Source organism: Denticeps clupeoides, chromosome 7 (assembly GCF_900700375.1).
Source record: "Denticeps clupeoides chromosome 7, fDenClu1.1, whole genome shotgun sequence".
NCBI classification, from domain to species: Eukaryota; Metazoa; Chordata; class Actinopteri; order Clupeiformes; family Denticipitidae; genus Denticeps; species Denticeps clupeoides.
The window spans coordinates 4,190,379-4,434,171 of NC_041713.1; the positions used below are offsets into that span (position 1 = coordinate 4,190,379).

The 243,793-nt window shown below is 45.5% G+C and overlaps 15 protein-coding genes, 2 non-coding genes and 1 pseudogene across 41 annotated transcripts; 10 read left to right on the forward strand and 8 right to left on the reverse strand.

Moving 5' to 3' along the window:
- Positions 1–40,836, reverse strand: part of LOC114794952 (voltage-dependent P/Q-type calcium channel subunit alpha-1A-like) — a 44,995-nt pseudogene extending 4,159 nt beyond the window's left edge.
- An 11,110-nt stretch (positions 40,837–51,946) lies between these two features.
- trnas-gcu (transfer RNA serine (anticodon GCU)) lies at positions 51,947–52,028 on the reverse strand. Its single transcript has one exon. It is a non-coding gene; the product is annotated as a tRNA-Ser (tRNA).
- A 147-nt stretch (positions 52,029–52,175) lies between these two features.
- On the forward strand, positions 52,176–54,043 carry LOC114794949 (alpha-ketoglutarate-dependent dioxygenase alkB homolog 7, mitochondrial-like). Its single transcript, XM_028987852.1, has 4 exons — positions 52,176–52,557; positions 53,294–53,467; positions 53,609–53,733; positions 53,837–54,043. Exons 1-4 carry the CDS (start codon positions 52,246–52,248, stop codon positions 53,964–53,966), a joined length of 741 nt encoding a protein of 246 aa, XP_028843685.1. The 5' UTR covers positions 52,176–52,245; the 3' UTR covers positions 53,967–54,043.
- On the reverse strand, positions 52,890–52,971 carry trnas-gcu (transfer RNA serine (anticodon GCU)). Its single transcript has one exon. It is a non-coding gene; the product is annotated as a tRNA-Ser (tRNA).
- Positions 54,044–54,169: 126 nt separating the features above from the next.
- LOC114794946 (general transcription factor IIF subunit 1-like) lies at positions 54,170–61,406 on the reverse strand. Its single transcript, XM_028987849.1, has 13 exons — positions 61,070–61,406; positions 60,944–60,990; positions 60,790–60,862; positions 59,269–59,462; positions 59,022–59,192; positions 58,392–58,594; positions 58,157–58,301; positions 56,835–56,893; positions 56,602–56,742; positions 56,448–56,521; positions 55,422–55,563; positions 55,172–55,310; positions 54,170–54,592 (listed from the first exon to the last, which is right to left on the reverse strand). The coding sequence occupies exons 1-13, from the start codon at positions 61,079–61,081 to the stop codon at positions 54,388–54,390; spliced, it is 1,605 nt and encodes a 534-aa protein (XP_028843682.1). The 5' UTR covers positions 61,082–61,406; the 3' UTR covers positions 54,170–54,387.
- Positions 61,407–61,495: 89 nt separating this feature from the next.
- On the forward strand, positions 61,496–73,081 carry LOC114794945 (PHD finger protein 20-like protein 1). 4 transcript variants are annotated; one of them, XM_028987845.1, is made up of 24 exons: positions 61,496–61,609; positions 62,591–62,768; positions 63,837–64,008; positions 64,217–64,312; positions 65,156–65,240; positions 65,316–65,404; positions 65,601–65,778; positions 66,005–66,136; positions 66,221–66,267; positions 66,418–66,631; positions 66,710–66,856; positions 66,935–67,126; positions 67,297–67,356; positions 67,444–67,731; positions 67,818–68,018; positions 68,102–68,140; positions 68,279–68,386; positions 68,480–68,659; positions 68,815–68,999; positions 69,094–69,193; positions 69,478–69,673; positions 69,779–70,025; positions 71,200–71,356; positions 71,757–73,081. In XM_028987845.1, exons 2-24 carry the CDS (start codon positions 62,686–62,688, stop codon positions 71,897–71,899), a joined length of 3,339 nt encoding a protein of 1,112 aa, XP_028843678.1. In that variant the 5' UTR covers positions 61,496–61,609; positions 62,591–62,685; the 3' UTR covers positions 71,900–73,081. The 4 variants fall into 4 exon arrangements, with proteins under 4 accessions (XP_028843678.1, XP_028843679.1, XP_028843680.1 ...); XM_028987846.1 differs by having other exon boundaries at positions 65,604–65,778; XM_028987847.1 differs by lacking the exon at positions 64,217–64,312.
- Positions 73,082–75,921: 2,840 nt separating this feature from the next.
- On the forward strand, positions 75,922–108,001 carry tg (thyroglobulin). The gene is made up of 48 exons (XM_028985903.1): positions 75,922–75,988; positions 76,564–76,672; positions 76,773–76,867; positions 77,183–77,374; positions 77,801–77,960; positions 78,696–78,802; positions 79,042–79,185; positions 79,271–79,453; positions 79,801–80,856; positions 81,279–81,875; positions 82,101–82,325; positions 82,860–82,979; positions 83,558–83,641; positions 83,720–83,802; positions 83,877–83,997; positions 84,235–84,441; positions 84,626–84,820; positions 86,333–86,481; positions 87,148–87,304; positions 87,632–87,796; positions 87,894–88,043; positions 88,348–88,512; positions 89,281–89,403; positions 89,694–89,809; positions 90,033–90,141; positions 90,650–90,850; positions 91,155–91,325; positions 91,586–91,672; positions 91,777–91,827; positions 91,952–92,113; positions 92,469–92,642; positions 95,508–95,619; positions 95,702–95,781; positions 95,867–96,010; positions 97,012–97,077; positions 97,299–97,433; positions 97,552–97,716; positions 97,961–98,165; positions 98,270–98,354; positions 98,710–98,869; positions 99,690–99,886; positions 103,077–103,241; positions 103,365–103,532; positions 104,078–104,265; positions 105,963–106,070; positions 106,929–107,069; positions 107,523–107,707; positions 107,791–108,001. Exons 1-48 carry the CDS (start codon positions 75,922–75,924, stop codon positions 107,898–107,900), a joined length of 8,139 nt encoding a protein of 2,712 aa, XP_028841736.1. The 3' UTR covers positions 107,901–108,001.
- On the reverse strand, positions 99,678–102,672 carry LOC114794948 (src-like-adapter). The gene is made up of 7 exons (XM_028987851.1): positions 102,492–102,672; positions 101,566–101,665; positions 101,341–101,427; positions 101,159–101,256; positions 100,840–100,971; positions 100,422–100,551; positions 99,678–100,191 (listed from the first exon to the last, which is right to left on the reverse strand). The coding sequence occupies exons 1-7, from the start codon at positions 102,568–102,570 to the stop codon at positions 99,960–99,962; spliced, it is 858 nt and encodes a 285-aa protein (XP_028843684.1). The 5' UTR covers positions 102,571–102,672; the 3' UTR covers positions 99,678–99,959.
- A 1,814-nt stretch (positions 108,002–109,815) lies between the features above and the next one.
- ccn4b (cellular communication network factor 4b) lies at positions 109,816–115,321 on the forward strand. Its single transcript, XM_028985272.1, has 5 exons — positions 109,816–109,920; positions 110,586–110,853; positions 111,671–111,925; positions 112,570–112,763; positions 114,006–115,321. Exons 1-5 carry the CDS (start codon positions 109,873–109,875, stop codon positions 114,303–114,305), a joined length of 1,065 nt encoding a protein of 354 aa, XP_028841105.1. The 5' UTR covers positions 109,816–109,872; the 3' UTR covers positions 114,306–115,321.
- Positions 115,322–121,960, reverse strand: LOC114793475 (protein NDRG1-like). The gene is made up of 14 exons (XM_028985271.1): positions 121,842–121,960; positions 121,345–121,450; positions 120,845–120,968; positions 120,689–120,751; positions 120,556–120,616; positions 120,261–120,347; positions 119,076–119,132; positions 118,888–118,991; positions 118,726–118,788; positions 117,661–117,712; positions 117,225–117,272; positions 116,689–116,724; positions 116,123–116,174; positions 115,322–116,034 (listed from the first exon to the last, which is right to left on the reverse strand). The coding sequence occupies exons 1-14, from the start codon at positions 121,890–121,892 to the stop codon at positions 115,808–115,810; spliced, it is 1,131 nt and encodes a 376-aa protein (XP_028841104.1). The 5' UTR covers positions 121,893–121,960; the 3' UTR covers positions 115,322–115,807.
- Positions 121,961–126,168: 4,208 nt separating this feature from the next.
- Positions 126,169–143,641, forward strand: LOC114793474 (kinesin-like protein KIFC3). 3 transcript variants are annotated; one of them, XM_028985268.1, is made up of 20 exons: positions 126,169–126,349; positions 127,161–127,282; positions 127,362–127,458; positions 127,533–127,714; positions 128,181–128,433; positions 132,822–132,994; positions 133,094–133,159; positions 133,305–133,442; positions 134,470–134,667; positions 136,266–136,439; positions 138,568–138,715; positions 139,479–139,609; positions 139,711–139,822; positions 140,190–140,371; positions 140,669–140,773; positions 140,922–141,052; positions 141,156–141,276; positions 141,614–141,743; positions 142,238–142,467; positions 142,632–143,641. In XM_028985268.1, exons 2-20 carry the CDS (start codon positions 127,184–127,186, stop codon positions 142,761–142,763), a joined length of 2,802 nt encoding a protein of 933 aa, XP_028841101.1. In that variant the 5' UTR covers positions 126,169–126,349; positions 127,161–127,183; the 3' UTR covers positions 142,764–143,641. The 3 variants fall into 3 exon arrangements, with proteins under 3 accessions (XP_028841101.1, XP_028841100.1, XP_028841102.1); XM_028985267.1 differs by having other exon boundaries at positions 126,170–126,395; XM_028985269.1 differs by lacking the exon at positions 126,169–126,349 and having other exon boundaries at positions 127,168–127,282; positions 127,390–127,458.
- A 1,668-nt stretch (positions 143,642–145,309) lies between these two features.
- On the reverse strand, positions 145,310–154,454 carry ccdc12 (coiled-coil domain containing 12). The gene is made up of 8 exons (XM_028985307.1): positions 153,541–154,454; positions 152,963–153,133; positions 152,191–152,264; positions 149,403–149,482; positions 148,678–148,739; positions 148,525–148,559; positions 148,361–148,437; positions 145,310–145,632 (listed from the first exon to the last, which is right to left on the reverse strand). Exons 2-8 carry the CDS (start codon positions 153,044–153,046, stop codon positions 145,553–145,555), a joined length of 492 nt encoding a protein of 163 aa, XP_028841140.1. The 5' UTR covers positions 153,047–153,133; positions 153,541–154,454; the 3' UTR covers positions 145,310–145,552.
- A 100-nt stretch (positions 154,455–154,554) lies between these two features.
- nbeal2 (neurobeachin-like 2) lies at positions 154,555–199,381 on the forward strand. Of its 7 annotated transcripts, none has more exons than XM_028985303.1 (55): positions 154,555–154,754; positions 160,983–161,071; positions 162,506–162,667; positions 162,856–162,937; positions 165,634–165,746; positions 166,221–166,303; positions 168,123–168,208; positions 169,669–169,981; positions 170,659–170,765; positions 171,079–171,165; positions 172,166–172,249; positions 173,430–173,528; positions 175,025–175,653; positions 175,755–175,887; positions 176,411–176,530; positions 176,744–177,077; positions 177,744–177,826; positions 177,967–178,059; positions 178,328–178,499; positions 179,379–179,512; positions 180,185–180,344; positions 180,826–180,928; positions 182,551–182,689; positions 183,404–183,556; positions 184,483–184,642; positions 184,799–184,887; positions 185,087–185,821; positions 186,637–186,812; positions 186,900–187,050; positions 187,688–187,831; positions 188,361–188,681; positions 189,361–189,510; positions 189,603–189,760; positions 190,112–190,236; positions 190,354–190,465; positions 190,567–190,724; positions 191,258–191,391; positions 191,473–191,580; positions 191,751–191,846; positions 191,931–192,055; positions 192,262–192,402; positions 192,821–192,951; positions 193,156–193,265; positions 193,353–193,470; positions 194,075–194,172; positions 194,254–194,367; positions 194,519–194,605; positions 194,954–195,063; positions 197,141–197,313; positions 197,435–197,529; positions 197,613–197,729; positions 197,819–197,980; positions 198,075–198,223; positions 198,566–198,701; positions 198,899–199,381. In XM_028985303.1, exons 1-55 carry the CDS (start codon positions 154,704–154,706, stop codon positions 199,004–199,006), a joined length of 8,400 nt encoding a protein of 2,799 aa, XP_028841136.1. In that variant the 5' UTR covers positions 154,555–154,703; the 3' UTR covers positions 199,007–199,381. The 7 variants fall into 7 exon arrangements, with proteins under 7 accessions (XP_028841136.1, XP_028841132.1, XP_028841139.1 ...); XM_028985301.1 differs by having other exon boundaries at positions 154,704–154,754; positions 190,348–190,465; XM_028985299.1 differs by having other exon boundaries at positions 190,348–190,465; positions 191,258–191,580.
- A 3,303-nt stretch (positions 199,382–202,684) lies between these two features.
- On the forward strand, positions 202,685–210,987 carry nradd (neurotrophin receptor associated death domain). The gene is made up of 6 exons (XM_028987248.1): positions 202,685–202,831; positions 207,180–207,312; positions 207,397–207,765; positions 208,839–209,061; positions 209,442–209,584; positions 210,117–210,987. The coding sequence occupies exons 1-6, from the start codon at positions 202,778–202,780 to the stop codon at positions 210,431–210,433; spliced, it is 1,239 nt and encodes a 412-aa protein (XP_028843081.1). The 5' UTR covers positions 202,685–202,777; the 3' UTR covers positions 210,434–210,987.
- Positions 210,988–212,537: 1,550 nt separating this feature from the next.
- On the reverse strand, positions 212,538–231,621 carry setd2 (SET domain containing 2, histone lysine methyltransferase). 6 transcript variants are annotated; one of them, XM_028985713.1, is made up of 23 exons: positions 231,045–231,621; positions 229,826–229,947; positions 228,139–228,160; positions 227,345–227,350; positions 223,404–227,266; positions 223,190–223,321; positions 222,981–223,109; positions 222,717–222,840; positions 222,572–222,649; positions 222,385–222,482; positions 222,155–222,299; positions 221,912–222,046; positions 221,694–221,822; positions 219,809–221,620; positions 219,660–219,708; positions 219,346–219,574; positions 218,393–219,209; positions 217,764–217,886; positions 217,155–217,291; positions 216,861–216,972; positions 215,435–215,509; positions 214,212–214,313; positions 212,538–213,766 (listed from the first exon to the last, which is right to left on the reverse strand). In XM_028985713.1, the coding sequence occupies exons 2-23, from the start codon at positions 229,852–229,854 to the stop codon at positions 213,605–213,607; spliced, it is 8,508 nt and encodes a 2,835-aa protein (XP_028841546.1). In that variant the 5' UTR covers positions 229,855–229,947; positions 231,045–231,621; the 3' UTR covers positions 212,538–213,604. The 6 variants fall into 6 exon arrangements, with proteins under 6 accessions (XP_028841546.1, XP_028841545.1, XP_028841544.1 ...); XM_028985712.1 differs by having other exon boundaries at positions 219,809–220,389; positions 220,423–221,620; positions 223,404–227,350; XM_028985711.1 differs by having other exon boundaries at positions 223,404–227,350; positions 231,216–231,621.
- On the forward strand, positions 229,982–234,810 carry LOC114793641 (tubulin delta chain-like). 8 transcript variants are annotated; one of them, XM_028985720.1, is made up of 12 exons: positions 229,982–231,380; positions 231,489–231,691; positions 231,769–231,881; positions 231,954–232,049; positions 232,125–232,186; positions 232,456–232,593; positions 232,672–232,813; positions 233,469–233,651; positions 233,743–233,838; positions 233,933–234,008; positions 234,104–234,239; positions 234,345–234,810. In XM_028985720.1, the coding sequence occupies exons 3-12, from the start codon at positions 231,781–231,783 to the stop codon at positions 234,578–234,580; spliced, it is 1,266 nt and encodes a 421-aa protein (XP_028841553.1). In that variant the 5' UTR covers positions 229,982–231,380; positions 231,489–231,691; positions 231,769–231,780; the 3' UTR covers positions 234,581–234,810. The 8 variants fall into 8 exon arrangements, with proteins under 8 accessions (XP_028841553.1, XP_028841555.1, XP_028841550.1 ...); XM_028985722.1 differs by having other exon boundaries at positions 231,489–231,627; XM_028985717.1 differs by having other exon boundaries at positions 231,769–232,049.
- Positions 234,811–235,507: 697 nt separating this feature from the next.
- rbm12bb (RNA binding motif protein 12Bb) lies at positions 235,508–239,410 on the forward strand. Its single transcript, XM_028986637.1, has 2 exons — positions 235,508–235,713; positions 237,204–239,410. The coding sequence occupies exon 2, from the start codon at positions 237,220–237,222 to the stop codon at positions 239,014–239,016; it is 1,797 nt and encodes a 598-aa protein (XP_028842470.1). The 5' UTR covers positions 235,508–235,713; positions 237,204–237,219; the 3' UTR covers positions 239,017–239,410.
- Positions 239,411–239,870: 460 nt separating this feature from the next.
- Positions 239,871–243,314, forward strand: gra (granulito). Of its 2 annotated transcripts, none has more exons than XM_028987228.1 (8): positions 239,871–240,889; positions 240,970–241,023; positions 241,827–241,903; positions 242,025–242,101; positions 242,241–242,313; positions 242,410–242,516; positions 242,594–242,652; positions 242,791–243,314. In XM_028987228.1, the coding sequence occupies exons 3-8, from the start codon at positions 241,831–241,833 to the stop codon at positions 242,798–242,800; spliced, it is 399 nt and encodes a 132-aa protein (XP_028843061.1). In that variant the 5' UTR covers positions 239,871–240,889; positions 240,970–241,023; positions 241,827–241,830; the 3' UTR covers positions 242,801–243,314. The 2 variants fall into 2 exon arrangements, with proteins under 2 accessions (XP_028843061.1, XP_028843062.1); XM_028987229.1 differs by having other exon boundaries at positions 239,871–240,834.
- The last annotated feature ends 479 nt before the right edge of the window (positions 243,315–243,793 follow it).

Genomic DNA, 243,793 nt, shown 5'->3' on the forward strand with positions numbered 1-243,793 from the left:
ATGCCATCCTGATTCCCCACACACGCTGCCGTTCCTCCTTGCTTCATGTGACCATCTACTCCTGACCTCCCATAGCTGTTTTTGTTCATGTAATAGGAATAGGAGGTAGGAAAACCAGAGCGAAAAAGTCAATTCCTAATGCAACTGTAGCACAAGCCACATGCTAGAGTTTGGCAGTATCTCAGAAACTTAGAACATTGTGGAAAAAGGTCTGTTTTTTCGTAATTGAAAGGTTAATTATATATTATGTTTCGTTACATGTAAACTGGAATCTTTATCTTTAAGTTCATAATTATGGCCGATAACTAAGACACAAAAATCCTGTTTTTTTTTTTTAGATGCAATAGTAATCCGTTGTTTTTGCACAAGGCAGTGCATATGGATATAATGTTAGAGGATAAAACTCTGAATCATTTGTGGATTTGTGCTGTCAGACAGGAAGCCAGTAATCACTGGGGAACAAAAATAGATCAGTAGCTGTAATACACACATTAGACACACATGGCAGACATACGGTGCAGGCGCCAAAGTGACAGGCACAGTCACCCCAGAGCACCTGTCTTCCAGTGCCAGCATGGACATGGGGAGGAAGAGGGAGGGGAAGAGTGTAGGTTTGCTGTGCTGGATTAAAGGAACCTTCGGCAGGCAAAGCCAGGCAGTACCAGCCCAAATCCATTAATTTATATATGCTGGTCAAACTAAGGGGTAAGAAAGCAGAGGGGTTCAAAGAAGTGATGTAGGGGATCAGGGTGAAAGGAGAACAAGAAGATGAGACAGGAAGATCTCTCCTGGACGGGCATGCTGTGGAAGATGCAGCATAGAGTGTTTTTTTTTTTTTTTTACAGTCGGAGCACAGGATGCATCTCCATGTGTTCTAGACTCTATGATGGCCACTCTCATCCAGGCAGAAGAATGTATGCCATGTGTATATGCACATATGTACAGCTTCCACCTGGCCTGAACTGGGAACAGACCAAAAGTCTCGGATCTGCGGCACTTTTTCCTCTGCCCAGTAGCATTTCCGTAACGAGAGTACTCTGGAACAACTTGCCATGCATAAAAGCCCTGAAAAGATATCACAATATATATAAAAAGTCCAGAACTTTGAGTCAATATGTTATAATGGGGAGGAAAAGACAAATTTACTCTCAAACGTCCATGGGAAGCTGTTAGGAAGAAAAACAAGAAGAACAAGTAGAAGACAAATGTTGGCAGTTGTTGCAGGTGCAATTATATTGGTGGGGGAATCTTGCAACCCACAAATCCCTATGCCCTTCACTTCTGCTCTATGGTTTGCTAATTTGCTAAAAATTCATTGTCATGCCATCCCCTACATGCATGGTCTATTTATGTGCTAAAGGGGACTTTAGATGTACACATGCAAGCATACAGTGCATCATTTTCAGCTGCTAAGGTACTCAGCCTGAATGTAGCATTCATTCTCCCTTCATAATCCCTTCTGAAGCTCTGGTAAAACCCCACAAATGTATAAGGCCTGTTCAAGCACAAACTCAATCCCCTGCTTCTCTTGGACTAAATGACCCCCAGTTAGTGGTTGATCAATATAGATTAATCTGTGACCAAAGCCAATATTTAGAGCACATGTATAATATATATAGTTTAATACTTCCTGTTAGTATGGTTTTGTATTATAGTGTGTATTACTAATTAATTAATAAATCATCATTTCATATTGTTGTCTGTGAGTAGATGACTTAATATTCTGTTTTAGTACATAAGACTGAATGCAAAATTTGTACATTTGCAATCAGCCTATCAATCACAGTCATTGGTTGATGAATTGGTCAACCACTACTTCCATTATCTTAAAAGTGCCTATTTATGAACTCATCTAAACTCAATTATGCCACATTTCCTGTGTATCTATATGTGTAACCCAGATTTTTCTGGGTTACCATGTCATAATTTCCCAACATTGTCATAATTTCCCAACAATGCGCTTATTCCTCAGCAGTCCCTAAATTCACTTAGCGTCTAGAGCTACTCTTTACTATTTTTTTGTCTAGCTGAACCTAACCTTCTATAACCTCATTTTACCCCAAGTGCAAATCCCATTGTCCCAGTCAGGCTTCCCAGGCTATGCATGAGGTGCAAGGCTTAAATACCTGCTCCATCGAGGGAGGGAGGAGTGTTTGTGTTTCCAGCAGCTCCAGAACGGCCTGGGCACTAAAGGGTTACAGGTGCCTGTGGTCGTCACCCCCACGAAAATGAGCAGGGTGGAGGGGTGGGGTATAAAGGGGTAGAGGGGCATGGCTGCGGGGGTTGGATGCGGCCTCTAGCGGTATCAGGTGATTTTAGTAGGGCGGCTGAGTCTAAGAGTTTAAGAAAGAAAGGCACTGGGGCAGGCATGGAATCTGCCAGACGCAGAGAATATGAGAGAAAGTGGGTTTGTGTGTATGTGAGACAGAATGATTGAAAGAGGGGGAATGATATATCAAGCTCTTGCAGAACAAAATAATAGGGAAACAGAGTCAATTAAAAAAAGCATGAAGACAGCAAGGGGGGAATGAGGAAGAATGTGAGGGATGAAGATGAAGAAGGCATGGAGAGCAGCTGGAAAATGAAGGCAGAGGACTGGTACTCTGGGGTTGCTATGGCACTGCACTGTGGCCTTTAGCCAGCAGGAGGCAGACAAGAGAGCAGTCAGGAAAGAGTCCTGCATCGGGTTGGGTTTTTATGAAAACCCACTAAATAATATATAGATATAGATACATCTATATATGCGTGCATATTATGTTTAAATAAGGCAAAATAAACTACTTTTTCAACTAATAATAACCATTATTAGTATTTTTTTTTTCAGAATGAATAATAAAATAAAAAGTTAGTAAATGTATAATGTTGCAGACAAAAATTACAAGATTATGCAAAAAATGTTTGTTCAGATGTCAGAACAAACTAAGTTTGGGTTGTTATTGAGGACATGAGGGTGAACGAAAACGACCCGTGCAGGACTCAGAGGCAGGACACAGCAGTGCATAGGTACAATGGGGATAGGGTGACACTTACGAGAAGCCGAAGGCCACCAGGGCACCACTAACCACTATAAAGTCCAGGATGTTCCACAGATCACGAAAATAGGAGCCTTCGTGCAAGACCAGACCTAAATCCACCATCTATGAGAGACAGAGAGAGCAACACTGCATGAGGCCAAAGGTCCTACTACAAACTACAAACATCTGATCACTCCTTACCTTGATGAGCATCTCAAAGGTGAACACGCCAGTGAACACGTAGTCAAAATAGCGCAGGACCTGCAGGTACACAGACAGACAGCAGAAGCAGAAAAGGGTGGTCTGACATGGGTCAGTATTCTGTTCTTATTTGATGATTCTTAGTTTTTGTTTGTGATTTGATGATTTTCATGTTATTTTATGTTGTGTGGTCTTAACAGGATTTGATGTCTAGGGTTAGTGGCTGAGTAGATGAAGTTACATAGGGTTTAGATTTTGGCTCACGTTGTTGCGGGGCGAATCGGGCCATACGGGATCCTCAGCTGCCAGGGCTATGCTGCTCATAGCAATAACCAGCAGGATGCACATTTCAAAGTACCTCAGTGTGACAATGTAGTGGCAAAGCCTCCGAAACCTTCGAATCCAAAAGCACACACAATTACCGCTATTTGGCTAGACGAAGGCTACCACCACAAATGTAAATTCTACCTAGACAAGGTTAAAGGGTATGATTTTGAGATTGGGGGAAACTCACGGGTTGGTTGTAGACAGTATGAACATTGAGGTGTAGGGAGGCATGGGCCTTGGGCCACCATCACCACCTCTGTCGTCGTCATCGTCGTCATCTTTCTTGTCCTCCTTTTTAGGAAGCGGCTCTGTGTTTGCATTTTTTCACTGAGGGTGAAAAGAAAAATTTTTTTTTTTCAAAGAAAGAAGAAATGAACTGGACAAAATTATGGACTTGAGAACCACAGACCCTGCAGGATGGCATTGGTGGAGGGGAATGGGGGTGGAATGTCCACGGCGGTGTGATCGGGTCTAGGATATCCCAGCTTGCTCATGTAGGCGGAGTCTGTGAGGGGTGGCTGGCAAAGGTTGTAGCTGCTGTTGCTCAGGTTGGGTTGGCTGGTGTGGGGGGTGGTGGTACTGTGTTTGGAGAGACGCTGGCTATGGCTGGAGGTTGCGGTGAGCGGCTGCGTTGCCAGCTTGCTGTTCATCACGTTGTCCAGGTCTTCGCTGTGCTGGCTGTCCTGTCTGGAAAGGCTCTTCTGGATTGGCCGTGTGTGGAGAGGGTGGGGCCATTGCTGTGGCCCTCCCTAATGGATTGGAGGGAAAGTGCAAGAGAACAACGATCAAAAATTGTTAACCTTTTAAAGGTGCCCTATCATGACAATTTCACTTTGTGAAATTATTTAACATTAATATGAGTTCCCTTAGTGTCTATGGTATATGGCCCTGCAGTGGCTAGAAATGGCGATAGGTGTAAAGAGAAGAGCAGCTCAGATGGTTGGATCTGGAATTTGTCCCCTTATGTTGTCATAAGGAGAAAGGGTACCTTTCGTTTCTCATGCTTTTCCCGCCCCTCCCCTAAAAAAGTAACAAGTATTGGATGTAAAATTAGCGAAATTCTGAAGAACCAGCGGGTTCGTTTTATTTTTTTGGAAAAGCGCTGACACTACTTCCTGTCTGGGCCAAGCACTGTGGTTGGTGAATGGTCTGAGAATGCCCTTCTGTAGGCTGCTCTCCTCCTGTCCCGCTCTCTTCTCCTCATTACCATTTAAAGTTAAAGACACTGAAATAGTGCGTCCTGGGGAAATCTGATTGTGGGACTAGATCAAAGTGCCTGTATTTCTGCACCACGGCTGAATTTCGGAAAGAGACTTGAGATTTACATTTACATTTACAGCATTTATCAGACGCCCTTATCCAGAGCGACTTACAATCAGTAGTTACAGGGACAGTCTCCCTGGAGCAACTTAAGGTTAAGTGTCTTGCTCAGGGACACAATGATAGTAAGTGGGATTTGAACCTGGGTCTTCTGGTTCACAGGCGAGTGTCTTACCCACTAGGCTACTACCACCAGATACGGTATTAGGGGACCAACCAGACCGATATAAAATGTCATGGGACTTTTAATATTTATTTTTACATCCTGGTTCCTACTGTTTTTGCCCATCTTACTCACTTCCTGACTCTGTGCTGACGGACCCTCTCCCCTCGCTCTCCCCGCTCCCTTTTGCAGTCCCCATCGGCGTGACGATGCCGCCTGGGTTTACGCTCCCCTCCCTCGGAGTGCTCGCCAGCAGCCCCTCCATCAGGAACTCTGCTGCGGTGACCGCCCTCACGGTGTCTCCGGCCTGGGCACCCGCCCCCGTCCTCCTCGTCGCGGGCCCTGCAGTGCTGCCGTGACCGGTGCTGGTGCCGCTTGTGCACCTTTTCCTCCATCTCTTCTGGGTTGGTGCTATGAGCGTGGTGTTGATGGTTGAGGTCCTGACCCTCCAAGTCTTTACGGCCCCGACGGGTGGACTCTGTCGACTCGGTTCTCTCATAGGGCCTTCCGGGTCCTGAGCTGCATCCTCCGCCTCCACTCCCGCCTCCACCCTGCTCATGTTTTCGTAAGATCTCCTCGGTCCTCTGCTGACTGAACCTCTGCTCCTGCGCCCTGTCTCTCTCACCGGGATGAGTCTTGTTAGTGTTGTTGTTGCGGTTCTCCTGAGGGTCCACCACCAGAGGCCGATCTAAGTGTGTCTTCATGTCTGGTCGGATGTGACGGGAGTATGACACCTGATGAAGAAGAGGGGGTTAAGAATAATTTTGTCTACTGTACACAGTTGCACCTTTGGGATAAGATCTTTAAAAATCCAGACCAGAATATTCAAGGACAGGATGTTTATATGTTTTTAAATGTAGCCTGTAATGTGAAATAAATATAAGCACAGTTTTGCCAAGCTTAATTTAGACAACTATCCAAATCACTTGGACTTGGACAAAAAGCACCCTAATGGAGACAAAAACCAAACTGAGTATGTCCGGTTCATGGTGAGTCTCTGAATACTTTTAAACAAGGAACCATCTTCAAAGTGCAATGCATAAGATGTTGTCACTAGGCTGTACAGCTCCAGAGGACTGGAGACCCACCATCTGATGACGTTTTAATGGGGCAGCTCGTTCAACAGAATGTCAGAATCACGAAGTGTGGGAAAAAGGTCAGTTTGTGTCACTTCTTGTCAACCTCAGTGACTTGCTAACTTCGGTAAAGATCTCTGCAACTCAATACATTCATATTAAAACTTCTTTCATGCTCTCCTTCTGAGTTTTCTACCTTCCACCGGTCCTCAGGGTCCAGCTCATTGTATAATGCCTCTCTGCTGGTCATCAATGTCTGGCGGCGGAGCTCGCTGGTGCGCTGCTCCCACACGGACTTGGAGCCTTTGTGGTTCTTCTGCTGCTCTTTACTGCGGCCACAGAGGAAACGCAGAAGGAAAAGCCATTCAGGAGATACGGAGGCAAGACATGACAATGTTAGAAGTGTGGAGGAAACAGCCAAGAGTATACAGAGATAGAGCAGGTCAGCTCTTCAGGGCAGACACGAAGAGAGTATCAAGGGTCAAGGGTCACCGCACTGAGCCTAAAGAGTACACACAAGCTACCACAGGCCTACTGTTCACTACTGTGCCACAAATAGCCTTCTGGAGAAGCTTTCTGAGCACGCACATGGTGCTGATGAAAGAAAATGGGTGGACAAAGGGACACAACACCCATAAGAGTGGAAAAATACTGATTCCCCTTCCCCATAAGAAACAACACAGAGGGCAGTAGCCAGAAGAGCTAAAGAGGGCAGGAAACACAAAAAAGGGAGATATGGTGGGAGAAAAAATAAAATAAGAAGATGAGTATAAATGAATAAATACCAGTCCTGAGTAGCGTTGAGACATTCTGTATCACTGAGGAAGGAAACATGCGGTGAGTGAGATGGCACAGCACACACAGCTATCTTCATGTTGTTTCTCAACTATGTATAATCACTGTACCATTGGGGCATCAGAACTTTGGTTATTGCAAAGCAGGGCACCTGTCCACCTGCTGGTATAACCCAGAGCCAAAAAAAACACCCTTACATCTTCACCATGATGTATACTACATATACGCTGTTGCATCTTAACACTTCACATTTATTTCGGAATTTAAAAGGTAAACCTTAAACACCTAAACCCCAACCAGCTACTGATTGCATAAAAGATGATTTTCAGAAGCTGAATAAGCTGAATTTCTGTGAATAATTTTTAATTGATCATAGGTAATATTCTGTTAATTACACATACTTCATTTTTAATTCTCCATAGGCAATGATTCAGCACTAATCATCAACATTTAAACAAAAATCAATTTATGTCTGATGAGCAAAGCATATATGAAGGTTTTCTTGATTTTAATAAAAATCAATTAGTATAGAACTAATTTCAACAGACAAATAAGAAGTTTTAGAACACTGTTCTGGATCTCTGAGCAACATAATGCAATATAATATTGCTATAATCGACAGCAGTGGTGAGTTGTGCAAACTGCATTCTGTTGTACTCTTGAAATTTGGTGCGCAAATGTCCATGAAGATACTGATCATGCAACTCAACTCAACCACAAATCAGCTCAGGAAGAACTCACAAGGTTAATGCTGTTTGACAACAACCTGAGTCTGCGCCGAAGCACTAGCACATAATTACGTCTTAAAAGAGTGCATGTCATATCTGCCAGGTTCATTTGCGTAACTGCCTTTGCAGAGGCAAGTGTGTCAGTATCTATTTGTGTAATCAATGTGTTTTCTGGTGTGTATTTGTGTAAACTTGTGCGTGATTTTCTGTGTGCGTGGGTGTCTGTGATGTTAAACGGAAATCTGTTAATTGTGGCCCTATACACAGGAAGAACTGAGACGGCCTGGCCTTTTGCTCACGGAGGGATCAAAGTAACAGGAGTGTCCTTCTGAAAAAGGGTAGGTGTCACAGATCAAAGAAGAGCTCTGTGTGTGTGTGTGTGTGTGTGTGTGTGTGTGTGTGTGTGTGTGTGTGTGTGTGAAAAGAGAGAGATAAAGAAATGGACAGAATGCATGAGAAAGAGAGAGAGTGGACAAAAAAAAGTGGGAGCGAAACAGAGAGACTCACGCCGCTATGGAAAGATTGGCTGCTGACAGGGGGCTCACTTCTGCCACCTCCTTGGCTTTCTGGAGAGCAGCTTTCTGATTGGCTGCCTCCTCCTCCTCCTGCTCTCATCCTAAAGAAAGGGACATGGGATGTCGGTGAAAATCCACAAATAGCGATGCCACCACCACCACCTACGTCTCCAACTGAATCAGTGGGTCCAGAATTGAGAATAGTCCAATACAGGCCAAAATGCGGATCAAATGAATATCTGTGTTTCTACCTCACCTTGGTGAGCTCCTGTGCATTGGCCAGATTGTCCACAGCGATGGCCAAGAACACGTTCAGCAAGGTGTCTGAGCAGAAAGCAGTAAAGGAAACAAACCCTGGTGTGCAATGCAGTAACAGGACACTCAGTGGCAGGTGTAAATATGTGCCAACAGGATACAGTTGCCGAAAAGCGTGAGCACGATGAAGAAGACGGAGAAGACCATGCCCTTGTTTACTCCTCCCTGAGATTCGATGCCATCGTACATCACCATGTTCCAGTCCTCACCTGTCAGGATCTGGGAAGAAAACAGACCTTTGCATCACCCTGCTGCACTGTACAGTCGTGTGCTTTCTTTTAACCGCGGCTGTGCCACTCACCTGGAACACGGTCATTATTGCTGCAGGAAAGGTATCAAAGTTTGTGGGGGAGTTCCAGAATCAAAGTTAAACCTGAAAGTAGTGGGAGGAAAAGATTGATAAATAAAGCAGAAAGACCAATAGCATGGACTATTATGTTTATGTAACAAAAGTTCAAGCATAGATTTATTTCATCACTGTCCATGGTTGAAACATAAAACTTTTATTGAGTGAATGAGAAGTATTTGGCACAATGTGTAAAGATGAAAATGTATCTGGATATCTGAATAAAACATCGTCACTCACTGTCCCCCAAAGAGCTGCATGCCCAGCAGAGCGAAGACCACAATGAAGAGAAAGAGGAGGAAGAGCAGGCTGATGATGGACTTCATCGAGTTCAGAAGGGACACCACCAGGTTCCTCAAAGAAGCCCAGTACCTAAATGAGGGGTGGCGACAGCAGCAAAATGTTAATCGGACGTCGACCAGTGAGTCAGCAAGCTGATGGGATAGTTCAGTGGCTAGACAAACAAAGAGACCCTCAGAGTGACAGCAGGACGCTGTGACAGACAGACTGACAGACAAGGAAGACTCACTTGGTCACTTTGAAGATCCTCAATAACCTGAGAGCGCGCAACACACTGATGCCAAAGGAAGTCCCTGGCTGGATCATTGCCCAGAGAACCTCGAATATGCTGCCACATATGACCTGCCACACACACAAACATGCACACACACACGCGCACACACACACACATACACATTTAAAGCTTTGGTCAAAAACAACATGCAACAAAAATAAATCAACAATGCACATTGCACGTTTATCGCGATTTTTCACTGAAACCCACATTGAACTGCATTAAACTCCTGCAGCTAATGCACCGGCACTGCGCAGTACGATTTTTACGGCACATACACTGACGACACTCACAGATAGGCCTGAATACTGGAGAGAAGAGGAAATTGACTCACGATGCAGTCAAAGCAGTTGAAGGAGGAGTGAAAGTAAGGCCGGCTGCCCAGTCCATACAACTTAATACACATCTCCGCCATGAAGATGCCCAGGAAGATGAACTCAGCAAAGTCTGCAGAAGAGTGAGGGGTTGGGGGAGAAATGGGGGGGGACCAATAACTCTAAAGAACACTTACAAGTCAACTTACAAGTCAACTAGGGTGCTAGTAGCCTAGTGGGTAACACACTCCCTGTAACTACTGATTGTAAGTCGCTCTGGATAAGGGCGTCTGATAAATGCTGTAAATGTAAATGTAGATGTAAACTTTCATTAACAATAACGTGCGCTCTGATTGTTTATAGGTTCACTTAGATCAGTGGTTCCCAACCTGTTTTCCCTGAAGCCCCCCTGCCTGTGTCCAAGACATCTCTCTCTCTCTCTTGTTTTTTTATTATTATTATTATCTTTTTTCTTCTGTTTGGTTGTTTTTTTTTATTGGGGTCTAGGTTTGAGAGTTTGAGCTGTTTTCTTTTGTAACCTTTTGAGAATATTGTTATTGCCTATGGTCTAATTCTAATAAACAAAGTTTTAAAAAAAAAATAAATAATAAATAAATAAATAAATTGCTGCAGTCCTCTTTCCCTTGACCTGACCCTGATTAGTCTCCCAGTAGTCTCTGCAGCTGAGAACCATCCCCACAGCATGATGCTGCCACCACCATGCTTCACTGTAGGGATGGTATTGGCCTGGTGATGAGCGATGCCTGGTTTCCTACAAAGGTTATATTCTGTCTACAGAGGACCATGTTCAATCAACTGTTTTTTCCACAGGTGGACTCCAATTAAGCTCTACAAACATCTCAAGGATGATCAGGGGAAACAGAATGTACCTGAGCTCTATTTCGAGTTTCAGGGCAAAGGCTGTGAATACTTATGTACTTGTGCTTTCTCAGTTTTTTATAGATTTCCATGTTGTCATTATGGGGTGTTCTGTTCAGAATTCTGAGGAGAACATGTATTTATACATTTAATACATTTAATGTTTACAAATATAATTCTGGCAACCTCAGTGCAGATTGCAATAGAGCTGTAAATCTTGACCTGAGTCAAGTCTGGTTCAGGCTCAATTTCTATCATTTAATCGGGTAAATGATCAGCCAGCAAACATGAACTTTCGGTCTATAGTACCTATCCTTTCCATATGATTCGCTGCTTGTAAATTAGTTGTAAATGTGTTTTATTAAATGTAATTTTTTTGAGATGATCATTTGAGTTGCAAATGTTCAAATAGTCTTCAGGGGATGCATTTTAATTATCCTGAGAGAGCTGCGAAAATGGATACTGAGGAGGTGAAACGGTGGCTAGCCTCTTTTTTTAAACCCAATAATTTCCTTTCCCTGTAAGTAGCAATCGTAGCGCACACAAAGTAAGCCAAGCTATTAAAATGCTGTACTTGTAAGGTGCATGCTCATATAATAAAATTCAAAGATACATTCAAAGTGTACTTTATGCAGTAAGCATAATTTACTTAAGTAAAATGGCCGAGTTTGTGTACATGTCCTACGTGATGACATATCTTGTGAGAACTCACAGAGGAAGTCGGAGAGCCGATCCGGCTGATCGTAGTGTACAACAGCTACACACAGCGTGTTGAGGCCCACCAGGCACAGCACAGTCCAGTAGAAGGCCTGCGTCTTCACAACGTGTCGGATGAAGAACCGCAGCCTGCGTTCCCGGCGGTGGAAGTTGGAACCCTCCAACTTCGAGCTCTTCAGACTTGCTCTGGCAAAGGGTGAGCCTGGCATGGATGGAAAGGTGGACAGATAGGAATCCAGAAAGTAGTAAAATTCTTCCACATTAGCAGACCGCTCCTATGCCCTTGTAATATAGGAGTCAAGTATGTAGGTTTTACATAAACTTACACGCTTACGACATCATGCATTATGCACCAAAGCTGTAGAAACCCAGTCTACCCCAGAGCTAAATGCATGCACAAAATAACCCAGATGAAGAAGGTTCCTTACCCACAGAAATCTCCCCTTCCCCCTCCTCAGCATTTAGCAGGTCGTTCTTGTTCTTCTTGATTGTGGGTCTCCGTCGTGACCCTGCATGGATAAACAATTCAGTGACTCTGGCCACACATACAGATGTGTAACACAATAACATGACTAAACATGGAGAACATGAACGTTTGAAGAGGCACTGCAGAGAATAGGAGCAGAGTGAGGTGAAGGATGGAGATACTGCTGAATACCATCAAAGGGCATCCGATCATCTGCTTCATTGTCTTCGTCCGCCAGGATAACTTCTTCTAAACAAAGAAAATTAGAAAAGTATGTTTAAAAAGCATCCAGGTTGTGATGGTGCTGACTGTGCATTTGATAGTGAAACGATTGAGAGATGTCTGGAGATTTGAGGAAACACCTGCTTTGCAGATCCATTCCAGATACCCATTGAGCTCGCGCTCAATCTGCTGCTGCCGCCTGAGCTTTAGAAACTCACTCCTGTTCTCCACGCGTTCTCTCTCCTTAGCAAACTCCCTATTATTCACATGCACATACAAACACACAGAGTAAAATCAGATAAAACAATGTTCATCCAAACCTGATCCTAGAGAAAGAAACGTCTCTCACAAGCACAATATAACACAATATCTATCACAATATGTAATGGTGGTAAACTCCAAGAATTGGTATGTGGAGCATGTGGATCAAAGCACATCAGACAGACAGATCATATGAAGAGATGGACTCACCCAGATAGCACACCCAGCACCAGGTTCAGCATGAAGAAGGAGCCAATGATGATGAGGGGGATGAAGTACATCCAGTTCCAGGCGCTCCCAGAGGCATCGTTGCTCTGAATGAAGACAGGTGCAATGTCAGCAAGGCGCATGCTTCCATCTGCTGTGAACCCGGTGGGCTATTTCACACTATGACTCTTTCACATGCTCTAAAATATATTCTTTTTTCCTCTCAAAAACCATTAAACCGAACACCGATTAGCGTCATGGCCTCACACCTCCAACGTTGTAAGTTCAAATCCTGCCTCGGGCTTTGGGTGTGTGGTTTCTGAAAATTGGCCAATAGGTGTGTTGTGTGAGTGAATGAATGCTGTGTGTTGTGTTCACCCCAGGATTGGCTCCTCGACCTTTGCTTGTAGTGTTGCTAGATCATTTTAATTGACACAGTTGATTTGCACTTTTATTCATTTTTCATAATGTTCCAAAAAAAAACAATGCATATAGCATATATTAATAGAGATGCCACTCGTTTTGTTCAGGGAATTATATTTTTGAGCCATCACTGTGTCAAGAATGATCAGATATTTACATTTATCCAACGTAATACCTTTCTTTTGACCTTTAATTTGATAAGTTCTGGAAAAATTATTGAGTTGGTTTTGCATGTGCAAAGTTTACATGCTCTCCCTGTGTTGGCATGGGTTTCCTCCTGGTCGTCCGGTTTCCTCCCACCATCCAATTAAGTTTTCAACTCTAAATTGCAACTCTAAATTGTCTGAAGGTGTGAGTCAAATATGTGTGTGTGTGTGTGGTGTGTGTGTTTGCGCAAATTTTTACATCGATTTGCACCTATCTTAAAAACGCTTATAGTTCAAAAAATCAGAACCAATGATTTATAAATGCACTCTGAATGGCTGACACTCACATAATATAGAAGGTCAGTCCAGCCCTCCATAGTGATGCACTGGAAGACAGTGAGGATGGCAAAGAGGATATTGTCGAACTGTGTGATCCCATAGTTGGGCCCCAGCCAGTACTGTCGACACGTCGTTCCGTTAGGACAGAGACGAGAGGGCAGCTCCGTACCACATGGGAACTCCTCCCGAATTTCATCTGAGGGTAAAAGGACAGAGGGATGTTCAAAATGAACGAGAAGCCAGTTCCTTTGACAGTAATTTGCTGAGGAAAAGACACAAATGCAAAAACTCACCAGTGTATATGTCAAAGCAGGTTGTATGGAACTTCCCCATGTAAAACTCAAGGCCTATGATGGCAAACATGAGAATGGCAAAGAAGAGCAGCAGCCCAATCTGAAGCAGAGGAATCATAGCCTTCATGATGGATTTGAGCACCACCTGCAGGCCTGGAGGACAAAGAACACATTACATATAATAATCTGCCAATGTTTCTCAAGAGTTTGCTATATATTAAAAAAATGTATGCATTACATGCCTGATTATATTACCCGCTGCTCATGAGCAACCAACTACCAATAGACTATCCCATCACATTCTGTCTTCAAGAATATATTCAGATATTCCTGGTCACACTTTCTTCATTAGGCAACTAACTAAATATGTGTTCCTGACAAAAATGTACATTTAAAGCATTTAGCAGATGCCCTTAACCATAGTGACTTACAATCAGTAGTCACAGGGACCATCCCGCTGGAGACACACAAGGTTAAATGTATTGAACCTGGGACTTTGTGGTCTTTTTGGTGAGTGTCTAACGCACTACCACCCAAACACTCCCATTTATACTGCTTAGTCACTGGCTTCACCTCTCTGCAATATCTCTAAAAGCTTCCTCCTTCTAAAGACTTATAGGACATTCAGCTATTAATTAAGTCCATTATGAAGATGGCATGTTATTTTTTGTTTTTGGGTTTCTTGTGAGGTTACTAAATTAATGGCCTGTTTTTTTTTTTGCTGTGTTTTTTGAGACCTGGTGACACCTGGCAACACCATTTGTACACAATGTGCACTGGAGTGCAGTGAGCATAACGTATGCATGGCATCACACACCCACTGTGCACTGGATGGAGGGAACTTTATGAACATGTAGAATTACAGGTGAAATTACAGGTCCATTCCGTTCCATCCCCTCCAACTTACTGGGAATCCCAGACACCAGTTTCAGGGGCCTCAACACTCGTACGGCACGCAGGGTTCGCAGGTCGAAGTCTGAACCCACCGTTGACAGGATTCTGGAAGAAAGTGTTAGTGATTATTGAAAATCTGCAGCATGCGCATGTTAACTAGGGGTGTTGAAATAATTCTCTTAATCAATGGATCACGATGCAGTGAAGAACATTATCAATATATCATAATGGCCAATGCCATTTTTTGGCGCCGACATAAAAATTTAGGTAAAAAAAAAATTTTGGCTAAAAATTGTATGGCTGCCTGATCTTCTGAATATACCACCATTTCGGGTAGGAGTAAGACGGATGCTCTCTGAACGCCATATGCGTTTTTGGTGCACTTTTAGCCAGGATTGGTGTTTCACTGGTGTTCACTTGGTGCTGTTTAACGCTCGTCGCTGCTTAACGTACGTTGGGATTTCGGCAGAAATTGACGGCAAGAAAATGTTTCATGCAGACGTCACCCAAACAAACCAACCAAACGCTGGTGCTTAACGTGGATGCTTTGATTTGCTCCAATGGGCAGAAAAACGGTTGTGTTCAGTCTTGAGGCATTGATAATAGAGGTTCACAACTCTAATATTCACTAAGTCTGCAGTACGTGAGGGGGGCATAAAGGAAAGTTCTGGAACTTTCTATAAAGCTGATTTCATTATTTTCACCTAAATTAAGTACGAGGAACAATACTGACAACAAATCTAAAGAGAAAAGGACATAGAGAGAGAACAACACAAGAGAGGGAGAGGGAAAGGTGATTTTGAGAGAGGGAGAGAATGAGAGGGAGGGAGGTTAGATGTGCTGACTGGCTCATTTATTTCTATCTTTCTCCCCTCCTATTTATAGCTCTTCCGTCTCAGAGCCACTGCCACTGTTGGCTCAGCAGCACTGTACCTGGTTCCCTACACACATGGATAATGAACTTGTTGCAACACACACAGCCATCGTACTCAGTGTGAACACTCACATGAATGACACACAGACTGTAAATTCTCTCCGAAGGAATCTGCATTGGAGTCATATGTGAACAAAAGCACCAACACACACACACACACACCACACACTGAAAGGTTCCTTTGGCAGTCTCATTTCCAGTTATTCCCCTGACTGACGCACACAGTGTGAATCATCACATTTCCTCGCCAGTTCCTTTCACTGGCTGACGCAACTCACGCTACACTACTGCTATACACAACACGACTGTTCCACACTTTACTCATGCACTACTACAAACTCCCATCCTATACAATACCACCTTAATAGCACATATTAGCTTCATACAGAGCATTTAGGCACCGCAGTAAAGTTAAAGTGAAAAAGTGAAGTGATTGTCACTTGTGATACACAGCAGCACAGCACACGGTGCACACAGTGAAATTTGTCCTCTGCATTTAACCTATCGCCCTGAGTGAGCAGTGGGCAGCCATGACAGGCGCGCAGTGTGAGCAGTGTGTGGGGACGGTGCTTTGCTCAGTGGCACCTCAGTGGCACCTTGGCGTATCAGGATTCGAACCGGCAACCTTCTGATTACGGGCCGCTTCCTTAACCGCTAGGCCACCACTGCCCCACACTACACTACACAGCACCAGCCTCTGCAGTGCTGCTTTACTGCACGCTATTGTGCCAATGGGCACAATTGTGCCGAAAGGTGCCCCTGAGATCACACACTGGCTGCTGTGGTTAAGTACAGAGGATACAGTTCGTTGTGTGCCCTGTGTGCTGAATATCACAATGACAAAAAATAATCAATGTCCAAAACTAAGTGCTACACTACCACTGCATAGGTACATTAAACAGGTAGGTACAACATACTACAACCAAACTGAAAAGAATTATACCTATACTCCACATTAAAGCACCACAGTACAGCTATACTACAAAATACTACACACTATTATACACTAGAGGTGTGAACGATCGCTGATATTATGCATTGCGATGATCAAAGCCTCCATATCAGGGCAGCAAACTTCTCCAACAACCATGGCGTGAGATTTTGGGGTGTGTGTGAGGACACATACGCACAACGTCATGAGGCAGCGGATTTACTACATGGAGCATGACAGGGGGACATCACCAAACAACGACCTGACGGCGAACAGAAAAGAACCGGGCAGCTTTACACAGACAGACACAGGTGAAATCAATCAGGAGTAGCCCTTCCAGACCGGATCCTGACAATATATTACTCCCTATGTGCCTATCGATCACTGTCCACCTTGATTGACATTTTGAACAACTGCATTAAGTTATCAAAAATGACAAGCTTATCCTTGGGCAGTGGTGGCCTAGCGGTTAAGGAAGCGGTTCCTGAGCCGTCCCCACACACTGCTTCCTGGGCCCACTGCTCACCAATGGTGATGGTTAAATACAGTGCACCGTGTGCTGTGCTGTGTATCACAATGACACTTCACCTTCACATTACATTCACATTACATTCTTCAGACACCCATTTGTTCATTCAAGACATTTTGTATATACACACATGTATATATGTATGTATATATATGTATATATATATGTGTATGTATGTGTGTGTGTGTGTGTGTGTATATATTATAATATTTGGGATAATATCCTAAATCATGTACTACAGCACTGTGGTTCTGCTCACAGTGCTGTTCCACATTTCACACCCTTAAATCACAGCTTCCACAGCACACAGAGCAACAGCAGCAACCTACACACGCGGCGGCCGCGCCTGACGCGTTTTTATGGCCGCATGGCGTACGGCGGCCTTCGCACACACGTGCACCGGAGCCGTGCGGCGTCCGTGTCGGAGTTACGGCCCCGACACTAATTCACGATCACAGGCGCGCACTGCAGGAGTCGGTGTGAAGCAGCGTGCAGCAGGATTGATGCTGCTGTGAACGATCGATCAGCCGGCAGCGGCGCGCCGGTGCCGGGGTGGGCGGACTCGTTGCTGAGTGACGGACCTGCTAAGGGAATGCGGTGCCGTAGATCACGCTGCCATTACGTGGTATTAGTGCTAAGGGCCTGTCCTTGTCACAACACGGCACACTGCTCCTATGCATCCATCATCACGGGCCCTCGCTCCACTTCCCTGCGCTGCCTACGGCGTTCTGGTTAATTGCTGCCGTGGGCAGAAAAGTAGTATAAGCCCTACTTGCCCAATATTGAGCCATCTGTCCTCGGGATTTAACCCACTAACATAATGTAACGTATAATTTGCATAACCTATACAAAAGTGAGTCATTTGATTTAACTAGCATCCGAGGAATAATCGGAGGCAGGGTTGCACGATTTTGCTCGATTGTGAATACTGAATGCCCCCAATTTTGAGGTCACTGAGGGTCACTGATTGAGGGCAATCGGTATGTGTGAACAGCAAGTGCTCCGATTGGCTGGGGAGCAGACCAACCCCACTATTCACGTGTCTCAATCCATTTCCTGACCTATTAATTTCCTCCCTTTTCATCGCAACTTGTCGAATATTCTTTATTGTTACAGTGTGGACATTTTAGTTTGAAAAAAAATGCTTTTTTTATTACGTGGGTCGGGTGCAGTTTTCTATCTGAGGTCATTTGTCAAGGTCAACTATTTGTGTGTAAAATCTGCAGAATTGTCCCTGCTCTTGATACAAGCCATTACTTTATGATAAATCTATCACTGTGTTTAGCGAAGAAATGTGAACACTAAACAGAAGATGAACAGGAGCTGCGTTGGTAAGATGGTCGGGTTGTTTTGGCGGGCATGATGGTCGGGGAAGGCTTGGTGGGACTGGAGGGCTTAAAGAGAAGGTGTCTGCACAGCGTCTGCACAACACTAACAGGGAGAGGTCTGCAGAGACACACCTGCCACTCAGTTCTTCACACACGGGAGCACGCCTGTCAGCATGCGCGAGTGTGTGCGTGTGTGTGTGTGTGTGTGTGTGTGTGACAAATGCGTACATCAGGGAGAGGGAGGAAGACTGAATTTACATTGCCGTTGTAGGGTCTTTCAAGGTTTTCGCGTCCCAGAAAACTGGAATATCACTAAAGTTCACTGGCGATTTAATTCATATTGGGATGTTTTCAAGGTAAGAGGTAATGCATGGTGAGCGTTCACTAGTTCAATGATCAGGAGACATGGCAATCGGCAGTGACCAGGATACAAGATATTCTCAAGCTACCCTGGAATATTGCAATTCTATCAATATCCTGATTCTAAACTACGAATTTAACCTACGCATGTATTCTTTGACCTTGAACCATGTAAAAAATAATCTCTAAAGGTTAATGAAGAGGTTAATGTAATGTAGCTCATACCGCAGGAAAGGTAAAACAGACAAATTGTACTTTTAATCCTGAAAAAACTCAGAATGCATTAATTATAGTGACAGTAGAGACAAACCAAGAAATCCCCAGACCTATTTTTTTAAACTCAAATAAGCAAATAGGAAACAATTCAGACTGTGTGAGAGCTTTTCCCACAATGCAACACACTTGACCTCACACATGTTTTCATTCACATTTATTAGTTCTCTTGCTAAATTTTAGGACCAGGATTAAACCCTGGGCTCCCTAACCATTCAAAGCATCACCATGGCAACGTGCAATTCCTCGTTCACACTGTCTCTACGGTTACTGGCTCCCTCTCATTCATAACTGTTTCTATGGCAACAGGGACCTTAGCTCATTGATAGAATCTCGGTATCACTGCAGTAACAGTGCTAGGGGTGGGGCTTAATTGATTTATTTTTTTTCCTACTTTCTACAGGACACATTTTTCACCCTCTCAGTGCGGCATTATTTATAAAAAGGAATAACAACAGCGTGATGATAAAAATTATGCACACACCTTTGGATCAAGCAACAAGAATCAAACACTGTTTCAAAGGAAGGCATCTGCACTGGAATCTAGGTCACATGTTCAGCGAAGCGCTGCAAGGCGCATACATCTATACCTGCACAAAGATGGACGCCCCCTGCCCCCCATTTACACACACTCAGCTCAAACCTTGTGCATGTCTGTCTATCCCCACATCTGTTCTACATATGGATTTCTATATGTTATCCCGGCATTGTACCATTTTCTGTCTCTTTTCCATTCCTTCCCTCCTCCTCCATCCTGACTGGCTATTGAGCATTGACCTCAGTTTCACAAGCCCCCCCCCTTCCCGCTCTCCTTGCGTCTCTTCTCACGCCCCCCACCACTGTCCTGTTTGTACCTCTCATTTCGTTATATAGAGTATTTACTTAGGACTTCCTTTGGAAATTAAAAGGCAATTGCAACTTTGAAAACAAGATAATGACGGGACGATTTTAAGTGCAAATTAGTTTTCTAAAAAATCGCATCATCTCTCCAACACTCTGCTAAGTAGCTAGATGTGTACAGCCAGTCACGACTCACAGTGCGACACAGCACCGGCAAGACAAACTTGGAGTACACTGCACCCCACGTTGCCATGGAAACAGCTGGCAGCAGGTCTGGGAAATATGGCTAAGACACATCGTTCCGACTGTCACAGACACGATTTACACAGTGTAGGACAACATCACCTTAGACATCCTAACTGCTTCCCAGACGGTACACTCACAACAATAAGGTGAGTGAGAAATGTTCAGTGGTCGGCGTAGCAACACGTCGGTTACCAGGAAGCTGCTCCATTAGCGTAACATAGACAACGGTGGTGAACACTGATCATCAGGCTCGGCAAAGGTCTACACAGACACACATTCTGCACACACTCGTCCCTACAGATACACCGTGAGCACTGTATAGCAAGTAAGCAGGAGTGTATCAATAAAAAGGCCCCGCACCTTGAGTACACGCAAAGGATTGTGGGAGTTTTGCAAACAGGTCAATTGTCATTAATCTAAGTAGCACCAAGAAAAGGGAATACATGGAAATTATGCTATGCAGTGGTGGCCTAGGGGGTAAGGAAGCGGACCCATAAGCGGAAGGTTGCAGGTTCAAATCCTGAACCCCCAGGTGAACCTCCCACTGAGGTGCCCTTGATCAAGGTACCACTGCTCACTAAGGGTGATGGGTGCAGAGGACACATTTTGTTTCAATTGTTCACATGACTCCTTACTACTATACATAAAATTTTATATATATATTCAAGATTTTAAGCTGTGTAATTAAGTCGCATGTGGAATGTAGGCTAACTAGTTTAATCTCAGCTAAATATTATTCATACACTGACGAAAACATAATGTGTACAATAATAATTACATTAAATCCATATAAGTTCATATAACATTCATATGTTCATATGTTTATGTGCAAATGTTATTTTATGTACTATTTGGATTAAAGAGTGTGTGTGTGTGTGTGTGTGTGTGTCCCTGTATGCTTTATCAAAGGATTGGGCCATAGGTGCTGTGAAAGGGCAAAATCATTTCATCTTCAAAGAGCGCTGTTGCTCAAAGAAGCCTCCATTCATGAACAGGAAACCAAAGCGCGCGTGTGTGTGTGTGTGTGGGGCTGTGTGTAAAAGAGAGAGGACGACAAGAAAAAAGAAAAACAATAAGAAATAGAATGGGAGGGGGAGTGTGTGTGTATGTGTGTGCACGTGTCAAGTCTGCACTAGATGATTGATCATCTGCAGCAGCGAAAACAGGTTACTGCAGTGTGAACACACGCGCACACACACACACACAGTCAGTTCTTTCTCTACAGTGTTACACAATTCCATGTCCATCCACACATCATTTTTCATCGTTATTACCTTTGACCTTTTTCTCTCCAATCACAATGTGCTGTTTGCACTCATGAGCCTGTTACCTTCTCATCCCCTGTCTCTCTCTATCTCTCTCTCCATCGCTAAGCCACAAGGAACAATGCATGAAAACACCAGGAACTGACAGTCTCTGCAATGGTCAAGCCTCTCTCCTTCCATCCCTCCATCTCTCCCTGTCTCTCTCTCTTTCGGGGAGCAGGTTTCATCTGAGTTCTCCACTGACAGGACAGGTGTGTTCACACACACACACACACACACACACAGACAAGACCTGCATATTAATCTGTATCTGTGTGTGTTAACCTATGAAGAAGAAAAAGCACACAGTTCTGCAGAAGCCTCACTCCTTCCGCTGAAGCTGGGAGGACGACGGTGTCCATGACCCACTTACACACCCAGCAGCAAACGTAAGCACACGCTCTCCCACTGCAGCGCGCGTGCATGGGACGTAACGATAAGCCTGATGGGGACAGAAGGACAGTGTTCCTCGCTGTCCCACAGCTGCAGGACAGTCTGTCATGCCACTCACTGCACCGTCACAATGCTAAACAGATGGAGCAGGAGAGAGAGGGAGCGGAAGAGGAAGGACAAAAGGGAAGGACAAGGGAGAGAAAACGAGAGCAGAAAGAGGAGGAGTAGCAGAGACACTCACCCAGTAAGCACCACTACAAAATCCATGACGTTCCAGCCGTTGCGTAAGTAGGAGCCCTTGTGGAAGGCAAAGCCCAGAGCCAGAATCTTGATGCCCGACTCGAAGCAGAAAATGCCAATGAAGTAGGGTTCTGTGTCATCCTGTCCACACACACACACAAAAAAAAACCATATACATAAGCTGCAATAGCAGCATCAAAACAACGTCTAAAGAATGTTCTATGGACAAAAGCCACAAATTAATGTAATGTAATCAAGTTGCTAACAGTTTGTTCAACAGAAGATACCTTGACTTTAAAGGTCCTCTATTATTATTTAACATTAGATTATTAGATTATTTAATATTATTACGAATTCCCCTAGCCTGCTTATAGTCCTGCAGTGGCTAGAAATGGTGATAGGTGTAAAGAGTCACTCTGCTTCACCTTCATTGGTCGGCTCTGGAATTTGTCCCCTTATGACATCATAAGGGGAAAGGTTACCTCCCATTTCTCATGCTTTGTCCCCCCATAGAATTTCCCACCCCTCTCCAAAATAAGTAAATTCACTGCCCGTCATGGCTTAAAACGTGTGAAGCATTGCAGATGCTGGTGCTTTTACGTAAAAATTAGCAAAAATTATTTTTATAGTTCGTCACATGAGACATGAAGAACCAGTGGGTTCATTTTGTTTTTCCGCCTCTCTCCTTCTCATTATCATTTAAAGCTAGAGACACAGAAACGGCGCATCACGCCTAGGGAAATCTAATGTGTGACGGGCTCAAAGTGGCTGTAATTCTGCATCACGGCTAAATTTCGGAAAGAGTCTTCAGATACAGTATTAGAGGACCACTAGGAACTACATATGGGGAACTACAAATTCATTTCGGGGGCTCTTTAATTTGGATTCACTGGTAACGGTTTACGTCCTGTTTCAAATGTTCGTAGAACCCAATTAACAAGATCGCATGTAGTCAAAATACCCAAATACATAAAATGTAATATATGTAAAATGTAAATGACTAGAAACATACTGATCAAGCATTTCCCAACAGAAAAAATAATAATGAAACATAAAATGGAATTCTGGGAGAAAAACTGAAATTGGATATCAACTCACCAGGCGCTCGGACATGGGTGTCTTGTCCCCGTCAGGAAGATGCTGCTCCAGGGCCAGGACGATGCAGTTAGCAATGATGGTGGCCAGGATCATGTACTCGAAAGGAGTGAGGGATGCAGGTCAAGGAAATTGCAGTGTGAGACACTATTAAAAAATCTTCTACACAATTCTTCATGCAGCTTTTCCTTTCACTTCAGACTCATTAAGTGTCTAAGTGACTTATGCTGAACGTCCTGGTGACAATGTGTGAATAGTTCTTCCCATTACATAATGTGGCTGTGAGTAATTTTAGGTCGTTTTGCTGTAAAAGTGGAAATTAACAAACTCTTCTGTTTTAGTAAGATCAGAACGAGCCACTTCTGTTCCGTGGACATGGCACCGCATTTACAGTCACCCAGAACTCACCATTTCACGACAATGGCTGTTGTTGTGGCAAGAAACAATTCTCTCAGAAGCAAACAATCCTCTTTCAGGCAGAAATTTGCGTCCGGAGCCGCATTATGGACACGTAATCTAGACCATGACACTGACTACATCCTGGACTTCTCCAACCCTACAACTGTAGGACTTATATCATCCCCAACCCTGCACTGACACCATTTGCAGGCTCACTCTACCCTGGAAGGGGGTCCCTCTCTGTATCACTCCTTCCCAAGGTTTCTTCCATTCTTTTTTCTCTCTCCTAGAGTTTTTTTGTGTGGAGTTTTTCCTTGTGTGCAGAAGGGTCAAGTGTGGGGGGTGTCAACTGTAGGGCCTGTCAAAGCCCATTGAGACATACTGTATGTGATTTTGGGCTATATAAGAAATAAATGTTTTGTTGTTGTTGGTCCGATTCGGTTTCAATTTGAGACATGTCAGCGCATTAAAATGCGTGCACAAAAACATATATTCCGGTAAAGGCCATTAGATTCAGTGAATCGACGTCTTAACGAGGCTTGACACAGGCAAAGCGTGGTACGAAAAGGGCCTGTTCCAGATGGGGTGTGTTTTTCTGCATCCAGCACGAGAGGCAGATGCACGCCGCCGCGGCAGAAGCGTGCGTCCATGTGGGGAAGTAACGCGTGCCGCAGGCCGTCTTGCGAGTGAATGAGGGCCCTTAATGGGCCAGGCATTAGCCGGTGTCTCCCTGCGTGTTTACTCGCTGTGTAAAAGCGCGTAATGTGTGCCGCGGGCAGGGCCTCTCGGACCCAGTCCACACACAAGACATGGTGGGAGGATCACTTCCGCGACGTCCACTGGTGGACGATGTGCAAAAGGGGTTTCAGGGGCATAGAGAACAGTGGGAAAACGGAGGAGAAAGGGAGAAGGACGCTGCGCTACACCGTGTGGCGTATTGATAGGAGGGGGTTTAAATTGTTTAAAATTGTATGAAAGCTGTCTATTACACCTACACGCTCCTCTGCCATTAAACCTTGATCATAAAAAAATGTTCTGGGTTTCAGAAATAATAAAGACACCAACAAAAGGGGCTGCGTGATTAGCTAGTTAGTTTACAGCATTTAGCAGACGCCCTTATCCAGAGCGCCTTACAATCAGTAGTTACAGGGACAGTCCCCCCTGGAGACACTCAGGGTTAAGTGTCTTGCTCAGGGACATGATGGTAGGAAGTGGGGTTTGAACCTGGGTCTTCTGGTTCATAGACGAGTGCTACTACGACCTCCAACATACAGTTAACCAGTCTGCACTTTTATCTGATTATTTCTGCTTTTGGAACGTTAGTGAACACCTTCCACGGGACAGGTTTGTCTGCCGAACGGCAATCGTCCCTTTAAAGTGGACCACCAGGTATCCAGAAGCCATCGGCAGGAAGGAAGCACTCTGTGGCCCTCAGCCCCGCCCCCAGCCAGCAGACGCTCCGGCTCTACGGCGTATTATCACCTCTGGCTCTATTCAATTAGCCCGGCTGCCCTGCACACTCTGTGTGTGTGTGTGTGTGTGTCGGCTTGTCTGTGTCCCTGCGGTATATGTACGTGTGTAAAAAAAAACCTTCCTGTGTGTTGTATCTGATGTGGCTGCAAATTGGGGCAGTGATTGGCCTAGCGGGTCAGGAAGCGGACTCGGAAGGTTGCGGGTTCGAATCCCGGACGGCCAAGGTACCGTCCCCACACGCTGCCCCCCGGGCAGCCTGTCATGGCTGCCGACTGCTCACTCAGGGTGATGCAGGGTTAAAAGCTGAGGGCACACTCCGTCGCGTCAACCGTGACATTCACTTTACCGTGTAGTCTATGTGGCTGCACCGTGTGTGTAGGGACTTTGCACTTAGTTTGAAGAGTGTGTGAAAGTGAGGGCACTTGGTGAGCAGTGGGCGGCCATGACAGTGGAAACCGTTGGCGGTGTGGGATTCGAACCGGTCAACCCCCTGACCACTGCCCGGCTGTGGGGTCTCTCTGTGTGTTTCATTGTGGCCGCAAGTGTGTGTATCCCACTGGTCACCCTTGTATAGAAGGCACATGCTTGTGTGGTGTTTGATGTGCTCGGTGTGTGTGTGTGTGTGTGTGTTCCTCGGACCCCGCCACTCTGATCAGCCCTGCCAAAAACCCTTCAATTATGAATCCTTCCCACCTCCCGCCACACCGCGCTAAAAATAGCAACCTGACAAAGATAAAAGCCAGGGGAGGCGCGGGAGAGGGAGGAGGAGGAGAACCTTCCCGCTCTCCCTCTCCGGCGCAACACTAGGCACCTGGAGTAGTGACCCGCGTCTGCCGCTAAAAAGGCCGCTATCAGCTGAAAAGCCAGGAGCACAGGCCGGCCGGTTCCCGCGTCAGCAGGACCAGCGGATTGGGGAGAGGAGGGAGGGAAAGAAAGAAGGCCCTGACTCCAGCACTTCTGCCTGCTAAAAGGGTTGTCGCGAATCGGCCCCTGGGCCGCCGCGTCTGCCCCTGGCTGCCCCTCCACACCTGAAGCGGCTGAGGAGGATTTACGCTCTGCCTAGACGGAATAAGACAAGGCTGCATCCGAAAAAAAAAAAACCAAGCGAGACATGCGCGAAATGTTGCCAGGAACAGCTACAGATCTACAACAACATAGATCTTCACCTTTCGGTGAATTGCAGTAGAGCTCGGTGACAGGGGATCACGCCTATTTACATTTTTATTCGGCCCGTTTCATCAAAATCTGTCAATGCCTCTTTTTCACGCATGGAGCACAAACAGGCATATCACAGACGATCATACTTAACAGACCCTTTTTCTGTGCTCCGTTTCAGACATGAAATGCTGAAAAATATGTCATATGTCAGGTGTCATAACCCCTACGGCTGAGATTTTCACCAAAATCTAAAATGTTCTAAAATGCAAACAAAATATATTTTGAGTTGATGATAGATTATGGAGAATAAACAGTTCTTACTATTACGGTCATGAGTCATGTGACAGGCATAATGATAAAAAAAAAAATACACCAACAAGACTGATTCAATATGTTTAGTGCGTTATAACACGTTAATAATTCACCTTGTCACCCCCAACAAATCTGCAGATGGGGTGTGAACAGTTTTTGTGCTGGAATAGGCTGCATAAGGGTCAGAGGTTAATTGTATTCTATTAGAAAAAAGTACTATTTGACTGAATTTAAGTTTAAAAGTGCTATTTAGTTGACAATCCCCCGAACCGCCAAGGGGCCACTGAGGTGCCACAGAGCAAAGTACCGTCCCCACACGTGGCTGTCCACTGCTCACCAAGGAAAGGACACATTTCGTTGTAAGATAAGATATGATAAGATAAGATCATCCTTTATTAGTCCCACAAGAGGGAAATTTACAGTGTTTCACAATGTCAGTCACTTTACTTTCAGGACTAAACTGCTTTTATTAAGAAATGATTTATTATTGACATCAACGTGACGTTGTAGTGCTAATTCACGGACAAGTTCTGCCCTGTGCAGCCATTTTCTACTCTTTCCCTTTCTTGCCACATCACACTCTCTTTTCTCATTCTTCACCCTCTCTCTCCTCCCTCAACTCAACTTATACATCAATCATAACATTCCATCACAGAATCCTCCATTCAGCCCAGAACACTCACACACACACACACACACACACACACACACACACACATACATACACTCTGCAGGGTCAGCAAGTCTGTGACGGAGAGCGAGGGAGGGAGCTGAAAAAGAACGGCAAGGACGAAAGTGGCTGAGGTGCAAAAAACGATTTGGATCAAACCATCATCGGTGCAAAACAAACCTATGAGTTATCAGTATTGCCGAAACCAGCATGAATTTTACTTGGTATCGGATCGAAAAGCAAATCGGTGGTATTGCACATGCCCAGGCTCCTGTACAGACTCAGCTGCACTGTAAAGAGCGAGTTCGGCACGGCAACTGGAGCACTGCATTATGGGATCTGTAGTTTTTGTCTTTTCTTAATAATATAAATCTGTTATGAAGTAATCTCGCTGTATGGGGCCCTGAAACCGTCTATAACTCGCAGCAACGTTTGCATTAGTTTTGCCTGCTAACAGTAGTATTATTGGAATACGGGACTAGAGCTGCCCCAGACGGGACAAATCAAAATCCCGGACAATACGGGATGGTTGCCAACCCTACAATTGAAGTGAAGGTCATTGTGAAGGACAGCAAGCACAGTACACGGTGACACAACAAAATGTGTCCTCTGCATTTAACCAACACCCTTGGTGAGCAGTGGGCAGCCATGAAAGGTGCCCGGGGAGCAGTGCGTGGGGACGAGGCTTTGCCACCACTGCCCCTTATGCGGGGTAGACTTACAATTGGTAGTTACAGGGACAGTCCCCCAGGACAGACTCAGGGTTAAGTGTCTTGCTCAGGGACACAATGGTAGTAAGTGGGGTTTGAACCTGGGACTTTGTGGTCTTCTGGTTCATAGGCATGCAAAAAGAGGAACAATTTGCCACGACACTCCATTTCACAGCCAACATCTATCTGATTTTCCTATTTGCTGATCACTTCCAACTTCTGAATCACTAAGGCAGTAGACAGCAAATCACCTCCCTCCGTGACCTGGCGGCCCTAGTTCTCTGCAACGTAAATATGTATTGATTTCTTCCCCTGTTTGCTTTATAAAATACTATCGCAGAGATGAGGTCCGCTGGGATTTATTAAAGAATGCGAGAGCGTCTCTTTGCTCTTTGTTACTCTGTGTGTGTAAAAAGAGCGATTAGGTAAGCCAGGCCCTCACTCGTTCCGCTCGTCCACAGGAGAGAAGGGAAGTGCCCGAGGACACGCTCTCGTTCTCCCTGTCATTCTCTTCTCGTCTCGCTCAGCCGCAGTGGTGGTCAGATCCTCTGCATCGGACTGGACACACAGCCACAGGCGCCGGGATATCGCGTCCACTTCTGTCATCACAGACGCTGTCTGGTCAACACATCCACTCGAAGCCTGTCCGTTTGACCCCAGTAATGGGCGGCCTGGTCACTAACGGTCGGTCTGAGTGGGACATGTTTAACCCCCCAGGGGAATCTGTATGTGTGTGTGTGTATAGTGTATAATATGATGAGAATGCATTGTGTGAATTTACACGTGCGTTTGAGACATATGTGTGTATTTTTAACAGGGCAATCTGTGTGTGTATGTGTGTTTATGTATGTGAGGGTATAGAGTGTGTTGTGTGCATTTACGTGTGCTGTTGAGATTGGTGTGTGTATAATAGTAGTGTGTAAAGGTGTATGTATAACGGACTGTAAAATTTGAATGTGTGTGTATATAGTGTGGTAGTAGCCTAGTGGGTATGACCAGAAAACACAGGTTCAAATCCCACGTACTACCATTTTCTGCCAGAGTAACACACTTTACCCTGAGTGTCTCCAGGGGGGGGGACTGTCCCTGTACCTACTGATTGTAAGGTGCTCTGGATAAGGGCGTCTGATAAATGCCGTTAATGAACACGTACATATCATATCCATTCATGTTACATATGGGGCAGTAATCTGATAGAAATGAAAGAAAGGCAGTGCTAAAGTTACACATTAATAATAATTCATAAATACTACATATTTATCCAGGTATTAGTAATGTAATTAGCAGTATTTTATTTATTGTGTTTAGCATAATGCGTATATTTTATATAGTGTTTTGTGTGCATATAGAGACTGTGTTGTGTGTGTGTGTGTGTGTGTGTGTGTGTGTGTGGTGTCTGTTCAGTGGCTGCAGCAGTAGGAAAGCAGCACGTGGCTTCAGGAACACGAGCATGAAAAATCAATCCATCACAGACACGCTCCTCACCCAGCAGCCAGAAATAGCTCTGCTCCCACGTCACTGCACACACTCTTACAATACACACGCACACACACACACACACACACAGTACAGCCAGAGGTACACTCACACACAGGAACACAGTAGAGGAATATGTACATTCACACACACACATAAACTAGACATTCAATCACACACGACACACACAGTTCAGAATACAGTTGCACAAGTCACACACTCTCACTCTCTCTCTCTCACACACACACACACACACACACACACACAGTTCCGCCACCAGAAATGAATAATTAATGAGCAGTAAGAGCTGAAGACATAGAAGCGCTACAGAGAGACTGAATGAGTAAGAGATGCCAAAGACAAGAAGCAGCTGAGAGGGAGCAGACGAACGGAAATGCAGCTCGGCACTCAGCTCTCTAATGAAGCGCCGCCATGCCGGTAACTCACCTAGCCAAGGAACCCATACCTTCCACGGTGCCTAATAAACATTCCAAACTGCCTGGAATTCTGTGGCCAAAAAATCTGGACAAAATGTACATATGCTACTTTATTATTAGACCTGTCTCATGACAAATGCATAGAACATACATTTTCTTATGGCTTTTTTTGCATGTCTAATGTGCTCTTTAACTACTGCGAGTTTATTTACTGTCCTTTATACTGTCTAGTAAGCACATGGAAAGTAAAGGTGAATTCACCACAGGTCTAGTGCCCTTCTGGCTGGTTGCGGTATAACACCCCAGTTGTTTCAATGAGAAAATGCTGATTAAGCAAAGTTTGTTTTAAAAATGTTTTTCAACTGTGTCATAAGAAGGTGTGGTACACTTTTGAATATATAACATGATGGAAAAATTTAGGCTTCACCACAATGGAAGGTGTGACCACCACCAGGAATACTGGACAATACTGTACTCAATGCACACAATGTTGCATTGATTTTCCATTGTTACATTAAGACAGATGACTTTAATGTATTTACATGTGACGTCTGGGCTTCTCCTCCAAGTAATGTCCCTGAAATCGCAAGGATTTTCACTTCTCTCCACAGATTTGCTGGTTTGAACGTGGTAAGCTGTGGCACTGCACTCCGTGCACCTGAAGAGCAATGGTTTGCTACAGCCAGTAAAGCAGCCAGCGGCTGTGAAGTCATGGTGCTCGTCGGATCATCAGGTGGCACCACTTCGCGGCTAGGGTCTTAATGACCGTCATTATTCAGTTTGGACTGATTGGGACTATACTTAAGTTGCCTTATTTCCACACTTCCCTGGTTCGGCTTCACTAAGTGTTCACTAATTTTGTTGAACTTTAATCTCTGTGCGTTGTGACGCATTGATACGGTAACCCATAGAAACGCGTCTCCAACCAAAAAGGAGGAGAGGTTTATTTTAGCAGTGATTATAATTGACTTTGTGATTTTAATTCCAGAGTTCCTGCTACTCTCTAGGCTACCACCCGCCGTGCCCATTGTCTGCCCATTGGTGGCTTTGGTTGACATAGCAAACTCTTTTGTCACCCAGAAGTACCCTTCTTTCCCACTGGTTGTCTTAACAAGGTACTTGTCAAACTAGTGTTATCACCAGTAGTTATTTCATAAATCTGTACGTTCTATACATATCTGTACACTGTACACAATATCTGTACACTGCTCACTCAGGGTGATGGGTTAAATGCAGAGGACAAATTTCACTGTGTGCACCGTGTGCTGTGCTGCTGTGTATCAATCACTTGATGTGACAATCACTTCACTTTCACTTTCTATTGACATTCCATGGTCTCTGGTCACAACATTTGCATTCGCGGAAATGACGTCATGGACACCATTCACCAACCGCAATGTTTGGCGCAGACAGGAAGTTGCGTCAGCGTTTTTTTCCAGAAAAAAAAAAAAAAAAGAACCCACCGGTTCTTCCGAGGCTCACATGAAAAAATTATATTTGTGCTCATTTTCACATCCAGTCACCGAGCAACTGCAATGCTTCACACATTTGGAAGCCAAGATGGATGGTGGGAGGGCAAAGCATAAGACGACAAAAGGGGACAAATTCCAGGTCCGCCCGTCAGAGCTGCTGCTCTCTGAATGGCTGCAGAGACTGAGGGACTGCAGGACTGAGAGCATGCCAACAGTGTGCAAAGCTGTCTTTAAAGCAAAAAGTGGCTACTTCGAAGAATCTAAAACATAAAAAAAATTCTAAATTATGTAATGCGTTTTTGTTTAATACATCATTTCATACGTGTTCCATCATACTTTTGTCTGAGGTAATAATCTACGTTTTTTTTCTTAGAAAAAAAAAGTACCTTATTAACAAAAAGACACACAGTATTCAGATAGCTTATATCACCTCGAAGAGCTTCACCTCTGTCTGCAAAGTGACCTCGCGGAATCAGCTGTGACTAAGACTGGAAGTGACCAGGACATGTCCCGTTTTCAAGTCCATACCGATATTACGGGATCTGAGGTGATAAGCGGAAGGAAGGCCACATATCGAGTACAGAGTCTGTGGACACTGGTGGTTTTGGTTGCCATAGCAAACGTGTAGCGAACTCATCTGTCACTCAGTGTCACCAGTAGTTGTTTTGACTTTCATCAATCTGCACGTTCAATTGACATTCCATGGTCTCTGGTCATATTTATTTAATCTCTGGTCTTATTTATTTGATTAACAGCGTTTAGCTGACGCCCTTTTCCAGAGTAGCTAGGGGGACAGTCCCCCGGGAGCAAGTGTCATGCGCAGGGACGATATTAAGTTGCACCAGTGGACTTCTACCAGCCTCTCGCTGTGTGGACGGCCACTAAGATCTACTGTGGACGTCGAGTTGTGTTGAAAACGGGTGACGCCGGTTTAAAGCTCATCAATCATTCAGTGCTTCTCAAATCCTGCGCACGGGTGCATCATCGCCCTGCGAGACACCCGTCCCATCAGGGTGGAAATGTTGTTTCGCAGGAGAGCGGCGCTCGCTTGCTATCGCTTTCTGTTGACCCGAGGCGACTCTTCCATCTCAGACCACAAGTGCACCAACACAGGTCTTGTTCCAGGTTCTTCGTCTAATGTGTCACCCGTCTTCAGTTTCTCGTTCGCCTTCTGAATCCGGAAAAAGCGCAGGAACGTACAGCACGAGGTCTTTTTCTTTTAAGTGATTCAGAGGAAATATCGCGACCCGTCGCCTGCTGCACTGCAGCTGCTCTGAGACTCGGCCTTGGTCTGGGCTGCTAATGTTGTGCTCATGAAAATTTCAGACACGGGGACTTGAACAGCATCGGCAATAAGGGCCGAGCTCAGAGCGCCGCGCCGGCGTAGAAAATGCCACCGCGCTGCCCGCGGGGTCTCGCCGAGCCTCGTCCTAAATCATTTGTACGCCCCCCTCTCTGTGCTCTCTCGCTCCGGCCCCGTACCCGCCTTACTGCCGCCGCCTTTAACCGCGTTTTACCCATTTACCCACAATGCCCTGCACCTACGCAGCATCTCTTGAAGGGACACGGAGAGCAGGAGCTTCACCTGCACCCAGGTCTGAACCCAGACGGAAACATCCTCCCATCGCATCTCGGCAGAGAGCCCACGAGAAGCAGGACGGCCCACTCCCTCTCGCTCTCTTTTCTTTACGCAGGGGGTGACGCCATTCTCGGCAAATCGCTATTCGCGAGCAGACAACCGGCTCCACCGGGGTGGGGTGGGGTCGGGGGTGGAGGATGCCGCGGAAGAGCGCACTTTCAGGCAGCTGCGGATATTTTGGGGCTGACAGGATGTGAGGGGAGAGAATGGGCCGAGCGAGAGATGTAACGAGGATGGGGGGAGGAGGAGGGGTGGAGGAACGGGAAACTGCATGTAACCCCTTAAAACCTCGGAAAACATGCCAGGCTTCCGTAACATTCCGTAACTAAAGGCCATTTACTACGGCAATATTCATGGGATAAAGACGAAAAAAGGAATATTGACCTCACTGTTCCTATGACAACCGGATAGCACACGCGGTATCACAGCACGACTGATTCAAGAAACAGGTCAACAAGCCGAAATGCTGAAACAACGTAGCACAGAACGAAGCGCCACATCCTCGCATTTGCACGTGGTTTCTGGCTTGCGAGAAAAAGGAAAAGAGAGGAGGAAGAGGATAAATTATTCAGCTTCTGCTGACTGCACGGAGAGAAGGAAGGAAAAAAAATCAAGACTGAGCTCTTTCATTCTTTCCTCTCCCACTGCTGTTCGCTTTTCATGTCAGTAGAACTCTTTAAAACTGCAGGTGTGACTATCACGATACCGATACTAAGGATGGTACTGGATTCTCTATACTATTTTCGATACTAGAGAGGGAGAACAATTGAACACAGGATAATTTAAATAATCTTTTAATAAATTAAGAATATTTTTAGAATATTTTTTATGAAGTCAGAACACCATAAATATTGAAAAATGTATAAAAAACCTAAACAAATAATTGAAAGAAATGTATTTTAATTAGATCATTAGAAAATATTGATACAGCAATATATCGCAATATTTTACGTGCTGATATGAAATCTATACAGGGATATTAAATATCAATAGTTTTGTATACAAATTTAGTCCACTGGGTGGTGCTGTTGAGCGATTTCTTTCGTGAAGTCAGCGGAGATGAGAATCAGCATGCAACTGCAACCTCCACTCCTTTAGATGGCGCTGTACAGCTGGGTACTTTCAATTACCGCTGGGCGTTCCAAGCAGAGTGAAATCGCAAAACATGACAGACCGATCATGGCATTTTCTATTTCAGCTCTATTTGAGCTTTTCAGGGGCCTGTCGCAGTATGCACAGTGACCCCTGTATCGTGAGATCCTTGCCAATGACACACCCGTAATTTTAATGTTTTTGTGCCGAACTAGACAGCACTCTTCGCCTCTCATGCCACAGAAGTGAGAAAATATGCGCGTTGTCATAATATTCTCATTCTTGTAGTTAACTAACTTCAACAGTATTTCTAGACAGTGGCAATAAAAAATTAAAAAGTTTTGAATTATGTTTGAACAACAACTTTATAACTCGGCGTATAATTCAGAGTGATGGTCTTTCAAATGCTTTGCTAAATTTGTTGTGCTGCTTGCTTTGATGGCAACAACTTTGAAGCACTTCTTTCAAACAGCTTCTCCACATCTTTTTGGTTTTCCCCGTTCATCTGGTTGAAAAATACCTCCATAAAGCGCTCTTAATTTTAACATTATCTACCGAGCTTGGTGCTGCAGAATTATGCTTTAAGTATAAGCAATCGGTTCTCCAGGTAGCCCAAGATTCGAGGGAGGGGCTGCTGGCTGCAATGCCTGTTGAAAATCGCTGTAGTCTGCCGGTGAGATCAGTACGCTGGCAGATGCAATGCTGGAATTTTAAGTATCGATACCAGCTCTGATTTATATCGAAAACGATACTAAAGTTTAGTATCGGTTAGTTGCCGAGAATCAATTTTTTTGACAACATTATTGCACCGGCAGCAGCAGAAGCCAGCGGACGCCTCATGCAGGTCAGCTCAGGCCACATGCTCCTCCATTAGGCTAAATGCACCATGGTACACTAACACACTGCATAATGTACAGCCGACCGCAGACATTTAATTAGTCTAAAGCAGCGATGGAAGACGACGGACACGCGGGGAACATAGAAGATGCATACATGAGCATGTACACACACACATGCACTATTGGATTTCATAAAGTGATCAATGGACTTATTGTTAGCAAGCACATGTATAGAATTATGCTCCATTTACAGCCACGGGGTTATAAATGTAACTATAATTCATTTAATAATTCATTCATTTAAACCAATCATGTCACGTCACAAGCTTGGCAGCTTTTGCATGTTTTTAGTGTTTTTACTTCACCCCATATTGACAATATCAATATGTTAACCATTAGTTTTCACAAATACATGTTACATTTACAAGACGCCCTTATCCAGAGTGACTTTCAGTCAGTGGTGACAGGGACGTTTCCCCCCTGGAGACAATCAGGGTTAAGTATCTTGTTCAGGGACACAATGGTGGTAAGTGGGGTTTGAACCTGGAACTTTGTCTTCATAGGCAAACTTACCACCTACAGTATAGTACAGTACAGTACAGTCCCTGACAAATCTCTTGTCGCTTGTGTACAAATTTACCTCAAGTGCCGCTGCAATATATTTCGAATCAAGATTTTTTTTTAAAAAAGAAATGGCTCATTTTATTCCCAACAGCTTTTGTAATAATGTTTCAGTGTCAAAAAGTATTCTTAATATTCAAATCTTGGTAAAGCCCATTGAGTCAATTTTTTGCAAAGACATAAGTGTTGTCGCCTTGTCACAGGAGCTTCACCTGTGACCCCAGTACACGAGACCTTCACATCAACTGCAACTAGACCTCTGCAAACATGCCTAAAATTCACCCTGAGACTAAAGAGGCTGAAGACCAGATCCACTGCTGATGTGGCAGACACCTTCAATGTGTCTCAGCGTCAAGTACAGAGGATACAAATGATTTGAAGATACTGGAGACGTTTTTGACAAGCCCAGGTCAGGCAGACCCCGCAAGACAACTGCTCGAGAGGACCGTTTGTTGGCTTGAAAATCCAATGCCAGCCTATTTTCCGCTGCAGCAGAGCTCCACGGGACCTGGCTACCTGAAGTCCCTGTGTCAACCAGAACAGTTTGTTGGATTCTGTCTTGAAATGGCCTCCATGGTCAAATCAGTGCCCAGAAGCCACCACTACACAAAAGATAATTGAAAAACCATGTGGCATTTGCCAAGGTCCACAGCCTGCTAAAAGGATGGACGCTGGAAAAGGTGGAAGGTGGATTTTTCAGATTAATCTTCTGTTGAATTACACCACAGTCACCATAAATATTGCAGGAGACCTACTGGAGCCCGCATGGATCTGAGATTCACCCAGAAAACAGTGAACTTTGGGTTACGTCCAGTATGTGGGTGTGCGAGAGATCTGCAGGGTGGAAGGCAACATCAATAGTCTGAAATACCAAGAAATCTTTTATATTCCCAACCATAAAAGGGGCCAAATTCTGCAGCAGGATGGTGCTCCATCACATACTTCCATCTCCACATCAAAGTTCCTCAAGGCAAAGAAGATCAAGAGGCTCCAGGATTGGCCAGCCCAGTCACCAGACATGAACATCATTGAGCATGTGTGGGGTAGGATGAAAGAGGAAGCATGGAAGAAACCAAAAGAATATTGTTGAACTGTTGGAGGCATGCAAGACTGCTTTATTTGCTATTCCTGATGACTTCATCAATTGTATGAATCCTTGCCAAACCGCATGGATGCAGTCCTTCAAGATCATGGAAGTCATACAAGATATTAAATTTGATCTCACAGCACTACTTAAGTTGCTGACATATTTTTGTATTTGTTCGATTTGTATGTATAGGTGAAAAAACGTTTTGTCTTGCCAAAATGTGACCATTCTGTCTTGATTAAATGATAAATCTTTTTTTCAGTGAAACTAATTCATTTCAAGGCATTAAACATCATTTGGTAGGGTTATAGCTTTTGAGCTATATGAGTTATTTCTAACACCAATTGATTAATTAAAAGTCAGGTTAATAGCAGGTGTTTCTACAAAATAGACAAGTGACAAGACTTTTGTCAGGGACTGTATAGAAGGTTTGCATTTGATTTCAGGGAAGCTGAAGGTGCTGACAGGCCTGAATTTTTAAGAATTAAAAGAAAGATTCTACAGTATTGAAATCACATGACCAGGTCAGGAATACAGCTATGTTAAGCAATGACAAGCGTCACCAGTGTCCAGTCGACTCTGACCCACCTGGTGAAGTAGGAGGCCAGCCTGCCACCAGACCCTCCGGGTGCTCGTTGGCCAGTTGGCAGGAGGAGGAATGGGCCGTGGGATATGGGGCAGTGGTGGCCTAGCGGTTAAGGAAGCGGCCCCGTAATCAGAAGGTTGCCGGTTCGAATCCCGATCTGCCAAGGTGCCACTGAGGTGCCACTGAGCAAAGCACCGTCCCCACACACTGCTCCCCGGGCGCCTGTCATGGCTGCCCACTGCTCACTCAGGGTGATGGGTTAAATGCAGAGGACAAATTTCACTGTGTGCACCGTGTGCTGTGCTGCTGTGTATCACATGTGACAATCACTTCACTTTCACTTCATATACGAGCCAAAAGTGGCACAGCAGCTAGATCTGGATATGACTACACAACAACATGTTACGTGTTATTTAGCAGACCCTTATAACCTGTGTTTAAAAATGCATGCTAAATTATGCCAAGTCATAAGCAGCGCATTATGGAAATTTAGCCTCAATTCCATACTATTGGTTCAATGATGCCTCCTGCCCGCCCGCACTGAGCTATTTACAACTGTGGAGCCAACTTTCTTCAAATGAATTCTCAATTACTGAGCAGCACAAGGCATTACTAGCTGTGTGCGTTCACGCATCATGTTCATGTGCATCGGACACACGCAACAAGCAAAGGCCTAAAAGGCATCTGCATCACAATGCGAAATCCAAAACGTGCGGGAAATGTCCACAACTGAATCCCCTCCTAAATTTAAGATTCATAATTATATAACATAAAATAACATTATGGAATTTTTCTATTTTCACGTGATCACGCGTCATTGAAACCAAGGGCAGCAACTAATTTCCCATAATGTGAAATCTGAATTTAATTGTGTAAGAAAACCAGCTATTTTTCATCAGCTGTCTGGCATTGGGTGACCCCGCCCACCGCAGACCCTTTCCCACTTCCTGGGCTATTTGTGTTGTAGCTTCGCCGCCGCGCTAACCATAAATTACTGCCAATATCGACATTAGTCGAGATTTACCGTCCTCCCTGTCTCGTGCCAACGTCTATAAAGGGGCTGCCTGGAAGACATCTCTAACACAGCTTCCTTTAAAAGGTCATGAAACAAATGTTCATATTACGAGGTTCTTTTCTCCCTCTTTTAACCTTGCCTCTCTCGTCCAAAGCCTCTCTGGGGGGACTCAGCCCCTGCTGCTCGGTTTAGCGGCCATGTGCTGGTGTCATGTGACACCGCACGGTATCCAAGGAGCAAAAAAAAAAACTGAAATGGATTCATAAACGTCTTACAGGGGAAACCTGACCGCTATAAATCCCACTAAAAGCACCATGCTTGTCTGTCGAAAGAGCATTTAAGTGAAAGTGAAGTGCAGCACAGCACATGGTGCACACTGTGAAATTTGTCCTCTGCATTTAACCCATCACCCTGAGTGAGCAGTGGGCGGCCATGACAGGCGCCCGGGGAGCAGTGTGTGGGGACGGTGCTTTGCTCGGTGGCACCTTGGCGGATTGGGATTCGAACCGGTAACCTTCTGATTACGGGGCCGCTTCCTTAACCGCTAGGCCACCACTGCCCTAAATTCTACGTTCTAAGTGTAGAATGCAAACTAATAAAACTGGACAATAATTTAAGTGTTAGATTGTTTCCGGAATGCAATACTGTAGCGTGCTGTAAAAGAAACACGAATATATACTTTGAAGTTTCAACCGCGAATCCGCCCAATCTGCGCAAGGTCCTGTCTCCTCTCTTCCTCCTGCTGTTGCCCTTCGTTTCATTTGCCCGTAACACCACATCTGCGGGCCAACCACCGACGCAGACAGCGTATCAGCAATTTTATTTCAGAATGTGTAACATTTGCACGCACCGGCTGCATTTTTATTTTTTCCTGTCATCCATTAACTCGGCTCTAACATTCGAGACGTTTGCCTTCAGAGCCACTAGTGGACCGTGGCGGCGTGACAAGCACTCGGCGTGCCGTAGCAGGAAAATTGCACCGGCGAGGCCTGGAAGTGAAGACAACACAGATGTCACAGCGTCCGCGTTGTCGTGGAAACATAAGACAGAGAGCGTCCTTGACCCCCCCCCCCACGCAGCTTCCCTGACCTGTCTCTGTTTTAATCTCACAGTACACCCCCCCCCCTTCCTAACGAGGCCTGTGCTCCCACCGACGGGGTTGTAATAACGGCCTCAGTTATTCCGGAAAGGCCTCAGACGCCCGAAATAAAGAGAACGTGCACGAGAGCAGCCTTCCGTAACGTCGAATCGGCACCGAAGCCCTCGGAGGAGAGGTGAAATGGTGGCTTGCCTGCGCTACCTCCATCCCCGTCCCCACCCCCACTCGGCCACCTCCAGCGCCACCGCCGCCCCGCCTCGTTCTCTCCTCCGCACGAGCCTGGGCAGAAACCGCACACGCTGACATCAGCAGTCGGAGGCGAAGCACCCACCACGAATCTCCGCCGGGGGGGAGGGGGGGTGCAGCTGGGACCCGGGCACGGCGGGGTCCACGTCCCACGAAACATGCAACATGGCAACGCAATCATCACCATTACTATCATCATCATCATCATCATTATTATCAGCAGCTATATCATAAGGTATCACCTGGAAATGAGTTCATGGTGATTTTAGGTACATTACCCCACCACGGCTCCAGAACCAGGTTTTTTTTGGGTTGGGGTCGGGAAAGGATATGGCCATTCGGTGATCTTTTTGGCGTATTTTCTCACAAAGTTGTCCTCGCTGAAGATGAAGAGGGAGCGGTTGACGGTGAAGCAGTTCTGCCGGACCGGTATCGGGTTGTACAGGGCCATGGTCCGCGCTCGCTGGGCCATGGACTGCTTGTACATCCTCTGGGCTCCCGGCGGGCCGCCCTGCCGGCTGCCGCCGCGGCCCGGGCCGCCCTGGCCGGGCCCTCCGCCGTACCTGGACGGCACCTCGTCTCCGAACCGCGCCATGCTACGGACAACACCAGATGCCGGTCTTCAGGAAGCAGCAGAGGAGGAGGAGGAGGAGGTGGACCACACCACATTACACCCCATCCGCTTCAGGACTCCACGCGTGGGGAACTGGTCTCTCTCCTGCTCACGACCCTCCACGTCCGTGACTCGCGGTTCGTCTATTCGCTCGAAACGATCACAGGAGCCTGGGCGCCAGATCCGACCGCGAACCTGGCCGGGCGACCGGCGCGATCATCGCCGCGGACTCGAACGAAAAAAATTTAAGAAAAACAAACGAATCAGACGAAAACGATTTCTGACGGTCACGACTCTGCAGGTGTAAAAAAAGAAGGGAAAAATAAATTAATTAATTTATTTTATCGACATCCGCAATATTGGGTGGTGGAGACGCGGAGCCCACTACCTTCCTCCACCTCCACTCGCCGGGCTGGGGGGAAAAATTCAGTTTTTCTCTCCGTTTTGCTCCCCCGTCGACCTCAGGTGCGAAATCTCGTCCGCTCCGCCGCGACCGTCACCTGCACTCCGGGGAAGAGCCATCGCGAATCCTCCTCCTCCCGGGGCTTCGGTCAGTTCGGGAGCCGCGCGTCGCGCCTCCCGCTCCGCGGAACCCCGGCGAGCATCGCGGGGTGGGGTGGAGGTGTCCGAAAAGCACCCCCCCACAAAAAAAGAAAGCAGACCCGCCGAGCCCTGTCCGCTCCGCTCCGCACCTCCGACGCGTCTGCGCTGCGCGGCCTCGGCGCCCCCGGGGGAGAGGAGGTGGGCCGGGTTGGGAGGGGGCAGAAAGACGGGGCCTCCCTCCGCGCTGCGGGTGTGGGGAGGGGGTTCTCGGCCGCTTCTCCGCCCGTAACGCGACCGGTCCGGGGTCCCTCCGACACCCGCAAACCCGACGCGGTTCGACGTTTAGGTCTAAAAGAAAAAAAAAACGCCGACGCTTTTTTTTTTGGCGGGAAGGGAGCGTGAAGCTGACGTCACGCATGCGGCATTCTGGGTAACTCGCCTGCCAATGCGCCATGTTGTGGGGATCTCGGTGCCCACCTGTGGGTGAACTGAACGCTGCGGCAAGAGAAAAAGGGACAAACGAACGAGCACAGTCCATCAAGCCAAACATCTAGTCGAGACGCCAGCGTGACAATGACCACAATGACCACTATAGTGGTGGTAGTAGTCTGGTGGGTAACACACTCGCCTATGAACCAGAAGACCCAGGTTCAAACGCCACTTACTACCATTGTGTCCCTGAGCAAGATGCTTAACCCCGAGTGTCCCCAGGGGGGACTGTCCCTGTAACTACTGATTGTAAGTGGCTACTGATAAGTGGCGTCTGATAAATGCCATAAATGTAAATTTAACAGCTCTGTAGTTTATGGAGGCAGTGGTGCGCATAGTGGTTAAGGAAATGGCCCGGTAATCAGAAGGTTGCCGGTTCGAATCCCGATCTGCCAAGGTGCCACTGAGGTGCCACTGAGCAAAGCACCGTCCCCACACGCTGCTCCCCGGGTGCCTGTCATGGCTGCCGACTGCTCGCCAAGGGTGACGGGTTAAATGCAGAGGACACATTTCACTGTGTGCACCCAGTGCTGTGCTGCTGTGTATCACAATGACAATCACTTCACTTGTTTTCTGGCTGGGTGGGCTGGAGGTCCGGGACGCAGGACCGGAGACAACTGGGCACCTGAGGGACCCTGAGGGACGCCGGGTTATTCGACCGAAACACGGGCCTTTCTGTGGCACGAAAAACGCCCTGCCGCAACACGTTCATCAAGGCTTTCGTTCAACTGATGGAGGGGACAATAAGGGCGTGGGATGAGTGCAGATGCCAGAAACTAGATCGGCCGATCGGTTGGGATATCCAATATCACAGCTGATAATCGATAGCGTGCTTGGATCACGGCCTTTCAGCACCACGGACAGCTCCCTACTGTTCCCTACAGCAATTTGTGCCAAATATTATAAGAATCCTGCACAAAGTTTGGTTTGGGCTCGCTTGTGCAATGATTAAGCTGAGCAAATAATTTCTAACTGTCTTCCGAACCCACTCAGCTCCCGGGCTGACGGGGACGCACATCTGGGCCTGTGGACCACAGGTTCATCTTGTGGCAACGTTTGACCGCTGGCCATTGAATGCCGATGACTGGCCGCGCATCGGCCTAGATGGTAAATCTTCTCTCAGCATCTGCCTTGTTTTGCACGGCTGTGCCGCACCGCCATCTGCTAACTATGTTTGCTTTGACTCTTAGGACGTTTGTTAGTGTCTGCTTATAGCGCGTGTGTGTGTGTATGTGTGTGTGTGTGTGTGTTTGGTGATCTGTGAAATTATCTCTCGCCCTTCAGGATGAGCGAGCTCAATGAAGAACAGCAGACTCACATCCCACACAGCGTCCTAAATGAGGACATACGGGGGGGCGAGACACGCCAACCACGTTAACAGACGTTTGGGACGCAACAGACTGCGACTGTGTGGGCGTGTTGTGGGATTTTCATCACTTGATAGGTTGAAGTTGGATCCAAGTTCAATAAAATCCTTTATTGACGCTATCTGCCACTGCACCATGTCTAAGAATTAGGGGAAAGCTGACATTCTCCTGACATACATCTTGTCCGCAGCAGTGTTTATTCACCGGTCAGCATCCTTTAACTCTCTCCAAAGCTAGAGACAGTCACGAACCTCCTCACATCATTGTGCAATCATGGTCAAGCCAAGGGCACAGGCATGGAACATTTTGTTATACAAGAGGAACACACAGTTAGAGAAGAAGAAGTTTAATAAAAAAAGTTTTTCTAGCAGGGCGAGTGTATGAATATGAATGGACTCTGCTCCCACATATCTTGAAAAATGAAAATGACATCTGGCCACCCGAAAGATCTGAAATGCTGCCAAATAATGCTAAACCAGAGCATTACTTTTGTACAAGGTGTTGTGATGGCTGGCGTGCTTATTGGAATGCCGTGCAATTTTTTACATTCATTTTTCAGCACGGTTTCGTTAACTGATGATCCCGGAGGAGGTAGCAGGAAGCGGGGCCTTCGCAACCGGGGAGGGAAGCAGGCCCGAGCCGCTGAGAACTCTCGATTATCTACGTTTGCTACAGCCTAGAATCTGCAGTAACCCACATTCTCATTAGAAAAGGATTACGGTGGAGCATCATTACGGAATGAGGGACCATTAACAAATTAAATTGAACTGAAAACCATCCATATATACACACACACACACACACACACACACACACACACACACACTGGCGTGGTCTGCTTTTCGGTTTGGGTGACCCAGGGGCCTGGGGTCTTGGTGTAAGTAGTAATGGTGTGATGCTGTTTTTGTGCTCTTCAGATAGGGCGCAAGTGTGGAGGGTCCCTGTGATAGTGAGTGCCATTTAATAATCCCGTTTCCACTTCCCCTTTCCCTTTCCCAAACGAGAGCCCTATAGGTTGGTTTGTCCTGTATGTCAATAAATCTTTTATTTTTACAAGCGCCTGGGTCCTCCCTTTCTTCTGTGTCATGATATATAAATACACTCATATACAGAAATATTGATTTTGATCAATTGTACAAAAATTGTAATGCAAAAAACTTAAATTCATCTCTGATATTCTCCTCAACAGTGACACGTGGTGGCATCAAAACAAGTTTCATAGTAATAGATATATAGATTTTTCTTATTTTATGCCTTGGAAGTAAAATAAATCTCTCCACAGCTGTAATATACTATAATTCCCATGCCAAAAATACCAGCCCCTGCTGTGTTGTGTAGCGCCCTGGTCAGGCGATCAAAGTGCTGCTCCTCGGCTGCACTCCGAGGCGGCGCCCAGTGTGACGGCGGTGTCACTCAGCCGGGGCTCACCTTTCAACCGCAGCAAGAAGCATCCTCATTAAATGGCACTGCACTAATCTGACACGGCAGCACCCAGCGAGTGGCACGATGGCAGCTGAAAGAGGAGAGAGGGGGAGATGGGCGGAGGAGGTGGGTAGCAGCTCTGCACATAAACGTACAATTTTCTCCAAAGAATTGATACAGATTTCAAACAAGTTCTACCAAAGTGATGTCATCGTGCGAACTTAAGTCTGCACTTCTGCGTGAGTGTGCATTAGGGAGAACATGCAGGGGTCTTTGGGTTCACGAAGCAAGGGAGGGAAGGTCGGAGGGAATGAAAGAAATCAAGGAATCCAGCGGTGGGCTGCTCTGTCCTGTCTGGCAGCAGCATATCTCAATGATTCATAAAGCTGAATTATTCATTTGCTTCATAAGCATGGGCCTTCCTACACCAGACTTAACCTCAGTTAATCTCTCTTGCAGATCCACGTCGAGTTTCTACACATGCATTTAGATTTGTGTCAGGATAGTTTTAACGCCTGTTTTTTTTTTCCTGTAAAATATTATCCATTTTACAGAAAGCTTTACATATATTTTTCGTTTAATATATTTATTGATCATTATTGATAACAAAACAATGGAATCAGCACAATGAGAAACCCTATATACAAAGAACAAAGATTATATACAAAGAATCTAAACTGTATTTTACATGAAACAGAATAAAAATGAATAATCAATTATTTATAATGTATATAAATTGTGTGTATGTATGTATGTATGTGTGTGTGTGTGTGTGTGTGTGTGTGTATATATATAAATAAAATGACAATAATGATAATTTATATAATTATACTGATGGGTGGGGCTCAGTCTGCTGACACTGAAGAAGGTTTGTTATAAAATTTTACTGCTCGTCGAATATTTAATGTTCTCTAGCTTTAGAAAGGACATGGTGTCCTCTAGCCACCTGGTTGTAGAAGGAGAATTACATATTTTTGAAAGGGTTCATGAATCAGCTTGGGGGTTGGTGGTGGTAGTAGCCTAGTGGGATGGCAATATACAAACCACACAGCTGATAAAAACACACACACTCAATTTTCACTGTCTCCTGCAGTTTGATTACAAAGAAAACAGACAAAAAGGCCGCGTGAAATTCTGCACGGACTGAAAGATGCATTTATGTTGCTATACTACTGACGCAGTGGTGGCCTAGCGGTTAATGAGGCGGCCCCCACACACTGCTCCCTGGGCGCCTGTCATGGCTGCCCACTGCTCACTCAGGGTGATGGTTAAAAGCAGAGGACACATTTCACTGTGTGCACCATGTGCAGGGCTGCAGCGCATGACAATAACAATCACTTCATTTTCTCTATAAGGACAGTAAATCATACTGCAATGTCGGAAAATCTGTCGCCCCTCGGAGCCGGTGTTTGTCGCAGTGGATGCGCTCTGTTCATTTGAGCAGCATTCATACAAAATGAACATTTATAAATTGTTGCAGGTACAGCATGCGTGAGAACTTTATGGGAGGACCAAAAAAATCACAACAGTTCCATCTGCTCTTGGATGCAGTCTTCAATCTCTAACGTAGTCAGGCTTGATTAAGAATTTTGCCAATTTAAACATCTATAAGTGACTTGTGCCACTTTGGTTCTCAACCCTCCATATTTCAGGAGAGCCGAGAACCTGTGTGGAGAAAGGAACCCTGTGAACTGTAAATGGCAGGCAGCTTTTCCCCCCTAGTGTAAGTAGGGCAGAGTCTTCGCTCGGGAGAGGAAGTGATGCAGTTGCCGGGACACACCGCTTCAGTCTGCAGCTCCTTCTCTCTTTTCCTTTTCCACTTCACAAACACACACACACACACACACACACACACACTTATCTCTGCACGCGCCATTCTACATTTGGTCACTCTGCAAGATTTCAGATTAGATTCTTTCAACTTCAAGTTCAAATTCAAGTTGAGGTTTATTGTCATTTTACTGTATATGTTACGCGGTACATAGTGGAACAAAATAACGTTTCTCCACAACCTGGTGCTACATGTAACAATTAAACAATGTTAAATACTGACATAAAGTGCACACGTGTGACAGACAAACCGGTGCAAACAGGGGACACAGGCGGAGCAAGACAAGCAGTGCAGGAGTAACAGAATACCAATACAGCCAGCGCTAAAAAACTCTGCTTTAAGTTAAAGTGAAGTGATTGTGAAACACTGCAGCACTGCACACGGTGACACAACTAAATGTGTCCTCTGCTTTTAACCATCACCCTTGGTGAGCAGTGGACAGCCATGACAGGCGCCCGGGGAGCCATGTGTGGCGACGGTGCTTTGCTCAGTTGCACCTCAGTGGCACCTTGGCGGATCGGGATTTGAACTGCCAACCTTCGGATTACGGGGCCACTTCCTTAATCGCTTGGCCACCACTGTCCAAGATGTGCTGCCTTTAATATCCTGTTCGTAGAAACCATGTCTGTGGCTATATGTCATTCCTATACAATATTCTAAATGTTATACCATTTTAGGTTTTAAATTTAAACTCCATCTACTATAGAGAATGGCAATTTAATGACAAATGTCAGATTATATCTAATATTGTGTTGGTTCATTTAATCAAGTGTTTAAAAACAAACAATTTTTTTTATTCATTTTAATTGATTAAATGAAATCAGGTGTAACCTGATGTAACAGAAGCGTATCACACAGGCACCTTATTTACATTTTAACTGGCTTTGGTTTGCCGTCCCAGGACAGAAGCCATTAAGTGTGCTATTGATTTTTTATATGGAGAGGGTCAGCTTGTCCTCCTCGCTGTCACTCTGCAGTGACATCTACTGGACGATGGCTCCCACGGGCCGTCATTCATTCATCCTCACACAAATGTGCTGAATGTTGATGCTTACCATTTAGGTCCATGGGAACATGTGGTTAATATCGTAAACAACAGCAGTTGACATCAGAATGGCTGCCATGAGGTCAGAGGAGATGCTGATTGTTCTGAGGGGCTGAGGGAGGTGTGTGACCATTACTAGTCGTTCATCTGAGCTGGGAGGAAGCGGAGACGGGCTCGGATGGAAATTGTATCTGCATACTGAAGCTGAGACGGATGCTGGGGTGCGGCAAGCCGGACATTTAATACAGAACCACAGTGGCACCGTGTCCCAGGACGTTCCCCTCTTTTGTACACTCAATTCATTGAACGCTGTTTTATTTTAGTTACAGTTAGTTAGATACCAGCAGTACAAGTGTCGTATGAAGCCTAAATTCAGTCGTTGTCAGCAAACTTTGCATAGCTCCAGGTAATAAATACCGTAATAGTTCTGTTTATGGGACTCATGTTGTTCAGCATTATTTAAGGAATTCTGTGGCAATCGGAATAAAAGGTACAGTTCGTACAGGAGTGGGATCATGCAGAGCTTGAAGCAGCTGGCTGCTGTTCATTTGCCTGCAACCCCTAAAAGCGTGGCAGTAGCCCCCCCTTCCCCCCCAGGCCACCCCTACAAGCGCTTTAATTCCCACAAGAACTGCAAACAACGTCGCCTGTCACTGACAATTAGGGGTGATTACGATCATTAAAACCGGTCTGGGTAATTGATAGGGAGAACCAGCCAATAATGGGATTAAATCCCATTATGCCGGGTGTGTTTGTGTGGTCTGTTGTGTAAAGAGGCTTTCCAAACACACTGCTTCTATTGGCTGCAGGGAGCAGATAAGGGTAGTTTTACTGTACATGCACTAAAAAAAAACCCAGCAGGTCAATGGTCGTATTGAATTTGGGCAGCAAATTCCCCTCAACTCCTCCTCCCTCTCTGGTGCATTTTCATGTATACTGTTTTCAGGGTTACACGTAATGGCGTTATATAATTTAACTACGGATAAAATGTAATTGTAATCCGTTACATTACTTTAGGAGCAGTGGTGGCCTAGCGGTAAGGAAGAGGCATCGTCTTCAGAAGGCTGCCGGTTTCGAACAGGCACCACACACTGCTCGCCGGCCGCCTGTCATGGCTGCCCACTGCTCACCAAGGGTGATGGTTAAAAGGACACATGGAGGACACATGCAGAGTTGACTGATCTGATAAATTATCAGAACATTTTTTGCAGCTATGACAGCCAATAAAAGAGCTGCTGGGTTGTAGTAGCCTAGTGGGTAACACACTCGCCTATGAACCAGAATCCCACTTACTACCATTGTGTTCCTGAGCAAGACACTTAACCCTAAAAATTGCAGGGGGGACTGTGCCTGTAACTACTGATTGTAAGTTGCTCTGGATAAGGGCGTCTGATAAATCCTGTAAATGTGAGCTGCTGACTCCTTGCTTCTGCTTTTTTCTGTCTCCATTGTCTGTGATGATCATTCAAAGTTGTAGCTGAGGATGGTGCTGTTGTCACTGGTGTTGGTTGAGGGAATGGAAGGATGTAAGGTTGAAGGGTAAGATGATAGATGAGATGGAGGAGGCAGGAAGGACCAGGCAGGAAATGAGGCTGGTGACAGTTGACTTTGCTAATATGAGGACCAGACATGAAATGAGCATGGTGGCAGATGTCCCTGTTGGTATGAAGATGAGGCTGGTGGCAGTTGTATTTGCTCATGCAAAGACATTTACATTTTTCAGCATTAATCAGACGCCCTTATCCAGAGCGACTTACAATCAGTAGTTACAGGGACAGTCCCCCCCCTGGAGCAACTTAGGGTCAAATGTCTTGCTCAGGGACACAATGGTAGTAAGTGGAATTTGAACCTGGTTCTTCTGGCTCATAGGCGAGTGTCTTCACTCTTTTAAAAATGTCTGAGGGAAACACACTATATTCTGTTTGTATCAGGTCTCTGGGCAGCCTGACCGTGGGTCATGAATAATCTGTGAACAAAAAAAAGACAATGTACCACTTACACTGTATTAGCAAAACACGACTGAAATATAGTATGACCCCACTTCACAATTTGAGTATTTATAGCAGCACAACCACTCTGGTTGTAAGTATGATACATATGAAATATGGGTGTATCCCCTATAGGTCTGGTACCTTTCAGATGCCTGCTGACCAGGAGCAGAGCCACTGCGGTTCCTGGAAGCTCTCCATGGTCCTGTCAAGATGGTCTTTTTACATTTTACAGTGTATTTGCATGTGGACAGGAATACAGCCTCACAATCTCATCTGTCTATTTGCCTGACACTGCTGTAATATTCATTCAGATACAAAATTTATTTCAAATTCAAATTTTATTTGTCATGTACACAGTCATACACGGTATGATATGCAGTGAAATGCTTGTGCGACTGCTTATTACAATATTGCAAATATTGCAAATATAAACAAATATTACAAATTTGTTTTTAAAGATAAATTATATGCAACAAGTAGGAAAAAATTTGTAGTAAAATATTTGTAGTGGCTTGAAGATGTGCAAATGTTCCATATGTGAGTCCAGTTGTCACGTCCATGCGGGCATGACGCAGCGGGTGAACGTAGAGGAGGACGAGGAATGGAGGACGCTTTCACCTGACATCACGGAACAGGGGTTTAATTAGTGAATCACAGGACAGGGGAGACATCCGAGACGAAGACACTGGTGAACACGGAATATAACTTCAAAGACCTGACAGCGGACAGAAACGAACAGGGCAGCTTTATACAATTAAACACAGGTGAAAACGATTAGGGAACATTTCACAGGACAACAATTAAACTCCGGTCCGGATCCTGATCCTGATCCTGATCCGGACCGGAGTAACCCCCATTTCGGACCGGATCCTGACAGAATCCCCCCTTTTATGGCACGACACCTGGCGGGCCAGATGGAGCAGTCCATGAAGGAGGGGGGAAAAGTCCATACACAGAGTCTGAATGGTTCGAGTGGAACGGAATTGACTCCAGGAGAGAAAAGATGATGAACAGGGAGGAATGATAAATGACTGAATGAATGAATGGTCCGGTATTCCAGATGGATGAGCGGCGGTTCTCCAGCGCAGACGGCTTCGGGCCAGTTTGGTACCGGCCCCTCGTCCGCATGCGTCCGCCGCTCCCTGTCAGTCTCCGGCTCGCCCCGCTGAATGGCTGCTCCTCACCTTCAACGCCGCCAGACACGGGACTGAGAGGCAGGGGTCGGGACCCTGCTGAATGAAGCAATGGAAGGCCAGGGACAAGGAAGCTGGCGGCGTCCTCCCGGCGAGTCGCGGCTCCTCCGATCAGCGGGGCTGCGTCAGGTGGCGTCCAAATGTCGGTCAGGTCTTTCTGTCACGTAATAATTTAAAGCACAAAGTCAATGTTACCAGTGGGTCTCCCAGGGGGTTTGAACTCAGGACTCTGTTGCTCGGAGCATTTGCTGTGGACATCAGATGAACCACTCAGAGCCACAACTTCACGGGCCCTGTTCATATTGCATCTGGATATCTGCGTGTGCATTGCAATGCATCTCCAGCCTTTTCAGAACAGTTTTGAGATTATTGAAAACCTGTCACCATTAATTTATTAATTAATGATATATTGAGTCTGTCCCTATCAATATAATTGAATAGCAGGCATGTAAGTGACACAAATCATGTAAAAAAAAAAAAAAAAAGTTTTTGATTTTTGCTTACCTGGGGTAAATGATGAACCCTCTCCCACATTCTCAGGACGTCAAGGACCTTGTCTCCCTTTGGTGACGCTGAGCCCAGTCTGTTGGATGCACGGCAAGTGCTGCTGCTGCACCTCACACACGTGTGTCATCCTCTCAGGTTGATCAAGGACAAACCTGAAGTGTCAGTCTGATCCCACACAGAATTGAACAATCCCTGGTCAGGGCCCGGGGCTCCTCGAGTTCTTCTTCTTCTTCTTCAATATCTCTGCTGAGATATTGGAGGAGATATTTTTTTCAGCTCTGACCTCCTTGCATCTTTCAGACGAGGATATGATTGTTTACATGTAGTTTGTGCCAAACGGACAGTGATGGAGACACTTGCTTTCACCGGAAAAAAAACGATGATTCAATACATCGCTTATAAAGTTAGAACAAGTTTCTATAGTTTCTAGTTTCTATATTTCTTTCGAAGATGATTTAGACGCAGAATGAAATAAAAAATCGCGCGTAAAAACTCAAAGCCAGAAGTGATTTAGCTGTTTTGCCTTTTGACTCCCGGAGCTGTGATACTCGGATCCTTTTCAGGATCCGGCTCCCTTAGAGTCGCTCACTAAACGGATCCGGGCGTGTGAGTCACTTGAGTCACTCGAGTCAGTATTTGCAAACCGACAGCTGTGAGTCAACTGAAGTGTTTGAATCGTCTTTTAAAAGAAAGTAAAACGCCTTGTGATGAGAACGAATCACTTTCAACGCCGTAAGAATGGTCTGTTATGTTTGTTAAAGGTGAGGGGACCGGACACATTACCACGACAGCCTGACCTAGCCTCACACAAGATAGTGAGAGAAATTAACAAAATAATCATGCCTAAAGCCCAAAGGCATGATTTAGGGTAATGTTAGACCGACAAGATATTTTTTATAATAGTTTTAATGTTGGGTCTCACAATTAGCCTTTTATTTATATTATTCCAGACAGTGTTCCGGATCACCACCAAAATTTAATCAACTTTTCGCTGTCCTAATGCCCACTTTGCCCCAAAATGTCGTCCAAATCGATGCAGTAATTTTCGAGTTATTTTGCACAGAGAGACGTTTCCGGCCAGAGGAACCATCGGTTCCACGGACTCGGGTTAGGAGCGCTAATTCGTCTGTGAGCGTTTCAGATGGTGCCAAAAACTGCAAGTTATACAGCTTGTATTGTAATTGATATTGCAATGATTATAAGATTATATTTCCGACGGTATTTATGTGACGGGGTTTACAACTGAAACGTGGGGTAGTTGGGACCCAACGGATTCGGTTCAATGGAGACCTCAGATTCATGACTCATGAGTTACTTAGTGGGTGATTAACCAGGGTGAGTCATGAATCGCACAGCACTACCCGCCACCCCGTACACCGACCAGCGTCCGCTAAGCGATATCTTGCGAAGTTCGTTTTTGCCGCTTCGACGAGGCTTTGATTGATCGTCGTTAAAATTGTTAAAAGACGACCAATGTCAGCCCTGTAGTTCTATTTAAAGTGGACTGCAGCGCCATTAAACTAAATATGTGGAATTTCCAGCCACAGGCGCTAATATGGATGAGATTGAAGAGAACGTCAGGGTTTTTGGATGGGGAAAATATGAACGACGAGGATGGGATTCGAACCCACGCGTGCAGAGCACAATGGATTAGCAGTCCATCGCCTTAACCACTCGGCCACCTCGTCTGGGCGCTGTCTCCAAAATCGCCGCTGTTTGGCTGCTGTGGATAATAAACCCGAGATTTGATTGGCTGCCTGGGTTTCCGTCGTGTTCGAGACTTGCCGGCAGGTGGCAGCAACTCCTCTGCCCGTCCTTCCACTGCAGGACTTCGTTTCCCAGAATGCACGTCGGGACCGACATGGCGGCGCCCTCGGTTGGACGTCCGCGAACACGTTCGTGCTGATGCTACATGTTGGTCTTTATATTCACCACGAGGAGATGAAGTTGCTGCTTAGTCTGCTTAAAAACTCTCATGCACGATTCCAGTTGAGGTCTGGTTCCACTTCCCCCCCCGCGTCTGGCCCGTCTGCACCCCTGAAACGTGATACAGGGGCGCGGTGGCTGCGCGCTTCCTCCCCCGGAGTTTTAGAAAGCCTCCGAGGGTCTGTGGAGGTCCGCGCCGGCTTCATCAGCGAGGAGGAGGAGCTGGATCTCCTGAAAGAGCTGGAGCCTGGGCTGAAAAAGAAGAGATACGAGTTCGACCACTGGGACGATGTAGGTGGTCGCCATTTAAACCAGACCTCTGTCTGCAAATTGTCTGCAATGAAAAGGTTGAATTAGGGGACAAAAAATAGGAACTTAAATTAAATGGACTTGCACATGTTGCTCAAAACATAGCAGAGCAGTTTATTATTAATGCCACATGGAAATATTCTCTTAAACAAAAGATAGAAGAAATACTAAAAAATAACTTTTCACCACAGACATACTTGTGTCAGAGGGTTATTACCTTATTTTTTTTTATTAATGTAGCCAACATCGAGTCATAAAACATTTGGGTGCCACATCAGGAGCTGCCCTCAGCTAGTTTGTTGGGAAAAGGTCGTCGACGAGGATGGGATTCGAACCCACGCGTGCAGAGCACAATGGATTAGCAGTCCATCGCCTTAACCACTCGGCCACCTCGTCTGTGATGTAAAAAGTTAAATCCCACCCACACAGGGACACTTTACTGTACTAAATTAATTTCCAATATATATTTTTGGTATCGACTGAATAATCTGTTACATGGATTGGTGTGGGTGATATCATATGTGGGTTATATTTATTAGATTTGTCATAGTGCAGAAGATATTCAGACCCCATCATGCACAGGTTATGCTAGCTGGTTTTATTGGCCACGTTTGATTCAATCTATTCCCAGAATGGTGTTGTTTTTTTTTTGTTTTTTTTTTACGCATATGTTAATTAAGCTTCCCTAACCCCGAGTCACCTTTGACCTCTGATGCAGGCCATCCATGGTTACAGGGAGACCGAGCGCTTGCACTGGGGCGCTGCAGCACAGGCAGTGTTGGCTCGAGTCCGAGCTCAGGCTTTTGCAGAGGGCAGCCAGTTGCTGGGCCCAGTGCACGTTCTGGACCTGGACGAGTCTGGATACATAAAACCCCACATTGACAGCGTGAAGGCAAGCGTCAGTTACCCTACGCAATATTCTACAATGCTTTCTGCCTTCGTCAGGCATTGACAGAAGCACTCGTGTACTATTGCGCTTCTGCGATGCTCCTGATATTTTCCTTTCTTTTTCTCCGTCCTCTGTATAATGCAGTTCTGTGGCAGTACTATTGCAGGCCTCAGTCTTTTATCTGACAGCGTAATGCGACTGGTCCGGGAGAACAACACCGCTGACTGGGTGGAGCTGCTGCTGACTCGCCGTTCTCTCTATATTCTCCGGTGAAAGTTACAGCTTTTTATTCTTTCAGTCATTTGATTTCTGCTTTACCTGTAGCGTTTGTGGTCCCAGTGATAATTTATTCATGTACGTGTTTGGTATTAGGGATGGCGCAAGATTTAACTTCACTCATGAGATTCTGAAGGATGCAGAGTCCTCCTTTGCAGGACAGAAGGTGGCGCGCCAACGCCGCATCTCTGTCATCTGCCGGAACCTTCCCACGTCAGTCAAATGAAGGAACTGACCGTGTTTCAGTACCTTTTCAAAGAGCTCAATATATTGTGTGACTGAATATTAAAATTATTCATTCAATTTACAGTTTCATGACTAGTTTTAAGTGCATCTGGGGGGGGGGGGGGGGGGGGGGGGGGGGGGCAGGATAGCAATGAGAGTTGAATTAGAAAATAAAAAATAAAAAAATTAAAAGGGACTTGCACATGTTGCTTAAAATATAGTATAACAGTTTATTATTAATGCCACATGGGCTGGAAAAAACCTCAAAACATAAGCTATTACACATGAAAAAGAATGACTTTCAGAAATAACTTTTTCACCACAGACATACTTGTCTCAAAGGGCCATTTTTTTTTAATTGATTTAGCTAAAACTGCAACACTAAGTCATTCAAGTTCTAGGCTCGTTCTCGGACCCTGGCCTCACTCAGTCAGGTAGAAGTGCATCTTGTCGTTGATGTTCTTCCTCTCTGGGTTGAGCCTTTTCAAGATTTGGGCGAGCACGTTCACCGTCTGATCGCTGCTGAGACCGGTACGCTTGGTCTGAAACTTCTTCAGAAGGTCCTTGGTGGTCATGGGCTTCCTGATCAGGTACCTGCGTACGGCCTCCTCGGTCAGCTGCACATCACTGTCCGACAGGAAGAGAATGAAAGGTCAGAAAAGGTGGGTGGGTACAGTACAGGCCAAAAGTTTGTAGACACCTTCTCATTCAATGTGTTTTCTTTATTTTCATGACCTGTTACATTCAGTGAGTTAACCAATGCGGAGTTAAAAAAAAGTGACAGGACCTGAACCTAATCGAGATGGTTTGGGGTGAGCTGGACCGCAGAGTGAAGGTAAAGGGGCCAACAAGTGCTAAACACCTCTGGGAACTCCTTCAAGACTGTTGGAAAAGCATTTCAGGTGACGACCTCTTGAAGCTCATCGAGAGAATGCCAAGAGTGTGCAAAGCAGTAATCAGAGCAAAGAAACTAGAATATAAAACATGTTTTCAGTTATTTCACCTTTTTTGTTAAGTACATAACTCCACATGTGTTCATTCATAGTTTTGATGCCTTCAGTGAGAATCTACCAACGTAAATGGTCGGGAAAATAAAGAAAACACATTGAATGAGAAGGTGTGTCCAAACTTTTGGCCTGTACTGTATATGGGTACAACCACGTGTAAAGTCTGTATTTCACATCCAGGCTGGTTAGAGGTGTGCACCTCGAGCTGGGCGTGGACTTCCCAGAGGCGGGCTGTGGCGTGCTCTTTCCTGAGGGCTGGGGGCTCTGAGGGCTGGGTTCCATCTTCAGCCTCTTAGCGGCTGGTGTCTCTGAGCTCACTGGTGGCATCTGCCTCTTACCTGGGGGATAAACGGAGATGATATGACAAATTAATGCAGCAGCACCCCCCACTCTGCAGTTTCTAATAGGACCCATTCTGATACAATTCTGGGTACATGTGAGTGATTTACTTTGCTCTAGTTTGTTAGCTGCGGCCCGCAGTGTGTTCGACGTTGAGCCGCTATCGATAGATGGCGTCCCGGGGCGACTTCCAGTCCTGGAGCTTCCCGTGGATCCCCGGCCTCCGCCTCGTTTGGGTGGCGTTCGTTTTTTCTTAGGAAAAATAAACGTACCCGAGGCATGAATCACTCGAGCCAAAATACAGACAAGACAATCAAACCACCCGGATCAAAATCCCGGTCGCGTCTTGTGTTCGTTTTACAATGTTTAGATTTCAAGTTTTAAAAGATGTGCTCTATACTTAACTTCTTAACACTGAAACCTGGCAGAAACCAAACCGTGAAAAATGCCTTTATCCAGAGCGACCTACAATGTGCTGTCATGTTACAATCAATGAAGTAATCAGTTCTGGTTCACTAGGACCCCAACTATTACACCAGTGTAAACAGATCAGCTGGAATCTTATGAACACACAAGACGCTGGGGCTGCACATTAAATCAAATTTTAAATCACGATTTTAACTGCCTCGATCCTAGTCAGAAATATTTTCATTTAAATAACCAGCCACCAGGGGGCGAGCAAAAGCATAGACAGAGGAAACCTCAAATTGTGACACATTCCCACCCCCATCCCATTGGAAAGGAACAGCTTCTGTTTTGACACCTCTATATATTGCATAATTAGTTCAATCTTTCATATTAAATATAAAAATCACCAAAAATCCAAAAGCCTTGTTCACTTACAGTTTGTTTAAAAGAGAAAGTGCATAAAAAAATGTGTGTTACCTAAAACAATGGATAATCATGATTACAATATTGATAAAAATAATCGTGATCATCATTTTGGCCATAATCGGTCGGCCCATCAAATCACCGCAGCCAGTGGGCCCGTCAATTTTTCCACAACTTCCCATTTGCATGCAGTGTCGGGAAACCAGAAGCCCCGTCGTCACTGCAGCCGGTCGGCCAGTTGCGGCAGCGGACTTGCAACGCAAAACCAGGAGAAAGTAAAAGTGCTGAAGAGCGGATATCCTCACCGCCATGAAGAGCGCAGAGGCGGCCTCGCCCTCAATGTCACTGTCGTCCGAGGTGTCCGACTCGCCGCTGCTGTCTGAAACGTGGCACCGAAAACTGGCGGTCAGCCCTCGCACAGCCACTTGGCACCACCCCATCGGCGCTGCAAAAACACACCTTTCTCTCCCTTCTTCTTCTTCTTCTCCATGTGCACAGGCGTCTTCTTGCCCTCTTCCTCCTCCTCCTCCTCTTTTGTCTCCTCTTCGTTCTGCTTTTCTTCCTCGCTCTCTTCTTCGCTGTCTGACATCTCATCAACTCCTTGAGGGGACAACAGAGACCATGTGGCTGCATACTGTCAATGGCTCACATACAGGAAACAAATATATATATATATATATTTGTCCTCTGACCTTTAGGGACATCCTCTGTCTTACTGGGCTTCACCTTCTCCGGCTCATCCTCTTCAGAGCTTTTGTAGATTGAACAGAAATCAATTAATTTACAGTATATCATCAAACCTAATCTATGTTTGCACATTGCAATTATTATGATATTTTTACATTTACAGCATTTATCCAAAGCAACCATGGAGACACTCAGGGATAAGTGTCAAGTGGGACAAAATGGTAGTAAGTTGGATTGTTACACACTAGACTACTACCACCCTAATATACATTTATTAAGAAAATAAAGGGAACACAAAAATAAGACATCTCAGATCTCAATTAAATATTCGAATTAAATACTTCTTGTTCTTTACCTAGTTGAATGTGTTGACAACAAAATCACACACAAGTTATCGATGGAAATCTAATCGATCAACCCTGGGAGGTCTGGATTTGGAGTCACACTCAAAATTGGACAAATGCATCTGCCACCTGGACAAAAGCATGGGTGGTGGTAGCCTAGTGGGTAACACACTCACCTATGAACCAAAAGAACCAGGTTCAAACCCCACTTAATACCATCGTGTCCCTGAGCAAGACACTAAACCCTGAGTGTCTCCAGGGGGGGGGACTGTCCCTGTAACTACTGATTGTAAGTCGCTCTGGATAAGGCCTGGACAGTCTGTGGTGCATTGGTGGACAGATCGAGACATGATGTCCCAGATGTTATCAATTGGATTCAGGTCTGGGGAACGGGCGGCCAGTCCATACAATCAGTCTTGCAGGAACTGCTGACACACTCCAGCCACATGAGGTCTAGCATGGTCTTGCATTAGGATGAACCCGACCGCACCAGCATATGGTCTCACAAGGGTTCTGAGGATCTCATCTTGGTACCTAATGACAGAGAGGCTACCTAGAACAGGGAGGGCTGTGCGCCCCCCACCACACACACACACACCATTACTGACCCACTGCCAAACCAGTCATGCTGGAGGATGTTGCAGGCAGCAGAACGTTCACCATGGCTGTCACATCTATCACACGTGCTCAGTATGATCCTGCTTTCATCTGTGAAGAGCACAGGGTGCCAGTGGCGAATTTGCCAGTGTTGGTGTTCTCTGGCAAATGGCAAACTTGCTGCACGGTGTTGAGCTGTAAGCACAACCCCCACCCGTGGACTTCAGGCCCTCATACCACCCTCATAAACCATTTCAGCAGACACATGCACATTTGTGGCCTGCTGGAGGTCATTCTGCAGGGCACCTCCTTGCACAAGGGCGGAGGTGGCGGTCCGGCTGTCTCGGACAATGTTTTTAACCGTATTCTTTAAATAACGGACTTACCTGGTGTCATCGGACATGTAGTCCACCTCGACCCCCTCAAAGTCCCCATCATCACTGTCCTCTGCAGCATTGCGTTTACTGCCCTTCTTCTTCTTCCCCTTCCCCTTCGCGTCACTGACTTTCTTTTTTGATTTGCCTTCTCCATCTGCCATATCATAAATCATCCAAACATAATTACAATAATTTTCTTGTCGTATTTACATCCTACCCCGCCCGTCCTACCCTGCATCCTCACCCTCTCCCATGCTGCTGTCACTGTCATCGCTGCTCATCTCCAGGTCGTCCTCCAGGTCGTGAATGCGCAGGTCTCCCCCTCGGCCGCCCTTCTTCTTTTTTTTCCCACCCTTTTCACCTTCTTCCTCCTCGTCATCCCCACGCTCCGGTTCCCTGAAGCGCCTCTGAACCATGATACTGAAATGGTTTACAACCTTGTTCCTCCTGGGGACCAAGAAACAGTCACAGACATCAAAACCTACTGAAATGCAACATACCTGCCTTCAAAAATGAGAAATAGATAAATTGTCATACAACCAACCATACTTAGTACAACAAGATTGAGGTAAAGTGAAGTGATTGTCATTACAACTTTTAACCATCACCCTCGGTGAGCAGTGGGCAGCCACGACAGGCACCCGGGGAGCAGCGTGTGGGGACGGTGCTTTCCTCAGTGGAAATTGAACCTGCAACCCTTCCATTATGAGTCCGCTTCCTTACCCACTAGGCCACCACTGGCCCAAAACCCTCAGCACCTCTGACCTGAGTGGCCTTGAAGGAAAGTAGGGCCGAAGCCCTACTGCCTGACAGGAGCAGCCACAGGGACACGATGACATCATAAAAACCCTCAGCTTCCCAACCCCAAGCGTACCTGCCCCACTCCTCCTCTGCCTCTTCTGCAGTGAGAGTGCGGTGCTTGGCCTGAGGGGTGAAGTTGTACCAGCCATGGACAGGGAAGGCCTCGAAAGCCCCATCAGGACACTGAGTGAAGATGTAATAGGAAGCGTTCTCCGTTACGCCGCCTTTCTTCTGGCCTTTGAACCTGGCGGAAGACGGCGGCATCTGTAAGCATGTGTGGGCCCGCGGACGGGACTGAAAAAGAGAGAACGAACAGTCACCTTTTCCCTGCCTTTCCATTGACCTTGAGGATCCAGGGTTGGTCCTCGGCTTTGAACTCCCGCGTGATGATGCCATACTTCTTCCTCCGCGCCTCCTCCCTCTGTTTCTTCCCAAACTCGCTTCCAGCTGCACCTTCCGTAGCCTCTTCTTCTGCATACATCCGCCTGTTGCTCATATCTCGCTCCATACGAGCCTGAGGAAGAGAGACCCTCGATTAACTACTGTTGCTGAAAGGCAGCCAGGAGAGGGGACACCGGGCCAGTACATTTTTTGTGTGTAATATGTTTAATAGACGCACTGTGCATAGATACATAGGTACATGAGCGGTCAGGTGAGCGTTTCATTCAGCGTGAAAATAATGCTGAGGTGGTGAAACGGATGCTGGCTTCAGGCAATAATGTTCTGGTTGAAATGGCAATGAAAGTCTGAGGTGAAAAAAAAAAATTTTTTTTTTTGCAAAGCATGTTGGTACAGTTATGCTGGTCTGCATCCGCTGCCACAATCATGCTTTAAAAAGCTGCGCCGGTTCTAACTTTTAAGGCCTGATTAAAGTTCTAATCTGTGGCTACATCCACTCACCTCTCTGTCTGACTGCAACACACGCCGTGGGGGCCTAGTGGTAAGGTAACGGACCAATAATCAGAGGATTGCCGGATCGAACTGCCAAGGTGCCACTGAGCACATTCCCCACAAACTGGTCCCCGGGCGCCTGTCATGGCTGCTCACTGCTCACCAAGGGTGATGGTTAAAAGCAGAGGACACATTTTGTTGCGTCACCGTGTGCTGTGCAGCAGTGTTTCACCATCACTTTACATTTACATTTCATTTACAGCATTTATCAGCCGTCCTTATCCAGAGCGACTTACAATCAGTAGTTACAGGGACAGTCCCCCCCTGGATACACTCAGGGTTAAGTGTCTTGCTCAAGGACACAATGGGATTTGAACCTGGGTCTTCTGGTTCATAGGTGAGTGTGTTACCCACTAGGCTAGTACCACCCTACTTTCTACCACTTTACTTTCTTTCAAAACAACATGGACCTAATATGTGTCCGTTCGAACCACAGGGAGCTTACAGAGAATTTTTTCCCTCCAGCAACCATATTCGCACCATCGAGAAATTAGGTCGCACTTTAGAGTCCTGCATCATGGAAATCACTGACCTCACTCCTTTTTTTGTAGCTTGAAATGTTTCAAAAAAATTGCAATTCATGCAATGCCACTCCCTTACGCACACTGTTACTGTGGACAGCATCACACCTTTTGGCCACCTCTACAGCATTCGTATGTTGTGAAAAGCCGGCCTAATTGCATTACAGTATCTGCCATACTGCCATGGCAACGGAATGCTGCTAAAGTGCAGACAATCCTTCATGCATTAAGTGGATATTAATAGACTGACTGAGCTACACTACATGCCTTCATATTGTTTTTTTAAATAATAAAGCGAGAGAGACCCTTGATGAAAATCAGAGCATCAGAAGTTGATTGAGGTCTGCACCGGGGGTCCGATCACGTTACCTGGGTCCAGGTGGAGCAGTTGACTTTGTCCCCGGCATTGAAAGCCATTATGCTGTACTTCTTGGCAGTATTCCTGGGCACAACACAAAGCAACAAACTCAGCACTGAACGAACACATTGTCGCTCACCAGGAGCCTCCGCGACGAGCGCTTACTTGGGGACCCGGACTACATATTCCGTCGCGCTGGAGCCGCCTCCCCCCTGCGAGAGACGAGACAGCGACACAAATGAGTCTCTCGGTCGATCCGTGATTCCACGGACGCGCGATGGCGATTCTTACCAGGGACGCCATTATTGCTCCGTGATAATCCTCCCGGCAGGTCGGACGTCGCGGGCTCGGGTCGGAGGTCGGCAGGACGGAATATCAACGGCTCAGTGTTAAACTTCTAAATTCAAGTCGTCCCGTGTTCTCACCAGTGCCAACACTGCTGGAATTCACCGCGTAGGCGCGACTTGTGAATAGAAGCCAAATTTAACAGCGAACCACACACGATGAACGATCTCCGTCAATTCCTCCACAAGAAACGAGACCGCAACAATAAAAAGCAGCGGTTTAAAACACACACACACGGAACGGCGTCGAAGCGGACAGCTACAGGCGGCCGGCTGCGGACGTGACAGCGCCACCCGCCGGACCGGAGGAGAATAGCATCTCGTCGGCGGCCAGCGTGTGTGCGTGCGTGCGTACGTATTACGTCACCGCCCTCGACGCTGCGTGCCGCCGTGACGCTGGGTTCGGGGCTAAATACTAGGGCCGAGGAATGAAAAGAAGAGCCGCCGTGTGAAATGACTTTAATGACATTTTAACGCCGCTGCCGAGGTAAACGGGCTCCGCGTCCCACGCGTGTTGCTGTGCGGAGACGTTTGCTGGATTATTGCTTTTTTTGTGTCTCTCTCTCTCTCTTCCCCCCCCTTTGCAGGCTAGCTTCTGGCTAGCCGTCCAGCCATTCAGTTTGGTTTGTGAACTAACGTTAGCGAAGCGACAGATTCGGAGGCTGTCACGACACCGCGATCTTATTATTCGCAGCGGGCGTGTTTTACCGAGTCGCCCCGAGTTCGCGGGGGGTGGTTTTCGTTGGAGCAATGCGACGGGACGACCGTGCCAAAAATGAAATTGAATAGCTAGCTGGGAGCTAGTGCTAGCTGCAGCCTAACTCGGTCGTTGAGTTAAGTTCGTGTCCGGAGCAACTAGGTGAGCAATAACTCCGTGTACTGCGTAGTTAACCAGCGATACTACTCCCGAGTGTCCTAATGCAAATGAATTACCTGCCTGACAAGCTACAAAGGCGTGGGAATTTTACCTGTACAGTGAGGCATTTCATGGCTTGTTACTTTTCTTGCGGGTTCGTTGGGTAAATTTTAGCTGTCTGATATTTGTCGTTATTTTGTGTAAATAGCGATTTATGCATTGTCAGTAATGTTCTTGTTGCTTATTCTTGTACTGATGAGTACCTGAACCTGTTTTTCATTGCACATTGTGTATCAGATGTGAATTTTAACGTGCAAATGCAATATTATGGACTAAGTTAAGCCTAACCAGGCTCTGACCTGAGCCAGCATTGCCATAAATGTAAATGTATTTATCAGATGCCCTTATCCAGAGCGACTTACAATCAGTATTTACACGAGCAATTTAGGGTTAAGTGTCTTGCTCAGGGACACAATGGTAGTAAGCAGGATTTGAACCTGGGTCTTCTGGTTCATAGGCGAGTGTGTTACCCACTAGGCTACTACCACCCCAGTGCCGTTCAAATGTGTGCAGCTTATTAATTATTTTTCTCTCTCTCTCTTTCTCGTTAAGGTTCCTTGGTAAGAAGTGGCGAGAAGATGCGTTGAATTCATCTTCAGCGTGGCTGAGCGGGCGGTTCTATCAGATTGACAGAGAGGGCTGTGACGATGAGTAAGAAACCACCCAACCGCCCAGGAATCATCTTTGAAGTAGGCGCGAGAGTGGAAGCACAGGACTATCTTCAGAAGTGGTATGGAATAAGTTCACTATTGATGCATGCGAGTTTAAGTCGAGCTTCATGAATCTTTGTGCGAGAAACTACGTTAATACTGAAGCCAATTTTTGCCAGACTTGGTGAGATAATTCCTATTGTGCATCATATTACAGGAAAGTGAAGTGAAGTGATTGTCATTGTGATACACAGCAGCACCGCACACGGTGCACACAGTGCAAATTTGTCCTCTGCATTTAACCCATCACCCTGAGTGGGCAGTGGGCAGTGTGCTTTTGCTCGGTGGCACCTTGTTAGATCGTGATTTGAACCGGAAACCTTCCGATTACCGGGCCACTTCCTTAACCGCTTCCACTCTACAGTAGGGGCTGTGCAATATTGCATAAAATTCATATTGCGATATAAATATAACCATAGACGATATATATTGTGGTATATAATTTGAAAATAAATTTAAATGTAACTGTTTTTGAAATAGCAAAGGCCCTGCAGCAGGAAGTTGTATAATTTTTACAGATACGTCAACTTATAACCATATACCAGATAAAATCATATCTGGCAATTCTACTGAAAGTGGACTTTCTGTCACACCCATGAGGCCAGTGAAATACCAGGTATTCGTATGATTAGATCACATTTTAGGATTTTCTGTATTCAGCTGTCGAGTTTACATTTAAAAATATTGTCAAAAAGGATTGAAATAACACTTCTTGTTCATATTTTATCATGCAGTCCCACCAGGATTCCAAGATTTTATTTTGTGCGGTTTCTCGGATTAGGCACCGACACGCACGCTGCATTGTGTAAACCCGGAAGTGCACAGCGTCTGGCGGGTTACTGACCGATTGAAGGCTTGTTTCGTTTTATTTATTGGGTCTGCAAAACCTGGAAACTCGAATGCTCACGCCCCAAAACTAAAGGCTCGTGCTGCAAGTAGGCATGGTTTCGCGCAGGTGATGCGACTGTCATTTTTGCGAGGAGCGGATATTTCTGCGCTGGGCCAAATTTATATTGCCTACCGCTTATACCGTGCAGCCCTACTCTACAGTAAAAGATTATTGTACCTGTTCCTTGCCAAAACCCCAGGTATCCTTCACGAATAGAAGAGATTGATTATGACGAGGGGAAAATGCTCGTTCATTTTGACCGCTGGAGTCATCGCTACGACGAATGGATCTTTTGGGACAGCAACCGCCTGCGTCCTCTTGAGAGACCAGCCCTTCGAAAAGAGGGACTGAAAGAAGAGGACGATATGTCGGTTGGTTTTTTGGTTTTTCCCTTTATTGTTCTTTATTTATTGCCGTCTCCCACATGTTTCGACGTAGCCAGTGGCTGAAACACGTGGGCACTCCGTATGAGGCATGCCCAAAGAATGTGAATGAAATGCAGGTTAAATTCTGTGCTGAGTGACACTTTATTTAAAATTAACCCAATGTTCATGTATATCTCATAAACGTTTCTGCCAGGAGAGACTCAGCGAGATGAGAACATCTCGCCTTGGTGAGCTTCCTGGAAGTACAGAGAGCACAGAGGACCAAACAGAGTTACCACAGCCAAGACAAGTATATACTCCAATCGCCCCATTTGCAGTGATCTTGGCTGCCTTAGCTGCTTGTCTGACTATTGTTTGGGTTTCACCATCTAATGCAACGTGGCTAAATGGCGCAACTTTTAAAAGGAGAGTTTGGACCAACGGGAGTGTTTGCTAATGTTTGTTAATGCAGTAAATCTTCTGGATTTATAGAAATAAACAGAGAAACTAGAAATGGTCGCTTGCTAGTTATCTGTATCTTGGTGAAGAGGAGCTAACTAGCCATCCAGCCCTTTTTGTTGGCGCGTAATTATGTCCGAATCCTGGAAGATGAATTCTAATGATGTTTTTTATAAACTGTTCCAAAATGGGAGGAGCCTCACACACCCTACCAATGAACTAGTCTACAATATTGCCATCTAGTTAATGACATTAGCAAACATGCCACACGTTCTACGTCATGTATAGTTTAGCAAATCTATCTCCCATGGTCTGCCATGCTTTGTAAAGTTTGTTTTATTTATTCGTAAAATCACAGAGAAGGGTGTCTCACCCTTCTCCGTTCCTTCATTTCTTTCCTCTTGATCATTGGAATCTTTTGTGTTGGAATTTTCACTTTGGAAGAATGTTATATTCAACTTTTGTGGGAAGATTGTTTTGAAATAATCCTATTTTAACATCTAAATTTGCTCTTCCATCATTTATTACCATGAAACACATTTTGGGATGCTTTTGCGCTAATGTTTGGGGCATTTCAACATGCATCATGCCATTTGTGTGCATCACTTGTTTTTTTTTTTTTTTTGTAAAGCTATACATATAGTTGTAAAGCCTCCATATTAATTTTTTTTGTTTGTTATTGGCATTCTTACAGGAGCTCCGAGATGGAGAGGAGGTTCTGGCTCGATGGACAGACTGCCGCTACTACCCCGCTAAGATTGAAGCTGTTAATAAAGAGGGTGTGTGTATGCAGCCTCTGCTGATGCATAACTAGAAGCATTCATAACATTGTTTTAACACATTTTTTTTTCCAGGTACCTATACAGTCCAGTTTTATGATGGGGTGATTCGATGTGTGAAAAGGATTCATATTAAATCTATGCCTGAGGATGCAAAAGGACAGGTAAGGCGATTGCATTTTGTTATAATACACCTTCAGCCTTTTTTGACTGAAGGTAATGGGCAGAATACATATGGTAAAAAGTTAACGAGAGCATGTTATTTCATCCAGTGAGTTTTCTTTCTTTGGTTACTCTTGTCGTGCTCTTGAGCGCTCCCTGGCTTATGTGATCCCGCCCTCCTTGTTGTGTGTGTTGAAGCAGGACTGGATTGCTCTTGTGAAGGCGGCCACCACTGCTGCCAAGAGCAAAGGCGCGCCACGGTCACGGACCAGCGCGAACAGCAACAAGGACAGGGAGGAGCATAGAGAGCTGAGGTCTGATGAGGAGGAGCAGGACGAGCTGGAGGACGATGACGAAGGCGACTCGGAACGACAGGGTATTCGCCTCAGACTGTTTGTTTGTTTGTTTGTTTAAACGAGTGTAAATTGTGTCTCATTAAGCTTATTTCGTTTTAGTATTTCAGCCTCCATTCTTCTCTTTACAGCATCCTTTAGATGCTTTGCTGTAGACAGTCATAAAGATTAGAAGCTGTCAAGACAAGTAAGGTTCCCGTTTGCTGTCCCGCCATGTCAAATTATGCTCTGTGTTTATTGTGCCAGCAGATGTGGAGTCTGCAGGCGAGGAGGAATGCAGGTCCCTCTCTGAGCAGCAAGACATGGGCAAGGCCAAGCGCAGGAGAACCAGACAGACAGTGCTCTGCCACAGCAAACGGGTCCGGACTAATAAAGCACGAGGTGGGCCTTCTTGAATGGGCCGAATCTTTCACCAGAAGCATCATCCATAGCGAGTAACTCATGTAGTCATCCCTCTTTTTAAAGGATGCCATGAAGAGACCGATTGCAAAGAGGAGCAGAGGGATGTGCAGGTAAGAAATACTGACACTTGTTATGCAAAACAGAAGTGTTTAAGGAACGGTCAATCATTGTCCAGGAACTAGAGAGTAGCAACAGAGGCTGGAAATGGGTGAAACAAGATTTAAAAGTATGAGTGCAACGTCTACTTCTCTTCACGGAAGGTTGATGAAGAATGCGAGGAAGCTCCTGTAGAGGAAAAGGCCCTGAAGCCAGTCGCCCCTCTGAGTGCCACCTCGCCTGCCCGCCCGCGGAACAGGAGGCTGAAGCATGACTCTGGCGAGTCCAGCAACAGCAGCCTGAAGCAAGCTGGTGATGAGAGCGAGTCGAGCCGCTCCCCGGCGTCTGCTCATAGCCTGGCTGATGCTGCACAGCCTGGTGAGTGCACGAGGACATGATTGTGTAACCTGTCCCTCAAGTGGGTCTTTACACACCGCTTTTTAACTTGTCTATCAGCCGCAGTCCCACCCTGCTCACCTCAACGGAAGAGAAGATCACAGCGTCTGGCTAACAGCTTTGAACCAACCTGCCCGCCTTCCCCACATAACAAGGCACCAAGCCCCAGCCCCCTTCCTGTCAATACAAACCCTTCTGAGCATGAAGGTGAATAAGACTACAATCATATGGTTTCAGTGACAAACATACCAACTGGTCGAACTAATTTTTTGTATAATTCAACAGGTAAAGGAAATAACGATTCTCAGGAGGCAGAGGGTCGCCTAAACCTCCCCAAGCCAGCAGCGTCAGGAAGCCCTGCGGTCGTAGCTCCTCCCGTCAGCTCATGTCCATTTCCCCTGACTGAACAAGAAAAGCAGGCCGATGACCAGACACCCGTTCACACATCAGTGGAAGAAAAAGCTCGTCTCGTAACGGGTAAACCACCGTTTTTATGTTCATGGCTGCCGACAAACAATGTTAGGAGGAAGCATTGTAATTTAAGAGACTGAGCACAATTCAGATAACTTTTAAACCACATAACATTCATATATTCATACGTGAATGATAATTAAAAAGTCAGTATCACACTTATTTTTTTCGTCTAGCTGCTGGTTCAAAAGCAGCAACAAGAACCCTGAAGGCCAATAGACACACAAGAGAACCAAGTTAGTGCCGCACCCCTTTCACTCTTCAGTCAAGTTCCATGTGTTTTACCTGTAATGTGTGGATGACTCCTTTCATTTCTTACTCAGTCATAAACAACAGAAAGTCTGAAGACACCACGTCCCCGAACGACTGCATCGACCTGGACCACAACAAGTTTAAGTGCAAAGTACCCGGCTGCTCAAAGGCCTTCCGGAAAGCCAAGCTGCTGGACTATCACCTGAAGTACTACCACAACACTGACAAGGAGCCTGAGGCAGAGATGGGCTCTCCTGACCGGGTGGGTCGCACCAGGGCCACCTCCGCCTCCATGCCCACCTGCACCCTTGTCGAGGTCCCCGAGAGCAAGAGACGCCGGACCGTCTCTACCTCTTCCTGTAAGAATACGCTCAAGTCATAAAACATTCCATTTGGGCCCTTTTTGTGAAATCAAATAGATAATGCAGATGTTCGTCTTCTCCAGCCCTTTCCCCACAGAGCCACATCCTGCAGCTGGACGGTTCCTCCAGCCTCCTGAGACCTCCCAAGTTCTGCAAGAAGAAGCGTTCTTCGGCCTCGGTCAGCTCCGACAGCACTGAGGTGTCCCTGCCCCCTCCACCCAGGGATAAGGCCTTCGAGGGCCTTCCCGACAAGATCCTGAAGAAGGTGGTTGATAAGGAGCCAGGTGTGTGCTGGTCGGTTCTGCACAGGTTCTCCTGAAGGATTGGATGTAACTTACACGTAACAGTTTCATGTCTTTCTCACCAGGGCTGTGTGTTAAGAATGAGAAGAAGTGCCAGATCACTGGTTAGTCATTGCACATTTTTATCTTTTATAGATTATTTTTTTACTGGTACACATCCCTGCTAGTAGAGTGAGGAGGAAATCATATTGTAACAGTATCTTTCAGTAAAGCTCCAAGTGTAACATCTTCTGTGTTTTCAGGCAAGAGGAAAGAGAAGGATAAAGTCCGTAAGGAAAGGAAGGAGAAGGATCCGTTCAAACTGAAACAGAAGAAGAAGAAAAAGAAGAAGAAAAAATCCAAACAGCACTGTAAGATCTGCGCTCTTCTGATGCATCCAACTCCGAACATTTTTCTAGCAGACAAAGATAGGAACTAAAGGCATTGTCCTCCTCTGCCTTCAGGTTACTCAGAGTTGGAGGACATGTCCATGGCCTTCATGGAGAGGACGTCGCCCCCTCCGCTACACTGCTCTTCTTCGACCAGCGCGTTTGCCCTGCTCAATTCCTCGTCTTCCTCCTCTTCCAAGCACGCAGCCTTCCAGTACCCACGTGCCATCCTGACTGTGGACCTCACTGGTGAAAGTGAGTGACTGGGTGATGAAGAATAATCGTTCTTTAGAGGGAACTTTTAACTTAAAAAATAGTTTATTTTACTCATCTGTTGTTGCCAAGCAGCGCTTATAATAACCAAGGCAGTTGCACTTTCGAATAGCAAGTGGCTTTTCTTTGAAACTTAGACCTCTCTGATGTGGACTTCCTGGAGGACTCCACCACAGAGTCTCTGCTGCTGAGTGGTGATGAGTACAACCAGGATCTGGAATCATTTGCGATGGATGAGTTCCATTACGATGACGAGGATGCGGCCAATGAGATTGTCCGCTGCATCTGCGAGATGGATGAGGAGAACGGTTTCATGATCCAGGTGCTGCAGCACCCGTAACTCACCCCCCCCCCCCCCCAACCCACCTTATTTCATATGTTGCTCACTCTTTACATCTGTGTCTGGCTGTCTATAGTGTGAGGAGTGTATGTGTTGGCAACACAGTGTGTGTATGGGACTTCTGGAGGACAGCATTCCTGACCAGTACATTTGTTATATCTGCAGGGACCCACCAGGTAACAAACACACACTACCTTATTAGAACCATTTTCCGTAGTCGAAGGATTCAATTTTAAATATGAATGGAGTGGACTGCAGTTCAAATAAATATTAACTGTTACAATGTTGTTTTAAAATTGTGCTTGGTTGTTAACAAGCTCTCCTTTAGATCATGAACTAACTCATCTGGTTCTTGTCTGATACGAGTATATTTTGCTCAAGAAAAGATGACTACAAATAAGCACCGATCAGACAGTGTATGGTGGAAAGTTACAAAATAAATTGTGTGTTCTCCTACCAGGGCAGCGATGCAATGCCAGGTACTGGCATGACAAGGACTGGCTCAACAAGGGCCACATGTATGGCCTGTCCTTCCTCACCGAGAACTACTCCCATCAGAATGCCAAAAAAATTGTCTCCACCCACCAGCTGCTGGGAGATGTCTACAGCGTCAAGAAGGTGCTCCATGGCCTGCAGCTGAAGATGGACATTCTGCAGTAAGGCTCCACACAACCTCATTTTCTTATCTGTCTCCTCTGTGCGCTTGGCATTCAGCCTTTTGCTAGTTATGGCTTTAACACTGGGTCTCCTTATCTCAAAAGGGCCAATCACAACCCCAGTTTACACTTGTGGGCGCGGTCCTGGGTGAACTCAGATGAGGAGCAGCCCATGGGGGGGGTCCCGGACTGCGTCCACTTCAGAGACCGCCTTTGCCAAAACACAGATACCTACATCACCAGCGAGCACAGCTACCAGAAGCCTGCTGAAACACTCGGCCACACGCACCACCGGCTGGCTGAGCCTGGAGTGCGGCTGGACACGCTCACAACACAACGAAAGGAGGACGAGGTGAGCTGCACCACAAAGCTTGCTTCAACTTGGATTGCTTATTGTTTGAATTTAGTGCTCTTCAGTACAGGTAGAAATTACATAATGCATGGCTGGTACAATAGTTTTTGCCGGCCCAACAATATTAGATGATTTATTTCGTTATAGTTAAATAGTCACATGACCAACATTTACATCTTGTCTTGTCTTAATGATGTCAAAAAGGTTCGTTGACATAAAGTTTGTTGAGGAAAACACTAGATGGTACAATGTGGAATGTGTTTGTTAAAAAATGAAGGAGAAAGGCCAACTGTGGGCACATAGGAATCTAAACTTCAACCTTCCCAAATTCTCCCATACCACCCCTCTGCTACGTTCCCTCCACTGGCTCCCAGTAGCTGCACGCATCAGGTTCAAAATACTGATGCTGGCCTACAAAGCCAAACATGGAGCAGCACCATCCTACCTCACAGCCCTTATTACACCTCACACTGCACCTCGTATACTCCGAGCCTCCAGTACTGCTCGCCTGGTCCCTCCATCTCTGAAGGTAAAAGGAAAACATTCATCTAGACTCTTCTCCGTCTTGGCCCCTCGGTGGTGGAATGAACTTCCCCTCGAGGTCAGAACAGCTCAGTCACTGAGCACCTTCAAACGACAGCTCAAGACCTTCCTCTTTAAAGAATATTTAGATTAAATTGTAATTTTCTTGTTTGCGAACTTTGTGTACAGAATCTACAACAGAGTGAATAAAATAGATGTATTCATAGTAGGGGTCCTAGTGAACCGGAATTGATCTCTTCATCGATGGTAACTTGAAAGCACGTTGTATGTCGCTCTGGATAAGGGCGTCTGCCAAATGCTGTAAATGTAAATGTAAATGTAAACTGGATGAATCATTTTCTTTTAACTCATGAGGATGGTCTGCTGCATGAAACCAGGATGCACTGTAAATTGCTTCAAAATGGTGAGAGGAACATGCAGAGTTTGATGGGTGAGGTCTGTGGGAAAAGAAGTCCAATCTTGTAGTACTTGAAGGACCTGCTGCTGACAGCTCGACGCCGGATACCAGAGCATATATTCAGATGTCTAGTGCAGTTCAGGTTGCAGCAAATGGTGGACCTATGCAGTACTAGGCAGGTAATCATAATGTTAAGTCCATGTGTAAGTCCAGGCTTTTCCTTCTCTGTGTTAGGACGACAGTACCATCTGCCTGGCGGGATGTGTGAATGACGGCTCTGTGGATCAAGCCAGGAACTGCCTCCAGTGGCAGATGAACCTGCTCACCCACATTGAGGACCTGCAGAACCAAGTGGCTGGCAGGATGGACCTCATAGAAAAGGAGCTGGATGGTAGACTTCATAGCACATACAAGATTATCAGACTGAATTTTTTTTAGAAAAATTCTAAGTCAGTGGTCTCCAACCTGGGGAGATTGCAGAGGGTCAGCACAAAGTTTACCAAAGTTATATTAGTTAACATTAAATGTATAAAATCCCAATAGAATAATCTAAACCCTGTATAATCCTGTAGGCTATGTAGAGTCTACATAAACTAAAACCTAACTAAAACCTTTTTTTTTTGCAAATAATAGTTAGTAATTAGTCACTTTATTCTTTTAATGTGGGAAGGAAGTGGGGTCTAAGGGTCTGTTTCCCATTTATTGATAAAGCCAAATAATGCATGCAATCAAGCTGTTTACTGCTAGTACTGCTAGGTTTCCTCACACTCTTTCTTTCTTTCCTTCCCAAGTCCTGGAGAGCTGGCTCGACTTCACCGGAGAGCTGGAGCCCCCGGACCCCCTGGGCCGTCTGCCACAGTTGAAATGTCGCATCAACCAGCTCCTGACAGACCTGGGGAAAGTGCAGCAGATGAGCACGCTGTGTTCTGTTTGATACACTCGTCACAAACACTCCCACGCGCACAGACATTTGCACACTGTGATCTCACAAACAACGGCGGCAATGCCGTCTTCCCAGCATCCGGATCCTCCTAGTCATTCGCTTGAACACTCTGCGGGACAATATGGAGCGTCTGGAAATTTCCGCGTCCAGCGGGTGACTGAAACGCATGGGGACTTCCCTGGCAGACGTTCCCTCTGGTTCTGACTTGGGCCCGTCAGCCAAAAGTCAAATGGCAGCTTATAAACAGTCTGCAGGGAGAACAGGTTCTCCCACATGGACCACCTTTTAATCGCTGCATTTATTCTCCTCATGGTCACATTCATTTACTAGCACTTTTTCTTTCTCCTTTCAGTCTCATTACAGCTCATTTCCACCAATTGGCAAAAAAAAGAAAAGTGCAATGTTTTACACCACCCGAGAGTTCACTAAAACACACTCTGTATTCAGTCGAAGGTAAATGAGTGTGTTCCTTCATACGTGCAGTGATGAATGTTTCGGTGTTAATGGAGTTGATTCACGGAGACGATAAACAAGGCCATTCTCCTTACGTTTTTTTTTATTTTTTTTTTTATTAACATCTCGTCATTCTATAAGTGGATGATGCTTCGTTTTCGTGCCAAGTGGCCCGAGGGCCTGACGTTTACAACGCCAGTGTGTCTGGCTCAAGAGAAATGTAGGCTTAGTGACTGGGACGGTGCGCATTGCATGACTTGTTTTTCCATAGAGTAGCGCGTGACTCCCGTAACTGTCCGAAGGCTCTTCATTACCACCGTCGGTTCCTTCTTCGTGAGAAAATGTAGGCCTGGTAGTTGGTCTCTGAAGTGAATCACCTTGTCTCTTACCTTGTTCTTCTGAAACAGCACAGTAAGCTAAGTAAACATGTTCTTATATATATATAAGTAAATAAAAACAGTTTTTCTAACTGTACAGGAGTATATAAATATATATAAATAAGAGGCAAAAATATATAAAAGGCAAAAATATACTTGAAAAGAAATGCTAGTGTGCATTCACCATTTGTATTAATCTGTATAAAATGTGTTTTAGAACTAAGTGGGACTACAAAAGTTGATTTTCACCTGAAAAAGTAACAGCTGTACATAAAGAGTTTATTTAAGACTTTATGGTATTAACTGTATGTATATCCCCATTAAAAGATGCTCTGATTATTTAGCACTTGGTTGTCTGTTGTCTTGTGTTCGTTTTGCGCAATGTGAATCTTGTTCATCAAAGTGAATCCAGGCTATGAGACTGAAGACCACAAAGTCCCAGGTTCAAAGCCCGCTTTCTGCCATTGTGTCCCTGAGAGGGACCCTTAACCCTGAGTGCCTCCTTGGGGACTGTCCCTCTAACTACTGATTGTAAAACACTCTGGATAAGGGCAACTGTCATATTAGTCCATATTAAGTGGGTGGTAACTTCACAAATAAAAAACAGTTTGTGAGTATCTTGGTTTGAAGGCGGTTATGTTTTCAGTCAGGGTAAAGGAAACCCATGTGCCCATTTTATAAAGTTTTGGAAATGTTCTTGTCCGTCACCTTCACTTCAGCAGAATGCAACAGATATCTGAAGCGCAATACTGACTGACAGCACCTGCTGCATTCAATAAATCAAAAACCACGGCCAAGCTCTCTGTTATCATAATCATCCTGTGTATCATGTAACAGACAAAAAAGTACAAGTTTACGATGAAATGATGCTTAGTTGTGGTCAATGATGATGCTAGTCTAAGATCTGCACTCTGGCGGGGCTGTGAGAGGAAGAACTACGGGAGAACAGGCAAACCCCATACACACAAAAACCGAAGTTCGGGTACGAGTGTATTCTAAAGGTTTTAATTTCCTACACATGTAAAATACCATAAAGCCACGCAAACACTTGGATGGCATGTGAACTCAAGGGTCAATCAAGGGTCCTGAGTTCGAACCAACAACCCTGGAGAAAGGCAGCATCGATTAATCAGAACTATTAGAATAATATAAAATCTTTTCTCTGGCCTCTCTATTAGAAAGTTTGACCTCAAGCTTTCATCGTTTCCACCTTATAGGCCCACGTTAAACGTACCCTGTACATGTAATATCTAGACTGAACAAAATATAAACGCAACACTTTTATTTTTGCTCCCATTTTTCACGAGCGAAACTCAAAAGATCTGAAACGTTTTCTACATACACAACAGACCCATTACTCTTAAATATTGTTCACAAATCTGTCTACGGTAAATCTTTGGTTAGTGAGCAGAGATAATCCATCCCACCTCTCAGGCTGCATATTACGGTGCTGATTGGCCACTCTGAAATGTGCAGTTTGATCACACAGCACAATGCCACAGATGTCGCAGCTTTTGAGGGAGCCTGACTGCAGGAATGTCATTTCTCTACCATAAGCCGTCTCAAATGGCGTTTCAGAGAATTTGGCAGTACGACTGGCCCCACAACCGCATTTAACCACACCAGACCAGGACCAACAAATCCAGCATGTTCGCCTCCAGCCACCCAGACAGTTGGCCTAACCAAACAACGTCTGCACAAACTGTCACGATCGTTCCCAGGGAGGCTCCTCTGCCTGCTGGTCGTCCTCATCGGGGTCTGGACCTGACTGCAGTTCGTCGTCATGACCGACTTGAATTGGTAAATGCTTCTGGCACATCGGAGAGGTGTTCTGTTCGCAGATGTTCACTGTTCAGGGCAGATGGCAGACAGCGTGTGGCGTTGTCTGGGTGAGCGGTCACTGATGTCCAGGTTGTGGACCCAGTGGCCCATGGTGGCGGTGGAGTTATGGTATGGACAGGTGTATGTTATGGACAACAAACAGTAGGTTACTACTGGGGCAGTGGTGGCCTAGTGGGTAAGGAAACGGACCCGTAATCAGAAGGTTGCCGGTTCAAATCCCCGAGCCGCCTAGCTGCCACTGAGGGTGATGGTTGAAAGCAGAGGACTCATTTCGTGTGCCGTGCTAAAGTGTTTCACAATGACAATCAATTCATTTTCACTTAAAAATGATAATGATACACTATTCCTGGAAGCTGAAAATATCCCGGGCATGTCACCCGTTGAGCATGTTTACGACAGCATTATAATACAGATATTGAAAAGGAGTGGAGCACCATTCCACAGGCCAAAAAACCAACAACCTGATCAACTTTATGTGATGGAGGTGTAAGGCGCCCCTTCATGCACCTTGATATGCTGCCTGTGAGGTGGGATGGATCATCTCTGGCCACTGACACAGATTTAGATGGGATTTCTGAACAATATTTAGTAATGGGTGTTTTGTGTGTGTAAGAAATGTTCAAGAACTTTTGAGTTTAGCTCATGGAAAATGGGAGCAAAAAGTGTTGTGTTTATATTTCTGTTCAGTGTATTTCAAGTCCTTCGTGAGTCTTCATTCAAGGTTTCATTCAAGGTTTCCTCTCTCAGTTTGTTGTTGCCATTGTCACCTTTGGCTCACCAACTTGGGTCTTTGTGCCAGTGTACACTGTGGTCAGAACCTCCCCAACACAAACTGCCCATGGCATTACCAGTCAAAAAGGCTCATTGATGGGTCTTTCTTCGTCTGACTTAGTTTACACCCCGAAGATGTCCAGGAACACAAGAAACACAGCAGAAGAAATACGGTTCACTCAAGTTAATTAGCATTTTCGTGAAGCTGTTTGAGATGGTGATGATGACAGTGGTGCAGAGCAGTCAAGAAGGTAAAGGAGAGACTGGTTTGCAAACCGTTCGCATTTCACACACAAAAAAAGCATTACGTCTCCACAGGTACCCAGTGCACCCCTCTAAGAAAACTTAAAGATGTAGAGGACGTGCATACTGAACGAAGCGCTCAGGCGACTCACGAGATGGCTCTTCACCTCCAAGTGTCATGTCTGGCTGGTCACAGTGGGCCCTTGAGAGGCCGGTGGTTGCAACCGAACGTTGCTTTCACAGAGGCAGCATGACGGGGCACAATGCGGACCCGCTTTATAAAGGGCCGCGGCGACGCCCTCAACAGTGGGTGAGCTCTGGGGAAAGATGGGTCTCGTTAGCCTCGCCATTGTGCTGCTCGGCGGTTTTGCTGTTTGTGGAGGCAAGATCTCAGGTGAGACCAACAGCTCTCGTTCCGAACGTCTTTGTTCCTTGTTTCCTTTACAAGATGTTTCAGTGAATGTCCGACATTTTCTGCATTTGTCTGATTTCACAAGGTTAACTGGAGAGAAACGATTACGCACTTTAATCTACATTTACATTTCCAGCATTTATCAGACGTCCTTATCCAGAGCTCCTTACATTCATTAGTGACAGGGACAGTCCCCCTGGAGACACACAGGGTTAAGTGTGGTGGTACAAGGTGCTAGTAGCCTAGTGGGTAAGACACTCGCCTGTGAACCAGAAGACCCAGGTTCAAATCCCACTTACTACCATTGTGTCCCTGAGCAAGACACTTAACCTTAAGTTGCTCCAGGGAGACTGTCCCTGTAAATACTGATTGTAAGTCGCTCTGGATAAGGGCGTCTGATAAATGCTGTAAATGTAAATGTAAGTGTCTTGCTCAGGGACACGATGGTAGTAGGTGGGTTTTGAATCTGAGTCTCTGTGCTCGTCTGGTTCAATGTATGAATGTTACGTGCTCACACTGCACCAGCTGAGCTCCACAGGCTTTTCACTGTAATCTAGAGTACCAACTGGAGTCTGGGTCCCTGAGCCAGTGCGAGACCCTGCGGAGTGCTGGGACGGCCCAGCGGCATGAACACGTGCCCCAGTGCACCGAGGACGGCCGTTTCAGGTGACCGCAATGTCCTTTTTGGTTGGTAAAGAAAAAAGGCGGCAGGTTTAAAGCAAAATGTAAGCAGCGTGTGTCCACTGTGTGTGACCCTGTCCTGTAGGCACGTGCAGTGCAGTTCACAGAAGGAGTGCTGGTGTGTGGACGCCACTGGAGAGGAGGTCCCCGGCAGCCGGCGGCAAGGACCTTCTGTGCACTGTGAGCTACAAAACTTTCCTTCCCAGCCAAGCAACATAACTTTGTTCTTATTGCCAATGACTAGGAACTCTTCCTGAACTATTCAACTAGATTTGAGGGGTCAAAGGTCAAGGCGACAGTGTTTTTTGCATGGTTGAAATGTTTTGACACCCAAATGTTCTTATTACATCTTCTTATTAGTTGTTGAACTGATGGTGTTAATGACACCTTTGGTGAAGGCACCTGCTTATTTAGGAAGGTCCTCTAACATTGCTTCACTGAGGAGGTCCTCTTTGGTGCATTTTACACCTGCGTGTCTGTGTCTGATGCCTGAAGGTCTGACCTCGTGCCAGCTTCACCGACAGCGCGTCCTGCAGAGCGAGAATGAGGTCACCATGGTGCCACAGTGTTCTGATGTGGGCGAGTACGAGCCCATTCAGTGTGATCTGGCTGCAGGCCAGTGCTGGTGTGTGGACCAGGAGGGCATGGAGATCTACGGCACCCGGCAGCAGGGCAGGCCGTCTTTCTGTGAGTTGGGTTGATTATCGGTACTGGGCCACTACAGCAAGACCTAGAACCTCGTATACTGAGTGTGAGATGGGAGATTCCACGTCCTTGAACGATCACGTGTTAATGAAGACCCCCACTTTATTTCCGAAATGTGGACTCCCTCTCACCAGGGTGCCAAACGGGCAACAAATGGCCTGAGGTGCCATGACGGGAAAGTCTTGTTGGGGGTGGATGACCACTGTACTCCTGTATCAGGGTTTTCTCTGGACACAGCAAAAACATCAAAGGACAATCTGATTGGTCTGTGGCAACCTATTGGGGAGCCACATGTCACACGTCACAGACGTTTTACATACACATGACATGTTTTATAGCAGCATTGTTAAAATGTATTATCCGGGAGTTGTTGAATGTACACTCTCAGCTTCTCTTCTTGGCTCCCAGGTCCAGGCAGTTGTGAGGTCAGAGAGCGCCGTCTTCTCCATGGGGTGGGTGACCCCTCGCCTCCTCAGTGCTCGGATGACGGCAGTTTCCTTCCAGTGCAGTGCAAGTTTGTCAACACCACAGACCGGACGCCCTTCGACCTCCTGCACACCTTCAACAGGCGAGCATGAAAATCTCTTTAACAGAAGACTTGTTGGGGTAACTGATGTTTAATTTTATGGTTATTTTACCAAGCGTTAACTTTAACGCCACTAGGTGGCAGTAGAAGTACAGACTCACTCTCCCCTGCAGGCAAATTCAGAATAACATGAGCATAAGGAACAAAGACTTGAATAAATGCATGTATGTGTGGTTGTATGATTGGTGGGTCCGTTCCTTCACGATATGGATTTCATTGCTACTTTTTTTTCTTTTTAGCACTTGGCCTTCAAGTAATTTCAGCAGTAATTCCATACGATTGTCATCTCTGCTGACAGTCTGGGGAGAGTTTCTCGTAACGAGTAAAATAGAGAGATTTAGAGATTCCAGAGATAGCTGGAAAGCAGATTGCAGTGTGAATGGCCTGGTGATTTGGATGCCTCAGGGATCCTTTGTTTTCCACATCGCCATGCTTTTCTCTCCCTTCATTTCTCTATCGCTCTCCATCCATCAGTCGGACGTTTGTTCTTTCTTCTCCTGCCAGTTAGCAGACTCGGCCTAATAGAAGCGCAGGTGATGGTGGAATTCCTAGTGTACGGTTTCACATATTTCTAAGATGAGCGGAGCTGTAATAGAACCGGGGGAATTGGGGTCTGGAGACACAGTCAAATGATGTAAAGCCGGAATGAAGCTGGCTGGCTGAAAGATAGTAATGATCTTTTAATGGCCCGTCTTTGCTCCTACGCGTCACTCCCAGGTTTCCCGAGATGTTCCAGAGCTTCAGCGGTTTCCGGATGGCCTTCCCCGAGGTCTCCAGCTACTGCTTCTGTGTGGACAGCCGTGGTCGAGAGATGGGCAGCACAGGTGAAATGCCATGCAACTTGAAGTCAGAATCTCTGTCTGACCGGACTGCATGTGTTACAAAACACTGACCATGTTACATTTCTAGGTGAAATGTTACAGAAATACAAACAGTCAGCTTTCTATAAACTAATGTTGCTCTGTCCTGTTTAAATGGCTTTAAACATTGTTTTCTCATCTATTTTCTCGCTCCATTGTTTCGATTGGAATTTCATTTAGTTGACCTGCATTTGTGCTGCCAGGTGTGGAGCTGCTCTTGAATGAGGTCTATGACACCGCCTTCTCAGGCATGGGCCCCGCCCGCTCCCTTTCCCAGTCCAACCTGTATCGTGTGCTGCAGAGGAGATTCCTCGCCATCCAACTGGCCTTGTCTGGGAGGTTCAGATGTGAGTTCCCCAAGTTAGCCATAAAACATGCACATATCATGATGTAACGTGATTATAGAATGTTTGCTGAATCTCATGAACTCAGGCCCCACCCCCTGTGAAAGCGAGAGGTCTGCAGCTTCCCAAGCTGCCAACGTTTTTGTGGCCACCTGTGATGCCAATGGCGCCTATGCACCAACTCAGTGCCAGTCTGATGGACAGTGCTGGTGTGTGAACTCTGAAGGGAAAGAGGTGTTTGGGACGCGCCAAGATGGACAACCCAGCTGCAGTGAGTCGGTGGCGTTTGCTTTTCTCCCACTCTGTACCCAATCAGGATGTGGCTTGTTATTTCATAAAGCTGGTCAAGGTGAAAAAAATGCTAATTGCTAAATGGGTCTGACAAGTCAGAATGTCGGAAACTAATACATTGTCTATCTAAGTCAAAAATTGTACCACTTTGTAGTCGCCCATATCCAGAGTGACAGGCAGTAGGTAGTTATGAGGAGGGTTCCCATGCAGCAACTTAGAGTTAAGAATCTAGCTCAGGAACAATGGCAGTAAGTGAGGTTTCCCACTGGGCAACCCATTATAATTCTGATCAATACTGTATTTAATTATCTTTTTTTTGCTATACAGACATTTCAGGGAAGGACTGCATGTCAGAGAGGAGACAAGCCCTTTCTAGGCTTTTCTATGGCCCCGCTGGATACTTCAGCCATCACAACGTTTTCTCTTCAAGCCCTTCGGACCCGTCTACCCTTTCTGTCTGCAGCCAAGAATTCCAGGAACTCCTGGCCAAATCTGGGCTGTTCCGGTTCTTGCCCGAGTCTGAGCCTGCCGACCTGGGAGACGTTCTGGCTGAGATGGTACAGGGAATGTTCCCCTCTGGCGCCCTGGCACTGAAAGCCCTGGCACTTGCATCAAACCCCAAGAGACTACAGGAGAACCTTTTTGGTGGAAAGTTCCTGAAGAATGCTGGCAGTTTCAACTTCTCAGGGGCACTTGGGTCCATGGGTACCTTAGACTTCAGTCAGATTTTCAGCCAAGTTGGCCTTACAGAAGTCGGAGGTGACTTCCAACAGCTGGCCAAGGTCTTCTCTGAAGAATCTGGATCAGGTGTCCTGATGGGTGACCTAAACCAGGACATCAAAGACGCATATGGGCGCTCTGTTAATCTGAAGCGCAACCAGAATCTCATCAAACTGGTGGTGTTGACGCTGGAGAATGAACTTTTCCTGTCCACCCTAAGAGAAGCCATTGGCCTGCTGAAGCTTGAGGACAGCACTCAGCTAGGTCCCCTCTTCCAGGCCATGTTCCAGAGCTCCCAGCCAGGGTTCTGTGGGTCTGAAAGACCTGACTCATTAATGTATGTGCCCCAGTGCACCGAAAGTGGCCAATACCAGGAAGTCCAGTGTCTAGGTTCAGAATGCTGGTGTGTTGACTCACAAGGACTAGAGGTCCCAGGGTCAAGGTCGCAGGACCTGAAGCCAAGATGCCCAACACAATGTGTGAAGGAGAGAGAGGTGGCCATCAGAATTAAAGCCAGCCTGTCAGCTGGGGCCAAGACCTTCATCCCAAAATGTGAAGAGGATGGGACCTATGTGGCTATGCAGTGCCAAGGCAACAACTGCTTCTGCATGGACCAAAGTGGGGTGAGGTACAGCTCACAGATACCTGGGACTTTGCAACAGTGTGAGTAAAGCAACTGAATTATATATTGCAAAATGCATTTTTTTATTAGCACTAATTAAGTTCTCCTGCCCTGCACTTCTGTTGGACCCAAAACAGCCTAGGTGCTCTGTGCACACAGTGGTGCTGTTGTATAACCCCATAACCACAGTGGCAGTGGTTGGCCTAGCGGTTAAGGAAGTGGCCCCATAATCAGAAGGTTGAATCACGAGCCGCAAAAGGTGCAACTGAGGTGCCACTGAGCAAACCGCTGTCCCCACACACTGTTCCCTAAGGGTGATGGGTTATAAGCAGAGGACACATGTTGTTGTGTGCACCGTGTGCTGTGCTGCAGTGTTTCACAATGACAATCATTTCACATACACTTTTGCCATGTCTTTTGCAATGAAATCTTGCAACTTGTCTCTGTATTTTCTCACCTCCAGGTCCAACTGATTGCCAGTCCAAGGCTTCTCAGGCTTTTCTGAATGCAGTGTGCTCTGTGCAATCTGATCCGTCTTCCATGACACGTCTTTCGGACATCTACATTCCACAATGCTCTGATGACGGCAGATGGCACCAGATCCAGTGTGATGGTCCACCGGAGCAGGCCTTTGAATTCTACCGTGAGTGGGTGCGCATCAACAACAATGGGAAAGATCTGCTGGTCTCAGAGTTCCTCACCATTCTGAGGGGTTATGGGACTTCAACTGAAGCGAGGGCCTCGTTCAGTGACTTCCTTGCTGCACTCTTCAGAGCAGGACACCACAAAGTCTTTCCCATGTTGGCAAAGTTTGCTGCATTCACAGACGTCCCCAAGGAAGTGACTGAAGGGCAGGTGGACGCTGTATTTGGACCCTCTGTATTTCTGAACCCCCTCTCCTTGTGGAGGCTTCTTCAGGGAAATGCTGTCATGTACCCAGGACATCTCTCAGACTTCAGCGTCCCCCTCAACAACTTTGACCTCCGCCATTGTTGGTGTGTGGGCAAAGACGGGCAGGCGGTGCCTGGCACCAAAGTTCTTCCCAATGAAACTCCAAAATGTGAGTTTGCTACCACAACAGAGTGCATCAAGATGCTGCGCTTCAACTATTACAAAATTCTAGTCACTGAAACATTTCCACAAATTCAACCTATGAGCATGCATTGCCATTTTGTATTTGCTGTGAAGTGAGGTATTCACAATGACATTTGTTATGTGGCTAGACTATAATAATTCATTAACCAAGTTATGTAGAAACTTGATTTTTCTGCTTCTTCGTACTCAGGTCCAGAGTCATGTTCTCAAGCCATGCAGGAATTGACCAGGTTCTTGGGCGAAGCAAACGAGTACATCTCCCTCTCCAACCGCTCCCACATTCCCCTGGGATATGGGTTCCTATTAGCAAATAGCATACGGCTCAGTGCTAAAGAACTGCTACAGGCTGAAGCTCCACCCACAGAGGCCCTGCTAAGCAACAGCGACTCCGCCCTTCGCCTTGCAGCACATTCCAGTACTGTTCCTTTAGCTCTTTAACTCTCTTTAGAGACAACGTTATCAAACTTTTCCAGTGGTATTTCTTCCACTGGTTTGACCTTTGAAAATGTATTTATAGAGCACAATTAAAAGTGTCTGTACAAAATGTGCTGTACAAAGACATTGTGATTAAAATAAGTTTTACAGAAATAGACAAGTTTATATAGCTTTTAGGGTACAATGGAAGGGTTTAAATGTGTTGTAAGTCAGGATTTATTGTATGAAAGTGGCTCAAAATGCCCCTTACTGGGTACATTTATACAAAATACAAAATTTAAAAAGCATTATTAGCACCCTTTAATCAAAAGTGAAACTCCTCAGTCCTGCCCATTCTAAGCCCCACCCCTCACAGCCACCTTTTAAACATTATCATGACTTGTGCAGTGAGTGGAGTTACATGGGCACAGCTACTCTTTGTCTACCTACAGCACTAGCATATATTTAGCAAATCAGAAACGCCAAATTAGTGGTTAAGGCTGGACATGAACATATATTTTAAAATCTTTCATAGCCTTCAATCTCCTGGCTTCCAAGGGTCAAAGGGAGGGTGTTCTCCTGGGCTACCAGCCCTACCGACCCCAATGTGATGCTTTGGGTCAGTGGTTACCAAGGCAGTGTCACCTGAGCACAGGTAACATTTTTTGATGTCCATTTACTCAAATATATGCTTATACAGTGTTCCCCTCTTCTAGCTACAGTGGTTGTATGAGCTCATGCATGCAGTGTATAATATAAATAGAATAAATTATTTCGTGAACGGCTTAATCGTTATGGGGTGATCTGTCCTCCGTTTTTAATGAGTCTGAAAATTACGCTTTAACCCCAAAGAAGCGTAAATCTCACCAAGCACATGACTGAGACAGTTTCCGCCAACTGCTCCAAACCAGTCTTCAAATTCCTAAAGCCACAACTGTGGTAAAAGAAGGGGTTCGACAAACATCACATCATTGTTTAGTGACATCCCAGCCTGATTCACAGACACATATTTCGTTCCACATGGTTTTTCTGTGCAAGTCGAGAGACATTAAAACGAAAATGAAAACGAACGTCCTAAATGGAAAAGGAGGCAGACAATAACGGAAGGGCGATGCAACATTCTGCAGATGTAAATCATTCTCCATTCTTTTATCACGAGAAAAAAAAAACCCACTTTCTCTTCTAAATCGGTGAAATCAGCTTTCCATCTTTAACGAGATCTGTCTTGTCCAGGCCACTGCTGGTGCGTTGATGAGGAGGGCCGCTACATCCCAGGATCCCTGCGATACCGAGCAGCTCCTATGTGTAAACAGATTTGTTTCTTTTCACGCTTCCATCAAAATGTTGGAGTGACATGCTGAGTGTGACCTGACGTTGGAGATTTATTTCTTTCAGGCCAGAGTAGATGCCAGAGAGCCCAAGCCCAAGCTCAGTTGTCAGACTGGAGCGCTTCTACATACATCCCTACCTGTGAAGAGGTTGGCTTTCCTTCACAGACAGAATTGAAATATTTGGCACACATTTACTCAATGGTTTGTGTCTGTATTTGTAGAATGGAGACTTTTCAGTCCTGCAGGCTCAGGCAATTGACGATTCGGTAGCCCGGTGCTTCAGTCCCATTACTGGCAACTACATTCAGACTGCACTGCAGGATTCTGCTGGAGAATACAAGTGTGCGTCCCTCCTTCACTCATTCCTTCATTCATACATGATGCATGTCTCTCTAATTTGCAACCATGGCAGAACTGATGGCTTCTTTGATGGTTCTTGGTTTCGATGGTAAAACATACTATTAGAATACGATCTGCTTAAGAACAATTCTCAATATATATATAATATTGTATATTGACTAAATTGACACCTGAAAGAAAAATCTTCACCCTGTGGTTCCACGCTCTGCTGGTCCTTAGGCCCAGGCTGGTGTGCCCTACTGAGCGGTCAGGTTCGGAGCCGGCTGGCTGGGGTTGGATACTCGCCGGACTGCCAGGAAGCCGGAAGCCTCTTCTCCCCGCTGCAGTGTGACCAGTCGGACTGCTGGTGTGTGTCAACTGACAGGGGACTGGAACTGAAAGGCACCAGGATCCCCCGCAGCACTGGCCGGACCCCCAGCTGCAGCAGTAAGTGGCGATCCAATGTCCCACCTTCTGCAGCTTATGGATTGTGCTTAAAAAAAAAATAACATGCTGCTTACATTCAATTGACTTCAAATGTATTGGAATCTCCATCCATGCATTTAAAAAACTTAAAGTGATGAATTGTGACATTAGACACAAGTGATTATCATTTTTATTTTTTCAACAGGTCCTCTGTGCCCACTTCCATTTGGGGTCCCCAGCATCCCTCATGGCACTGTAGTATGTCAGTCTGACCAGCAGGGGCAGCTTTGCACTCTTATATGTCATGAGGGCTACATCAGCGCCCTTCCAACTCAGCAGTTCCCTTGCGACCCCGAGAACAAGGCCTGGCTGACGGGCCTACTTTCGAATACCTGCCAAAGTAAATACTACTACTAATAATAATACATTTTATTTATAGAGCTCTTTTAAAGGCACGCAGAGTTGCCTTACTTAAAACTGGGGAGTACAAAAAGCAAGTGCACATGCAGTTCATTTAAACTCTATTCATAGGTTAATAACATACCAATTAGCAAAAGGTCTATGACCAAGAGGTTTAAAGTTTAAACTCAACACGTGTGAAAAACAGATAACCGAAAAGAACAACAGAACATATGCAGGTCTGTGATAGCACAGAGCTGACGACTATGGCAAGGGACTTTAAACTAGGCAAGTCTGTACATTGTCCGATGGGTTGTAATAGGGGATTCCAGAGAGAGGGTGCGGCTACAGAGAAGGTTCGGTGCTTTGTCCTGAGAGATGGATGTAGAAGGTTGGCATCGGCAGAACGGAGGGAATGTGAAGGAATGTGGTGGTGGAGAAGTTCAGAAAGATAGGAGGGGGCCTGGTTGTGGAGAGCCTTGAAGATGAGGAGGAGAATTTTGAACGGTCTGAGATGGGTAATAGGAAGCCAGTGGAGGTTTTGAGGAACGGGGGTGTTGGGTCCCGCTTTCAGCCATGCTGCATATTTCTGCATGTACTGATATTATTAAGCAGTTTGGATGTTAAGAATGTAAAGAGATTGTTGTATGGTGAGATTGTTTTTGGCAAAGGTGATATTGCCAGTGATATATAGTGATATATATGTGGATGCACCACTAGATGGCGCTCTCTGGTTGTGAATGTGCATGGATGTGCACAAATTTGTCATGGAGCCAGCCAATCTCCCCTTAGCCCCACCATCATTCTAACCCTGGTTTTGAGAACAAAAACTTCACAGTCGCTCCACTAACAGCTTCACCGGCATCGCCACACTGCCAAAAAATCAGACCTGTAGCATTAGCTCAATATTCTGTAAAAAAATTCACCCAAGTCATGACCCAGGATTGGCTCCGGTACCCAAGACCCCAGTGTAGATTAAGCAGTTGTCGAATGTGAATGAGAACATGCCAATTGTTCTTGAAATAAGTCCTAAATATATATATTTATCTAGACAATATTGAAAGAATTAGAGTTAAGATTTAGAGTGCATCTTAATCGGCTCCATCCTGTTCTGTTGCCAGTTTGAGAGGGAAATTTGCATTTTCCATCCCTGGGACTGTGTTTGGGTGCAGCGCGTGCTTTCTTCAGGCACTCCTGGCTCGAGTGAGTCAGGCCTTTCCCGGTAGCGCTCGATCATTTGGCTCCTCCTCCTTCTGCTATGGCTTCTTTCACTAGTGTTGTTCTTGGGTGGATCTCGCTGTGGTTTTTGCTGTGTGCTCATTGCCGTCTCTGAACCTTCCTTTCCTAATGAATTTCTTCAGTTTTTGAGGTTCAACTCCATGCCTTTGTAAAACCAATAAACAATGAATAACTATTAAAGACAGCAAAAGTATCATAGTGTATTTGTATGTGTCTGTATTGGTCATAGCCGACTGAAACGAGCTTGCTGATTTTCAGAATCTTTTTTTCCCAGGATATCAGCCACTGCAGACGGTACGTGGCGGTGCCGTGATGCAACTCTCCCTGCCAGAGGGCCAGAGGCCGTGCGTATCCCTTCGCAGCAGCACCTTCCAGTCCTCGCTGCTCCGTGACATGAGAGCCAATGGGCTGTGCGGCCTGAAGGTACTGTCTGCCACCCGTCTCATACCCATCAGCCAGCTGGCTCTTGTGGGTTCTGCCAGTGCTGCCATGCAACATCTGGCCATGTGCTGCAGGGTTCGGTCAGTTCGGAGCAGAAAGAAGACTTATCTGACAAATATTTCCAAATCTACACTACTTAACTTAAGTACATTTATTTTCTAATTCAATAGGATATGTGCAAATGAATGAAAATCTATGAAAAATTTTACGTCTATGAAATTATAAACAAGCCGGTTGCAGAAGTGCGCACGCCCTTACAGTGGGCAACAACAGATTTGAATTTCTCTGTGCTATGAATGTGTTACTGGATTGTAGGAGTATATCGCAAACAAAGTGGAAACAGTTTTGAAACCATTCGAACCGCCCTTCGGGGGGTCAGGGCAAGAACAACCAGGATCAAATGCAGCTTTTATCCTGAGGCTGTAAGACTGGCCAACTCCAGGCCTCCCTGGTCATCGTACTTACACCCTGCGGTTTTTACAATAATGTGTCTGTATTTAGGTAATATTTTATCATTTTTGAACACTTTTTCATGTAAATGACAATGAAAGACCCTTCAACCTTAAAGAAAGTCAACATGGTTTCAGACATTTAAAAACTGAATCCAGACAGTTCTCAGTACTCCCCACGTGTGCTGAATTGTCACAGTTTCCCTTGGTGGGCCAGACCACTGCGGCGTCGCTGTGTGACGAGTCGTCTGTCTCGCTGGAGTGCGTCGGCGTGGATCGGCTGACGGCGAACTTCACACTCAGCGCAGAACTCTCCGCCCTGCCCATCAGCGTCTTTCCTGATCTCCATGATATAGGTGATCGGATCACTTCATGTGGATTTCGTTTAATACCATGTGATTTGACTGACTATGTAGTACTATGTAATAAACATCATATTAATTGTATAATAATTATATTATATTTTATTTGAATAATATCTATTTCCGTATGTTCTTCCCATACACATTGTACTTTGAAGGTTAGCTACAAACAGCAAAATTACTTGCTTTTGTCCTTGAATTACTTCAATAGAGAGTTTGGACTGTTATTTATGTTATTTGTTGTTTTCTTTACAAGTTTTGAAATGGCCAGCGGTCACGAAGGTTGTGAGTGAAGGATGCTGGGATGTTTTCTGTCTACAGAGGTGGTATTCAGTGATGATAGGCTTGGTAAGGGTCTTCTGGACCTGATGAGCAGTGAACCCTATCAGTCTTTGGTCTTGGCGGACAGCGCTGTTATCCAGAGCGCCGCTCCTACATTCGGCTGTTTACCTGGATATCGGAAGCTTCCGGATGGTGCAGGGTGTGGTACGTTGATCTGGGAGATATGGACTTTTTCCCACTGAATCACCAAAATGAATTGCTGTGGGAAAAGTGATGATCGTGATGTGTCTGTTTGTTGCAGTGGTTTGCCCCGCTGGCTCATCCTCCAGCGCCGACGCTTGCTGGCCGTGCCCTCAGGGCTCCTACCAGGCCGAGGCGGGTCAGACTTCGTGCAGCTTGTGCCCAGCTGGGACCTCCACAGTGGCTCAGGGGGCCTTCAGTGCCACACACTGTGAGTCAGCGGCACGGCCAAGCCACAGAGCCCAAAATAGCCTGCCGTTTTCCCATTACCCACGATGCACCTCTTCCTCTGGTCACTACCTCCCACTGTGAACCTGCCTGGGTTGTGCAGAGCAGCTGTGCTCACACACTCTACAGCACAGCATAAACCTGCAGAACAGTGTATTTTTCAGATGCAACACATAAATAAAGGTTTAAATGTAAACAGGACCATGTGTCCTTCCATAATCACAGTAAAAACTTATTAACAGATCACTACTGACTTTGAACTTTAACCCCAGGCGGTGATGTTACAGGTGTGACACGGTGTCAGCAGAGTGGGATGAGGTGCTCGGAGAAGGGAGGCTTCCTACCTGCCCAGCAGGACCCCTCCTCCGGCCGGTGGTTCTGCGTCACATCAGAAGGAACAGTGTTGTCGTGGACCTCGGCTGAGCAGCCAATCACTGAGCAGGAATGCCGAGGTAGAGAGCTGATTGGCTGATCTGACAGTGTTCCAGTTCTGTCCGCATCATTGAACTGAGTTTAGTTTTAATTAATCTAATTCATTGGTTTTGTGCTGAAACTGTAATTTGCTTATCATATCTGTGGGTATCTGTGGGCAGCGGTTAAGGAAGCGGCCCCATAATCAAGGTGCCACTGAGGTGCCACCGTCTCCACACACTGCTCCCCGGGTGCCTGTCATGGCTGCCCACTGCTCACCAAGGGTGATGGGTGAAAGCAGAGGACACGTTTCGTTGTATCACAGTGTATCACAATGACAATCACTTCACTTCCACTTTATTAGTATTAATTAGTGCTACAATTTTTGAATTATAGTCATAAACTCTGTGTGACAGGAAATAATACAGACGTCCCTGGTATTCATACATATACAATAGATTTAGAGACGCCTGGCTTGAAACCAAAGTGTCAGCCGCTGGCTGAACTCAGTTCCTCTCATCTGCCAAAAGAGAGTTCCATCTGGGATTTGCCGAACTGTTTGTTAATCTGTCATTTCCAAATCATTACTGAGAAAACAGACTTTTCCTAAATGCTGTTTTGATATGCTGCAGCTGTGTAGTTTGTTGGTAATTTGGTGTTTCATTAATAATAATATGAGATTCTCCACGGTGTTACCAAATTGGTAGAAATACCACACGGTCCTTTTTTGGTCTTTTTAGGCCAGTAGTTTTTGTCATCCCATGTCCTCCTCGCACAAACACTTCCAACATTTGTGTTTATTTGTTCAGTGCTGGAGAAGTTTGAGGCCGTCCCTGAGTCAAAGTTGGTCCTGGGAGCCTCTGACTTGGTCATTCTCCGCTCAGAAGACACAGACCTGCCACTGGAGACCCACATACGGAAGTGTGTGTCTGGTGAGTCAAGTAAATGCTTTTAGAAGGGCTTTACAATGTTCCTGATGGGAACCCACTGGTCACCATATAAAGAAACACACAGGTTTGTCAGCGGTTGCATGTGTGTAGCTTGTTTCATGCAGGCTTTAGGAGAAACTTTTTCGCTCCCACATTGGCTTAAAGTCTGACAGTCTCCATTGGAAAGATGTGGTCTAGAACACTGTGTTCTTCATGGTGTATCTTCTCAGTAAAAGCCTTTCCTAAACATCTGGCTCTTGAGTCCAACACATTTTCAACTGTTTTACCTTTAGACTGCGCCCAGGATGAATCTTGTCATCATGTGTCAGTTTTCGCTCAAAAAGGACAAACTCGGTGTGATGTCTACAGCACAGACTCAGCCAACGTTGACTGCAAGACATCTCAGCAGGTAACCACCCAATCACAGCTCCCTGGGCATGGAATCTACCCAACCATGGTGGTCAGCAGCACCCTGGTGTAGACCAAGGATTCCTGGAAATGCCTTCAAAGATACTGGGCTTCTGGTTAACGTTGAGCAAACATACAGTGTGCAGCAGTCGTTTCTTCCTCAGACACCGACTCCCCACTTGATGACTTGTCCTCAGTCCCCCTCCTCTTGTGTCTGATTGCAGAGCGGAGGCTTTTTGGGGAACCCGAGTGCGGAGCTCTTCCAGAGCCTGAGCTGTTCTTTGAAGGTGAACGTGGGCAAGAAGCCGAGTCTGACAATCCTGCGAAAGAAGAGTGCGTATCATTCTTTTATTTAGCGGAATCCATGTAACCATGCGTTTCTTGCTGCTGGTCCCAAGCTCGAGTAAGTGGGGAGGGTTGCATCAAGAAGGGCCAAGTCTTTTTGCGGACATCCAGACCAATTGGCAGCGAGAAACCCTATTGGGAGAGACTGAATGGAGCCAACAATGTGACACCCTTTCCCAGAGCGACTTACAATCAGTAGTTACAGGGACAATCCCCCTGGAGACACTCAGGGTTAAGTGTCTTGCTCAGGGACACAATGGTAGTAAGTTGACTTCTCGAGGACATGTGTCAGTGAGTTCCTAGAGGGTATAAGGTGAAATTGAAGCCTAGGATCTTTTATACTTTATATTTAGGTAAGTTCAACATCTCCTAGAGGTCTTTGATGGCATTTTGCACGAAGCTACATGAAGAGTATATGTGTGGTAAATGGTTGGGGTCATTCAACAAGTTACTTCTAAAGTGGGGGGTTAAAAAAGTTCTTCTCTTCTCCCTAAAGCTCATGAGTTCTCCAGTGTGGTTGGTCAGAAGACCTTTCAGAGACCCGGGTTTCGCAAGGCTGGCGCGGGTGTGTACAGCACAGCAGTGTTTCAGGCAGATGGAACGACTGTGGCAGATGCTCACCGCTACTGTTTGGATGCCTGCAGCAGGGAGACATGCTGCGATGGCTTCATCTTCAACCAGAACGTCCTCCACGGAGGTGAGATGTTCAGATTTGCTTTTTGATAATGAAACTTTGACCTTCCTCACTCATCTGTTCTGAAGGTCACTGGGAGAACGTATAATACACACATTTCTGGCCTACATGCTCTGAAGGGTTTTAGTGTTCAGAGCACATCACAGCTGAGCTAACTAGATGATTAGACGTCCAAGCTGGAAAATGTGAAGGTCTCAGGAGGCAATTATGAGAGTTTTGGTATCAAAGCCCTTCCTGACTGGATGCAAGAAGATCTGCTGTGATTGGACAGATGTTAAATATATAGTTTTTCTTACTTTTTTTGCAGGAACTGTCATGTGTGGTTTTCTGAGCCACCCCGACACGCTCCTTTGCAGTGAGGACGACTGGGACATGGCTGGCTTGGGCCCATCCTCACGCGTCTGCGGTGCGGGACTCCGGTACAACAAACAAAGGAAACAATTCACCTTCAGCCTTGGAGGGCAGATGTTCACCATCAGTGAGTGCGGCTCCTCCATAAGAGATCTGAGCAAGTTCATAACACCAGGCTCGCGATCACGGCTGTTTTTGGCACGAATGTTTCCCAGGAGCCACCAATAAAACAGCACTGCCTTCACACCCCAGAGCTCACACATACTTTTTCTCTTATGTCTATTACCGCTGGATGAACAGCGGCTGCCACATTCACTTATAATGGCACAGACGTGCTGACGTGCTTTGTTCATTACTGCTTTCTGGTCCTGATTTTCATGCTTGCAGCTGATGCAGCCCTTCCTGCCACAAGCAAAAATACAACTGATTACCAGGCCTCCATCATCAGCTTCCAGAACGTTTACCTCTGGAAAGGTTGGTGGACAATGTCTCCCTAATGTACCAAATGCTATTTAAAGGCAGAAGAGGAGAGATATTTGTAGAAAGTCTAGATGATTTTATTGTATTGTTGTTCCCAGATAGTGACATGAACATCCGGCAAAAAGATTCGGCCTGTGCCGGTGCACCCAGTGAACTATCAACCGCAGCAGCAGGACTTTCTTCAGGTATGAGCACCCAGAAGCCTCCTAGAGGGCCCACCCGTTTCTTCATCTGATCTCGCGGCTCATCAAGGGCCCTGCCATGGTTTGAGAGTTAAAAGCTGCAATCTATTCGAAGATGCTGTCGGCGAGCTGTTTGGTGCTCTGGAACACGCCGACGTTCGAGTGGATGCTGGGAAGGACGTCCCCAGCCAGCGGTACTGGATATTCAAGCATCAGTACACACCGCAGGAGGTCCAGCGGTACTGCTTACAACGTAGGAGTCCCTCCGTCTGAATCTCGAAATACACAAAAAGAAGCGGTCTCCTCTGCAACTTCTCACAACTTACAGTATTTCGCTGTGCACTTGGAGGGCAACAGTTAGAAAAAGGGAGCTGGATGAAAACTGTACTATTCTATACAGCAGTCCCAGCAATGTGATATGTGTTTTGTATTTAACAATCTATTTACCATAAAGACTATCAAGCGTACAAAATTGCACATCTAACATTATTCAACTTTGATCAGTTTGCTCTTTAAATTTGAAAGCTTGCACGATTACTTGATCATTCATCTCCCCAGTGGGTATAAGTGTGGTCCTTGCATGCTTGTCCTCTCACCGGTGACTTTAGGCTGCGAGGAAGAGGAGGTCTGCCACGTGGCCGACCTGCGTGACGAAGGCCCGTTGTATTTCCTGTGCGTCCTCTACCCCGACACGCGAGTGTGTGGGGCGTACGACAAGCCACTCAGACAGCCCTGCAGCCTGCTGCTGCCCCGGGACCCCCAGAGAGCTCACCTCAAAAAGGGTGAGTCATTGTGCACCAGGACCCCCAAATGCTTCCCAATAGGGGCCCAGAGCATGCTCTGACCCCTTCTTAGCTAATTTAAATAAATAATAATAATTTAAAAAAAAACAATAAATACTTCAAATGCTTAATTAACTCAATTCAATAATGGTCCTAGCATTGAAACCCCAATAATCCTGGGGTTGTAAGAGGTTTGCGTCTACTTGAGAAAGGAGCTGGAGGTCTTGTTGTCACGTCCATGAATGGCCACTCCTCACCTTCAACGCCGCCAGACACGGGACTGAGAGGCAGGGGTCGGGACCCTGCAGGACAAGAAGCCATGGAAGGCCAGGGACAAGGAAGCTGGCGGCGTCCTCCCGGCGAGTCGCGGCTCCTCCGATCTCAGCGGGGCTGCGTCAGGTGGCGTCCAAATGCGGGTCAGGTCTTTCTGTCACGTCCATGCGGGCATGACGTGGCGGGTGAACGGAGAGGAGGACGAAGAGTGACGAGGAAACGAGGAATGAAGAACGCTTTCACCTGACATCACAAAACAGGGGTTTAATGGGTGAAGCACAAGACAGGGGAGACATCCGAGACGTAGACACTGGTGAACATGGAACATAACGTTAAAGACCTGACAGCGGACAGAAACGAACAGGGCAGCTTTATAGAATTAACACAGGTGAAAACCATTAGGGAACATTACACAGGACAACAATGAATCCCGGACCGGAGTAACCCCATTTCGGACCGGATCGTGACACTAGAGCACCCAGGCCGAGTCCGAACCAGCCCAGCGGCTCGGTGAATCAGAGAGGCGGAGGATTGGAGGATTTCCCCCTCTCTCACCCGCCACCCGCTTCCACATGCGGCCGATTGACGGGCTCAACATCTCAGCGCTGTTGCCGCAGGGATTGTTTGGGATCTGTTGATCCTCGCGAAGAACACCACGCTGCAAGACTTCCCGGTTTCTGACGGCTGTTGACTTTATGTGTGTGCGAAGGGATGCGGGCTCAGAAAAAGGCTGGCCCCAAGGTTCTAATTTGTCCATTTCTCCGGCATTGCGTGTGTACGGCTGTGTTTGTCTTGCATGCATGCCAGTGGAGATGTGTGGAGACGTGGACGTGGCCGTGCCGCGTCTGGCAGGTTTTTGCATGCATGCGCTTTGCATTTCCATGCGTACCTGTGTCTGTGGGTGTGACTCTGGGCAATGGTGTTTGTGCCGGTTGAGCTGTTTTGGACCGTTGAGAAGTTCAGGATGTTCTTTTGGAGACTCTCCTTTAGGAAATGGCACTTTGTCAGATGTGCAATTCTGCTGTAATGAGTGTGAGATTTGCTTTGGCTCTGCAAACAACACCTCTCAGTTCACAAACACAGTCCTCTGCTCTGTTCCTAATTGAATTTCTGTCTGGACATCTATTTTCCTTTAAAAGGAATTAAATATGACAAAAATTATTGTTAAAAACTCTGCATTGCCTTTGCCAAAGATCCATCAGTGTCCCGGCCAGGTTTAGGTTAAGAAGTCTGGTGTCTGCTGCAAGGTGAAGATGTCCCCCCCACGTCTCATGCATGATATGATGACGTCAACTCAGGAGGTTTGTTATGACTGCCGAGACTGGGTGTCAGTTGAGCCGGCAGCCTGAAAGCCCCCTCCAGCAGCAGATGGAGCCGGACCATCTGTTTTTCTCTTTCATTTCTGACAGGAGCTTCTGTGTGTGCAAGTTTCCCTTTCAGTTCAGTTCATCATTTATACTAACAGAACGTGTCATGGAGAATCTGAACATTTCAGTTGCTTGTGGTGCAGTAGCACAGTTACGTAACACTGCGCTGATGTAAGGTTCGGCCTCTGGGATTGGACGGACTGAAAGCATTGAAAGCGGAGCATATTGAAGACATGTGCAGCAGTAGCATGAATTCCCTGCATTTCAGAGCCCCTGGTCATTAATCAAGGCTTTTGTAAGCAGTTATGTTTTAATAGGCTTTTAAAAGACTTTAAAATGCAGAAAGTACATGACATCACCTAAAAACGATTTAGTAGTATATCGAATTTTTGTCATTTATTTAAAAAGACTCATAAAACTCATAAGAACTCATAAAACTGGAAGTGAACAGGCTGAAGGCCTGAAACAAATGTCTGATTTTAATACATCAGTGTCTCAAAAGAAAAAAAATCATCAATCATTTCGTTTCTTGCTACTTGACATATTCAAGTATTGCTGTGAGTCTATGTGAGATTTGAGCAACAGTTGCTCTTTTGCTGAGGAAGGAACCTGTCCTGCTACCTCACTGCCTCTTTTCGAGGAGGCTTCACCCAGCTCCTTCCATGAGGGGCTGTTGTTTGATGCAAGCGATCTCCGACTTGCCTGGATCATAACTGGATCAGTAGTTGTTTATGTGCGTGGCCCGGATCATGACCGTTCCATTTTATGACTTGCCACGTCCTCAACAGCGGGAGCAAACACGGACAGGGAGCGTGGCGGCGCTTGGCTGGGTTCTAGAACATATGGCGGCCTTGGAGAAACCTATTAGAAACACATGCCTCTGTTTGTACTGTGCAGTTTTTACTGCCTGGGCTAATGGCTTCATAATTACAAGAAGCGGCAGAGCACTGGCCTCTAGTCACCACCGTCGGAGGGCAAAGTACTCTGAAGAGCTTATCTGAAGCCACATCTGCCTACAGACCTTCTGTCATTGGCTGATCTGATGCAAATTTTTATATATATACATTTATATATAAATTATACACACACACACACACATGAAGCATTTTTTCTTCTCATGTTCTGTCATGAATTCACAAAGATGCACGCAGATTTAATGGCCGTGAAAAGTGCAGAAAAAGTTCCCAGAACAGAACAGCCGCGATTAAACCGCTTCATTTTGCAGTCACCCTGTCCGGCAGTGTGGAGAACTTCTACAAGCGGGTGCCTTTCAAGAAGATGGTGTCCTACTCTGTTCGGAACCGGGTGGAGCTGTCCTCCAAGCCCATAACTGAAGGGTGAGCTGGTCGAGGCCCGCTGTCAGCGCTCTGAAAGCCGATTGGTGTGTTTTCCATGTAAATGTTGGGTCCGTCCTCACAGGTTCTTTGAGTGTGAACGTCGGTGCGACGAAGACCCTTGCTGCAGAGCAATGGGCTACGTGAGAGACACTTCATCACCAGGTACCACTTGAGAAGATTGAAATAACCATCCGAGAACTGCCTCGGTGCTAAACGAGTGCTCTGATTGGCTGCCCCGTCCCACCAGGCCCGGCTGTGCTCTGTCTGACGCTGAACAGCCTGGGCGTCCAGACGTGCGGGGAGGAGTCGCGCAGCAGCTGGAGGGTCCAGGACTGCTCCCCGTCCCAGGTGGAGGCGCAGGTCTACCCCTTCGGCTGGTATGAGAAGCCAGGTGTGTGGGCTGTTAATAAAACTCCCAGAGGCTCATTAAACTGCACTTCTTAAACGAACTGAAATGAATCACATGGATTTGACTTAAGATTTTTATGTTTCAATCAAAAAGCATCACAGTTCAATGAAAATGATTTGATCATGTAATAGTGTGTTTGATTTGGATTCAACGGCAAATCAAGTTTGATCAACCCAATAAAATAATTTACTTAATAATTTAAAATAATTAAAAAAACAAGCTGACATTACTAAATATGTATGGTTTGAAATAATGCAAAAGAATGAAATCAACCTAAATCAAATGAATAGTGAAACTGCAGGTTTTTTCAGTGGTACAAATGGGTAGTGATTATCCAAAGGTAACGAAAAGCAAATCCATTCCATAAAACTTTCAATTAATTCAATGAATTATTTTCAGATAAAAAATGCATTTCATATTTTAGCTGGTGCACTGCAGCTCTGGATTATTAGACCTAATAATAAATCATGATTTGTAGTATCTGGTGATCTGAGCCTGGACTCCATCGTACTCCACATCATCTGTATAGAGTAACACCGTAGCCAGAAACACGTCAGTCGTTTGGCACCGGACTGATGCTCATTTACGTGGATTACTTCCCTCGTCCATTTTCCCTCTCATGTTTTCCCTCCCCACTGTACTCCCCATTTATTTTTTTTATCCCCTATCTTCCTGACCTGTCCACCCCCAATCTACTGTGTTGTGTATATGTATGGTTGGGTCGATGATTAGATTTTTCAGTGGTGCTTGCCCTTTTGACGTGGTATGTTGCAACAGTTCGTTATCAGTTCGTTTCATTTCAATTAGATTATTCATAGCTGTGCCCACTGCCTTGAATGAGACATGAATGGTCTGAGGATGCTTTACTGTAGGCACGAGACAGGACATGTTCCATGTTTCATGTTGTCAGTGTCTCGATCCCCAGAATCTGATGGAAATCAGATGACTCGAGATCTTTTGTTTTTTTTCCTTCTTCTTCTCAGTGAATCAGTGGACCAACAGTCCACGCCTGTGCCCTTCATTTCATCTCAGCACCCCGTCAAAGAGTGGTAAGACCCGAGCATCAGCTCTCCAGGACACATGCGGTTTTGATTAATATGAGTGAGTTCGTCCGTAACTTGCAGCCATTTAGAAGAAAAGTGGAAGTTAAAACATACAAATGGGAAAAACACAGAAACGTGTGAAAAGTGTGAAAGTATGAACAGTCTGTCACCTGTTTTTCCGGATGTTTTGGGAGCATCATCTTCTTCATGACATTCCTGTCCTGCAGTAAACATGGAGGACTGGAAACTTCTGGATTCTTCCTCTTACCTGACCGATGTGTCCGTCTCCACATTCGATGTGATCCACATTAGCAGGGACATTGCTGGGGACCACGCCCGCGTCACCGCCTGGTGTTTAGCAGGTCTGTGACAAAGCTTCGGGATTTCATGGTTGTTTTGTGAGGAAGTACGCATTTACGTGTGTGTGTGTGTGTGTGTGTGTGTGTGTGTGTGTGTGTGTGCGTGCGCTCCAACCACCAGCCTGTGAGGAGAGTGTGTCGTGTGCTGCCGTGTCACTGCACAACAGAGCCTCGGCGACACGTTGCGTTCTCTACCCCGACACACACACCTGCAGCCCCACAGGCCACGCCCAGGACTGTCGCCTCCTCGTCCGAGAGGCCGCCTCCCAGGTGTACCTGAGGAGAGGCGAGTCTGCATTTTGTTGTCAGAAACTGTTCCAAGGTTGTGTCTGTTTTTGAACTTATTCAAATGAATATATTATTCACATTATGAATATATTCTTGGTTTTATGTGCATGAATCAAAAAAAAAAAATTGCGTCAACATGCTAAATGCTCATTTTTTTGCACAACCATTTAATCTGCTGCCGCTGCACTTACTTTATGTTCGGACTATCGAGCTCTGATCGGTTGGCATTCGGCATGCAACAGGGGTCAAGCCAGAGGTGACCTCCGTGCCCATTCCCGACCATGGGCTGCTTCTGGGACGAGCCGCTGTGGCTAATGTTGGATCGGAAGTGAAAGCTGTGCATCAGTTCCTGGGTGTGCCATATGCTCAGCCGCCGATCGCTGGGCTCCGCTTCGGCCCACCAGTCCCCTCCAACTGGACCGGCAGTTGGAACGGCACCTTTGCAAGGTGTGTTTGTTTGTTACTCGAAACTTCTTATTAACCTGTAACTGGCAAATAATTGCTTTTCTTTGTGTGTATGCATGTGTGCATGTGTGTGCGCATCTTTTCAGACCCAGTTGTATTCAGCCTGGAGACGTGGTGTCTGGTAGCAGTGAGGACTGTCTCTACCTGGATGTATTTGTTCCTCGTAGTGCAGTAAGTGAGGGAGTAAGACACTTAGAGTACAGTACAGTACAGTAGAACACTCATGGGGCCTTCAGGCAGCAAATTTAGCCCCGTCCTGCGCCCACACGGGGACCCAGTTTCAGTGAATTTCTCTCATGTGGACCGTTATAAAACAATTTTATAGAAAAGCAGTAGAGATTCAGGATTCAGGTTCAACCCTCGCTTACTACCATTGTGTCCCTGAGCAAGACACTTAACCCTGAGTGTCTCCAAGTGGGACTGTCCCTGAAACTACTGATATTAAGTTGCTCTAGATAAGGGTGTCTGGTAAATGCCATAAATGCAAATGGACAGGGCCTTAATGTCTTTATTGTGACTTCAACAGAGTGGGAACACATCGGTTCTGGTTTTCTTCTACAACCCCGCCCCGGCAGCGAGCAACACAGGCCCAGGGCTCTTAGACGGCTCCCACCTCGCTGCTGTTGGCAACGTCATTGTGGTTACAGCCCACTTCAGGGTGGCAGCATTTGGGTTCCTGAGCTCAGGTATGTCTTGCCAACAATTATTCACCACACTTTTATTACAGCAGTATGTTGAATGGTACTGTTATTGATCGTTTTTCATCAACATTTTCATTGTTCATTGATAATTGCAACGTATTTGCAATTATGTTTGCAATTGGTTATGTTTGCAATATTTGCATATTGGTTCATTGTTTACTTGCAACATTTGCAATACTGTGGTCTGTAGCAGTTGCAAAAAGCATTTCACTGCACATCACACCGTGTATGACTGTGTATGTGACAAATAAAATTTGAATTTGAATATTTGTTTCAATACGTGTCAGTAAGGTCAATAAGGACATTTTTTGCAGGTCTCGAGAGGCCTCTGCACTTCCTTCTGTAAATTGCAGCAATAACAGCAGGGATTGTTTTCACCATTTACTGAGACATCAGTATATTTTTGCCATAATCATTGCCATTTCAATTCTTTATGTAATTTTGACTTTTGACATCCTCAGATATCAGGGTGGTAGTAGCCTAGTGGGTAACACACTCGCCTATGAACCAGAAGACCCGGGTTCGAATCCCACTTACTGCCATTGTGTCCCTGAGCAAGACACTTAACCCTAAGTTTCTCCAGGGTGGGACTGTCCCTGTAAAATACTGATTGTAAGTCGCTCTGGATAAGGGTGTCTGATAAATGCTGTAAATGTAAATGTAAATGTATCAAATATAGAGATATCAGATATAGAGAGCATAACTGCAGTATGAAGCACATATTTCAACACTAACATGATGCAAAAGAAACGTTACGGAAAAAATGAACCCAGTTCAAGTTTAAGTCCCTCACTTTATTTGACAGGCTTGGCGAGCCAGCCAGGAAACTCGGGGCTGCTGGATCAGGTGGCAGCGCTGCGTTGGGTGCAGGAGCACATTGGGCACTTCGGTGGGGACCCTCGGCGTGTCACTCTGGGTGCCGAGCGAAACGGGGCCGACGTCGCCAGCCTCCATCTGACCTCCTCATCCTCCTCGGGGCTGTTTGACAGAGTAATGCTTATGGTGAGGCTCCTGTACAGATTTACTGTTAATGGGGGGAGACCCGTGCAAATGGCCGAAAGTAGGAAGGTCATCGCTACACCACATCCTCGTAGGCATCCTCTTCAATCGCCGGCCTCTGATTGTGCTGCTGGGCCGTCATGATGTAGACGGACCTGCCCCGCCTCTTCCTCCAGCTGTGACCTTTGTCCTCTTTCATGCCAGCAAGTGACATATAGGAACTCAAACTGCTCTGCACCCCATAACTGATCACTGAGTTTTGGTTTCCTGGGCAAGCAGAGCCGACGTCCTCATGTAGGAGGTCAGAGCTGTGGGAAAGGACACAAGTCTAGCGTTATAACCAACATACTGTCCCTTTTTCAAATATCCAATGTCCTCCATCTTCTGTAGATGCTGTTCATCTAAAAGTGCCATAATATGTGGATATGTGGTGTGAAAGTTGAACAGCCAGTATGACGTGGTTCCACTTTATCTGGATCCATTGGTAGATCTGAGCAGACTGAGGCTGAATGTTCTCAAGATCTGGTTTACTTCGTACCTGCTGACGGAGCTCCAGCTGAAGCTGCCGGTCCAGTTGACAGGCAAGGCCGGGGACCGTTCTGTCGGCGCAGAGTCCTGAGCTCCAAGGCAGGGAGCAGTGAGAATGCAGCACAGCCCATCTGCACATTCTGGGAGGATTTTTTTTTTTTTTAAACCAGGTGGATGTCAGGACGACACTTTATTTCAGTTTATGTGTGGATGCCAACATTTAGAATTTCTGTTCTCACTACAAGTGAATTACAATTTCACAAGTGTATTCAAATTATATTATTAATAAACCACACATACAAACAATGATTTTATACAATATATACAATATCCATATAGTGCGACCTTGTGCCCCATGAATGTAAATTTAATTTTAATGTATGGGCAGAGGAAAAAATAATAATAATTATGATTTTTTTTTTTTTTACCGGAGTAGTGATTAACCAAGTCCTCCAGACACTGGAAGGTGAGGCGGGGCGAGATGAAGTACCAGTTGTTGGGCAGGCGGTGGATGCGGTAGTGCTTCACTGTCCTGTGTTTGATGGACAGGGCATACTGGCCTTTGAAAGTCAATTAGAAAACGTCAGTTTCCACAGGATGCCATCAATTTGCATACATATTCTAGTGTTTTTAATGTAGAGCTTCTTTAAGATAATTTATTACATTAATTGTTTAATTGTGTCTCTTAGGTAAGAATGAGGCTATGAACTACACTTTAAAAGTTTTATGTGTTATGAAATCTATCACCACTGGCATTGTTTCGGATGAGGAAGGACCCAACTCTGTTGCCAGGGAGACACAGCAGCTCTTCTGCTTTGTCCCGGGCCACGTTCTCAAACAACCACCTAAAGGCCACAACAACGCCTGTGAGCTGTTTCCTAAATGAACAGCATTTTAAAACAGTGGCACTTCTGCCCACTGCTACCCACCCGTGATAGATCTTCGCCACAAGGCGGTGAGGAATGTAATTTTCTTCTTTTGTCAAGATGGAGGAAACCTTCCACCAGTATCCTTCCCTGCAGAGCACAGTGGGGTGGGTCAGGGGGTAAAGACGTCCATGGTTGGTCCAATTTACCTTGGTTTAAATTTGATATAATGCTTTGGGCTGATAATAAATGAGACCTTGGATTTATGGAGAGTATGTGACGACTCACTCTGATAACAGTCTCAGCTTCTCTCCAGTTCTGTAGATGGGATCACAGATGTCAGCAGATGGGTAGTTGCAAAGTGCAACAAGCACCTCCTGGTCAAGAACTATGCAGAAAAATAAATAAATAAAACAAACAAACAAACAAATAAATACATATATAAAACAAAAAAGTAAAGGAATAACTACTGTCCATGCAAGGTGACATTATGCGGCAAGTTATACCCTCATGAAATGTAAATTCTACATGCTGAATGGGAAACGCTTAAAATGTGCACAGGAAGTAATGGTTGAGAAATCTTGTGCTATCTGCACAGTCTTGGCCCCTGGATGGTAACCATGCGTTTAAAAACAGTAAAAAAAAGTTAAAAACAGTAAAAGAAGCGTCCTGCCCTGCAAAATGTGAATACTGGCTAAACTTTAAATATTAAAAAATTTAAGTAATCTATCAGACATAATAATTTAGCATTGGCAAAATGTGCATAAACCAGGTTACAGAATGTTTCACTGGTTTATTTATATCACGTAAAGGTTAAAATATTGTGACCGATATATTATTATTATTAAGTTAATCCAGTGTGCACTTTTTTCAGTGTGTTTTTAGATAGGAGAAATATTAATCAACATTTGACAAATATATTCATTTATCAAATTCCAACTCCAATGACAACACTTTCTAACTGTAAATGTAATTTAAATTGTACGTGTCAATTCTAAACACAATTTACAACACAATTAAGTATGTAGGCCTGTGATGTATCAATGCTTTGACATTTTTATTATTGTTAATTTTTTTCCCCCATCTAGAGTAAGTGAAAGGAATGACAGTGTTATAAATGATGAATTGCAGTGTTATAAATTGACATATGTATCCGTTTTTCTACATTAAGTTGCGGTATACATGTTATATGTGCAGCAGATGCTGCTCTGTACCTCTGGAGAAGACATCCTCTGTGGCTGTGCTCTGGCATTTTCTTCTGACTGATATTTGGCTGATGAACGCGTTCCCCATGTCTATACGCTACACAACATTCTTTAAAAATCCTTCAACACAGAGCTGCTAAGTCATTCCTGCGTCCATGATGCTTGTGGCTGTCACCTGCTCTCCTCCAGTCCTTTCTGTTCCTTTGACACTGGGCGAGTCTTATAAAAAAATGAGGAAGCTGTGATGCTGTGCGGGTACATTTTTAAACCGCAGTTTCCGCTCCAATAATGATAAGAATAGGAAGCAGGGCAGCAGTTTTCTTTTTCAAACAGAAAACCATTATAGTTAACTTGTAAATCTGTGTTAAATCTGTGTTAGCAAAGATGATTTATCTTATTAATGTTGGGGAGGCCAAATCCGGCAAATCCTATCCAAGCTAGAAATATTGGAAATACTGACTAATACAGAAGCATAATGCAGCATTTAGAATTATTGATAAGAAATTCTAAGTGATGTGAGTTACCAGTGATTAGACTTATTTGACAATAACTCTAGGGTGATTTCAGGCAGATGAACTGCTTGTTTCTCATCAGGGTGGGTCGGCCTTTTCTCCGGCGACCGTGATTAGCAACTCCAGGGCACAGGAACTGAGCTCGTCTCTTGGCCGTGAGCTGAACTGTCCTATCTCCGACCCCGCCCAGCTGCTGGCCTGTCTGCGAACTGCACCAGCGCCAAGCCTCAACGCCGCACAGACCAAGGTTCACGTCATAAATAAATGTATTGTATCATAATACATAAAAAGTGCTGTTAGTTGCAGTATATTCAATCGACAACTATTACCTTAAGTATAAATGAGTGTGTCTTCTGTTTCTGTGAGGAAGTTGTTAGCAGTCAGTGGGCCACTCCAGGCCTGGGCTCCAGTGGTGGACGGGATTTCTGTGAAGGAGCCGCCAGCTTCGGCCTTCAGAGCCTCACGGTACCACACTGCTGACCTGCTGCTGGGCTCCTCCACCGAGGACGGCCTCATCGGCCGAGCCAAGAAGATCAAGGTTCGGTCCTTCCTCTGCGTGTTTATTTATTATTAATCGTGGCTCATACCCTGAGACCGGCCACTTTATAAGAGGCACCTGCTCTTTCTATCTGCAAAACCGATGTGTGTTAAAATCCTTACAATCTCGACCAACCCCCATGAATTCTATAAACCCTTGCCGTTTTGTGCAAGGGTTAGAACTGTAGAACCGTACACCTGTATCCGCACATCATACCAACAAAAAGGACTGATGAAGGCAATGATATTATATCATCTCTGGAGCAGGCTACATTTGTTTTTAAGGGATTTTCAGGTTTTTAATTCATTTAGTTTCATTTTCTCCTGCTGTTCTCATTGCAAAAAAACACCTAAGAATACCTAAAGCAGTAGATGCAGTAATTTAAGACCACAAGAACCCCCCAATAAAGAATGTGAAGCTGTGGAGGGATTGATAAAAAGTGGGGTGACCCAGATTAAAAAAAAGTCCAGGAATGCATTTGTCTCTAATAAAATGCCCAGTGACCGTGTACTAGACACTCTTTCATGTTCTCTTGGTCTCTGTAGAGCTTTGAAGAGCTCCAAGGCAGAGCCGACAGTAAGACGGCCTTTTACCAAGCCCTGGCCAACTCCCTGGGCGGCCGCGAGGACAACGCGCTCATCAAGCAGGCCGCCACATGGTTCTACTCCCTGCAGCACGCACCCACTCCTTCCGGATACAACGTCTTCTCCCGCGCCCTGGAGAACGCCACCAGGTGGGCCGAGTGCGCAACAGCTGCAGTTCATGGAGTTGACGTGTTGCGCTGGTGGGTTTGTGGGTAGCTAGTTGAAGATCAGTGGTAGATTTTGAAACTTTTCAACTTAGAGGTGCTGATGTACAGCACTATGGAACAGCAGAGCCCTCTTGGTGAAAGTCTGAGAGCATCATACTACGTTCTTCCAGGTTCAGAGGGGAATGTCTGTTAGATCAGGAATTTATTGATGTAATCTAAATAAACCAGGATACAGCAGATTTGATTGGTTTATTCACATTATGTCAATGCTATAATATTAGGTGTGAAGGATTGAGGACACTTTTTAAAGTTTAGCCAGTGTTCCGTTTTTTCAGTGTGGGTGAGTTATTGGGATTTTATAAATTGAATGTTTACAAATATAATTTTGATAACTTCACAACCTCAATGCAGATCAAATTGTTCAGACTCCCTGTGATCACTAGCGACACCCCCCCCGAGGGGGTCGCGGACCCCAAGTCGGGAACCACTGCGTTACAGAAACATAGTTGTCACCTTTCTGAATGCACGATAGAAAAAAACGGGAAATTGTCCACTAGTGGTGAGGTTGAGGACCATGGGGTTGTCAGAGTCTCTTCCGTCTGCCTGCTGGTTGGAGCTGCTGTAGGGTGTAGCTCTCTTTGTGGTTGGGTAGGAAGTGCAGGGCCTTGTTAAGGCAGGAATAAGGTTGAGTCTGAGCTTTCGGGCAAATTACGTGCTGTCTTTGTTCTGGAGTTATGGCAAAGTTCTAGATTACGACAAGGAAAAAAACAATGTTTGCAAGGGACTGTCAAAATGAGGAATTTATGCAATTCAAACAAAGAGTGTGACTTGGCCAACCAAGCAATCTGGAAATTAAATATCTAGAGCCATAAACGTGAGCATGTTTACTCTGATTAATCTGGTGTTTTAGCGGCGTTAGCGTACGCTGTATCTGGACTGTTTTTGTCTATTTAGCTATATTTGTGCATTTGTGCATTACTATACTAAAAATTAAGATTCTGAAACATTATTAAGGTTTTTTTGTGTTGAGGATGATGTTTTGTTATCTTTAACCATCCAAGACAGAATAGTCAGTGATGAGCAAACGTTTTGGCTCAAGGGCCACATTTTAGCCAAAAGTTGCAAATGGAAGAATGCTAATATTTAGCATAGCATTAGCAACACAGCCTCTTTGCCATGTTCTTTCAGCTAAATTTTGCGCATTGGCCTCTGTGTAGCCATTTCTCTGTAAACGGCTGTTTTCTCGGTTTGTTTGTCTCATAACTTCCTCCCCGCCGAGATTCTTCACTTGAATGCATCTTTTTAGAGGAAAATGTCCCAGACAGAGGCTCTGCCCACATAATGACGGCTGTCAAATATAGCAGGGACCCCGAGTGACCCATGTGGGACATAGCAAAGTGCTCACAAACACACACACACACACACACACACTTAGTTACTTAGTTCATGTCAATACAAATAAAAAGCAATGTTTCAGATTTGTGATTAAACTTGTAACCTGAGCTCTGTCCCCTCCGTACAAGGTCTGGTAGGATTCCAGGGTCTCCCTTTGTTGGGTTCCTCCTGTTCTGACAGGGTGTTTACCACTTACCACCTAATAACCATAAGCTACACATATCTCTGGACATTTTCTTTATTTTTATTATTTCATTCATCAATTAAAAACTATTTTGTTACAGGGACCTTTTCATCATCTGTCCTGTTCAGAGGATGGCTGACTTCTGGGCTGCTAACACCAGATCTAACGTTTTTGTGTACCACCTCCCTGAGGACATGGCCCAGACCAGGTAATGGAAGGTTCCTGGTTCTCCGGTGTCACGTTTGTTTGTCAGTTGGCACCGAATGCAAATGTCCTCGTCCTCGTTGGAGACTGGCTCTAGACAAAACCTCAGTCTATTAATAGTAACAAAAGAACAACCTGTTGAATGAAGAAAGATCTTTCTGGTCTATTTCCATTCCATGTCTTTATTCCGTGCAATTACTACATGAATAGCATGTAGTTACTGAGTAGTGAAGTGTAATTATCTGTTGTGCTAATTTCCAGAGTTTTGCTGGGTTAAACTGGCACTGGCCTCACTTTCACATTCCACGGATGGTTTGTGACCTTCCCTCTCTTTTCTTTCGGGAGTCCTGCTCATCAGCTCATTGTGTGCCAACTGTGGAGATCCAACCTCCGATCTGTTCTCGTCTGGCACCTTCAGATCGTGTTGCAGCTCCAGACTGGCAGATGACATTAATGCGAGGTTAATGGTGCTTGGCAATTAACCCTCATCTGCAAAAAAAAAAGGAATAAAGAAACAGTGAGGTCTTTCAAATCATAAGGAAAGATGCATTCAGTATACAGACCTAAAATGAAGGGACGTTAATTAACTTCACCAAGGGTGTCCTATCAGTTTTTAACAACTTCTTATTGACTAGGTGGATATGGTGCTTTGTCTCACACCTTCATATCTCCAGACTTGTTCATGAGATTAAAAAAAAAGCTAGAGAAGGCAAACACTGTGAAAGACATTATAACTTAAAGCGGACCTTATCTGGGTCTGGGATTCCGCCACAACTTTTGGATTTCCGAAGGAGATGAATGTGTCGGAATTCCGCCAGTATTAATGCAAACAGTCTCGTTCTCCATGTCCTCTCTGCTGCAGTGCTGACCTCTCACTGCCCCTGGATGTCCAGCTTGCCTTCGGGCTCCCCCACAACCTCCTCCAGCATGAGCTCTTCTCCTCTGCAGAGAGAACCCTGTCCCTCCAGACCATGAGCTACCTGGCCAACTTCATCAAGTCTGGGTAAACAGAGTAAACACACATTTCATGTATGGCAGCTGCATAATGTTTCAATTATGACTGTATATCGTCATATTTTTATGTATTTTTTTTATGTATTATGTATTATTTTTATGTATTATGAAAAACAGATGGGTTGCAGCGCCGTATTGAAGCAACAGAATTAAGTTTTGTTCTGGATTTTCACTCTCCGGGATGATGGGCCAAGTGCAAGGCCCCATGGGATATCTTTGTTCCTTTTTACTGTTATTGTGCAGGTCGTGGTGGTTTAAAACTCGAGCTATGCTACAATTACCCCCCCCTGCAATGCATTGAAATTTAAGAATGACCAAATGGCCGCTTGTGTCTGTGGCCGCCAGCACAGACGCTCAGGACCTGTGGGGGTGGATCTGAATTCTATATTTAGCCTCATTTTTATTCCCCCCCTCATGGCTTTCACTCTGTCCTGTCCCTCAGAAATCCTAACCGGCCTGTCTCCCTGTCCCGGGTGTCCCCGTCAACACTGCTGCCTCCATGGCCACGTTTCCTGCCCCACCCGAGCGGAGATAACTACAAAGAGCTGCGTCCGGCGCTGGGCAACAGCCGAGGCGTGAGGAGGGCCGAGTGCTCCTTCTGGAACGACTACGTCCCCTCCCTGACAGGTCGGAAGGCCTCCGGAGACTTTCCTGCCTGCTCTCCTTAATAATAGGGTTTGATTAAATAAAAAGTCCCGCTTCTCTCTCAGTTCTAACAGGAGCGGGGACTGTGGATTCTGCCGTGCCAACGCCAAAGGCCGACTTCCGACCCGTCGTGACACAGAGCGAGCGCAAGTCTGAGAAAGATGCGTACAACTGAAGATCGCGGGCCACGATTGCACCAAAGTTCAGCTGATCACTTCTCCTGTTCCTGCTGCCTGTAATCAACGTCTCGTTAATTTATTCTGATTGGCATCTTGCTGCCCCGCCCTGCTTTACATAATAAAGGAAATCACTCTCGCAACATCCTGTCATGGTGTTCTGGCTTTCGTTGACTTTGATGTGCATTTGATTGATCAGTTCTTATCAAGACATTCTTTTCCAAGAGGGCACCAGGGTCAAAAGCGCAGGAATGTAGGCTGTTCCTTCACATCCGTTAAAAAGCTTCCAGATGCTTCCGACGGATTCCTTGCGGTTCCCTCAAAGTTGTCCCATTACGTTACTATTCTCGTCACCTCGGCTCACAGGCACCATTTCGGGCTCCGACCAAACCCAAACAGCCTGAGATTACAGAGCTCCGCTGCCATTGCCCTCTTGTTTTTATATATATATACACACACACACACACACACACACACACACACATATATTTTAAACACTTTCTTATTAGCTGTTGGTGGCCTAATATCAGATCTGGTTTACTCTTAAATTTGACCCTTTTCATCTATAATTATGAATAATTTCAAATGAATAAAATACAAGATTATAACCAAAATGCAACACAGAAAATAGCTTTAACATGGGACCATTTAGGACTTTTTGATATGGAAATTAATTGCTTAATATTTACGTTTAACCTTGTTCATGGATCTGCCTAGGTTTGATTGTTATTTGGGAGGGATTACTTTCAATTTGCAATGCATACCACAATTCTTTACAAATGACAAAACACCTTTGTGGTAAATGCATTGGAAACATTGAGAGAAAAATGATGACGGCAGGGAAATCACTTGGGGCCATGATTGCCTGCACAGATTGTGGCTGCAAGATGATGATCTGCAATGTCTTAGAATAGCATCAATCAAAGACACTTTACTGCCACTTTGACCTTAAAGCTGATGCTTGAAGTAGCATAGTGACCACCATGCATCCGTGGGTATGTTTTACTGCCACTGGACATTTTGCAACATCTTAAGTCTGAAGATGGCAGTTCTGCTGACTCTCCAGCCTCAGGGCGCGCAAGAACAGCCACATCAAAGCCCCATCCAGCCCTGCCTAATCTTTGCTGCTGTTTCTAAATACTCCGCACATCCACGCAGCTAGAGACATGACAGGAAGGGCTGCCACCGAATGAGGGAAAATAAAATCGGATCCTGACAGGGATGTAAACCAGATACAGGAATAAATTGTGTGTTCTGAATTGCTTTTGGAGGCCATTGGAGGCACAATTTATTTGCTCATTACACAATTTTTCCATGTACAGCATGTAGAAGGAGAACTAAAGTGGACCAAGAACTGAACCTTGTGGGACTTTTTTTTTATCTGTCAGAAAGGTATATGAAACCAGAATGACCAACACACTTTTCAAGTAAATATTAGAAAAATAGACAGTACAGGCCAAAAGTTTGTACACACCTTCTCATTCAATGGTTTTTTTTTTTTTTTTCATGACTATTTACATTGGTAGATTCTCACTGAAGGGATTAAAACTATGAATGAACACATGTGGAGTTATGAGAAGGTCTGTCCAAACCTTTGGCCTGTACTGTATATTTAGATATATTCAAATATAGCAAAAGCTGCACTGAGAAGGCAGGAAGAGCAAAACCCAAAAGCTTCTTCGATCCCCAGTGAGTGCTGTGGTTGATATCTGATATCAGTTTGGATCACCGAGATGTTTCAATATAAAGGCAGTGTAACGATGGCGATGGGCCACTGCAACGCGTGGTCTGGATGCGCCGTGACGTCAGAACCTCTGCGGAGCGGGGCAGTGCGCGGTCCAGCAGCAGCAGCAGCCGCTGGAGGAGGAAGAGGAGAAGGAGGAGGAGGAGGAGGAGGAGGAGGAGGAGGAGGAGAACGGTTCGCCGTCAGCCGCAGCGGATCTCATCTTTTTTTGGATCCGATGCCTCGTGATGCGGTGGTTCGTGCCGTGGCTTTTGACGGTGACCGGCGTGCATCAGGTGAGAGACTCCGCTGGAAAGTCTGGCTTTTCGGGACCCTGGACACCTGTTTTTGGGGTCTGCGTCACTCGGACGCAACTTTGTGCTCATTTCCGCTGGACGGAATGCCCGGCGCGGAGGCTCCGTGTCCAGAGGATGCGCCCACAAAATGCCACCGTGGCAAAATTCCCTTGCAAGATTAGCAGGGAGTCTGCAGGTCTGAAAATGTTTTTTAAAAAAAAACTTACTTTCATTGCCGAGAGCCTGTGCGCTTCAGCAAGAACGTCTCTCCGGGGTTCCTCTCACATCCGGGAAAATGATAATAATCAGCAATTCAAACGGTGTCATCAAATAAACAATCTGGGTTTATATAGAACGTCGTTCCAAACCAGGAGGTATTATATAAAAAATATATTTATTTAAATTGATTTTTGTTTCTTGTGTTTTCATCTGATTAATGTTGCAGTGTAATAGTGCTCAACGCGCACCGGTCGCTATAATAAGCTGCTGAGGCCTCTGCCGCCGCCACGTGGTCATTTTGGGAGTCTCCCGATTTCGGTTTCTTTCTTTTTAGCCATGTTGTGACCACAGCCAGTCAGACAGGCGTTTAAAACAGGGTTCATGAGGCTTCTGTGGCAACGCAGGGACGCATGCATTATTATTCCTTCCCTCCCTGTTCCTTAAAGGTGCTCCCCCAAAACCTGACCACCGTAGCCACAGCGGGAGAGCAGTCTAATCGCACCCAGTACTGCAAATGGCCCTGCAAGTGCCCCAAAAAGGCCCCGGCGTGCCCGCCGGGGGTCAGCCTCCTGACGGATGGCTGCGACTGCTGCAAGACCTGCAGCAAGCAGGTGGGCGAGACCTGCAATGAGAAAGATACCTGCGACCACCACAAGGGCCTGTACTGCGACTACAGCGCCGACAAGCCTAGGTACGAAAAAGGAGTGTGTGCATGTAAGTGTTCTCACGTTTTCTCTCTGCGTGCTCTCAACTCGTGTGCTTTCGGGCGTGGAAGTCTTCACATTTACCTAAACATTTACCTAATCCATGCCACCACTCTATTGACAGCGATACAGACTATTAATAATGTTCTGAACATAATATAAACACCATTGGCCAAGATCTTGATATGAAATGTAACAGTGAAATAATGAATCTATGGTAATTGTACATGTGCATCATCTAATGCATTTAAAATATATGTCACGCAGTATGTCTTAATCCTATAACAATGCAAGGAATAACAAAGAATAATTTGTCATGCATAAAAAGTTGCAAGTTGAGGCTTAAAAGTTTCATATTTATTACTGGTTCAGCTGGTTATTATAGAATAGAATGTTGTGTGGCCCTGATGATGTGTGATCCAGGAAACCTTCACCAGGAGCTTCTCTTGCTTCCCACGGCTTTCCCACACCAGCAGGTCTGTGCAGAACTAGGACCAGTCGGGTTTTATGTGCTGCACACAGCTGTTTTGGTTAAAAGCTTCCACTTTACAACCTGTTGTTTCGAGGTTGGGTAAAATCTTCACTTTTAGACTCTGAATACAGGGTTGAGGGGAGTATGCTGATGAAAAGAAAGCAATATTAACCAGAGCTGGTTGTTTTACTGGTGACAGGCTTGTTTTGCATAATGGTCTTGATGGTCAGTTTTACGACTGGGCAACAGCCACTTCTATTTGTTTGTTAATTGTGATTGGTTGACTGGTGGAAATGAAAGCGGAGGTGTAATTTGTGGACCTGCACTCTCTCCTCTGTGATGAAACCTGGTGCAGACATGCTGGGAACCGGGTGCGAGTATGACGGGGTGATCTACCGGAATGGTCAGAACTTCCAGCCCAGCTGCAGGTACCAGTGCATGTGCGTGAATGGCGCCATCGGCTGCGTGTCACTCTGCACCGACCACCAGCCCCCCCGCGGGTGGTGCCAGGCCCCGAGAAAAGTCTTCATTCCGGGCCAGTGCTGTGAGCAGTGGATCTGTGATGAGGACAAGAGGTCACGAAAGACGACCCCGCGACACACTGCTGAACGTGAGTGGGCTGTGCCATACACATTCATCCTCAGGTTTTACAAAATATACACACGTGATACACACTTTTCAAAACTCGCTTAGAATATTTTATATTCTATAGTAACAGTCAGTTTTTACTCTTTTTTGCAACAAATTAATCTCAATGAATGCATATCTTAAACTATGACAGAGACAGGGAATACAGGGAGACGATCTGTTTTTTATTTAAACTGAAGTAGAAATAAAAAAGTTAAATCAGGAAACTTGCAATTTTTTTTTTATTCCGACCTAAGTGTTGATTTAGGTTTCACCACATGGCACTGTAGAGTTTTATATTTTCATCTTGTTGTTTCTGATTTCAATCAGTTAATTTAATGTTGACTGCCCTTAATGTAATTGTGGATATTTTTTGTGGCTATTTCAAGTTATTTGTTTGTTGAATAAGACATACAATGTGTGTCTTCAGTGCATTGAGATTCATTCTGGATGTATTTGAACTAATTATGTCTTTTCCATGTTTCAATCCTAATAAAATACTTGGTCACTAAGTTTTCATACATTGTTAACAAATACTATTTGCTACAAACACTAAAATTAATATGAAATACAATTTTTATTTGGTTGCCAGGATGACAATATTTTTTCTCATAACTTCCTTCACAGTGCGCTCCCATACCGAACAGATGCGGCATAAAAACTGCATCAGCCAGACGACATCGTGGAGCCCGTGCTCAAAGACTTGTGGGCGTGGCCTCTCCACACGCATCTCCAATGACAATGCACAGTGCGCCATGGAGAAGGAGAGCCGTCTCTGTACTATCCGCCCATGTGAAGTGGACATCACCCGGTTCATCAAGGTATACTCTGCATGGAGTGTGGAAAGCTTGTGGAAAAAAACTCATTCGTTGTGGTCATTTTAGTCAGAAGGGTAAACCTTGAACACAGTTCCACCATTATTTACATTATTTACGTGCTTTCAAGTTTCCATCAATGAAGTAATCAGTTCTGGTTCACCAGGACCTTGACCATGAATATAATCATTTTATTCGCTCGGTTATAGTTTTTCTTACATAAAAGTCTTAAACTGCCATTTGAAAATACTTTGAAAGACCAGGCGAGCAGTACATTTACATTTACAGCATTTACCAGACGCCTTTATCCAGAGCGACTTACAATCAGTAGTTACAGGGACAGTCCCCCCTGGAGACACTCAGGGACAAGTGTCTTGCTCAGGGACACAATGGTAGTAAGTGGGATTTGAACCTGGGTCTTCTGGCAAGTGTAGTAGCCCCTAGGCTACTACCACCAAGGGTAGAAAGTCGTTTTCTGCACATAATGCAGTTTGCCAATGACAAAAGGTCATTTCATATTTCACTTTACAACGAATAGCATATATATGAATACCATATATGAATAGCATATATGAATTTTAATTATTTATCCATAAAGAAAACAAATGACAAGATTTTTTGATATTTCTCAGTTATTGTGCACATCTGTCCCTTTTTCCTATCCATTTACATTTACATTTAAGGCATTTATCAGACGCCCTTATCCAGAGCGACTTACAATCAGTAGTTACAGGGACAGTCCCCCCCTGGAGCAATTTAGGATTAAGTGTCTTGCTCAGGGACACAATGGTAGTAAGTGGGATTTGAACCTGGGTCTTCTGGTTCATAGGTGAGTGTGTTACCCACTAGGCTACTAACACCTATCCAAACGTAATCTGTTCAAATACATACAGAATGAATCTCAGTGCACTGAAGGCACACATGGTATGTGTTATGTCCTTTCTTCATATCTTGTATGACCACCAACTTTGGACCATACTAGCAGGCCTGTGTTTTCTGCTGTTGGTGGGATCGACAGCATATACTTCATTTTATTAATAACAGTGTGACCACCCATGTGCTGATCTCTCATGTTGCATGCACGTGTGTGAGTTGTCGGCAGGGTCACAGGCTGCTGCGCCGATAATGGAAAAAGAAGCTTATTTCCGCCAGCTTTTTGCAACTTTTTGCCGGGACAGAGAAGCAAGGTGGCGCCCATGCTCTCAGTTACGTTGCATGGCTCCGTTCTTACTTTTCTGTGTGTCTCAGACAGGGAAGAAGTGCCTGAACATTTACCGCGAGCCAGAGGCCACCAACCTTACCATCTCCGGCTGCATCAGCACCAGACCCTACTGGCCCAAGTACTGCGGCGTCTGCACCGACGAGCGCTGCTGCATCCCCTACAAGTCCAAGACCATCGAGGTGGAGTTCCGCTGCCCCGAGGGAAGCGTGTTCACGTGGAAGATGATGTGGATCAACGCCTGTTTCTGCAACCTCAGCTGCAGGAACCCCAATGACATCTTCTCTGACCTGGAGCACTACTACGACCGCAACGAGATTATTGACTGAGGGCGACGTGATGGGAATACTCTCAAACTTCCAAAAAAAAACCCTGAAATTAAGTGGGTCTGAGTGTGTTACACTGTCCACTTTATCTTAGTCTACGGTCACCTTCTATTCGTTTCAACCCCAAACGTTGGCTTTCATATTTCATTCCACTTCACGATCCAAAGCCATAATGAACTGGGAGAGACATTTTAATGACTCACGATGACTTCTTTTTAGATTTTCAGTGGCGAAAAAGAAGCACAAACCTGGTTCTTGTATTATGGTTTAGAACTGAAGTGGTGCAGTAGATCAGCTGGGGCTTCAGACGGATGTTTCCACAGATGGCAGTCATGGACTGTGTTATATGGACTGTGCCACACATGGGACGCAATATTATAAATGATTTCATAAATACATGACAGTGAGCACCAGTGCAGTGATCAGAATAAGGAATTCCCTTCACATGTGATCATAGATCCTTGATCACATGATCACATGTTACACTTGGACATGAAATATTTGTATGTATAATTTGTCTTTTTTTAAAGGTGAATCTTGTTATATGTTGATCATTATGGCTGAAAGGGCATGAAGGTCTCTGGTTTGGATTAATACAATACTAAAATGTCCAAATTATGAAAAAAGAAATCTGAATATATGTCTGGAAAAAGAAAGTGTTCTCTTCAGGGACGAGACAAAAAGTTGTTTACCAGTATGTAGTCCAAAATATGACATTTTGTGTAGCTGGCCACCATTGTTGCAGGATTGGTAGAAATATCATGGTTTATTTGCACTTTTATTGCACTTTTTTATTTGCATAAATGAAATGCAAATTCAAATATGATAAATTAATCTAAACAATGAATATAAAAGATTTTATGATTTAATTGAAATACCTACCATATTACTTTTTTAATGGATGATTTCTTACAGTATTCCATTCAATTCCGTTTTTTGATGGCTTGTTTTATGATTGTATTCTTTTTTATTTCAGATCAATTTAAATCAGGGACAAATAAATGTCAAAATACACTAAATCAGATAAATGTCTTTATTGCCATAGGCGATGCAGTGAGATGTTCTCAACTAAAAACATAAAAACCCACAGAAACAACCTAGTGAAAATAAAGCACAGTGATTTAAAGATGATTATTTTTGACACTACTGTGGTCGCACAACTTACCAGTTTGGGTTTTTTTAAAACTAAAGCACACTTTTTGTTTGAGTGAAGGGTAAATCTCTTTGGCATACGGAATTCGTGGGTCCACCTTACGAGAGGAGATCAAGCTTCCAAGCAAGCACATAAAACAGAAACGTTCCACACAACACAATGGAGATGAGGCTAACCAAACGCAGACAATGACAGATTCAGGCTCCTCCCTCCCCCCCTTCAACAAATTGAGTCCAAAATGAATCCTGACTTCCTGTTCCCCCAGCGCAGGGGATGGGCAGGGTCCATGGGCAGGGTGGGTCTAGGCTCGGGTGCTCTGCTGGTAAATCTGGGCGGCCCTCCAGGAGTCTGGTTAGCAGGTCACCTGGGCGGTGCCAGGGGCGGGCATGGCGGGCTCAGCGAGGCTGTGGGACGCGCTCTCCATGGACACGTCGGTGTGGGAGCGGCCCCGCGGCTCCCCGCCCTGCTGCGCCTGGCTGCGGGCGCTCTGGCTGCGGCTGCGGCTGCCGTCCAGGGAGGAGCAGCTGTTGCCGGAGGAGGTGCGAGAGCGGATCAGGCGGGTCATGCTGGCGGAGGCCACTGATAGAGAGAGAGAGCCGGGCAGGAGAATGAGTGAGACAGGCCTCCCAAACCTCCACCCGCCCCAGAAAAATCATCATGTACTCACTGTAGCCCATCCCTTGGACAAAATACTTGATGGCTTCTGTCAGTTTCCCAGGCTGCGCAGCACAGAGAAGAAGGAGGGAGTGTAAGCACCATCAGTTGGGCAGATCGCGTGTGTGTGTGTGTGTGTGTGCCTAGTGGTAGTAGGGGTGGTAGTAGCCTAGTGGGTAACACACTCGCCTATGAACCAGAAGACCCAGGTTCAAATCCCACTTACTACCATTGTGTCCCTGAGCAAGACACTTAACCCTAAATTGCTCCAGGGTGACTGTCCCTGTAACTACTGATTGTAAGTCGCTCTGGATAAGGGCGTCTGATAAATGCCGTAAATGTAAATGTGTGTGTTTATGTGTGTATCATGGCATCCTTTTGCTACAATATACTCCATATATGCTATATATATATTAAACTACAGTTTAAACAATATTTTTTTGTGTTTTCATGTTTTAATTATGACTGAGAGCAGATCTTCTTCATTCTTTGAAGCAGATCTTCTTCATTCTTGCAAGCACTTTGAGTGTGTGCCTGTGTGTGTTGTGCATGTGGTTTAGTGCAATGCCTGGTACATACCTGGCCAATCTGAGGAAGGCCTCCACAGTCAGCCATCTACAGACACAACAAATGCGAAATATGGTAGGGTTTAGTGGTAGTGGGGTGTGTGTGAGTGAAGTGATTGTCGTTGTGAACCACTGCAGCCCAGCACACAGTAATGCAACAAAGTGTGTCCTCTGCTTTTAACCTTAGTGAGCAAACCCCATAACAGGCGCCCGGGGAGCAGTGTGTGGGGACGGTGCTTCACTCAGTGGCACCTCAGTGGCACCTTGGCGGACCGGGATTCAAACCAGCAACCTTCTGATTATGGTGCTGCTTCCTTAACTGCTAGGCCAGCACTTCCCCACCACACAAAGACACGTTAAAACAGAAGACTACAAGGTCACCCGTTTAAACCCACTTACTACCATTGTGTCCCTGAACAAGACACTTAACCCTGAGTGTCTCCAGGAGGGGACTGTCCCTGTCACTACTGATTGTAAGTCGTTCTGGATAAGGGCGTCTAAATAAATCACTTCATCAACTAACTGTTCTGTCTGGACACACGTACAGACCTTAAGCAATGTGGTGATTGTTGGATCCAGCCTGGAGTTGGAGTCCACCTGCAGGATGAAACATCTGACATCAGGTTAACATTCCTCCATATTCATTTACAGCCACTCCAATGTTTTTTCTTTTTTTTTTTGCAAACAACTTAATTCATTTTTTCTGTTTATTTTAATTAATTAAGAGAATTCATAATGCAAAGCACACATGTCAGTGTAAATGGAATTTTGCTGGTAAGTCAGGAAGCACCGAACCTTGCAAGATCTAGTATCTTTGCAAAACCCAAGTCATTCCTGAAGCAAGAGGTTTCAATAACCACAGCTTCAGACGTGACTCAACTATGATTGGTTGAGCTGGTCTGGTTTGGAGTGAAGGGTCATTGTGGAATTTGTAAACAGCCTTTGTATAGAGTTCTGATGAAGGAGAAGTTGAAGCTGAACTCACCACAGCATCTACAGCAGGAGAGCTGTCTCCAACCACCAGGAGAGAAGGACACCTGAGGAACCAGACATGGGCGTGGTCATTTCAGGTACACACAGTCAAACGTCCATTCATCAATCCATCGGTTCATCCATTCATCCTCATAAAACCTGCTTATCCATGTAAAATATTTGACATTGCAGGACAGTTGTTTCATCAACTTTTCATAAAACCTGCATTTCTTTGCACTATAGTTGTTTTTGGCATCCGTCTGGACTTTTCTCTGTCTTGGCCCCTAGGTGGTGGAATGAACTTCCCCTCAATGTCAAAACAGCACACTTGCTTTCTCAGTCTTTCTTGTAGTCTGATTTATGTAAAAAAAAAACAGAACCAAGCTAATAAAATGATTTATTTCCATTTACATCAGTGATGGTAACATGAAAGCACATTGTAAGTCGCTCTGGATAAGATCGTGTCTCAGATTTAGCGCATCAAGCTGTCATTTTAGTTTTTCATCACTTTAGTCTTGTCAAGTTTCAATTCAAAGCATTTTAGTCTTATTTTAGTCACAATTATCCATGGTGATTTATCCTAGTTTTAGTCAACGAGAACTGATGACGTTTTAGTCTAGTTTTAGTCAATGAAAATTGTATATTTTATAAATGCAATTTTATTTAACCCATGTACCTAGTACCTAGTAGAAACCCCAAGTAACTAGTCAAAATTAACAATTAAATTCACAATTAAAACAATTCTTATTGTTAGATTGTTTGAATACTGCATAATAATAAATGAGGGGAAATAACATGTAATCTTGTTTAGGTCAATGAAAATGAAGTGGCATTTTTGTATATTTTTTCTTTTTATTGTTTAGCCTTGTTTTTATTCGTCAACAATATTACATGATATATTTTGTTATAGATATCGTCATATAACCTTATTTCCATCCGGCCGTAAAGGTTAGTTGACGAAAACATCACTACTTTGCACTTTTGGAAAAGAAACACTAAAATGGGTGAACATGCAAGTTCATGCGAATAGTCCTCACTGGGATTTAAACCGCTGTCTCCTCACATAACACAAACTTACTTGAGGGTTTTCACATTCATGTTTCCTCCTGGAACAGGTCTCTCAATCTCCAGGTCTTTCCGGCTGTTGAACAGATTCACATGGAAGATTCACGTCAAGAAACCTCATGTATTTTAAAGGTGGCCAAGCTGCTAGGCTCACACCTGTCCTAGATGCGTTTACCCGTAATAACTTTTGACAAAGTGCTGCAGGTTGGTCTGGTTGACATTGTTTGTGACGTGGTGACGGAAGGTGGCGATCAGGTCATGGTCATTCTGAATTTCCTCCTGCAAAAAGGCCGTTCAGAAGACGTCAGTTCAGACCTTTAGCATAACGTCTTCAGCTTTTTCCTTTGAATCGGTGTCCCTCACCTTTCCAAACAGATGAGTGATGACCACATCTGAGAGAGTCTGTGTCCAGCCAGTAATCTGTAAGAAATTTGCCAAACTTCAGGGAAAGACCCGTGTCCAGTTCAATAAGACCCAAGGCCTCATTAAAAAGCGCTTTAAGACCGGGCCTAATCCTCTAAGAATGAAAATAAGCTAGTCACCATCTCTCCAGCCGCCCAGCGATTTGAACAAAACAGGTCACGTTCCAGCAACCATTTGGATTATTTTCAGGGCTTAGAACCACATGTTGCCTGCCTTTTTACTTGCCGTGCTGGAAAAGCACAGATGCTGGTCTGTAAGCCAACTTAAAGTGACACTGCCACCGTGCAAGTGGATGTCACCAATCCAAATTTCGAAAGAATCAAGGGATTTGTGTATTGCACAGCAGCGTAGTTGTGGTAAAGTGAGGTCCAGTATCTCCAAAGAATTGACAAGATGATCATAGAGGATCCTACTATTTTCTGTTCCCTCATTTTTAGTTTTAGATAGAGAGGACCTTCAGTATGACATTCATCATGACATTTTTTAGATTTATTCACTTATTGGTGCTAAATATGACATGGAGTATTGGGAATGTACAATTCACCAGTTCAACAATCATTGATCACCAATAGTCATATTAAAGTGCTGCTGATCCTTGTTTGGTTTGGAACTGGTTTAATGTCTGCTGATGGCACCATAAACAAGTGGTATTATGAACAAAGGGAACCTAGGGAGGAAGGTAGGAAACTAGATTGTGTGCTCAGTGTTTCCAGATTAGCTGGTTATGAGTTTTTTTGTTTCTTTTTGGTAAAAAATGTGTTTGTTTGGGATACGTACTGAGAAATCCTGTTTCATTAAAGTATCTAAAGTAATTCTACTTATCAGATTCTTATCAGTTTAGCATTTTTGTGGAATTCTGATGACTGTGGGCTGAATTATTCATGCATTTGGCAACACTGCTTGCGCTACTTTGCATGGGTAATGTATTGACTGGATGTGGATTAGTTGTGTGAGCAGTGCCAGTGACTCCTCCCACAAAAACATCACCAAACTTCATCTTCTAGGTGTTGGGTTTGGTAGTTACTTCCTTTTCTCCAAGACATTAATGAACAACAGTTAATAGTTACTTATAAAGCAATTCCCTAACCCTAACCCTCTAAAAAGCTTGTACAGTTGTGGTCCTACCTTGTTTGCTGCCCAGTCCATCCAGCCTTCTGCCTGGGCATTGAAGTTGATAAGCACCAAACCTTCCACAAGGTCGGGGTGACTGAGCTGTGGCCGGGGTACCATGGGAAGAGAATTTAACGTGAGCGCAAAACCATTCCGTCACCTCATGCAACATTCCTGCAGGCAGGAAATCTAATCGGGATTATGCTGGCAGGGTTGGAATGTGGCAGGGGCCATAATCCCGATTTAATCACTGGCACATGAGTGCCTTTGGCAGAATAAAAAAAAAAAAAGAGACAGTGTTCAAACTTACAGCGAATTTGGCCAGGATGTAGGCGCCTGCACCTACCCCCACACCAATTATAGTCCTTATGCTGCAGAGAAAGAGAATGATAAGATGTATCAACACAGCTTCAGAAGAAGACTTTTGTTTTTGGGTCACCTACCCAAAATGCTTGAGGATGATGGGGAGGGTTTCAGACATCTGATCCATGCTGGGATATTCAAACCTGGAAGAGACAAGCCAGGGTTTGGTTCTTCAGACTGAAACTATTGCTGAGACCCACGACCCGACCCCCATTCTGCAGGTGTGGTGACCTCACCCTGTGGTGGGCAGCATGCTGGCGCCCTCCTGCTGGCCGATGGCGGTGACGTGGCACACAGCAAAGTGGCCGGTGATCTCCTGCATGTCCTCATGCTCAAACAGGGAGCTGAAGCAGGTCTGGTCTGCACAATAGACATAATCCAGCAGGGTTGTTAGAACGCATTTTAGCCAGATTTTGGACTGAGAGAAATGGGGGGGCAGACTGCTCAACACGAGCCAAAGGCAAAATCACACTTATATCAGTCATACAATAGTACAACAAGATTGTGGTCCTGTTCACCACCCCTCATTGCCATCCACAATATGTAAAGAATAGAGAGAAAAAAACAATATAAATGCTACAAATACACAAAATATAAATTAAATATGTAATAAATAAAAATACAAGTTGAATATTGTACAAAATGTGTATTCTAAAATGCATATGCTTGTTTACAAGAAACCAAATAATAAAATTTTCCATGCATGTCTAGGTACATGTGGGTCTGCGTCACTCACGGTTCAGCCCGATGTCATGGTAGGTTAGAATTACAGGGCGGTTTCCTCGAGGGTTCCCCTTCAGGGAGCATTGAACTTTGCCCCAGGGGGTCTCAACGTCCTCCTCCTGTCTCAGAAAATTATTATTTATTATCTACATGATTATGACTACTGACATCTCACGCCACTATCATGAATTAGTAAATGTGGTATATAAATGCCCTGATTTGAAAGCATAAACAATCAGGTGCCAGAGCTGTAATCTAACATGCAGCGTGTTAGTTAATCTTCATCATACATCTTCTGACTCCCATAAATAATGCAAAATGGCAAAGCCATATTAAGACCAGCATATTTCCAGCACATGACTGAGGAACATCACTTTTTTTTTCTTTTTTTGCGGAACAGCATCACAAACCCCTCATACACATCCAGTCTTTTTAATAAAACTTTTAAACAACTTGTAATGAATTGTAATGAATTAGATTTTAAAGAGAATGAAAAAGCTTTATACTCACAGTAATTTCAATTTCAAAGACAGAGTCGTACTCAGATTCCTCCAGCACCATGTCTGCAGCTTCTCTTGGTGATGGGGTATGAAAAAAAAAAAACAACACAAGGCGACTCAGAGCGCAGTGCTCACCCATGCATGAGGCAGAACTGACAAAGTGTCCGGCTTTTATAGCCAGCCCCACGCCAAGCCCAGTAAGCCTCCGCATCCCAGGGTCCCTTGCAGCCCCGCCAACAGAAGCTAGCCTAAATCCTGATGAAGTGATCGCCAAATTGGATCAGTCAGTCAAAGCTGGCCACTTTGATGTAAAGGTCAGACTCCCGCACCCAAACTTGGCCAAAACACGTAGTCGGAAAAACAAAGTGCGCTCTGTCACCTGTGCTATTAGTTTACCGTACAATTTAATTAAAAAACTATCATGGCCATGACGGAAAAAAAAATACCGAAATGTATTAATAATTAGTTGTACTGCATCCGATGCAATATAGCTACAGAAATATTATGCATGCATTATACAATGCATATACACTGTACTTATATATTTGCTTGTACAGGGTCACTTGTTGCATTTTTCACCATGCATTATTCATAAATATTCATTAACTTAGTTAATGAATTTTTTATTTTAATGTTTGAACCAGAAGCAGAAGTTTCAGAAGGATGTGGAGGTCCCACCATTCCGCAGGAAGAACAACACAGAAATCTGAGCTCATCAGCAAAAGAGTTAACATGGCTGACGTAAGTGTTTCCTAGAAGACAACTTGGACTCTGTGGCACCGTGCCATCATATACGACACATGCAATATTGAGAGCCGAGTGCCGGGTTTCACTGGGCGTGAATAGTGCCAGCTACCCTTACAGCTTCACCCTCGAAAGTCACACCTGCGAGGCTCTGTCCGGCCCAGGGTCCTCAGGTGTTAAAATATCGCCTGCGATATTATATCCTGCCACGTGAAGGTAAGTAAACCCTGCACCCCCATGGTAAACTCAGTGTCCTGAGGCCCGGTAATCTCTTCCTGACAGGCTGCACCCCTCTCTGGCAGATGCTTCTTCTCAGGTCCATGTGGCCGTAAAACTGCTTCCCACCCAGCACATCCCAGTCTGTGAGGATCAGCAGGAGTCTGGCAATCTGCTGCCCGGGTCTGGTCTGATGACCAGGGTCATTGCTGAATGTTGTTATTCGCTGCAATTGAAAATGAACGGTAGAAAGTGGGTCATAAGACTACTTGATCCAATGAAGGTAATTAGCAGCAGGTGGAATAGTGCAGGGCTCAGTATGACAAAGCATTTTGCGGAATGACCTTTCACCTAGATGTGCTATCCTGACATGGGCAACATGGGACTGTTTACAACTATCCATGATGACAACCACCATGCCAAAATCAAGTCATCCAAACCCGTAAGACACTTGCTAGAAAATATTTAATTTGTCGTCTTCTAAGGTTATTGATTTTTGTTCAGACATTGAATGTAAGGGTGGTAGTAGCCTAGTGGGTAACACACTCGCCTATGAACCAGGAGACCCGGGTTCGAATCCCACTTACTACCATTGTGTCCCTGAGCAAGACACTTAACCCTAAAATTGCTCCAGGGAGACTGTCCCTGTAACTACTGATTCTAAGTCGCTCTGGATAAGGGCGTCTGATAAATGCTGTAAATGTAAATGTAAGGTGAAACCACAAAAACCAAAAACATCTCGTACTGGGGCCAATCGGTAGCATTACATGATCAGCAATACATAATTCATAAATTATATTGTATACAGAGAGACGAGCAAAATGGAGATACATACAAATCAAAACTCTTGATCAGATATTTCTACTGGACAAAAATGCTATAAGTAATTTGGAATAATTTTGGAATTAGTCCACAAATGCACCAAACCAAACACAAAGAAGCAGTTAGTACCAAAAAGCCCTTTGTGAATATTTATGATTAGAAAAATAATGTTTTAGAATAAATTGTAAATGTTATTCACCAAAAATATTAATAATGCCCCCATTTGGTTCTTCATACAGGAAATGTATCTTGGTTTAAAAAAAAATTTGGTGTTTGTAGAGTATTCATTATTTAGAATATAGTATGTATAGTGTTGTATCATAATTCTTTTCATTTGTATTTTGCACCAATATGGAGCAATATGAGAATTAAATGTTATTTGTTATTTTGAAGATCATTCATATTTTGTTGTTTGCACAAGAAAAGTTCTCTGCAGAAATACTCACCACATTCTGTTTGTGTAAAAACTGAATTAGAAGCAAAGATGTGACTTCTTGTCCGCATTGCAGAAGATCCTCATGGGTCATAATGTAGGCCTGTAGGGCAGTCTGAGTCCAGGTCACCTATCTGGATAATCCCCTGTAATGTTCTCCATATGCCATGAGGCAGCTGTCTGTCTGCACGTCCATCAAACAATTATTATAAAAGAGCAGAGACCTGAACTAAATGCAAATGGCAGAGAATTCATCCATTCATTCCTCCTGAGCATCCCTCTTTAAGAAATAGCCTACGCATGAGGTTTGGCTCTTCAGAATCTTCCTCACGTCTTGATTCCATAAAACAAATCCTGAAATAAAAACCCAGATAGGTCTTTTCTTTAATTCTTCTTAATCAGACCCCTGAATTGCACTGTGTGGTGATTATGTTTGACCATAATTTTGACTTTGGTATTAATCCACACAGGTGATTGGCCTTCTGTATCTCCATATAAACATGTACACACATACACACACACACACACACACACACACACATATTCATAGTTTTTATGCCTTCAGTGAGATTTCTACCAATGTAGATGGTCATGAAAATAAAGAAAACACATTGAATGAGAAGGTGTGTCCAAACTTTTGGCCTGTGCTCTATATTTATATTATTTTTTAGAATGTTCATATAGTATGATTTGTATATAGCATATTTCCAGCAATGTAGAGCTGCCACCATTAGAATTAACTGCTCATAATAACAATGATAATGATTTGTATTTTTTTTCATCATTATAAAAAAATAAATGTTGCACCACTCCATATATCTGTATAACCTCACAGACATGTCTATAGAAAAAATACAATACATTTTATTTCTTACCACCCCATCATCATCGTCTTTTTACTTTACAGAAAACCATGTGGTGCCACCTGCTGGAAGAAAATGCGCATTACAGTCATCTGACAAGCAAGTAAATAATATTTTACATTTTTACATTTACCAGACGGCCTTATCCAGAGTGACTTACAATCAGTAATTACAGGGACGGTCCCCCCTGGAGCAACTCAGGGTTAAGTGACTTGCTCAGGGACACAACGGTAGTAAGTGAGATTTGAACCTACCACCTACCTATTTTATTTACATTTGGAAATGTTCATTTATTATTTTAATCATTTCCATTTTGCCTCGTATCCCATTTGATATTTAATTTCCATGTTCAACCATGTGAATGATTGGGGAATGCTTGGGGAATGGGAGACAGCAAACCGTGCAGTAAAGGTTACATTTAGGATGTTAGAACCACAGCCCATGTGTGATCACAGCAGCAAGGTTTTTTCTCAGCAGAGAAATGAATACAGACAGAAATAACTGAATTATTGATTTTGTTTACCACGCCTCATATATCTGTATTAATATCTCACATGTAACCCTAGGCTTTGTTTTGGAAATATTTCACTGCCTAAGAAAATGTAAAAAAAAAAAAAAATGTTGCTCTCTTGAAGCGTGTGATGAGTTGGTGTCTCACACAAATGAGTATCCCCCAACAGCCAAGTCGTGCACCCAGACTGCAGAATGGAAACAGCTCTGGGTTCTCTGTGAAGATGTCAAATTAGGCCAGTCAAGCAGTGTGAGCCTGCACCTTCACCCGTAGAGGGCGACCAACATGACTTCTGTACTAAACAGACTCCTCTAGGTCCTGATCTATAAGTCTTTATGATCTTTATCTTTAAATAAAGGATGGATGGGCAATCAGAAGAACACCCTGTTTGCAATTCTCCTGTCTAGTAGCTGTGTGTTCACCATCTTCCATTTCCTGACCCTTCCTGGGGACACAGAAAAATCCAAAGGGTGCAAGGTAGGCACAAGGTTGGCGTGAACATACCATCTTCATGTCGGTGCACCAATGTTGTAATGCCGCTCACCAGATTAACCCTCTCAGCCGAACACGCTCTGCTGTGAGGTGGGCAATTGTCTCAGTTTCGAGGGGGAAGGTGCGCACACTCACACCCCCCGAGGGACGCTGGGCGGGGGTGGACGTGCCATCAATCCCCGTCACCCTGGGTCGGGGGCCGACACTGGTGAGAGAGGCGAGCTTGCTGACTGCTGCTGCAGCTGGGGGAGGGGGGGGGGAGAGAGAGAGAGAGAGAGAGAGAGAGAGAGAGCTGGCAGACCAGTGCAGCAATTGCAGCAGCAGCTGCCTGGGGTGCGGAGGACAAACGGCGAGGATGCAGGGATGGAGGACGACAGAAGGATCTGAGCCAGAGTGACAAAATGCAGGAGGGGAAGAAGGGCAGAAGTGGAGAAGAGGTGACTGTCACCTTTCACTGAGAGGAAAGGAGAATAGGAGCCGATGGTGAGAAGACAAAGACAATGATATATTTTATTTTTATTTATGCATTCATTTATGCATTCATGTATTTATTTTGTTGCCTTTGTTTGCAAGAGAGTATATGCACTAGATTGATGTATATGTGTGTGTGCGCTTTTGGGTATATGCAAAGCGAATGTGTGTGTACGTGTGTTTTTATGTATGAGTGTGCATTCATTTGAGTGTGTGTAAATGTAAGAAGGAGTGTGTGTGTATGTGTGTGTTATTATTAAAGTGTGATTATAAGTGTGTGTGTGTACATATATATATACACATACTTATATATATGAGTGTATATGTGTGAATAATGTGTTTTTGTGTGAGAATATTTATGAAATATGTGCATTTTTTATTTACAACTGTGTATGTATGTATGTATGTATGTATGTGTTAATGTGTGAGAAAATGTATTTGCGTGTGTGTCTGCAGTGCAAGAGTGAGTGTATCTAGTTGTGTGTGTGTGTGTATGTGTCTCAGCTCTATCTCTGTTTCAGTGTGATCTGTGTGTGTGTTTCAGTTCTGTCTCTGAGTGTTTTTGTGTGTTCAGTGAGTTTGTGTGTGTGAGTGTCTCAGTTGTCTGTGTATTTCAGTGTGATCGATGTGTTTGTGTGTGTTGTGTTTTTGTGAGTGTTTCAGCTCTTTTCCTGTATGTTTCAGTTTAATAGGTGTATCTATGTCTGTGTGTATTGTGTTTGTATGTGTCCTTCAGAGTGATCAATGTGTGTGTGTGTGTGTGTGTGTGTGTTTCAGTGCGATTTCCTTCTGCAGTAGAGATGTATGCCTTCTACTCGCTGCTCGTCTACATCTTCTACAGCGTCTTCAAAAAGGAGGAGGAGTCAGCGCTGGAGGGGGCGTGTGGAAACACAGCGCAGGTCTGTCCGTCCACCCCCTGAGCTGGTGGCTATGTGCAGTTCTCCTATATCCGTTTAACAACCTTGCCGTCTCTCTCAGGAGCCTAGCCATGTTTCCATGGAAACAGGGAGAAGAAGGCGAGTTGGCCACACCTCCAAGATGGGGGAAAAGGGATGCTCCAGAAGAAAGGAGTCCAGTAAGCACATTTCCTGTCGTGCTTTTCCCGCCCTGTTGAAGCCAGTGTGAAGCTGTCACCTCGTTGTGTTCCAGGCAGCAGCAGTGACAGCGACAGCCTCTCTCTCAGTGATGATGAGGATGATAACGAAGATGACGATAACGATGGAGGAGACTCGGCAATCCCTGCCAAAACCCCTTTAGCTGCCTTCCTGACGTTTAAGCAGGAAGTAGAGAGGAGAAAGGTCTCCAGCACTCAGCAGGAGGTTGGAGAGAAGGTAAAATATTCCAACTATAATTATTATCAAAATAATACCAATAATAATAATAATAATAACTAAACTAAATAATAATAATAATATCATTAAACTAAATAATCTGTGCACATACACACAAAAAAGATCATTTTTAAAATGTAATTACTTGCCGTCCACCCTCTACACTGACATGCATGCTCATATGTATTCATGTTGTGGTATTTGATCATTTACATTTCTGAAAATTATTTGTTTTGTGCACTGAAGTGCCCGCCTCCAGATGCCCAGAATGTAGGGCCCTTCACTGCTACTGAGGTGTGATCACATGTTTTGTGGTATAAATGTGCACCTATTTACAGAGTGAGGTTAGAAAATTAAAATGATCAGTACATCTGTCGCACAATTACATCTATGTTTCAAATATTTTTAACATCAAAAGTTGTACTGAAAGCCGAGATGTCATCGCGTGAGTGTAAACCTCCTGCAGGCGAGCGAGTCGCCCCTGGTGGCCGTGATGTCCCACCTGCTGAGCTTCCTGGAGCAGTACTCCCACCTGCAGCAGCTGCAGCACCAGGCTGAGCAGTACCGCCTGCAGCTGCGCCGCCACCGCGCCCAGCACCGCCGGCACATGAAGGCCCTGCGCGCCACCTACCGCCAACGCCTCCGCGACAAGGCCAGCGTCATCAGCAGCCTGGAGGACGTCATCACCCAGCAGCAGGCCTCAGCCCTGGCCACTGATGGTAAGGTCAGGGTAAAGAATGCAGGTGCCGTGCGTTTCCAGTGTGTAGAGCTCAGGTATAACAGTGCATCACTTTTTCCAGAATTCTACACACAACACCCCATAATGACAATGTGAAAAAGTTTACTTGAGGACATGTAAATATTGACAGCCTTGAGGTCAGGTGCCCGTTTCCCCTGATCATCCTTAAGCTGTTTCTCCAGCTTCATTCGAGTCCACCTGTGGAAAAAAAAGTTGACTGGACATGATTTGGAAAGGAACACACAAATTTGGGGAAGGTTACAGAAAATGTTCTGCTGCTTTGAAGGTCCCAATGGCCTCAGTGGCCTCCATCATCTTTGAGTGGAAGAAGTTCAAAATTACCAGGTGTCTTCCTAGAGCTGGCCGGCCACATACACTGAGCGATCGGGGGAGAAGAACCTTAGTCAGGGAGTTGATCAAGAACACTATGGTCACTCTGTCAGAGGTCCAGAGGTCCTCTGTGGACAGAGGAGAACCTTCTAGGAAGGCAACCATCTCTGCAGCACCAATCTGACCTGTATTGTAGAGTGGCCAGACAGAAGCTACTCTTTAGTAAAAGGCACCTGATGGACAAAATTCAAAATTTGAACTCTTTGGTGTGAATGCCAGGCGTCACGTTTAGAGGAAACCAGGCACTGCTCATCACCAGGACAATACCATCCATACAGTGAAGCATGGTGGTGGCAGCATCATGCTGTGGGGATGTTTCTCAGCTGCAGGAACTGGGAGACTAGTCAGGATCAAGGGAAAGATGACTGCAGCAACATACAGAGACACCCTGGATCAAAACCTGCTCCAGAGTGCTCTTCAACTCTGGAGATCTTGGACTGGGGCAACGGTTCATCTTTCAGCAGGACAGCGACCCTAAGCACACAGCCAAGATGTCAAAAGAGTGGCTTCAGGACAAATATATAGTGAATGTCCTTGAGCGGCCCAGCCGGAGCCCAGACTTGAATCAGATTGAACATCTCTAGCGAGATCTTAAAATGGCTGTACACCGATGCTTCCCATCCAACCTGATGGAGCTTGAGGGGTGCTGCAGAGAGGAATGGGCAAACCTGGCCAAGGAAAGACATCGTATTCAGAAAGAATTGAGGCTGTAATTGCCGCCAAAGGTGTATCAGCAAAGTATTGAGCAAAGGCTGCGAATACTTATATACATTTTGTATATTTTTATTTTTAATAAAAATTACCAAGAGCTCAAGGAACCTTTTTTCACATTGTCATTATGGGGTGTTGTGTGTAGAATTCTGAGGGGGATGATGCATTTAATTCATTTTGGAATAAGGCTGTAGTGTAACAAAATGTGGTAAAAGTGATGCTCTATCAATACTTACCGAATACAATATTCACATAAAATTATCTCAAATTTTATAATACATACTTTATCGCTCTTCAAAAGTGTTACTTGTTTTTTTAATCAGTCGATCGGGAATTGAAGATGGCAGCTGACCTTTCAATAACAGGCATCAGTGGCACGGCCGACCTTTTAACCCACATGCACACGTGCACAGACGTGCAAAGACCATCTGGGGCACTTTTCAGCCAGAACCATTTGTTCTCGGGCAGTTACACCAGAAAATGTCCCCCGGTGAAGGGCTAGAAGTACATAAACTGACGTGGGACCCCATTCTGGAGGCTTGCTAATGCCACATCGATTACGTTTTCAGAATTTAGAGAAATATTCAATGTCAGGTGTCTGATGTCAGAAGACCGTTTCGGGTTCTCAAGCTTTGCCGCTTCCTGCTGTCAGACACGGAGCATGTGGCTCTCGACTAGAGACTCCGTGGCTGGCGGGCATGAATAATACATCAGCGTGAGAGCCTTTGGGTTCCACAGAAATTCTCCAGCACGTGCTACCTATAAATATCCAGAGAGCACTTCCCTGTTAAAATGGGCCAGGGATGGAACTGATGCTATGGGACAGGGGTGTAGAAGCACAAATCCACAGTAATACAGTCAAATACACTCAAACCTTTCATTCTTGAGATTGTTCTGGAAGTTTTCAGACTGCTAAAAAGCTCTGCTTGAATACGACAGCAATACTGTCGAAAACTCTCATTTTTGAGAATGTTCTGGAAGCTTTTGGAATGCTAAACAGGCTGCGCTAGAGCATGACAGCAATACTGTCATAAATTCTCATTCTTGAGGATGTTCTTGAAACTTTTGGATTGCTAAAAAGGCTGTGCTTGAATATGGCAGAAATGTCATCAATATCTCTATTTTTAAGGATATTCTGGAAGCTTTTGTAATGCTAAAAAGGATGCGTTTGGAAACGATAGCAATACTGTCATAAACCCTTGTTGTTGAGAATATTCTGGATGCTTTCGGAATGCTAAAAAAGTTGCACTTGAATACGAGAGCAACACTGTTCTGGAAGCTTTCGGAATGCTAAAAAGGCTGCACTTGAATGTTCAATCACTTGCAGAAGAATGTCCGTGCTTCTGATTTGCCTGAGTGAGAACTACTTGCTTTGGCAATGCCTCTGTTTTACATGATGTTTGAATGAAGGAAATTATTTAGTCTCCTGACCTCATCAGCCTTTATTCGTCTATATTCGTCTATACCACAACTAATGAAACAACTAATATACGAAGAACTACATAGGTGTTAATTTGGCAATTGATTATTCATGATTAATCGTCAAACTGAGTAGTGCATGTATGCATGCAAATTACAGAGTGCAAACCCCAGCCAATCGGTCAGGTTTATTGCAAATTATGCGTCTATGTTGTTGCTAGTGAGAATTTGAATGGTTGCCACTCCCGTGCTCCCTGCATGGCAGATACAATCATCAAGCATTGAGCAACCAGCAAACACAAATGCAGATGCATTAACAGTGTACATTTGACATTTAACGCATTCATTATTTAAAATTTGATTGCAACCATTTCCCTCCTCACCCATTTAAAAGTGAGTTCCTCGCATCACGTGTGCTCGGCGGCTCGTGAACACACGCTTGGCCTTCTCAAACTCTCAACTCCAAACACTCTGACGGGGCAATGCACCCGGCTGCATGAACTCATTTAGCTACGGGTTACTCCACAAGAGTGACACAGCACTTCATGGCACCATGAAAAATTTACAGCTGAAAAAAAAATGAAGAAAATGTTAACAGCTCCTGTGCATGGAACATTACATGCTTTTAAATCATGACCGGCAAGATGTGATGGTACATTAATATGCATTAACCTTATTGACCTAAAGAGAAACTCATCCTCGCACCACTTATACATTTCACGGTTTTTATGGCTGGATGAATCTGTTACCCAGATCATCTGGATCAGCTGCTAATGTCACCTCATTTTTGTCACCGCATGTCACCGCAAGCAAATTCCTTTGGGATTAATAAGGTTTTCTGATTATGATTAGTAAGGAAATGGACCCATAATCAGAAGGTTGCCGGTTCGAATCCCGAACTGCCAAGGTGCCACTGAGCAAAGCACGCTCACCAAGGGTGATGGTTAAATACAGAGGACACATTTTGTTGTGTCACCGTGTGCTGTGCTGTGTTTCTCTATCACTCATTGGCCTACATTGCTGTGACCAACACTGTTTACAGAAGAAGAAATTTTGGCAGATTCCAATGAAAACCTGCATCTCCTCGATTTTCCATAGTCATACTCGGGGTATGTGTTAGATCTTAAAATCTCTAATAATGGTAAAATTGAGTTCTAAGAGAGAGTGCAAGCCCATAAATGCTTTTTATTTAAATTTTTCAAATTCTTAATTCTAACATGTCAGACCTATAGTTCATGTCTAAATTTAAAGGGAACACATGGGCATTTGCTGTGATGGCAGCATTTCACACTCATGGCTTCTCTCCACCACCTTGGACAACGGAGAAAGATTCCAACAGTCCTGAAGGTTTATACTGAACACTTTCTTATCATTCACTCGTGTTAATGAGCATCTCATTAAGCGGTGATGGTGACAATAGTGAACAAAGCAGCCAGGAAGATAGAAAGAGGCGAGTCTGAAAAATCAGATTCATCAAACTTACTTCACTTTCTCCTGATACAACAAATACTAAATATGTTTCTTGCATTGGAGTCTAGAAAATGTCTCCATGTCTCTCTCCATAACTCCCACAGAGTATGTGCATCCATTGGTAGTGTATGTATCTTGCATTCGTTTCAAGAGTATTTCCGTCTAGAGCAGAAATGAAGAGACTGCAGTAACGAAGGTGGCTCATAATGACAGCATGCAGCAAGTTCCAGTGTTAAAAAGATTACAGACAGAAAATGTTGTGCTTCGGCCAAATGAATGTCATGCGGTGTGAAGAATTGCTGTTAACACCATCGTGCAGGGTGGTGTTGACGGAGGTGAAAAGTGACGAGGCTGACCATGACTGTGCCGCCACTGTAGGCGAGGGCGTGGCGGGCGCGGGGGTGAAGGCCGGCCTGCACGCGCTGCTGGAGTCGCTCAGCGGGCTGCAGGGGGAGAGGAGTCAGCTGAGGGGGGAGCTGCGCCTCCTCCACTCAGAGCTGGAGCAGAGGGAGCTGGACCGCCACACCAAGGTCCAGGCCTTTCAGCAGCAGGTGCCACGTTCTGTTCATGCGTACATTCTTTTTTTTTTGGGGATAAATCTCGACATCACCGATAGAAAATCCTCTGTCTTTTTTGCCCCTCTGGTCCAGATTGACGAGCTGAAGAGCTGCATTGAGGAGAGGGAGGAGGAGCTGAACAGGCTGAGAACTGCAGCAGTAAGCATCTTCACAATAAAACACACACACACACACCCATACTTTTTTTAGATTGTCATAACAACATTTGTCACTCTATAAATGCGTCTGCGCCGCAGCGTTTGAGAAATGCGGCCTTGCGACTCCGTCCTGTTTTCATCCTCAGGGGGCGACGGACTCTGAGAAGCGGGTGCTGTGCCTGTCAGCCGAGAACGACAGTCTGAAACACAGCCTGAGCGTCACGCAGGGCCTCCTGCAGCAGCTGTCCGTCATCCCGTCCCAGTCCAGCTCCGTCCTCATCAAGGTGACAAGGGCAACTTAGTAATGGGGGACAAACACATTTGTTTGTGACCTGAGCCTGACCCAGTTCCACCCGACAAGTACAGCTTTTTAATAGCCCGGCTTTCTTTTTGCACAACGAGTGCTAGACTAAAAAGGGAAAGGAAATGTGCTATTCTCCGTTTCACCCCCCTCAGCATCCATTTCCGCATCTCTCTCGCAAAAATTAAATTTCATTAAAAAATTGACATTTAATACAACAAAATCTCATCATATGAAACACCAATTACTGAAACAAATTTACAAGCAGCGAATCATACGGAAAGGATAGGTACTATAGACCGAAAGTGCGTGTTTGCTGAACGACCGTTTACCCATGCAGACCCAACCCGACTAAAATGATAGAAACTGAGCCCAAACCCAACAACCTCGGGCCAAGATTTGAAGTTCTAATCCATAGTGTCGAATTAAACCATCCATTAATTGTTTCACTTCTCCTTCTGCGTTCCAACCTGCCACGGGCATATGAAAATCATTCATATGCCTCAATCATTCCACAATTTTCTGTGTAGTTAAACTACACAACAAATCTTGCACGATCTGACCCTGTTGAACTTCCATGTTTGTCATATTTACCGTGCAAAAACATCTACATTCTTTCCATTTGGGGCCAGTTGAGTGCATTTCTACACCATCGAATGAGTTGGCATGATTTGGAGTTCAGTTTCATTATGTAATCCAGGAGAGAGGGAGAGAGAGAGACTCAATCCAGTCTCTAGGTTTCCCATCATGCTGTTCACCATGCATCAATAAGGCCACTAATGCTTGACGTCATGTTTGCAGTGATGAGTAGAGCACAAAGGATAAATTATCGGTCAAAGACATGAAATGTCAATGCACAAGTTGATGAAACAGCTTTAGCTGAAGATGACTGGGTTCAGGGTATTGATCAGTTTCTCAGGGTCATGCTAGTATTGGAATTATGTAATTACTTTAGCCTGACTAATCATGTACTGGTGCTAAGAAGAGCGTTGGTTCTCCCATCTTCTCAGGAGAACGAGAACCTGCGGAGCCGGGTTCTGCAGCTGGAGAACTCGCTGCAGCAGCGCGCCGATCAGCTGTCTCGCCTGGAGAGGCAGAGTGAGCAGACGGAGTGGAGGAGAGGAGAGGAGCTGAGGAGGCGTGAGGAGAGGCTGCAGGAGCTCCAGCTGGAGCTGGATAGGGAGAGGAGCAAGGAGCCGCTTATTAAAGTAGGTCCAGAGGAGGCACCGGTGTGCCGAGACTCAGCCCGGACCAAGACGCTATACTGGGTCTGGCCTGGTTTTAGTCATGCAGTCTCCTGAGTCTAGCTTTTTACGTCCGGTTGAGCCAGTCAAACTTGTCAGTCGAAGTCAGTACTTCTTGGTCCATCGGCTTTTTCAGCTGAAACTGGCTATGGAAACCATACCTTACCAACTTTATTTATAATGCGCTTTAACATAGTTGTAGAGAGCTGTACAGAGAATTAAGATGGACCCATGTTCATAAAATAAAGTAAAACAATATACAGTACAGGCCAAAAGATTGGACACACCTTCTCATTCAATGAATTTTCTTTATTTTCATGACCATTTACGTCATCAAAACTATGAATGAACACATGTGGAGTTATGTACATAACAAAAAGTGGAGACCTGACCTCCACAGTCACCGGACCTGAACCCAATCCAGATGGTTTGGGTTGAGCTGGACCACAGAGTGAAGGCAAAGTGACCAACAATTGCTAAACACCTCTGGGAACTCCTTCAAGACTGTTGGAAAAGCATTTCAGGTGACGACCTCTTGAAGCTCATCGAGAGAATTCCAAGAGCGTGCAAAGCAGTAATCAGAGCAAAGAAACTAGAATATAAAACATGTTTTCAGTTATTTCACCTTTTTTGTTAAGTACATAACTCCACGTGTGTTCATTCATAGGTTTGATGCCTTCAGTGAGAATCTACCAACGTATCTGGTCATGAAAATAAAGAAAACACATTGAATGAGAAGGCGTGTCCAAACTTTTGGCCTGTATTGTACAATCACATATAATCAGTTAAACTCATCTTACAGTGAGTCGAAAGCCAAAGAAATTTGATGGTTTTCCAATAGGCATTTAAAAACTGAGAGGAAAGAAGCCTTGTCTAACATACAAGGGCAAATCGTTCCCTGAGCTGGGGAGCTGCAGCAATCCCCGCAATGCTTACGATGAGTTTTTAGGAGCAACTGACCTGAGAGACCGGGAGGCTGTAACAGCTCAAAGATGCAGGGAGGGGCAAGACCATTCAGAGCCTTAAAATCGAACAAACATTTTAAAATGAATCATAAACAGTAATTTAGTAGGTAAGGAAACAGACCCGTAATCGGAAGGCACTGAGCAAAGGACCATCCCCACACACTGCTCCCGGGCGCCTGTCATGGCTGCCCACTGCTCAGAAGGGTGATGGTTAAAAGCAGAGGACACATTTCGTTGTGTCACCATGTGCTGTGCTGCAGTGTTTCACAATGACAATCACTTCACTTTCATGAAGCATGGATAAAACAGGTAAAACGTGGTCATATATTTGTGAGCCAGTTAAAAGATGCTGAAGTAATATAGGATGGACTGACCCCCATGTAATGCAGATTGCAAAATTGGCTTTATTGGCTGTCTCAACTGTAAGAAACTACCGGTTCAGGATTTGAATTGGTAACCTTCCAATTACGGGTCAATTTCCTATGAGGATTTTTAAACAATGTGCAATATCATTACCATGGAATCCTTGGAATTCAGATATCTTCAGTGTGATTGCCTGCTGGTTCGGTGAACTAATCAATATTTGCCGTTGTCCAGTATGTCACGCAGACTGTGGAGGTGGAGTCTCCTTCCACTTTGCGTCAGCTGGCCGAGGCGCGGGAGAAGAACGAGAGGCTTTCTGACAAACTGTCGGATCAGAATGCACGGTGCAAGCAGCTAGAAGAGCAAATCAGACGATCCGATGAGGTCACCTGCAACCTGCAGCACAAGGTAATCGATGGACTCGATTCATCTCACAGCCAGCCGGTCTATCTCACCATACAGCTGCCAACCAAAACTTATAGCTGTTTTGGCGGCCTGTCTTAATTTTAGTTTTAGTCCAGTCTTTGTGTCAAGCTGTCATTTTAGTTTTTATTGGTCTTAGTCACGTCCAGACTCATTTTAGTCTAAGCATTTTAGTCTGATTTTTAGTCAACGAAAATTGTGTCGTAGTCTCTTTTTTGTAATGAAATTATATTTAAATACAGTACAAGTACCTAGTTGAACAGACAAAAACACGTTTTCTTTTAGTCAGCCCCATTTCATAATTTTAACCACACATTCAGTTTTTTTTTTTCAATGTAAAGAAAGTGTGTCCAAAGATCATTTTGCTTTTTTCTCCCAGCTATCTCCTGACCCACCACAAATATCCTGAAATTTAATAATGTTGCTAATGCGTATTATTGAAGTGGCATCATCTGTGTGACTGTATGGGAAACTATAATAACCGCATTCTTAAACAAGGGAAAATAACGTCTCATGAAAAAAAATGAAGAGACATTTTAGTCTAGTTTTTTTGTAAACCCTATTTAGTCTAGTTTTTATTTGTCAACAAGATTACATGATAGATTTGTCAGATAGTTATTGTCAGATTACCAACATTTACCGAACAAGCGAACAATACAAACTGAAAAATGATTCATATAAGAATTCATGAACAACAACAACAACATTTATTTTTTATATATCCCAAAATCACATACAGTATGTCTCAATGGGCTTTGACAGGCCCTACAGTTGACTTGACCCTTCTGCACACAAGGAAAAACTCCACAAAAAAAACTCTAGGAGAGATAAAAAAAAGAAAGGAAGAAACCTTGGGAAGGAGTGATACAGTGAGGGACCCCCTTCCAGGGTAGAGTGAACCTGCAAATGGTGTCAGTGCAGGGTTGGGGATGATATAATAATAAGTCCTACAGTTGTAGGGTTGGAGGAGTCCAGGATGTAGTCCAGTGTCATGGTCTAGATTACGTGTCCATAATGATGTTACTGGTCCATTTGAAGATCCCTGAAGCTGTAGTTGTAACGGTGGTGGTGGCTGTGGTGACCCTCTGGTTCGTTTCATGGCAGTTGTCAGGAACCAGGATTTATTTGCTGGTCTGATCACTGGGGTCTGCCAGTAGTCTGGGTGCTTGATTCCGTGTCTTGGAGAAAAAAAAAAGCAGCGGCAGACGGTTACACTGTACGACCGATACTGAAATATGTGGTTATAGTGGTATATTGGTGCTACAGTGGCCCGGTACCCTAACTAGGACAGCCTAACTAGGGTGAATTTAATTTTGTCTGTGTCTAACAGGGGGACTCTGTGATAAACTGGACTTTATAATTGACACTGCGTCAAAGTGAAGTGAAATGAGGGTCTAGGACTTTAACAAAAAGCCAGAGAAAACAGAAAACAGTTTTGAGATTGGATTTAAACACTGAGACTGTGTCTGAGTCCCGGACACTGACAGGCAAGCTGTTCCACAACTGCGGAGCTCTATAGGAGAAGGATCTGCTTCCAGCTGTGACCTTCTGCACCTTTGGTACCAGTAGTGACCCCGCACCCAATATTTAACATTAGTACTGTTCAGTCTCCTTAAAAACTATAAACTGGGGTTTCTTGCCACTGAATCTACATTATTAATATAATATACATTTTGACAGTAGGATTAGTAAATTGGAGACATACAGTTGAGGTGAAAAATTAGAGGTTTTGGAAGGTCAAGAAGTACATCCAAAACAAACATAACTTTCATAATTATTTGACTTAATATGAGAACAAAAGTCCAACCAAAATATCTTCACAGCCAGACAGTGCCACAAGTGAATGAATCAATGAATGAACAGAAGGATCAGGGGAGTTACAAGAAAATGTACAAGCTGTTACAAAAACGCTTTTAAATCTTTTGTAATATGTTTCTTAATGGGTAAATTCTATGAAAGATTTTGAAAGACATGTCTTCATGGCCAGCATTTACATTGTGTCTCGTTTCAGTCGAGTCATAAAGGTACGTTGACGAAGACCTTTTATCAAAAACAGCACTACGTGCAAACCAATATCTAGAGATCTGAAACAAATGCTGTGCGCCGTCTGCAGATTGCAGCATATGAGCGGGAGATCGGGATGCTGAGGGAGGAGTTACTGAAGGAGATCGGCCACTTGGAGGAGAGGAAGGAGGAGGCGGTGAAAGCAGCAGCCAGCTGCTCCCAGGAGCACGTGCAGAGCCTGCAGGACCAGTTCACCAGTGAGCCTGGAGTGCAACACACACTCACACACACACACACACCTGAAGACAGCTGATCCCAGCACAGCCATTCTCAACACTCACCACTACAGTTTAGCATCCAGGAAGTCTGTAATACGAGGCTCCACTGTTTTGACTATTAAATCGGATTCATGAAAATAACACCTGGCAACCTCTGCCGCTCACAAACCACAGACGAAACGAATAAATGATCCATGTGCAGAAGTTCAAAATCATTTTGTGCTACAAACCATTTTTTCACATCTTCCTATGTACACAACAACACATAGGAAAAATATATTTTTTAATGTACGTGTAATAGAACCTGATTAGAATCAACAGGCACATTGCACAGATCTCTACTGATTGTTTGTCAGGCAATTTACTAAAATGGTTCGCCACAGCATTTAAATAGTTCATATTAAACATGACGTGCAGTGGACTACTGTCAAAAACTCAATCTTTAATTTACTGCAAGGCATTATTGAAATGCTGTTACGCGCAGTTGATGTAAGTGGTTTCGCAGCATAATTATGCTTTTTAGAATTGTGAATTGACAACTGAGTCATGAATGCTTAATAATTGTAATAATTAATACTGCAAAGTAGCAGTGTTTCGATACCTTTGTCACCTGAGTCCAGCCCAGCCATGAAATACGAAGTGGCGTGCAACGTCGATGCCTCTTAGTCACGTTGTCAACATTCAGCGAGCTCTTCATCATTAAAGTGTGCATCCTGAGGGAGCTGATGTGTCTGTGTTTCAGCCCTGCAGCGGCGTCTAAGTTCACTTCCTCCCACCCTGTGCTCGATGAAGGCCGATTACGCCAGCTTGAGGAGCCAGGTCCGCAACTTCGGCGACTTCTATGGGTCCGCCGTCACAGAGGCCAAAAAGCAGGTGAGCGGATTTCGGCCCTGCTGACGGCCACGAATGGTTCTGCCACCGGACTGGGTCCGGACCAGGTGTAAACACTGTGTTCTGCATCCTTTGTGTTCTAGATTGTGTCAGCCATTAGTGAGATGTCGGAGGCCAATAAAGACCTCCTGGAGAAATACAGGAAGGAAGTGGCCCTGCGCAGGAAGTACCATGAGCAGCTTGTTGAGCTCAAAGGTGACAGAGAGACAAAATCTCCATTTGCCGATCATGTTCCACAATCTAAAATCACATTTCTGACTCTCATAATATTAATTGTATAGTGAATATGATACTATAATACTGTAAGGTATACTTATTTTCACACATTTTATGGTTGTACACTTTTTTTAACACAGTTCGGAAGGGTCTAGCATTATCACATTATACAACATGGTATGATCATACAGCTCTGATGGGAATATCGGAATGTTGACTCTTCAATATCTGACCATCTTGGTAATGATCAACATCACGAGATTGTGCTAAGGAACTAATTACACTGTTCCTTGTCCTCCACTGACGATGCATCCTGAAATGATTCGGACGCACCCATGTGATCCAGGCAACATCCGGGTGCTGTGTCGGGTGAAACCCGTCTTAAAGGAGGACCAGCACGAGGAAGGCCTGGCGGTGGTGGTGACCACAGACCTGAACAACGAGTCGGCCCTGAATGTGGTCAGCAAGGGGAAAGGCCGCACGTTTGAGCTGGACAAGGTCTTTCACCCTCAGGCTACTCAGGAGGAGGTAAGGGCTTAAGAGCTCGTCGTAGGTTGTTCACATTTGATCAATGCACAAATGCAGAATCCGGTATTCAATTTCTTAACACTTTCACTAACCCCTTCAATCCTGTCTGGACAAAATGGGAATTTTGATTCTGCAATTGTATATTATTTGCAACATGTATTTTCACATATTAAACTCAAATTCTATTATATTTTATACATTATAATATTATAGTAATCCATATACTGTTGAAATATTTAAAATTCTGAAGGACTTTAGAATTTTAGTGATATTGAAATTTTAAGGTATTTTTTTCAGGTCTTCCAGGAAATTGAGCCTCTGGTTACATCCTGCATTGATGGGTATCACGTCTGCATTTTTGCATATGGGCAGACTGGCTCTGGGAAGACGTACACCATGGAGGTAAACAAGGAGATGTCAGACATTTTTTTTTTATGTTTAATATTTCTGAATTCAACCAAATTACGTACACCTCTTTATCAAACAAATCAAGCTATTCTAACCTCACAAGTTGCACACATGGAGTGTTAATAACTTTTTTTCCAAACAGGGAAGTGTGGAGAACCCAGGCATCAACCAGAGAGCGCTGAAGCACCTTTTTAATGAGATTGAGGACCGGAAGGACATGTGGTCATACACGGTCAGCGTCAGCTCAGTGGAGATCTACAATGAGGTTCTGAGGTAGCACTCTCTCTGCCCTTCTCACTAATATATCACAACATGGATGGTCATACATACACATAGCGTCGATGTGATGGTGTCCTGTTACCATGTCAACCTCCAGAGACCTTCTCAGTAAGGACGGGGAGAAACTGGACATCAAGATGAACCCTGATGGGTCGGGCCATCTCCATGTCCCCGGTCTGAGGGTCATCGAGGTCAAGAGCTTTCAGCATATCAAGAAGGTGAGTCTCCAGTGATGTCAATTTTAAACACCCTAAGCAAAAAAGTCAAATATCCACGTCCCTAAAAAAAAAAGTGTTATTCAAACTCCTGCTTAGACTAGAATGACTAAAAGGCTTTTAATTTCTTTCTTCATTCATATTTTTCTGTCATATATGTCTAATTTAGGTTCCCAAAGTTAAAATCTAGACATTTAGTATCAACCGAAAGGCTGAGTAGTGGCTTATACCCGACCTACTGGTTGGTTGAAGAAGCGATTGGTCTCTTGCTCTTCTCAAGTTGTATTCCAACCAGTCTCTGGAAGACAAGAGTCAAACTTATGCACAATGCCACTTCTAGCTTCTTGCCACAGCTCGTCGGAACAGGATCACGTTTGGCACACAGATGAACCAGCACAGCTCGCGTTCTCATGCCTTGCTCACCATCACGGTGCTGGGCGTGGACCTCGCCAGCGGCTCAAAGACATGTGGTCAGTCATCCAATGACATTGATTGGTGTGTGTCTGGTTTTAGCTGCAATGAATTCGTATACATTTTATGTTTAAATAAAGCAGTCAGTGTCATGTAAGGAGGCACCCGTAGATGGAGCCTGACAGATTATGAAGTGCAAAATGCAGAAACTACATTATTATTATAACATATTTTTAAAAATATAACCCATGTACAGTACATATCTACAGACCTATATAAAAATCTACAAATTCAACACAGGTTGAATATTTTTTTATTTAGGATTCCATAAATTCAACACATCAACTTTGAATAGGAACATTGGTAGTACAGAGTGGTACAGAGTGGTAGTGCAGAAGCAACGTTCACAGAGATTAGAGTCATTGCTGACCTGAAAATTGTGTTAAGCACTGTATGTAGGTGACATAATAATTTCTCAAACATGGCATTTAAAGAAAGTGTAAAAAAAGTGCTGTTGATGGGCAGTAAAACTCAGTGTCTTGCACCGCCACAGGTAAACTAAACCTTGTGGACCTGGCGGGGTCGGAGCGCGTGTGGAAGTCCGGGGCCGAAGGCGAGCGGCTCAAGGAGGCTCAGAACATCAATCGCTCCCTGCTGGCCCTCGGGGACGTCATCCAGGCACTGAGGGGCAGGCAGACGTACATCCCATTCAGGAACTCCAAGCTGACCTATCTGCTACAGGACTCCCTTGGCAAGGGAAACAAGACCGCCATGGTTGTGCAGGTGGGTTTCCTATTACGGTCCAGAGATGCAGGTGAGATGAGCTGTTGATGCTGGATTGGCCTTGGTACGAGTTTCTATACGACCAGGGTGTGTTGGGATTGGGAAACAGAAGGACAAATGCACCTTGAACAGACTGAAATGAAGCAATCCTGTCTCCCAATCAGGTATCTGCTCTGGAGCGCAACGTCGGGGAGACCCTGTGCTCGCTAAAGTTTGCCCAGCGTGTCTGCAAGGTGGAGCTGGGGCCTGCCGCGAGGAAGATCGAGTCGGCCGGACACAACGACAGCGGAAGTTGAAACCGGCGCAGTGCACAACTCAACCAGAAGTCCCGAAAATCCATCTTGCAATAAAGGGCTAATCTGTGGTCAAAGTCATGACGTTAAAACCAGCCTCTTCTGGCTTGTTTGAGCTTCATCTCCCACTCATCCCGCTTCACCCACCATATCCGCTAGCGACAGTGCGAATGTAGGAAGGGTATGTAATCCACTGGAAGGCACGAAGGTAGACGTCACATGACACAGAAACACATGACCACTGTGTTGAATAAGAACCGTGGGTCTTCATTCAGAGCTGCACACAACCCACTCTGCTAATCTCATCGAATCAGTCATTAAACTATTAACAATGTGCTCAAGCGACAATTATTCTGTCTCTTCCAGAGCGCTGATAGCCATGACCACTGGAGGTAACCATGATGGGACTGTTTCACATCGTATCATATCATTCTTCCCTTCAGCCAACCTTGAAAGTCTGAAGAACTATCTTTGTTTCACTTTATAAAGTAGATGAACAAACTTTTAACAGCCGTCCGTGGACGATGTCTGTGTTAAGATGTATTTGTAGCTTATGTAGCTTGACGTATTTATCCCTTTATCACATGGATCAGTGGCACCCGAGTGCAGTTGTGCAGATCTACCAATCAGGACGTTATACAGTTTCATAAAAATCATTCTAGTAATTTAAAATCGTCAGACATTAAAGACATCCAGAGCACGGACGTTGAGTGACAGTAATGTAAGTGCTTTAAGACTTGATGTGCAATAGTCAACTTTTTTTCTGAGAGGCCTGAGGCATTTCATGGTGATAGTTATGTGATCAGTTCAAAGAATATGCTGGCGCTTTATACAAACCGGATTCCAAAAAAGTTGGGACACTAAACAAATTGTGAATAAAAACTGAATGCAATGTGGAGATGGCAAATGTCAATATTTTATTTGTAATAGAAGGTAGATGACAGATCAAGCGTTTAATCTAGGTAAATGTGTCATTTTAATATGTTGATTCCAAATTTCACAGCGTCAACAAATCCCAAAAATGTTGGGACAAGTAGCAATAAGAGGCTGGAAAAAGTTAATTGAGCATAACGAAGATCACCAATTCCAATGTTGTGCAGAAGAGATAGTGGAGCAACATCAGAAAGGTGTTACCCAGCGAAAAATTGCTAAGACTTTGCATCTATCATCATCAACTGTGCATAACATCATCGGAAGATTCAGAGAATCTGGAGCAATCGCTGTGCATAAGGGTCAAGGCCGTAAAACCATACTGGATGCCCGTGATCTCCGGGCCCTTAAACGACAGTGCACCACAACCAGGAATGCTACTGTAAAGGAAATCACAGAATGGGCTGAGGAATACTTCCAGAAACCATTGTCAGTGAGCACAATCCACCGTGCCATCCGCCGTTGCCAGCTGAAACTCTACAGTGCAAAGAAGAAGCCATTTCTCAGCAAGATCCACAAGCTAAGGAGTTTTCACTGGGCAGGGATCATTTAAATTAGAGTGTGGCAAAATGGAAGACTGATCTGTGGTCAGACGAGTCACGATTCGAAGTTCTTTTTGGAAATCTGGGACGCCATGTCATCCGGACCACAGATGACAATGCTCAGTTCAGAAGCCTGCGTCTCTGCTGGTATGGGGTTGCATGAATGCGTGTGGCATGGGCAGCTTGCATGTCTGGAAAGGCACCATCAATGCAGAAAAATATATTCAGGTTCTATAACAACATATGCTCCCATCCAGACATCATCTCTTTCAGGGAAGACCCTGCATTTTTCAACAAGATATTACCAGACCACATTCTGCATCGATCACAACATCATGGCTGCGTAGGAGAAGGATCCGGGTACTGAAATGGCCAGTCTGCAGTCCAGATCTTTCACCTGTAGAGAACATTTGGGGCATCATGAAGAGGAAGGTGCGACAAAGAAGGCCCAAGACGATTGAACAGTTAGAGGCCTGTATTAGACAATGGGAGAGCATTGCTGTTTCAAAACTTGAGAAACCGGTCTCCGCTGTCCCCAGACGTCTTTTGAGTGTTGTAAGGAGGGGAGATGCAAAACAGCGGTGAAAATCTCCTTGTCCCAACTTTTTGGGATTTGTTGACACCATGAAATTCTGAATCAACATATTTTTCCCTTCAAATTATACATTTTCTCAGTTTAAACTTTTGTTCCGTGATTTATGTTCTATTCTGAGTAAAATATTAGAAGTTGGCACCTCCACATCATTGCATTCAGTTTTTATTCACGATTTGTATAGTGTCCCAACTTTTTTGGAATCTGGTTTGCATTTATTGACAGTGGAAATATATGAATAGAATATATGGCGTATGGCTCATCTGTGCCTGTTGTTAAAGGGCAGCAGTTGGATTAATACTGACGTTAAGGGCCCTTCGTTTCATTTCATCCCTGCTGCTGCCGCTGACTCCTCATCTTCAGCCAGTGGAGTTTTATTTATGTATTTCTGGTGATTGCTTCATTGCAAAAAGAGAAGAATCGTGCACAGATGAAAATGAGAGAAGTCATGTGTGTGAAAAAACTTGCGTGCCAAAAAAATAAACTATTTCTCAGTCTTCTGGTTTTTATTACAAAACAAGCATTGAAATGATCATATTTCAATACACAATGCATCTGATGCATAACATACAAAACAGAAAGTGTGACAGGAGGATCAAATAAGACACACCGCAGGATTTTTCATTAAAAATCACACTGCTGATATCCAGTGGTACAACTGTTGGTAAAATGTAGAGCAAAATCCACAGCTGATGAGTGTACAGGTCCGTGGTGCGAGGTGGACAGCTTCAGTGCGAGAGCCCTTGTTCGATACCCACAGCTCCCACTGCCCCGGCCAGGTCGTCCTCGCTGCCTTTCAGACGCTCCCCTTTACACACACATACACAAAAAGAACAGAACATTACAGGTGGTAGTAGCCTAGTGGGTAACACACACAGAGTCGGAGCAAGACACTTAACCCAGAGTGTCTCCAGGTGGACTGTCCCTGGAACTACTCAGATAAATGCCGTAAACAGGGCTGATATCGGGGGAAAAAAAACCCTCCTGAGCAGGCCTGGGGGTGCAATGTATGCAACACACTTTGTTAACACATTGGCCCCTGGGCCCGGACATATATAAAGCTTGTGGTATAACCCTGATCATCATTATGGTCAGGCGGGGTCCATGGGCATGATGCCCAGTCAGAAGCTTTTTTAAGTTGCCCCTTGTCATTGTGAAACACTGCAGCACAGCACACGATGACACAATGAAATGTGTCCTCTGCTTTTAACCATCACCCTTGGTGAGCAGTGGGCAGCCATGACAGGCACCCTGGGAGCAGTGTGTGGGGAAGTTGCTCAGTGGCACCTTGGCGGATCGGCAATCAAACCGGCAACCTTCTAATTACGTCAAGTGTCAATGTAGCTGTGTCTCAAGAGCTCTGCCCACACATGCTACTGAAAATATACAGGGAGTGCAGAATTATAAGGCAAGTTGTATTTTTGAGGAATAATTTTATTATTGAACAACCATGTTCTCAATGAAGCCAAAAAACTCATTAATATCAAAGCTGAATGTTTTTGGAAGTAATTTTTAGTTTTTATTTTTAGCTATTTTAGGGGATATCTATGTGTGCAGGTGACTATTACTGTGCATAATTATTAGGCAACTTAACAAAAAACAAATATATACCCATTTCAATTATTTATTTTTACCAGTGAAATTAATATAACATCTCCACATTCACAACTATACATTTCTGACATTCAAAAACAAAACAAAAACAAATCAGCGACCCAATATAGCCACCTTTCTTTGCAAGGACACTCAAAAGCCTGCCATCCATGGATTCTGTCAGTGTTTTGATCTGTTCACCATCAACATTGTGTGCAGCAGCAACCACAGCCTCCCAGACACTGTTCAGAGAGGTGTACTGTTTTCCCTCCTTGTAAATCTCACGTTTGATGATGGACCACAGGTTCTCAATGGGGTTCAGATCAGGTGAACAAGGAGGCCATGTCATTAGTTTTTCTTCTTTTATACCCTTTCTTGCCAGCCACGCTGTGGAGTACTTGGTCGCGTGTGATGGAGCATTGTCCTGCATGAAAATCATGTTTTTCTTGAAGGATGCAGACTTCTTCCTGTACCACTGCTTGAAGAATGTGTCTTCCAGAAACTGGCAGTAGGACTGGGAGTTGAGCTTGACTCCATCCTCAACCCAAAAAGGCCCCACAAGCTCATCTTTGATGATACCAGCCCAAACCAGTACTCCACCTCCACCTTGCTGGCGTCTGAGTCGGACTGAAGCTCTCTGCCCTTTACCAATCCAGCCACAGGCCCATCAAGACTCACTCTCATTTCATCAGTCCATAAAACCTTAGAAAAAATCAGTCTTGAGATATTTCTTGGCCCAGTCTTGACGTTTCAGCTTGTGTGTCTTGTTCAGTGGTGGTCGTCTTTCAGCCTTTCTTACCTTGGCCATGTCTCTGAGTATTGCACACCTTGTGCTTTTGGGCACTCCAGTGATGTTGCAGCTCTGAAATATGGCCAAACTGGTGGCAAGTGGCATCTTGGCAGCTGCACGCTTGACTTTTCTCAGTTCATGGGCAGTTATTTTGCGCCTTGGTTTTTCCACACGCTTCTTGCAACCCTGTTGACTATTTTGAATGAAACGCTTGATTGTTCAATGATCACGCTTCAGAAGCTTAGCAATTTTAAGAGTGCTGCATCCCTCTGCAAGATATCTCACTATTTTTGACTTTTCTGAGCCTGTCAAGTCCTTCTTTTGACCCATTTTGCCAAAGGAAAGGAAGTTGCCTAATAATTATGCACACCTGATATAGGGTGTTGATGTCATTAGACCACACCCCTTCTCACCTAATATGCTTAATTGGTAGTAGGCTTTCAAGCCTATACAGCTTGGAGTAAGACAACATGCATGAAGAGGATGATGGACAAAATACTAATTTGCCTAATAATTCTGCACTCCCTGTAGGCTTATACTGGAGTTGTTTATCTCAAGGCTGATTTCCAGTCATGAGATGAACAAATATATATAATATATATTCAACCATGAGATGAACAACTCCAACAACTTGACAATGGCATAGCTTGACCTAGCTTCTTAACCCGCAATAAAGCCAACTGAAAGGCCAACGAATTTGAATTCAGGAACATTGCGTAAATGGGTCAATTTTTTTTGCTTTCCACAGCAGGCAACCCACAATTCAGTTTGGCAGCCATGATGTCATCACAAACCGATGCCTTCAGTGCCTTTCGTGCGAGCCACTTTCGTGCACTTGTCACAAAATGATCTGAAGTGAATCAAGAACATGGATGACAAAAAGATTTACACCAATTCAAGCTGCTTTCTCCGAGCTCATTACAGTAATCAGACTGAATTTGATGTATATCGGTCAGCGCAAGGCTATTCTGAGGGATGCACGCTGATGATGTCACCAAGAGACACCAGGTCTCCCGAGGAACAGACAATCCACACAGCAATTACCCTACAAACGCACGGACAGCTTTTAATCTGCTGTCAAATCAGAACGATCAATGGCCGGAAAAGACGCATTTTCTTTCAAATCCACGAAGAAAACATCCCCGTAACTCACGGATCAGCTCAGCGATGGCCCTCTGTGTTCTCCTCTCCAGCTTCTCCAACTTCTTTGCCACGTCCCTTTTCAAGTCCCTGACAGAGTTGAGAAAGGGTCACGTCACCTTACAGTATATTCCACCGCCGGCAGAAACTCAGAAGCAGCGGTAGTTAAATGCTTACCAGTCTGGTTTCCTCGGGGCGAGGTTCACCAAATCCTAAACCATGAGCACAATTTTTTTTATAAGTCAAGATACAAAACATCAAATCTCTGCTGGTAGAAAGGTGAACAGCGGCCATGGCCTTCAACTTCAGAAAAAGCGGACATATACTCACCACTTCTTCAATAACGGGCTCAGGGACGGCTGCTTCCAACTGGTCCTTCACTTTATCTTCCACTGGAAGCAGAAACAGCCAGTCAGACAGGAGTTCAAAGGAAAACGGGAAGCATTTCATTTAAATGCCACGTCGCCGCTGTCATTACACCGTACATTTATGAATTATTCAGTAAAAGAAAGTCTGTATATCTTCCTATGCTAGTGACTCCATTTGGTTTATATAGTTTATTTAGAGTTTAGAAGTGATATTTCAAGCATCTAAAACCAAATAAACACACTTCAACTGTTGAAATAAACTGTTGATATTTTGGTTCCCGAAATAAAAAGACTCGTGCGCGAGCTGGCGTATCCTTTTAAGGCCACGCGCGACGCAGCCTCAAAAAAAAAGTCAAATCACTCTGCCACATCAAAGTATTTACTTAACGTCGAGAGCACATCTGGCAAGTGCGAGTGGCCAGGCTCGGCCTGCCAGGAATTGAAAGAAGCGCACATCCACCGCAAATCCAGAAATGCTGGAGTTGCTCAACTGCAATCGCAAGCGTACGTAGCTCTGGTCTCGCCCTGTGCCTATTGTGTTGTAAAGGTCACTGCAGCTTTGTAACAGGGTTATTAAGTGCATATTTGAAATACTTATTCACAATAGGCCGAGCTCCCATGAACAAGAGCGCTCAACATTTTTCTTCTATGGCTTAGTGCCATGTTATTCTGTAAAGATGTTCCCACCTGAGATCGGCTTGGCTTTGGGCACCTGCCGCTCTTTCAGCTCCTCATCCTCTGGCGTGTAGTTCCTCAGCTTTAGGTCCCTAGACAAACAAACGTGGTCAAGTTAGACCAAAATCAATGTTCAAAAAAGAAAAAAACTGCACCATCTGCTCTATTAGACGCAGTGCTGCAAGAAACCATTAGGTGGCAGACTGACAGCGCCAGTTGCACAACAAACAAGGCTCTGGGAGGTCTATTCATCACACTTGTTTGCAAGACAAAAAAGGGGGTGGTAGGGAGTCTGAACGAAATTTGCAAGTGGTGCAAAGCAGAGATCTTCGCCATTCTGTGAAGGTCAAGGGCCGCTGTCTATCAGCTCCTGCTTCACCGGGGCCAAAAGCAAGTACAAGTTCACCATACAGCGCATTCACAGTGAGGCTAGGAGGTTTAACAAAGGTTCGAAGGGTAAAAAAATATAAAAAAATCTTTGTTAAAATTCACCTGAGAATCGGTGACAGAGCGGCCACAGATATTACACTGTGTCTGGGAAGGGAGGTGGGTGGGGCTACAATGTTTGACCAAAGCGTCGAGTGTTTTTTCCCCCCTTTGCACTGACTCGGAGTCAGACATTTTGGCATTGTGGCATATTTTAAAGCTCTAAAAGAAGTTATGTGCAAGAAAGCAGCAGAACGGAGGCCGGCTCAGCTGAGATGCTTGGTCAACAGAGAAGTCTGGCCGTGCGAGTTTGTTGTTGGGCCAAATTCCTGTAAGAAACAGGTCTGATTCTGCTTGAGCATCAGAATCCATCAATTCTTGCCCGCATCTGAGCCCCCGGAGGCCCGCCATCCTTCAACGAGCTTACAAAACTAAACTCAACAAGATGCCGGAGAGCTGATCAAGTCGAAGATAGCCCTGCGCCATCACAACCAACTGAGCGAAGCATTCCAGCAGCTGCACTGAGCTCGCCTGCTGAATAACACTCGGCACTAAATAATACATTTGACTGGCTCACTTGAATCTCAAATGAAGTCTCTCTCCCCCATAAACTGCTTTTTTCTATACACACACACACAAAAAAAAAAAAAACTGCAGTCACTCAAAAAAATATATGAGGAAATCGGACATTTCTACAGATTTTTCGTTTGAAAATGTGTTGAAGGTGCTAAGATCTATGCTGAAGAGCTGTGTGCTCCAAACAAAATCAAGAATGTTTTGTGAAAAACATCAAACCTTTAAACCATATAAAAGTGTTCTAAAAAGACATTTGCCCATTTTGCTATTGTCGAGGAAAATAAGAAAAAAAAAAAATCCAGACAAAGGGAAAGGTGACCCGAGGCACAGTGACAATGTTTTGTGAACCTTGTGCAAATTTAATGCTGTGCTCAGACCCTTATAGGATGTGGAAAGGAACCATCGTAGCCATATTTACAGTTTCTGCCATTTCCAGCATGAATATTTAACTAAATTTGTCCATAACTATTATAGATATGTGCATTTTTGTGTATTTGAAGTGTGTGTGTTTGATCATTTGATCTGTTTCTTCATATCTAGTAGTGCAAAAAAAATAAAAACAACATTGACATTTAGAGCATTTATCAGACGCCCTTATCCAGAGCGACTTACAATCAGTAGTTACAGGGACAGTCCCCCCTTGAGCAACTTAGGGTTAAGTGTCTTGCTCAGGGACACAATGGTAGTAACTGGGATTTGAACCCAGGTCTTCTGGTTCATAGGCGAGTGTGTTACCCACTAGGCTACTACCACCAAAATGCATGTATGAAATACGGCATCTTTCCATCACATAACAAGTAACTGCCACCTAGTGAATGCCGTCAAAGGCTTTAAGTGCAAAAACGATAAGCCGGTTAATTTTTCGTGTCATTGAATAATTGCTGGATTGTTAAGATGAACCAACAGACCAACACTTACAAACAGGAGTACTGTAGCATTTGGGTGCATAGGAGATCGAGACAAAGTAGGCGGCTTGTTGTCGCAAACACTACTGTAGAGCGCTAAATTTATGTGGTGTCAAGGCTTATGAGGTTCTCGTGCCATAAATCAGCGTGACTCTGTGGAAAGTGTGAGTCGAGAGGGGGAAGCGCCAGTGTTCTAGTGCCGAACATAAACAATGGGGCAGGGGGGGGGGGCGGCAGCAGAGAGATAGTCGCTCGAAATAGAGCACTCTAAGTGGCAGGATATCTGAGGAGCTATTAACAAAGCCCCGCTCCCAAAGAGCCGCATAAACACCAGGCCCGGCCTGGCGGTTACTGATCCAAGAGAAGGTGCTTCACAGCCCCGACTGTCCAGGAGGGCCTGTATAATGCCCTTTCCCACTGCGCCGGTCCACTTTCCACGGAATAACACAGGCACCGAATAGGTCCGTAAACTTTGCCTGTGTCGTAGAGAGAACCACGAGCGCTGGGCGAAGTGATCGGCAGCCTTAGAAGAGAAAATTCCGGAGAGCCAAGGTCAGGATAAAGTGGAGCGTTGAAGAAATGAAATTATGGAATGTCCTCAGAAATTCAACTAAAATGTAAAAAGTACACTAGACTACAGTGTATGAAGAAATAAGGGAAGAACAGCTGACCAAATAGTCAGTAAGCTAAAAATACACGGAAGAACAGGTACAAAAAGAAAAGCGGCAGCGGTGGAGGTCTGAAGGATTTCTATTGTGGCGTAATGGACTCGGATTTCTGTTTAGTGGGCGTGGCCTGCGACCTATTATCACGCGGCTCCCGCCGAGCACCTGTCTAGTGTAAACGCAGACCGGTTCTCGGCCGGTTCCCAGCTCATAGTGGAAACGACGTACCGGTGTCTCTGCTCTGGTTCTGGCTCCTCTGGTGCCCTTTTCCTGTCGGGTTCCCCATCCTCCGGCTCTTTCACCTGCAAAAAACAAACAAGGATCGCGATATTACAAATTGCTGCTAGCAGAATGTTCCAAAAAAATAAAAAATAAAGATGTCGGGAAATCTGCCAGGGAGCAAAACTGAAAGGAAGGCCGGGAACGCCCAGCCTCTAGCTTCCCATTTTCCTGGAGAGGCTTCCGCTCCATCTGCCGAAACAATGAAAGAACCACGGCCAAGTCCCAACTACATTCTCTGGTTCATCTGGAGTGTCAACAACGGACTTCTCCACTCCAGTCTGCAACATGGACGTTATTGACGTCACACGAAAAAAATCTAGCTGGTCGGTTTTTCTAGGGTTCTGCGTCTCATCCAGAATGAGACGTTTCGACCTTAAAGGATGAAGCCCAGTTGCCAGGGTTCAACTCTCAGACTAATACGTTTTGTGGTAGCTGGAACAATACTTTTGGCTAATGCTAATGGCTAAATAGCAGTGGACGTTTGCTTCTATTGTATTCTAATGTTGTCACAACTGTTTGTATATGCATTTAATATACATAACGCGACTAAATATACTGGCAGAGTCATTCTTCCCCCACAACAGTAACGGAAGCTAACAAGCTAACTAGCTATTTAGCATTCGCGGCAACGATAAGACGTTAGTCTGCGCGGTAGACACGCGTCATTTACTTGTTGAACACTTACACACTGTCAGCAAACACACATGCATACACTTACTTGTAGCTGTCGGTCTCTCAGCGCTTTGAGCCTCTCTTTTCGCTTCAGCGCCTGCTCCTGAAGGGACCCGACCGTGGTCGCCATGCTGCGCTGTGCGGTGATCGACGCGTAATGCCTGCGCCAAGCACGCTGCAGAGCGCGGAGCGCATCGATGGTCTTTCAGCAGGACTACTGTGCACGTCAGAGAAGAAACTGTAATAAGGATTTAATAAGGCCTCATTGGAAAAAGCTACACTTACTAATAGGTTAAGATATGAAACGCTACATATGAGAAAAAAAATCAATATTGAGATTAAATTTGTCAAGATAAATGTCCTTAATTTTAAAATGTGTTAAACTTTTTATTACCAACCACAATAAACCTTAACTTAGGCCTGTTGCATGGTAACATTAACTTTCTATTTAAAAACCTCGATCAGAACGAAAACCGACACGTAATAAATGTGTTATATATGTCAATAAAACCTCATAATCCCTTATGTCATCATATACCAATTGAAATATTATGCTAACACCCCAAACAAAGGTCCATGTGCTCAGAATGATGGCTCAAAGGGCAACAGAGCCTGGGACGGGACCTGGCGTGGAATGTAGGGCATCGCCATGGCAATCCAGCTGCCTTGAGGTCCTCTGCGTCTGTCCACACTTTGACCGGCCCTGGCCGCTCACAAAATGAACCTGTCAAAGATCCGCTCTGAGCAGGGGACGAAACAACAATCTTTGTGAGTATGGACTGGATGACTCTCCATCATGTGTTTGTGTTGAAAATGGCTTCTGGCACGTCAAAGGTCAAATGCCAGCAGTGTAAAAAAACAACAACCTTTGATGGGAAATAATGCGAGTGGATTCCATTTTCAATACAGGGTAGGTCTGAATAGCACACAGTAATTCCGGTTGACGGTCCTGAAAAACTGGGTTCGTGATAATCCAGGCGCTAGTCTACGTCTGCTCGTTGTCCGTTTACACACGGGTTTGAGCCTGTGGCCAGTGAATGGAGCTCACTTTGGTCGAGGGTCTGTTTAATGCTTTCTTTTAACGTCCTCACTCGCCCCATAGGAAAAAGCAGAGGGCCAAGAGTGTACAAAAAAAACAACATTGATGTATAGACAGTAATGCACAATGGTTTCAGGCAGGTTCCCAAAAGTAACTCTGAAATAGTTCAGGAAGGAACGACCTGAGATGATTAAAAAGTGAAAGTGGCAATGATTCCATGTCGAACATCTGGAGATGTCCCCACTTTGTAAACTCTGCCCGATCTCCTACGGGAATAATATTACATTGGACACGCAAAATAGTACAATTACGGCCATATCCAGAGCGCCTTACAGTCAGTAGTGACAGGGACAGTGTCCCCCCCCCCCCGGTAAGTAAGTGGGGTTCGAACCTGGGACTTCGTGGCGTTCTGGTTCACAGGTGCACGTCGTTGTTTCACGAAAACAAGGAAATCGCGCGTGAAGGAATACGTGACCGTGCACGACGTCGTCTCCGCGTCCCCCTGGCCGTGGATGGTTCTTCCCCGCACGTCCCAGCGGGTAAAACCCACCGAGAAGGAGGAAGAGGAGGTCCTATCTCGCCAAAGCCAAAAAAAAAAAAAAAAAAACCAACCACCGGCCCCCGTCGCGCTCCCGTTTGTGCCCGGTGCGCGTGACGCGTGAGACGCGCGCCCGCCGGGTCACCTGCAGAGCGGCCGCACCGGCGATGCGCGGCGGTCCGCGGGTCCGAGCCCAGTCGTCCGGGAAGCATGGCTTCGAGCGAGCGCCTGTACGAGCTGTGGATGTGCTACTACGCCAAGGTGAGTCCGCCGCGGCGGCACCTGTTGCTCCGGGCTTCCCCGCCCTTTCCGCGCTTTTATTTAAGATCGTTTTTTTTATTTTATGTTTTATTCAACCGTCATTAAAAGTCGTTTTCTGCTGGATACTTATAGGAATGTAAAAAAAAAAAAAAAAAAACACACACACACACACCGCCTATCAGGAAGTGTTCGATTCGCGACAAGTGCGTGACGCGACGTTCGTGTTTGTTCGCTTGTCTGTTCGATGCGTCGCGCTACTTTGTGTTGTTGTTGTTGTTGTTTATTTGTTGCAGGCTGCGGGACGCTACCTGCGCGCGACACCCACTTCCTGTTTTTTTTTTTTTTTTTTTTTCATTATGGCAACACATCGTAACGATTCGTTGCCAACGACGCCTTCTCCGTCAGATCTGGGGGGCTTCGTCGTTATCATCGCTGTCTTCCTCGGACGCCTTTTTAATATCGGCGATTATTGCGAAGGGATGACATGCAAATAAAAAAAGACCTCCGGGGCGGTCAATACGAAATTGATTTGATTGATTTATTTTGCTTACTTTCGAAGGCGTGGCAAGTTTACTCTGAGCACTATTTCGTAACTCCCTCCATCTACCAGCGTTTCACACCTCTGATGGAATGAATGCAAGATCCCTGGCTGATTTACCCCTGACCCGAGTGTAGAAGTGGCGGAAGATCTCTGTGTCCATGCTGATGCAACGATAATTCTCCCAGCATGCCGCAGTCCGCCTCCACTAAATACTGTGCAGCGAATGCGCCACGGAAACGTGCGGTCCTTCGCTGGATCTGTTGAAACATGGAGGGAGCCGATTGCTCAGAAACTCTGCGGCTTTTATTTTAATTATTCAGCGGCTGAGCAGTCTGCTGTAGCGCCGAAGGCGCATTGTTGGTGTTGGGTAATCGTGGCAGGCCAGTTCAACGCGGCGAGAAGGGCTTCCAGGTCGGCCACGGCCCCTGCAGGTACTTCGCTGTCACCTAAAACAGCGGGTGGGCGGAGCCTCTGTGTTTGTTCAGCTGTAGGCCGTTGGGTAATTAAATCGGCCTGAATTGGCGCGGCCGGGCCATTGCGACATCACTACGCGATCGGACTTCTGAGAGCTACAGATCTGTCACCGGCGCGACTGCGGTGATGTACCGATGGCCGTAACCGCATCGGCCGGTGACAAGAGGGTCACGTGACACCGGCTGCCAAAGCCACAGAACCGTGACCTCGCGGCGCCGTTTCTCAGTGTTAATGGGGAACCCCGTAGCCCTCAGATGAAGACGGAGGAGTCGCTGGATGACACGTTGGACGCCTTTGTCCTCGAGTGGCGTCTCGGCTTTTGTCCTGTACCTGTATGTCAGGTTAGCGCAGGTAAACCAAGCTGCACTTTCACCGCCGGAGGGTGTGCGCTCGGTGACATGGCCGCCTCGGGCGCAGCCGGGGTCTCCGTCCGGGCCTGGTCCGGATGTCTCTGCCCCGGCCGGCGACGTGTCTGCGCCTGCCCGCGACGCCTGCGCCTCGCCGACGCGTCCGTACACATCCCGGAAGGTGCCCCCTGAGATCCGATTCGCCTTCCTTCCCCATTCCGGGGCCCTCCGGTAAAAAAAAAAAAACAACAACCACATGGCACACGTAAGGCCCGCCAGCCACAAAAATCCTTTCCCGCTGAACGCGGAGCACGGTACGTTCTACCCCCGGGTCCGCTCTTTCACCGCAACGCTAATTACAGTCAGCGAAACTGACACGCGAGCTGCCGAGAGCCCCTGTCGCCCTGCGCGACGTCTGCCGGGATCTCCCGAGCCCTCCGCCGTTCCCCCGGAGATCGGCCTTCTTCACGGCCACTGGGTTAATGAGCCAGTCCGCTCGGAAGCTCCGCCTCTGCGGGGTCCATTAGGGCCAAGAACACAGAACATACACAGGAGTGGCAGTTATCTCGATAAACGTTGTTATTAACATGAAGTAAAATTGCTTATTCACCTCCTTCACGTTATGCAGAAAGGGTTAAAAATGAAAATGGGGCAGTGGTGGCCTAGCGGTTAAGGAAGCGGCCCCGTAATCAGAAGGTTGCCGGTTCGAATTCCGATCCGCCAAGGTGCCACCGAGCAAAGCACCGTCCCCACACACTGCTCCCCGGGCGCCTGTCATGGCCGCCCACTGCTCACTCAGGGTGATGGGTTAAATGCAGAGGACAAATTTCACTGTGTGCACCGTGTGCTGTGCTGCTGTGTATCACATGTGACAATCACTTCACTTTATCGAAAATAGCTGTTCGGCACATTTTTTTCCTCAAGATTTAATTTGGATCATAATGGCCATAACCAAACCGTCAGCACACAGCTGGCTTTCTGTGACTTTTTTTTTTTTTGGCCAACAATGACTCACATGCATGCAGCGGAGGCGTAAATGGATCCCAAACCGCCAAGGTCCCCACACACTGCTCCCCGGGCGCCTGTCATGGCTGCCCACTGCTCACCAAGGGTGATGGGTCAAAAGCAGAGGACACATTTCACCGTGTGCTGTGCTTGCTGTGCTTCATAATCACTTTCACTGTAAACTGCATTGTGGGTTGGTAAAGGAGCAGACTCGCAATCGGAAGGTTGCGGAAGGTTCGAATCCATTGACCGTTGCAACACTGGCAATTGCAACTGCTACGGTGCCACCGAGCACTTTGTGTTTAGTGCAGATAGAAAAATTGTTGTCACAATTGAGAAACCTTCTAGCTGGTCTACCTCTATGTACAATCCGACCTCTACAACTCATACAAAATGCAGCAGCACGACTGATCTTCCCAAATTCCCCCACACCGCCCCTCTGCTACGTTCCCTCCACTGGCTCCCAGTAGCTGCACGCATCAGGTTCAAAATACTGATGCTGGCCTACAAAGCCAAACATGGAGTAGCACCATCCTACCTCACAGCCCTTATTACACCTCGCACTGCACCTCGTTTACTCCGAGCCTCCAGTACTGCTCGCCTGGTCCCTCCATCTCTGAAGGTAAAAGGAAGACGCTCATCTAGACTCTTCTCTGTCTTGGCCCCTCGGTGGTGGAATGAACTTCCCCTCGAGGTCAGAACAGCTCAGTCACTTCAAACGGCAGCTTCACCTTCAAACGGCAGCTCAAGACCTTCCTCTTCAGAGAAGATTTAGATGAACTTGTAACCTTCTTATTGTCTAACTTCTGTATAGAAACTACAACAGAGTGAATAAAAAGATTGTATTCATAGTTGTGGGTCCTAATGAACCAGAACTGATAACTTCATCGATGGTAACATGGAAGCACGTTGTAAGTCGCTCTGGATAAGGCCGTCTGCCAAATGCCTTAAATGTAAATATGGAAATGAGAATCAATGATTGGTTGTCGCTGCTGTGCTCCTTGCACACGTACACACTAGGTAAACACATTCAAATTTGTACACTTGTCCCCTATTGCAATTATTGGGAAACTCATTCTTGTGTCGCCATTGGACGTTGCACCGGAAACACCTCTATTATTTGGTGTACTGATGTCTGCTGCGGTGGAGATGTTTTTGTGGGTTGGTGACACAACGACTTCCTGCGGTGATCAGGGGGATAATTGTTGAGAGAGTTAACCAGCGGAGCAGCCAGGAGCCCCAGCGGTGGTATAAATAGTCTGTCGCGTAATTAGGCTGTAAATCCGGGTTAATGGTGCTGTGACGCGGTCCCCGCCAGGCTGACAGCTCGGAGTCACGCCGCCGGCAGACGACGCCCCCGTCTCCAGACACGCCCTGGAGGGAACAATTACGGCAGGACCATCAAGGGGATAAGACTTACGCCGCGGCCGCGGCGTCCATTGTGCCCCCGAAGGCCTTAATCAGTTCCTGTTTGTTCCGTTTTGTTCTATTTCTTTCATCGGCCGGGCCAGCATCCATTCGGCAAGCTTAGTCCAGGAAAAAAAAAAAAAAAAAATCAAAAGTGGTCTTTGTGCGAGGTTCAGCTGGCGAAGGAAGCCGGAGCGGCCAGAATCCCAAGCAGCCGATGCGATCGGAGACGCTCGCTACAGACTGATGAGGGTCCGGTGTCAGCCTCCTGTAACTGATACCTCTCTGCACCTCAAAGAAAGCGTGGCAGGGGTGGATTGTTAAATATTTATTCACATTTTTTTTGTGTGTGTTTGTCTCTGAGCAATGCTTTAATCAGACCTGCATGTGTTTTTTTTTTGTTTTTTTTACATTTTTTACTGTTAATTACTCAATATAGAGAAGTCTTGAAATAACGGAAATCACACGAGAAACTGACTTGTAAGATCTTATATGCACCACATATACAGAGCCATATTTCCACAGCAAAGAGATAAACACTTATATTGTAGAGGAAGAACTAAACTTTTATGAGGTTTTTAAGTTTAAAGTGGGAGGAGCTAATAGTGATGATTGACAGCTGCTCATAATAAAACTTTTTCAGCACTTACTTGCTGAAAAGGCGACGTTTGCGGACAAATCGGACAAATGTCTCTTGGGTCTGAACACAGTGACCCATATTAACCCTAATCACTCAGTTGACACCCCCGCACACACACTAATTTTGTTCGAGTGAGCGAAAGGTAATTTAATTGAGTCCCACGTCCATTGCGGTTGTAATAAAATGGAAAACTCATTAGGGCCCGTCAAGCGATTGTGCCACCCTCTGCTTTCTAACACATCAGGCACTCCGGGGTATTCCGTATTCCGGAGTTCCCATCCCACTCACCCCTCCACCTCAGACCCTTGATGTACTGAAGCGCCCTGTAAAGCTTTCGATCCCTTTCTGTTTCTACCTCACTTCCATTCACTATTTACAGGCTGATCGCTGAGGCCATGACCCCATCGACTGATGATTATCCCGCGCTGCGCCCTTCAGCAGAAGCACGGTGTCGACCGCTTTTACTTTTTAAAAAAAAAAAGCTGCATACACCTAAACCAGAAATTTTACCAAGCGATGGGGAACTTGGAGAGATGGTGAGATGTAGCACATGCAGACATGCTCCTTCTGGCTGGCTGCTGTGACAAAAGAGGAAGGGTTTTTAAGAGAGTGTGTGTGTGTGTGTGTGTGTAGAGGAAGTGTGTTTTGGTTAAAGTGACTTGGCATTTCCTGATAGAGACAGACAGCGAGAGAGCGAGACGGAGACACGGAAAACCACGCTTCGCGCCGAGCGGGAAGCGATGTTTGGTTCGGCGTGGCGGTGAGGGCTTCTGTTCGAACCGTTTTCCATCAAGACGCCACGGGGGGACTGGGGTTCGAGCCCAGCCTCTTAGACCATGAGACATGGACTGGCGCCCGGCTGAACACCAACTGGTAATGTTTACAGCGGCGGTGCCAGCCTTCACCTGCGGCGTCGTTTACACGGTCGAGCTTCAAAACGTTCAGCGGTGCGTCACGTCATTTCCGAGGGCCAGGAAGGTAGAGCTTTTCCGAAAATATAACCCGATGCCGTGACTTCCTCCACCGACAGGTGGGCAGCGCTCACGTCTGCACGCAGTTCATTTCTGAACTTGCTCAGGCGCCAGGCGGCTTCTGGTAAAAGGCGACGTCCGTCTCGTTCGAATGGGAAATTGTTGAGTTGTGTTGTGCAAGGAGAAGACGCGTGCAATATCCTAAACACACGCGAGTGAGTTACATGTTTCCTCTGAGGCTCGGAGATAGACGAGTGCGGTACGTGCGCATGGTTATCCCTGCACAATCTGAGCACGTTCGTAAGAGCGTTGGGACACTGAATCGGACTTTTTGTACGAAGAAAGTTTAAATATGGAATCGAATGGAGATATTACCTCAGTTCACATGTTCTAAATCACTTTTCTTTTCCCCTTAGATGCCTGGTAGGAGTAACCCAAATAAATATTACTAGGGCAACCCTTTTAATTAATTTGCATAAATGAAAATAAACCTCCATGTTCTGTTGGACGTCACTGCACGTCTCATAAACGAGAGGTCATCAAATGAAGTCTGTGTTGGCAGCCGTCTATGTGATTAACACGAATAAGGAATAGTAGTAGGAGATGATTCCGGATACTTTTTAGGACGCGCGACGCTTATCTGCCGACTTGTGAAGGGTGACCGTTGACACAACGCTGCTGCAACTTCCTGTTTTATTCATGAGACATGGACCACACCATGTGGTTAGGGTGTTTGCTACCAAAGACTGACCACAGGAGCTGGTTTCATTAAAGCCAGCGGCTTTATTACGGACCACCGACTGTTCATGTCGCTAATCTGCTCTCGTCTGACTTCCTCTGCAGAAAGATGTGGCTTATCTGCAGCAGTGGTTGGAGGCCTTCGTGGCGTCCTTTGAGAAGATTATCGATGTTGAATCCCTCGAGCCCCGTCGGTAAGTTTGGCATCGCCATCATAAAACTAAGCATCACCCATGCAGAAGAAAAATGTCAAAATTGTCTGTCAGACAGCCGTAGAGAACTTTTGCAAGCCAAGTCACGCCAAGTGGGCTTCATTGCTGTTCCCTACCCCCAGGACCACTGCCAGATTCACAGTCAGAGCAGGGATGGTGTGCACATGGGGGGCAGTGGTGGCCTAGCGGTTAAGGAAGCGGCCCCGTAATGAGAAGGTTGCCGGTTCGAATCCCAATCCGCCAAGGTGCCACTGAGGTGCCACTGAGCAAAGCACCGTCCCCACACACTGCTCCCCGGGTGCCTGTCATGGCTGCCCACTGCTCACTCAGGGTGATGGGTTAAATGCAGAGGACACATTTCACTGTGCTCTGTAAGTTAACTGTGAAGCCACAGTTCTAAACCCACTTACAAGTCACCTTGACCTTGTGGCCAGTGGTTATAAGTCACTTGGGAAATGGCATTATGTCGTCTGCTACCCACCTTTGTGCCAGCCGAGGAAGGTTTGCTTGGTGTTTATAGTATTGAGTATTATTAAGCATTCTGTAATACTAATGTATAACAGTAATGTGTTCTTTGGTTACTGTGACTTTGCACCACAGTATCATTGGTCTTGGATCTGTCCACATGATTCCCCCGTGAATCACATGCAAATTCATATGAAAGTAGATTAGAGAAAAAAAAACTCTTTATAAGAATTTGGGAATCGTTTAGTTGTCAACATTTTCATTTTTCTTGCACCTGAAATGAATCTCCGAGTGGATGCTGAATTTCACGGGTTTTCCTGATGATCTGCCTGTGGAGATATGTTGTAAACAAGCTGCAGGTGGGGAGAAAAGCCTCCTCCATTGTCATGGAAACTGTTGGCACTGTTACTGTAAGTAAAGTCGCATCTTCTGCCCATAATGTGCAGAAGTGCACGTGTCTAGAAGTGTTCCGGCTCTCTGGTTTTTCCACCTTGTTTGTCTTTCTGTATGCCCTTATATATGGTTTGATGACAATAAAGTTCACTTTGAAGTCAAATATGCCAAATTTACAGGAATGCAAAAGCATATTTTGATAAGATAAGATAGGATGATGCACACATAGAACATATAGAACATATATGTAAATATGTACAGAGTGGATTTATATAGGTATTGCTCATAAGAAATTGTCATGTTAGATGTTTGTGTTTGTTTATTTAAACACATGACAATATATATAGAACTATTTACTTTAAACACATGACAGTATATAGAGAACTATTTCATTTCATATGTCACTCTTCCATATGGTTCTCACCATTTGATATGTAGTACATATTAATATGTATGGTTATTATATGTACGTATACGTATAAGGAGAATTTATGTAGTACTCTGTAAAATGAGCACAAGAATATAATCTGCCACCTTGCCGTGGTTTGTCCACTGTAGGCTGGAGGAACGCGAGTTGGAGGTGCCCGTCTTGCCCAGGGATGTCCTGGTGTTCCTCAGCACCCAGCTGTGGCACAGTGCCCTCCACCTCTCCGGCCAGCAGCAGAACAGCAGTGTTCCCCACCCACTGCTGCTCATCAAGTTCTTCATCATCATCTGCAGGTACCAGTGGTCAGATGCTTCTCTGTGGAGCCCATAGTGGACCTTGGTACCAGACCTGCTCAGTTGAGCAGAATGAAATGTTTAAGCAGCACATTGGACTTTGCACTTTTTGATCTTGCTTTTAGTCTTTTTAGTGCATTTCACTTCTGGACATTTACTGATACACATTCTTCTTCTATAATCTATAGGAACATGGAGAACATTGACCCTGAGAAGACCCCAGGATTTATGTTTGAGACGGTCAAGCTGTTAACATTCTGCTTGAATCAGGTAAATGTCACAGTCAACGGCTTGAAGATAGTGTATTAGCATGATAGAAAACTGGAACATTCATAATTTCAGTTGTTCCAGTCATAGATAACCAATGAATAATGCTTTTTTTTAATTGCAATTATTGTCAAATATAGCTGACAAAAATAAAACAATGGGAAATACAACCCAGAAGATCTAAGAATCAGAAAATCTTTTCAGGATACAATGCAGGTGAAATATCACGTGATGTGATCAGGAGGAAATCTTCATGTGTGCAGGTAGAGCAGTCTTCCTCTTCACCGAATGTTTTTGTGAGAAGGATAATCTGAGCTGTCTGCTCTGGTCTGCTCTCGACCATCTCACCATATCATCAGTAGGCCGTTCTACAAATGAACTAAATTCATTCCAGATCTGTGTTGCTGCTCTCAGATATCCAACTGGCATATTTACATTTTGGGATGAGACCATTTGTTTCTTTCTGCCCGAATAAATTCCTTGTTCCTAGTGGTGCACAGGCCATCCATGTTCATTCACGCAATCGCTTATTCCTGCTTTGGGAACACCTCGTGGGTGGGGCACCATTCCACTATAGGGCATCAATAATCAGACCTTTCCTAGTTAATCCAAAAGGACCCATAACTGGTCCACAGACTTAGACTTTCTGAATGCACCGTGGGCACATAAGGGAAGACACACAGGTCTAATGATGGGTTAATGAAAAAAAAACGTTGTCTCCAGCCCCATGAGTAGTTCATTGACCCGCATGCACAACATCGGTAGTCACGGATTTGCAGCTGGTGCAAAACGGACCTGTAAAGAGTAACTGGCATGGAACGCTGGCGAACGTCCGAGTTTAATCAGCCACCAATATCCCACGCCTTTTTTACTGCACTTAAATCAAATTCGCTTTTTAAACAAGCTTCCAAAATTCCAAAAGGTGGAACATTCAACAGATTTTTGAGTCTCCTTAATATAGCTGAAGGAGCTTTATTTCAGCAAGCGGTGTCCTTCAAACGCTTGTCAGTGTATTTTGGCTCGAACACGTGCACGTAATGCCAAACATGTGATAAGGTGTCAGTCCTTTTTTTGTGAAATTAGTTGCTTTTTGTCTCTTAAATGCCATATTGTATCCCAAGCCTGGCTGCTGCTGTGATGTTGTCTATTATTAACAGTAGGCCACTAAAAGGAGGAACTGTGTCAGATAAGTCATAAAAAAATGCTGCGGAGGTTTGATCTTATATTAATTTAGACATTATATAGTAATTAATGATTAATGTGAAATATAGGTTTGGGCTGCCCTAAAAATATTTAAATACACCTGATAATAATGCAAGAGTAAAATGTGTTTAGGTGATATTACAATGCTTACATGTTAAGCTCCATGCTTTCGAACAACCCACATAGGATGGATGTGTATAGATTATTCTTAGTTCTTTAACTTTTACTTCATTAGATGCTGTGTATGTGTGTGTAGGATAGTGTGGGTAGATTTTAAAGTCTGATAAAGGGTCACTTGTTGTGGGGAGGAATCAACGATGAATAGCAGTTCAGTTTTTCTGGGGTTGAATTTTATCCAGCTGCTATACAGGATGATATGTCAGACAGGCAAGCAGAGATCTTGGTGTACACATGTACATCTGATGGCAGAAAAGAGAAGAAGAGTTGGATGTCATCTGCATAGCGGTGGTAGTATAATGTGAAGATATGACCTCACCAAGAGGTTTGGTGTAAATGGAGAACAGGAGAGGGCCAAGTACTGAGCCCTGAGGAACACTGGTACAACGCTTGCGAGGAGCAGATGTGGTCCCCTTCCTTGTCACCTGATCTATCATCCAGATCGGAAGCTATCCACTACCATGCAGGACCCTTTAATTCCAAAGATCCTAAGGATGGTCAGGAGAGTCTTGTGGTTGACTGTGTCAAATGCTGGTGAAAGGTCCAGGAAGATTAGAACTGATGACAATTGTTGATGAAGCAGCATCTAATTTCTTTGTAATGGTCAGACGTCTTTGTAATGGTCAGAATGATTTATGTTCTGAAGGTTGTTCTGGGAAGGTAGTAAGAAAGCTGATTATTCAGTAGATGGTATGTTCTAGGATTGGGAGGTAGCAGAGAGAAATATGTGGACTATTGGAGGTGGGTTTCTTAAAAATTTGAAAGCTAGCCCTTTTGAAGACTGTTGGGACAAGACCAGATGTTTTGGACGTTTTAGTGATGGATGTGATGAAGGGGAGGAGGTCGTGAGAAATAGATTAAAGCATTTTGGAAGGAATTGGATCCAAGAGATGAGTCAAGAGTCAAGACAGAGAAACGTTCCAGTGAGGATCAAGGAGAGACCTGGGTGTGTACAGCTTGTGGATCAGTGGTGGTAAATGACTGGAGAATGTGTTTGGGCTTTTTTCCGTCTTCAGCAGTTATTGAGAATAGTTACTTAGCCACCATTCTCTTGTGGTCACTCACTCCTCCACTGGGTCTAAGAGGGCATCCTATAACAGAGCTGGCCTCATTACTATTACCCTCATTATGGCAGCAGACCACGGGTCTATGGCATTTTTTCTGTAACAGAGCTGCTGTATTTGTACCCACGCCTATTATATTATAAATATAATATACAGATTTCTTGTGTTTATTCCGTCATTTATTTTGTATGCATGTAATGCTGAACTTTTTTTCATATTCTGATTTGTGTGTGTATGTGTGTGTGTGTTTTCCAGCTAAAGAACCAGATGCAGGAGCCTCAGTCCCTGCAATCTGTGGTTCAGCATGGTCTGCTGCTGTGTGAGAACCTCTTTGATCCTTATCAGACATGGAGGAAAAGACTGGCGGGGTAAGTGTATACGTGTGTGTGTGTGTGTGTGTGTGTGTGTGTGTGTGTGTGTGTGTGTATATGCGGGTGTGTCACTCTTGGATGTGAGGTTGTTTTGTAGGTAACTTAGATGTTTGGATGTGGCTCAGTGGGTCTGCATGTGCTTGCATGTATGGGGTGTCTTACTGCATGGACATTTTTATTATTGTGTAAGTGTGTGTGTGTGTGTGTGTGTGTGTGAGAGAGAGAGAGAGAGAGAGAGAGTATGTATTATAGCTGATACAAAACACTTTTTGAAAGCCTTTTTCATAAAAAACATTGAGAAGCCATATAGGTGAGGAATCTTTTTTTTCAGCCCCACATCTTTGCATGGTTTTACATCCTGCTTTGCATTTCAACCTGATGCCACCCGGAGTCATGGTGGCATGGTGGCTGCTGGTGGAGGTGGAGATGCGTTGGTGTTCCACACATGTTTTTGTTTTTGTTCTGAATCAGGGATGGGGTGAGCGTGTTGGAAAGGAGCAAGTACAAATTCACCCCACTGTCTATTCCTGAGGAACTCCCTGCACTCTTCCATGGTGTGTATACGCATGCACACACACACACACACACACACACATTTACATGCATCTTTCCAAAATTGGCATTGGTTCAAACTTCTTTACATATTCACACACACACACATATTCACATGTGTAAAACACAGATGACCTAACCCACGTGCCAAAATCCAGACTGGTCAAACTGTTGACATCAGTGGACTTTATCAACCAATCACACGCAAGACTTATCAACCACATTTACATTTACTGCATTGATCAGACCCCCTAATACGGAGGGACAGTCAATAGTGACAGGGACAGTCCCCCTGGAGAAGTGTCCCCCAGGGTCAAGTGTCTTGTTCAGGGACACACTGGTAGTAAGTGGGGTTTGAACTTTGTGGTCTTCTGGTACATCAATGGGCTGTTTATTTGGGATGATGGGTAGGTATGGGATTTTGGAGGATTTAAGAAGAGCCGCACGAAGGAGAATTCTGTTGGTAGGTCCGAAACCTACTGGTGATATTCTCAGTGATTCCTTTGACTAAGCACTCTAGTATTCAGTTGCACACAAAAGTATAATATTAGTTGGTATCAGACACTGTCTAATTAAGACCTGTTAAAAACTGCACTGTGATGTTTCTCAGGGTTTTTTGTGCCCATAGTGTGTTTAAGTGATATTCAATTCTGGTTACAGGCAACCTGTGACAGGCCTAATGCACTTGGTGGCATCTAACTTTGGTTTCTCATTTGCACCTTTCCCCCACATGGCTTAGATCGAGTTTGGGCTTGTTTCATTTAACCAAGTTATTAATTAGCATGTCCAGACTCTCTTCTTCAGTGCTGCAATTTGGTTTCACATTATTGTCAAGAGCAATCGTTACATCGCTCTGTTTGCACTGGTGGTGGTTTCTCTGTGTTGCTGCATTTCTGCTGGTTGTTGAGTTCTGCCTGAAAGGTTAGATATGCACCAGTGTGGGTTTTGGTTAATTATTATGTTTAATACGTAGATAGAGGTGGCGCACCCCTCCTTAAGAACTTTGGTTTGTTTTCCAGATTAAAAGGCTCGTCCCACTGTTTTCGTTTAATAGTGGTGATGTATGGAAGACAGTTATTGCATAAGCTTCTCTCTGACATGGGTGAAGGAATTGATTTCTTTTCTCATGCTCTGACTCTGATTGGCTGTCGAGTCACAAACGTCCTGCCCCCTCACACCGTGCCACATCCCTGCGTGATATCAGTAGGGGAATTTTCCATCTGATATCGCGCAGCACCTCAAACATGTGACCAAAGAGGAAGTCATAGACAAAGCAAACAGAAAAAAAGCTTTTGTGGTGTGGGCTGTTCATTCAAAATTAACTTCTTTTGTCACAATGTGCATGGAGCCTATTTGTCCAAAATGAAATGGTCAAATAAAGACTCAATGCAAGCTAATAAAGCAAGAGAAGATGTGGGTATTATCTTAGGACCAGTTGAAATGAGTGGTGGGAAGCACCTTTCATTGACTTTTAAAGAATTGGACAAACACACATAGTTGGACCTCAACTTGACCAAGCAGCTCTTTGCATGATCCACAATTCCCTCAACAGGCTTTGACCTGGAAGTTGCAATGGCAGGTTCTTCATTCCTTCATGACTGCTGTTCTCCTGATTGTTCTACATTGGCACAGCATCTGCAAAAGCATTAACTGGAACCATAACTGGAATCTTTGGAAAAACATTGGACATTGGAACGTTGGAAAATGAAAAACTCCATGTTTTTGAATGTTGGTTGTATTTGTTTGTGGCTGGGCTACTACAGTTGAACATCTAGCCTCAACCCTTGGTGTTTGTATGCTGTCATCTCTCGTCATCTGCAGATGCACTGCAGGACAGCGAACACATCCCCGAGCCTCTGCTGGTGTGGCTGGTCCATCTGCAAGGAGCTGTCATCAGTGGAGCCAAGGCAAGGTCTTCTTTTGCTATTTGAATAGTTTGAACATGCTTGAGTGGGCTGACTGGGTGTTATGCTGCAAACCCAGAAAATGTCGCTTGTTTAATGACGACAGGTTGTAACAGAAATGGTAACAGAAAAACTGAACTTTGAAACCGTGGTGACACAAAAGCTTTGTGAAATGTCATTGCTGCTTTCCGTGAATCAGCTGACTTTCTGCCATTTTCACTCATTCGCCTACCAATTCCACTTATAACCCCAGAAACTCAGTTCATGTTAAGAATGATGGAAAATGATGGCCAGATCAAAGCTTTGAAAATGTTGACAGTTGACGTGTCAGCTAATACACAACAAGCTTCCCATAATAACTGAATTATACAGGTCTCTTGTGCGTCTCTCAATATTAACTTGCTAAATATGTTAACTGGTCCTGTTAACATATGTCACACAGGTCCTGTTCACTTATGTCACATTCACAAGTTCACCCATCAGAAAGCTAAATTTGAGGTTATGAACTAAATTCAGTGGTGGCCTAGCTGGTAAGGAGGTTCGAATCCTGAGCTGCCAAGGTGCCACCAAGGTGCCACTGAGCAAAGCACCGTCCCCACACACTGCTCCCCGGGCTCCTGTCATGGCTGCCCACTGCTCGCTAAGGGTTAAAAGCAGAGGACTCATTTCATTGTGTGACCACGTGCTGTGCTTCACAATGACAATCAATTCACTTTCACTTTGATATTTGTCTTGGTAGTGGGCGTGGTCACATTTGTGATCCCTCCTGATATTCCCTGTGAAAAGTGCAGAAACTGAAGCAAAATGGTGGAGAAAGAGAGGGGTTTAAATCGTCCAGAATGAGGAAGTACGTTGTGTGAGCCTACGGGATCCACCCATTTCAAACTTTAAAGTCGGTTAGCTTCAGTTAGTGAAAGTGATTGTCATTGTGATCCACCTCAGCACAGCACACTTTGCACACAGTGAAATGTGTCCTCTGCATTTAACCCATAACCCTTGGTGAGCAGTGGGCAGCCATGACAGGGACGGTACTTTGCTCAGTGGCACCTTGGCGGTTCGGGATTAGAACCGGCAACCTTCTGATTACGGGGCCGCTTTCTTAACCGCTAGCGCCTTTGTAAGCGCTGAAGACATAACTGCAGTGACCTTAGGAAACATCCCCCATGGACTATGTCCTACGTTGCACCGGGGAAAATAGGTCCAGAGGCTGATGCAGTTCTTGAGAGACAGGCCTAGAACATTACACCTTAAATAAGATTGTCGTGTCGTGTCTGTGAGATTCTAGTCATAGTAGACTTTTTATTATTTTAATGCAGTCTTTTATGTGTCATGGTTAGTCATGGAGCTATGAGATATCAAAATAAAGTTTGTGAACATTTAAAAAGCTTCTGTGTGTTGATGTAGTAATTAATTGATTGCGTGTTTATTGCACTGATGTTTCTTGCACCGTTGTCCTTTTTCAGAAAAATGGTCTGGTCTTTATTACTCCTAATGCTGTGGACGACATCTTCTCTGTCCTGCGGGCGTGGTGCCTCCGTGCTCCACCCCCCGCACTCTCAAGCAAAGACCCTCGCATCCTCCAGCTGTCCCTGCAGTGCCTGACAGCCATGGTGCATCTCCTGCACTGCAGCAGCCCCTCGGAGCGGCAGCTGGACGTCCGACACGTCCTGGACGGCTACTTCCAACTGCTGAACTGGAGCCGACCCCCACCCAGTGCACAGGACGACGCGTGCAACTGTGAGGATGGCCTGGTGACGCTGCAGACCCACATGCTCAGTAAGGGCCCGTACACCAGATCCTAGAAACGGTGTTCCTAATGTCATCTGGTCACTGTGATCTGAAGAATGTCTCCAGTGAATTTATTCAGCTTTAGAACAGCCTCACTGTGACCTGGTGTACCTTTGGGTGTCAAAGGTCAAGGTCAAGTGGGGTGTGTTTTTTTTTTTCAACCTACGGTAGAAGCTTGTTTAGCAGGTCAAGCCTATCTGCATGGTCATGTCTTGGAATCGTATATAAGGCAACTGCAAAAACAAATTTAGTTTCCATATGATTAGAGTAGTTACCGTAGTAACCAAAAGCAGATTTTCTGTTTCTAGTTGGCTGCTTCCTTAACCGCTAGGCCACCACTGGCCTTTGAATATAAAGTGAATCAGATTATAATTTTGAATCTTGAAGTGGTTCAGTCGAGCTTGTGTTGAACCTATTGAGTGACCAGGAGGTTTTCGTTCACACCATAACTGTAGCACCATAACAGTGAAGTTGGCGGGTGGGTTGGAGTGAAACCATACTGGTGGGCTGGGGGGGTGGCTTAAAAATATTTTTGGAGTCAGACCTCCTTTTATTTTCTATCTTGTCTCTGCATTGGAAGGGCACCGGATTGTGGTGCTGTGTTATGAATGAAGGGTTGACCTTTTTTTTATTCTCTCTCTCTCCTCTCTCTCTGACCCCTACAGACACCATTCCACAGATACTGCAGTGCTCGGACCGGGCGGCACTTCAGGCCATCTTTTTGAACAACAACTGCTTCGAGCACATCCTCAGACTGGTACAGAACAGCAAGGTCTGCCTGATCTTATATGTCCAACCTCCGATGTGCCATAGACATGCATACCGACTGCTGTGACTGCTGTCTGTCTGCCTTCCCTGTGCCTGGTGTCCTGTCTGTCTGACTGGTCTCCCTGCAGCGGTTTTCTGTGTCTGAAAGTATCATGGACGCCAACTAACAAAGACAGGCCTTGTGTTAATGTGTGTGTGAGTGTGTGTGAAAGGTTCAGTGGTTGTGGTGTGTTTGTGTCTGTCTGGCTTACCTCTCTACATATTATTGCTTTCTGATGTTTTTTTCTGTGTGTGTGTGTGTGTGTGTGCATGTGCAGCTCTATCAGAGCGGCAGATGTAGGTCGGAACGTGAACGTGAGTGTGACCTCACCACACGTTTACTTACCGAGGTTGAAGTGGACAAGGTACTCCCCCATTCCTCAAGCCCTTCCTCCCCCCTAACCCCCCCTCCCCGGCCGCTCTCCGTTTGATGTCACGCTGAGGTCTGTCAGCAGGAAACGCAGCCCTAGATTCAGACAGGAAGTGCTATTTTGTTCATGGTACAAACACGTCAACACAAGCATGCCGCTTCTCCTTTAAAGAGCGTCTCAATCTCAGGCAAAAGTATACGAGAACAATTCAGATATATGTAACATATTGAAGGGAACGAACCGAAGGGGTGTGAGTGGCAAATCAATCTACTAACTACAGTCACAAATCACTCTAGAAATTAAGATCTATCCCGGGCTATAGACGGTGTAGTACATGGGGCATGGTAACCAATCGGAGTGCTTTATTTAGGACATGTAACTATGATGACCCAGACCTGTCAATCATCACTATGGACCATTTTAAACTTTGCTCATAAAACCACAATTAAACTTCATGCTCTGGCTTTCTGGTGTTTCTTCACAGCTTCTTTTTTACTAGAGTAATTTCAGACGCCATGCTTTATGTGACACTTGTAACGCTGGAAAAATCAGCCCAGATTCCACGTATACACCCCTGCGGTTTGAACCCCTGGAAAAACGTGAAAATAACTGGCAGCTCGCGTTATTGGGGCGGTTTCCTGCAGACAGCGATGGTGTGGGGCGGGGTGGTGCGGTGCATGCGGCGTGAACTTCGTCTGCATGGATCTGCATCCTCCCTCTGCATGTGTACGTGCATTTCCCCTGGAAAAATCTGCGGTGTGTGAGTGTGTGTGTGTGTGTGTGTGGGGTTTTTTAATTGGTGCTGGTGTTTATTTGCGAGGATTACATTTTTACTTTTATTTTACCAGGCGCTTGACTGCTTGATCGATATTGTCTCCGTTATATAGAATTGGTGCAGGGTTTTCTGACTGGTGTGCCGTGCCTGGACTCTCCTTTGTATTGAGTGTGTGTGCGTGTGTGTTACGAGTGGTAATGTGTGCTGGTGTGTTCGTAGGTGTGGGAGAAAGGCTCAGACTGCATCACCGTGCACGCCATCGCAGTTCTCACAGCAATTATGAGCAATTCCCCTGCTGCCAAGGTAACGCACCTCATAACACACCCACCCCAGCTCCGTCTCTCTGTCGCACATACACAACTGATCGGGGTTTATGCCACGTGTTCGTCGAGTCTCCAGAACAACATTCAGTCATGAATAGATATGTGAGACACCGTAATGACACCTTTGCATGAGAATAAGTGACTGGGTCAAAAACTGGACAGGTACACGGAGGCAGAATGCTTTTACAGTACATTTCCTTAATGGCATTTATCAGACACCCTTAATCAGTAGTGACAGGGACAGTCCCCCTGAAGGCACTCAGGGACAAGTGTCTTGCTCAGGAACACAATGGTAGTAAGTGGGATTTGAACCTGGCTTCATAGGCCACTACCACCCCACCCCTTCCCATTATTCTGCATCCTGCGCTGTCATTGGCAGTATCTCATTTGACCAGATGTTCACCATTGTAGACATCTGACTTCAGTACAACTTTTTGGTAAATCATTACCAAACCTGCACTGACACCAATTGCAGACTCTACCCTGGAAGGGGGTCCCTCTCTGTTTCAGTCTTTCTTTTTTCTCTCTGCTAGAGTCAATGTCAGGAAAACAGGGGTGTGCACACTTGAAACCAGCATTTTGTATTTTGTACTGTCAAACTGACATTTCGATTAAATGTACAGGTTATAGGTCACATTGAATGTGGGAAAAGTTTTGGAATGATTTATTGTGGTCAATTTTTTACATCATGAAAACCTGGCCTTTTAACAGGGGTTTGAAAACTTTTTATATCTCCTGTCTCCCTACATGCATAACACATTCTTGTGAAGTTTACAGACACGTTTATATATTTTTAATGTTATTAATGTGCTGATATTTAAAAGAGCTCTGTGGCTTGATTAATGTGCCCAGTTTGAGGTAGCTGAGGCTTATCTTATCTTGCTTTTAGGCAGTGGTGCCCTTGGGTGCCTGGCAGATTGCATTTCCCATCGCCTTATCTGTCATAGAGAAGGGAGCCTCCAGCTATTATGTGTGTGTGTGTGTGTGTGTGTGTGTGTGTGTGTTTTAGAGAGAGAGAAAGAGAGAGAGAGAGAGATATTGCATATGCAATATCTGCCATAACTGATGCCTCAGTGTAAACTGCTTAACACCACTTCAGTCTGAGCTGCCTGAATGACTGAGCCGCATTTTTTACTCCTTCTCTGCTCTGCCTGTGACAGGAGGTGTTCAAGGAGCGGATTGGCTATTCGCAGCTGTTTGACGTGCTGAAGAGTCAAGGCCGGCCCACCAAACGCCTCTTACAGGAACTCATGAACATGGTGTGGAAGAGTCCTACTAATACACAAATGATCTTCAAGATCAGTGGTTCTCAACCTGGGGTCCGCGACCCCGCTGGGGGGCACCAGAGTGCCCAATAATACACACAAACTCTGTATAATCCTGTGTTTTATATAGACTACAGTCGTGGCCAAAAGTTTCGAATGACACAAATAATGGTTTTTACTGCATCAGGTTGCTGCATCAGTGTTCTTAGCTCTTTTTGTCAGTTGTTTCTGTTGTGTACTGAAGTATGATTATAAGTTTCAAAGGCTTTTATTGATAATTACATCAAGTTTTATGCAAATAGTCAATATTTGCAGTTTTGTGCCATGCTGACATGCTGTCAATCAACTTCTGTCAATTCCTTCATAATCAGTGCTTGGAGGTAATAAATCGCAACAGTCAATTGGGCTAAAGGGGCTTTATCAGAGAACATTACTTTACCCCTTTCCTCAGCAACCCAATCCCCGTATATTTTGCAGTATAACAGTCTGTCCTTGATGTTTTTCTGAAGATTTTGTTTGTCCTTGAAGATTTTGATGACCCGATAAATGGTGGATTTAGATGCAATCTTAGTATCAGCAATATTTTTGCCTGTGAAGCTTTTTTATGCAGCGCAATAATGACTGTGCGTGTTGCCTTGTAGGTAACCAGGGTTAAAAGAGGAAGGACATTGACTTCAAGCATCACCCTCATTTTAAAGCATCCAGTCTGCTGTTCTAACTCAATCAGCATGACAGCATGAAATGCAGTGGAAATGTTTTTTTTGGGGGACTAAATTCATTTTCATGGCAAAGAGAGACTTTGCAATTCATCTGATCACTCTTCATAACATTTTGGAGTGTTTGCAAATAGACAACAATAAAAACAGGAGCGATTTTTGTGAAAACCAGCATTTCTGTCATTCACCAAACTTTTGGCCTCGACTGTAGAGCTGTAAATCTTAGCCCGGATCGGGTCGGGTTCGCACTATCTATTTCTGTTAGTTTAGTTGGGCTTGGGTCGGTTCGGCTCAAGCTTGCGCAGTGAATGAGTGGTCTTCCAGTCTATAGTACCTGTCCTGTCCGTATGATTCACTGTGTGTAAATTTACTTAGTGATTGATAGAAGGGTTTCACATGTTGTAGATTTGTTTAAATAAACGTGTATGGATTCAGAGAGAAAAGGTTATGAACCACTGATCTAAATCACGTCAGAAATTATGATTTTTTTCAAGAATTGTAATGCTTATTTTGGTTTGGTTTGATTTTTCTTTGCAGGTAATTTGATGATTCTGCATTGCTGAGTGTGTGCTGTTGGCATATATCACCTTCTAAACCTGTATTACCACTTAAAATAGAAACAGATCTAGCATAACATTGAAACCACGCCCAGTTTTTGAACTGTGGTGTAAATCAGTGTGTGACATCTCTATGCAGGGATCGAAACTGAATTGCCTGAGTTGTTTCAGTTTCAGGAGATGTCTCTCATATCTTTGCCTTGCCTTCTCGGTTCAGGCGGTTGAAGGGGAACACTCTCAGGCGGTCCACCTGGGCATCAGCAATGACCAGCCGCTCCTACTCCTGCTACAGTGGCTGCCCGATCTGGGCCAACGCGAGCTGCAGCTGCTGGTGTCCCAGTGGCTGGCGGCCGTCTGCGGCGGCTCCCTGGCCTGCCGCACGGTGGCCGTGGAGGCAGGGCTGGTGGACACGCTCCTGGAGGTTCTGTCCCGGCCTGAGAGGCTGGACCGCCAGTGTGCCGACGCCCTTCTGGGGCTCCTGCAGGACCTGGGCTCTCTCTCCCTGCGGCCCGGTCAGCTCAAGAGCCTGATGAGACTGCTGCGGACGGAGCCCGGGGCCAAGCCACACCCATACTGCACCCGGGTGGTGAGGGTGCTCTCTGGCATGGCCATGCAGGATGGCCGCGCCCGAGCTCTGCAGTACTTTGATCTCACCCCGCCCATGGCAGGCATTATGGTGCCCAGCATCCAGCGATGGCCGGGTAGCGGCTTCGCTTTTCATGCCTGGCTGTGCCTGAATGTGGACTTTCCCCCGCTGCAGCCGTCCGAGGGCTTAACTCTGGCTTCTGGGCCCTTTGGACCCTCTGCACGGGTGGGCAAGGGACCACGGAGAAAACAGCTGTACAGGTAAACCTCTTGTAATGAATTCTGGAATGAAAACCGGAACTAGCACACATACACTATAGAGTAGAAAACGTGTCCAAATGGCTTTTTTTCCCTTTGCTTAGTTTCTTTACAGCAAGTGGAACAGGATTTGAAGCATTTTTCACCATGGAAGGTGTGCTGGTGGTTGCCGTCTGCACCAAGAAAGACTACATGGCGGTTTCACTGCCAGAACGCCCTCTGATCGACTCAGCCTGGGTACATATGATAAACCCGTTTGCATTCTGTACAATACATTTAACCGATGGTAAACATTATTAACGTGTATATTAGGTAAAATAGGATGCCTACATTGCAAATATATATTATGTAATTGGACGAATAATGGAGAAAATATTATTATGTTTAGTGTTCATTTTTTAAATTCATTAAAATAAAAGTTTCACTAATTGCTTTGCTGGCATTGCTTTTGAAAGGGCCTGTTAGGGCCTGTTGCATAAGGCTCTTGTAAAAATCCCAGAGCAACTCCTTCCTGTTTGTGTAAAATATTCACTTTTAGTTTTTAACTGATGTCAGCATTCAGGATTAAACGTTGCTACCAATCATCCCTGCGTTGTACAGATTTGCAACTCACGTTGTGTTACATCACTGTGATGGTAATTTAAGACTTTTGTCTTAATTCTCAGTCACGTTAAAAAAACTGCTTTTTATGAAGCATAAGCCCTCCAGTAGCAGCAGCGAAGAAACATAACATAACTGGCCTTTGTTGTCTGGCTCACAGCACTCGGTGGACATTGTGCACGTTCCCGGCCGGCGTCCATTCGGCCAGAACATGTTGACCGTCTACGTGGATGGAGAACAGTGCAAGACAGCCCAGTTACGGTTCCCGTCCCTCAGTGAGGTGAGAGCGAGCTCCTGAAGAGTAAAAAGTCAAGGCTGTTCATATATTCATGTAACTGTTTTATTAATAGAGCCTGTAGAAAAGGCCAGAATGGTCTGAATGACTGAAGTGTGTTCATCAACGGAATCCAAACACATTGCATAGATATGTATAGATTTCTATGTCTGATTTAAATTTTATTTTCCAAAAGATCTTTTTTTTCCGTCCCTCTAGCCTTTTACTTCCTGCTGCATCGGATCAGCTGGCCACCGGACAACCACGACCACATCCCCGACCTTCCCTCCTCCATCTCTCTCTACACCCAACAGTGATCTGGCCTTCCCCATCCATGCTGCCCCACTCACCCGATCCCAGTCATTCCCAGCAACCTTTGCAGCCAGCCGTTGGGGTGTAGGTGGAGCCCGGGATGCCCCGGTGCACACCATCCCTGCAGGTCTGCAGGACACCGAATGGGGCTCTCCAACGTCGCTGGATGGCCTGCTGGGCACTGCATTCATTTGCTACGAGGCTCTGCAGCCGACACAGACCCGGGCCCTGCACAACGCCGGTGAGGCACTTTAACATGCACAACTTCTAATATTACCATATTTCTTTTGCATTATGTGTATTTTATTGTTGTTTATATCTTTTATATTTACTGCATTTATCAGACGCCCTTATCGAGAGCGACTTACAATCAGTAGTTACAGGGACAGTCCCCCCCTGGAGCAACTTAGGGTTAAGTGTCCTGCTCAGGGACACAATGGTAGTAAGTGGGATTTGAACCTGGGTCTTCTGCTTCAAAGAAGAGTGTGTTACCCACTAGGCTACTACCACCCAAAATCTTTTAATTTTCTTTTCTTTTCTCGATTATGGCACTGAGGGATGGTGGGCAGGACCACAATATCGTTGTACTAAGTAGGATTGTGCAATGACAATAAAGTCTTTAAACTGAACTTCACCTGTTGGTTTCCTATGAAAATAAACGAAAGAGGTACAACAGTATTCAGATTCTGTACAGAGGATGCCCCACTGAATATGGTGGGCTGTCAGAAGGCCATAGAATAGAAAACTGCAGACATGCTGACATGAGCATTTCACACACTGCAGATCACGCAGACATTGCGGTTTTTACACGAGTTGGGAAATTTTGCTTAATTTGTCTGTTTTTCTTTTGAGCACACAAAAAGGGCTGGCGTTAAAAAAAATTAAATGAAGCTTTCCTGTCTTGCAGGCCCCAACAGTGTTTGTCTTTTCAAGTCAGATGGTGACCTGTCAGACCTAAACAGCAAACTCCTGCTATACTACACTCCACAGGTACTGGTGGCGCTGTCAGCTGCAGACTTGAAGGAAAAGATTTAACATGGACATCTGTTTTAACTGAATTGGAATCCTGACCTAGTCAGTGACTTAACTCACCCAGCCTGACATCTAACAGTTGGACTGTATTTCTTTAGGCATTTAAGAACCAAATTTGCCAGGACTTGTCTCCAAACCGCCACTATGATGGCAGACTTACCGGGCACAGAGTGGTCAACTGGAACATCAAGGTGTGTGTCGTGGCACATTTGTTTGCTTTTTTTTTTTTTGTTCTGACGTAAAAGTATATGTTCTCAAAATAGCATGAATACACAATTCCCAGTTTCTCAAAAAGGTGGACTTGCATAGTGGCCAGCTGATCATTGGGGCAAGATAACTGTCATCTATTGTGTGGCGTAAAAAATATACTAAACTATATAAATGCATGTGATTTTTCTGAACAATCTACTGTATATAGATATGTCATAATGAGCTGAAAGAAAGTATTTCCTCCTTTAGGACGTGCTGACCTCGGTTGGTGGCATGGGAGCCTTGTTGCCCATGCTCGAGCAAGTGTGTGAGGATGAACAGGTGGAGACCGGGGGCCAAGAGACTTCTGACCTGCTGGGCCCTGAACTCACCTCATCCAGGAGCAACACTGGCATGCTGCTGCCTTTCGGCAAGTCCTCTGGTCAGTAGAATGAGACAGTGGGAGAGATTGGGTCATCACACATGACATTTTTGAAGAATAGTGTGTATGCGTGAGGTTTTTATGTAGATGCATGAGGAATATATGGTGTATGCGTGAGGTTTGTATGTAGATGCGTGAGGAATATATGGTGTATGCGTGAGGTTTGTATGTAGATGCGTGAGGAATATATGGTGTATGTTGAGGTTTGTATGTAGGTGCGTGAGGAATGAATGGTGTATGCGTGAGGTTTATAGGTAGGTGCGTGCGGAATATAAGGTGTATGCGTGAGTTTTGTATGTAGTTGTGTTTGGAATATATGGCGTATGCACAATTTTTTTATGTAGATGCATGAGGAATATATGGGGTATGCACAAGGTTTGTATGTAGGTGCGTGAGGAAAGATAGGGTATGTGCGAGGTTTTCTTGATATATGGCCTAGGGGTGCCTCATAGCAATTTTTTTGTTGGGGCTGACAGGAAAAGTCAAAATGCTCTTTTTCTGAATTGTCAAAACTGCAATTATTACTGCAATGTACAGCAAATATATATTATTTTACTATGCTGATCCCTCTCAAATGCAAAGTGCTTTAATAGTGTTGCATATTACTGCCATTTTAGTGCATTGACTGACACTTGCACGTTCTTCCTTTCCTGTTTTTAACCATGCTTTTGGGTGTGGGTTGTGTTTGTTCAAATGGAAACTGGCATTTGGGCTGCACTGCCATTGCTCTGCCTGTCAGTCATGTGTCAAGATGCTGGGTAATTTGTTTGAACAGAATTTAAGGTCAGATGTGCTTTTGTGCTCAGAGGAAATGCAGCAATTCTTTTCTTTTCACCATTTGTGCATTTTTTTGGGATTTGCTGTGTATTCCACCTCCAGAGTGCCGATTGGAGAGAAACAGCGTGGCCGCCTTTCTGTTGATGGTGAAAAATATGCTCCGCGATCATACGGCCAATCAGGAGAGCCTGCTGCACTGCCATGGCCCGGCCATCATTGGAGCCATGCTCTGCAAGGTAGGGGTCCGAACCTACTGAAGCAACTTGAGGCGCTTCAATACCGTCAGCCTATTTCCAGGCTGACGGTATAATCCCTGCCATGGCATAATCCCTGCCATGAATCATACAGGTTTAGATGCTTAGGCCGTCTCGGTGTCTCACCACACCTTCCTCTGTAATCCTATACAAGGATGAGTATCCTGAGTAAATGCTATGCTAACAATGCCCCAGTCTTACGCACACATGTTCACTAATACTGAGTCTGGAAGCCAATTTCAGTGAGCCAGCATCACGTTCACACACATTTACTTTGTCCTACTTTGCCGACCTTTTCAGCACACGCCCCTTATCTTGCACAAGATCACACACTCACAGTGAATCATAGGCTTCCCGTCAACTCACAGCTCACACACAGTCATATTTAACTCCAGCACAATGCAAAACAGTGCACACTCGTATAGACACACCCACACAGTCAGATGTGAGGATCCTGGCAGACACACTTCCCCTCTCTGGATAATAGTGAGCACCCCGGTTCTACACACCTTAACATTAAATCATGAGGATGAATTTAATGGTGGCAAAACTTGCAAAACCGCTCAAATTTACAATAAATAAACAACATTAGGTTAACATCAGAGATTATAATAGTGATCGTGACCTACAGGACCCTCTCTGTGCTTCCTCCAGGTGCCCAGCAGTATGATCGACATGAACGTGCTCATGGCCTGTCAGTTCCTCCTGGACCAGGTGTCCACCGAGGGCAATGTCCCCCTCCTCTTCCAGTTTTACCAGCACCTGCTGTTCGATTTCCGCATCTGGAGCCGGGGACACTTTGCTGTCTGTCTGGGTACGTCTTTGCGTTAACGTCGGCATTTCGTATGCGGCGCACAGGCCGACTGTCCAGTGCCGACAGCCTGAACAGAAAGGGCCTTTTTTTAAACGCTCTGCACACCTGTGTCCCTATAGTTCAGTAAAGAAAAGAGCTGAAGACTGGAGTTGTGAAGACGAAGGAAGAACGTTGGCCTGACCGTTGAGTCAGCAGAATGGCTCTGAATTTTAATCTGTTTGTTTCTTAAACTTCCTTATTTAAATTCTGTTTTGTTTCAGACAAACTACGCTGCTCTTCAGAATACTTAAATTCACTCTACTTTTTATGAAAAACGACAGAGTTCCATTAAATAAAAACAAATAAGGTCACCAGCTAAATTAGTCTATTGATATTTGAAGATTTTCATTTTTTTGCTCTTATTAAAGTAGTTCCTTCAGTTGTCTGATGTTGCGAGTGTGCATATGTGTAAATGTGAGCATGTGAATCCTTCCACCTGTAGGCCATGTGCAGTACCTTTCCTCAGTCCTGAAGGAGAATAAGCCACGCACACGCAGGAAATACGGAGTGCAGTACGTCCTCGATTCCATACGCACCCACTACAGGTGAGCGTTCTCCAGGGCTTCGCCAGCTCAGATCCGTGCATGGTCTTCATAACGTCTTCACGTGGAGAGCACATGCGTAGGTGCCGGACATTCAGCTATTCAAGACAGCCGCATTAGTGTTTGCACAGCAGCTTTCCATATTCATATTTTCCATGTTTTCAACATGAGCTGCTGATTAACTAATCCTTGCCAAACCAGTCGCTTAACCCGCAATAAACCTGACTGGTTGCTGAACATGTTCAGTTTCAGGACATATTCCACTTAAGAAGTGTGATTTTTTTACTTTTTAACCAAAAGCAATCAAATCTATGGTTCAAGTGTCAATCTCACAATTAATTTGGGCGTTGCATGATGTCACCACATTCACAGTGAATGGGAAGTGTGTCTGTTAAAGCCATCAGCACGTATGTGTTAACGTTACAGCCTCTTGGTAACTGTTTTTGACATTGTAGTAAACTTAATTCTAAAGAATAAATCGCAAATAATCTTAATAATTTCTTTGCAAAATATTCAGTTAGTTAGTTACACTGGTTTAATCGATCGAATCAGAATCAAAAAAATGATATGATCCAGAAAGAAATTGCCTTTGATTGACAGCTTAATGATTATACTTTTATTACTGGGAATGCGTTTAATTGTATTTTTTGGTTTTTGACCAATTTCATTTAATTTTTAAAAGCTTTTGATGACAGTGGGAATTCTATTTGAGTAAGTCCCAGACAAATGCTGCAACATATGGAACAGCAGCCATTCATCTTCTCTTGTCTGGATATTGACTTGTGCTGCAGCAAGTGTTTGTTTTATGGGATCGTTTTAATAACCCGACAAGGATATGACATAAAATAAACCTTTAGAAATAATAGAGACATTATTACCCATTAAATACAGTTTATTGATTTGTTGCAAATATTCAAACTCATTTTCACTCCATGGGAAACAGCTTTCTTGTTACCCATGTTGAAAATGCTACCCTTTTTAAATTACCCCACAAAAATATTCCCGTATAAAATTTGACCATGTCCCAAAACCTCAAGGATTCATTTACCGTAGTGACCGGTCTTTCTTTTGCAATACGATTACTGCAGACCTAAAAGCATTTCAATCTCTTCATCAGGGGTGTGCACACTGATGCAATCAGCTCATGTGTTGTGCATTGACATTCTTGTTTCAACATATTCTTAAATCCATTTAAATCAGAAAATCCACTGTGTTTGACTAATAGCAATGTGTTTTTTAGTTCCAGTAGCAAGCTTGTTTTAAATATTTATATAGGCTTTGAAATGGAAATGATGAATGTTAGACATTTTACATTTATTTACATTTACAGCATTTATCAGATGCCCTTATCAATAGCGACTTAAAATCAGTAGTTACAGGGACAGTTCCCCCTGGAGCAACTTAGGGTTAAGTGTCTTGCTCAGGGACACAATGGTAGTAAGTGGGGTTTGAACCTGGGTCTTCTGGTTCATAGGCGAGTGTGTTACCTGCCAGGCTACTACCATTTATATTTATATTTATCCAGAGCGACATAGAATCAATAGTTACAGGGATCCCTAGTCCTTTTCCTTATGGAAGCTCATCGCTCTTCCCCTCAACTTGTGTGTCTGTGTGTGTGTTGTTAGTGTGGAGAAGGATGACGAAAAACAGACGGTGCAGATCTCTCTCTTCTCGCTGCTGAAGGACTTCCTGGTGAAAACGCCAAACCCAGATGAGCTGCATAGCGTCCTGGCATACACTACTGTTAGCTCTGATGAAGAACAGGTACAGCATCTGTCCCCTTGTCCTCCAACTTGCCAACAATCACTGTAGGAACAAGACAATAACAGTAATACTAACAGCAGTGAGAGAGTTTAAACAACTGCAGTGGGTGAAAAATCATATAATATCAGTTTAACAGTTATTGATTGTCATGTTTTTTATGCTTAGAATATTTTCCAAAATTGGAGTAAGACACGTGTGTTTCCTTGTTTGTCTTCCATTTTCTTGATATCGTCTACAACGATTTTGGAGACCATATAAAATCTGAAGGCCTACAATGCTCAGTTAATTAGATCACCTCACTTACCACAATCAAAGCATGCAAACTGTACTGTACTACAATACCATAATTCTTGGACATAATTTGAAATAGATTTTTTTCAGGACACTTTGGTATCTTAAAATCACATAAAACATCACAATAACAGCAAATAAAAGTTTTGCACTTCTTTTGACATGCTTCATCAATTAAAAAATAAAATAACAATAGAAATCTGATGAAATGCATTACATGCAAGATGCCTAGTATCCTGAAAAGTAAGGAACTGTGCACATGCACATATCAGAAGTCACATTTTTGCATCAAAATGAGGCAGCTCCATCTAGTGGAGTTTCATTAAATGACATCAAATACTAATTAGCGTTTGCTATGTAGATGATAACTAAGAGTTGGTGGTGATTGATGCATGAAAAATCTCTCTCGCTCTCATCCTGTAGGTTATAAATGCTCTGGATGTGCTGTACAGTGTCCTGAGAGGACCCCAGCTTGAGCAGGTCCTCACTGTGCTGTTGGACTGGGGGGTGGAACAGCTCTACTGCCTGCTGCTGAAGCCCAGCTTCGGAGACGAGGCTCGGGAGAGAGTGTTCAGGGTCAGGGCATGCCCTTCATCACATCAATGCCACCATCATCACCAGCCACATATTTATTCAGCACTACTCGTATCGTTTTTGGGTTATCTTTTGCTGGATGTGTGTTTTGGCAGCACACAGGCTAAATGCAGGCTTATCTGCTGAAGAGTTATGAGCAGAAGTGGGAGTTTTGTGTTGGCAGTCAGGAGAGTGGAATGTGCATGAAAGACCAACACCATATGCCCAGCAACGCTGGCCAGTCCATGTTTTTTATCTTACAAACTTCTTATTAAATGCTATACACTTCCAGGTTTCAAAAAACATACATCTTCTTTTTGGAGAAATGCTTCTAGTTACCATTCATGCCTGGGAAAGTTGGGACGTAACAGAATGCATGTTATGGTGACACGTTTTCAGAATACAGAAACATTTACATATTATACATATCATTATATACCTTATTTTTTATAATAGAATGCACCAGTTGCCATATAACAAATTGAAACTGCATTGTGCAGTCAACTGAAGATGACAGTATTCATTTCATGTTAACGCTGATATGCCAGTAGTTGACTGTAGTGGATTAGATGGGAAGTCCCATAGTTTTGGGCTAAATTGGTTGGGACTTTCCTTGTCGCGTATTTTTGACTGTTACACGTCCGTCACATTTAGTTCGTTGTGGCACCAAAAGCCACATGCATGACTGCGATGTACTTGGATGCGATATGAATGAGAGTGGATGAAGATGCTGCAAACAATCCAGAAGTGTGAGGTTACTGTACATCTGTGTTACATTGTATTTCACTGCATGTTCCACGTGTACATCATGTATGTGACAAAAAAACCTAATTTACATTGCTTGCACAATGTAGCACATTACAGAATAACTTTATGGAAATGTGTGAAAAGAGTCTATAAAGAATATTTGTGTTCCTGCGCCTCTCCAGGTGCTGTACAAGGTGTTGAAAAGCGAACGCGCTCCAGAGCGCCTCAAGCAGCGCGTTAAACTCAGAGACTCTGGGTACCTGGGCCTCGTCTGTTTTCTAGGAGACACTCCTGTCACCATGAACACCATCCGCTGCCTCTATGAGCAGGTTCTAGCCACAGGTAAAGTGTGTGTGGGATTCCCCATATTTGTGAAACTGCTTCTCTTTTATGGTGTGTGTGTGTGTGTGTGTGTGTGTGTATATATATATATATATATATACACACATGTATATATGTAAACAATAAATATAAAAACAACAATAATGACATTTGCAGACCACAGTCCTAACTTCAGAGATCTTCTGTCGGTGGCATACCTGTCGCACTGTGCTGATCTGACTGTACGTCTGGACGTCTGCCGCAAGGTTAGCAGTTATTTTCCATTATTTACTCCATACCACACTGACATAAAGATGTTTTCTGTAATGCATACTATACACAAGTCTCTGCAAAAAAAAATGTAATGGTCCAAAATGTTTTTGGTGTCTCTTTAACCCTAGACCCTAGACCTACATATAGTGGGACATTATCATCTTTTATTTTTGTCTTCCTTTTCTCCTCCAGCTCTTCCACCTGATCTACTCCAGCGAGGAGTATGTTCGGCAGTTGGCTCGCCAGGCTGGCTGGCAGGACGTCCTGACCAAGCTGTACGTGAAGGAGTCATACGCGTCTCAAGCAGCCAGCCAATCAGGCTCCAGTCCATCCTCCCTTGACCCTTCCACCATCCCGCGGCCACCTCTGCTCCGAAGAGATGAGAACATAACAGAGGACCGAGCTCCTGAGGTCTTCATCCCCTACCACAATGCTGAGGAGCAGTATGAGGATGAGGAGGAAGAAGAGGCCCGGCGCGACATCTCAGAAGGCTTCTCAGAGTTCTCGTCCATTTCGCCACCCCCCAGGCCGCTAAAGGATTACAGCAAATCCATGAACTTTGCATCCTTTGACTCAGCAGAACACAGCAGCCACTCGTCCTCACTGTCCAACACAGTGGACATCCCGTCCGCGCGTCTGGAGGACGAGACCCTTTACCACCCGCTGTCCCCGTTTGGCACCTCACCATTTGAGCTGGAGCTGGGCTCACCTGGAACTGGCATGGGGAATATAGGTGGACCCGGCACGGGCATGGCCCCCAACACGCTGTCCGGCAGTCAGCCAGACACCCCGTCCCCTCTGGAGCACAGTCGCCCCTTTCCGGGACCCCGCCCACGCAAGAGCTCCAGCCTGTCCAACGTGCTGGACGACAGCTATAGCAACGAGCCGCCCCTGTCCGACACCATCTCCAACACCTCCAACCCCCAGGTACTCCACGCTCTTACAATGAAGGAGTTTAGGCGTTTAAAGTGACTGATCTTGGATCAGCACTCTTCAATATACAATATTTATAAAATATAACATACATAACATTGTGACCCCGCCCTCCTAATACTACACAAAACAACCCTGGCTCTTTGAGGCATGGACTCCACTAGACCTCTGAACATATCTGCTGTGGGGCCTGCATGGATGCTTAGTTGGATTGAGATGTGGAGAATCTGGAGGCCAAGTCAACACCTCAGCCTTGTTGATGAGTTCCTCACACCATTCGTGAACAATTAAAGTGAAAAGTTTTTTTGTTATTTTGTCCTCCCTTTGAATCATTTTGGTAGACCAGGATCGTTACTCCTGAACCCCAAGCCTGAATCATTATTTGAATGTTCATTTGACTTTGAATCTTAATCCTTTTCTTGAACAATCCTGAAATCATATTTCAGGGGATGCTATTTTTCTGTGACAGCATTGTACCTTTATTTTGTATTCTTGTGCTGTGAAGATGAGACAGTGGACCTCTGGTTCATTTTGGTTGCACTCTGCGATGCTTTAAACGGGTTTTTTTCTCCTCTCCATTATCACGGAAAAGAGGGAAGTGGGTCTCTCCTGTTTTCCTCACATCATTTCCTCTCCCCTCTTCCTCTTTCACCTGTTTTTCCACACCCTGTCTCTCCAGAAGTGGACTAACTGTGTCTACATTGTGGGCTGGAGTGTGATATTGTTGTTTAATTCCAGACGATTATAATATTTCGCTCCAACCTGAGAGTGATGAGACGAGTGTGGTTTGTTCTTCTCTCCTGCCGCAGACCCCGGAGGAGGAGCTCTGTAACCTGCTGACCAACATCGTCTTCTCGGTCCTGTGGAGGGGGGCCGAGGGCTCGGAGGAGGTGGTGTGGAGGACAAGGGGACAGGTGTTTTCTGTCCTCACCAAACTGGGCAGCTCCTGTCAGCTGGTCCGTCCGCCCGACGACATCAAGCGCAGGTTTCACACGTGCACATGCATACACACACGAGAACAGACTCACAACGCAGAGCCGCATGTGTGACTCTGTGTTACTGCTCCCCGCAGCCTGCTGGAGATGATGCTGGAGTCGTCTCTGTCCGACCTGCGCGACTCGCAGGGCGCGGCGCCGCATTCCAGCTTGCTGAGGCTGCTCCGCCTCCTGCAGGACTTCCTGTTTGCAGAGGGGACGGACAACCACGCCCTGTGGAGCGAGAAGGTGGGGCGCTGAGGTCACGAGAAAAACTCATTTCAACTACACCGCCAGGACCGCTATACCAATAACATAACAACGCCACTTAAAAATAACTCTCCAGGCAGAGAGAGGCGTTCCAAAGAGAAATTCATCTCCATGCAAAAACATCAGCAACATTTGAGTCAAAAGAATTACGAGCAAGGTCAATCCAAAAGGGGGTAAAAAAAAAAAAAAAAAAAGAGGTCGTCTCTGAGCTTATCCAGGCAGAGGAAAAGCATTAACAGACAGGACGAACCTCGAACGATCCAAGATGGCCGCCTAGTATTTATAGAGGAAGCCAACTTCTTCCTTGTCTGTTTCCGGCTCGATAAACATACTAAATACACAACTGATATGTGTTGTTCAACAAGTTCTAATGTCTTTGTGGCTAAATCTGTTTATGGGGGTGGGAGTAGCCTAGTGGGTAACATACTCGCCTATGAACCATCAAACCCCACTTACTACCATTGTGTCCCTGAGCAAGACACTTAACCCTGAGTGTCTCCGGGGGGGGGGGACTGTCCCTGTAACTACTGATAGTAAGTCGCTCTGTATAAGGGCATCTGGTAAATGCCGTAACTGTAAATGTATGATTTGTAAGACATTTGTATGTGTATTGCAGATCTTTGAGGGTGTAGTGAATCTGCTGGATCGGCTCCAGGCCTGGCACCCACCTCCCACCTCCCCATTCGCCCCTGACCTCAGAGAGATGTCCCACATCGGCCTGCGGATCATTACTGGGTACATCCAGCAGCAGCACTCTCAGGTCAGTGGTGCCTGAAGCTTTCTGTCGCTGTGACGGAATTCTGTCAACCGAGTCCTTCACATACACCGAACACGTCCGGCGCATCGCTTTGTTTTTAGCCTTAATCCACGCCTCCCGTCGACCTGCTAGGCACGTCGCTGAGCTCTCTTCTGAAACATGCGTTGGAGACCATGTTTTCCACTTTTTTTTTTTTTACTGAAAATATGCTGGGTGCGGTTCTTGTCATTTTAATTTATGGGGATGAGAGCGAAGTCAAACTGCCAAGCCAAGGCCGTGTTTGTGTTCCTGTCTAAACCTGCTCCCCGAGGTGAGCCTCTAGAGCCACTAATCCCCGTCTGAAATAGCTATAATAGAGCCTATTTTCCACACCAATCAGCCTTGGCAAGTCTATTTGACAGCGCCGGTCCAAATACGGAAGAGCTCGTGGGTCAGACACGTTACAGATGCTTCCTGCAGCACAGTAGCTGAAAACTCGCTATAAAGTGCGTCGTGCACATTTCTTTCACTCTCTGACATCCTCCATCCGTAGGTGTGTGTGATGGCTACCGTGAAGCTGCATAGCTTGCTGCAGACGGTTCTGTGTCTGGCTTGGGAGGAAGTGTGCTTCCTGCTGGGCCGCCTCGGCGCCACCTTGTGGCCGTCCAGCGGACCGGGGGAGAACAACATTCACGAAGAGACCTTCGCCCAGCTGGTGCCCATCATGCGCACGCTGCTGGACCAGCACGCCGACCCCGTGACCCTGCAGGGACTCCTGCCCACACTGCCCCCCACCAACGGCAGCACCACCTTCGCTCAGGACCTCCAGGCGTACTGTGCCACTCTGGAATGGCAGGAGTTCTACCACAACCACGTTAGTATCCATCGTAGTTCTTCGAGCAACACAAATACACCAACACGGCATGGCACGTTAGCCTGTTGCAGCGCTTCTCAAATAGTGGGGAGCGATGCCGGGGGGCGTGGCAATGCGAGGACTCCGGGGAACATGCATTTTCTTTACCTTAGCAGTGAGTTCTCGACAGACATTGATTGAACATCGCTGGATTTTCTCTTACTCGTTGAACAAAAACCTCAAAATCTCCACTTTCACAAGTCATGTATGTCAGTGAAATGTTTACTTCTTCCTAGGGGGCGCAACAGAAGATAATTGAGAAGTGCGACTTCTCAGTACAGTGTGTGTGGCTGTGTGTGTGTGTGCATATGCATGTTAGAGCTTGGCCTGGCTCGGGTTCGGCCTCAATATCTATCATTTTACTTTGGGTCGGGTTGAGCGCACGCGGTAAATGATCAGTCAGCAAACATGGTCAATAGTACCTATACTTTCCACATGATTCGGCTCTTGTAAAGTGTTGTCAGGCAATGCGTTTGAATTATCACAAGAGAGATGCGAAAATGGATGCTGAGGAGGTGAAACGGAGACTAGCCTCTGACGATTATGTTTTAAACCCGCTCGTTTACTTTCCCTCTTAGCTTTTAAGAAGCTGTACTTGTCGGGCTCGGGTCGGGTTACCACTCTCATGTGTGTATCCCAGGTTCAGCCTACAATGGAGCAGTATGAACTGGATGTGTTTGGGAAAAGCCACGACATCATGTCCAACTTCTGGAACTCCTGCTTTGATGACCTGATGAGCACCGCCCAGAGCAAAGAGAAAGAGCGGGCAGACAGCAAGGCCAAGTTCCAGGTGTGTCTCCTTACAAACCGCCAGTTGTGTTCATTTGAAAGAAAAGTAGAAATTAGAAAAGTGCGTGTTTTTGTGTATGGTTGCGCATGCAGGAAGTGATTGTGGACCCCTACCTGAAACGCGTGCGCGGCGAGAACAGCCGCTACCAGAACGTGCAGAAGCAGACCCTCAGCCAGCAGGGGGTGGTGTTGCGCCAGTGGAAATCCATCCAGAGGCTTCTGAACAACGAGAGGGGAGCCTGGGCCCTCAGGTATGGGTCCGGTGTCGGTTTAGAGGTTCAGGTTCTATTAACATTGTTTGATATTACATGCACATTCAGTATAACTGAGTTTAAATGGATGGAAAAAAACAGGATATATGCCACATTTTTTAAGGTTATCAAGAGGTGGTAGTAGCCTAGTGGGTAAGACACTCGCCTATGAACCGGAAGACCCAGGTTCAAACCCCACTTACTACCATTGTGTCCCTGAGCAAGACACTTAACCCCCGAATTGCTCCAGGGGGGGGCTGTCCCTGTAACTACTGCTTGTAAGTCGCTCTGTATAAGGGCGTCTGGTAAATGCTGTAAATGTAAATGTAAGAGAACATGGTGTGATTGCAGGGTTCAGCCTGAGGTGAAGTGGAAGCTGTCCAGTGCCGAGACGTACTCCAAAATGCGCCTGAAGCTGGTTCCCAACTACAGCTATGACCCCCACACTGACGCAGCTGCGCTCAGGGATAACATGGGTACTCCTGCAATACACCCATACAGTCACAGATAAGCAGGGTTTAATTATGAGGGGGGTTGTTGGAGGATCTGGTGTGAAACTGTGAGTAAGGGGTGTTTGGTTTTGGCAGGGGCAGAAAGCCCACGGAGCTCCACTGAAACTCTGCCTCTGGCTGTGGCGAAGGAGGCCAAGGTGAGCGAGATGGAAGACGATCAGCTGGGTGATGAGGACCTCTTTCTGCTCAACCAGTGGGTGGCACTTTTTTTTTTTATCTGCTCTAACATCATCAAAAAAAATCATCACTATTTCTATTTCATGATAAACCCTTCATGTCTTCTCATCGTCTCAGGACGGAGGCTGAGGAAGAGAGCCAAAAAGAGAAGCTGATCCTGTCGGAGGACTGCGAGCTCATCACCATCGTCTCGGTGGTTCCAGGTCGCCTGGAGGTCACCACACACCACCTCTACTTTTATGATGGCAGCAGTGAGAAAGAGGAAACAGAGGAAGGTAAATTCCGCGAGGCAAATTTTAAAAGTGACTGGGATCATGAAGATGCTGAACTGGACGTTTCGGACTGTTCTGATGTTCTGTAATACCAGTGCACATTGCATAATATTTTGTAACAGGTTAGTCATATTATATTGAGTACAATACGGCATCATTTTTTCACAGTAACAGCAACGTGTGTAATAAAGGGAGCAACATGACAGAGTCTGAAATTGCCACCCAGCAATTAATTCATTAATTCGCCAAACTATTTATTGGCCTATTAATTGTTTATTGTTATGGTTTTATGTTAAATTTCTATTGATATGTTCTAAGGCTCAAAACAAAGATGTATAGGTGTAGACTGTAATATAGTTATGACGGTGCATACTCTAAGGTAATAATATATTAGCAGAAAAAGAAAATGATTGTGACCTTGACCTTGAAAATCTTGTTTAATGTCGATGGAAGTTCTAATCGTGTTGCTGCTGCTTGGTGTCAGTATCTAAGATCAGTTTCTGCAGTTTTGCCTGTGACTGTGCTGGTTTTTACAGGTATAGGTTACGACTTTAAGAGGCCACTGTCCCAGCTGAGGGAGGTGCACCTGCGCCGGTACAACCTGCGCCGGTCGGCCCTGGAGCTCTTCTTCATCGACCAGGCACACTACTTCATCAACTTCAGGAAGAAGGTGAGCGCCACTCCTTTCTCACTCCTGTCAAATCGACGGCGAATCGGCAAGTCACCGGCATTCTTATCGCGTCGTTCTCAGGTGCGAAACAAGGTGTACTCCCGGATCCTCGGCCTGCGACCTCCAAACCTGTTCTACTTTGGCTCTCGTTCACCACAGGAACTCCTCAAAGCTTCCAATCTCACCCAGGTGCGAACTTCTCACGGCACTCTGAGCTACCTGCCTTCTCACATTGAAGTATTGTTGTGTTAATTACGCATTGTCTTCATGACTGCACCATCACGCAGAGTTGTGTAAGGGTGGATGGATGGATGGATGGATGGATGGATGGAATGAAAATTTTTTTTGTTGTCCTGCAGAAGTGGGTTTGCAGGGAGATCTCCAACTTTGAGTATCTCATGCAGCTCAACACAATTGCTGGCCGTACCTACAATGACCTCTCTCAGTACCCAGTGGTGAGCCTCGACCTCTTTTAATCCTTTTGGTGTGAAACTCTTATATTCTTACATCATGCCTCTGTGTTCCTCCGGTGTTTTCAGTTTCCCTGGGTTTTGTGTGACTACACATCTCCTATTCTGGACCTGGAGGACCCAGCTATGTTTCGTGACCTGTCCAAACCCATTGGTGTGGTCAACCCACGGCATGCACAAAGTGTCCGTGAAAAGTGGGTGCAAGAACAAAAAAAGAGCTTCTTGTGGAGAATAGCCAAGGGTCAAATAGCAAAGATCTAAAGTTAAACTTGAACAAAAATGTCAGCTATTTTTATATAGCAAATATCCAAAGTGGTGTATAGCACTGGTATGGGTTTAAACCTTTTATAAGCATCATACCTCGTAAAAATGAAGGGGAAAAAAAAACATTTTTTAACAGATACGAGAGCTTTGAGGACCCCACTGGAGCTATCGACAAGTTCCACTACGGCACACACTACTCCAACGCAGCGGGAGTCATGCACTACATGATCCGCACCGAGCCTTTCACCAGCCTGCACATCCAGCTGCAGAGTGGAAGGTATGTGATTCACCACATAGCAGGAACAAAAGGGGCAGATAATGAGCAAACAGGGTCAAATCTACTTCCATTCTGCCAGATATTCCACCCCCTCCCCGCAACTGAACCGAGAGCATATCAAGGCAACTGCTTCACAGTACTGACATCTGCACACGCAGAACTACATGCATAGTACAACACCGAAGCCTATAAGCAGATTTCTTTGACTGGTCCTCAGAATGTCTAACCAGGGACCTTACCAAGATGGCCACCGGAGTGTCTTGCCTTTGAAATTATTACATGCAAATGGTAGATGCCGATATTGTTTTATGGTTGATGCTGGATTACAGTTTTACTTTGGCCTTGCAAGGGTTGCTGTGCAATTTAGTCAGTTGTATATACTGTACATGTTTTGAATAGTTTTTTTTTCCTTTCCTAGGTTTGACTGTGCTGATCGTCAGTTCCACTCTGTAGCAGCAGCCTGGCAGGCTCGAATGGAAAGCCCCGCAGACGTCAAAGAGCTCATCCCAGAGTTCTTCTATTTCCCCGAATTCCTGGAGAACATGAACGGTAGTGTGCCTTTTCACAAAGCACATCATCACACCTCTTTTCATGCGCTATTAAAAGGAGCAGAGAAATTGTTTCATTATGTTAATCTTTTTCACATTTCAGCACGTTTTGGTCGCAGCAAAATCTTCTAATTTTGAGCTTTCTTCTGGAACAGAGTATGCAAAGTCTGGGTATATTTCTGAATATGCGTGTGTGTGAGTGCAGGCTTCGACTTGGGGTGCCTGCAGATATCCCAGGATCCGGTGTATGATGTGCTGCTGCCTCGTTGGGCCTCGTCACGAGGCGACTTCATTCGAAAACACAGACAAGCCTTGGTGAGCGCCAACCACCGCCCCAACAAAAGGCCTGTGGTATTCTTCCTGCATTTACTGTGTAACGATCCCGTCTGCGGTTGCCTACAGGAGTCAGAACACGTTTCGGCGCACCTGCACGAGTGGATCGATCTGATCTTCGGATACAAGCAGCGAGGGGAGGAGGCCGTAAATGCCCTGAATGTGTTCTACTACTGTACTTACGAGGGTACGAACTTTCCTTCTGTTATTCTATCATAAGTAGAATGATGATAATTGTTTTACCTAAGCAAGAGCAACTGAGTGAGGAAGCCATGATGGGAAGCCAGTGTGTCTGCAGAATGAACTGATGTGTTCAGAGCTTCCTGTATCTCATTGGTTAAAACAGAACAACACATATCCCTCAGTCTTATTGTGTAACATTCGCTGCTGATAATTAATGGTCATTTCTAAAATTAATGTTCAAATCCCGAACCGCCAGGGTGCCACTGAGGTCCCCTTGATCAAGGTACCGTCCCCACAGACTGCTCCCCTGGTACCTTTCATGGCTGCCCACTTCTTACCAAGGGTGATGGGTTAAATGTAGAGGATACGTTTCGACACAAAATGACCTTTTTCCTAGCAATTATATTTCATACAGGAGAGTAGATTATGCCATATTATACTCCCATATATGCCGTTGTAAGAGGACCTCCCTTTCTTCAAGAATAAATAAATCACTGCTCACAAAATATCATATTTACAGGTATAACATTTTAAGGCAATATTGTGAATTGTGTCCTTATTCAGCTGTGTCCGGGGAAGGTTGATTTATTTGTGTTGGTGTATTGCAGGTGCCGTGGACCTGGATGCCATAGCCAACGAGACGGAGCGGAAGGCTCTAGAAGGCATCATCAGCAACTTTGGCCAGACACCGTGTCAGCTCCTCAAGGTCGGAGCGTCTCTTGCGCCTTGAGCGTTTTTTCTTTGCTTGCGGACTTTTCTGACCTCTGATGCGTTTTTTGGTGCTCAGGAGCCACACCCCCCTCGCATGTCGGCAGAGAACGCCTCTCGGCGGCAGGCCCGCATGGACACTCTGCCCCCCAACCTGTTCGACCAGCTGGACAAGCTCAGGCCTTTTGTTGAGGTGGGTATGGTCTTGGTGCAGCCTGGTCAATGTGAAGCTGAGCTGTTGGTTACTATATTTAGGTGGTTGGGTTACAGCACTTTGAAACGTGTAGAGTGATGGGCTGCTTCTATCCAACTCTTGAAGGCACCAAATGAATTTGTTTTTTTAGGTGGTGAGTGACGGGGTGCCCCTGGTGCAGGCTGTGGTGCCCCGAAATCAGACGCGGTCATTTATCATACAGGGAACAGACATACTGGTGGGTGAGGTGCACTGGCGACTTCACAACATGCACGGCAACACGTATACATGCCCTGGATTGAATTCAGAATGCATATGTAAATTATTAATGATTTAATCTCATAGACTCCCAGCATACCACTAGAGGGAACCACTGATTTAAAACAGAGTACAATAAAACAGGCATATCCTCCTTAATATTGCCTAATAGTTCTTATTATTACCTTGTGAATATGTTTTCTGAATGCCTTTCTGCAAGTAATTAAAGCATACTGAGTGAAATGCAAGCATGCAATAATAATAATACATACAGCACAGGTACACACATTTGACAGTGAACAGATCCCACTCCTGTTGCATTCTGTAGGTGTCTGTAAGCGCCAGTGGCCTCATCGGAACCCACAGCTGGCTGCCCTACGACAAAAACATTGCCAACTATTTCACATTCAGCAAGGACCCAACTGTCACCAACCCCAAGTGAGTGTTTTTTCTTTTTCCCTTTGTGTTACACACTCACACACACAAGCATATAACTTACCCGTTCCAAGCATAAAACTTGCCTGTTCATCAACATATTCAGCTGGAAGAGGAAGAATTGGAATCGTTTTTAATTAATTATTTAAGAGTTATTGTGTGTGTGTGTTCGTGTGTGTACGTTTATGCACACAGCCTAAGCAAACCACAGCATTCCTGTGTGGTGTGGTACGTGGATGAATCTTGAAGGCAGGTGATGATTTCGGCCCAAATGAGAAGCACTTGAGACACAAGCTCATCCCACACAGAGAGCAGACGTCCGTCGCTGCAGCACATACACCTCGGCTTCCATATTTATCAGTTACTATATGTCTTCCTTACATTTGCATTTTACTTGCATCTGCTGTCCTAACATGGGTAGAAATTCCTGAATTGAACAGCCATCAGCATCATAAGATTAAGCGACTACTACCTTGGCACAAAACATTCATGGTTTATATTGAATATATTTGTGAATATATTTAAGGGGATTTTTAGCACTCTAATTATTATAAGTAGTAGTAGTATTAACAACAATAACAATAGTATCAAGAGATTATTTATTATGATGATAATAATATTAATTCCATTTTATTTATAGGCACCGTTGTGACACACAAGGAGACCATACTACACAGCATACTGCAAAGCTATAATAAAAGACAGGATTATAAGGCAGAATAAATAAAGGATAAATAAAGAATAAAGGCAGAATCAGATTTTCAATTATTAACTAATATAGCAATTTACACATCTGAATGAAAAACATAAAATTCTTAACATTCCAGTAAACATTTATTGCTCTTAAACTCAAAATTACAAAAATAAAATGAAGAGTAAAATAAGTGTAATACTTTCTCAGAGCAATTACCAATTAACCTATATTAACTTGGGGACTTCACAAAGTGGTTTTATTGCTGTTATTAAAATCAAAACGGCAGAGATGGAATCTGGCAGCCCACCATGATGCCCTTTTTTCATGAAACACACAAAAAAAACATTCAAACAGTTCTTAATAATCCCATTGCACATTCATATTGCAAATAATGAAATTCATATGCCTTTTCATTTTTTTAATCTCACACAGTTACCGATAATCAAGGTTAGCTCTGCCCCTTCCCCAGCACCCAGGAATAATTTAAAATTCCCTACAGTCCTTTCCGATTATGGCTGTTTGGAGTGTTTATACTGGCTCTGTTACAGCGCTGAATATAATCCTGATATTCAGTTACAATATTATCTAAATTCTAAAAACAAAGATCTTAACTTCATTTTTTTTTCTATAATAATAATTCTGATAATGAAATAATGTTTTTTAAAACAATTTTTGGTTTAAATCTGTCTAATCTTTAGATAATATTTATCGCCTGCCCCGCCTTACGCAGAACCAAGCCCTGAAGGCGTTCTCCATCCCTTCCCACTGCTCTTTTTGACACAGTACATTCCTTAGGAGCTGAATGCCGGTGCGGATTAGTTCAAGTCAGGTCAAGTCGAACATGATGCCTGCCCCGCAGGGACATTTGTTATGGAGGCCGAGAACAAAGGGACAGCTGAAACCATGCTGCCACACATCAGACTCCATGCGTCTCCACACATACGCTCACCACTTGCTGGGACACCGTGGGGTCCAGCCACTTAGAGACACATGGGGCCATCATTTCCACCGCAGCTGAGGAAAGTTTAATCTCACATCGAGTATTTCTTTTCAGAAAAAAACGCTCTTGGTATCTGTATGTTGGAGAGGAAGAACTAACTACTCACCAAGCAGAAGAATGTTAAAAAGGGGAGGAGCTTGTTTTGTCAATACGTCACATACTTCTCCGCATCTCCCTTCATGATTTTATGACTATGGTTCAATAACAAGATATGCCCTGTGGTGTTTTATTCATTTATAGGTGCCACCTCATATCTAAATCTCTAATCGATGGCACATTCCATATACCTTAGAAGCCGGTACCTGGATCTGATGATCATGATTGGACATTCTGTCTCTAACTCTGAGCTGCTTCAGTCGAACATCCGATAAACTTTCTTTCTGCAGAACACACCGGTTCCTGAGTGGACCCTTCTCTCCAGGAGTGGAGATCGGGGCTCGGGTGCTGGTGGTGTCCAACGATGGCCGGCTGCTCTTCAGCGGCGGCCACTGGGACTGCAGCCTCAGGGTAACGGCACTGGGCAAAGGCAAGATGGTTGGCAGGATCTGTCGGCACATAGGTGGGCACCAAAGAAAAGATGTTTACCAAACCCGCTTAAACCCACACCGTAGAAAGTGTCACTAATCTCAGCAATTTAGTCCCTTCAGGACCTTAATTTGTGTATTTATGGATCTCCGTAGACGTTGTTACCTGCCTGGCGCTGGATATCTGTGGGATCTACCTCATCTCCGGCTCGAGGGACTGTACCTGCATCATATGGCAGGTGCAGCAGCAGGTCAGTGGAACCTCCACCCTGTGGTAGATGTTGCAGAACGCGTGCAGATTTGGAATTAAAACATTTTTTCTCTTTACTTTCAGGGTGGGTTCTCCAGTGGTCTGTCCCCTAGGCCTTTGCAGGTCCTCTGCGGACATGACCAGGAGGTGACTTGCGTGGCCATCAGTACTGAGCTGGACATGGCCGTCTCCGGGTCAAAGGTGAGACGTGAGTTTGAGGGTTGAGCGAGTGTGTGTGGCTGTGGTGGAAGAGTTCCTGGCGTGCTCACCGCGTGCGTGAATGTCCCCAGGATGGCACTGTGATCATGCACAGCGTCAGGCGCGGCCAGTTCCTGCGCTCCCTGCGTCCGGCGTGTGAGGGCGCGCTTTCTTCAAGCATCGCTGACCTCCAGGTGGGCATGGAGGGCCACATCGTGGCCCAGGCCATCGCGAAGGGACGATCGGGTACAAAGGTACAGCCTGCCGAATCCTGCCGATTGCCACTAGTGGGGCTAGTCAGGTGGACTAGTCAGGTGTGTGTGATGAAGGATGAATGTGTGTGTACAGGAGAAGTCCTCTCTTCACGTCTACTCGGTGAATGGGAAGCTGCTGGCCTCTGTGTGTGTGGAGGAGCGGGTGTCGGCACTTTACCTGGTGCAAGAGTTTGTGGTCCTGGGTTCCCTGCAGGGTAACCTACATGTCCGAGATCTGTACAGGTGAGCAAATGAGAGTGTGTGTGTGTGTGTGTGTGTGTACAAGACACATACAAAAAAAATTACAATATAAAAATAATTTAATATGTATTTAGGACGCAAGACAGAATGTACCTTTTTGCTGAACTTCACTCTTTAATCTAGCATTTTTTATCCGATTTGTGACACGCGTCACGCTGACATACTCTCATACATCTCTATAATAAACATATTGGAAATGAAATGATGATGCAGCAGTGAATGTGCCAGACTCCGGGTTGTTTCAGCCCAACACACATTAATGCCTGAAATACCTGCTCTGTGCTTAAGTGGTAAATATGCAAATTCTGTGTCTGTGTGTGTTAGCCTGAAGCCGTCAGTCACACCCCTGGCTCTGAAGATGCCCATACGGAGTGTTTCGGTCACTAAGGAGAGCAGCCACATCCTGGTGGGACTGGACGACGGGAAGCTCATCGTGGTTGGAGCAGGAAAGCCGGAGGAGGTGAGAGCGGCCAGACAAGAAGTGTCTACATTAGTAGTTTGTGTGTGTTTGTGTGTTTGTGTGTGTGTGTGTGTATATTTATTTATATATGCACATACATACATACATACACACACACACACACACACACACACACACACACACATCTAAATTTAACTGATGATTAGCAGAGAACAAAGACGTGTTTTGTGTTTTAGGTGCGCCAGAGCCAGTTTCCCCGGCGCTTCTGGGGCTCCACGCGTCGCATCTCGCAGGTTTCCTCCGGAGAGACAGAGTACAACCCCAGCGAGTCGACGCCCAAGTGAGACGCCAGCATTGGCGGGCGTGTCTGACTTTGTGCCCCTTTTTGGCCGGGGGCGAGGGTGAAGAATGAAGAGGTGCTCTGGAGCCACCAACCCACAAAAACTGCATCACCCGCTAAACCCCCTCTGAGAAAATGAACAATGCATATTTAAAATCTGCACTTTTTATGGAACTGGTTTTACGATCCAAAGATGGCAGGATGGATGCCTGGACGAGGGAGGTTTCTGAGTTTCCTGTACTGTTACATGAACAAAGTAGATTCTGACTGATTTAAGCTTTTACTGCCATACACTGCAGATTGGACGCACAGCAGTGCATTTTAAATGCCTTCACCTGGAGCCTTCATGGCTCACAATCAAACCCTTTCACTGAGAAAAGCCATCTTGCCTCATAATGATTTTGTGGGCGGGGTCGGGGTCACAATCCCTTCCGAAGTTCAGGTGCGCGTCTGTGAAATATATATGTATATAAATATATTTCTTTTCTCCACGGCTCTCAGGCCGGGGTCTCTTGGCTTTTACCTTTTCAGGAATTCATGGTAAACTTGAAGCTTTGTTTTTTTGGTAGGGGGGGCGGGGTGGAGCTAGTGCTGCCGTTCACCCAAATCCCTTTTGGTCAAGACAGAGCAGATTTTGACTGTGGTTGGATGTGCAAGTCCACAAGCTCCAGAGCAATATTGAGATACTGAATGTAATTGTAGTTGGGACCTGTGTGAATATTTTGCCTTACTGTAGTCTCTGCTTAGAGATTTTAATGCCTTAAAAAGGGACACACTTGTGTCTTATAATGATTACTGAAATTATTTATCTGATATATATATATATATATATATATATATATTATTTTTTTTTTAATAATACCCATCCTTCTGCAATGTAACACATAGAACATGGAAAAAGCATTTAAGCCAAACTCTGCCTTTACCCTCGATCTTCAGCGGGTTGCGCTGAGGACGTCTTTTCTGCACGCTCTCCGTCCATTTTACTCTGTGCCTTTAACTCTATCGCCTTGATTCTGCACTTTGTCTTCCTCTCCTTCATTCCTCGATCAAGTGCCTCTGTCTTTTTGTTTCTAGGTCAGAGAGTCATTGCAGTGTGCTACAGCAAGTTTTTCTGGAACGTTCACCTGTTTTATAGGCCCTCTATGCATGGCCGTGTTAGCCTGACGCGGAGAGGAAGGAGGGACGCACTTCCTGTGAGACGACACCGGACCGCTACATTTTTTTTAGTGAAACCGTGTGTTCGGGGGGAAATGGAAACAGGAGTTGATGGGAATCAGGAATGCTGACATGCTGGAATGCTTTTTTCCCCCTTTTTTTACTAACCCTCCTTATAGTCCAGCACTGTAGGGTGTCCCTGGCCAGCTCAGATGGACACTACCGCAAAAAACCCCGGCTGAGACTGACCTCACGGCTTTTTTTTTTTTTTTTAATCACTGCCTCTGTTAGCTCTGTGTATATAACAATTGTTTTAAAAAAAATACATTTTTATAAACACTTATGAAACCTTTCCACAGATTTTGTGCTGTGATTTGCATTCATCCACTTGCGCAGAAGAAAGAGTCTCAGATTCCACCGTTTTTTTTTTTTTTTCCCATGTGGTGTTTAATGTAAAACAGCCGAGTCCCAACTCTGGCGGTTCCAGGACGCCTCTCTCTGTTTGTTTCTCTTTTGAGACCCCGGCCTTTGATTCCTCCACTTCTCCTCTCTACTACGTGTTAAGCCCATTAGAGTTGAAAAGGTCACAGTTACTCCGCGTTTTATTTAAGCAGCCACCTTTGATCCCTCAGTGGGCCGAACATCCTGTCGGCCCCCCCATAAACACCCCGAGGGGGATAATTCACTCGGGCCGTAATTGGGGGTGGGGAGGGGCACAGAGAGAGAGAGGGACCCCCCCCTTTTTTCTTGGCAGCAGCCGTCCTGTCTCTGATGTGGACACAGTAAATGTGGGCGGGACCAACACCTTCCTCCGGACAATAGCAGGCATCTCCTGGTGACCCCTCATGTTTGGGGAAGTTTGTAGTTGGGGGGTGACAGAGCACTGATTCCTCTGTCTGCTGCAGGCGACCCCTCCCCACCGCTGACCCACACTGTCCCCTCTGCTCCTCACTACTGGTTACACTGGTCATCAGCCCGGGGCTTTACGTTTACTGCTTCACACAGCGCTGGCAGTTCTCACAGTTACGACGACGTCACACACACACACACACACACACAGAGAATGCAGCGGCGCAGTAAAATCCCACTGAACCCCATAACGCCGCACTGTAAGCGAATCTTTTTATTAAATAAATGCACAAAGAAATAGATTTGAGTTCAGCAACCAAGGACTAGAATAAAGAGGGTGAAGCCTTCCTCGGTTGAACGTAGGTCACATTCTTTGTCAATTTCACTTTACTGTGAACTAAATGAATGCTGCATTTACAAAGTCTCTGTGAAATGAAAATGTTTTTGATTATTGGCTGCAGGTAGTACATTGTAGGTTGTGTGTGCATCTCCTGTCGGGAGCAAGAACAAGACCAAAAAAAATACCACACTGAACCAGAAGAAGGCCCTCAGCTCAGTCTCATGATAATATGAAAAATTCTGGTCTGATTCAGGGACCCAACACACTTGATCTCCTCCATGTGAGGTTAGAGAGAGGCGACCAGACCGAAAACATTCCAGGGGGTATTCTGCAAAGCGGGATTTCTCCGTCCAATAAAAGCAGAGATAAAGGACATTCCTTCAGCCGGTGTGGAGATGCGGCCTCATTTATCCCCCCTCCTTCTGAATAATGGCCTGGACGTTTGATCTTTTCAAATAAACCCCCGCGGAACAATTTATACATCCACTTATTCCGCTTTAATCCTGACGTACAGTTATTTCTGCTTTTATTAGGTACTTTTGTCCTTCATTTCAGCTTAAAGCTCTCTTACTCCTCCACTTCACCGTGCCATCATGTCAATATATTTATTTTCTTTATTATATTGCAATAAATCTCCTTAAAGTTGCATTATTTGCTAGCTGGCCTAAAATACCACGTTTCATGTACGGTGAGTGTCTACAATTCCTGCTTTCTTTTTTCAGAGCCTAAAAGGTCAAAGGTCAGTCCGTCTGGAGCAGACGCACATGTTGCCCATTAACACTTCATGTCTGCATATAAATTTCTGGGGCTCGTTGTTAATGGCGCCGGGAAGGAACAGGGATTGGGGATGATGGTCCCAGTCAGAAGTTAATTGGAGGATCAGCTAGTGAAGGGTCTTCAGGGGTCCACTTGGCATCACATTAGTACTATTTGCACTAATTTGTGCAACATTAAAGTGGAAGATAGAACACAAACCAAATAACTTTGGTTATTTATTATAACATGTTATTTCTACTGGATTATTTTGCTCCCATGTATTTGTTAGTAAATCTGAATGTTTTATTAAGTCGCAGAACACAAGTTATGTCAGGAGATGTCATTATAACAGGCATATCTGCTGCTGATCTTCAAAGTACAAAAACGTATCAACGCCGTTTTTCCGGAGTCCCTGTCCCTGCCTTCCCCCCACCCCTTTATTTATTACTCCAGGATTTAGGGATCCGCTCGAACCATTTTATTGCCCCTTTAGAAATGGCCCGGCCAATCACGGGGCGAGGCGGGGCACACGTGATCGGCGGCGCGGCCCGCCCCCCTCGGTGAAGAGAGCCGCGGAGCCGGGAGCGCCGCCGCACTCCTGTCCCCGGCGCGGAACTTACCTCCAGGTCCTCCAGTCGTGGGAGTGGAGAAGAGGGATCCCGCCCCGGAGCCATGACCCGCGGCACGTCCGCGCTGCGCGTCTGCGCCCTCCTGCTCTCCCTCCAGGTGAGGCCGAATCACGTTAAAACGCGCGGGGTTAGTAGGATATGTCTCGTGTATGAGTATGTTCTCGTTGTTAAGGGGCGTTAAATCTCCCCCGTCTCCAAGATTTATGTGGTCGAATTTCTTCTAGACGTTTCATTTCAAACGCGCAAATGTTCGAGCCAGAAGTTGGAAGTCGAGTCTTGTCAGTATTTCCTTTCGCTCGTCGTCTCCGTCCCAAAAGCCGAAAAGACCTTTTTTTTTTTATATATATATATATATATATATATATATATATATATATATATATATATATATATATATATATATATATATATATATATATTTTTTTTTTTTTTTTTCATTTCGTCGCGTCGGGATAATTTGCATGAATTCGTACTTAAGCCACGCCCACCCCGGCAATTCGTCTTTCGAACATTCGACCAGCGCGCCGTGTGAGCTGAAGTGGGAGTATAACCTGCTTACTAACCCGTAATAACAACTCGTTGTTGGTTCGTTAAACAGTTACCACGAAGATCCTGCAAAACAGTAGCTCAGCCGATACTTAATATATTTTGTGCTTCTTTAATATCACAGTTAATATGTCCCTCACACAAGTTTTCATATAGTCCGTATTGTTGCATAGTTTAATACTAATTTCCATGATGGCTTTTTTGTTGTTGACCCTCTACTTGAAGTTGAGCTTTACATGGTGAAATAAAACCTGAAATAAAACGTTACGTACTGACATAAAGTGCACGTGTGTCACCCAGACAAACCGGCTACATAACGTGAATAACGTTTAACAAAAAACACGTAGACAACTACGAGACAGACGGCGCTAAACTGGTGAAATGAATAATAAATAAAAGTAAAATGGTGCAAATACTGCTGTGCAAAATGGAACGGTGCATTAATAGATAATATTACGGGCAGGCAAATGACAACGTGGCGCTGCGTTTCAACGCTGGTTAAATTCTATTAAAACTGAATGAATCTGTCACACGTAACATTTTAAGCATTGACGTAATGTAAATAAACCAGGTTGCAGCAGGTTTGTTTGGTTTATTAACATTACATCGATGCGACAGGTTGAGGTCTAGCCAGTTGAGTCTTTTTATCGCTTCATCCAGACTTCGCATCCGCCTGATGTTGAGTACGAATGTAGCCGCAAGTTGCAGAGTTGTTGCGTATGAGATCTGTTCTCCGGAGATCAGTAATTATGGTAATTTTCTGCTGGTTTGGGGGGGGAGATAATTTGAATTTCCATACAACCGCATAGCAGTACGGGGAGGAGGGGGCCGGGTCATTTGGCTTCCTCTTGAACCCTAATAGCCGCCACCCCTCCTCCCCACGACCCGCCCCTTTGATGCGAAAGTCACACGGCTGTGACCCTGAGCGCAGGGTCCACTTATTAGCACCTGGAGTGCTGAGTTGCTGAAGATGAGACCCAGTCTGGCCCCTGGTGGCGTCGACATTTGCCCCGGCCGTGACAGGGTTGTTCGGCGGGGTGATTATAGTGTAACGGAGCCTCGGCGCAGCGCCAAGGCCCTTCCTGGTGATGGCTGCGGCACCTGGTTGTGAGGGCCAGGGGTCAGCAGGAGAACTGAGTGAGGCTGCAAGCCCCCTGGGGCCACGGGGCCTTTCATGTACTACCCCCTCCTCCCCGGCCCTGCACCGCTGCCGTCTGCACAGGGAGTCATATCACAATATGATCTCACTACAGAAACCCTCAGCTGTGGTCTCCGCGGCGACCCCCCTCCTCTCCCCGCGGACTCTTCAGCCCCGCTGACGGAGGGGACCGTGACAGTCAGGGCCGCTTTGAACGTCTGTGTGGTCGGCGGTGGGCTGGCTCGCCCATCGTTGTCGGCTTTCGCCAGCGGCCGCAGCTGTTCTCCTTCGCCAGTCGCTCCCAGAGCCCCTGGACCAGGTGGGAGGGGCCAGATAAGATCTCTTTCTATCAGGATGAAAGGCCCCATGCTGATTTGCAGCCCCACGCATTATAAAATGCCTGTCTGATTTTACCCGTTCCACGCTAAAAAAACAAGCCTGCCCCTCCCCCTGGTGAGACGGTTGATCGTGATTGGCTGCGGCTGGCGTATTTTGGCCTTTAGGTGGCCGCGGTGGTAATCGACCCACCTCCTCACTGCCCTTCAGAGATGGGGGAGTACTTATATGGGCACCGATGAAGGAAATGCCCAACAGTCACGCTCTCTCTCTCTCTCTCTCTCCCTCTGCCCCTCCCTCTTTTTCAGCTGCGCTGAGCACGCCTCAACCAAATATTTACACCAGTCGTGTCAGAGGTTGGTGCACGTGTGGGATTTATGTCAGTGTTCACGTCAGGAACGTTCGAGGTTGCTGTGTGTGTGGTGAGCCGGTCCTTTTCCCCCCCTCCAGGATTGTGGTTGAGGAGACCTTACTGGATTAGGCCGAGCCGTCGCTTTGCTGGATTTATACCACGGTCGGTTTCCGACCTGGCAGTTTGATTGGCTGAGAGGATATCTCACATCGCCATCACTCCCATATATATATCATTCTACCGTACTGCATAGTTTACAGTAACCTACATCACCCGAATTCCTACTGGACAGACTTGACTTCTGGCTTAAGTTAGCCGATCTGAGAAATCTGTTTTGTGGAAACCCCCCCGGTTCACCACGGAAAGAAAATCACAAGATCATCTTTATGGACTTTTTTTTTTTTCCCCCCTCAAATATATTTTTAGATCAGAACCAGATAAAGCAAAATAGACGCAAACGTATTCTACAGCAAGTAAATACCACGGTGATGACTATAGAATGGCTAAATAAAGCCCCCATTACCCCACCCCACATAATAACCCCATATTCAAGCCAGGTAAAGAAATAAAGAAACAATTATCGCTGAAAATGGATACAAGTCTTTAAAAGTTAATGGGACAATAAAGAACTGATTGTGATTCCTTTCGTCAGTGATATGCTGGGTTTCTATATATATATATATTTTTAACTCCGCATCTTTCTGTTTATGATAAAGCATTTTTGTGGACGACCGTACATGTCAACACGGGACCCTCGTCCTGCCCCTGTCCCGTAGTGAGAGGCTGGATGGCTGGCTGTTAGACATCTGTTTGCTCTTGTCAGCCCCCAGGGGTGCGCGGGCCAGAGAACCAAAGCATGTTTAAGATGCCGACCCCAGGAGGGAGGGGCAGCTGCGCCGAGCGCTGACCTCCAACAGCACACCTGCAGGTGTGTGTGCACGCGTGGGGGGTGGGGCGGGGTGCAGGACATCAAAGGGTTCCTCCACGCCGGCTACAGTAACACACGACGCACGGCCTGCCAGGAATGTGCGCCCAGTTGGAGGAAATTCGGGGTCTCACGCTTCCACTCCTCCTCCCGTTTTCCCAACAACGAGTTTATTCTTTCCATGTTGATGAGGAGGGTCTAATTAAAGCCAGCGGCGGCCTCCGATGCCACGCCGCTGCTTCGCTGTGGTGGCGGGGGGTAGAAAGAATAAAAGGAAGCCAGGGAAGGAGCGAGAACAAAAAGAAGGAGGGTGCGGGTGAGACCATTTCCTGTCTGTCCCCCCGTCACGTTCCTGCAGTGGACGCTGTGAACGCTGCACATTTCTGTGGTCTTATGGAGATTAACAGCAAAATAAAATGCTCCATTTTAACTAGTGCGTCTCAAAGCGCGTGAATATGGGGGGAAAAGAGTGATTGTCACATTTGCCTGACTGTATGACGGCCCCAAGGTCAAATATTTTTGGTCATCTACTTGGGGTGGTTGTAGCCTAGTGGGTAACACACTCGCCTATGAACCAGAAGACCCAGGTTCAAATCCCGCTTACTACCATTGTGTCCCTGAGCAAGACACTTAACCCTGAGTGTCTCCAGGGGGGACTGTCCCCTGTAACTACTGATTGTAAGTCGCTCTGGATAAGGGCGTCTGATAAATGCCGTAAATGTAATGTAAATGTAAATGTAAATGTATTGTGTTTTGTGGTGGAAAAAAAATTGTAAGCTGACACAATATTCTGGTCGTATTTTCAGGCCAGCGCGGTCGTTCTGTATTATTTTATTAATTGTAGGCATATCACCCACAAGTGCTATGAGAGGAATTTAGAGAACCGTAAAAAAATACATTTACATTTACAGCAATTATCAGACGCCCTTATCCAGAGCGACTTACAATCAGTAGTTACAGGGACAGTCCCCCCCTGGAGACACAATGGTAGTAAGTGGGAGTTGAACCTGGGTCTTCTGGTTCACAGGCGAGTGTGTTACCCACTAGGCTACTACCACCCACTTGGTGAAATAGCAGCAGTTGTTTAGTAGTAAATAAATGAAAATGTATGTAGAATATTAATGAAACGGTAAAAATGTATGTTGCAGGTCGCTGAGGCCGATGCATGCTCTAGCGGCCAGTACACGACCGGCGGTGACTGCTGCAAACCGTGTCCTCCTGGCACCAGGGTGGCTGTAGAATGCGGGCAGGGGAACACAAAGTGTGCACCGTGCCAGGATGGTGAGTAAAATGGAGGCCCTGCTCACCAGCGCCCCCTACCCTGTACTTATTGTGCCATTTTGAACGCCGCGTTGTGTCTCTCAGGGGCAACGTTCGCTGTGTCGGAGGGCTCACGCCAGTGCCACCAGTGCGCTCGCTGTCCCCCGGGTGTCCGTGAGGTGGCACCCTGCACCGCCACGCGGGACACCCGCTGCGACTGCGGCTCGGGCTTCTACCTGTGGCGCAAGGGGAACGGCTCGGAGGCGCTGTGCGCCCCCTGCTCCGCCTGCGACCGGGGCCACGGCGTGGCGCGCCCCTGCGGCCCGCCGGGAGACACGCTGTGCCACCGCTGCCCGCCGGGGACGTACTCTGACGAGAACAGCCCCGCCCAGCCCTGCCTGCCCTGCACGCGGTGCCAGGAACACGAGGTGGAACTCCGCGCCTGCCAGCACCAGTTGGACGCGATCTGCATGGGTGAGTGAGTGTGTGTGAGGGGAGAGGGAACATGTGTCCAACAGCTGGAGCCTCCCAACCACGTGGCTCAGCAGCAGATTTTTAAAAAGGACAAAATGTCCCGCCGTGAGACCTCTGAGATCTGGCACCGACCTCTGACCCTCAGGCAGGCTTTAAAATGGCTCCATCAGGCACATAGGGCTCGGGGAGAGGGAACGGTGGTGGGAAAACCGGACCGAGAGGCAGGAGGGGCATCGTCACTTGGAAATTTCTTCTCATCGTTGAAGAGACCACATGACAAACTTCCCAAAATATGGCGGGGGGGGGGAGTAGGACTAACTACAACCCGGCAAATTTTTACGAGTGCTGGTCTCCCTCCAGATATCATTTGCAAGTGAGCTGTGATGCTTTGATGGCGGTTTAGAGACATTAAGATTATAGCCTTCCACCAGCAGACCCTAATCGAGCCCGACGCGAGGATTTTCCTACACCACCGCGGCACCATCCCTGCCGCGCCCGTTTCATGTGTTCACTGCAAACATATTTAATATTTCCGTGCCAAACTTTTTCCTACCTAAAAACAAAGTGCTGGAGCGCGAACTCGGATAAAAAGCACGAGAGCAAAATATTCACGTTGTCAACACGTTAACGCTTGTACACCGATGCCAACATTTTGCCGAAGGATTTCCCATGAATCCTTTCCATTTACTTGATCCTACTGAAAAGTGAGGGGGGCTTAGTGTTTTGGTATGTTTCTCAGTCATAAAACCCGCGCAGTCGTGTTACCGCCATGCTACGTGGTTTCAGTCATGAGGTGCATTTGTATTACGATTCACCGAGTAGTTTGCAGCGCTCTGGTTAAATTGGTGGACCAGCTAGGTCTGTTTTAACACTAGTCATTCAAGCTAAGACCAGCTGAAACCGACATACCTGCATTTAGCCGTTTTTATCGGCAAGGTCACACGTATTTGTTTAACCTGAAGTATACAAGCGAGTACGACTATTTAAAATTTGTAATTGAGATTATTAGACACAGCCTGTTATTGCAATTAGCTGGATTCTCCACCAGATCAACCTAATCCCTCCATTCGCAGATAAAGAAATCCATATCATGTCACGTCCGGCGGACTCCGCCTCCACGCGGAGGCCCGCCTACCCTGGGGCTGACGGTGCAGAGGGGAGCATGAACTCGGCCTCAGGTTCCGGAAGCCCCAGACTCACCCCGCAGGACCAGGCTGGCAACAACAACATCGTGGTCTATGTGTCTGTGCTGGTCGCCGTGGTGCTGGGTTTGCTGGTCTACGTCGCCTACAAGTGGTGAGTGGCATTTCCTTCCCGTTGTGTCCATTGGCTGTGGGTTTGTGTGTTTTTTTTTTTTTTTTTTTTTATTTAATCAATCTATTTCCTATATTCAAAATCCTGAAAATCCTTTTCCTGAATGGAAAATTCAAAAGAATAATAACATGCTTGCAGATGTGCTGTGTTTTATTATTGATTGAAGTCTTGCATGGATATAAGCAGGCCAGTGTGCTGGTTATGTGGAACAGCATGTGGAGTTTGTATCAGCTTTGCACTCGTCTGCTACCTCGGTTGTTTTGTGGAGATCCATGATAAGTCAGAACACACAGAACATGCGAGGCTGAAACACTAAAGCAGTGTGAAGGGGAAATAACCGCGTGACTTGTGCCACACTGCAGCTGGAGGTCTTGGCAGCAGAAGCAGGCGCTGGTGAAGGCCCGGGCCGGGGAGCTGGGCACGGCCGGCGAGGGCGAGAAGCTCCACAGCGATAGCGGCGTGTTCCTGGACTCCCACAGCCTGCAGGAGGCGCAGCCGAGCAAAGGTCAGAAGCCCCGCCCACTGCCAAGAATTCCTTGATCTGAAATTGGCGTTCGTTTTTTTATGTTTGTGCAGCCAAACCACAGCTTTCCACAAGGAATGTAAAAAATGTGGGCTAACACAACAGGGGTGGTTGTAGCCTAGTGGGCCTATGAACAAGAAGACCCCGGTTCAAACCCCACTTACTACCATTGTGTCCCTGAGCAAGACACTTAACCCTGAGTGTCTCCAGGGGGGACTGTCCCTGTAACTACTGATTGTAAGTCGCTCTGGATAAGGGCGTCTGATAAATGCTGTAAATGTAAATGGGTATATAGCAACGGTTTAAAATATGATTTAATCCAAAAAAATATTAACAATCTTAATCTTTTTATTGATATTATCATAAGCATTTGTAATATTCACTAAAAGCTAATGGATATAAAAAGCCACAAGATAACAGCAAAATATTCTATTAAAATATTCTAAATATTCTCTGCAGGTTTGAAGATGGCAGTCAGTACGATTTTAGAGTCTCGTTGTTTCCTCTCCCACAGGAAGTAAGCGGGACAGCAAGCAGGACACCCGCCTGTACGCGAACCTGCCACCACAGCGGCAGGAGGAAGTGGAGCACGCTCTGCTGGAGGGGGGCCCGCGCGGGAGCTGGAAGCAGCTCGCGGCGGCGCTGGGCTACGAGCAGGAGCGGGTGGAGCTGTTTGGGCGTGGCGAAGACCCCGTGCACACCCTGCTGAGCGACTGGGCCCAGCAGGAGGGCTCCACCCTGGGGCTGCTCTGCTCGGCGCTGGGCCGCGTCGAGCGGCCAGACGTGGTGACGGTGCTGACCACACCCGCGCAGGGCGTCTCTGTAGTCTGAGGGCCGGGCCGAAACCTACCAACACACACTCTTATTCGCGGGGCTGTGACTGGAAGCGAGCCTCGTAAAAAGACTCCACACAACAAGGAATAGCAGCAGCGGAAGTCAAGCCATCACGCGCCCGGGATTACTTTTCCTGCGTCAGTCCCCAGGATTTCACCAGGAACGTCTCAGTTGCCGAGCATCCATCATTCTGCTATTTATTGACCGTACTGCGGGCACAAATGTTTTCTCACCCAACCTTGAAGGTGCTGTGCACCGAGACTACACACCGCAAGCACAGTTTACGTGGTCTTCAGGCGACGAGTGGTGATCGTTCCAAAAATTGCTTTTAACCTTTTTTTTTTATTAAGCGTTGTACATTTTGTTATGTTATGTTGTTTTTAAGGTGAATGTTATATGTGTGTTCTTAATAAATAATAATAGATAGATAGCTATGGAAGTGCGAGCAAAAAAACTAAACAAAAAAAAAACTGATATCATAGATGCACTATGGCAACAAAGCGAAACCAAATCGCAGAGTCCTGATTGGTCAGCTCTAGATGTTTAATGGTGGGGCCTCCAGTGCAGGCACTACTGGAATGCCTCTAGTTATGTACATATGACATATCACTTGCTTTTCTTTTTTTTTTTTTAAAGTAAATTACATGTTTATAGAAGTTCTTGTATAATTTCGTATAATAAATATTATCAAAGATCGGGTTGTAGCGGGGTTATTTTTGTATTGGCATATGCAGTGGGGAATGATGGAAAGGCCCACTACATCACAATACCAACCTAAATTAATGCCATTTAAAGATTTGTGCATGTTTAAAACTTTATAAAGCAGAAGAATTAACGGGAGGAACAGAACAACCATTGTACTGTACAATATTATATTATATTGTACAGTAATATTATTTCAAAGGCGTAAGTTTTTATGCAGGGATTGTTGGCATTACTTTTTGGCTTTAATTTTTTTAAATGTGTTGGTTCATCTTGTCCAGTGGTTTTGATAATATGAAGTTTTTAATCAAGCCCAGATAGCAGGAGACGTGCTCTTTGTTTTAACCAATGAGATACAAGAAGCTCTGAACACATCCGTTCATGCTGCAGCCACCCTGGCTTCTCGTCAAGGTCGCCCTCATCACCCAGTCGCTTGTGTTCAAGCAAAACAGCAGGACAGAAAAAAATTCTAGAATTTCCCCCACACTTTATTATTACTACATTACTGATGAACTTGCCCAACACTACGTGTAACACGATTGTATCCTAGAGGACTCTTTTGAAATGTATTGCACGCCGCACCTCAAATCTGTTGCCGATTTCTGGTTTTTAAGTGGGAGCAGTTCGACATGCCATCGATATATCGGCAGAACTTTCTGGAAGGATGGGGGCAGGGGCAGCGCTTCAGCCTTTCAGTAGTGTGCGAGTTTGGCTTGCCAACTAATCGATACGAACTGGTCATAGCTGCAAGCTGGCCCGGTAAAAAGCCACACCCTCGCTAGCAGATAAACACGCGAATGTATTCTGTAGGAGCAGAATATATTTGCATAAATGGTATAACTAATACTAATATAACGGTGCCATAATATTTCCTGGTCTTCCACTAACCTCACTGTCGTGCACAGCGCATATCTGGCCAGAGTAAACCCTGAAATAATAATACATTTAACAGAAAACAATTAAATTCTCATCTTTTATATTTTATTCCCATGCTATAAACATTTAAATTTTCCCAGGAATCTGTATCAAGTCTGATCTTCTCGCATCGTGACAATCTTCATGGGAGTGAGTAGTGTCTACCCAAATGAGAACACTGGAAAAAAGTTTTATTAAAAAAACAAACAAAAAAAAAACAGTTTATTTGATTTTAAAATGTTTGTACACTCAATATGACAATGTGCTTACACATTACTTACAGGTGGTGGGGTCTGGGGGAAAAAAAAAAAAAAAAAAAAAGCCAAAACGAAATTTAACATTAAAGTAAGATCCGATGCAGATCAGTGACCAGTGCAATGACATTGCTGTGACCTGTGACCAGGACTGACTGGACAGAGAGAGTGAAGCAAGCATCTTAGTCCCTGCATTCGAATCTACATAGGTTGGGAAATAATTACACATATTTACAATGGAAACCATGTGTCCTTGTAGAAAGTATCATTTATCTTTTTTTTTTTTTTTTCCTTCAAAAAAACTATTTCTCATTATTTTCACATAGAAAGCAGTATATTACAGGTGTAATGCGACCTTTTTGTGGGATTTAATGCAGATCACGGTTGGGAAAACAGGAACCATGAAAAGTGAATGACAATGAAACCGTGGCCGATCAGTGCACTGATGACAGTTATTAATACAGAAAACGGCAAGAGCTGGACAATTTTTAATAATCGTTATTAAAAAAATAATAATAATAATAAAATAAAACAAAAAAAAAAGTGATAATGCTACATGCCCTTCATTCACAGAATTTGGAGTGAGGACATGCGAAGCCTTTTAAAAACACACAGTAGTAGTGCGACTCCGCGCCCTGGTCGGTCCTGCTGTGAAAAACACACCTGGGGCGTTAAGCTCCGCCCCCTCCCACAGCACAGGGAGGGCGAGTTGGGGTGCAGGCCACCAACTGCTCACTCCATCAGAAATAATTAGCCATTTGCCGATGAACCCCAGGGCACTTAGTAACGGTCAGGACCACCACAAAAACATGAGAACTTTTTTTCACTTATTATCCCACCAGAAAAAAAAAAAAAAAAAGAAGATAAGCTGGGTGGAAAAAAAAAATAAAATCAGGCCAAAGTCACAACACAAGCTAATCAGGAGGAAGCAGTGACAAATAAAACCTAAAACCCATCCAAGACAGGAAAGAAAGTCAGTATAGCACCCTCAAGTGTCATGATCAGCACTTTTATATTTGTTTTTATTAAGATTTAACTCATTCATGTCATTTCCGGCATGAGCAACAAGTCCATTTTTTGTCCACGGAAGTATCTGTGGAATCCTACTGTCTAAAACAGCTCTGAGAACAAATTCAGTACTTCGTAGAAAGCAGGAACAAGGCCGGCTGGCCACCACGTGGCAGAAGGGGCTTGACCGTGTTTGCGTGCAAATAGAAACGAACAGCCAGATCAGCCTTTCAGTTTTCTCCCCCGGTGGTTCCTCAGCCGACACGCATCTCCTCACCACTTCTTCATTTTAATCCATCTCAGTGTCCTCCTTGGGTCGGTAGACTGAGCCGAACTTCTGCATGTACTTCTTGATGTACTCCTTGGTCTTGTGCTTGACGTTCTCATTGCACTCCAGGTCCTCCGGGTTTTTGCAGGACTTCAGTTCTTTGTTCATGACTCCATGAGTGAGCTGAGGACAGCGAGGGAGGGAGGGAGAGAGGGAGAGAGAGAGATTTCAGCTTAAGCTGGGTCTTGATCAGTTTCGTTTTTTTCATGGTGATGCTCCGTGAACGGAGAACATGCAAACTTAAGCCATGAAAAAATTCTAGAACTACATGAAAGCAGGATGACTTAGTCTACACCCTTAACCCGTACATCTGTGGCTTGGAAGATGGACTGAGAATTAGATGCAGAAAAAAAAAAAGACGGGCCATGTAATTTGGGGCTTTCAGATGAAAAGAAGCAAATACAGACACACACAAAAAAAAGTAGACTACTTGGTTTAGGAAATGGGTGCAAGCTAAATGTGGTCTTGTTTTCATGGATGCCTCAGGAAAAACACAAAAAACAATCCAATAACAAGACACGTAACAGTGGAGCTCGAAAGACCGATGCAACAGATCGCATTGGCCCACCTTTCTTGCCAGGTGTTTGAAGTCCTCCGTGTTGCTGATTCGGCCAAGTTTGCAGTCGGGTTTGCGGTATGGGTTCAGGCATTGCACGATAAACTGCGACATCTGCAAAATAATGAATATGATTTAAAGATCAAGACAAATGGATAAATGGTCGCGATGCTCGCGTAAGTAAAAACAGATCGCAAAAACATTACCAATACGGCGGTCTTTTGTGGCAATGTAAGAATTATGTTACCCCGGAAGCAATCCGCTAATCCTGTTGCTAAATATACCTCAATACTTAAAATATTCTGCTTAGATTTGGGCTCAATTCAGAAGGATCTCCACCATCGGAAAACCCCTATGCCTGCATCATCATTGACATATGAAGCTTTCATTTGCGAGCCAGGTATGGAATTTCTATGTTAAACTCCTTATTTATTGATTTCTAAAATAAAAACATATTTCTTTAGATTCCTGTAGTTGGATCTCTTCCTGCCTTTCCAACATTCCTTTCCAGTCATCTAATTCGCTTTTACTATGTTATTGAATTCTTGCTAAAAATGGTTAATCCGTTCTATCTACACTTTACAAAATTCACAGAATTTTTCACAGAACCCTTGACTTTTCTAAAGGGCCAATGGGAGGAAGACTTGGATGAGGTACTGTTTGATTAGATGTGAAGTGGGGCCATAAAAGAATTCGCTTCGAATAGTTCGAGTTGTTTAAGACATAGGGTCATTCACTTAAGGTCTCTCTCTCTCTCCCTCCCTCCCTCCCTGTCCTCAGCTCACTCATGGAGTCATGATGCCTCTGGTGTTACTGCAATTTTTTGGGTTGTACATCAAGATCTTCCCCTCAATCTTTAATTTTTGTACATGTTATACAATATAATTTTACAAGCCTTTATTGAATTCTTGGTGGTAGTAGCCTAGTGGGTAAAACACTCACCTGTGAACCAGGAGACCCAGGTTCAAATCCCGCTTACCATTGTGTCCCTGAGCAAGACACTTAACCCTAAGTTGCTCCAGGGGGACTGTCCCTGTAACTACTGATTGTAAGTCGCTCTGGATAAGGGCGTCTGATAAATGCTGTAAATGTAAATGTAAATTGTTTTGTTCTTTGATCTTTATCTACAAAAGCCTGGGAGGGATGGTTGGGTATTTCTCTGTTCTGAGTAACTGCAAAAGATGATAAAATGGCTGAATGGTATATAGATGCAGATTCAGTGAAGACTGCAATACCTCCTTGCGGAAAACCTCCTTGCTCTTCTTGGCGAGTTCACTGGAAGTGTCCGCCTCAGCAGTCTTTGTCGAGAACTGATAAAGAAATGCATTCAAATTAAGGGTGCTCTCTTTCATTAATTATTATGTTGAAAAAAAAATCTATTAGGTTGCAGGTCAAACTGCCATTTTAAGTGAGGCCTATAATAGACAGGAATTAAGCATAAACATGAAAAACTGACCTAATTAGATCAGGTTTTCAAAAGGTAACACAAATCTACATTTTCTATTAAAGGTTCAAATTCTTATATGAGGCAGGCCAAAGCAAATTTTATTAAAATGACCATAGTACTGTCTATATTTGATTATAAAATTTTGGGATCTTCTCCTTTAGAGGAATCTTGCTGGAGGCCTGACCCCACAGCAAGATGAAGGACCGTACGTCATCTACAGGACGGCAGACATACCAAAGAGGGACACTCAAAAGGCCCACAGCAGTTCAAAGCACAGGGAACATCACATCCAACACCACTCACTCAACAGAGCCTACAACCTGTAAAGCAGATCTACCTTAAATGCCTACACTTCTGCTCCTCTTCAATGCCACACTATGGAATGGACCGATTCTCCAACAAGTGCTTCAATCCACTGGCCAGTATACAAGTAAACTAATCTGGCTGGTGTTAAACCAGAGGGAAAACCACTTTTGAAAAGTGCTGATAAAGCCCGGAGACATTCCAGCACGTCTCGCCGTACGCGCTGTCGGACAAGCAGCAAAATGAGCTCATGCTCTAAAAATTGCTCAAGTTCTGCTTGTGTTTATTAACAGACAGTGTAGTAAAGAACCCTGACAGACTTTGGATATTATTTCAAACTACCCCAGAGACACGGCGGAACGTTTTACATAATTCAGTATGCACTCACCCGATCCTTAACAACATGAATCATCATTCCTATTGTGTTGCAGGTCACTTTATAGTTTTCCCTATGCATAGACATGTAGCTATTATAAATGTGTATGTATTTGTATTCATGAATAAAACACTAGTATTTAGTGGGCAGTCTCAGGTAGTGGGTCATTTTGACATCATTTTGCAAAGGCATAGAAATATTGTTATCGATTTCTTGTTCTGTGGGATGGCAGAAAAATACTCTGGCCACTTCACGAAGACTATAAAACTACCACGGTTAAAAACGTTTTTAACTTTAATAGGCTCAATCCACATGGTGGCATGGCGTGGTGTGGCGTTTGGCGACCTAACATCTCCAAGGTTGTAAGTTCAAATCCCAGCTCGGACCGTGCGTGGACCTCCAGTTTCAGTGTTACATCACTTTCTCTTCTACTTCTTGTGCTCGAGACAACAATTAATACTAATACAAGAAGCAGCCGTAGAGTATGTCTAGTTTAAAGAGGCTGCTCATGTACCAGTATGCAACCTGTGGTTACCTTTGAGGGATTTTCATCATATGTTGGCGTGCCCAGGTCCATCTCTGCCTCATGATCAACACCAACCTCTTCACTGCCACCTTCCCAGCTTGGTGGGTCCCACTGAGTTTGTCTAACATACATATAAAACACTTGAATTTAGGCATATAAGTACACAGTAAATAGCTAAAATGTCATGCGAGTTCAGTTAGGAATAGTTATACTAGTATTTTAATTTGCTATAGAACGTATTCAGAAATTTGGCATTGGAGAGATGCCCAAACTTTTGACCGTGTATGCTGTGACAGCTGATACCTGGTGATGATGTGGTAATAGTAGATCTTCCCCTCTGGATCACGTGCCACTTTCCAGCTGGGCGGCAACACAATGGTTTTGGGCTTTGGAGGAGAAGGAGGGGGGAGGTCCATGATGCCATTTGGCACAATCATCTCCTGTAAAGCCATTGGGAAAGAATTCATTCAGTATTCCTTTATGCACTGGAGCTGACTCGACCACTGAATCTTCTCAGCTCAATGGAGACTAGCAAAGCAGCTTGTTCCTATTATGAACAGAGCACATGACTAGCATACTTCATTTATGTATTCATGCTGACCATACACTGGTTTATATTTGCACTTTAACTGTTGGACTACTTATTGTTTTTTCCAGACATTTGATTAAAGTTGTTACTTCATCTACACTTGTTCATGGATCAGGGGTGAGGCAAAAGCAAAAAAAATAAAATCATATTTTTTCTGGTAATACATAGTTAGTGCTGAGGTACTCAACATCTGCGTACTGAAGATGAACACTAAAATCAGTGTGAAGGAAACATTAAGACAGATTAAAAACATGAAAATGCCACTGGGGATAAACAAAGGTGAAATGGAGGACTCCATCGGCAGTATTTGCAGCGGACCGTACCTGCTGGACAGTCTGTGAGGTGACAATGGTGGTGACTGTGCCTCCCTGCTGCACGACCACACCCTGTTGATGAGCGGGGTAGACTTGTTGACCATGCAGGTAGCCAGCTGGTTCGGTGTATGTCTGAGGAGAAGGGAGGAAAACAGAAGTGGTGTGATGACTCCCGCGACAGTAACAAGCAGCCACGATGTAAACATGCAGGATGAAGGCCACCTGCATACCGCATGAGCGTCACAGATCACTCCGTGACATCATCATGCAAAATATTACATCTTGAAATTCCCTCTAAATCACTGTATAAATGTTAAATTCGAATGCTAATCCTTTATTGCAGAAAATGATGCAAATATAATGAATTTGACCAAAGTTCATAGACATCATAAATGCATCATAAGTATAATATAGGTAAGTTTCACAGGTTCTGCTGGACCACAGATCACAGAATTTGATGCTTTGGGTCAAGTGTGCTTATGAAATTTTTAATCCAGGCTATTCCACTATATTAACTGTCTCTTTAACAGTAACATTAAGATTTAGGTAGATTGGGAATGGGGAGACCTTACAGTCCGTACAAACCAACATTATTTCTCCACACAGCGGATGGAGTGCAGGCTGATTCTGAGGCGTACCTGTATGACGGGGGTGCTGGTGGGAGGGTAGGCCGTAGGGATGCTGTAGATGGTCTGGCAGGGCTGTCCCTGGTAGTAGATGGTGGCAGGCGGTGCCTGAGCAGGCGCTGGGTACGGCTGCACTTGGGCCGCTGCCTGGGTCTGGACCGCCACCGGCTGCTGCTGCAATCCCACTGGCTCCCACAAGGTGGCGTAGCCCTGCTGGCCAGGCTGGCCTGCCGCCTGAGCTGCAACTGCCAGGACGGCCACGCCAGAGTCCTGAGCTGCTGGCGCAGCAGGCTGAGCGAACTGAGTGGCTGCTGCAGCTGGAGAAGGCCGGAGCTCCAACGGGGCGGTGATGTGCACAGGCAGGGCGCCGGAGATGGACACCGCAGGAGTCTGTACTGAAGTGGAGTTGGAGGAGGCTGGCGAGGTCACAGCTAGATCGTGTAGGTGTGGCTGGGCGGGTGTCTGTTCGAAGGGCAATGTACCGGGAGGAGCTGCCGCTCCTCGAGGGCACAGAGATTCCACTGGGGGGGTGGGCAGCAGTACCTTGCCAGCATTTGGGTTAGTAGGGTCCACGTAGGTCTGGATGGGGTAACCTGGAGGATAGGTTATAAAGCCGTGGGGACTGGATGTGTAGGCTAGTTGATCAAAGGTTAAGGTATGCAGTTGTTGTTGCTGTTGTTGCTGCTGCTGCTGCTGTTGTTGCTGCTGCTGCTTCTGGGCCTCACGCTGTGCTACTTCCTGTTCAAACAGTTTACGGCGCTCCTCAGTAGTCAGTTTGTTGCGCTCCTTCGTTCGACCTTTCTTTTTGCTCCCATTTGTTGCCTCGAACCTGGTAGGGTTAAAAAAAAATAAAAAATAAACACTTTTTAGAAATGTTGCTGTGAAATTTGTGAAATTCTGGATGGACTTATTTTGTATTGCAGCTTTATATGCGATTCCCACCCCTATTCGTGGCGAGACCGTACCTTTCATCAATTCTTCTGCTCCTCTCATATGCTGATGGAGGCGGAGGGGAAGGCGATAGGCGGCGGCGCCGACGCTCGGCACCGCGAAGGCTTTCCCGTTCACGATCACGTTCGCGGTCCCAGTCTCGGTCCCAGTCCCTCTCGCGTTCCCGCTCTTTTTCCCGCTCCCTTTCTCTGCTTCCAGAGGAGGCGCGATGTGTGAACTGCGCATCTCGGTCTCGAATGCGTTCTACAAAATGTGGACAAAATGAGACTTCATGGTAAGTAATTACTCAGTTAAATATAATAATACAAAACAATCACTAAATTCATACCAGTAACTTCCTTCTCAACTTGAACCTTCTTTGGTATTCTGTACACCTCCTAGTGAGACAGAAGGGGAAAAAAAAAAAAAAAATGTCAACTTTCCCGTCACCCTTGCAAACTCCTGGAACGAGCAAGTGATAAAATGTGACTGGCTCGCCTTCAAATCTTTCCAGCTGTCCAATAGTCGAGCGGCCATGTCGCTGATGTCAGCTGCCCTGACGGGCGGCTCCTGGCTCTTCTCGCTCTCTACATCGGACACGCCCTCCTCCTCATCCTGAGATGAGGTGCCCACAACTACCAGGTCTTGTGGTAGGCTGGAAGTAGTGAGCTCGGTGGGGACTGCAGCGGATTCTGTAGTGTCCATTGGTGCCTCTTCATCTGGAGTAGCAGCCACCGTTTCCAATGGTGCGCTCTCAGTCAAAGCCACAGAAAAGTCAACTGCCAGAGGTGCCGGAGCCCCGGGTTCCCCTGACGGAGGTGCCGGAGCTGCTGCCGGAGTCCCGGGCTCCACTGCCGGAGCCCCGGGTTCCCCTGCCGGAGCTGCTGCCGGGGCCCCGGGCTCCATGGCCGGAGCCCCGGGTTCCCCTGCCGGAGCTGCTGCCGGAGCCCCGGGCTCCACGGCAGGAGCCCCGGGATCCCCTTCCGGAGCTGCTGCCGGAGTCCCGGGATCCCCTTCCGGAGCTGCTGCCGGAGTCCCGGGATCCCCTTCCGGAGCTGCTGCCGGAGTCCCGGGATCCCCTTCCGGAGCTGCTGCCGGAGTCCCGGGATCCCCTTCCGGAGTCTCGGGCTCCACTGCCGGAGTCTCGGGCTCCTCTTCCTGAGTCCCGGGATCCTCTGCCGGAGCTGCCAGAGTCCCGGGCTCCTCTTCCTGAGTCCCGGGATCCTCTGCCGGAGCTGCCAGAGTCCCGGGCTCCTCTTCCTGAGTCCCGGGATCCTCTGCCGGAGCTGCCAGAGTCTCGGGCTCCTCTTCCTGAGTCCCGGGATCCTCTGCCGGAGCTGCCAGAGTCCCGGGATCCTCTTCCTGAGTCCCGGGATCCTCTGCCGGAGCTGCCAGAGTCCCGGGATCCTCTTCCTGAGTCCCGGGATCCTCTGCCGGAGCTGCCAGAGTCCCGGGCTCAAAGGCTGGAGGTGCCGGAGTCTCGGGATCCACTGCCGGAGTCCCAGGATCCAAGGCCGGAGGTGCCAGAGTCCCGGGCTCCACTGCAGTTTCAGAAGGAGTTGCTGGTGTGGAGGAATCTCCAGTGGTTAAAATGCCCGGAACTAATGATTGCATGTCACTGGGAGCATCGTTCTCTGCCTGGATCTCCAAGACAGCAGGCACAAGAACCTCAGCCTGCTCAACACCAAACACATAGGACAGGGCAACAGAGACGGCAGTTTCCTCAGTCACCACTTCTTGCTCCTCAGTGGCCTCCTCGCACTGGTGGGGAGGTTCCTGAACCTCGTCCTCACTTGGTCCCTGTGCTTTGTCTACTGTCTTCTCTGTCTCTTTATCTTCACTGTCCTTTGCTTCCTCCTGCTGCTTTGGTTCTTTGCCATCAGTTGTTTCCTGTTGATGTTCTTCTGTCACCTCGACCTGAGCCTTCTTTTCCTGAGCAATACTTTCTGATGTTTCCACCTGGGGAGGTTCGTCCTCATCATCTTCGTCATCTTCCTCCTCTTCTTCCTCCTCCTTGCAATCAGAGGCCTTGCTAGCATCTGACATTGCACTATCCAAGCTGTTCTCACTAATTATTTTGAGACGACGGTACACCGCACGCTTGGGTGTGTCCCCATCCATCTCTGGCCCAAGCTTGGCTAAGGAAGACCCATCAGGAGTGTTGAGGGGTGTCTGGGCACGGGAGGTGTTCTCACTTGAGTAACCATCTATTTCAGCGGGCTGCGCCCAACGCTGGATAAACTGCAAAACACGGCTCTCTTCCAGCATGTTCTTGGTGGAGATTGGTAAAACTGCAAGTGCCTTCATAATCTGCAAGCACACATGAGAGACACATTAGATGGATCATCTGAAGGGACATTATTCATCAAAGTTTTTTACTTACTTCCATCTGTAATTTGTTGTTGTTAACAGAATTCCCTTTGGCTTCGGAGAGCTCTACCATGAATATCCACAGTAATGAGAGTCCATGGTGGTCCAAGAACTGCTTCAGGCACGAAGGATTCTGGGTGTTCTGTGCTCAGAGAGTCAACAAAATAAGTCAATGGATTCGCAGATTTTGGATGAATTTGCTGCAGTAACAATCTTGATGAAAACACCCACCTGAATAAGCTTAAGGCAGGTGAGCCGCTGTTCCATTGTCTCCACTCTCACCATGAGGCGACACAGCGAGATGACTTCCTTTTCATCATACAGTCCCTCACCATTCTCCAGCAGAGCCTCCAATTCCTCATCCACCTACAAGGTACAATGGCCAATTAGAGCACTGCTGCAAATCTCATCGCAATTCATTTACTGTTGGTACAGTGTTTGACATTACTCAAGACATCCTGTTGGGTAACTCACCGTAGTGAGCGCGCTCACAGAATCCTTCTTTCTGTTGCGCTCCTTCTTCATTTTGCCTCCAGCTGCCCGGACGCTGACCCGATTCTCCCCTCCAAGAAAGCCCCGGCAGCTGGGTGCGCCACACAAACACTTCTGCGCCTCTTTCCTGCAAAGGTGAATCCAAGCAAGCAGAGAACATCTCAAACTCTTCGGAGAGGTCCACCAAGTGAAGGTAGAGAAATGTGAATTACCCATATCTCTGAAACTGGTAGTCAAAGGTGAGTTCAGATCCAGCAGTCACAGCTTTGGTGGTGAAGAAGCCGACTCTGAGCTGACCATTCACGGTCCACTGGGGACGACAGAACAAGAAATAATCTGGGTTGTGACTGGGCTGTGAAACATATCACGGGCAGCAAAGAGCAATTTTCATTTGCAAACCTTTTGGGTCTCACAGTTGGGTTCACAGCTGTGGTTCATGAATCGTGAGCAGTTCCCTTTCAGAGTGGCATCGATAATCTGCAATAAATCAGGTTAAATGTGAAGAGGAACTGGCCTTGAGGTGTCTGGTCCATCCACAACTTACCTCATTGTTTTTAAGGGCCATGAAGTAGTAATGGATGTTTTTGCTGCGGGCATACTCTTTCACTCTACACTTGAACTCTTTATGATCAAGCACCTCTCCACAATACTCCAAGACAAATGTGTTTCTGGAACAATATAAACATAAGATTAAAACATCTATTTTAGGTAGAAGGTTCTTCAATATTTCTATATCACAGAAGCATAAAAGACACTTCAGAATGAGTCCTACTGACTATTAGAGAGGGGAAAATGATGAAAGCCTTACGATGGTAAATCCTTGGCTGCGCGTAATCCCCACCCTTTGTTTTCGGTCAAGATGACTTCAAAGTCTGCATGCTGTTTCATCTGGAAGCGTCGATTTGAGCAATAAACACCATTTGGACAGCGTGAAGAGCTGGAGAGATGAAGGTAGAACATTCAGGCCACAAAGTGAGCAAGATTGTAATTACGATTTAAAGACCAGCAAATACGCACCACTCAATCATCAGGAGGCGGTTAAGGCAGTCCTCACCACACGCAACTGCCCCTCGTGAGCGCTCCTCCTTTGAAAGCAGCCCGCATTCACACTGCATGCGCTTGATGTCACGATGGGATTTGTTCTTCTTACTGTTGCACAAGATGAACTCTAAATCAGCAAAAGTGGCAAACCTTCCAGTCCAAATCTAAAATACACAAGAATGGTCCTCACCGCTCAGTAAGATAGAGATTCTCCTCAATAAGGTCAAAATAAGGAGGCATCTTCTTGGCCTTAGCCTTCTCTTTCCAAATTGTGGGATCCAAAAACTGTTTTAAACTGAGAAGTGGTTTATGAGCTTCAACTGCCGGATTATCCTTGCGATCCAGAGAAACCCTAGAACCCTCGACCTGCAGACACTCCCTTTTGCTTGCAAGTCCAGCCTCTGCCTCATTGTCAGAGTCAGTCTCCAGCTCCTGGCGCCTTTTCTTAGGTGGGCCCCGTCCTCTGTGAGGCTTCAGAAGATTCTCTCTTGATGCATCAGCAATAACTATTCCCTCCATGGGGGTAGAAACGAAGCCTTTGCAGTTGCTGCTAATTTCATTGGCTTGCACAAAAGCGGATGACGCAGGAGGCTCGGCGAACCCCGCTGCTGAACATCGGATTCCTGTTCTTCCTCCACAGTCCTCCTCAAGGTCATTTGTCAAGGAGTCTGGCTGAATTTGGCCTGCAGGGTCATAGTACTGAGAAGGCACAGATTGATAAGGTTCTCTGCCACCTTGAGAAGCCACATGCTGGCTCCAGTAGTCACTGCCTTGCCCAAAACCAGGGGCAAGGTAAGGTAGTTGGGAAGAACTATAGCTGCTGTCTGGTTGCTGGTATGTGCTACTAGGTTGTTCAGGAAATGCTAAAACCAAGCTAATGGCTTCCTTCCCATTTGAGTCACTGGAGGAATGGAAATGATCAGGGATGTAACGGTGCAAATTCATTCCACTGCTTACGCTGTGCCAGCTATCTGGTTTAACATAGTGCTCCGGAGGGCCAAGGCTGGGCTCCTTCATAGCGCCTTGTAAGTTGTGGCAGGGCTCCGTGGTGACATTTGATGGAGCAGTAGAAGCGTCTAACTGGCTAGTGCTATCAACCATATTACTCTGAGACTGGTAACAGGTAACGGTTAATGCAGAGGCAAGTGAATGATGATTATCGGCAGGACAAGATGTCATACTGTCACTGATTTCACGGGGAACAGGCCTGTGCCTGAGCTGAGGGTTGTGGCTACATGGACTCACTCTGTTGGTGCTTTTCTCCCCACCATCTGCTTGGCAATTTGTGTGGTGTTGCCCATGACTGGTGTTCGGACCGGTAGAAGACAGGAGTGCATCCTTTGCTTCCAGTGTAAGGGTTGAATTTTTTGGCACTATCACCACGGAATGTAGTCTATTCAAAGGCACGGTGCCATCATCTGAATCAGATTCAAAACCCTCGGATTCACTGTCATCACTGTGGCCTCTATCAGCTTGGTTTACGCCTTTGGACTGGCTGGCCTTCCGCAAATAATCATTGGGCTTCTCTGCACTCCTTGTGTTGCACGGTCTCGTCTCATAAGAATCGCTCGCAGCAAAAGCATAACTGGTCTTCTGGTCTGCCACAGGCACTTGAACTACATGAGATGCACTGTCTGAAGACATACTTCTTTCATGGGTGTGGGACTGTATTGCAGTGTCTAACAACTCTGTTGGCTTTTCATTCAAATCTCGATGGAAAGTGCCAAGCAAATCCTCCTCCGTCTCAACCTCCGAGGGATTTCCAGAGTGTGCTGGAGCACCGTGTTTCACACAAAGATCCATATTAACGCACTGATCCTCAGAACCGTCTTTGTTGAACTCTATACTCTTCACAGACACCATTTTTTTCACAGAGGGCTTCCCATCTTGGCAAACTGATTTTTGAGAATTTTCAGTGTCTGACATCTCCTGTCCAACAATATCCCATCTGGATTTTTTCATATGGCATGTTTTTGTCAGTGGCACCTGGTTCTGCTCCACTTTGACAATTAGTGTCTCAGTACAGTGACCTGATGAACATTCATTGTGAGGACTGCTATTTGTAGAAGATGGCATAATGCTTTCGCCTCCACTGGAATGCACAGGACTGTCAGATTTAGTGTTCTGTTTCAAGGGATTTGAACATGGCAGTTCTTTCACAGAAGTCCTGTTTAATTTTGATCCATCTTCATTTGGAGAAAGGCTGGATTCTGGACCAACTTGGTCATTCAAGCCAAGCTCTGCTTGCTGTTCTTCAGAACTCAATACATCCTGGACTACATTTTGCACAGTACTTTCACACAACAAACTCTGGTTACTTCTTGATAAATGTTCAGAATCAAGCCTGCCAAATGTCTGTGTACCATCAAACTGGGATTCACATTGCGTTGGGCATGTCTTTCTGGAGTTATTTAAAAGATCTGCTGGGCTGTTGCTTCGTACACTTTTTAAATCATCTTTAATGCTTACCTCAGGTTCAACACTTTGACTGACTTGATTAGTACCTGGCTTCAGGATGCAATACGATGATTGTCGTTCTGTTCCAGTCTTGTTTAGTGCAGAGTTGCTCCAAGAGCCTGAGGACCTATCTGAAACTTGGGTCTGACACTTCCTCACATGCTCCTCATCAGAGTCTGAACTGCCACTACTTTTTCTCACTTTCTTCTCAGAAGAATGATTTGAGGATCCTTGACTGGAATGAGAAGCTTTCAATGCGTTTTCTGTTCGCGACTGGGCACTTGATTTTCTCCGACCTGTTTCAGACTCTGGAGAGCATCTCCTATTAGGTTCATAGTCACTTGTTCTCCTACTGGACTGCTCAGATTTAGAGTACTGGACTTTCTTATCGGACTCAGAAGAGCGAGGTGACTTTGAATCCCTTCGTGATTTTGAGTAAGAAGACTTTGAGTCTCTGTGAGAGCTTGAATGCATTGATGCTCTATTTGAGTCACTGCCACGAGTCCGAGTCCTCCTACGATCATCCTCAGAGTCAGAGCTGTCCCTTGACCTGCAGTCAGTTCGAGAGCGTGACCTCCTCCTTTCTCGATGGGGTGAAAACCGATGTGACCTTCTTTCAGAGTCACGGTAATATGACCTATCAGACCTCGACTGTCTGTCACTTCTTGACCGGTCAGATCTGTAGGAAGAGCTTGGACGAGGACCCCAAGACCTAGACCTTGACCGACTCTTGGTCCTCCTTCGTTCTTTATCACATCGTGAAGAATGTGAAGATGTGTGTCTTGAGTCATGTTCTGACTTAGAATAACTAGAAACCCGTTCACTTCTCTCAGTCCTAGAGGATTTTCCTGATTCTTCTACCTTGGAAATAGAGCTCACTTTTTTCACATCTTTCTTTGAACCTTCCAACTTGACTGAGCTCTTGGGATCACCAGACTTCTGACTAGAAGAAGTCTGTACCGAATCACCATCAGATTCTGAACCAGGGAATGTGCTATCTGACTGAGACTGGACCTTTTTGTTATCTTCCAGGGCCTTGGTGCAACTGTTATCCTTATCCTCATTCCCAATATGGGAAGAATGAGCTATAGGACAAGGAATCCATTTATCTTCTGGTTCATTTTGCATGGCATTAAAATCAGAGTCACTGACCAAACTCCTAAAGCGCTGGTCCTCTGATGATTCAGTCGTCGTCCTGGTAAGCGTTTGGACCTGAAGCTCCTTCTCTGAATGGACCTCCTCAGATAAGACACTGGTGACAGAAACACTCAGAATCTGTTTCTTAAAGTGCATCTTCACCAGGTCAGGTTTAGATTTGGTGGGAGAGCAGGACACTGTGGGTATAGGTGGTGTTGTCTCTGGCACTGGGATGAGATCCTTGAATGCATCGTTTGTGTTTGTTTTGGATACAATATGATGCACTGCTTGGTCTGGAGGAGGTGAAATCACAGTTGGCAAAGCAGATGGGGGTTCAACTGCTTTTTCTGGCTTCTGGGGGGCCAGAAATAAGTTGGGTAGTGGCTTCTTGGTCTGACCCAAACTAAAGGAAACCTTCTGTCGACCCTGCTCGTCCAGGTTCACCTTGGTCTTGGTTCCCTTGGGAAGGAGACGATTTGACAATATAACCCTGGGAGCAAGCCCTTTAAATATGACTGGTTTTGCAGGGTTTTCCACCTTAATCTACAAAGAGCAAAAGTAAATAATAATGTTTCAGTATTATCCCCCCCCCCAACAAAGCATTGCCAAGAAACTAAATCTAGATTCTGTCTTTTATTGTTATTTCTAATCAAGAGTAATAATAATTTAGGGTATGCAAGTTTCATCAATTATTTTCTGTTGGTAGGGCTGGGTGATATGACAATTTTGTATTGCGCCCTATCATCAATTTTGTTCATTTCCAGTGAAGAACAGATGTGTGATGGGTCACAAAACATCTTGGGATGAGAGACACAGAAGTACAGAGATACAGTTAAGCATTAATAGATAAAAGGTACTAGATATAGGCACAACTTCATATTAATAAAATAAAGGTTATAAAATCATATGGTTATTTACATGCTTGAATTCAAACATGAAATAGTGTATTTTTTCTTGTTATAGTTAATATACTTGTTACTGCTACAGATTAAACAAAAATGTTAACATTTTATGTTGGGCCTGTATTTTGTTTAATATTTCCCCATTCTTGATTAGATATTGCATTAAAAGAAAACTTTTTTTACTTAAAATACTTATGTCATAGAACACATTACTTAAATCGTAATATGAGATTTTTGTCATATCACCCAACCCAATCCAAAATGCTACTTTTGTCATCTGTGTTAGCAAACAGGAAGAAGATCTGAATGGCTATCCTTATGCAAAGAACATTAGATGATGAAATGAAAGTTCTGTTTCACACCATGTGCCACCCTGGATGTTCATGAACAAATTATGCTAGTAAAAAAAATAAAGAAATAAAAACTCACGGGTGCATCATCTCCTTCCTCCCTGCAGAAATGAGAACAAGCAAAAAACAAGAGGGGGGGGGTTAATAAATAGCAAAAATGACACATTTCAGCAAGTAATCAGCACAGCAGGCAGGCATAGAAGACATTTCCAGATCAACTACATAGATTCTATCCAAAAAAAAAAAAAAAAAATAATAATTTTTTTACACATACAACATTTCAGCAAAGTAATGTCAACTTTGCCAGCATTACACCTCTACAGCAAAGTTCCTTTCATCTTTCCAAAGAGGAGAAAGGGAGCCGAATAAGGCTGCTAGGCAACTGGGTTATATGCTCCACTGGGACTTCTATCTGCATGTGACCTTCATAGCTGCTCCATTCTACAATGCTGAAAGTGAAAAATGGGAGGGGCTCTTGCGGTTTTCTTTTGGCCAATTCATTAAACTGATACATTACTATTTACCATAACGAGGCTACAAATGTAACTACAGGCCTTGGATGAATGAAGCATATATATATCTATGTTTTTCTACCCCAACGTAATTAGCAGAAGCACCTTCACTAAAAGAGTTTTAGCAAAAACTAAAACTTGGACAGAATAACCAAACAGCTCAACAATCATTGCACATAACATGATATAATTATGTTATCTTTGTCCAAGATTATCTTTTAATGTGACTACTTAGAATTTTATCATTAATCACTGCGTGATAAAGATGTATACGTGTTTTAATGCCGGGTTCCTCCATTTGTTTTTCCGCTATAAAACTGTGAAACTTTAATATGCCCACACTTGTTACCAAAATCTTGGTAATGTGTCTCAAAATACATTATACATACTGCCATCTCAACACAGAATTTCAAAAACTACCGTAGACGTTTAGCAAGCTCCTGCATAGCCAGGGCGTGTGGCTCAGATGATCCGGTTCCGGTCACAGGGAAACATTTTTAGCAGGTAACTCGCACTGCGTAGGACAGGGAGTGGAGGAAGACACCCAGGAAACAGGACACCCATGCTCATACTAGCCGACAAAGATGTGCAGCACAGACGCTGCATTGTGCCCAAGGCCTTCACCCAAGACCGGGGGATGCCTAGGAGAAGCGGTTGAAACGTGCGCCCCGCTTGACATTTCTGTTAAGGCAACACCTCAAGACCCACTTTAGAAAGATGTCAACTTTTTGAACACATCTGACGCAGAGCAAAGCAGCATATTGTTAAAATAACATTGCTATTAGGGGCAATTGGGCAGTGGTGGCCTAGCGGTTAAAGGAAGTGGCCCCGTAATCTGAAGGTTGCCAGTTCGAATCCCGATCTGCCAAGGTGCCACTGAGCAAAGCACCGTCCCCACACACTGCTCCCCGGGCGCCTGTCATGGCCGCCCACTGCTCACCAGTGATGGTTAAAAGCAGCACATTTCCGTGTGTGCACCGTGTGCTTTCACTTCACTTTCCATTAATCTATATTGGCGAATATTTCTACACAAAATGATATCTCTGAAATCTTTTATGACACTAGACACAAAGAGTAGAGGCTGACTCTGCATACGCAACCAAAACAAAACCAAAACAGAAATACCGTATCATGCGTTCAGATCAGCACCCAGAACGCAGCTTGCCTTATTTACAGTCTACTTGTTTTCCCACCACTTCTAGACATGGACCGCGGCGTACGCAACGCACGTTTTAAAGCCCACAGCGGCCGTACCTGAGCTCCGAGGTCACTAGGTCGTCCATTTAGAGGCAAACGTTCGGTGGGCACCCTGAGGGGAGCGTCCGGCCTGCGGGACACTGTTTCAGAGCAGCGAGCCGTCCAGCGTAAGGGGACACCTGCAGACGCAAAAAAAAAAAAAAAAAACACACACACACACACACACGGTTTCAGTACCCGGGGTTCTCCTGACATGTCTTCAAACGAGAACGGCGCCGGATCGGCCCGACTCGACTCCTGCGGAAGAACAGTGCGTCGCGGGACCCGACCTTGGCCCGGAACCGAACCCTAACGCTCCCGATAAACAGCCGTGAAGACGCCCGGTGAGCTATCTGGGAACGACGCTGCCATTGATTATCTAACAGGAAAACGTTCAGACAGCCGATAAGCCGCACGGGGCTGCTGCTTGCCTTTTCCTCCATGCCCCATCCCTGTTGTGGGACGGCCTGACACCGCCGTCCATTGTTTCTGTGGAGCAGAGAGAAGCCATTGTGGGCTTGACGGGTCATCCTCGGCGCGGGGACACAACGCAAGCCGCCCCGTAAGGCTAGCCGGTCCGCTGGGTCACTTCCACGGGGCCCGGAACGAGACTGGCTCGATGAACGACAACGTCTCCGAAAATAAAAGCGCTCGGGTGACGTGCCGCCAATTTTGCGACCCACGCAGTAAAATACCCCGCAAAAAAAAAATAAAAAGGCCGTCGGGACCGTGAGCGGTCGGGAGGTGAAGCACACATGCGGGTATCCGGGGGAAGACGCGTTCTAGAGGGAAGGGTTGAAAATTTATTGCGTGGTCTGGGGCCTGTAAATAAAAGGCCACTTCTTTTTTTTTTAGGCCGTCGGTGGCACAAAACGTAGGAAGTTCGCAGGAAGAGTTAAAACAGGCATTTACGTCGCAAAAAAAAAATCCTCATCGGTTTCTGCGAATGTTGGTCTGTTGAAGAGTTGCTGGGAAGCGGATTTTCCGCGGCCACCGGAGCATGTTTTCCCACCGTGAACTCTTCCCAAATAGCTGCTTTTATTCGCGCGATTCTGGCCAAACGCGGGTTTAAACGCGCCGTGTTGCGGACAACCGCCGGAAAGAGGGGAAAAGAAGAAGAAGCCGAGTCTCCAGAAACCAGCAGCCGGGTCCGGAGCCCGAGAGAAGCAGCCCGTGTGGTTTCGGGCCGCGTCCGCCGACTCGCAGGCGACGTCGGACCCGGCGCCGGGCGACTCACTTGGCGTGCGGTTGCGGGTCACGAAAGTCCTCCATCCCCCGCGCCGGCGGCCGATGGCTCCTCTGCCCGGCTCAAAATCATTCGGCGGTCGGCCGGCGAGGCTACGCTAAGCTAGGCTAGGCTAGGCTAGCGACGTCAAATCCAGCCCAAATATTGTCTTACTCCTCCTACCCGCGGAACAGGTAGCGCTCTGCAACCTAACAGCCTCCGCCCGGCCTGACGACGCGCTCCACGTCCATCGGGCGACTGGTTAAGCGCGGTCGTGTTTATAAAACCGCCATCGTTGTTTTTCTCTCTCCCTCCTCAGCAAAACAACCCGAACCCACGCGTTTCGAGGTGGGTCGAATGTAGCCGCTAACTAGCTAGCAATAATACACCCATGACGACCCCTCTCTCTCTCTCTCTCTCTCTCGGTCGGACTCCTCCCCCCCGCCCCGTCCGCAGGCCGCTTCCGACGGGCGTCACGGCGACTCGAGCGGACCGGGGCGAGGCTGCCGCTGCCCGAGCGCGGCTCGGCGTGGAAACGGGCGCCATTGACGACCGGTCGTTGGAAATGTCCACCACGATACACGACAGTATTACTGTTCGGATGTGACTTCTAGCTTTTCTAGTTTTTTTTTGTTCTGTTTTTCAAACCACACTTTGCTGTAAGCCGTACACATTTATACAATATTCGCAGAGCCAGGATTTTACTTTTTTATTTTATTTTATTTCGATTGTGTAGGGTTGATTCGGGATGTCTGCCGTGATTCTGCAAGTGGGCCAGTGTGGAAACCAGCTGGGTCTGGACTGGTGTGAACTCCTGACCAAATCTTGTGCAAAAAAGGACGGAAACTGGTACTGCGACCGGTACTTTTATTCTGCCCAATTTGAATACGTTTTGCCAGCTGAGCATTTTGCTGCTTTCAGTTCTCCATTCGGCACCAGGGAGGGCAGGCTGGCGCTGGTGTGTGTGGACAGCGAGCCTAAAGTGCTGAACAGGGCCAGGCAGCTGGTGCGGAGCGAGTAAGTGGCGTGGTGACCTCCTCGCGGTACCGAAATGACAAGATGGCCTTTATCTCCATCTCCATCTTCTGACAGAAAACTGCTGGAGTCCAACGTTGTCCAGGGTAAAGGGGGCAGAGGAGGCAACTGGGCCTACGGTGAGTAGAAAGGGTAGACATTTACATTTAAGACATTTGGCAGACACCCTTATCCAGAGCGACTTACAACATGCTTCCATGTCACTGAAGTGATCAATTCAATGGTTCATTAGGACCCCCAATACTTTTTGTAGTTTCTATACATACGTCATAGTTATCACACACACACACACATATATATAATTCACATATGTTTGCTATGGTGATGCATTGCATTAAATCATGCATAAAAATTTACTCGTAATTTTTGTTTCCTTCCTGCCTGTGAGGTTACCATGGAAACTCGGGTGAGGAGAGCAACGGGCTGCTTCAGCAGGCAATGGAGGCCCTAAGGAAGGAAGCCGAGCGACGGAGTTACTATGGCGGAACGGTGTTGCTGCACAGTCTGAGTGGGGGCACAGGGTCAGGCAAGTAAAAAAAAAGGATTTCATCAGGCGAGGTTTACCAGCGGGACACTGTTGGGTTCAACGTTTTGCACTTCTCAGGACTTGGCTCCAGGCTGTGCGAGGAGATCCGTGCAGAGTTCCCAGCCGGCCACATTCTCACTGCGTCAGTGGTGCCTCATCGGAGTGGCGAGAGTCCCCTCCAGCATTACAACTCGCTGCTGGGCTTAGCTGCGCTGCACAGGTCCGACTCATGGCAAAATCCTCAAAAGACATTACGGATCCGTTGTATCCCTATTTAATGATAATTTGTGTAACACATATAAAGCAATAGACTCCTGAACAAGTCTTCACCTTTTGCTCCGGTGGATCGTAACCAGGTTGTAAGTAGAGGTTCAGCATGCAAAATGCAATTTGTTGATTTGTGAATCAACAAATTGTGAAATGTGTCCTCTGCATTTAACCCATCACCCTTAGTGAGCAGTGGGAAGCCATGGCAGGCGCCTGGGATACAGTTTGTGGGGACGGTGCTTTTGCTCAGTGGCACCTTGGCGGATCGGGATTCGAACCAGCAACCTTCTGATTACGGGGCCGCTTCCTTAACCGCTAGGCCACCACTGCCCCTGAAAACAGAGAAAATGCACCCTGCTCCCAGAGGCACTGCAATATTGCAGCGGAAGGCGCAAGCCCCTTTGCCGACTCCCCCACTTGGGGACTACATATTAGACCCATATTAGACTGGTTCTGATCCACCAGTGCAAAATGTGAATATTTTCTTTAGTAGTGAATTAAAAACTATATATATCACATAAGATTTCAAGGGTTTTCATTATTTAGATCTAAAAAAATGCATTTCAGCTGCACTGTTATGACCCATATCCCTCCAAATATGTGGGCAGGTCAGCTGACGGCATGCTGCTCTTTCACAACGATCAGAGCCTCAGCAGCAGTGGGGTTCCTGCTCCAGGCCGCTCTGGCTTTTGTAACGGGCTCCCTCAAGGCTCTCTTTCGCCAATGAACGTGCATATAGCCTCATGCATGGCTGGGCTCTTACTTCCCGTTCGAAGCCTCACGCCATCCAGGTGCTGTTTTTCGGTTGAAAACACTATGCCTGTGCTATCTTTTGACCTTGGCTGCATATTTTTAAGTCCCACAAACTCGCTTGTTCCACAGTGGATTAAGTTTAGGTGCAGAGCCATGGGAGTTGATCCGCTCGTTGTGTCCTATGCCTGCCGCTAAACTTCTGCATACTACTCAAGCCTGTTCCAGGTATGTGTTTATTAAGCAGGCTCTATGCATACAAACAAATGTGCATGAAATATTATTGCTAATTTGTGTCATTATGATAATCGTGCCCCTCCAGTGAAAAGTTAACTTGGGACAGGTTGGCCAGCATAACGCTCCAGGCCGTACCAAAGCTTTCACCTGCTGGGAAACCTGTATCCTTTTATAAATTCTGCCAAAGTCCACAATGCATGTGGCGATGGTACCTACAGCTCTTTGTATGACCGTTTTTCTTAACACTTGAGGTTAGTACAGCAGCCGGGCGGTGCTTGCTGTAGCTCGGGGGGATGGAGAGAACTCTTTCATTGTCTCCAATGTGCTTCCAAAGCTCAAACGTGGCCATCGCTGTGTTCCCTGGAACCCCTTTCCCATTGACTGCTGGACAGGTGAGTTGAAGAATGCAGAAGAATTTTTTTATTTTTTGTTTACAAAGCTGTATGCAGTTTTCAATGTTGGCTATTTTTCTTGACCGGAATACAATCACTTTTCAGATCCCTGTAATGAGATGAATGCATCCTGCAATTCCCAACTGCTCACTGTGTGCTCCAATCACAGCAGCGTGTCCAGTCTGCTTTCACATGTTGTGCAGCGTTGTCAGGAGATGATTGGCGCTCAGGCCTACCTCCACTGGTACCAGCGTTACGGTGTGGAAGTTCAAGACTTCAGGCAGTCCATGGACACTTTATTGAATGTTATTGAGGAATATGAAACCCAAATGCAAACTTAAATGCGACTATTGAACACGTCCTGGATGAACAGGATTTTGACTGAACAATTTGCTTAATATTTTTAAGGATTCATTGGGGCCACACTGGAGCTGGTTGGAAGCACAATAGACCAGAATAATAATCAAATGGATGAGAACTTGCTCCAAGCTTTATATACTGTATAACTGCTTTTGTTTGTTCACGTGGACTGTAATAATAGCCTTTTAATTAAAAAATATTTTTCATGGTGTATTGAAATAACAGTAGTGCTAAATTAACTGAAGAATGACCTTTTGTAATAACAAACAAATGAGTATAATATGAAATTAAGTGTTAGAAGTCAGCAACACACACTCACCACTTACTACCACTGTGTCCCTGAGCAAGACATTTAAACCTGAGTGTCTCCAGGGGGACTGTCCCAACTCGTTCTGGTTAAGGGCCTCTGATAAACGCTGTAAATGTAAAAATGTAAACACATCTTCATTTCTTCCAGACCTTCTGTCCGACAGAGGGCGCTAGAGCTCTTATGTGGCCTACATTATTAAAACGTCGTGCCATCTTGTCGTGTGAGCCTGACGACTCTCTGTTGACTACTAGTTACTACAGTTTTGCTGGTGAATTACACTCGAACTGACAGTTTAAAATGATCTAAATCTAAAATGGGTCAAAACAAAAATCATCTGTGAAGAGCAATATTTACTACACAACAACCGTAAACACAATTTACCGGAATGATTTTTACAGAACGACTAAGATGTGTATTAGGTTTTACATATGTTGCGTGTCTGTCTTAATTATGTCCTAGTTGTACGTTACAGATATTCGAAACGTGCATTTTGCAACGTCGACTTGACTTTACTGTCTACTCCCTAAATTATCTAGAACAATCACATGGTCTGTTTCTATCACGTGATCTATGCGGAAGTTTGCGGAGTCGTCCATCTCGTCGATCAAGACGTTCTCTGATGCCCTGGAGCGTAGCAGACGTAACGTAACATGGGTTCAGTTTAATGTCCGCCATTGTCGGTAGAAAAATAAATAATACCATAACGTTTTTTCGCTTTTATCTCCGTTAATATCGACGTGAAGGAATCGGTCGGAACGTTCTCCAATTAAGTGGGAACAGGGTTCTTTTTCATTTTCCATTCCCGTAAGTGGTCTAATTGTGTCGGTCAACGTAGCTAACCGCTAGTTAGCATTCGTAAATGCACGCAGGCTTCTCCAGTCATGGCCTCGAAATGATCGAATTTGTCTATTTTATTCATTGCCGTCGATCAATCGAAGAGAAAACCACTTGAAAACGAAACGCAGTTGTCTCTTCTGTTGTTATCTAAAAACCTGAAAAGAAATGGACGCGATAATTCTCCATCTCCTCTGAAACAAGGACCTTTTCATGCCATTCTGAAAAATCACACGAATGCGACGTGCAAACCATTATTAACAGAATCTATACGCATATGATACATGCATAATGATCTAATACTGTTTTTCTTGTCATGGCGTGTTTAAAATAACCCGTGTTTATGTTGCAGCTTTTACTTTCACACACATTCAAGTGTCCATCCTTCGACCAAGAGTCGCAGACCGGACCGTAGTGGCTTTGCCTCAGATTAGGGTGGATTCAATGGCAGGTGATGAGAAGACGACGAGCATGTGGCTGCTGTTCCTATGATGGCTGAATTGGTGCATTTGTGATGGTCATTGTGAAACACAGCGCCACTCGTCTGTTGCGATAAGCTTTTAAATTGTATTATTCCTACTGGTCGTGTTGTGGTCAGTAACGTCTGTTGGAGATTTTTATTTTAAAAAAAAAACAGTCATACATTATTGTGGTCTGGGATTTGGACGTGGCGTCGCTGTTGACAGAATTTGCGTAATTGATTGTTTAACAGAGATAGTAAATTGTGGATATTGAAGGTTTAGATTTAGACAATGTGATGTGACATTGAAAATTTTACTTTGTGAGATTATTATTTAATATTAATACGGGCTCCCCTAGCCTGGCTATGGTCCTGCAGCGGCTGGAAATGGAGACATGTTTGAAGAGGGCTTTGGTCATTCTGCTTCCCTGTTCAGAGAGCGGCAGCTCACATGGTCAGATCTGGAATTTGTCCCCAAATGTCATCATAAGAGGAAAGGATACAACGTCCAGTCTGTGCCAAACATTGTGGTTGGTGAATGGTGTTGATGACGTGATTTCCGCGAATGCCACTCTCCTCTTCGTCCCGCCTTTCTCCTCCTCATTAGCATTTAAAGCTACAGACACAGAAACGGCGCGTCTTTGGGAAATCTCATTGTGGGACTGGATCAAAGTGGCTTTAATTCTGCACCACGGCTGAATTTTGGGAAGATCGATGTAAAAGCGAGAAGAAAAAACTTATGTCAGGGGACCTTAAATGTGTCTTGAACGTCATGTGGGATTATTATTTAGATGTTGCAGTGGTTCAGTGGTTGCTAAAGAGATTCCAGTTGGCATTTGGGATACAGAGCTTTGTGACAAATAATGGTTTCCATGATGTTTGGTTTAGGTTTTATTATTCCAGTGGGGATTCAGCATGGTGGAACACAACTTGGAGGTGATGGTGTGCTGGAAGCCATCTGCGTCATCAATAACACTGTTCTGTGTACCTCTGTCTGCAGGTGCTTGTGCTTCAGCATGGCTGTGGTCATCCGATTACAGGGACTCAAAATCTCAGCTGGTTCTGAGGACATTCGCAGTTTCTTCACTGGCCTCCAAATCCCTGATGGTGGGGTGCATATTGTTGGTGGGGAGCTTGAGGAGGCTTTCATAATCTTTGCATCCGATGAAGATGCGAGGCGCGCAATGACTCGCTCGGGCGGTTGCATTAAAGGTTCCCCTGTCAACTTGCTGCTGAGTAGCAAAACGGAAATGCAGAACGTTCTGGAGGCGAGCACCAAGACGTCCAAAAATGGCAACAGAAGAATGTACCGAGAAGATGGCAGACAGGGTGAAACGGAATCTAGAGGTCAACAGTGGCCGGTCCTGGCTGGTACCAGCGCTGCAGACCCAAATGACGTCTTCCTGTCCCTGTTTGGTTTGCCATTCGCTGCCACAAAGGAAGATGTCTGGCTTTTCTTCGAAGGTTTGCGGGTTGATAAGATTTTGTTTCTCAAAAAAGGGGACGGGAGTTTTAGCGGCTCGTCCATCGTGAAGTTTGCGTCCGCCGCCGACGCGGCAGAAGGCACGAAGAGGGACCGTCAATATATCGGAAGTCGGTACGTCCGTATACGACCTGTCAAAGAACAGGTGTGGCTGGAATCTGGAGGAGCCTCTGAGCCAGATTTCGTTCCGTCCCAAGCCGGGGCGAGGTCCACTCCGCCCTATTCACAGAGGAGGCCGGATCCAGACGCCTCGAGGTCCCGCTCTCCGTGCAGGTCGCGCTCGACCTCCCCGTCCAACAGAGAGTTCTGCGTTCTGGTCCAAAACCTCTCGCATTCCGTGGCAACGAGTGACATCCAGACCTTCTTCCACCCAATTGCGCTGGGTGAAGAGCAAATAGTTCCTGTGATGGACAGGAGTGGGAAATTGATGCGGTCCGCTTTTGTGCTGTTCAGGGGGCTGAGTGATTACTGCGCGGCGTTGTCCCGCAACAAGACCAAAATGGCCGGCCGGATCGTGTACGTGGCGCCCGCGTCGAAAGAGAAGATGCTGTCCGTGCTGTCGGAGGGACAACACTCGAGGACCAGCAGGTCTGCAGAGGGTCAGGACACTCGTGCCAGTGACTGCTACGGCTCGGAGAAGGTCTGCCTTTACGTTCGCAATCTGCCTTTCGACGTGCGCAAGGTGGAGATCAAGGACTTCTTCCAGGGGTTCCGAATCTCCGAGGACGCCATCGTCCTCTTGCAAGACGAAGGTGGGGCAGGACTTGGTGAGGCGCTGGTGATCTTTCGGACGGAGAAAGAGGCGACGATGGCGCAGGCCTTTAATGGCCAGCGCTTCTTGGGCTCCGAGGTCATGCTGAAGTGCATCTCCAGGGCTCAGATGCGGGCGTTTGGCTTGGCGGACCAGAAGTGCGCCGAGGACTTTTCACGGGACAGGAGGGAGGACAGGTTCACCACCACGACGACAACGACGGCGGCGGCGGCGCATAATGAAATGATTTCACACGGGCTCGGTGGATCGGACGCAGAAGACCGGGCGCCGGATTCTTCCGCCGCCGGTCCCTGCCATGGTTCCGGGCAGGAGTTTGGCGGCCCCACGTGTCTCAAGTTCATAAATCTGCCGTCGCAGATAAAAACCGACGAGATCTACGATTTCTGCTACGGCTACAGAGTGATCCCGGGGTCGGTCTCGTTGCAGTACACCAAAAGTGGCAACCCCAAAGGCTCGGCGACCGTCGTGTTCCAGTCCCGCAACGAAGCGCTGTCTGCCATTCGAGACCTGAGCGGTAGACCGATCGGCAAGAGGAAAATCCAGCTCGTTTTCGTTTGAATTCTGTGACCAGACGGTCAAACGGTTGTGGGACGCTCGCTTTGGCTTGTTGGTTGTTGGAAGAGTTTTTGTTCTGATTTAAGCGCCTCGGACGGGCGGAACGGAGTTCGCGTTGTTGGATGGACACTGCTGAAAAACCATATTGTGGTCAAGTGCATTTTTTTTTTTTTCCCCCTCCTGGTTTTCCTTTTGTGTTTGGTATGTGTATGAATATATAATTCATGAGATTTGGCGTAATTCCCGGTTCCCGTACTGAAATGTCCAGTAATTCTACGGGGAGGAGGCTCTATATTGGCGATGGAATTACTAAGCAGTTATTTTGTCTTCAAATCTTCTACACGAATTTATAACCCACGACTGAATAAAAGTTTGATTGTCAATTATTTGGATTAAAGACTACGACTGTTTGCCTGGTTATTCTGCAACATTGAAAGTGAAGTGATGTCATTGTGAGGGTTGCCGCAACTAAACGTGTCCCCTGCGTTTAACCATCACGCTGGGCGAGCACGTTGGCGGCTCTGGATTCAAACCGGCTTCCTCGCCCGCTACGCCGCCACTGCCCCAGTTAAGCGAAAGAGCCGTTGCTAATGTGCGACTAAATAAAAGGTCTGCCAATAAAAGGTCTGTCACCCTCATCAAGGCCCTCCTGCAGCAGACTACCACCAAGGAAAAGCGAGAGCACCTTGTAGTGGTGGCAGTGGTGGCCTAGCGGTTAAGGAAGCGGCCCCGTAATCAGAAGGTTGCTGGTTCGAATCCTGAGCCACCAAGGTGCCACTGAGCAAAGCACCGTCCCCACACACTGCTCCCCGGGCGCCTGTCATGGCTGCCCACTGCTCACTCAGGGTGATGGGTTAAATGCAGAGGACAGATTTCACTGTGTGTGCTGTGCTGCTGTGCATCACATGTGACAATCACTTCACTTTAAAACTTTGTCTTTTATGAACAATGGCTGAGTCTCAACACCAAGTAAAGTGGTTTTGTGCGACTACAGACCAACAAATGCATAAAAATTTATATTCTTCATTTGTCTCAATAAAATGTTCACAGCTACGTAATCAGGAAGAATGTCTCTTTCATCGGGCACCTTCAGATCAAACAGATAGCCTGTTTAGATGCCTGCTTTATTCATGATATCTAGGGGAATTTGGCTACATGTATTGTCTCTCACAGCCCAACCATCTGCGTTTTGGGAAAGGTGGGGTGGGGGGGCTTCATGTAACAGTGACGTCACACAAGCTCTCTCAGGCGCCACCAGCACGGGAACCAGGGATGTGACCACGTTTCAAGAACGTGGTTTGGGGAGGGGTGGGAAACTTGTTGCGTGTGGGTGCGTGGCTCTGCGCGTCTAAAACCCGCACCCACTCCGGCCCCTCCTTTGCTGCAGGCACCGAGTGCAGGTCATCTCCATCATCCAGGAGCTCCCTAGTTGCTGCTTAAACACTTGTTCCGCGTTAATAGACCATTAATGCACGGAAGTGAAATATTTCGGGGGCCCTTCTTGTAAACAGACCCTCACCTAAACAGGGACGGACATCATCAGCAACTTCCAGGATGACGAGCTCAGCAGAGCCGGTTAATCTGCGCGTGACTGACCGCGGAGAGCCGGTGCGAGCGAGAGGGGCCGTGTTGCCAGGTCTGGAAACCACAGCCCCATCGTCAGATGAACAAACAGATGTTGGCGGTCGTGTGCCGCGAATCGTTCAAAGCCTACATCCAAAGTGCAATATTTCGCAAGTTCAGTAGTTATTTAACTCCAGCTGTATCGCTTTTCGTCGAAGCACGCTCGGCCGCGTCTGCTCTTCAGAGCTGGCAACACAGGTGAGTTTGTGAATGAGGGCGCCCCGGTGGATGGTGTTTTCCTACAACACCGACAGTAAGTTTAAAACTGCGCATTTTGTCGAATTTTGTCATGTGCCCCTCACGTAACATTAAAATGTGATGTATGTACATCAGGTTGGCTTGAGCCTGGCGTCGTTCATCTCCGTCGCTCATCCAGATACCGCTAAGGTAAGGGCTACTGTCGTCAGCAAACTGCGGTCTTTAGCCAGATGCTCAGATTCACTAGTTCGTACTTCGCCTCGTGTCTGTGTTCATTTTTTAAGGGGTAATCGTCAACGCAGCCGGTAAAAAAAGCATGCTGCTTCTGGCCCTTCAGTTAACAGGGCTTAGATGGACCGTAGCGGTCTTATTTTATACAAAAATCGTCGATGTGGGTTGAGAAAGCCAGTATAGCTATTCACTGATCAGCTGACGAATTAACTTAGCAATTTGAAATTCCCCTTTAAAACTTTTGTTTAGTAAGTGACGGTATGATGTTCTTTTAACAAGTCCGTGAATCTGTAAAAAAAAAAAAAAGTCGAAATGTAGTACATGTAATTATCCCGATTACACACTGCGTTATCAAGGTTTATATTTGCAGAAAAGATCAATTAAATGTGTATTGACGTCCGAACTGGAGTTCCATTTTTGCCTAAAATATTGTTGTGATTTGGCGCCCCCTAGGTAGCGCGTGTGTATTACACTACGTTGACCCTCAGTGAACGTGCCTGTTATCTAGGAGGAGTGAAAGAGAGCCAGCGAGTATGCATGTTAGTATTAGAGTATGATAATTGAATAACCCATTTTTGTTACATTTCACGAGTTAATGAGCGGTTATGAATTTGATTAGCAGTAAAAAAAAAAAAAAAAAAAAGTCAATTGTGCTTTATTATTTGGAAATAATTATCATCTTATACGCATCCAGAGAGTCTTGATGTGTATGTTGAGCAGGTCAGTGACACCAGTTATGCTTTTGTACTGCTTGTCATCAGAAACATGGAAGTGTCAAGGAGAAGACTGAAGCACCTTAAGCCTGCAAGGCCCCTTCGCCGCCTGAATGTTGATGCTGGTACTTGGAGAACGTCACACACACAGACCTAACACCGCAGTCTCCGTAGCCAGACGTACAAGAGTACAACTAACGACTGGCCTTACCTTTCTCCCTCTGGGCTTCATGTCGTCTGTTGCAGGGGATCAGTTGTGTAGTTTTGCGGAGTGCAGTCCTGATGTCTACACACCAGTCCAGTTGGAACCTGATGAGAAACCGGTACTCCGCTTTTCCCTTTTCTTGAAATACTAAAAAATATGAAACCCTCAGATTCGAAAATTGTAATTAATTGCTGACTTTTGCCATGGTTTTTGTGTATGGTAAAATATTAAATGTTCGTTTATTTTTTCTTTTTAAGTTGAACAGAATTGAAGTGGAACATTATGAAATTCTCAACATGCACAGCAAAAATCATGTCAAGACCAAAGAAGGTATGCGTTCTGCACATACATACAGAGTCACTTTTGCAACTGTCGTCTTCCTTTTTCCACCGTGTTAATATGCAAATGTGATTTTATGGTTCTTAGAAAGAATATCGTACACCAGAGAGTTTCTCATTCAGATGGCCTACTCTCCCATGTCAAAAAGAAGGCCTGACTTTCTTCCTGAGCACCCAGTTGTTCTGGAGAACGCGGTAAGGTTTCGACTTTTTGTAGTGCTTTCTGTTTCTACATCTATGCTTTTTATATGTGCAAACATTTTTGTTCTTAGAGGGACAATGACGTGCGCAGACTAATTTTCTCAGGCGGCTATGCTGAAAAAGAAGAAAGGTGAGTATGTTGACCCTTTAGGTTTAAATGGGTCAAGCTAACATTATCCTTGCATGCCCCTATACACAATAATGCTGTTTTAGTGAGCAAAGATGTGGAACGAGTTTCATGTTTTGACCTTGTCCACTCTTTTTGTAGCCCTGCTTAACCCAGTGAGCCCCATGAAAAGAAGAATTTTATCGTTTTTTATTTTTTTATTATTATTTTGTGTGTGTGCAATTCTTGGCTTGACTACCAGCACTTTAAACACCTTAGTTGCTGCCTCACCCTGGTTGCGTTTCACTTTCTCTCAGTTGGCGCCTTCCTTTCCTGCCACTGCTTTTCTGGAGCTTTTCCTCTGATGGCAGTGTGCCTCTTGATCCCGATCCAGCACTAACACTCTGTTGTGTCGTACCAGATGCAGAATTTCGGTCAGCGTTGCCATGACAAGTAGAGTTTTGCTGCAGGTGCTAATTCAGTGCGGCCCAACCTGCTCAAGTTGTGACCTGTTTTTTGTTCAGACTTCTTTTGTGTACATTGAATATCCAGAATCAGACAGCAGTAGGAGTTTTTATATATATATATATATATATATATGCGCCAAACCCCCATTCTTAAACTGACCATTTCTGTGTGAAAATAAGTGTGTGCTGTTTATTCACTGGGTGTTCCTTTTGATTTAACAAGGGTCCTTTTATTTTTGGGATATCCTCATCTTTCCTATTTATTTCAGTTTTGTTTAAGACTGGGGTCCAAGTATGGTATTTCTCTGGAAGAATTGAACTCACATTAGTCTGTAAATATAGTCTGTCATATTAAAAACAGAAAAAAAGTCTGTCTCCCTGTCTCGATTCCTCTATATTTATTGTTGAAAGGGAAAAGCCTTGTCCCGGCTTCTTGATGACCTTGTCGTTGAATGTCCACCATGGGTCCCCTTCCTGTTGAAAAGTACTGTTGTGAATTGATATGTGACCCTCTAGTATCCTACCACACCCTGGGTGGTAGTAGCCTAGTGGGTAACACACTCGTCTATGAACCAGAACACCCAGGTTCAAATCCCACCACTTAACCCTGAGTGTCTCCAGGGGGGGACTGTCCCTGTAACTACTGGTTGTAAGTCGCTCTGGATAAGGGAGTCTGATAAATGCTGTAAATGTAAATG

Excerpts from the sequence above, each read along its gene's own strand:
- LOC114793641 (XM_028985715.1), top strand. The coding sequence starts at position 231,781 with ATGTCTGCCGTGATTCTGCAAGTGGGCCAGTGTGGAAACCAGCTGGGT. Across the intron at positions 232,814-233,468 it reads GGCTTAGCTGCGCTGCACAG|GTCAGCTGACGGCATGCTGC; the intron begins GTCCGACTCATG and ends ATATGTGGGCAG. Across the intron at positions 234,240-234,344 it reads TCCCATTGACTGCTGGACAG|ATCCCTGTAATGAGATGAAT; the intron begins GTGAGTTGAAGA and ends ATCACTTTTCAG.
- nbeal2 (XM_028985299.1), top strand. The coding sequence starts at position 154,704 with ATGGCTTCGAGCGAGCGCCTGTACGAGCTGTGGATGTGCTACTACGCC. Across the intron at positions 184,888-185,086 it reads GTCTGGACGTCTGCCGCAAG|CTCTTCCACCTGATCTACTC; the intron begins GTTAGCAGTTAT and ends TTTCTCCTCCAG. Across the intron at positions 189,511-189,602 it reads ACAGCAAGGCCAAGTTCCAG|GAAGTGATTGTGGACCCCTA; the intron begins GTGTGTCTCCTT and ends TTGCGCATGCAG.
- LOC114793475 (XM_028985271.1), bottom strand. The coding sequence starts at position 121,892 with ATGGTGCTGGAGGAATCTGAGTACGACTCTGTCTTTGAAATTGAAATT. Across the intron at positions 120,348-120,555 it reads ACATCCTGGCCAAATTCGCT|CTCAGTCACCCCGACCTTGT; the intron begins GTAAGTTTGAAC and ends CCCCGGCCACAG. Across the intron at positions 117,713-118,725 it reads ATGAATGTGAAAACCCTCAA|GTGTCCTTCTCTCCTGGTGG; the intron begins GTAAGTTTGTGT and ends CTGGTTCCTCAG.
- nradd (XM_028987248.1), top strand. The coding sequence starts at position 202,778 with ATGACCCGCGGCACGTCCGCGCTGCGCGTCTGCGCCCTCCTGCTCTCC. Across the intron at positions 207,766-208,838 it reads GTTGGACGCGATCTGCATGG|ATAAAGAAATCCATATCATG; the intron begins GTGAGTGAGTGT and ends CTCCATTCGCAG. Across the intron at positions 209,062-209,441 it reads GTCTACGTCGCCTACAAGTG|CTGGAGGTCTTGGCAGCAGA; the intron begins GTGAGTGGCATT and ends GCCACACTGCAG.
- ccdc12 (XM_028985307.1), bottom strand. The coding sequence starts at position 153,046 with ATGGCGACCACGGTCGGGTCCCTTCAGGAGCAGGCGCTGAAGCGAAAA. Across the intron at positions 148,560-148,677 it reads AGCCCGTTATTGAAGAAGTG|GATTTGGTGAACCTCGCCCC; the intron begins GTGAGTATATGT and ends CTCATGGTTTAG. Across the intron at positions 145,633-148,360 it reads GGCCATCGCTGAGCTGATCC|GGGAGCGTCTGAAAGGCAGC; the intron begins GTGAGTTACGGG and ends GTGTGTGTAAAG.
- LOC114794946 (XM_028987849.1), bottom strand. Across the intron at positions 59,463-60,789 it reads ACTGCTCCACCTGGACCCAG|GCTCGTATGGAGCGAGATAT; the intron begins GTAACGTGATCG and ends TCTCTTCCTCAG. Across the intron at positions 56,743-56,834 it reads GACAGAGGATGTCCCTAAAG|GAGTTGATGAGATGTCAGAC; the intron begins GTCAGAGGACAA and ends TGTCCCCTCAAG.
- ccn4b (XM_028985272.1), top strand. The coding sequence starts at position 109,873 with ATGCGGTGGTTCGTGCCGTGGCTTTTGACGGTGACCGGCGTGCATCAG. Across the intron at positions 110,854-111,670 it reads CGAAAAAGGAGTGTGTGCAT|ACATGCTGGGAACCGGGTGC; the intron begins GTAAGTGTTCTC and ends AACCTGGTGCAG. Across the intron at positions 111,926-112,569 it reads CCCGCGACACACTGCTGAAC|TGCGCTCCCATACCGAACAG; the intron begins GTGAGTGGGCTG and ends CTTCCTTCACAG.
- LOC114794948 (XM_028987851.1), bottom strand. The coding sequence starts at position 102,570 with ATGGGGAACGCGTTCATCAGCCAAATATCAGTCAGAAGAAAATGCCAG. Across the intron at positions 101,428-101,565 it reads AAGCTGAGACTGTTATCAGA|GGAAGGATACTGGTGGAAGG; the intron begins GTGAGTCGTCAC and ends TGTGCTCTGCAG. Across the intron at positions 100,972-101,158 it reads CATCCGAAACAATGCCAGTG|GCCAGTATGCCCTGTCCATC; the intron begins GTGATAGATTTC and ends TGACTTTCAAAG.
- gra (XM_028987228.1), top strand. The coding sequence starts at position 241,831 with ATGGAAGTGTCAAGGAGAAGACTGAAGCACCTTAAGCCTGCAAGGCCC. Across the intron at positions 241,904-242,024 it reads CCGCCTGAATGTTGATGCTG|GGGATCAGTTGTGTAGTTTT; the intron begins GTACTTGGAGAA and ends CGTCTGTTGCAG. Across the intron at positions 242,102-242,240 it reads TGGAACCTGATGAGAAACCG|TTGAACAGAATTGAAGTGGA; the intron begins GTACTCCGCTTT and ends TTTCTTTTTAAG.
- LOC114793474 (XM_028985268.1), top strand. The coding sequence starts at position 127,184 with ATGTATGCCTTCTACTCGCTGCTCGTCTACATCTTCTACAGCGTCTTC. Across the intron at positions 127,283-127,361 it reads CGTGTGGAAACACAGCGCAG|GAGCCTAGCCATGTTTCCAT; the intron begins GTCTGTCCGTCC and ends CGTCTCTCTCAG. Across the intron at positions 133,160-133,304 it reads ACAGGCTGAGAACTGCAGCA|GGGGCGACGGACTCTGAGAA; the intron begins GTAAGCATCTTC and ends TTTCATCCTCAG.
- LOC114794949 (XM_028987852.1), top strand. The coding sequence starts at position 52,246 with ATGCTACATGTTGGTCTTTATATTCACCACGAGGAGATGAAGTTGCTG. Across the intron at positions 52,558-53,293 it reads AGTTCGACCACTGGGACGAT|GCCATCCATGGTTACAGGGA; the intron begins GTAGGTGGTCGC and ends CCTCTGATGCAG. Across the intron at positions 53,468-53,608 it reads CCCACATTGACAGCGTGAAG|TTCTGTGGCAGTACTATTGC; the intron begins GCAAGCGTCAGT and ends TGTATAATGCAG.
- setd2 (XM_028985711.1), bottom strand. The coding sequence starts at position 229,854 with ATGGACGACCTAGTGACCTCGGAGCTCAG. Across the intron at positions 222,841-222,980 it reads GCAGCCAAGGATTTACCATC|AAACACATTTGTCTTGGAGT; the intron begins GTAAGGCTTTCA and ends ATATTGTTCCAG. Across the intron at positions 217,292-217,763 it reads CCTCACAGACTGTCCAGCAG|GAGATGATTGTGCCAAATGG; the intron begins GTACGGTCCGCT and ends ATGGCTTTACAG.
- rbm12bb (XM_028986637.1), top strand. The coding sequence starts at position 237,220 with ATGGCTGTGGTCATCCGATTACAGGGACTCAAAATCTCAGCTGGTTCT.
- tg (XM_028985903.1), top strand. The coding sequence starts at position 75,922 with ATGGGTCTCGTTAGCCTCGCCATTGTGCTGCTCGGCGGTTTTGCTGTT. Across the intron at positions 106,071-106,928 it reads GAGGACATGGCCCAGACCAG|TGCTGACCTCTCACTGCCCC; the intron begins GTAATGGAAGGT and ends TCTCTGCTGCAG. Across the intron at positions 107,070-107,522 it reads GCCAACTTCATCAAGTCTGG|AAATCCTAACCGGCCTGTCT; the intron begins GTAAACAGAGTA and ends CCTGTCCCTCAG.
- LOC114794945 (XM_028987845.1), top strand. The coding sequence starts at position 62,686 with ATGAGTAAGAAACCACCCAACCGCCCAGGAATCATCTTTGAAGTAGGC. Across the intron at positions 67,357-67,443 it reads TAGACACACAAGAGAACCAA|TCATAAACAACAGAAAGTCT; the intron begins GTTAGTGCCGCA and ends TTTCTTACTCAG. Across the intron at positions 71,357-71,756 it reads CATAGAAAAGGAGCTGGATG|TCCTGGAGAGCTGGCTCGAC; the intron begins GTAGACTTCATA and ends TTCCTTCCCAAG.